A 253,903-nucleotide genomic window follows, 5' to 3' on the forward strand; every position below is an offset into this window, starting at 1 on the left:
CTCTCTATTAAAATAGTCAAGGAAGCTGCTCAGATCAAGAGCCAAACAAGCACTATAAGCTCCCTGACAACATAAAGGATCGTAGCTTAGCTATAGGGTTGGAGGAAGGCTACTTCTCAGTTGTCTAGTTGCTTTTTTGTTCTCCTTAATAACACATATGAAAGGCTTTAAAATTGGTTTTTAATGGGAGGTGGAGTTTAAACATTTTTACACAGGAAATTCAAGTGTTTTCCAAACTTCTCCCCAAGAATTTTATGGTGACCTTGAGAATCAGTGGCACCATGGCCTTACAGTGACTGAAACCTGAGGGGATTTTACCCTAGGTGGTTAAAGCCATCTGTTTTCTGTTAACATCTACTTCACTCAAATGCCTGAAAAAGTATTCAGGAGGAAAGCTAACTTTCTCTTCCAGCTAAGATAGGGCAGTATTCAGACTGGAGACTCATGATGTTTCTGAAGGTAGAAGCAGCAAGTCTTGAAGGGACTGATTTCACTGTTTGATAGGGTTAAGTAATAAGACAGCACAGCAATTGCCTATACACCACAGGGACCTCTTTCAATGCAGCAATGTCTCTGGCATTGAACAGTCTGGGAGGATTGTTCTCATCCCTTACTGCGGAAGTGCATTTATTGAAGGATCAACAATAGTGGCAGCAGCAAAATCATAGGTTTAGTTCATCCCCCTACAAATTATACCAGGAATGATGCAGCACTGTACTTTTTCTGCAAATGGAAATATACCTTAGATCCCAAGGAAAATACTCCAGTCCAGTCTATACAGATAGTAGCCTTAAATTGACCAAGTTTTGGAAAGCATTAGCTAAACTAAGCAGAATCTACAGGGTGTTTTCTGGGCAGGTGCAAGGTCACGCGCTGAGCTACCCACACCCAGGGCAGCTCCAGTGAATATTGCATTTGGCCGCTGTAGTGAATCCCGCTGAGCCACGCACGGGTCTGGCTGAGCTCAGTGCTGCACCAGCATGGCTGAGAGACCTCTGGGCAGCTTAGAGCACAGGCCGAGCAAGCTCACACAGCCTGCGAAAGGCTGTGCCAACACATCCACTACTTTTCTGCCTTAGGTCGTTCACATATTAGCTGATAATTTCCCAGTTGCAATCTAGCCAAAACCACAGTGGTGAGATGAATGGCAGAAACACAGAGACACAGAAGAGATTATTAATACCAATCCAGAGAGAACATCATTGTTTTCCCTTTCCTAACTCTGAAACAAGCCTAAATGTGCTCCACTTCTGCCCTTTTTGTGTCAGTTTAAAACCACAAAACAGAAGGTCATTTGCAGCAGCCCCTCTGTGAGGTTTATTTCCCAGGAGCTTTCCCTATCCAGCAGTGCCCCCCTCACTAGATGCTGTCAGGACTCAAGTAGCCGCACAGTCATTAGCAGATTTCTAATCCACACAGCAGAGGAAGCACCATTTCTCTTTTTTATTCTGCACGAACTGCTGATGGGGCTGGAAGTCCAGTTTCGATACGCCCTCCCACTTCATCTCTGCTTCACTGGAGCAAGACAGCTGTAACCAAATTATCTGTAGTAAAAATAACTCAAAGGGTAAAGACAAGCTAATAGCTAATGTAGTAGGAGACAGTGCTGCAATGCCCTTAGTCATTGGCCATTTATATTAACAACCCATTGCACTGTGCCTCCACCTACAAAGACAGAGAAAAATCCTTCCTTTTGTTGTCCTTTTTCCCCTTAATCTCACAGGAAAAAAAAAAAAGGCATGTCTCCCACATACTTGCATTTGTATCTACGTGCAGGGAACCTAGTTCAAAGGAACCCTCATCTTGGTTTAAGGTTTCTAGAAAGGGCGCTAGGAGCTGGCTCTACCAGCCAACTGGAAAATGCCATCTGATAGGGGCAGCACTCTAAGTAGATCATGCATGGCCCAGTGGAGATGAGATGTCCTGCCTGAGCTGGACATAGTGGGCTTCCTGAGGCAACCATCTGGAGATAACTACAAGTTCCACCTGTCTCACAGCATCAAATAATGTCCCTTATGTTGATTCTTATTGCCTCTCTTCTTTGCCACTCTAACCACCACACACAAACGGAAAAAGCCTGTTTCATGCCTTTGTAATGATAATGATACTACCCACACTGAGGTATCTTAGTTATCTTAGTGGCCCAGAATGGCTAGAAGCACAGTATTTCTCCAGCTTGAGTCTGTGGAGGTCAGCTACTGCAGCTTTCTCCTGAAACCCAACTTGCAGTACATTTCAGTTGCATTAGATTCACCAAATGGGCTGACTGTTACACCAAAAGCAAACATGTCCTCTGGCAATCGCTGTGCAGTTGCCATTGCCCAAGTTCAGCCCAACTGCAAACCCAAATGGGATGGAGCTTTGCTGAAAAGCCTGTATTTCTGCCTTCAGCAAGTTTCTCTCCCCGTAGACATAAGAAATAAAATGCAGCTGATTTTGGTGAGACAATACTTTTTTCTGCCGTACATTCAAAACCTTCAATCAAGCCAGTTAAACGCATGTCTCTCAACATTGCAGTGTCCAAAAGTTGAGCTAGCTGCAGATTTTTTACCACCCTTCATCTTTCTTGCTAAAATCCAGCTGTCTTCTTTCTTATTCTTAATAAAAATGATGTTGATTTAAGAATGTCCATCGAATCATTTTTCATTTCTTTAACATCATAGAGGGAAGCAGCACTGTTTCATTTTCCTCCACTCTTTTCAATGGCAGAACAGAAGCTGACAGAGAGACCGCAGAGAAAGGCAATGCAAAAATTTAAACCATCTGTTTAACCATCGTTTTCACTCATCTTTTTTCTCAGCAGACCTTGAAAACTGCAATGAAGGAGGTGCTCAGCTCCCTCAGCAAATCTTCCCAAAGAAGCAAAAGCAGCAGGGCCACGAAGTGACAAGCCACACGACTGAGAGCTTGAGCAGCGCAACTCCTCTGCCCCAGGCACCCACACAAGGGGAGGCCTGAGGCGGCAGGGATGGCCACCCCACCTCTTTGGCCAGGTTTTCCCCAGAGGGCAGAGCCCCGGGGAGGCAGCAAGTAAAAGCCAGCTCCTGCCAGTGCTGCCCACCAGCCCTGACCTGGGCCAGAGCCCTGCAGAGGGGCCTCCTCCCCTCCCAGGCCCACCACCCCCAGGCAGCAGCACCACCACCTCTGAGGAAATAAGGCAGCATGTACTGATGCATGGCCATACTATGCAGATCCTGAGGTAACTTGCATATTTTTACACCCGCACAGATAGCTCAACTTCAGCTTTAAATTAAATGGAACTCATAAGGAGACTGGTAGCTGGTAAAGGCATACGGCTTATCTGTGAGGCGACTTTTCTCTGCCTATTGCCTGCCAGCACCCCTTGGACCTAAGCACTCTTAGTCTGGATCGGGAGGTCTAGTTACACCACTGACTGCTCTGGCACCATGACTGATGGGCTGCAAAACATCAGGGCAGCTTGCAGTGTCGGTGCTGGAGTCAAGCTCCTCACTTGTCTCAGGGAAGGAATCCATTTCCTTCCCGTGGCTGGTCTGCAGCCCGTCCTCTGTGCCTGCCGGCACCCAGCCTGAACCTTGGGGCTGGTAAGGTTTGTTTAGTAGTAGCAGCGTTAGATGATTAGGATAATTTGTTACATGATATTCTGCTATTTCAAAATGTGTCATTGGAAATCAGAACAAATTCCCTCCATCAACTCCCTCCATTCCCTCCATCTGTAAATCAAAATGGGATTTTTTCTGCCGCTTTTGTGGTTTAAACAGGAACGAACCAAAGCATACCCAATAGCCTACATAGAATCATAGAATCATAGAATCATAGAATCAGTGAGGTTGGAAGGGACCTTTAAGATCATCAAGTCCAACCATTAACCTACCCTGATAAAAACACCACCACTCCTAAACCATGTCCCTAAGCATCTCATCTACCCTTTTCTTAAACACCTCCAGGGATGGTGAATCCACCACCTCTCTGGGCAGCTTATTCCAATGTTTAATAACCCTTTCAGTGAAAAAATGCTTCCTAACATCTAATCTAAACCTGCCCTGACATAACTTGAACCCATTTCCTCTTGTCCTATCACTTGTCGCCAGGGAGAAGAGGTCAGCTCCCATCTCTCTAAAACCTCCTTTCAGGTAGTTGTAGAGGGCGATAAGGTCTCCCCTCAGCCTCCTCTTCTCCAGGCTAAACAACCCCAGATCCCTCAGTCGTTCCTCATAAGGTTTGTCCTCCAGACCCTTCACCAGCTTTGTAGCCCTTCTCTGGACACGCTCCAACACCTCAATGTCCTTCTTGTAGTGAGGGGCCCAAAACTGAACACAGTACTCGAGGTGAGGCCTCACCAGTGCCGAGTACAGGGGGATGATTACTTCCCTAGTCCGGCTCACCACACTATTCCTGATGCAGGCCAGGATGGTGTTGGCCTTCTTGGCTGCCTGGGCACACTGCTGGCTCATGCTCAGCCGGTTGTCCACCAACACCCCCAGGTCCTTTTCTGCCAGGCAGCTTTCGAGCCACTCCGCCCCCAGTCTGTAGCGCTGCATGGGGTTGTTGTGACCCAAGTGCAGGACCCGACACTTGGCCTTGTTGAACCTCATACCATTGGCCTCAGCCCATCTGTCCAGCCTGTCCAGATCCCTCTGCAGAGCCAATCTACCCTCAAGCAGATCAACACACCCCCCCAGTTTAGTGTCGTCTGCGAACTTACTGAGGGAGCACTCGATCCCCTCATCCAGATCGTTGATAAAGATATTAAAGAGAACGGGCCCCAGCACCGATCCCTGGGGGACACCACTCGTCACTGGACACCAACTGGATTTAACTCCATTTACCACCACTCTCTGGACACGGCCATCCAGCCAGTTTTTTACCCAACGAAGCCAGTTTTTTACCCAACGAGTAAAGCCAGTTTTTTACATCTTAGAGGTCAGACTGGAGCAGTGGTTTTCAGCCTTTTCCAATTTATGCAATCCTGAAATAGTTTCCTATGAACCCTTACAGAGCTAAGTCTGCTGGTTGACAGACCCCTCCCCCTCCCTTGCTCATCTTTTTTGGCTCCTTTAAAAGTAGTCAGTGGTGTGGAGAGCAAATCATTGGCCTATATAATCACAGAAATACGCTAAAGAATTTTAAACTCCTTTTTTTTTTATTATGTGCATAACTAAATGCCACCAAAATTATTACAGAGTTAGTAAACAATATCAACTTTTAAAAAACACAAGAAGTGACATTTAAAAACTGGTTTGTAACGAAAGTGAAAACATCCCTGTTTGAAACTGTCAGACCCAAACACCTTCATCAAATGAACAGAATATTTTTTGGTTTTCCCCAGAAGAAAAAAGTATCAAATATGAAAGCTCCTCTGGGAAGCTGCTATTTTGATTAAATGCCACCTACTGACTACAAAAATGTTGTGCAGGAAAATTTTTAAGGCAGCTTGACTGAACACATGATCTCCGCACTGGAAGGCATGTTAGTCTAATGAGATTGAGGAAGTTGAAAGACTAATGCAAAATATAATGGCATACCATTTCTCCCCCCTTCTGTACCTCAGATTAACTTTCTACTCTGGGATACACAGGAATTCATTGTTTTCATGATCAACTCAAAAGTTTTGAAATGAAAGGATCATGATACAGAAGTTCTGCAGGAAAATTTTTACAAATATTTACAAAACAGAAAGGTAGACTTTAACATATAGTGCTTATCAGGAAATACCACTCTCAGACACAGCCTCAGACAAAAGCACAAGATATAATTACGTAAAAACATATTGACCAAGAGCTATTTTCTTGGAAGATTTACTCTTCTCACTCTCTCTGCAGAAGCAGCACCAAACCCTCTGCAGACAACACCACTTTTAAGTCTCAGAAATTGGTCCTAGCTCCTGTTTAACACCCCTCTTTGCTCTCTGCAATGATGTTGTGTAGCTTGCACAGCCTACCACAACTCTCAGCGTCATCTTAGAGGAAATAGGGAGCCTGAAGTTCAGGCTAAACAAAGTAAGCAAAATCTTTGCAATGCAAATATGAGAGCAGACATTTTTCCATCTCTGATGTGTCCCCTACTAACTACTATTATTTTTCTTTTTGCAGCTTCCAAATCTATTTATAAACTCCTCCTCCTGTGACCTTGCTCTCCTGTAAGCTGTCCTCCCAGAGAGACTCTGCCTGTATCCAGGAAGACTGCTTTCTCACAGTGATAACTACTCAGGTACCTTCAAATAGCTAATAAGCATACTTAATGAGCTATCACACCCTATTCATGGATAAACCTGGCTTTTCTACAAATATTCTTTTAGCTCTCTGAACTAAACTCATGTATCTTCCCCTCTCTTCAATTCCTTATTTACAGAACTAATACACCAATTGCATTTGGTTGCTAGCTTTTGCCATGTCATACAAAATTCTGGACAAAAGGAATGACAACAAACTGATGAAAGCAGTGTTTTTACTTCCTGGTATGATCTGGTTTAAAAAACAATTCTTGAAGCTAAGTAGCTTCCCTGGTGACTGTAGTTCCCTTTCTTCCTAGGAAAAAAACCTGCTTTTATGGTGTTCAGATGACTCTGTTCTAGGCTGGCAAATAATAAAAAAAATCTCCTTAATCTCTACTAAATTTATAACCAGATTCTACATTAGTGTTTTCTTTTGTGCTAGGAACTTGACCTATAAGGATACACAAAATTGCTGCTGCTGCTCAGTAGAGAAGTAATATTAGATTTGAAATTAAACCAAGCACTAAACATGTAGAAATACTTCATTAAAGAAGTGAAGTAATGCAACAAGAAACTAGTCATTGACTGCATGATCATTTGTGAGCTCAGTGTATTCAGCAGAACTTGAAAGCGCAGCTTTCAAATTTGAAGCAGAGGCTGCTACCACATGGAGTAAAGGAGGAACCGGTAATAGAATGCAGTAGTTACCTTGCAGACAGGCTCACCACAAGACAGATGTGCAACAAGCTCCTCGGCAGCTATGTGTCAGATAGGAGTCCCTTTTACTGTAATACCTTTCCAGGGCTGGAAAACAGTGGCTCAGAGCTGACAAACCAGCAAATTCCTCTGTAAGGCTGCGTGTTAGGATGCCAGTTCAGAAGGAGGGTTTCTAGGGCTGTCTCTGCCGGGAAGGATTGCCTCTCTGTAAGCAAGAAAATTGAACGGCAGGCTTCACATGGAGGTCTAAAAAAGATTATTCAGTAATAAGAGTTGTTAAGCTGTCCAAAAAACAGACACCAGTCATGAGGTGAAACTTAAATAATTGTTTTTTATCTCAGTGCATCAGTCACTACACAGTGCTTAGTGGAATGTGCAAATGCCTCTAACTTGAAGGAAGTAGAAGTCTACCTTGTTAAAGTCTGGGACCAACATACATTCAGAATGTAATCTGCAAGGTTTGTCCCCTTCATGCCAATTGTGCAGCAATAAACTAGAACCAGAACCTGTGTTCAGACCATTGGCAGAGCTACCAGTGCAAAAAAATTGGTCAAAGTCAGTCCCATGTCTTGTATTTTATTCTGCACAACTGGAGGAATAGCTTAGAGATGGGATCCATCTTAAAAGTCATCCTGAATGCACAGATGAAAAGTGTATGACCAAATACTTAATGTAGATATGAGAGGCTCTAGTGGTATTTTTATTTGTTTAAGTTCTTATCCTTTTTCATTTTCATTAGACTTTTATTTTCGATTTTTATTTCCTATTTTTTTACTTAAATGAGATGCGAATAAAGATGAAACAGCCTGCATTTGCCCAATACAGGCATTCCTGCCAGACGTATTCAGACCTCTTCGTTTCCCACTCGTTTATTTTCTCCATACAGACGATATATACGAAACTGTATCTTACAGCCTTCTAGCCTCTGCCCGAGCCCCAGATATTACCTGGTCTGCGGGCCTCAGCGGTAACATGGGCAGTCTTAATTATGAGCATCTTTTGTGTTGGCACCTTCCTCTCCGAGCGTCACCAGGTGGCAGTACAACAGAAGGGCTTTCAAGAGTCTACTGTTATATGAGGCAGCAGAAATCATATATACCTGCAGGTACACAGGCCATTTTCATTTTGTAATTGCAGCTTCCCTTTCTTTTCCTCAGTCCATCTTAAATAACAAGACAGGCAGGTATCACAGCACAAAATATAATGACTTACTTTCCTGTTTATTTACTTTCGGCAATTTGAGCATTTATAGGATTACATTTTCATACTCCCACCAGCCTCTGGAATGGACAGGTTTCAGCTGGGCACCCAGCAGAGAAGCCACTTTGAAAACAGTGGTCTACTTTGACCCTGTTCCTCTAGGGGCACATGTTATAAAGGTCAGCACATAGCAGAGCAGATAAAAGACGGTGAATGAAGAAGACCTTTTGGGAAGAAAATTACTTGTAAATTGGGTCAGCTTTGGCGAAGGAAAAAAAAAGGATATTTAGTAGAAGAGGGATTTTTCCATAGTTTCAAAATTAAACTAGTTGATGTTTTGTTATGAAAAGGCATTTTTCATTTAAATATGGAACAAAGATATTAGTAAGGCTAAATAAAGCGTAACATAAAACAGAATAACCTGAAACAAATGTCATTGGGGGGAGTTAATAATTTTTAGAGGGTTATTTGGTTGGTTTTAAACAAAAAAAATCCTATTTATACTATTTTAATGAAGAGTTCAGTTCTGTCTGTTTAAATACAGTAATACAGAGCTTTTCAGTACATGGGTTTTTTTCCCAAGCTGTAAATTCCCTGCAGGAACACAAGCTTAGGAACCGTCTTGCTAAGGATTTAGGACCAGTCGGGGCGGGGGGGGAGGGGGAGGTGTGCTACAAATGTCCAATTTTCAAATGAAGTATCTCTATGCAGACTCATTACATTGCAGCTGCTATGAGTGGACAACCCCCACAGGAGATCACATCTGAGAAGACATTTGTATAAATACACAGTTGGATAGTCCAACTAAGTCTGTTGCATACATTAGCACTGGGCCAGGGAAAGGGAAGAAGTATTTGTCACCTTCCAGGAAACAGGTATCCTTGTAAATGAGATGCTGATTACCAGAATTAAGACCACTTTTATTAGGATTATATCTGCTCTAAACTGAATGCTGATTTTAAAAGACCACGATCCCTAAATTATCCGCCCCCTTCCCCCTCATGAAAATGCTGACATTATTTTAAAAAGAAAAATGCTTTTCACATTTTCCTGTTACATTTTGATCCAAAAATATTTCCAGGAAGAAATTTTCAGGTCACATTTTTTATGAATAAGTAATATGACTTACATTATACCCATTTTATTGGGCATTTTTCTTCCATACATCTTGAAAAGTTTATCAGAGAGGTCAGTATTACAATCTGCATTTCGCAAGCTGGAAACAGTGACATTAAGAATTGAAGTGACATACTCAGGGCCACATTGCCAGCCAGTGGCAGAGCCCCAGATATTACCTGGGCCTCCAAAACGCAAGTCCAGAAGTCATTAATAATTTCAACTTTATTATAATTTCATTATTCTCTCTCCCTCTGCTTAAAATGATTCGAAACAGAAGAAAAATGGGTCAGTGTTAAAATAACAGCACATCTGAAATTTTTAGCTCTCTTCATTTTTCACCTAGCCTCCAGTTTTCACCCTAGTTTCATTTTGAATCAGATCTGCCTAAATGACTATATTTTTCCCTGAGACAGCAGGAGGAGGTATGTTCCTGAGGATGCCAGCCTTAGTCCCCAGTGTCTAAAATATGCATGCACTGCTCTTTGGTTCCTGCCACTAAAAGAAAAACAAAAATCCGTTCTGCAGAGATAGCATTTAAGTTTTAAATAATACATTTCTGTATCTCCTCTCTGAATCAAGGACCTCATTTCTTCTAGGCCCATAGATGACAGATAGGATAAGTGATTGCCAAGGTTACCGTGTTTTAATGCGGCTGATTCATGAGGTCCTGCAGCTTCTGACTAAAGGGTATATTGCTGTTACTGTTCTCAAAGGTGCAGGGAAGGTCTGGGGGTGTAGAAGAACAGAAGAATGAGGGAAAAATCAGTAATGTCTCCAGGCTTTCACATCCCACCTGTCCCAGGAATGCCAGAGAAACTCAAACAGACAAATTTTTTTTGGAGATCTGAGTGAGAGCAGACTGATGTCAAGATACAACTAGAGGCATAACTGTGTAGATAATACAATTAGAATCAGAGACCTGGGCTGGGCAGCACAGTTAACTGGGACTTGGTCATGTAGCTTCCTTGAAGTTTGAGGCTCTGCGCTTTGCTTACATTGTGCAAAACCCAAATGCGAGCTACTCCAATAAATTCTGATCCAACAGGTCAGTTAAGCAGGTATTTTGATATGAAGCATGTGAGTAGTCTCTCATGGTTTAACTCAAGCCTTTAAATGCTTTTCTGTACGGGAATCAGGAAATTAAGTTCAGGGAAAATCAGAATTCATTTCAGAGAATTTCTGAGAGAAGAATAATCCATTTGAAAAAGGCAACGATAAATGGAAGACCTTCACCTGCTATTTCCCTGATTTAACAGGTTTGATTGCAGCAGCAGCTCTGTTAGACCAGTGATGATCGGAAGGTGACAGTGAGGCAAGGGTTGGAGAGAAAAGCAGCATTTTATTAGACCAACAGATCCAGTAGCAGAAAACAGGCTTTTGGATAGACTCACAAAAACGTTGGACAGAAGGGACATTACTTAGGCAAGCCTTCTGTTTGGACCAGTGAAGAATTTTTGTCCAAAGGCTTCAATCTGAGTTGGGGGCATTGCTTTTGGTTTTAGCATCTGCCACTACCAAGAAGTATTTGGTTTTATAGTCTTTGAAACTGTCCTTTAACTAATTGTGGGTTGCTATTAGGCCCCCCATTGGCCTCTTCGACAGATTAAGCAAGTCTGTTTCCCTCAACCCTTCCTTGTAGGTGACATGCCCTCATCTTCAACAATCTCAGTAGCCCTTATTCAGATATGAAACAGATTTCAAGCCAAGTACAATTTGGGAACAATTTATTTGTATTTACCTTAATCGTGTTACTCAGTATTTTATCTGGCTATGAGAAACAAGCTGCAGTGTCATTGCCATTCTATTTCAGATTGGAAAATATCTGTTAGATCTTGTATGGAGCAGAAAGAAATAATCCAAAGTCTCTGATCTGCCCTGGGGAGTCCCCAGTAGATATTACAGAAAGTAAAAAGATTTCTCTCAGCTTCATTAATAAAGCTATCATCTAGGCACAAATTTAAGATAGGCACATGTTGTCCATACAACTGGTATGAATTCTATATGTAATTTGTCTCATTACCCTGTGAAAGGCAAATGAGATGCAATACTTGGAGCCACCCTGTCTCAGTAACCCTATGTTTGCCTTCATTACTAAAGAAAACTTTACTTCCAGATGTGTTTAGGAGTACTGCAATAGCAAGAGAATTTCTGGTATTTAAGGGGCGATATAATCTCCATTCCTGGTGTTGCCTTTGGTGTACCACAAAGATCAGTACAGAACAGAAAATATACAGAATTAAGTAAGAACTAGCAACATGCTTTATCTCACTGTTTATGAAGTTTAGAGAAGTCTAGAATCTTCGGATTTATAAGAGATTTGCTGTTTTTAAAAACATTCTTATTACATTCATAATCTAAATCTTGCCTGCCTCCAATGTATGAAGGTGCCTCACAAAACAAAATTGGAAATCTTTATCAGATCATTCCGAATTGTCTAGCCCTTCTTTTGTCACCTCTTTAATCGCACTCCCTAATAACTTCTTGGAAGTCAGAAATTTCTGTTAAAGATTTTGCTTCTCATTAGCATAATGAATACCCTTGGCATGGTCAGAGATTGTTTATAGCAAAACCAGAAAGGGCACATCAACATCTTTGATGTTTTTCAAGTATAAACAAAAAAAGGGAAATAAAATACCAAGCAGGCTTTCTTTATCTACTATGAAGAATAACATACAATTCTCAAAGTGCTTTTGCAGGTCTCAAGTAAAATACCTATTCTTCCTACCTACAGGGCACTCTTCTGAATAAAGTCAAATGATTTTTAGATATATGGTACAGTAGTAGGAGAGATCATGCAGGGATATAGGTACACTTTGTGCGTGTTCATTACTGCAGAGGAGAAAAAAATTAAAGCCATCTTTGACTGTCAGCAGCATCTCTGCTTGGTAAGTTTCTAGCCCCACTGAAGTCTAGGAGAGCTGTGCTATAGTCTTCTCTCAAGCTGTAGCTGCTCTCTAGAGATTCACTCTTGCATCCTGAAATGAAAGATGAATTACTCCAGACCTATTTGTGGAACATGACTAGATGGGAAGGAACAGTGACTGTAAAAGGATGATAAAGATACACAGGAATTGCCTAGTTTCTCTGGAAAACATTAAAAAATATTCTTGTTTACAGTCTGCACCTTACCCCTCATTCCTGAATGTAATTCCATGAGATCATTGTCCTCTCTTAGTAGTCCTGATGTGTTTGGCACGTTCACTGCCTCCTCCGGGAAGCATTACCCCTGGGAAGCCCAAAATGCCATTAGGCTCATGCATTTTCTTAATTTTCAGCCAAACCTAAATAAATTGCTCCATTTCTTATCTCTCATCATTAGATATAATCCCTGAACTAAAGTTTTTTATGAACTATTATTTTGTCTCAAAAATACCTTTGAGCTTCCAGTTGTTTCCAGAGCTGCTCTAGAACATCTGCACAACCTTCTCCATCTCGCATCATCAATTTGCCTGTCATGGTCCAAGTATTTTTTGCTATATCTCCCAAGATTGCCAATAAAACCGCTGGTTACTGGCAGCTGAAAGACCAGTGATGCTTTTCACCTGGAAAACCAGATAACATAATGATCAAGAGGTTTGAACTGGTGGTGATCACTTAGCCTGGATGCAAGGGTCATATCAAACTGTAATTCCTTCTGGTCATTAGACACTTGAGAAATTGTCAATTTATGTCCAGTCTTCTTCAGCAGAATTCCCACAGTTCCTGTATATTATATATATAATTATTCTAGCTTGCCTTGCAGAGGCAATGCTGCTGTGGTTAATTGATCTCAAAATGCACACCGTGGTTCTTCTTGTTTCTTTGGACCCTTTTTTATCAACTCCATTTTATACCATATGAGAACAGATTGTAACCAAAGTTGCAATCTAAATAAACTGGATCTGGATTTCAGTGGTGCCAAAGTCCGGGGTGATTAGAACTTGGGCTTTGATCCAGGTGCATCTTGCTGATGAGTAAAGAAAATATATCAATCAGCTAGTTACAACAAGTCCTTGGCCTGCATATGGAAGCAGAAGATGAGGAGGAGGAAAAAAGGATATGCCGTGTAATAATTGGTAGGTGACAGCATGCTGTGTGTGCAGCCTGGGGAAAGAGAGATCCATTCAATCCCCCACACAGATTCAGAAACTTCACTGGCCCACGCACTCTTCCGTCTCAAGCATCTGACATGTTTCATAGCCTCCAGCCATCAGCCTTGGCGCCAACAGATGAATCATATCTTCTGTGATTGTCCCTGCTGCAGTAACTTATTATCATTATCATCCTCTGCATTTAGACAGCACTTGCTGATCCCAGGTATCAAAACACTGCATGGAGGTAGATGGGACCTGGGACTGAATATCTTGCTTGTAGCCATGGGAAATAGTTGGCATTAAGGCTCGAGGTCATGCCTCCTCATGCTCCGTAAGTTTTCTACTCCCTAGGCCACATCACCTTCCTTCATTATGTGTGCTTAGCAATCAATGGTAAACACTTGTGACAGACAGAAGAGTTTTTCCACATTCCAAACAGGCAGCAGATAATTAATGAGCACATTTATTTTTAGATTCACAAAAGAAACAGATAGTAGTGCTTCCCTAGTACTTGGTTAGTCAGCTGATTTCTGTTTTTTAGCCTTGTAGATGCTTAGTGCTCTATGATAGACTGCCATTCTGGATTTGGACAAGCAGGGAGATATAACTATGACAGCAGTGGTTTGGAACAATTGGCACACACCTTGTCATGGTTATCTCAAGCCATCGGGAATGCCCCTCTTACCTCAGATCAGTCAGTCATAAAACTCTTATTGCCTACAGACCAGCAGCTTCCTAAGTCTCTCTGAGAAATCACTTAAATTGGACCACCTTTACCTTAGCTTTGAAATGGGATGACCAGCAATGGCCATTTGCTCTCTAATGGAAAGGGAGGGACAACACAGCAGGGAAGGGCATAGTCCCCACAGTACCTGAGTGAGGTAAGACTTAGAAATAATGGTCAGGTTCAATCAGGAGTCCAGATCAAATACATTCATGATAATGAATCAGGTCTAGTGTCAAGGCAGGAAAACCACTCACAGCTCATAGTCAGAATTACATTGGATGAAGGTCACTAGTATCAGACACACTCCAGCAATTGCTAGGTAGATCCACAGCAATAAGGCAGATACAAGGTAAAGCTGAGCAAACAGTCCATAGATTACAGTCCAGACCCATAGAGCAGTATAGCTGAGCTAGAAGTCAATATTCCTACAAGATAGCTCAGACTAGGAGCAAAGCCCTAAGACTGGGCTTAAATGGAGCTCCTGGACCTATGGGCAGGGAGGGGGTGGTGGCCAGGTGAGGTTGGTCAGGGCTGTTAAGGCTATTAGTGCACTTCAGGGCCACAATATAGGTTTCTCTAGTCTTTGTAGAGTGTGCTTAGGTGCAAGAACAACTTCACTGCTTGTTGTGACTCCACTGCAACTCCTTCTGCACCTCTATGAAAGAATTTTTCTGATATCATAACCCTAGGCTTCAATAGCAAGGACACAGATGAGTTGTATTCTGAAGCAGCAGGCAGGTATTAGTCAGAATTGCTGGTGCAGAGTCTGAGGCTCAGCATACAACTTCAGTTAGTCTCAAGCTGGGGAGCCTGCCCAGATGCCTTTTGTGGCACTTCTGGCTAAATTCTCTAATTGGGGTATTTTCAGGCTCCCATCAAGGATACCTTTGCTAGGTGAGAGAGGAGAATTAGTGGCACAGGACTGTATCTGTTTTCCTCAGTTCTACGATCCCTGTACTTACCTGCTTTTATTTAGCAATGAAATATGGGACTAATATATCCCTGGGTGAGTTGGGCTAAACCAGTATCCCATTTTTCTACTATGTGACTGCATGTTCAGGGAAAGACCGGATGCAAATACAGTGAAAGTAAAACTTTCACAGCTTATTCTTTTATTCTTCAGATCTTTACAATCCTTTCCTTTAAGTAAAATTACTGCACTGAAATAATTGTCCCTAGATGAACTGCCAGATGAACTTCAGTATACTAAATTATGTACTCTTCAGGTTGCAATTACTGTCCTTCACAAGCAATTAAAATCGTCAATACCATTGCCATTTGGAAGCAGCATCTGAGTCAGGCAAAACTTGATGTAGGGAGAATAAACTACATCAGCCATTACTCAACCTTTTTTACCCTCCTGCATCACCATGGACTACTTTGAGCTCTGTCATCTTTTACATAGGGGCTTTTTATAAAGAAGCGCATATGCTCAAAAAGCCTCTTGCCAGGTATGTGTGTTGAAGGGGCAGCTGGCAGTGGTGTGGGACAGATGCAGGTGAAGAGTTGACTTGGGCTACAGAGAAAGTGCATTTCCAGCCCTGCTCCACGAGCAGGGTCCCTGTGAGGTGTGCTTCTGTGGGGTTGGTACAGCTGAGAAACACACACCCTGAGAAGCTAGCTGTGGGATGGAAAGGGGCTGTGAAGCTCACAGGAAAATTAAGGTAAATACAAACTGAGATATGTTGTCCTAATTATCCTGCTCAGTCTACATAGTTCAGTACACAAACTTCAGGGATTAAACATTGCTCTAGGGTCTGGTTCCTTCTAGACACTTGCTAGGCTACCTTTCTGTTGGACCTATTCTCAGTGTTTCTTTCGGGTAGTATTTCTTTAAATTGTCAGAGCAAAGCACTGCAGCCAGCATGGAACTACTTGCTGGGGGTGATTGTTTTTTTCTCTCTCAGCTGGCATTTTTTTTTCCCCTGACAAATAGTTTATTTGTCCCAAAAAGTACATCTGAGAAATTGAGGTCTGAATTTATTGTGTTTAAACTGGGAAAAAAAAAAAATTAGCAACTTTTAAAAAATCATTTAAATTATGTTTCTCTTTTGAAATTGCTTTAAGAAGGACTGAAAATATTTGAGTCAAAGCGAAACATTTCAAACACAATAAAATTGAATATTTCTTGAATATTTCTGTTTACACTACATAGTTTTTTATGTAACAAAAAAACCTTCAAAGTTAGCATTTAGTGTTGAAGTTGGCTGTTATTTGTTTGAATGTTTTTATTTTACCCATGAACATGATAATCATTTATATGTGTACCTACATAATGTTTTTCCCCAGAGGGGAAATCAAGCTTTCATGGGAAGTAACTTAGCAGGATGGTGTGTCCCATGTTTCCCATGAGGTTAAAAGTTCAGTTAACTTTACCTCTTGTCATGTTTTACTGTACACACCTTTTGGCTTCCTGTTCAAACTGCAAAATGATCTGTATAATCAGCATCAAAGCAGACAACAAATGCTAAAAATAGGGAGAGAGAGAAAGAGTTCTCTTTAAATGGTTGGTAGGAATGCATTTTTGATCCAGGGACTGAGGCTGGGCAAAACGGCAGAAGCATAACTTCCCTCTGCCGATGCTCTTGCTGGTTATCCACAGTATCAGGATTCTTGCTAAGCTTGTTGGCCAAGGGATGACTCTTCACTGTGCTGAAGCCCAGTTAATACAGAGTATTCGTGAGGAGATAACTGCAGGAGTCTGTGTATTCAGAAGAGAGACAACAGTTCAGATCCCACTTCTAGCCTCATTTACAAGTGTGTAAATCTGACACAGCCACCACAAACTCAAAGATTTACAATCACTTCTAAGGAGCTGGTTCCACCAGCAACTAAAGCAGCTAAGGTTGGAAACATCTTAGCCATTGCTGCAGCCTACATATTGAGAAGTACAGCCTCTGTAAAGCGCTGGAGAACCTCTTCCAGTATTGGAGATATGACTTGATGGCCAGTATTCAGCATCCAAGATATGATGGAACTTCTTGGCAGAGGAGGAAGCTGACAACCTCAGATGCTTTTTGTCAATGCAACTCGGCAATACAAAGCTGCAGGGTGATGCTGCAGGGCATCCACATTGCTACGGAAATATTTACCCCCTTCTCTACACTGCAGAAGGACCTGCTAGGCAGATGGGACTGGTGAGGAAGAAGGTTGTGCTAAGAACAGGCCAGATGCAAGATGTCTAAATTACTCAGATTCAATTTTCATCCAAGTATCTGTTTATAGATAGTATTTAATAGCATTTCATCAAATGTTTGTCCTTTCCTTCCCCCCATTACTGACTGCAGATTGTAGCCTTTGCCCCCCAGGAGTACAAATAAAAATGATGGGTGCTAAAATGGAGTGATGGCATTGCCCTGTGCCCACCCGGCCGGGCTGTCAGTGCAGGCTAGAGAAATTTTTCTTCCTTGCAGAGAGCAGTGGGGTCGTTTCTCTCTCAGCTCCCCGGCTCTCACCGGAATAGCTCCCCAGCAGGGATGCAGCGCTCAGCAGGCAGCCCAGCACGCCGCTGCCCTCTGGACCAGCGCACTTGGTATTTCTTCTAACGCACAACCTTATCAGATGCGCAAGCTTCTCGGCGTGTGCTTTGTGCCCTTTTTTCCCCCTGGCTCGGGCTTGGCGAGGAGATGCAGCTCTTGATCTGATCCTGTCGAGCCAAAGCGTCTGTTGAGCGCGACCGGAGGAAGATGCAGCGGGGGAGTGCGGGATCAGCGCTGCTCCCTGAAAGAGGCATATTAATAACACTGATTCACGGCCAATTAGCAGAAGGAGCCGGGTCCAGCCCTCGTGTCTGCGTGCTAGTGATTTATCGACAGTAATTACCGAGGCACTTAATGCCTAGTTTGGATGGGAATTAATTCGAGGCCGGATAAATAATGCATTAGGGTTTATTTAGCCCCACGTGAAGCATCGCCCCCGAGCCAGAGCTGGAAGTGGAGAGAAGTGGCGTTTGAGCGGCGAGCGCGGCGATGCGCGGGGCGGTGGCCGGGACCGGGGCGGCGGCCGGGGCTGGGGCTGGCCGCTGAGGCTGCCGGCAGCGGCGCGCCCAGCCGGGAGCATGCTGAGCCCCAAGATCAGGCAGGCCAGGAGAGGTGAGTGTGCCTTCCCGTGCGCCTCGCGTTGTGGGGAGGGGGACCGGCTGCCAGCACGGGGAAACTTCTAGGCGGTGGCGGTGAGCCCCTACCCCTGCCCGCGGAGACACCCCCCCTGGAGCTGCAGTGACAGAGGGGGCTGCCGCTCCGCTGGCCGAAGCCGGCCCTGGGGAGGGCAGCGAGAGTGAGCGGCGCTTGCAAAGGTTCGGGGAGAATTAAACGTAGGAGGAGGGGACCTGTACTTGTGTTCACCAACATCGTCTGCAGTGTCAGGGCTGAGCAGCAGGGACAATTCAAAATTTGTACTCTGTCCTGGGACTCGATGGAACCTTTGCACCCCTGTGGTGGTTGCTAATGCGGTGTTACTAATGCTGAAATTCATTATAACAGCTGAAGACAGTTGTGAGAAGTTTACCTGCAGCATCTTGGAGAAGCAGTTTGCTGTAGCACGTTATCCCTCCAGGGCTGGAAGCAGGAGGTGGGGCAAGTCGTTCTGTGTGAGCTGTGGACAAGACAAAGGAAGGAAGGAAGCAAAACCTGCCCTGGGTTTGCAACAGCTGCTCTGAGCAGTCGTTCAGACCTGCGAGGTGTAATACGCAGTGTTAGTAAAGTGATCGGTTGAGGCTGGGCACAGCCGTTGTCTCCACTCCAGCTCGCCTGGAGAAGATGCTCTGGCAGGGGATGTATTGTGTGATCTCCTGCTGCAGCACCAGCTCCTCGTTTGACATGGCATTTGTTGAGCATCGTTGCCATTCACAGCCTAATGGCAGCCTCAGAGGGATATCTTCCCACTCATCAGAAACAGAGGCTAGATTAATGTCATTTAGAAGCAAAAGCAAATGCAAGCAGAAGAGTATGTAAAGGTTAGTTTTTTCTTCAGCCATGCCAGCGTTATAAAATAGGAAAGTGTCACTGGTTCCAGCTGCTGTGATGCTGAGACAGGTACTTCCACCAAATGTCACTTTGCATCATATATATAAAAGCAGTATTACACACTGAACAGTCCTCAAAATGCCATCAGCCCATTAAATAGCTGTTAGTATCTTGGAAGGAAGAAGCTTCATGCCATCTGGAGGTGTCAGGATCAGATATGTACAGGCTTAGCCCCAGTGAAGTCATATATACTTATTTTTAGTTACAGTTTTGTAGAAGTTCAGCAAGTCTTTTGTCAGTGCTGTCACTTTGCCATCCCCCTTCTAAGGGGTGTTTAATCTCCTTCCAGTCTTTAATATATTTGTTATCCAGCATTCCTGTGGGCTGTTATAGAATATATATGAGACAAGCTAAACAATGCAACTAGAGTGGTACAGGAAGTCTTTGTCAGAGCAAGGAACACAGGTTTTCACAACTGCATGCCTGCCATTCTTCCACTTTCTTCAATTCATCTGGAAGAGACCAAGTTGTACATTAAAATATATTGAAGTCTAGTTATGGGACAGATATTCTTCTAGATCCCTGTGGGCTAGTGATGCTTGGAGGACAAACTGTAGTGTACTTTTGTGATTTAATTTCAATTTATAGCAGTATATGTCATTTTTTCGGGGTTTGTTCTGATTGGTTCATTAACTGTGGAGTGGTAGGTTTATTTCTGAGTGAATGCAGAACTCCTGAAAAGAGCTGGCTTGATGGCTTGTGAAACTTGAGGAATTTTCCTACTTTTGCAATGCTGTGGCAAAGCACTGGTAGCCTCTTACAAAGGTTACCAAGTAGGACCTAATCCTGCAAGATTCTTCTAGAGCTCTTGTTCACAGGAGTTGTAAGCAGGCAGTGCTGAAGATGCTGAATGCTTCTTGAAAGTAAGTGTCCCACCTTGCATGACTGAGCTGAATGTGAAATGGTAGTTCATGCTCCCTGGACTATCAGTTGGGATTGCTAATGAAGGTTCAGGTGGTGGGCAAGCAAAGTATTGAGAAGGCTGCAAGAATCTGTTGCTGACAGCGAGCATCAACAAGGGCAGGAGATCTGGTGCATGAGCTCGGCTGACTTCTCAGACTAGTGGCTGTTAGCTCTGCCATTGAGGATTTAGTTCTGTAAGGGAGGCAGCGTGACTTCTCTGACCAGACACAATGAAGAGAGGGCACAAGGAAGGATAGGCTGGGTACAGCCTGTGGTTTCACTTGAGCATGATTGAAGACAGCGATAAAGCTGAACCTAAGGATGTTCGTGTGTTTACTGTAGATTTCTTGTGTTTGTATTACTCAAACCACCCTGTGTCCAGCTCTTTGCTTCAAGCTCCCTGCATCTGTGCAAACAGGAATGCTTCATCAGCTCCCCTTGTATTTCCAAATCTCTGCTGAGAATATACCTTTAAACCTTCACTTGTGACATCTGATGCTGTCATTTTTGTTTGACTTGTGGATGGTCCTTAAGAAAGCTCTGGGGTTTAAAGACATTCAGGCTTTTGAAAACGCTGATTCTGGACTTCAGCCTGACAGCTGGGGGTGTAGTTCTTAATATCTGTGAAAGTTATGGTAGAGAACAAAGATAATTTGCCTTACTAGAGGTAACTGTCAAGTGTAATGCAGTCTTTGCCGTTCCATCACCAAGCTCGCATCTGTAACTCAGAAACATACGTTCAGAGGCACATTATGTTTTCATAAGACCTAGGAAGGTGTAAAATTTCACAGACCGAAAATCTTCATGTGCATAAGTGGACCTTCTGGAATATCATTCATCATGGCTAGGCCTGAATGGATTTTGCATTATTTTTTCATCTGCAGTGTTTTATGTACAGCAATTGGTAGAGTCCAGGATTTTGAAATAAGTGACTACAATGGAAAATACCTATTTTTCGCATCCTGGATGGGGCATAGAAATACTGCCTTCCAGAGCGGAGGCAAGACAACTTTCGGTATGGAGAGCAGGGAAAGTAGTTTCCAGACTACTTCCTTCAGTCTTAAGGAATGCACTGTTGTTTCATTGTTTTTAAGAGATGAAAAAAACGAAATAAAGCATTTGCTCTTTGGTCTGAAAAGTCTCAAACAGGTTATACCTGCCCAGTTGCATTTAAATGTGCTAGGAAGTGGAAGTTGGACTGACTACAAGCTAATGCATTTCTTTTTCAGTAAGTTAGCCTGTTGACACGATAGATTCTTTACACTGTTTCAGTCTTCAACACAGTCTGTCTCAGTTGTATAGGTACGAAGCATAAAACTTCTCTCCTTACTGGGACTTCGTACTAATGGGCGTCTGATGTTATGGAATTGTATGCACTTTGCGGACTTATTATTTCTGTTTGCAGCATGCTCATATATATGTTTCAGTATATTGAAAACTTTCTTCACAGTCATAATAATTAAACTTTTGTTTGTTTGTTTAAAACTTAGAGCCTGGAAAAAATGATGGGAGACATTTTGGCTAGCTAGCCTGCTGCAGATGAACTGGTTTTACCTCAGGTATCCTTCAGCATGGCTGTAATAGAACAGAGTTATTTCCCTCTCTCTTTTTTCCTTCTCTAAGACTTGTCATAATTCAATTTTAATGAAAAGTAAGCTTTAGCATACTTAAAATGTTTCTAAGGATGTTGTATAGGAATGCTGCCAGGAGGGACTTTAGAGAGTAAAGTACTATTATAGCCCTCTGGGAGTGTGCACATTTACAATGTAAGCTTCATGTGCTTGCAGTGAGGACAACTAGGTTTTAATATTCAATGCCTCTGCAATGGTGTCATTGTATTTTTAATGCAAGTGCTGTGTCTTTGATTACAGGAGCATGAGTACCCTATATTTAAACTGCTTTCTTATGGCAGTAAGACTACATGATCACATGTTTTCTCAATCAATCTCTGTCCTATCAATTTTTGAGCTGCTTGGTTAAATCCAATCATATTTGAATGCAGAAAAGCAGTGTCAAAATATATTTGACTCCTATAAACTCAAAGAAAATTGGTGGCAGGACCGAGGAAAGAAAACTGTATCTGTGCACCTAGGGAAAATCGTCACATAGTACTCAACAGAAATATACGTTCTGAAAGATAACGCCCAACTGACCATTCAAAAGACACATACTGGCTGTCCTGTAAGAGCACGCATATATTCAAGTTAGCCAAAAAGCTAAGGGATGTAGGAACGTACTGGTTTGTCAGGGATGTGGAAGGAACTAGGTATTTGAGGAAGATGAAGAGACAGCATTATGCAAGTTTGAGGAACATGTAGAGGAACTGGGGTTTGAGTGGTAGAAGAATATAAGGCAGTAGGAGAAGAGGAGGCTGAGGGGAGACCTTATTATGGCATACAAGTATCTAAAGGGTGGGTTGATAGAGGATGGAGCAAGGCTCTTTTCAATGGTTCCCAGTGACAGGACGAGGGGTAATGGGCACAAGTTAGAACACAGGAAGTTCCGTTCAAATACACGGAAACACTTCTTTATGGTGAGGGTGCCAGAGCACTGGCACAGGCTGCCCAGGGAGGTTGTGGAGTCCCCTTCTCTGGAGATTTTCAAGACGTGCCTGGATGCAGTCCTGAGTAATGTGCTCTGGGCAATCCTGCTTTAGCAGGGGAGTTGGACTAGATGATCTCTAGAGGTCCCTTCCAACTCTGAAAATTCCGTGATTCTGTAATCAGTGGAAATCCAGACTTCCTTAATCCTGCAGACTGAAAGCATATTATTTAATTCAAAAGCAAATGACAGTTATGAGAATTACAGTAGTACACTTTGGAACTTACATGAGTGTTTTAAGGTTAAAAGTGGGCTTTTGGAACAAATTAATTCTCCTCACTTACTGCACTTTGGTTATGCCATGAAGCAGTCTCAGAATAAACAAACTAGAATTACTTCTGGATTAAACTGGGTGGGAAGATAGTTTCAGGAGTGCACCTAATGGTCTCCAGCTGCTAGTGGGTATTCACTCCATAGAATCAGCATAGAATTAGTCCAAAACAGAGTTCCCTGAAGTGCATATGCAGTATGGCTATTAGTTCCCTGCCATTAACTAACAGATCCACTCCTAATGATCTGCACTATTTGCTAATTTAGACAGCTCTGAAGTTGTCAGAGTCACAAGACATTTGTATTCTGAACTGATAATTTTATGTTAATCCATTGCTTAGATGGCCAACAATTCACTACCACAGTATCTCAATTCAAAAATATATTTACCTTTGCACATGCCACATTTCACAGGTAACATTTACATTCTGTGGATTACCGTAAAACCCTAGGCCACATATGAAATCCAAAGCAGAGCCAGGATTTGAAATGAGTTTCCCAAAGTATGAACAAATACTGGATTATCTTTCCTTCTTATTCAACAGCTTTTCACTGGCCATTTTCTGTCATCAGAACACATCCAACTCAGTAAGAACTTACCAGTTAAGAACCACTTAGACATATAAATACAACCCTGCAACTTTATTTCTTGAGTAGATGGAGGGTATCAGCATAATAGAATGAACATACTAGCATGAAATTGTGGGGGACACCTCGAGGATCTTTCTTCTGTACCAGAAACATAGGATGATTTGGGTCATCCCTCTAGAGATTTCTTGTCTGAAGGAAACTGCGTTATTAATCACTTCTTCAAGACAGTCTTAATCACAGCAGAAGGCTAGCAACCAGTCATGGCTTTCAGGAGTTCTCATCTGTCCCAAGTTTGCCAGGCTCAGGAATAAGCTTTGATGATGAATGACCTCTAAGGAAACATGAATTAGGCATTTTTAGACCAGTGAAGGTGACCTCTGACTCTGTTAGAAGATGCTGCTTGTTCGGAGTCATATTTGGCCTGGCCAGTTAATAATTCTTCAGTGTCACCAATGCACTTCAGGTTCCAGGAGTTGGACCTCATCTAAGAGGGAAACCCACAATCCCAGGAGCAGGCACAGGTAAGCAGGTCAATCTGTACAACAGACAGAGCTGAGACGAGGCCCAGCAAAGGAGCAAAAAACAGTGGTTAAAGGAGATTTCAACAAAAAGGAGAAAAAGAAACAGCGTGCAACTCAGTTTGTGAAAAATGACACGTCAAAGAGAAGAAACAGTGAAATAAACACATTTCATAGGGACCCAGAGGCAGCCAAACAGTCCTAAGTGCACTCAGACTTCTCTGTTTACCAAGGCATCAACCCTCCAGCTTCTGGCTGTTCTCCAAGTCCTCCACAGAGAGGAGGCAATCTTGCTGCCCCATGCACAACAGGAGTTCACTGTCATGGTTCTGTTTTCCTCTGGCATTAGGGGAGAACTGGTGGCACCTTCCCCATCAGCTCCTGCAGAGGCCGGCACCACACTGCTGGAGCAAGTCCTGGACCTCAGAGACTGCTCAGTGCAGGCAGCTCCTCAGGCTGTATTCCCTTCAAAGTCATGCCATGTGAAAAGCCTTCCTTTCACTGGCCAGCGAAAGGCAGAAAAGGGCAACTCTCCCGTGTGTCTAGTTCCCCTCACCAAACCACAGCTTAGCACCTACAACCTCTTAGCTCTGCAAAGAACACCACTGCCTCAACAGCCCCACACTGCAGTTCTGGTTTGAGGTGCTAATGGTGCACGCAGCTATCCCAGAGCATGTGGGAGGCCAGCACCTTGGCACCTCCAGCTTACCCGGCAAATAATAACACCCAGCTTCCTATTCCTGCAACCAAAGTAAACAGCCCTGGAGCTGTGAACTCCTCCAAACACTTCCCTCAGCCCCCGAGAGAGCCCACCAACATCGCTAGGAGCGCACCAGCCCCCAGGGCAGGGAGCAATCAGTGTGACTAGCTGCAGCTGGCATGGCAGAGCCACCATTAACAAGGAGCCCAGCTGTGAGGGGGAGGTTCACTACCCTCCTTCCTTTAAATGATTCTTTAAAGCAGGAGAAGCAGTTTCAGGAGCTGTACTCTAGAAAGGTATGTGGTTAAAAGACTTAGGATAAAGTGCTGGTAATTATGATTTAGTTTATGGCTCACAGTTTGTGAGCTTGCAGAGGAAGGAGTCTGTGAGGCACTGGGGAGGAAGAGGTGGCTGTGCCTGTGGTGTGAGTCTGGGTTTTGTCTTTTTGCTTTGGAGAAGTGTGAGGTAAAACTGCTGAGTTGAGTTTAAAATCTTAAGGCAATGGTAGAGGGGCTGTGGAGGGAGGAATTGGGGCTGGAGCTGGTGTACTGCTGAATTAACTGCCCTGAAAGCAGTGGGAAGAAATAGGCTCAGGCTACAGGGTAAAGCATGGGGGAGAAGTGAACAAGGAGGTAACTGGGTGTCCCTTCTCACTGTGTGCAGCCTTAGGGAGGTGAATGAAGGAGGGGATTACTTCTGTCCCTTGGTACCAGGTCAATTTTCTGGCAGTGTGCTGCTTTGGTGCAGGGGTGTGTGGCAGTGAGCTGCATTAGCAGCTGTGTGCTGCAATTACTGTTTTTCTGTTGTCCTGGTTCAGTGGCCATGTGCATATACAGAAAGGGTCAAGAAAGTGATATTTGTAGGATTCCTCCAGAGGGACGTTCAGATTCCCACTCTTGCTTTGTGGTGTGTCCTGTGAAGAAGGACCTGGGCTGTTCAAAGGTGTATTACTCTCGTCTCTGGGGATGTAGGATTCATGGTGTGTGCTGAAGTAAGTGCTCCTCTTGGCAATAGCAGCTTTCTACCCCTGCCTGAAGGCTTAGGCTGGAAATCACTCTCCTTAGGAAAAGCCCTGAAAAGTTCACAGGCAGGCACTAGCTTATTAAGCACAGGCAATCTGAATTTGAAATAATGAGCCATGGCCTTGTCTCCTGGGGAGGGGAAGGAGCCTTGAGAAAGAGCAGTAATTCAACTCAAAGGGTAGCTGGACTGCTGGGGAGAAAACTTGTTGGGGGAGAATTAAATATTAAAAAATGAAAAAGCCATAGGCTCCCTAATTACTTGTAAAACACCCACTGAGTGAGTACAGGGTGAAACTGGCAATGTTGTGAAGAGCACAGTGGAAGCACTACAAATGTTAGCACCTCTCTCCTGAGAGGACAGTCACACGCTACTTTTAGAGCCTATATGTACATAATCCTCTTCACTGTGAGGTTACTACCAGAATGACTTTTTTCCTTGCTGGCTTTCCGTCTACATTCATGGTAGCTAACAGGCAAGCATACCAGCATAAACAGCTTAATTTGTTTTCTCCGGCTCCTTGCATCATGGGTGGGGGTAGTTTGAGGTAACAATAAAGGCACTTGCACACTGTGGTGGGAAGGGGAAACCCCTTTTTGAGGCTGCAGTATGAGCTATCTGGTGAGCTGGAGGAGGAAAGGATCTATGCCTAGACTCTACCACGGCCCACATATGCGTTTAAGTTCTTTAAAACTAACAAGGGAGAGGGAGGGTGCTGCTGACGGTTCTACTGATGTGTGTTCCTTCCCCAGAACTTTTCTGTGTGTCTCTTGTGCCCAAAAGGCAGTAAATGGGTCTTTATGAAGAGCCAAAGAGAGGAGATCCTAGGTCTTTGCTGTGGTTAAAAAAAAGTTACTTGTAATATCATTCCTCTTAAGTGCAAGTGTTTAAGAATGGTTTATGCTTCAGTAAGATAGTCATCCTGTGAACTGGTATCAAAGTTTAAAGAACAATCTATGGTATAAGGAGCTAAATGACAAGGATGCTGTATACGTTGGCTCTAAGGTGAGAACTGATTCTGTTGTAGGGGAAGGGATTGGGTTGATCGTAATCTCTTTGGGAGAGCTGTAGGTGCAGGGTTAATACTCCTGTGCAGACCTGTAGTTTAGAAGGAGACACCCTTACCTTATTAACCAGAGACATCTTGTTACAAATACTTATAGCAAAATAATCTGAATTGGGTACTTGGGTTCAGAGTATGAATTAATGTAGGATTAAGAATTCCTGGATTTCTTCTGCCTCTGTCCCCCAAATCAACCCTGGTGTTGGGGCAAGTCATTTAGCCACCTGTTGTACAGAGAAGGAAGCAGGCTTTGTTTGCACGTTGAAAGTAGGTACAACAAACGGGCTCCTTGAACTCTTGGCTCAATGCTCTGCCCTGAGAAGTAGTGTAGGAATGAATACCTTCTTGATGTTTGGATGAGGGAAATGAGAGAAATATAATGTTATGGCTGAATTCGAGGAATCTTGTTGCTGAAAGTGGCTGGGCCATCTTATAGCCAGTTGCTGGCAAAAGGCCTTGACAAAGTGTTCTGTACTCTTCATTATTTTTTCAGTCCAGAATAATTCTGGGGAGTGCTATCCCATGGGGTGTGGCAGACAAACATCTTTGGTGCTCGTAACAGTGTAAGTTACCAGTGATGCTGGCAGCTACTTCAGTGTCTTGAGTAATGTGGACCATGTGCTTGGCATGGCACAGGCATTAGTATTTATTATAAACACATGGGTGACTAGAGTGCCTATGTCTAGGTTGAGTTATACTGTAGTGGACCTATGTTTGTTCTGCATCTGTAGTGCTGAAGAGCTGCAATCTTGACAAGGAGTCCGCAGTCTTGACAAGGAGTCCGCAGTATTTGGTGCAGTATGAGCTCAGGGTACAGTCCCAGCTCCAGTCTGAATGTTATCATGGTCAGCATTTTTTCTTTGTTCCACAGTCCACTATGGCTGGGAAGGCTATTAAAAACTAAGTCGCAAAGCCATATCCGTAGGGAGGATTGCAAAAGATTTTTGCTGATTGTAGAGGGAGTACAAGGTATTCATTCAGTCTTCCTTCTGTGACCCGATTTGACTCACTAAAATAGAAGGAAGAAAAAAACCACCTGAGATAACTTTCTGCCATTCCAGTGAGTAACTATTCTTATAAAAAGGTCTCACCTTGTCAGTGAAGTGTGGGAATGTAAAGCTGGGTGTATCAGCAGAAGGAAAGAGTAATGTGGGTGCAGGGAGAAGGGAGTAAGACTTCCCTCTTCTGGCAGCAGTGAGCTGTAGCTCAGCGCGGTTGCCCATGGAAGGGCAGAGCTTTGCCAGCAGCAGAGATGCCTTCAGCAGCGCTTGTCAGGTAGGCAGTTCTAACCGAGCAGGTGGAGAAGATGTACAGCTTTCAAGAGAATCTGCCAAGGTTCAATGGGAATGAAGTCCATTGTGTATGACAAGTGGGCATGCTTTGTAGTGACACAACAAAGGGCTATGACCTAAGTGTTGATGTCCCCTGAATAGTCTGCAGTGGATCCAGTTGGGAACTATCAGATGATGGTGCGCATAAAGGGACCTGAAAGTTAAAATAGTCTTTTGCTGTGAGCAGGTTTCTGTACTTGCGCTGCCTATCAGTATGGTCTGTAACTCTGATTTTGCAATAACAAAGGACACAGCAGGTCAAATTTGGGGCTACGACCTGCTGGTTACAGAGTTTACTCATGATCAGCAATAAGAATAGGTAAGTGTCAAGGTAAAAACATCTTGACAGTGGTGTCCTGTCCCCACCTGCCCTACCTACCCACCCTCCTTCCCCAAAGAAATTTAATTTCTCTTGGTAATGAAGCTGACCTGAACCTGCTTTATTACTTGAGTGACTAGTGTTCAGTTCATGGAGCTTGAAGCTCTCTAACCTTGCCTCAAGAGTATAGAGTATTATCTCATTGTTCCTTGCCTTTTGTGTTTATAGTCATTGACTTGGAGAAAACTATGCTAAATGTGGTGCTTAAAATATGACCTACAGCAACGTATGCAAATCTACTTTATCCCCCTATTTCTGGGATGGAGAGGAGGCCACTGTTAGTGAAGAAAAAGTTGGGAGCATGATGAAGGCAAATTTTAATGGTTGTGCTGTAATGTATTTTGTGCACTCTGTCATACAGAGCTAACTCATTGCTGCACGTGTTTGGGTTTTTTGCTGTAGTAAAGTGTTTGATACTGGAAGGAAGGCATAAGCATTGCACCCCTCAGTGTAGTTAGGTGGTAAATTAATGATGTCTTTATGACTTGCCCTATCACAGGCTTTTTAGCAATAATTTCTTTTACCTGTTCTGTATGTATTGTTATTCACATTGTACAGATGCAGCCATGTTACTACTTCAGATACACTGAGAGCAGTAAAACTAGAGATGGGAATGGCTGGGTTCAACAGCTAAGACTTAAACTCTTAAATGGAGAAAATAATTATTAGTCCCTACTACTATAATATCTAAAAGCATCACTATCTATTGTCAATTCTACCAAATGTGTGCCTCTGTCCTTAGCCTAAGATACTGGGTCAGTAAGTGGATTCTGTCCATTGTCTTCGTTTGGAGTAGTTAGGGTTGTCTACATAAGCATCCATTTTGGTTTGGATCAATGGCGTTCTTTTGAAGCGGATCTCCTGATCTTTCGCTTTGGTTGGCGTTTTAGCGTAGTCTTGGATTACTTCTGAATGAAAATGCCCTCCATGTGCAGTGTGCTTCTATGGTCAATCCAAATAAAATCACTGAAATAAGTGTTGTGTAGATGGTGGGTTTGTGGTACCAGCTGTTCCACCCTACACCCAGTGTGCTGAACTACTTCGTAATATAGACCTAGCCAAATTCCCCAGTTCTGCACAGAAAATGCAAGCTGCCTCATCTGAATGCTAAGGTTTAGTCATTGACAGGCACCAAAACCCCTAAGTATTCCCACAGCCTGGGCCAGTAATTGAAATCCTTTTGAAAATACAAGGCTACATGCTTATTCTGTGCAGTTGAGACATGCTGGCCTTCTTGCTGCTAGTGACAGCAAAAGAAGACTGGGACTTCTTTGTACAATAGGTCAAAGGTCTCCAGAGGTCAAGGAGGTCTCCAGACCCTGAGTGAAATGTCAACCAACAAACCAATGACCCTTTACCTACATGATAGCAGCAATGGATTACCAAAATTCTTACCAGTTCTGGAGTCCAAGATGCCATGAATGTGTAAGAATTGTTTGAAGATGAATGTAGATTGTTCTTCAGGAGTACAGGGCTAAATTATCCCACTGACTATGTGGGTTTATTTTATTTTTTTTTTCATTTTGTGGGGTGGGTTGCATTAATTATCAAATAGACATGAGTTTTCCTTGACTTGTGGAAAGGCCCTACATTAATGTATGTCAGTATGTGCTACTGCATGTGTGTTTTTTGATTCAGTAAAGACAAGACATTACCAGGTCACTTGTTAGCATGTTTCATGGAAGCCTTGGAGCTTTATGTCATTCTAAAAGATAAATAAGATTGAAGCTGATTCTTGTTTTCCTTCAGCCTGATCCCCTCTACTGCTTTGTTTAGGTGCATTACCTGCATACTTTTGCAAAGTAACTCTGATCGGTAAAGTGGCTTTTATGGTCACGTTGCATGGGTCACTGGAGTATAAAATTATTTTTCTGATTTAGAACATGCCCTATACAGAGCATGCTATACCATTTTTAAGGTGGTGAAAAGTCATAGCTGCTATCTTGAACACTACAAAGAAGACCAAGATTAATTTCTTCATGCCAGTCAGGAAGCAACTGCCCTCAAACTAGTGTGTCTTTGCCTCTTGGTTCTGACCATGTTTTGTAAATGCTGTGCTGGGTGTAGAAAGCAGTCATAGTTGTCCTACACATTCTATGAAGGAAACGCTGCATGCTTATTGAAGATTGAAGCAAAGATCTGAGCTAGCTCTGATGACTCTAGAAAGGCTATAGGCAACTTTAAATGTGCGTTGCTGTGCCTGAGCTTATGGCATGGCAGGGCTGTACAGCTTTCAGTACCAGATGCAGCATGTGTAGTACAACAGTGTTGTTGGGGTGTTGCTAACCAGCTAGTTAGCAGGAAAGCTTGCCTCCTGTTCTGCCAGGTACTGTCAGCATCCCACCCTTAAAACATGATGGTATGGAGAATGTATGCAGTCTAGTTTCATCTTCAAAACTCCCTGGTGCATGTGCAGTTCCCTTCTCTTTCCCTTTTGCCAGGGAAAGAGCGCTGAGTGATCTGGCAGTGCAAAAGAGATGAGAGATAACAACCTTTATAAAATAGCAAACATCTTGAAAGCAGAACACTCAGCTTTTGGTCTTAGGAGTTCTGAGAGGGGGTGTTTTGGAGACAGGGTGGTCCTTCATGAACAATACATCTGGGCTTCTTTTTGGGGTCGTTGATGCATCTTCTGCTACAGTGTGTAGTTTGGTTCTTGTCAGAGTCCTTCAGGCTGGCTCAAATTCTTTGTCTGTTGCTGAAATGCACTTTTTAATCATTCCCTTGCTATTCAGATCTTCCTTCATCCATCTCTTTGCTTTTTCTGCTCAAAAGGTCGTCTGTGCGGTTGGTGTGTTTTTTTTTTGTTTGGATGTTTTGATTTTTGTTTTTAAACAGAAGGTGTTTTACCTATAGGTAAATATCTATAACCAAAGTTTCTGCCCTGCAGGTAAGGACCAAAAGGTATTTTACCCTGTGTATATATAGCCAGTTTCTAATGGCAGTTATCTCTAGTCTGGGAGTGAAATTATACTACTTTATGTTGGACTTCAGATTTATTAAGTGGCCTTTGGGAATGCAGTTGTTCCCACAGGAACTTAATAATATCAAGTAGATATTTGTGCAAACAGATCCTTCCTTCAGACTGTCAGAACCTTTGCTTGGCAAAGGTACCTGTTTTGGTAGGCTGCTTCCATTGTCATGCATATATGGTTTCTCTTGGGGAAAAATGATGGGTTTCCAGACCTGCTTACTTTTCCTTTCATTTTATTCAGCAGTATCTGATGGGTGGCCATGAAAAATAATTTTCCAGAGCAAAATATCCTTTCATGATTTGCTTTTCTTTCAGCCAAAATAAAAATAAGGAAAGGAAGTAGAACACAGCACATCATCTTGGTCTATAAAATGTTCTGAATAGACAGGTGTAGCTTTATTGACTAGAAGTAATGGAGCACAGCCTGCTCTTATGGTAGTGTTTCTGAATGTGGTAAGTGTCTTCCAGGTCACAAAATGTGAGCGTGCATGTGAGTGTGTATTGTCATTGTTTCTGTACAGATTGCTACTCTATTTCACTGCAGGGAACTAAAAGCCCTTGCCAGTTTCATGTAACTGGTGTCTTTCTAGTTGCCTAAACCTATCTCATCACCAGCCACTTCAAACATTCTGCCTTTAATTTCTTCACTTACTGTGTTTCAAGATACTAAATTCTCAGATTGAATTGAGGAAGTATCTTGGTTTCGTTTGTGCTCACTGGCTGTGGTATCTTAGCAATCAAATCCAAACACACACACAGATTCATAACGGACACAAAAAACAAATCTAAACCAAGCATTTTATTTCCTACAACTTGGTGAAAGGAAATGCAGTATTTCTTCTAAGGCACGTGACTTGTGTTTTTCAGTGCATCCATTTTTCAGGCGAAGTTTGAATTAAAACAACTGAGAATATTGTTTATAGTATGTGAAACCACTTCCCCTTGTGGCTAGTACTTTAAACAAAGACTATATCAGAAATAATATGTATTGTCACTATGTCATTAGACTGAAGAAACACTAGAGCAAAGTGCTTTCACTTTAGGACAGTTTGTCAGCCAGAATCAATTATAATGGCTATATTGATTTAAGCTAACTGCCTATGAAATTTCAAAAGATTACAACTTTAATTGATATTGAATTGCATTGACTTGATTGATTTCCATGTCCCTGATTTAAGTCGGTACTTATTGATTACTCAAATCTGTAGTGGTGTTTAGAGTTGTGAGCAGGAGAAGAGCAGAAGAAATTGTATAATGCTGCCAGGCAGGATTAAGCTCAGGAAGGGGGGGATGGTATGGAAAGGGAAGGGAAGAAGTTGATTCTGTTATGTATATGCTTAAGGTGGAAAATAGATGTGATGAGAAAACAGGAACATGTATATTGTTTGGAGGCAGGTCTTAGTTGCAGAGGAACTCTTGTAGAAGTGTATAGTGCTCTGCTAATGGGGCAAGGAGGAGAAATGGAGAAAGAGTAGCTTTACACAGGGCTGAATTGGGATGGGTATAAGGATTGCTAGCTCTGTAAGGAATGGCAGTGTGGTTCCATCCAATTTGTTGGCCCTGTTGGGGTGAGTCCAGAGGAGGCCCACAAAGATGATCAGAAGGCTGGAGCACCTCTCCTACGGAGATAGGCTGAGAGAGTTGGGGTTGTTCAGCCTGGAGAAGAGGAGGCTCTGGGGACACCTTATAGTGGCCTTCCAGTACCTGAAGGGGGCCTACAGGAAAGATGGGGAGGGACTCTTTATCAGGGAGCGTAGTGATAGGACGAGGGTTAACAGTTTTCAACTGAAAGAGGGTAGATTTACATTAGATATTAGGAAGAAATTCTTTACTCTGAGCATGGTGAGACACTGAAACAAGCTGCCCAGGGAAGTTGTGGATGCCTCACCCCTGGAAGTGTTCAAGGGGTGGATGGGGCTTTGAGCAACCTGGTCTAGTGGAAGGTGTCCCTGCCCATGGCAGAGGGATTGGAACTAGATGATCTTTAAGGTTGCTTGCAACTCTAAACATTCTATGATTCAGTCTGCCCACTCATTGCGATAATCTTTAAGCTTCCTATTAAAGACATGGCAAACAAGTGTGGGGGTTTGGATGGGTAGCTTTAGTGTAGCCCAGGCATTTTCACAACAGGCATTGATCGTCACCACACTGCCTTTGCTTGTATTCATCCTCCCATCTTCATCTAGATATGAGAACTTCCATATGCCAGTGTCACTTCCAGTCACAGGAGTATTTCCAAGGTCTGCTGTTCTGATTCTTGCCTTCTAATGATTTGTCATCCCCAAAAAGCAGGCTTGGCTCCTTGTTGGTGCCACCTGTGAGGCAGCAAGGATATGGGTCTGCCTGGTCTGTTGTAATCTTGCTGCTCTGTAATTGCCTTGTTTGCCTGCTTCTGAGTGGGTATGTTCTGTGGCTGGCATTTCAGTACTGCTATACTGTGCAAATGAATCCTATACCTTTTTCCATGGAGAGCTTGAAATCCTTTCTACATTGATTTGTGTTTAGAACTTATGAGTATGCATTAATTGATTATTGATTCAGCCAATGTGAAGAGCAAAACCAAACTGCGTGGTGTTATTGAAAAGGCATTACTGGACCAGAACTCTAGAGCATGGAAAGTATTTGCTAAGTTGTTGTGAGCCTGATTTATTGATTTGTTTTCTTCCTTATGCTCTGCTGATTCCATAATTCTGTTAAATACATGAGCACTAAGAATATATATCTACCATTAAGAATCAGCGGCTAGATGTACTGGATCAGATTATCAAAGCAGGTATTTTGATCCCAGTAGTATGAGATACCTGCTGCTTTAAAGGCTGGCTCTGCTCATCTGGGGAAGTTTTCTTCTGACCTCTATGCAATTATTGTATTCTGTGAAGCATGCAATATAAACATCAATGCTGTTAATAGCCATGAATAATTCCTCCTAAAAACTTCTATCTTATCCATGTTGTTGACTTACAGATGAGGTTGCTAAGTAGCTCCCTAATGAAATTAACTATTACAGTCACGACTAGAAAATCTAAGGAAATGGAAAGCTAAGACAGTGTGAAGAATTAACAACCGTAGCTATTGGCTAAGACATGGTGCTGCTTAAAATAAAAATATGGTGGAGGGTGAAGTAGGAAAGGGTTTATATTAACTATATGCAAGCCAGGAAAGCTGGAAACTGCTGGGAGATGCATGCTTAGCCTGGAGAGTGCTGAGGTGCTTCTGTGTGGAGGTGACCGAGGTGCTTACTGAAGTACAGATTTTGGAGTTATTGACTAATTGGTTAGGTTAATAGTGAAGATGTTGCCTAAGAAACATTATAGTTCCATTTGGAAAAGCAAATTCTTGGGATATTTGTTCTTGTAATAACATATGTTGTAACATGAATGCAGAAAGGAATCTGGGGCAGTCTAAACTAGATTACAATTTGGTCCTTGTTGTAAAACGTGGCCTAGGGTGAGGCAGAGGTGGTTCCTTCAACTAAATCCTTATGGGCCTCTGCAATAGAGATTTAAACGTGGAAAGTCTGTTTTCTTACTACATGCATATGAAATAGGATCCTCCATTTATTGGCAGTGATGGGGAGAGGAGGAGGAGACGAAGTTGTCCTGGTATTTTTTGTAATCATCTGCTAGAGGGCACTGTGTTGCCAGAAAGGGATGTATTAACGCATAAGGGTGGTGAAAAGCAGTTCTTTATATATTTTGCTGGAATGAAAATGCCCGTCTGTGATAGCTCAGACTACAGTGAGTAAGCTTAGAGAATAAGCCTGGATATGTCAAAGCCTGATTTTAAGTGAAAACCATATTAATTTTTTAAATTGTTTTGGCTATATAAAAATAATCAGAATTGAGCAGCGCTGGGCTACTTAAATGAATCCAAAGTTTACTGGTAAACTTAGCTAATGTAGGACTAATGCTGTATGTGAGCTCAGGTTAAATTCAGCAAGGTATTTTAGCCAAAAATAAGGGAAGTGCAATTCTGAAAAAGCTATGATACTGCATCAGCACTTCTTATAAATTTTCAATTTTTTAAGTTTTGAAGTGAAGCTGAAAACAAAATAAAAGCAATTTCTTACAGCTGGAAATAGGTTGCAACCTAATTTCTCATGATTGAGGCACAAGGCAAAACTTGTTATTCACAATTCTGTTGGGAGTAGCAGAACTTACCTTAGCAGTTCAGAGAAATGGGGAAAAAAAAACCCCAATAAATCCCTTCTGCCTATCAGACAGGGCTTTCACTGAGTCTGAACTTTAAGATTAATAAAATGATGCCATCTTCTGCTTAGAAAACTGGGAAGTTGCCAGAGGCCAGGCTGAGTGTCTACTGCATGGTAACAGGAGAGGTGAGCAGATTTTCAAGTGTGTGGGCGGGTGGAGTATATGATACTTCACAAGTGGAGATTGCTGTTGCTGAGGCTTTTTGATAATGGATGATATGGTACTGTTCAGATCTGTCCTCTGCTGACAGAAGTGTTTAGTGTGTAAAAGTGCTGTTTTTATATTTCTTTACGAAGCAGAACATGATGGCCTGCCTGCCAGGTCATGGGGAAGGTCAAAGTAGACTTTATTACAGACACCGATGTGATTTCCCTCACTGGATTACACAAAGGATGCTCTCCAAAGATTTGACCTCAGTTCTTTATTTGCCTCTCCTATTGCTGTTTGCTTCATGGAAGAGAAGAAATGGGATCAAGCTTAATGTTGCTGTTGTGATTATTTTTTTTTTATGTTTATTTTTCATTCCCAAGCCGTGACCTCCACTTTCTTTTTCTTTCTTTGGTATATGTTGTCAGTTCCATTACTGTGGGGTGAGGCACCAGGGGCAGAAGCCAGAGTCGGATGGTAACATCAAGGCCACATATCTTAATTGTCTGAACTCAAAAGAAGCAAAACTAGACAGTACTTTGAGAGGCAGAGGATTGCCCTTTGTGACAGGCTGAATTAGCAGTAGTGGATCAGTGATGCCCGAATAAGAAGCGTGCCTGTTTCTTAGCTGCAGCAGTTTACAGTGTTAATGCAAGACATCGATGCAGATTTACTGGTACTGGCCTGTAAACTGTAGCCCTGTTTCAAGAGGGCAATTACAAATTATGCTTTAAGTTAGCTGAATGTAGAAAATGGGAAGGAATGGGATCATGTTAGCTTTAATGAAGGAAAATAGCATGAGATATTAAATAACTGTTACTATAAGATACTTCATAAATTCAAAAGAAGTAGAGATGGAAAAGACCTACGAGGTTATCTAACCTATCCATTCTAGAGGACTGGCTTGTTGCCTGGAGGATATAACCATTATCTGCTACTCCAAACTAGCTTTAAATACCCCAGGCTTCCATACTCTTACAGCAGGCATGTTGGAAGGGAAGGAGGAAAGGGCAATAGAGATTTTTCTTTTTGTGAAACCTTTCCTGAGATTGACTTGTGTTTTTTCTCTATTTTGTCTTTTTTTTTTTTTTTTTTTTTTTGCTTCAATGTCAGAAAGCCCTCAAGAGTGAGGTGATTTTAATCATTCTATCATTCTGGATAGCTACATTGTCTATATGTGACTATACCCTTTTTGGATTTTTCTCAGTTTGGAATCTCTTTGTTTCTTTCCTCTCCTTCCCCTCCTCTGTGACAGCTGGTTTTACTGGTTAATCACCCCAGTAGTGATAGTGTGTGGAATGACAATATTTTCTTATTCTCTCTCCTTCCTCTTTTTCTGTTCCCCCTCACCACACTTATACATCCTCACTGGGTAAATATCCCTTTATGAAAGCAATATTGTTTTTCCCATGTAGAGCTGGAAGGCAGTAATGACTTTTCACAAAGAAAGGTAGTATGCACAGTGGAGCCTTGATGGAGGTAATATGTCACTTAGAAGGCTGCTAGAGTGAGCAGTTGATGTTGTTGCATCTCTGACTCTCATGAGCTTGAATGTACACCCTGAAAAACAAGTACCTGCTCAAAGAGGCAGCAGGCATGTAGTGGTCTGTCCATGTCTGAGAAGTATGGAACGGTTATTTAGCCTCTCCGTGTGTTTTATCCTTATTTCTTTGTTTCATTTACTCTGTAATTGCTTTTTCAGCCCGGTCAAAGAGTTTGGTGATGGGTGAACAGATTGGGCCTCCCTCCAGACCCTCTTCTCCAAACCCTCAAGAACGTGTGCTGAAGTGTGGCTGGCTGAAGAAACAAAGGAGCATTATGAAGAACTGGCAGCAGCGGTGGTTTGTGCTGCGTGGGGACCAGCTCTTCTATTATAAAGATGAAGAGGAAACTAAACCTCAGGTATGACTAGAGAACTGCAGGGCATGTTGGTTGTGACTTCTATGTGCGTCACAGTTACTTCTTTGGTTGACAGCTCATTTCAGTTGCTCTCTATCCTAGCCAAAACCATCCACACTTAAGGAGATTCAAAGCTAAGAGACATTGCAGGAAGACTTAGCTGCTACCCAGGCAAGTAGTAGAGCCTGGGAGAAGGTTAGAAGGTGTTTATGTACCCGTTAGGCATGCTGAGCTCCAAATCTTAGTACGGTCATTGATAAGACTGGAGTTTGACAGGAAGAACTGTAGAGTTCCAGATTAATGAGGCAGAAGTAAAAAAAACCTTGCTTAGTCAGCTGGGATTCATTATCTCCCAAATAATCCATTGTTAAGCAGAGAGGTGAGCCAGCTGCTTAGGGGTGAGCTTGTGTGGGTAGAGTATGTAGGTTTTATTACATGCCAGCATGTGACACTTGAGAATGGCCTGTAATATGTGTTTTAGTGTGTTTCATATGCGTCTGGGAGTTACTGCTTTTCTGTGCAAATTTTGAGGAGAAAGAATTTACGCAAGGCTCTGTGCTGTCCATGTCTGGAAGGAGGAGTCTGTGTCTGGCAGTGAAAACTAATTTAACAAACAATGTGACCTACAATGGGGGGAAAAAGGAAACTGTCTGAAGTTTGCCTTTATCAAAACTTTTAGACTTTATGGAGCATGAATGAAAGAGAAGAATAATTTTCCTGGTGGAAACCACTGGTTGAGTCTTGCTGCACAACATGTATTGGACAGTGTCATAGGACGGTCCCAAAGTACACCATGGAAAGAAAATGGACAGAGGAAAGGGACAGGATCAGAATGTTTAGGAGCTAGCAAAGAGAGAAAAGGTCATCTAGTGGTTAGATAATCTAATAACAACCACTAAATGGTAATTGAATAAATTGAACCACAGTAGGGCTACTTAAAATGGTCAGTTTAGATCAGCTGTGTCAGTTTGTCCATGGGACAACAAATGTGTGCAAGAAAGCTTTCCAGAGCACACTTACCCTTGCAAAAGACTTGGTAAAGGGTAATAGGTAGTCACCATACAACAATCCCATGGGCACACGACATGTTTAACTTGCAACTTTTTAGTAGTGTGTATTTTAAACAGTTTTGAATAAAGTGAACATTGCACAAGTATGTCTCTCTTAAGCCAAGTATTAATGAATGGAATTTTTTACTAAATTCTTGCTGCTTCACACACCTTTTGTGAGTGTATTGCTGGTCTAGTACCAATTTCTTACAAATAAATGTGTTTCTCTAAAAAAAGTTATAATGAGAGGACAGTGCTCCTGCACCTAGGGTAAGTGCAGAGCTGAGGACATTGCAATGATCAGTCTGGACCCAGCACAAAATTCAGGATGATTTTCTGCTTCTCTGACCCTTCTATATCTACATCGCTTAGTGGGTGATGTGTTATGTTACAGGTTGCGATAAAGCTTATAACTGAGATAAAGAATTTCTTATTCAAGTTCTTTGATATGTCTGTAAAATATGCTTGCAGCATTTGAGCTAAGGGCTTTCCTAGTTGCTGTAGCATACTATGCAGCATATTTCATGTAGTCATTGTTTTGACTGTCAGGTCTCTAACCAGAGTCATTGAACAGAGGGAACATAATTGAATAAGCCAGTGTCCCTGTACTGCTGCCTCCTGATGAGTCAGTACAGGCATTACAGAGTGACAGACAGCCTGTGTTAATATCATCACCATCCACACACTCATTATAGCCTATTATTAAACTGCTCCATGCAGCTGCTGTTACACATAAATTTCATTGTGGAGGGAGAATGGAAATGAATTTTCCCCTGTGAGCCTGACACATGCATGGTAGATGCAGGAGGATGTTGGCTGCATCTTATGTCTTGCACTTCCCTAATCAGGGATTTGATGCATCATTATGGATAGCCTGCTGTATAAGGGCTAGAGAGGCTTGAACTTATTGTAACCTGTTGTTGCTTAGGACTCTGCAACAGCTGGAGTTTGCATGCTTAAGACAAGCACCTTCCTATACAATGCACGGGGAGAGCTGGGTGCTTCTGAACTGTATCATTGAACATGATGAGGAAGGAGCTGCCTCAGGTGGTCACGTTGGAAGGGGTTTCTTTAACTCTGTCCCTTTTTTGGGACGGGATTGCTGTATGTTTATCCTGGGGGAAGCCATATTGTATAAGATGATACAGGACCACATCCTGACTTCTTGTAACAGTTCCAAACTAGGATTTGCATCAAACTTCAGCTAGGACTGTATGCATCACAGAGATGAGATGTACTTTTGCAACATGTGGATAGCTATTGCTTAGGATTCTCTGGAACTAAGGGACAATGGTATAGGTATATCCACACAGCTTAGGAAGACAGCTGTGACCCTGGAAGGTCTTTGTTACAGGTCATGTAAATATTTTCATCAGTGTATATTAATCCAAATTTCCTTTGGCTCTAAAGGTACTTGTGCTTCTTTTAAATCTTTCTATTTTAAATATTAAGTATGGACTGCAAGCTCGTGTACGAAAACTAAATCAATAACTTCACTGAAATTCCCATTGATCTTCTGCCTACTTGATTATTTATATGTACTCTGTAAGAGGGTCATATTCTTATTGTTTATCTGACAAAGTCAAGTGAAATTTATGCCATAATGCTTCAAAAGAGAAATCTTAAATGATGTCTTTGTTTATGGATGTTGCATTGCCTATTTCTATGAAAACCTGTGCTTCCATGTCCTTAGAGGGAATTGTATATATTATTCCCTTGAAATAATGCTGAAAAGATAGAGCTGTAGTCTAATGACAGGAGATTTGCCACAGGCTTACTGGAGTGAAGAGGAGTTATTCTGTGGCCTTAATGGATCAAGTACTGTTTAAGGTGTGTATGTTTGTGTGCCATATGACATAGTTGCAGTTGCACAGTCCACTCCATCAGACTGACTTCTGTGCCAAAGGTTAGAGGGTGAACTTGCAGCCATTGCTTTTCTTGAGTATTTTCTCAGGTGTCCCCATGAGGAAAGGGGAAAGGAAGGACTGACCTGCAAAGAGCTTTTGATTCTCCTACTAACTCTGTCAATATACATGTAAGGTTTTAAAGTAGCTTTGGGTTTGTTTCTATTCCCAGGGTAAGAGGTAGCATGTGCCCCTCCCCAATTTCCAGGGGAAAAGAAGCCACTCTGCAGCTAATTCATTAACCTTTCTTTCAGTATTGATTTGGTATGATAAAAGGCGTTAGTGCATCTGCAGTGGGCTTGAATTTTGCAATTCTAGAAAACTGTAGAATTTTCTAGAATGTGACTGGACTCTGAAGATGATGCTGTATATGATATTTTTCTGTATCATTTTGGAATAATTTCTGATGCATTTGCAATTTTTTCTTGTTGCTTTTCCAGTGTTTTCCTGTTATCTTTGGAATGCCTTCAGCATGTCTTCTAATTTCGGTGAACCTCAGAGTCAAAATATAGGACAACAGGATTGGGAGGGAAGGGTGCTGAAAGTTTATCCTGTTCTGTTGACTTGTTGTTTTTCCTTCATTTTAAAACTCGCAACCATTCTAGATAAACCACTCTATGTACTTTGCAAAGTACCCTCCTACATTGTGTCCTTTTTTTTCCTTTTTCATGTTGCTCTCTGTTCCTGGCCTGAGACATGAGGATATGAGTCAACAATTGACTTATCAGTTGAACCGTGGAGGTCTGTCCTTAGCCTGCTTTAAATATGAGGCAATTTTGACTTTCATTGATGTCACTGACACTAAGGCTAAGCCTGGTTGTTGGTTAGCTTGGGCTATTTGATCCTTAGAATTCAGGGTCAGAAATCATTCATCGGTTTAAAGCTGTTGTAGAAATTTTGTTCCGTGTTTGATTAAAATAAAGATGTTCATGTAGTCAGTTCATCATCCTTGGTACGGGATTCAGAAATGCATACCTGAGGGCAGATTTGAGCCTTTGAGCCCTGCTATTTACCCCACCCCCCCACCCCATCTTGTAAGCATTTTTAATGGTGACTAAAGTGCTGTCTTAAAGGTAATGGTATGAGAATTAGAATGATCAGTGTTCTGGCACCAACTGTTTGCTGGGGGACTCAGTCAAGAAAAAGCTTTCCACTCATATTTCATGTTAAAGCTTTTCTTTACCAGGACTTCTCAATTGGTCTTGTTAGGGAGGACTACATACCTATAAGGAATGTAAGTGTTCATACATTAAAGGTCCTCTTTAAGATTCTTTCTCAAAGCACTGAGGCCTTGAAAGGGTGCAAGGCGATGCTATCATCAAAAACTGGATTTGAACCTCCAGCTTACTGGAAGGTCTGTAACCTATTGCCTGTCCCTTGAGCTGTTCAGCCATCTCAGGCTCCCAAAGCCTGAGGGAGGGAGGAATAACTTAGTCATGAACTGAAGTTTATTTCTGGGGCATGTTTTGGCATATATCAAGTTAGATCTTGGGGAATTTAAACTGATTTAACCCATCAGTAATTTACTGCCCAAGCAAGATTGCTAATGCAGTCTGAGTGGATGGTGGACAAGGACACATCAATCTGTTTAAATTTAATAATGTCTTTCTACTAGTGACAGCAACTGTCAGAGTTGATACACCCTCTCTGCTAAGATGAATTTGGTGGTTTTTTCTACCTTTTCAGCTTTGTTTATTTAAAGTTCTCCACAGTGTGCCAGGCAGATTGGTCAGCTGTGAGCTAGATATTGTTACTCTCGGGAGAAACATTTCATCCCCTAAAAGTGCTGGTTATGTAAGGTAGAAGAGCTCTGTACAATTCTTGGTATGTGCAGAGAGAAATGCACAAGAAGATGATCTGAAGATCTCTGCTATATATATACACACACCTATGACCTAAAAATACTACAGAGATGGGTCTAGGTTGCAGACTTTCCTTGTTCTTCATGGGTAGAGTGAATGTTCCTCAAGTTTTCTTTCTGAAAACCATTCTGGTTCTGTTATTTCCCTACTCTTCTTCCTATTGTTACACTACCAGTTCAACTTGCTGCAACTTCATTGCACAGCTGAGCGAAGTGCACACTGGTAAGGAGGAAGTACCTATGCTGGTGTTACAGTCCCCATTGCCACTGTGGCTGCAGCAGGTCCTGCATTCCTTCCACTGTCCTGTGGCTGTGGTTGTTCTTGTTTTTTAAATGACCTATGCTACATAGTGATCTTGCCCTTCTCCTCTGTTTCATCAAAGCTGGTTAAAATGAGAATAAGAAACCAGTCACTTCAATGAGAACTTTCTACAGCATATATAAAATCAAATAGGTTCTGAAAAGGATCAAAAAGGAAGTGTATTTTGACTGGGAAATGCTTTGGTTTAGGGTGTTAGTTCAAACAATTTCTACCTCTGTAATCTCTTCCAGAGTAAACATCACCATCCTTTACCAAAGGTGTGTGTCACTGAAGGGGGCAGGTCACATTGCACCATATGGTGCATCAAGCATGGAGAAAGTCCATTTGCTTACTTTTGTTGCAGGAGAAGGGTGACCCCAGGCAACAAATTGCAACCTCTGGAAGGCACTGCAGTGTGAGATTTTGATTTAACCCTTTGGTCACTGACTTAAGTTTCCTGCAGAAAGATGGGCTTTCTGAAACTCTTTAATTTGACAGCGCTTTTCTGTGAGCTGCTCCTGCTCTTCACTGTAAATACGCTCTGAATCTTCTGGTCTGTATATACTGCTGTACATCTTCACCATTCCATGCCATAAAACAGCAAAAAGCTGGCATGTATGTCATTGGGTTTTGCCTAATCTATGAGTGACCTTGCCATATGTATTTGCCAAATTTACTTCAGGCTGAGGGAGAGAACCCTCCACAAAAGCACGCCTTTTACTGAAGTAACACACGGCTTGATTCAGAGTCCAGAGTTCTGCTTGACTGTAGATGTGAGATTTAGGTAACTGTTTCAAATAGGGGTTTATTTCCTTTTTACTATTGGATAAGCAAGGCCTAACTCTTATTTTGAGCTGGGCTTTTAGGCACGACCCATTTTGAGACTAGCTAGTTTGCTTCCAGCGCTGCTTAAGAGAGGACTGTACCTTAAAGGGAGGGAGGGAGTGAGTTACTGCCTCTTTAACAACTTTCCTTTCTACAAAATGTAAATTGGTCCTCAAAGGAAAGCAGCTGTTAACATTTAAGAGGATTACATCTTCTGACAGAAAACAGCTATTGCCAGCTTTCAAACATTACCTGAAGCTCTGAAAATCTGATCGGCTGGAATCAGCTGATATCATATTAGTTCTTAGTGCTATATGTACATTTCTAGCTTGTGTTGATAAGATAATGGCCTGAAAATTAAATTAACAGCCAAATTTAAGTTACCCTGACAAAACAACCTTAAAAGCTTTTTTTTTTTTTTTTTTTTTTAGCCAACTTTGTGATTTTCAGGGTCCCTTCTTGTGGCTTCTTGGCATTCTTGTCTTAGGCTATTCTGAAACCCCTTCTGGTTTCAGTTGTGCAACTTAGATATTTCATTTTTTTTTTCTGCTTGTGCTGCCATTTCACCACTTCCCTAGGGATGTTCCATATACTCTTAGAAGTGGGAAAGGTTTGAATTTCTGTGTGCAGTATTAAGACTTTAGGTTCTATTCTTCATAAAGAAGCTTTTTTAAATGACAAAGAATTGTGACCCTCGCCCCTCTCTGCATGCCCTTACCTATGTGCTTCAGCCTCAGGTTAACATAGTAGCTACTTCTTTTTCTCCCCCTTCCTCAGGGAACTTACATTCAACAGTTTTGTTCATTTTACCTCTTGAATAGGGTGTCCCTAGGCCTGTGCTATGAAACTACTTTAAAACTTGTGCATTTAGTACAAAGAAGAGATAAGGAGGGAGCATGGACCTCTCAGTACATCAGATAAAACCATTTTTGTTTCAGAGAACTACCTGCTAGAAACCGGACTGAGAAAAGCACTCTTCCTGCTCAAGCCAAAATTTGAGACTGCTCCTTGTCAAAACATCCTAAGCTTTAGGTAAAAGCAAAATTCAGGATCCTGTGTTTGAAAATCATGCTGTGTTCACTTAATCACTATTTGGTCCTTGTTCCCGACTGACATCATAGTCTATGACGCTACCTCTACTTTCCATGAATCTCAGGAGTTGCAGTGTGCACATGGCTTTAATTTGCTGGGGAGATTTGCTTGGAAAATTTGTTCTTTGCTTTCTAGGAGGACAGTTTAGCTATGGTGGTAATTGATGGTATCACTAATTTTCCAGCATGCTGATATCAAAAGTACTTTGTCCTTTTAGACTAGGGGTCAGAGCTATGTGGATGGGGAGACTTGATCCTTTTAGAAATTCCTGGTCCACAAGTGATCTGATCTTAGAAGCTGGGACTCCGTGGTGGAGGTTACACTGTAGAGAGGTATTTCTCTGTCCATCTGCCCCATACTCTCTTAGTTCAGCCCTTTACCCACTCCCCAGCTGATCACATAAGCACAGCAGCTCTGCTCTGGCATTCTGGTGGACAATGCTCCTTGTTTCCTTCAGTAGCGTAAAGGGAAGAAGTGTCATTCAGGTCCAGCCCTTCTCCTTCCTTGCTCCTGGAGCACAGCACCTGTGCAAGTGGTAACATTTGCATTTTGCAGGGGCTGCGGCAGGGAAGGAGACACGTGTCTGCCCAGTGGGGCTGCTTGATCCTGTTTTGGGCTGCACAGCTTATTGCAGAATGGGGCACCAGGGAAGGTACTGCTGGATAGTATGTGCAGTTTTCTGTTTAATATCTCTTTTGATTCCCTTTTTCCTTTTCCTTCTTATTGTATCTCCTGGCAAAGAATAAATTTCTGGCCGGAGTAGCCTAGAACCAGAAGTGCTTAATAGTCTTTCACTGGTTTCAGCATGCTCTGCTCACAGTTCACTCTAGCAACCACTGTTGGGCAGCTGTTAGTTTTTTATGTGAACAGAACGCATGCAAAAATATAATGTCCAGTTTAACATTTTACGTTTCCCCTCTAGGATGCTTTGTGGAGCCAGCAGGTCCAGCAAGGGGCTTTGGCCCCTTGGAGAGGTTGGCTGAACTCCTCTGGCTCTCTCTTGAGCTGTCTCTACAGTAATCATTCAGTGCTTTGTTTTGTTGTTTTTTTTCCCCTTTCAAATCTTGATTTCTCAAATGTATGTCAAATGTGTTATGAAGCACTTTTAGTGTGCTACAAAAAATCCAGCCCCATCTTTTGCTGCTACGCTAAGCACAGAATTTTTATTTTTAAATGCAAGGAAACAAAATTGAAATGTAAATGCACGGTTTCCTCAAAGCAAAACCAAAGATATCCAAACTGAAGGCCTCAATACAAAATCTGACTTGTTTAAGAGTGTTTCTTTTTTAATTTCTTTCATGATCATTTTTGCTTTTACATTCTGCGGAAGGAACAGCAATAGTCTGCATTGTTGAACATTCAGCGTATATACAATGTGGTCAAACTAATTTTGCTTCTGGAATTCTTATTTTCTCATATTTTTGAAATGTAGCAACACTGAGGTGGTGATCCAGATCTGTTGGATATGGAATAGTATTTGTTCTGTAGGCTGTGAATACTCAATTTCTGTGTGTCTTGAATTTCTACCTTTTAACTGTGCACTGGCCTAATATGTGATTAACTGGAGTGGAGTTTTATGAATTCTGGATGACAGGGATTCCCTACTCTGGAATGTTGATCTGGCTTGTTAAGAGGAAGTAAATTAAGGTCTATAGCCTGATGCCACTGAGGGATGGCAAAACATGGAATCAGGTTGCTGAATCTATAGTGACATGACAGATTGAGTTCTGTTTTGTGAAGAACAAATTTCACTACTTGTGAGACATTTTCAGTCTGCCACGAACAGATCCTTTCAAAGCAGCAAGTTGTTTTAATAGGGGAAGTTGTCAGAACTGGAATGCCAACTTGTAAACCTCTGTGACTTGGAGCTTATTTCCTAGCTGAAATAGTTTCCATCTCAAGCATTACTGTTCTGGTAATTTATTTGTAGCAGCTCTTGAATGTTCTATGTTCAAAGAAAAGAGTAAAACTTAATTCATTTATATTTAATACAGGCTGGCTCCTTGGTTTATTACAGTGGTTTCTCCAAACAAAGCGTCTGTACGAAAATGTATTACCAAGGGGCAAAGCCCAGAAAGTTATGCCATAACAGATGTAATAAAAATAACGCAACTGGCTTCTCTGTTTTATGGAGAAGATTGAAAAGGTTGTATGATGCATTGTCTTCTATCAGTTGAAATCCTGGATTGTCTGTCTCATGAGCTACTAACTGTATTACTCAGTAATATGAATCTGGAAGCTGACAAAGATTGTAACTGGTATTTGTTTTGATTACCAAAGTTATGATGCTCCAATGTGTTTTGCATTTGGCTGTTGCCTAGTTTTTGGAGAGAATGTGACTGTGCATGTTTACTAGGGACGTGCATGAAAAGAACTGACTGAAACAACTTCTTCTTTTTCTGCTCAGCCAAAACCAGATGATTTGTACCCAGCTTCCATTCCAGGGCAGTTCGGTGTAGGAGTAGAAACGGCTTATTACACTCTTCATGGCTTAACTCTTGAGAATCCCAGTTTTTACTGCCTTTTTTATTGTGTGTATGTCCTAAAGAACGTTAGCTGGAAACTCTTTAAAATGTCAAAGATTAAACCAAAAATAGTGGAGAAACAATGAGGTCCAAATAGCACGTTCATTCTTGTTTCACCCATGTTACTGGACAAGAGCGTCCTGTGATCTCTTTTTCTTTTCCATAGATGAAGATGATTTTTTTCACTTTGAAGATACTATACCACCAGTTATACAGAATTCCCAAACTGGAATACATTGTGTTAATTATGCTTTGGCTCAACATGAATCTGAATTCTGGCAGCATTTGAACTTGGGAAGTAAGGGGGCTCAGATTTCTTGCTAGGGAAACTATAGTTCCTTGGATTAAAAGTAGTCCCATTGTCTTGCAAACCTGAATCAGCTGCTGTCCTCCTGTATCTTCTTGGGAACCTCTGTGTTACTGAGACTCTCTGGAAAACAAGCTATTTTCTTCAGTTGCAGAAATAAAGATTTAGAAGTAGAACTTCAGCCACCTCATTGCTGCAGGCTGGAACCAGAAACTAAAGGGTGAAGGAAGAGAGTAGATGTAATGTGAGATGAAACTTTTGCAGGGGATAATTAGTTATGGAAACCAAGGAGAATCACCTATGCATGCTCAGAATGGCATTATTCCAGAGGAAAAATCATTTGACTAGAAGTGTCTGGTGTGAGAGAAAGGATAGGTGATGCAGGTGCATGACCAGTTCAATCTATTCTTCTTAGAAGGGTGGAGAGGAGATGGACTCAGTGGAAGAGTGGGGCTTCAATTTGCTATGTCTGTTACGCTATTTTCTTTTTCCTTAGCCTCTTTGTGGCCTTTCCCCTTTCACTGGTGTTTGTGTCCCTTACAGGGTTTGATACTACTGCAAGGCAATCAGGTGAACGAGCTGCCACCTAATCCTGATGAACCAGGGAAACATCTCTTTGAAATTGCCCCAGGTAGGCCAGCATTTACTTGTACTTTCAACATAACATCATCTTATTCCCGTTGGTTGTCACTAATGATAATTGAACTGTACTAATCACTTCTAAACATTCTGATAACATTAGCCAGATTTACCTAGAGAGACTGGGAAGTGGGACCTGACGGACTACTCTGTGTTCCTTGTTTTGGGTATAACTGCTGCTGTGGTACCTCATGAAAATAGTAGTTGAGATGCATCATGGTCCTTGATTTTTCTGTTTGGAGGGGCTTCTTGCCTGGAGTGCTGTGTGGTCTCCCAACTTGATGTGGTTTTCTGGTTGTTATGGGAGAAGCTGACACAGAGCACAGCACAGAACTTATGGAAAAAGGGCGTGCGGTATCTGGATATAATTTCTTTCATGTATACTAATTGGGGGTGGGTGGGAGAAAAAACATTTCAAAATGCTTCACTTTTGGATAAAAGGTTTCAGAGACTAGATGACCTGCCATGGAAGAGAGTTTGAAATTTTAAGGTAGAAAATCTGATGATCTGTCAGCATAGTCTTAATGTAAAACTTTTGAAATCAATTTAAGTCTTACGTAAATGATTTCTGTGGACTGGCTTGGTATCTCCAGGATATATTTAAAGTTCCCTGTTGCAGCATAGCAGCAATTGTATTAACTTTATTCAGTTCTGATTGTAGTTGGGAAGAGTACCATCCCTGTGTACAGATCTGAATGCAGTATATTTTGGAGGTAGTTTCAGGTGGCAGGATCTACAGAGGAGAAAGCTGTTGCACCAGAGGATTGAGAAAGATGAACTGGGTTAGTCCTTCCACAGCTATCTCCCAATATCTGAAGACGGAGTTCCTGGAAACAAGGAGGGAGACAAACATGACTATAGTAAAAATTATGTGAGTGCACTGACTCAGTCATGCTTTACTTCATGGCCAGTTTCTCCTGCATGGACTATCTGTCCATGCTTCTTAGTGTTATGTTTCCTCACAGTGGTGGTGCTGTTGATAGGGTAGATAAAAGTTATTACATTAGGCTGCCTTTTTTTTTTTTTTTTCCCCTAATTGAATGGACAGCACAGGGGACACTAGCTGAATGTTACTGTTGTGGAGGCAGGTGTACTTTTACCAATGTCTTTGGGGTCTTTTTCTTACTCCTTAATCAGGCACACCCCTCTTGACACAATATCAGGCAGTGCAAGAGGAACAGGCAGTGCTACAAGGCTTTCAATTACACCAGCAGGCAAGGTTTTGCAATAATTGTCGCAGCGTTCTGTTTGACACACAGGAAGCTACTTGGGGAGAAAAGATTTATTTCTGTCATCTTTTCCTTATTGGTGCACGTTATCTGTTAATACTTCCTTCTTATACTGCACCATGCCCTCATAGGCAGAGCCACACAAACAGCAGAGCATTGCATGGAAGATCTCCTAGAAAGTGGCATTTGCTCTCTGAATGTGACATCTTCTGCACCATTTTCCAAAGACTGTGCACCTTACCGTTGTAGACATACTGTGGATCTGGGACATGAAAGCATTTGGATTGTTGTGATTGTGAATGGTCCCATGAGTTCTGGCGGTGATCTGAAATAATTAGCTGTCGTGGACTGGCCCAATTGAGTTTCCAGCAGATTTAAGTTTGCCCTCTGGTTCCAGGTGGGAAAACAATCAATCTGCACTTCTTGCCCAACTTGTCAGGTTCTATTACTGTAGGCTGCAAAAGAATTGTCCTGAACTGCAGGTGGCTGATGCTACAGTGCAGTTGGTAAAGCAATGCCATGTGTCTACTTGAAAGACACTATCCAGAAGGGTGGAAAAAAAGTGACACTGTTCACAGGGGAGTTGTGAATCCCAGGACATCTGTGTTCAGCTTGTGGTTTTGACATTGCTCTTCTCTGTGTTCCCTGGGAAAATGATTCATTCTTGGTGCACCACTGTCCTGCCTGAAAAATTGCGATGTTTTCCCTACCTTGTAGACCTAAATCCATTTGTGTTTTTAGCAAGCGTAGTTGCTACACGGACAGCAAGTATTGAAAAAATGCTATAAATAGGCAGTCAATACAGAATGTGACTAAGCACAGACGTCACTGGAGAATGTGGCCTGAAGAGTTCCCCATTCTCTTCACAGTACATTTATTCTGTGCTGGTTTTGGCATAAATGCCTTTTCTTTTTTGCATGCGTTCTGAAATGACTGTGTTCTGTGTGATTGCCAGCCTGTAGAACACCCACATAGTGAACAGCTCTTAAACGGATGCCAGACAGGGAGGGGAGCACGAATGATCTTGCAGGACCCAAATCATTATTTTCTATCACTTCCCATCTTCCCTTATGTTGGGTGTATGGCTGCGATCATATCTCTACCTAATTGTGCCTCAGTTCTCCCCTTGTAAACTAGGACTATATGATTTCTATAGGGATGATGAGATTTTTATAGTTGTCTTAACTAAGTTGGGGATCTTGTGAATACTGTAAACATAGATACAGGATTTTAAAGCTCTGCTGCTTAAAAGCACAGTAACTAATAAAATTAGTTAAGAACTGAGTGCAGCATTCCTAAAATGTTCCCATAGTGTTCTGATACCAACTTCTGTGGCAAAGAGGAGAGGCTGAAATCTCCCAGCCAGGAAATGTCCAAAGCTTTCTAAAGTCTGTGATACCAGTTACCTCCAAAAAACTACTTCATGATCAACATCCTCATTGCTGCAACTGTTGCTGGGATCTTCCCACCTTTTCTCTGCTGCAGGCTGTGTAAAGCTTGGCTGTGGGAGCTGCTTCCTCGGAGTGCAGGGACTAGAGTAACAGCATGTCCTGCGCTGTAACAGAGCATGTATTGATTTTTTGCTGAGCAACAAAAACTAATGATGGGCATTGTGTATTATTCATGTTTCATCAAGTTCATTTCTAAGCTGTATAGTGCAGCTGGGAGAAGGGTTAACTAGGGACATGAGAGACTGCAGAACAGTTCTACAGTCAAACCAGTGTTAGATCTGGTGGCAGGACTTCCTGAAATACCTCCTTTGGCAGAGATGTTCTCTACCCTCTTTTCTGGGGTAAATATGTACATTCTGGATCCTTTTTAACCCATTCATGCTTTCCTCCCTTACAGCTAGTGAAGTTAAGTGGAATGGCAGGATAAGCTGTAGGCTCAAGTTGCTGTCATGTTCCAGTGCACATTAGCCAGGCATGGGGAACTTTCTAATAATTTATCAGGGTAGTATGAGGTCAGGTGCAAAGCTTTAATGCTTTGGGGTAATCGGCGCACACCAGCTGGTATTTCTGGATGGGAAAAAAAACATTGAATGTTGCTTGGGAGAAGAGTCCAAATCTGGTAACAGAAACAGCAGCTGACTGACTACTAGTGGCAACAGAGCAACCATGCATTAGCCTGGGGTTACAGTGCATTAGAGTGGTGTGTTGCAGTGAGAAAAGCACAGGGATTGATGGATTGATCTCTGAGAATGCCTTAAGCATTATTGATGGCTCAAATGCTTCTGATGTCTCACCTTTTAGGAAGCTGATGTTTTTAATGCCCTGTGGTGAAAAGCCTCCCTAGTTTTATTCTGTTTTTTGCAGGGCTGTAAGATGAGGCACTCAAGTTTCTCTGCAGAGTCAGAGGTAATTCCCTGATATAGTAAGGTTTTCAGAGTCAAGGAAGAGAGTAGTTAAAAAGGTTCAGAAGTTAGGAGGTGAAAAGCATTGTCTTTTGATAGGTATGGCAAGGGTTATTACCAACTGCTTTTCTTTGCAGAAAATTTGGTGATGTCTAAGAAGATTCTTCTATTCTGCTTCAGAATGGTTTCAATTGATCTTTTCATGGAGAGTAAGAGGGGAAAGATCGAAACATGAACAAAAAATTTTCCATGGATTACCTGGTACCTCTTTGGCTAACGTCCTTTCTTGTGATGCAGGAGACCCAAGTTTCTGTTCCGCTGTGTTTATACTAGGAACCTGAATCTCGCCTGCATAGTGGGCAAGTACCCTCAGTGACTATTGTTTGGGTTTAGGTTCTTTATTTTTGCCTGAGAAAGATGTTTTTGCTTCATTTTTTTACTATGAAATCATTCTAGAGTAATGCTCTTGTCCAAAGACAACGTGCCCTTTTCTATTTCAGCAAACTGGTATGTTACGGTCGAAAGCAGCCTTGCTGAAAAATCCTGACCAAAACTCATGGTACACATCATCAGTGATAAGGAGACACCAAGATAGCTAGTTCCTGTTTCTTGCCACAATGCCTTCTGCCAAGGTCAACAGTGACAGCTCTTAGCTGGCTCTTTCTGTGAAAATGAGTGCGGTTTTGTGCTAAGTTCAGTTGGATTTCACTAGAAACTGCTGCTGAAGGGGTTGATCTTGCTCTCCCCCTTTCCTCTTGGCTTTTTCCCCAATATCTGGTCACATCTCTTATTTTATTTCTTATGACTGAAAAAACACTTTTCAAATCAGTTGGACTTCAGGTCGATCCAGCTAAGCTCGATGAAAACTGCACCTTCAGGTTGCTTTGTGTGCTCCAGTTGAGTAACACCACCAGCCCTCTCTTTAGTGAGGCAATTCAGTCCTCTTCAGAATGGTTGTCTCAGGCCCTTTGAAGACTTAGAACAAAGATGACTGTGCTTGATTTGCATGTAGAAAAAAAATTTCAAAACTTCAGAAGTCAGAGCTCTGTGGCATGCTCTTCAATTAATTATAAAGACTGAGCTCAATATAAGCAGCTTGCTCCTATGAAAGGACCCGCATTCAATAGCGACTCCTTTAAAGATGGACTAGTGGTTGCGTTTTGCTGGAAGTTAGGCTGGGGCAGAGTCAAATGCCTCATCCAGCAACATTTGTACAAGGTTTATGTAGAAGCTATTTCACTGCCTTGTTTGTTCTGTGTAACAGGTAGGAAATCAAGAAAGGCAGAATCAGAAGGTGGGAGCCATAACTTTTACAGGGATAGTAATTGTTGGCTACTTGTTCTGTAGGGAGTCCATCACCGTCATTGGCAGTGTCTTACAGAGCAGTTAGAGTGGAAGCTCATTTGTCTTGTCCCAGTAGGGTGAATGATGTCTACAAAGCAGTTTGCTCTGTGGTATGCTTCTGTGTCCCAGGTGATCAACACCAATTAAGCTATTTTTGTGACCTTTTTATCTCAGTTCCTGTTGAGATGGTATATAATTAAAATACCTGGAGGGAAAATCAGGAATTCAGACATTAAAAATTATTCCATGTTCTCTATTATTCAATGCAAATTGCAATTCTAACTAACAGCAGGAAACTGAGTTTGCTGCTGGTAATTAATTTTTCTCCTGAAGTCTACAGCTGATAACTGACTGTGCATATCTGAATATGTGATGATGTTGATTTTATTTAAGTTTTCTGGGACTTGGCAGTCAGCATACTGACTAGGGAAATGGCAGCAAAATAAGGTAGTTCTGGGTCCTACTAGAAAGAATGAGATGATGTAGTTTCACCAGTGCACTGTGGAAACACTTAACAAGTGAGAGCTGTGGACATCTGCAGGTCCATGCGATGCCATGGACACTATGAAGGTCTGGGTTTTGCAGTGGAGGGCACTGTCTGATCTGTGTATAACACTTCTAGATGTCTGGAGTGCAGCTGAGCGCATGCAAATGTTTTTATGTCACTAAAAGTGATAAACTATCTCTTAGAACATGAGATAAATTTTCCATTTATTTAGGAGGGAGAAAGCCAAGATGTCTTCTCAGAACTGTCTTTTTGAAGGAGTGCCCAGAATGATAAAATTGCATGACACCTTTGCAATCACAGAGTCTGGAAACTGTTGTTTATTATTACCTTATAGCTTGGGTTGAAGACCTTCGAGGTAATAAAATCTTAGTACTAAGATAGTGACAGGTACATCTGTTTGGCTCTTGCCAGCTTCAGAATCTCTTCTTATGTGCAAGATAAGTGTGGCCCGAGTTTCCTTGGAAGTGTGAATCCTGCACTTCAATGCCTAAAAATTGTTGGTATGTTCTTCTATATGTTCTGCTTGCTTCATCTGCTCCTGAGCACTAGATGGTGCTGGTTCTTTCCACCTTGGGCTTGGACACTTGCTGTCAGTTACGGCATATGTCCTGAATCACTTGAGTGTGAGTTCATCCTGTAAGAGGAAATTAGCCACTCTTTATCATTCATTGGTGTCTCCTCAAAAGCAAATCAGCAAGCAAGAGCTCCCCAACAGCGTTATTGCCCAGCCTGTGAAGCTAATACTGTGCTCTGTAGACAGAACATGGTATCAGATGCATTTCTGCATATTTGCCCTGCTGTGAGCATCTTAGTCTGTCTGAATCCACAAGATACACGAAACTGAATGCTTTTAGCTGCTGTCACAGATGCAAAATCAACAGTCTTTGAAAACATTCAAGTTTAAATTGTTTTCCCATTTAATCTTAAGATTTATTTGTTATGGAAGAGCAAATTATGTCCTATGTAAACATGTACAGAAACAACTGTGTGGGGAAGCTGCTTGAACCTAGGCCTCCACTATTTCAGGTTAACATACTGACCCAGGGGTTACTGGCTATTTTGTGGTATCTGTCCCACTATTTTCCCCTTCCCCCATGCTGAGCCTGATATACTTAGTTTTCAAAATATCTATTTTCAGACTTTTCCAGTCTTAATGAATTGGCATTTGCTTCTTCTGTCTAGGTGGGGGGGGTTAAGGAGTTTGTGGGGGGGGTTAAGGAGTTTGATCAACCCTCTCACTGGACTGCTGCTCGGAGATCTGCTGGAAAGACCAAAAGATACTAATTGTTTTCCTTGGGGTAACTCCTTTCCTAATTCTATTGATTTTTTTTATTATTTTTTTTTTTTTTATCCTGACTGAAAAAATAGTTTTTGTGGCCTGTCCAGACCTTGAGAACTTCATTTAGTATCAACAAATCAGCTACCGGTACTTCTAGGCTTGTTATATAAATGGACTTGAGTTGAACAACTATTATTTGAGTAAGTTAAGGGAGGCCCCGGTTTCCCTCATGCAGATATTAGACACTAACAACTTAAAACTTCTGCTAGCAAGGCATCTTTGCTTACTGATCTCCTGATCCGTGCTTTCCCTGAATACTTGACTGTACCATGTAAATGAATACTTCTGAAAAGAGAACGTGAAAAAGGGGACTGAACTTTGCCCTCTGAATTCATGTAGCCTTACTGATTACAACTGTTTTGTGTTCAGTCCAGTGGTGTATCCCTAGGACTTGACCAATACACTATTGTCTACTTAAGGTGATGACTCATTGCTGGTGAAGGTCATCTGACTGCATCCAGACTCTTGTACAGAAAGGTTATTAGGCTTCTCTTTCCCCCTGAGGGCTTTGAGGCTCTCTGATAGTTAACATAAGGTGAGCCAAAACATTCTTATCAACTTAAAACATCTTGAAGGGCATCAGGAGGCAACTGCAGCCCATAAATTGCTTTTTGCTTTTTTTCCCTAGCATGTGCAATGCCCAAGGCTTATGTTTGCATTTGGCAAGCAAAGATCCTGCTTCATGAAATAAACAAGATCCTGCCTTTGTTTCATTAGAAGTGTTTGATGTACTCCAAGCTATTCTGTCTACATCCCTCAGTGCTCTGGGGCCCTGAGCAGTTGAAAGTAGGCCTGGAAATGGGCTGTGGCAGTGTACGTGTTCTGCTATCCTGGAATTTGCATCTCCAGGAGAAGCTCTTCGTCTGATCCCTGATCAGTAGCACCTAGCTGTCTTTAATGCATGCACTGGCTTTCAACAAGAATGCTGTGGTTTTGCAACTTCAATTGCAATAGCATGAGGCCTGCTGGGAAAGGAGCATGAGGCTTAAGGATTTTCATGAATAGCTTTTTCTGCTAGTGCAGATCTTTAAGACATAATCTCTCACTGCTCTTGAGCAGTTTTCCTCAACTCATTGGGTCCTCAAGGTCAAATATGTCTGTATAGCATTTTGTGTAGGCTGCCCTTTGGGTATAGAAACACAGCTCTGAAAGATAATGGCATATTGTTGCTGGAATGTACAAGGCATCATTTGATCCTATCAGGTTGGATTTTTAGTACAAATTAGGTAAGATTTTGAACTTTTCTTGCTGAGACGTTCCAGAGTAAGCTCTGCTATTGAGTAGTCTGCCTTAAGGATAATATAATAAGCCCTAAGACGTGTGCTTAGTAGAGATTTACTTTTTTAAAGCATTTCTGTGCAAGAATATCTTTGTTCCATAAAGATATGCTTATCAAACTGTCAACCTGATCAGTTATATAGTACCTTCCCTATATTTCTTGCTGATTTGTCAAAAATGAAGTCTTCAGCACTGTCTTGCAGCTTGTGTGCTCCGGTGCTGCTGTTATAGGCTAAGCTTTGTTCAGCCCCCAAAGCAGCTGTGTTCCCAGTTACAATAAGGATGGGTGAATTCTACACAAGATTTATGCAATTTTTGGGATCCCTGAGGCTAAAGTACTCTAGTTCAGTAGGTTAGCATGATGATGTAAAAATAAGACACTTATATATAGCAGTGTAGTTCATAGCACACCGCAAATTCTAGCAGTGATAAAAATAAGTATTACAGGTCAGCATGAAGGAAAAAAAAAAAAATCAAGCTAAAAGGAAGTTTACTGCTAAGGTGCCTGCTCTGCGAATGTTTTGCCAGCTCAGTAGTCTTACTGAGGTGAGTATATCTCTAAGTCTTGTGGGACCGGGCCGTTTATTTGAAGTTTATCTGATTTGCCTTGTGCAGTTCAGTAGGCTAATTCTTGTCCCTAGCTGATCTGGCACAGTCGTGTTAACCTAACTTAATTTGAAGGATTGTATTGTGAGCTGGAGATGCAGTCAGGGTTGCTCACTCTTTTCCTTCAGTTCCCAGGGACTGCTTTCCTCTTTATTTTTAATGGTCAGCATGCCTGCTGAGTGTGTTCTCTTTAGCTGTGATACTAGGAGAAGTATATTGCTGATTTTTTTCAATAGATGGATGATGATTCTTTGTTGAGGCGGCTAATTTTTTCTAATACTCTGTGGATCCTGAATCTGTCAGTGGATGAATGTATCTGCCTGCAGAGTTCATGCTTTATAATAGCAAGAATAAAGAAAACATCTCTTTGTTTCTAAATGTAAAATTTTTGTGAACAGGGAGCAGTAACTGAATTTTTTGTGTACCTGCTATGGTCTTGCCGTTGTCATTACAGAACTGCTGTAACATCTGCAGCATTTAATGACTTGTGGGTTTATTCTGACTTCCTACCTGCTTTTAGATGCTGTGGATTTGATTTGTGATGTGTGCAGCAGGTGCAGGCTATGCAGAATATAGAGAAGTGCGCACACACACTTTGAAACTGCAGCGGTCACATTGCATTCACTGAAAAGAGGGCAAGAAATAGGATGGCATGTAAGTGAAAGAAACTGAAATATTTGCTCCCCAGACTGCTCCAAAAGGGAATTCTGACACAATTTTTGAAAACCCTTGCCTAAACAAGAGGGAGGGAACCATCATCCAAAGCGCACTATGTACTGACAATCCTATGAGGCAGCATCGCTGTAGCTGTTGAGGTATCTGTTAGTGCTGGTAGCTTAACTGCTCAGTATAACTGAGCTAACTTGAAAATACCAGCTGGAAGTCATTTTGGGGAGCAGAGGTAAGAAAAATCAAACATGTTTACTTTTCACACAGCCCACACAAAAGTGGGGGGGGGAAAGGGAGGCAAAGCTGATAACGTGGTGCTCCAGCATCCATAAAGGATTTATATAATTGGGAAACTGCTATCTGGGGTGTTTATGAAACTGTGCCTTTGAAAGATGCCCTAATGCTAGTTTGAAGTGGCAGCTGGCCTGCTGTCAAATAGCTGTGAGATTTCATAGGCAAAACCCACTCTGTGTTTGTCTGAAATGCTTTTAGGGATAACTAGTGTGCTATCAGTGAGGACCAGCTTGCACTGGGCTTTCTGAACTTCATAGGGAGGAGAGGAAATCTGGCAAAGATGTAGTGCCTAGGGCACAATACTTAAGATTCATACTTTGTTAAATAAGGCATCATGCTATAAAGAAGCAAGAACTATGTTATATTGTAAAAGCTTTATTTAGCCATATGCTACTAAGTATTTCCAAAGTACTGATTATATGTGATGAATGGGGGAGGAATGCTGGGGTGTTGAAGTGACTTACATGCTTCTTTTTAATGATTTTCAGATTCTTATCCTACACACATGCCTGTACTTAGCCTTACCCCTGGGCAGGGTCCTATCAACTTGGTTACTCACAAAATATATGCCTGACTGTGAACCTGCTGATCAGATTTGATTGTGTTATGCAGGAAATTAGACTAGGTCATCACAAAGGTCCCTCTTGGGCTTGATGTTTATGAATAAATTTTAAAAGGTGCAAGTTACCACAGGGAAACAAATTGGTCTGACACCTGAATTGTTGAAAACGCAGGCTCTGAAGAATGAGTGCAACATGAAAAATGGTAAAACATGAAACAAGCAGAGCAGTATAGTTTCCCTGGTACAGCCAAGAGAAATACTGACACTAATCACACATAAAATTGCACATGTTTCTTTTTTTTTTTTCTTTTATTTCAGAGTGTCCCTGTAAAGTAGAGTGGCAAACTAAGGAATTAATTTTGTATGTTTTAAAATTAAGAGATTATAAGAATGAGTCTCTTTCCGTCAGTTCCTGTTGTTCAAAAATTCATTAAGCAAGGGATGGATGTGGTATCTTTGGTATGTCCAGAACATGTGGGATTTCTTGTGATGCAAGCTCTTCTAACAGACAAGATCCTGTAGATGCTTGGATATTGGATTTGCGAGCATTTCAGGACACTGGGAGCAATTCTTCCTTCCTGATAGTTTTATGCTCTGTAGAGAAGTTAATTCCACTGAATTAAAGTAACTTTAACCAGATCAAACAGGCGGTGTTCAACTTTTTTGGCATGAAGGGGAAGTATCATGACAGTTTTCACTGAGACCTGGTTATTAACCAGCATGGTTGTGTTTCATTTTTCTGGTATTGTGGTGTTTTTTGTTTGTTTTTTTTTTTTTCCTGGGAATAGTTCTAACTACTTGTGCTAGTTTATACCTAGGTATAGCTTCCCTATAGGGAGTGCATGAGTATGCCTAGAAGTATCCTCTGTTATGTAGAGGACATCATACCACTTTAAATTTTACATTGCACTGCATTAATAGAGCTGAGCTGAGATATGCCAGTAAAGAACTCAAGTTCTGTGTTTATTTTAATGACACTAGAAATTACATTGGCTTTATTATTTTTGCGGTCTGTTTCTAAATAGTTGTAAAATACCAGATCTTGAAAAGTAGTCCCTATCACTGCAAGCACCAGAAAAAGCTGTATTTAGAACTGTTTTCCATCCTATTTTGAAGAAGATTTTAAAAGGAGCTTGACATCGTGGATGCTGAGAACACTTACCGGAGTGTTCAAGACCAGGCTAGAATGGGCTTTGAGCAACCTGATCTAGTGGAAGGTATCCCTGCCCATGGCAGGGGAGTTGGAACTAGATGATCTTTGAGGTCCCCTCCAACCTAAACCATTCTATGATTCTGAGTGTGGCTAATCTGTGTTGCATTTAGCGGCGTTACAACAACTGTATTCTCATAAGTTGATTTTAAGCTTCACAGCACCTCAACAGTACCCATCACAGGGACTCTGCTCAGGATACTGTTGTATGAAAGCAGTGAGGCAGCTGGAATCAGGACTATAAGCTTATCAGAGTATACTACATGAAACAGAACAATCTTCCTAATTTTCTTCAAGCACTCTAATTGAAATGGATGTGTTTCTTCTGTTAGGAAGACAATGTTCAGGTCACTTCTAGTTATAGAACTCTTCCTTTTAACAGACTGTAAATGTTTACTTTCTCCAAATTTGTGTGTTCTATCTCTGTTATGGCAGGTGCACAGCCCAGTGCATACATGTTCTTTCAAAGTCTGGCTTTTAATCTCAACCAGAGGAGATAAATGTAACTGCAGGATTTAGGCAGTGTATTCTACATCCACAAATCATTGCTCATCTAATTAAGTCCACTTAAGAAGATGTTGGTGTCCATGCCTCCATGTGGTACCAAAGATGCTATATATCATGCTGAACTCCTCAAGCATTGTTGTTAGTTTTGGGGTTTGCTTTTAACTGCCAGCTGTCTGACACTCATGAGAACTTGGGGGAGTGGGCAAGAGGAATTTGAGATAACAAAGAAAAGAGCTATGAAATCAAAAGTACACAGTATTAGAAGGGAGTGTCTGTGAGGCCATGAGGAAAGCCTGTTATAACCAACCAAATATTCTTTGCATTGAAGGATAATTGTACAAATTGTGTGGCTTCCCTGGATTTGGAGTTGTGGATTTAAATATAAGGATTTATCAGCACACTGGCAGCTGCTAACCTGAGAGATGAAGAACCTTGTCTACATTAGGAATGCTGTGCTGGATAATTATGTCAAAAGAAAGCCTGTACTGGCATACCAGCGTAACATGGAGAAAGATTACTTCTCTTAACATAAATATAAGTGTCTACACAGATTAGCAGCCTTCTAGCTATGCTGTGTGAGAATCCTCCCACTCCACAGAGGTCATAAAGGCTCTGCTTTGAGACCGTGTGGTTTATATATGAATCGGAGTCAAAATGATGCCTTCTGGGAGGGTTCTCTTCCAGACTAAACTTCTTGTGGTCTGTTTTGAGTGGACAGACCAGGGTTCAGCAACTTATTTCTGTTCCTATATTCTTATAGGTCTTGAATGTGGATCATCAGTGTCATGTATTGCTGACACTGCAGAACATGAAAGAACACATCCTACCTTTAGTTAGCTCTGTGACCCAAACACATCACAGAAGAGAATAGAGAAAGTTAGAAATTGAAATGGTTTTGCCTATGATCATTCTTGGTAAGAGAAAAATTCCCTCCTAAGCTCCTGTTCTGAGGCTGGTGGGTGTCTGTGGAAGGTGTGATAAATATGCCTGTGGATCTGTAGGGTGACTGTTTTACTGAAGGGAATACATAACGATTGAGAGAGGGAATTCAGTGTCCTCCCCTAGTAGTGCTTTGAGGTTACAGCTCTTTCCTCTTGGAAAGCTCAGTTCTGCCTTCAGTTGTAACGTTAACAATGTCACAGGGTTCTGCTTTGGTCTCAGTAACTCTGATGAAATTGTGATTAAGCTACACATAAGCAGTTGTTTCTTAACCACCTCTGCCAAGGCATCCCAGGCTGTAGGAGTCCAGATACTTTCTATCTATCTCAGACCTTGCCATTATCTAAAGATATTGCAATCAGTGAAGAGTTGTGTCTCTGAGCCAAAGTGGATCCTGCTTTCTCTTCTAGAAGCAATGGTTCTTTGAAATCAGTAAGTGTGAAAACTTGCACATGTTAATAATAGGCTGTTGCCTCTATGTGGGATCTGTTAGGAAAGGGTTCTTGTTCTTACAGCAGTTTGAAGTGCTGTTGGGGCATAAGATGCTTTCAGATATTGGCAGTAAAACCGTGCTGCTTATAATCTATGTGGTTAGCTGATCTTCCCCTTTGGGCTGTAAGTTGGTGTGAGCTGTGCAAGAACAGCTATGGATGCATGGCCACCGATGAGAAATAGTTGCTGATGTAAGCCAGTGTGCTCATCTGCTGCCGAGAAATGAAAGCACAGCAGTAAGAGCTGTCCTAGCACTCTCCTTTAATCAGGGCACACATTGCCTTTCTACTGACAAAAGTAGAACAGTAAGGGCATCAGCTTTGCCAGGGCCAGGTGCGAAAGATTCAGTATAAAGGGACTTTGCTCATGGGCAAGGCTGAATATTCAGGGATTTTTCGTTGCTTCCTCAGTACTTCAATGCCAGAACCCGAAGAGCTTGCTAATGCCCCTGAAGCAAAGACCTGGGGATTTACTGCCTAGCACGGTGTGGCTAAAGGTATACTGGAATTTACAACAAAGGTTTCTTCACTTGTTGGTGCTTGCACCTAAAATTCTTTCATTTTGAGTTTGCTTAGGAAGCTGTGAGCTTTTCCATACAACAGATGGTCCATCAGAGTTCATGGGATTCCTTTTTCATTTAAACAAGTGCTCTAGGTTGCAGAGTCCTTATTTGAATGCAAGGAATAAAGAAAGTGAACACCTGGGAATCTCTTTTAAAATATGGTCAGTGCTATGGAAAAAATGTCAAAATGTTAGTGCAAATTATTGTCAGATGACTGTCAGATGGTATGACTTGAGACACTGAAATTCTCTTGGAATTGCAGTGATTGAAAGGAAAAAAGGGGGGAATAGCCCTAGTTAATTCAGAATAACTTCAGTATCTTCTGACTCTTTCTGGACTAGAAGCTCCTTAATAGGACAAGGTTGTATGTTTTGCAATATTGTTCCTGACTGAACAGTTAGGTGACTTTTGATCTTGTCTTTTAAAATGCTGCTTTTCCTGTCCTCTCCCCCCATTTAAGCCTATAAGCCCTTTCTTAACAGAATTGTGCCCTGTTATAAAGCCTAGCCTGGCTAATGGGAATGTGTTGTTATACCGCCTGGGAAAAGGCAACGTGTGAATACAAACTGTGTACTTCCATGCAGTACCTACCTCTCATACAGTCTAGTCATATATCTACATCCGACTTGTGTTATTCTGTTCCAATGTCTTCCATGAGCACTAGATGAACTAAAAATCGTTCCTTTAAACCATGAAGGTCTTGTTCTTCTCTCAGCAAGTTATTTTTCAGAGTCTTACCGGCCTGGAGGACTGGAGTTTGCAAAAATATGTTCTTCACAGTTTATATTAAAGGCATTAGAAGCGTATATTTGGAGGGTTGGGCCGTTGGGGGCAGGGGATGATGGAGACAGGGGCTTGGAAGGGGAGGATGGCTTGGGCTTCTCTGATCTCACAGGAAAGAAGCCCTGGGGGAGGTAGCATGTCAGTTTGTTACTAAATAGTATCCTAGAAAACTCACTTTCTAGTTTTAGGCTCTTATAAGAGGTGACGTAGGCCTTTAAGGGAGTTACAGTATTTACAGATATATGAACTAAGGGTGACTGTAATGTACTCTTCTACCTGTGTTATTACATGGCTAAAATATTTTCTTTTCTTTCTGAGATGCAATGGCTATCAGGAATTCTGTGGAGGGTCACAGGGTGTTCCCATTTTGGCCTGGCAAGCCACTTTTACTTGACCTTTACTATGTATTTTGGTAATCAGGTAATCAAGTAAGGGAATAATCCAGGTTGAATCTGACTTTTATACTTGCCACTTCAGAAAGACTCTAACTTTTGAAAAGGAAGTCTATAGTTTACCAGCTCCTTGACTTGTAGATTTTTGAATGATATGGGGAAGCTCGTGGTATAAATAACTTTGCAAATCAGACAAAACAATTCCTGGATTTTGAGCACAGGTATTAGTACAAATTGTCGGTTCTTCACAAGTGCATCTGCTTGGTACTGGCTGACTCAGATCTGTTCTCTGTGAGCACAGTTCACCTGTTTTTATAGTATTGATTCAAAGTGTTGCCAACATTTGCGTTCTTCAGACCATTTTGTACCTTTTGGGGGGGGTTGAGGAAAAAAACCCAAACTTTGTAATCCTTGCCTTGTGTCTAAAAGTTTGAAAAGCAATATTTGCCAAGCTCTAGAGATGCAACTCTGACACGTTTTGGGGATCACTAAAACCATTTGTCTCCTAGTAAGGGAATGAAAAATAAATACCTTCAGCCACCAGTGAACTGTCACATCTGGAATGAATCAATGAAATAGAATAGCATATTCCTCTACTCTCTTGCTATTCTTTTATGTCGTCATCCGTGCCCCCCCCCCCCCCCCCCCCCCCCAAATGTAAGTGGTTGGCTTAACTGAAATGGAAACCTTTACCTGTGGTTTCTAGATCTTCAGCTCAGTCCTTAAACAGGAAAGTTCATTATTCGCACAAAAGTGTTTAGCAGCCAGCTTTCCTTTTCAGTGACAGCCAATACACTATCGTATTTCTTAAGAAATGGGAGGGAGTATGAACTTCAAATCAAGAATTTCAGACAGTGAAGCTGAGAGCTATGGCTGGAGAAAAAAATGTGCAAAGTATGCTGGTTATTCAGAAAAACTTACAGCACTCAGTCTGTACCAGTTCATTTCACAGGGTAAGAACTTGGTGATTTTGAAAGATCAGCCTAATTGCTTAGTACTTGAAATCAAGATTTAGACATTGAACTCTAGGTTCCTGATTTTGTAAACCTTAGTTTAAAGTTGGTATGTGCAGTTTAAGGAGAAGATATGCATGGTTAACCATAGATCTAAAAGGTCAAATTGTTAAGAATTACAGAAATCCCACTTTGAACAGCTCCTGCTGTACAGAATGAGTTATGTATATTAAGAAATGAGTCTCAAAAGAATCTTAGTGTAGAGCAAGTGGGTTTTGTTGCTGGAAAAGTGCAAGCATATCCACCTTTCTTGTTTTTAGGAATAGGCTAATACCTATTTGAAACTTTCATTGTGTGTAAATAAAAATACATTTTATAGAATATTAAAAAACAAAAACAAACAAACAAAAAAACTAAAAAACAAAACAAAAAAAAAAACAACAAAACCTCAAACTATAAAATCTCAGTTTTGTTTGACCCACACAGGTTTGGCTATCTCTGTGACATTGTCTTGTGTTGAGCCTTCAAAAACCTTCAAAGCAGAGTTTGTATCTGGTTCAGATATTCAACACATCAGGGTCCAGAATGAGAGTTTGTAGGGTTGCCTTTATATTTAGGCGGAAGATTTGGGTGGCAGTTCTGCACTCTTGCCTTCATTAGCTGGCTTCTGAGATGATATGCCTGGGCCTGACTGCATTCAAAAGAGAAACTAAATGATGTTTAGCTGTTGAAGAATCTTGACTTTCACATGAGATGACAAATCTGGCTTCTGCATCTCCCAAACGTTGTCCAGTTATCGCAAAATGCCTTTTTTCCATCATTCCCTTCCCTTCCTCCCCCTCCCCCCCCCAAAAAAAAAAAACCAAACAAAAAAAAACCCCAAAAAAACAACAAAACAAAAAAAAAAAAACAAAAAAAAAAAAAAACCAACAACAAACCAAGACCAGAAAGGTGTCTGGTTTGTATAGATGTACCCTGATGGTCTGATCTCCTGCTAGCTGCTTCTGTCTGGCAGTATTTGGACTGGCAGTGTGTTTGACAACAGACACGTATTGGCTTAAGTTTTAAGAAACAAAATGTGTGCCCTCTAAAGCTAAAATGACAAATGATCTGCAAAATGCACTGAAGGTATGTACAGCATGTGTATCCTAGCTTACATGGATTTTTCAAGTCATAAAAGAGGTTTTGTGATAGTGGTTATAGTATTTTACTTTACTAGAGATTAGGTCTCTCTATTTAATCCCATACATCTAATTGGTGAATTATTCCTATATTCCCACTCCCGCTTCTTTGGTGGACTTATCAACGAACAGCTCTTTAGCTGCGGAGAGGTGATTTTTTTTTTTTTTTTTTTTTTTTTTTCCCAGGGCTTTGTGTTCCTAAGTCTTTCACTCTCAAAACTCTGACACAAGCATATATCAAAGTGACCAACCCAGTGAAGATTTTTCTTAAATGAATCATATGTTTTTTTAATGAACCAGTGTTGAACTGCTTTGTTTTGGATGAAATTTATATTTTTCTGTGAAATTGAAAGCATGGATGGTTCATGCATATGCAAACTTTGGATGGCTTTCTGAAAGCTGTTGATAGTGGCTTGTTTTATTGCTGAACTTCACTGTAATTGTTACTGCCATCCAGAGCACAAGTGAGTGAAGGGCTAAGTGCTGTTTAACTCCATTTTATGTAGTGATGCTCTTGGGTAATGTCATTACATCCATGTAGAAAGGACATCGGAGGCTCTGCCTCCCTCTTGCAATGAATGCATCTGAAGATTATTCTCTTAAATACACAGGGATGGCTATTGCAGTAAATTAATCTCAGCTGTTTTTGTTTGGGACCATTTAATTCCCTCATGTAAAGTAACATAATCAAGAGGGAACACAAACTCTTTGTCAGTTTTCCAAATATTTTGTGAAAAGAAAGGGAGTTTAGAATTGTAATGTTTCAGTAATAGAAATGCAAAACTTCATGACATGCTTTACTGAAGCTGTCAGCTTGATTGTTTAAAAGAAGCATGTGTGTTTAACCCTACAGCAGCCTCTATCTGTCAGTGTGAGGTGATGTACATAGTAGTCCTAAAACTTCTTAAATGCTCAAATTTCAGCAACCTTCAGGCAGTCTGGGGGGTTGCTCTGAGGTGTAGCAACTAGTAACAATCCCTGTGGAGCTGACTCGGCTGCCAAGCTGGAACCAGCTGGAGAGCGGGGTGCTCTCTCCACACGTTTTATCTACCACAGATCTGACAGCATCACTAGTAAACACTTCATCTGAGTTTTCCAGAACTTGGAAATCTTACCCCTGCCAGGGGGCTCCCTGGAGTTTGCTTTGTATGAAATGCAGGAGTGTTGCCAGGAGAGTGTCCAGCCACTCAAGCAGGTGGTTTATGTGCCTGTTCTCTGAGATCAGATCACCCTCTAGCCAAGAAGAAAGAGAAGTATCTGCTGTATACAACAGGAAGGTAGCACTTTGCACAAGAGATGGATTTCTAAGCAGCTATCAGCTATTGGCATTGTTTGACAAGTTTAGAGGCTCAACAAAACAACTGAGGTGAGTTCTCATGCCTTTCTCAAAGAGGAACGAGTTGGTACCAGCAAAGCCAGAATACTGGATTCCCTTCAGCGCTCCTGCAAGAATATATTGAGTTTCCTCTAGCATGTTTGGTGATGATGGGGAAGTTTTCCTGCCATGTTCACCTTCCATCCTGTGTGGAATTTGGGTTTGTTCTGTTCTGGTTTTTGTGCTAATTAATGAATGATCCTAACCTGGGATGGCTCAAGTGTGCAGTAGCAGTTGAATACTCTGCAGGAGGACCTCTTTGTAGCACATTATTGTAGTCTTATTTTTTTTAGATGGGAGACCCAGTAGACATCTATCCTCTACTTTTATTCAGTTTCTATCCTGGAAGTCCAGTCTGAAGAATTGGTTTAATCTCAAGAGGCTGGGATATGTATGGGAGCAGGAGATGCAGAGTCTCATCAAGTCTCAGGTTCAGGCTCCTTCTGATATTTGAACTATATTTAAAGATATAGCTCCTTGTTACCACCCCAGCTCCCCCACCCCAAACTTCTCTTTGTGTCTCTCTTTTCGGTCCCACTCAGACTCTGTTTTGTGCACTGCACACTTCTCTCAAACAGCATTCTCTTCTTCTGCAGTGCCCAAGGACTTTATCATTCAGTATCTTGTTTGTGACATCTAACTTGGTCCAAGCTTTGCAAAGGCACCTTGTTTGCCTGGGAGTTGCTGTACTAATCAAAGCTATGTGACTATGCTGCAATGCTTAGGGCGTTGCTGCTGCTGGGCAGTGGGTCTTCAATAAACAGGGTCCCTGCTGGTTTAAGTGAAGTGCTGCGGGGTCTAGAAAACAAATGCTGAATGATCAGAGAACCAGCAAACATCTGTTCTAGGGATGTTGTTCTTTCCTTATCCCAGAACGAAACTCTTATCTTGTCTTTGTGGCTAGTGATTTAGTTAGGTTAATGCAATTAAAAGTAAGTGTTTAAACAAGCCTTCTGAATATTGCTAGAGCAGTGCTGACCTTTGCAAGAGTGCAAGGTCCCTGTAACTCTCAGTACTTGCAATCTCTGCAGAGACTCCCAGAGATACATGGTTGAGTGTTTACTCTTCTGGGGGGAGAGCATATGGTATGACCCTGTCCTGTGCTGACATAATTTTGCAAGAGGTGAAATGGCCTTTCTAGTATCTTTTTATGCACACTGGAAGTTTACATTTGGCTTCTACTGCCCTCTGGCCATCTGAGAGCAAGCATCTGCCCCTCGCGTAAAGCAGCTTCTGGCGGCTCTCACCCCTTCAACGGGGTGAGTATAATTAATAAGCGGGTGAAGTTCAACGGGCAAAGAGAGCCGAGAAGCGCTGAGGTCTGCCCTAAGGCCGGCTAGAATTACGGGCGACAAGGGCCGTGAGCCCCAGGGCACTAGCCTGCCGTTGCCCCCTGCGTAGCCTGTTGGGAGCCCGGGCCCGGCAGCCCCCGCTGCCCGCCCCACTGCCCGGGATGCTGGAGGCGGCCCCGCCTGGCAGGGAGGGGGCTTGCCGGGGCTGCGAGGGACGCTGTCACCTGCCATGGGACTATGTTGCTGCAAAGGCTGCGTTGAGGAGCCCAGAGGTAACTAACTCTTCCCCTCAAAGGTGACAGGGAAACTGAGTCGGCGGCCCCTCTCCTTCTCCTCCCCCCTCCCCCTTCTCCCTTTCTCCTGTCCTTGCGGCGCGGCTCTCTCCCGGCGGGGAGGTGTCTGCTCGCAGCCGGGCTCAGCGCGGCTCGGGCACCGCCGGCCGCTTCTGCAGCCTGTGCCGCCGCGGCGGCGGTCGGAACTGCCTTCTGCTTCAACCGAACGAAGTGGAATGGGAAACGGGGCCATTTTTCCCTGTGTTCAGTATTCGGTGTCTAGTCGTTCAGAAGGTGCCATTGCTGCTTTTGGGGTTCATTTAAAAAAAAAAAGGCCCAAAAAAAAAACCCCTACCAAAACAAAAAAATCCCAAACCAAAACAACCAACCCAAACAAACAAAACAGAAAAACAAACAAACAAAAAAAAAAGCAACCAAAAAAAAAACAACCCCAACCCACAAACAAACCCACCCAACCCTAAAAACTATCTCTGACTGTGATCTTATGCTTAAAAGACAATTCATTTTTTTCTTCTTTTTCTCCACTAGCAAGGGAAGTTTGGTGGGAGGGGGAGTGTTTGTTTCTTTTCTGTTTTAGAAATGTTGTTAACGTTGCAGTAGGATTAGCTGACAGTCTTTCCTCATCTGTTCTATGTCCTGACTAACTTGAATAATTTCTGAAGGGTCGAGCTCCCAGGAGTCTAGAAGAGGCTGGTGTAGGAGGCAGAGAGACAGTGTCTCTGACCCATATAAGGCTACTGTAATTCTCCTGTCTCCATGTGGTTTGTTAGCTACTCCCAAGGTGGCTCCTGCATAGGTTTACCTGTTGGGACCAGCTCCTGACATCCTGTTTGCTTTGGTGGAAGTTTGTAGTTTGGATTCAGGAGGTCTAAGAACAGGTAACGTGCGAGCAGCATTAGCAGCGTTTGTGTGGAATGGCACTGAAGGAACAGTGGGGTAGCTGAGTTTCACTGGACCTGCTATCACAGAATAACAGGTAGGAAGGGACCTCTAGGGAACACCAGTCCCAAAGAGAGGTGTAGCTCTTCTCAGTAGAAAGTGATTTCCTTTAAGAAATGTTCAAAAACATTAGTGTGTTTGGGGTTTGTAAAATGAAGTTTTAACTCTTTGATAGCTGAAAATAACTTCCTTTCAGTAATCAAAAATCCTCTGAAGTTGGAGTCCTGAGAAAACAATGGAAATAATTATTTCTTGTGCAAAATTCTGGAAAAAGCAAAGTGCACCCTTACAACAACTACACTGAAAGTACAATTCTAAAAATTGTACCAAGTTAGTGCACATATCTTAGTTTTGAGACAAAGGCAAAAGAAACATGTTGGTGGAAATCTGGTGAATATGAGGATGCTGTCTGCATAGCAGTTGTATCAGGGTAAAGTTTATAAAGATACATAAGCTTCATGAAGTTAAAGAATGCAGTATAAAAATAAAGCTAAATAAAAAGCATACTCATCTGAGGTAATACCAATACCAGTTATATTAGAAAGAGGGATAAACACTGAAATTAATTTTCCCTTTCAGGAGAGATGTCAGGAGTAGGGAAAGTCAGGTAGAGGTATATCTAGTATTTCAGTCTCTTATTGAGTTGACTGTACCCAGATTCTGAGAGTGGCACCCGATGAAGGTATCTTATTCTTCCTTCTAGAGACAGGCTCAGGAAAAAAAGCTTTAAGCAAAAATACCCCGGAATTTTGGATTGGAAATGCTACAGTTTTTTTTTTATTTGCTTCTATTTTTAATCTTTGAGGAGGGAGGGCTTAGATTGGGGATTATAAAAAAACAAAACAAACAAACAAAAACCCCAAAACCAAACAAACAAAAAAACAACCCACAAACCAACCAAAAAAACCCAACCAAACATTTGTCCTAGTTCCTGGCATGAATACAGTCACCTCGTTCACTTGAGTGAAATTGTATTTATCATCTTCAGGAGAGCTTCTACAAACAGTGGGTATTTCAGCTAGCATATTGCATTCAGTCTTGAAAGAATTATGTATGTTTTGTCAGCTTTGCACATTTGTGTAAACTTGCCCATGTTGGTGAAGCCACACCATTCTCTGAGAACTGGTATGGTTGAGATGGGTATTTGTTAAGCTGTACTTCATCTCTGGAGCCACGGGGTCATTAAATCTCCTGAAATCTTAGTATGTAATACTAACAAACACTTTGATGACTTCTTTCAAGGGTAGCTCATTAAAGGCCCTGCCATGATTTTTGTCTTATTTTGAAAATACATTTTTAAGTCAGTCCTGTGTAATAGTATAAATCTCTTTTTTGGTTAACTCTTTTAACCTATGTAGAAGGCTGAAGTTTTTTCACAAAGGTTGTGTGCCATTAAGTGTGAAACGTAATGAATTTCAAGTTTAATACAACTTTGCTGTTGGTACTAATATGACCAATGAGGTAAAAAGTCTGTACCCTGTCTTTCTGGTCAGTCACTGTGGGGGAAGGCCTGAAGTGCCAAGCTGTGATTTGTCTTCTTAATCGGGACCGAATTTGGCTTTGTATGATGCTGCCAAAACTCATTTGTTCCCTAGTGCTTGGTGTAGGCCCCTTTAAAGCAGTAAGTTTATTTTCCAGTGCTTTTCAGATACTCCTAGATGTATAAAATACAGAGAGAAGCCACTGATTGGGATTGCCCATGCTGCTTTCACACCACTTTATTTCTGTTGCCTCAGTGGAAGTTTTTTTTTCTCATTTGCTCCTGTGGCATGATTGCACAAAAGTCATTGTAGGTGGCTTTAGAGAATGATTTAGGCTCCTGCTATGCTGGCCTTCTGACCATGAGCTTCAACTAGTCCTGCTTGGCTGTGAGAAAACTTTTGGCAGATGTGGAAGGAGAGCTGTGGCCTGGGGATCAAGGTACTGATAACAATATGTTCTGGGTTATTGCATTTGCCCTATCAGCTTTTTGTCTTGATAGGCTTTTAGCACATCAGGCACAGATAGGGCTAACTGATGAGTAGATGCTGATTTCTTAGAAGAACTGGCAGGCTGAAGTGTTAGTCTCCCTGAATGCAGCTGGTTATCTGCAGCTAGCAGAGACAAGCTTAATAAGGGGGTGAGAGTTTAGGGATATTTCAGGGGGAGTCCCACACTGTGATAAAAAGCAACTCAAACACCAGTAGATTCCGAATTGGAGCAAATGTGAAGGATGAAGGACAACTCAAGCTTTCAGCCAAACTTTATTTGCCCTTCCAATCTTTTCTGATGCCAGCTGCCAAGGCATGCTTTCTGCTGTGATTTTTGCTTAAGAAGGTGCAAAGTATGTAGGTCTTGTAAGACAGGGATCACTGGGAAAATAGGGCTTATCTGAGATATGAAAGCTAGCTAGGTTTTTTGATGATGGTTGTGCTTTGTGTGAAAGGAATAACAAGGGAAGTCTTGAAAAAGTCAGTTGCATCTGTTGGATGACCTTAGTACCTTCCACTGTAGTAACAAAAAAGGTAAGACTTTAGGAAAAGACCATACTTCAGAAGTCTGTCATTCATAACATATAAAATTTATTCAGTATCTTCCAGTCTGTTATATTGGAACACTAGAAATGTAGTCTCAGGGCTCATGATACTACGTCAGAGTTAAGAAACTAATTTTCCTGGGTGAAAAAAAAAAATGTTTCTTCTATCTGCTTATTTTTCTGGATTCTTTTCAGCCTTCATAGTAACTATTGAGATATCTTGTAACAGAAGACTGTGGTGGGTTCTCACTTAGGAATATTGAGCAGGTTTTAACCATAATCTTATACACTTGGCTCTCCCATGGATAGTTTTCTAGGCTGTGCAGTCATGTGAAGCACACAGTAGCACAGTTGCAGTATTCTAGAGTTATGCAGCCCCCAGATGAAAAAGCATGTGTATAAATAAGCTTGTGTGATTATTATTTTGTACTTTCCTTCCTATGAGGTTTCTCTGTTCTTTATTCTTTGTGTTGTGGGACATAAGCACTGTGGTGTTCCCTCCAGCCTGTGCTGGGTGGGAACGTGTATAAAACTAGTATATGAACCCATTCCTTCCTTCAGTGAGTTGATCATTTTACATGGTAACTATAGTAGCAAAAAGGGCTTGGCAGTCTTATAAGAATTCTGCTTCCCTTTCCGAAACCCAAGATGTAACAAAGGACATAAAGGAGGAATTCAGTTTCTTCCAGAATGTGGGAAAAACTGAACTGGGATTTCTGTGAGCATAGTGGACAATGTCACCTGCATGGATCTCCAACCAGTGTTTCCCTAGTGTGACTGACCCAAATGTGCTTCGGCTTCCTTTTTCCATGTACCTATAGCTTATAAGGATGACATTTGGAGAGTATATCTTGGGGCAGTGGAAAAACTTTTCTTGGGTTACTTTTGCTGAAATTCAAAAAATCAACTAGAAACTTGAAAAGCTGAGGAACTTGTTTTAAGAAGAAATGTTATCCTGAAGTTATCTGATCAATTATTACTTGTATAGAAATTTTTTTCTATGACCGATTCTGTAAATGAAAGCAAATGCTAACCTTTGACTTGATGCAGCAGAGTTGTTGCTGTGTTAGTTGGTGGAAAAGTACTTTTAACATTTATGGTTACTTACGCTACAAAGAGGGGGGAAAAAACCTAACTGATACCGTTTCAGAGGCTTGATATGTTCAGTCTTTTTTTCTGATTTGCAGTCTCATTTTTTGGAAGATATTGGCTGGTTGCTAAGCAGAAGTAGTTGCAATTCTTTTGTTCAAGCAGTTTCTTTAAAAGACTTTTGATTAAGAAGTTATATTTCTAAAGCTGTTGATTGCTTCAATTAAAAAGAAAAGGCTTACTTAGCACCCAAAAGTGCTGAGTACTTTTGGTTGTCATCGTTACTCAGCGAAGTAAATGTCACTTTGTATGATGTTGGACCTTGTCCTCCAAAAATGAGCACGACATTATTAACTGGAGTGGGATACAACCTTGCAGGACAGGAAACGTGGGCCCAAACCCAGAAATAGGGTTACTGAGCTTCAGCTGAACCAGTGGCTCACAGCTTGTATTTGGATAGTAGCTGTACAGAGGTTTTCAATGTATAACAACTGTATCAGCTGAGAAGCTTAAGGAGTTCTTTCCTTTGTGAGCAGTCTTGGTGCCCCTTCAATGAACTGCCTTTTATAGGTTAAACTGAAACTGCCTGATGCTTTTAATATGTACACAACTGCTTTGATAACTTTAACATCTGCTGTATACGCAATCTCTGGCTTGTATTTACTGTCAACAGAGTCTTGTTACTTGTTGATCTAATTTCAAGCTCTCATAGCTCATAAAGGCAGCGTGGACCCCTGCAGGGACATTGCTTCTGCTGTCTGGTACCACATCACTCACTTGTAACAGGAAAGCCTTCTACACTGCATGAAATGGGAAATGGGATGTGCTCTCTCTCTTCCAACTTGTTTGATATCCTCTGTTCTCTGTTCTCTTTTTTTTTTTTTTTTTTCTAAATACAGTGTCTATTATACCTAAAGGCTTTTAACCCTTCATCCTACCACAGGTAGAACTTGTGTTCATTGTTTGTGGGACTTGAAGTGTACAAATCAGCTGTTGCTTAGTTAAATGTGCTGTGGGAAAGAATTCTTGAAGCTAATGTTGCTAATTCTTTTCAAAGGTATTAATTTTATTAAAATGCTGGCTTCAAAAATAAAAAGACATTATAGAAGTCTGTACCTAGAGAATACTTAAGTACTCTTCATCCTTGATCAAGAGTTTGAGCCTTTCTGACCTCACCTAGCTTTTATCTAGAATATCTCATACAGAGGTATCCATGAGTGGCTTTGCAAGAGAGTTGAATTCATATATATTAAGAAGAAAAAATTACAGTAGGCAAACTGAGGGACAGAGAAATAAGGTAAGTAGTTCAAGAAGCCAGCTGAAGACTTGGTACTTGCAGGTTTCAGACTGCTAGGCAATTATCTCTTCATACAGGCCATCCTGTTGATGGCTATTGTAGAAATGCCAGCTGCCCAGATGCTCTTTAGATACTGTTTGGTATGTAATGCTCATTAGTATGCCAAGTTTAGAGGTTCTCTGGCAGATGCATCTTTACTTACTCTTAATTTGCTCAACCTTCTCCATGAAGTTTTGGCCTGGAGATACAATTCAGTGTATGAAGCATTAGTAGGAAGTGTTCCTATTCTTCAAATCCCACTCCAGCTAACTAGCTCCGCTGATTAGTTTCCATGTGTAGAAGTATCCTTTTAGGATATCTGGGTTTTGACAGTCTGAGCTACACAGTTTTGAGAGCTTATGCTTATAGTATGTCACAGCTATGGCAGGAATTGACTTTTCATGGAATACTGACTTTTTTTCATAATTGTGGCCTTTACCTAAACATCCACAAAAGTTCAGGAGCACCCAATTGTATGCAAGTAGTTGTCACCCATGCTATATGTGTGAAAATCATTAGCAAGGGTCTCTTTTTTGTTTTGTTTAAATTTGGAATATTGGGTTGTTATATCTAGAGATGTACAGTGTGCTAGATTTGGGCATGTTTTACTGGGCTTGCTGACAAACATTTGAAATAAATTCTCGGTGCACTGGCTGTGTTGGTAGCTGCATCTTGTGTGGTATTACATTGATTTATACTTTGTACTTCTTTAGGGCCAACAAGAAACAGCACAGACTGGAGCCCAAGTGAATGGTAGTGGTTGATATGAATATTGTAAACAAAAAAAAAAAAAGGGGGGGGGGAGATGAGGACTAAGTTGTTATGGAAATATGGGGCTGTAATAACTGCTTCAAGAGGTTATCTTACCTAGCTCCTGTGCTCATACCAAATTACATGCATGTAGACCATCTTGGACAGATGACATACAGTAGGGTCTTAAACTTCTAATGAAAGATTCCACAACACAAATAAGTTTTCTATTCAGTTTCTTCAAGCAGCACTAATAGCAGAGACTCTCTCCTAAAGCCTACGTTAATCTTTTGTTAAGGCTGATTTCTCAGTGACAGCTGTTAACATACTATGAGATTATCAGAAATCCCTACTTCAGTCTCTTTAGGCTCAGCAAACCCACTGTTTTTCATCTTTCCTATGAGATGCTTTTTCTATATCTATTATTCTTGCTGTTCTTCACTGATCCTCTCTGGTATGCCTGTCCACACCTCTGCCTGATGTCCGAACCTGGCTTGCTATGCAAGGTGAAACTTCACCAGGACAGAGAATATAGCAGAAAATCTGCTGGTTCTGTTAATAAATTTCAGAATTAGTTGCTTTTCTGCAACAGATACATTATTTGGGTTGTTGTTCACCCTACTGAAAAGTTAAACAAGGCAAGCCTTAGGTTTTTTTCCCCTATTATCTTCATTTTATGGTACAGGGAAGGAAAGTGACTTAGCAAATGCTACCTAGCAAATACTCAGGAGAATGAGAAAATGAATTCTTGTTTCCTGATGAAAGTCTAGAGAATAATTTATTGTTTACACTGTTGCATTCCTGTATCCTTTTAAAAGCTGCTTTGATTCAGCCTGATACAAGTGTTGTAAAATTTTCAGTGACTCAAAAGTACACACTTTCACTGGAGATTACCTAGTCTAATTTTAAAAAACCAAACAAACCTCAGTTATTTCACTTGATTTGAAAAATCAATGTTCAAGTATCCTGTCCTAGTTCACCTTAACAGAAAGCACTTGGCTTTTCAATTTCATCAGTTTTGTGATTAGTTCTGTCACTTGTAATTTTGTCCCTGATCTGACGAAGTCAGTGAAACAGTAAAGTTGAGAAAATATCTGTCATGCAGCATCTGGATTTTTTGCTAGAAGGAAAATCCACCAGACGCTAGTCTTGAGGCCTAAAATGATGCTTTAAGCAAAGGAGAGGCTTATGTTGTGTGGCAAACAGCAATTCTACTCTTTCCTGCTGCAGAATTGCCCGCTACCCTGCACGGTCTCTTATAAATAAACAAGCAGTTGGAAATCAGAGCAGGTTGGATATTCCATGTCAATTCTCTTCTCTAGCCCATGCAGCCAATTTGGTCTGGAGCATTTATGTTGCCATGTTGATAAGTAATAGTATTCTTGAAAGCAATACAGGTGAAAAGTTGGCTATTGCTGATTGGGATGATGCAGAACTTGTTCAGTTGATATAAATGAAGCAAAGGACGTGTCTGTCTGTTTTTAATTTTTTCTTTTTTTTTTTTTTTTTCTTTTTTAACGGTGTGCGATGTGGAGAAGAACCCTCTACAGCAGTATGTAGTATTCTCCCTCTTGGGGAGGGTGAAAAACCTGGTCTTTCTCCCCCAAACAAGTGGGCCATGAGTAACTCTGGAAGCAGGGGAGATCTTACCTATGCCAGTCAAAGTGTTGCTGGTGGTGTCTTGCCTGCTGCTTCTCAAGTCATCCCAGGAAATGGCCTCCAGGCTTGCTGTAGTCTGCTGACTCCCACAGGTATCAGTCAACAGAGGGGACTGTACAAAACAGCCTTGTTTGTGTTGCAGCCTGTGAATGACAGTCTTGTCCAAGAAGTTTCGACGTGCTTGCTTCCTTTTTGTATGTTGAAAACAGCTGTGCTTGGTGTTATCAACTGGTTTTACTGTAATTAATATTCGATACTTTGTTCAAATGTTAACACTGGATGCCTTGCATCTGTTGTCTGTTTTTGCTGTGAGCAGCTGCTGTAAGCAAAGTGGTCTTTCAGATCTGTTACTGACAGTGTTTAGGGTTGTGACTGATTTAACAAAACAAAAACAAACCGTCTGTTTGTTGAACATTTATTGGAATAATAAACAATGCTATTTTGTTGATTTTTATTTATTCTCGGGAAGTATAATGTTAGCATTATTAGCAAGTATAATTCTGGCAACAAAAGCAGGCAATAGCATTTTAAGGAAATAAGGCTTTGGGCATCTTGTTTTGTCTTTCAGAAAGTTGTCTCATGGTATCATCTAGGTGGTTATACAGCAATTCATTCCATATAAGAAAAAAAGTTGCTGTAAAACAGGAACACCACCCCCCTAAACGACTTCCATAAAGCAGGCTTCTCCAGCATTTGAATAGAATAGGACTTAAGTCAGTGCTTTTTTTCCATCATTAATGTTTGGGTTATCCAAGAAGTTTGGACCAAATGCAAATACAAGTGTTCTGTGAATCAACAACTTTTTGGGCATGTGATACTGGATCAGTACTTTGAAACAAGATGGTAGTCCGTGCTCCAATAAATATATATTTTTTTTTAAAGCATAAAACAAACTAATTATTAAAGGGAACACAAGGGAAGAATGGGAGAACACTAGACAGTGTGACAGTATGATAAGTCTAATAATAATTATTTTGCCTTTTTTATGTATCGTGGAAAAAAGTTCAGGAACTGTTCTGACCTTTGTTTGGGATACTTTGTAGAAGCAGATAAGCTCTTCATTTCACTACTTTAACAGTTACTTGTTTTACTAGTGACTTTAATTTCAGCAGTTCTTTCTGTCTAGGCCGTGAAGCAGTAGTCTGGAAGGTAAGTTTTGCAGCTCTTATGTAATCAGTGTGCTTCTGAAAGGAATGTCATTAAACCTGTTTTTACCCAAGAAGAGGGCATGTGATATAAAACATTACAGCAGGTGTGTACTGTGTGGGTGACCCCATGGCTTCATTTTCTGTTCTATAGTTGGTAGATGCTACATGAGAAAATTGACTGGAGTTTGCCATATCATGACCCCATAGACAGGACTGTCCTCTTGTTCTTATAAGAAATTCTTGTCTTAAAATTTGGTAACAAGGAGAAAGCGTTCACAGTGTGCGTCTCTGGTAGAGGTTTTGACAATAACTAAGTTATTTGAGTAAGCTTTTGGGAGGACTGGGTCCTGTAAGAGAAAAGTTGATGAATTTCAGTACAGTTTTGGGAGCAGCTGGGGTTGCAAGAGAGGCTCTCTGCCCTCCCACAGCCTTAGCAGCAAAAATGTTCTCTCTCACCTTTCGAAGTGCGGTAACATCTCTGAGCAGAAATGGATATTCAGTCACGCTGTGTTGGCAGGTTTAATGAACTGAGCAAGTGAATCTGGCAGGGAGTCGAGAAATGAATGAGATGAGCTATTTGAAAATCTCCTTTTAAATTAACTCAGTTCTAACAAATCTATAAAAAGGCCATTACACTTCATCTGGGAAGTGTAATGCATGTGCCAGTTCATTAATAATCTGACATTGAGCTAGCAATTGAGGTCCCCATGGTACCTGGGAGTATGAGGTACAACCATTGCTTCCCAGTAATTTCAGGTATGGCTTCTCTTCGCCATGTATCCCTGTTGCAGGACCAACTGTGAGTTGGTCATTTACTGTGAGCTGGCCATTACCAACCAAGTGGATTAGGCTCTGCTACTGGTATCATGAGGATGAGAGGAAAAAAACGCCTGTATGAAGGACTTTCCCCAGCCCCCGAACTTTGTTTAATGCTTTGCTGGATGGGCAGCAGACACGCTTCTCCAGTTTAAGTGGCTAAGGCAGTATCCTAGCAGTACCTGTGATGGGATAGATGTGTCTCCCAGCACCTTTTGTTTATCAAAACATAAATCAGAAGTGCAGATGGTAGGGAAAGTCATCAAGTTATTACTATAGACTATAAAGTCTTTTCTACTGAGCGTCCTGTTTTTATGAGGTTGCTGGGATATGCAGGGACTCCTTAGTGAACTGCTGCTGTCAGAATGAGAAATGAAAAAAGACCAGGTATCACCATGGCCTTTTCAGTTGTGTTCTTGCCATTGAGATGCTATGGATAGACTAAAATACAGACGGTAAGAGAGTCTAAGGAAGTCTAATGGTTAGAGCGCTGGTTTGGGGGACCCGAGTTTAATACCCTGCTCTGCCTGTCATCGTTCTGACCCCAAGCCAGTTGGTTAGTTCTGTAAGGCCCCAGGTCTTTATTTGTGAAAGACAGCTAATAATGCCTAGGATTAAGACTGAACACTGAAGACTGTGATATGCTCAGATACTGTCGTAATGGGATCCACAGTATTTTCATGAGTCTATGATATCGTATGTAGTGTGAGTAAATGTGTTACGGCACGATAGTCAAATAACACATGAAGAAATATAATTATGTACCAGTAACTGCTCATTTTAGCAATGGTAGGCAATCTAGAATATCTGGGGCTTTTTACTTCTTGTTTGCTGCGAAGTATTGTGGTTGTAAATGCAATCATGCTATTTTGCTCCCTATCTTCAACCATTTATAATTCTTTGTAACTGTGGAGATGAAAACCTTCTACACTTATGCCTTATCCAAGGGAAATTTGTACTAAATATTGAAAGGCGTTGAAAAAAATCAGACTAAAGACTGGGAGAGCAGAACAAGAATAAAAGCCTTCTTTTTCTTGTTACCAATATTCTTGTGAACTTTTTTGAATATCTGATGATGGCAAGAAATTATTCCTCATTTTAGAGAGGTTTCTTTGACTTTCTGATTAAGCATTAATAAGATTTGATACTTATGACTTGTAAAAATGGTTCATAAAGTCAGTCCTTCCCTGCCTCCTGCCTCTCCTCCCCCAAGTGCCAACACAATAAATGATTCTCTATTTACTTTTGGAAAGACACCGTCTGCGCATACTTTATATGTAGCAAGTACTGAGAACATAGGTTAAAAAAAAGTCAAAGTCAGATTCAGAGATCCACCCATATAAATTCCTGGAATTTTATTATTAGATTTGTTAAACATTTGAAAATACTATTGGAGGCACGATGACTTGGTTATAGCTGGTTCAGCACCAAATCCTTAGGGAGTATTTCACATGTTTGAGACAATGGTTTTAGTGTAGGTAATTGGAAATGGAACAAAAATTACAAGGGGCTACAAACCTGCTTCAAAGTTCTAGAAAAAGGATGTGAAACTTAAGAAATAAAATAACGTAAGGATCTTTTTCCTTGTTGTTTTGAGTGATCTGCCAAAATCCAAAGGGTGGTTTTGATTATGTGAATTGGGTGTGTTGTTTAAGTAATCCTGTTTGTGTGGTGGTTTGTTTTTTTTTTTTTTTTTTTAAATCCCAAACAAACCAAAAAAACAACCCAAAACAAACTTCTGAATTAATTTCCTTAAATATAGTGAAAATGGACAAGAGCAGGGCTGTTTTCTGCCCCGAAGTGTTCTACACCTCACACTCTAGGGTGTTATGTGCTCAAGAAGTTGTCTCTGTGCTTACACTTGTAATCCCCATTCCTTTATTTGATTTTCTGCATCCAGTGTATGCAGTCTACAGCCAACATGCAGCACCCTGCCTGTGTAATCAGTGGAAACCTGTATGCCATACTGCTAAATTTACATCTTTCTATTTAGCTTGATTTTATGTCTTCATACTTTCTAGCTGTATTTTTTTTTTTTTAGGGTGGAGTTATGTAAATTGTAACATTGGATTCTCTAATACTTGTCCTCTGACTTTCAGGACAGTAGGGTTTTGTGTGTGTGGTTTTTTTGTTGTTTGTTTGTTTGTTTGTTTTAATCTTGTGCTCGTATCCCTGTCAGCTGTACTGTCAGTACTAACTGCACTTGCTTTTGGGATGGAACCTTCCTTGTCCTGTCGCAGTTGCTGTCCTGTATAGCCCAGACTGCAAGGTACTCCAGGGCTCTGGTAGGAACTAAGTAGGGACCAGAGTATATCCAGTTTGTTTCCCACCACAGTCTGCTGCCTAGGATGCTTTCATCTTGAGCTGTTCCGGGTATGAAGGGGAGGTTCTAGGATGAGAGATAGACAAGCCCTGGCTGAACCTTCCCCTTGACCACTGTCTTCTCATGCTCTGAGGACTTGTTTCCTTCCCATACAGAGCATGGCATCTTCCTAAAATTAAACCACATCAAGCACCTCTAAAAAGGTGGAATCAGGGGTTTGTTTCCCATTGCCCAAAGTATGTAGACATTTTATGTCTAGCTCTTGAAGTACAGCTTTGAAAAATCATTGTTTTGGCTTTCTGTGTGGGAAAATCTGTGTGCGCCAATGTGTGTGCCTTGCTGATTAGCCCACTGGGTCAGACACCCCTCTGGAGTGAAGAGTCGAGCTGAAGGGCGATGGGAGGGGAGGGCTTTAGCTCCATCAATCCCTTTCTCTCTGCAGCTCTCAGGAATGCTGAGAAATCATATGCAGCATTGTTTCCCTCAGCCTATTCTCATGTGCTTTGTCCAGCCTGGCTGTAAGCAATTCAAGTGACAGGCATCCAGCTCTCCCTTGGGAGGCAGAAAATAGTTCAACCATCACTGTAAGGAAGAGAATGAGATTCCAAGGAAATGATGGGAATCTGCTTGAAAACAGCAGCAATGCAAAGGGGCTCTTAGATGTCAGGAGTTTACCAGTCTGAGACAGAGACAGACTTGGTCAGTTTTGTGCCTGCTGACAGCAGCACTGACTTAGAGCCATATTATATGTTAATTTCTGTTGTAATTTGCTTCCATTTTGATTCTGGAGATCTAGTATTGTCATATATATGGTAGAGAGAGACTTTAGGAAACACACAAAGGAGAGTGGAATGTAAATGCTTCTCTTGAAGCAAGGGGACTAGACTAATTGAGAGGCTTCTCAGTTAGCTGTTTGGGGGGCTGGAAAGGGTCCCAGAGCACACTGGTGGTGAGAAGCTTTGTTAATTACTGTTTTTAAGCACCCTGCTTCTATGCTTATTAATACCAGATGTGTGTTGCTAGATCACCTGGCAGTATAAATGTGATTCTGATCCATAGGACCAATTCATTGGTGCTTATATTGGATTAGGTAGGGTGCATAGTAGGGTTTTATGCTGGCACTTTTTGCCTTGTGTTGCCCATGGGAGCAGACTGTGCCTGATCTGACATAAAATCTTCAAGAGAAGTTTACCCTTTCATACAGTTTTAATCAGAACATGGCAGATGGAATTGGCACCCTTGTTTTGCACTGTGCCACTGGGGTGTTTTCTAATATAATGAAAAATGCCCTAAAACTTGCTTTACTGCCTCACAGGACAGCAGCCTTGTGAGTCTTTTGGCATCACCTGCTCCAGTTCCCCACAACTCTATATCATCTTTACTATACACTACCAAGCTGCCCATGCGAATTCATGGTCTTATTAGAATCATAGAATTGTTGAGGTTGGAAGGGACCTTTAAGATCATCAAGTCCAACCATTAACCTACCCTGACAAAACCACTTCTAAACTATGTCCTCAAGTACCACATCTACCCTTTTTTTTAAACACCTCCAGGGATGGCCAATCCGCCACCTCCCTGGGCAGCCTATTCCAATGTTTAGTAACCCTTTCAGTAAAATTTTTTTTCCCAATATCCAATCTAAATTATTAATTAATCAGTTCATTCCTCTCACTCAGAGCATCCCAATAACTTATCCATATTGAAGTGTTCAACCTCTGAGATCCAAGCTGGTGTTATTGGCAGATTTGGCTAGTCCAGCAAGGGCTTAAGAATTGGTTTTTTGCATTTCTCTGATGATGTAGGTGAGTAGATGGTAGTGTACAATTGAGCAATGAACATTTGAATAGAGGAATAAAAGTCAACCTTTGGAAGTTTGTGTTTTCTGTGGAACAAAAGTAAAGTGTACTCTGATTTCATGACGTTGAAGCTGATTTATGCACCTCTCATCTCCTGCTCTCAGCACTTCTTTCTGAATTATCTAAAACAGCAGGAATATCATACTTTAAGAAATCTCTGCAGCAGTAGCCTTTCTCTGACAATGGCTAAAACAAAGCACAATCAAGGCCTGTTTTCACTGACAGTTCAATTTCCCTGGTCAGAACTCTTGCTGAGCCGTTAATTATCAAATTATCTAAGTCTGTCGTTTTCTTTTTCTGAGAATGCAGCAGTTGCTAGACTGGATCTGACCCAAGGTCTGGTATTCTGTCTCTGACAGCGACTAGCACCAGATGCCTCTGAAGTGAATGGGCTCTGCAGCAGCAGGTGGGAGCTAATCTACCCCTACACTAGGTTTTATCATGTCTTTAACAGCTAGAGATAACTGAAGCTCTGAAAAAGATGCTTCAACATTTCTGCCAAATGTCTGTTGTTATAGTGCAGTGATCATTCTGGATAGTCTTGCTAGCACTAGGAATGTACAACACCTTTGAATCATAAATTTTGTGGAGTTTTCTTTAGTTGTGGTTTTAGTTTTTTTTTCTTTTAGTTTGGTGCCTCAGAAGATCTGTTGCCCATCTGTTGTGGTGGCACAAAGGGAACACTGCTTCTGTTTACTGAACTGTCAGTTCTTCCACTGGCCCTTCCTAGTGCTCAGGGAAGTTGTTAACTGGTTTTTGGTTGTTTTTGTTTTTGTTTTGTTTTATTTTTTTTTCTTTTGAAAGAGCAGTTTTCTTTATTGAAGCCAGCTCAGCTGCAGTGATGGTAAAAGTGCTGCTTGCTATCTACTGCTCTTGGAGGCTTCTCTGCTGAACAGTGTTAACCTGTTGCCTGAATGCAGCCTCGCCGCATGTGGAAATATAGGTGACTTTATCTCCTCTGGTCTTTTGTTAGCTGGAGTTCAGTAAAAAATGGCTCCATTTCTGTAAGTCTATTGTCTGTGTTTTACAGAAAGGAAAACTGAAGCAGAGACCAACAATGTAATTTGGTCAGCTGGGATTCGTGTGGTATCTCAGGCCCGCTAATGGGCACTACTTCTTCAAAAAAAGGTCTGATTTTGAGACCTTAATCTGAGCAGACCTTGGTAGACTGTGGGACAAAACTTGGAATTCCTGTCTCCTAGCATAGATCAACGTTTGGTAGTCTGTCCAGAAAAATGTATGCTTAAATGTGATGCTGATAGATGTCTTAGCCTTATGCTTTGCTGGGTGACAATGCAGATTTGTTTCCATCTGTTCAGTTGTGGAAGGAATGCAGAGCCCCCAGAGGAGAGAGGAATCAATGAAGACTTCTGTAGACTAATCTAAACAAGTCTCTTTGCTAGTCTTTGAGAATCAAAAGGTGCACAGACTGTTCATGCACGGGGTGAATGTGTGGGATAAGTTTTGATTAAATGAAATATACTGAGACAATTATTAAATAGCAGTAATGCTCCAGGGGTCTTGGTGTCCTTTTGCCCCACAACAAAAGCTCCAGGAAAGTTTTGCACTGAAGTGAAAATCTCCAGAAATAACTTTTTGTCTGTTTTTTAATTTCCTTCATACTGTGCATAAAAATCCTTTCTGGATTAAGGTGTAACATGGCTCTGAGGAGTGATGGTTTGATACCATCAGGGTAAGTGGTAGTCCCTGAAGCTGGTGCCACTGAGTGAGCTCAATAAGGCATTTAAATATAGGTGAAGAACAGATCCAGAGGCTTGTAACACACTGGTTTTTACTCCACCCCTTTCTTTTTAGCTTCTTGCAATCTAATTACATCAGTCCAGGTTTGGAACTGAGCAGAACTGGTGTGCAGGGCATGAAATGGTCTGTGCATGTGGCTTCTTCACAAAACCTCTGCTGCTGTTAGCCTTCCAGGTAAGGCATAGAACATTGGGATGCCATATCATCCCAGGAGGTAGAGTTTACTGGTCCAAACCTGTGTCACATAGTAGCACAATAGATGAGGTCTGTTGTCTGTCAGTCTTAAGTGAAAGCCCTTGTTGAGACAGCAGTTGCCAGCTATTACTACTTGGTTCCCAGTGAGACAGTGGTTGGTTCCCAGTGTGGAGGGCGTGCCAGCCTCAGCAGCCAGCGTGTAATCTGCAGGGGAGGGGTTGATATTTTAGTGGTGATTTCCTACAAGATATGCACTTTCAGCTGTTGCATGGCTGGTGCTCAGTATTAATTCTATAGTGAAAACTGCATGTGAATAAATGTCATAGTCATCATCAAAGCCAGAGATATGAAGCCTGGTAGTCTGGATTAAAAATAATCACAGAAAGGAGAATCTCCCTTAGTGCATGGTTAGGTGTGGGGACAAGGGGAGGGATGATGGTTTCTCCTGAGGAAGAGCCAGTTTCTCCTGAGGAGGAATCAGTCAGTTCTGACATCCTTTTCCAGTGTCAGGATGTTGTGTCCAGTCAGATCCCTAAGAGTAATACTCCCAGTAGTTTTCTGTTCTGGCAGACCTTTTTATTCTGTTCCAAAACCTAATTGCTAATGGGAATCAATATGAACTAGACAATAGCTTTCAACTGAAGCATCCATCAAGGTCTACTCCCGAGGGAGTTTCATAATTACTACCACATGAGTGGGCTTGATGTTTTGTGAGGTGTGTGCAGAGCTAGTCCTGGTTGCTGTACAGAATTTAGCAGCCATGAGAACTTTCAGAAATGGCTAAATAATGCATTAAAATTTGCTTTTACCTTGTGTATGTTTCAGTGCTTTCTGCATCACTAGAAGAGGATGAGCCTCAGGAAACACAGGGGAGGATGTCCTCATAAAAAGCAGGAGAGGCAACTTCTGCTTGTGGGTGTAGAAAAGGCTGTTTGTACAGGTTTGAACTGGAATGGAATTTGAGTCCATGCAAATGAACTGGAAAGCCTGAGACACGCAGTACTTGAGGTCCGTCTTAGAATATATTACAAGGAGGAGATGTAAGTTTATATCATGACTTTGTCCATTGCAACTCCCAAATATAGCCATACCTATGAAATTCCCCTGAAATACTAATAGCTATTTAGACTATGCTGAGCATTGCAGTTATTAACACCGCATCACCAACAACATCAGGTTTATATTGGCAAGCCAAATACTCTGGTTCATTTTGTGCAGCATGTCAAGAATGGCGTAGAACCAGTTTATACCCTAAATAAACCATGTAAATGGCTCTTCCTTTCACAACTACTGGCATTTCTCTACCTACTGCAATACAGCAGTGGCAGCTTCAAAGCAGCCATTCTGTTTCTACAAATGGATGTGTCTGCTTAACATTAGAGAGAGCATTTTTATCCTTTGGTTTGTCCAAAACAAAGGAAAAAAGCTTCCTCGTGTAATCTCTGCAAGCACAAACAGAGGATGTATAAAAGTGTATGTGAAGTCTTAGATTCCCTCCTCATGTGGAGGAGGGTCTTCTCTGCAGGACAGTAGAGTGAGGAAGATGGTGTGTTTGTTGGGAGGGTGGAATCCAAATCTTACCCCACAGGTCCTTGCTCTTGGCAGAAGGTTGGATCTGATTGTCTTTAGATGAAACAAAACCTTTATTGCCTTTCATGAATTTGGAAGAATGGATAGAATTAGTGTCGGAAAGTGATGGCTGCTCAAGGGAGCTGTGTCTTCAGCTGCTGGGTCACTTCCAGTCTCCCCTTTGCATTCTTTCCCCAGTGCATCAAATGCAACTTTCTACTTCTTCACTCCTTATGCATAATTTAAGTGCTAGTATCAAAGCTTTTCAGCATCTATTTCCTCATCTTGACATGATGAGCTCTCTTGAAAATAAGAGGAAAGTGAGGTGACTGAATATAATCCATCCTCAGTGTTCTTCTGTTGTAATCATCACAAAATCTATTATCTTTTAAGGTAAACTTTTTGTTTTGCTCTTAGTGTTAGGATAGAGCTCTGTGATCACTGGCTATCAAATTAGTGCATCTTAAACTTTTTTCCTCTATGGAGGTATAATAACTTACGGATGTATCTGTTTGGTGGAAATGCAAAGTAAAATGTGTTAGCTGAAGAATATGCAAGAGCGTGTTAATGTATCTCTCCTAAAAGTGGAGACTTCTAGATAAGGGCTGGTAACTCCTGAAGATGTGCTGAGTAGGTGGTCTGACTGTGACTTCAATGTTTTCACTTAGTCATTGTGTGTGCACTGCAAGAGCTGCCTCTGTTCTCGTCTGTTTCTTTGAGGCAAAGACACTCACTTTGGTTTTATAGTAATTGCTCAGTGATATGAAGGCAGAGAGACATTACCCCAACACAGATGAAAGTAATCATATCTGTCTTTCCAGACTCATGTGAACTGGCAGGAGGTATTCCAAAAAAGTAGACACTGCTTTTGAATGGGTTTACTATCAGTTCTAATCTGTGTTATTCTGGCTTGTTTGAAAGTCGCTTTCACATAGGGAACCTATTTGGATTGCTTTGACTAGGGATAGCCTGTTTGGGTTTGGTTTTTTTGGTCCTTTTAATGTTTTGTTTCCAGGGAAGCCAAGGTCAATAACCACGATGTTCTTCTAGAACTGCTGCTTATTGAAATGAGGAACTGTTTAAGGACAGTACATAAATTCTGTTCATCCAAAATGTCTGCCTAGTACTGGTAGTACCTGGTGTTATGTGTCAGCCTGTTCACAGTGTGCTAATGTAGGTAGATTTTATGCTGTCTCAGGGAAGAGGTGCGTTCTGTTCTGCTGCTAACTGCTAATCCACTTTGCCTTCACAGTTGGATTGGGCAGGGAACCCCAATAAATTCTCAGTTCCTAAAAAAAAAAAAAAAAAAATTCTGGCCACCTAAAATGTATGGACTGTTCTCACTATAGTTTCTCTAACTTCTTAATCAGTTATTGCATCTGGGCAATTTAAAGTGCCACGTGAGTGCTAACTAACTGTCATTTTATTATGTTCTCCTAATGGACTGGCTGAATTGTGTATATGCAAATAGCTGTTTTCATTATTAATACGACAGAACTGGTAGTGGTTCATGATCAGAGGAATGAGGCGGCTGATTTCTGGCAGTGATTTTTTTTTTTTTTCAATTTTTTTTTCCCTTTATCATTCACAATGAGGATGTGAAACTTTGGTTTTGAAACCTTAGTTCTTAGCTTGTTATTGCCTTGAAAAAGTTCAAACAATTGGAGCCTGTTAAGTTCTGTTCAATCTATCTTGATCATATTTAAAGTATTAATTTTTGAACTACAAGTTGAAGCTCTATCTGTAGCCATTGTAGGAGGCAAACTTTCTTGGCCATGCTTGCCAATGGGCACGCATCCTCCTCCTTCTGTGTAGTTGATGGTGGGTTTGAGGACAGATAGAACCAGCAGAGCATGTACTGTTTGAAATGGATGACTTTCCAGGTTGGCTCCAAATCCAGTGAGCCTTCATCAAAAGGACTCTGAGAACGTAGATGTAGCATTACTTAAGGACCGTAGTCACTACCTACAGCCCCATTATGCTTAGCACAGATGCCAAGGAAATGTGCAGTTTATAAAGTAAATAGGAAATGACTGTGTATATAAATCAAAATTTTAAACTACTGGAGAAAAATGGAGAAATGTTTCTGCAGGCCCTAGAATACTTCATAAACTCTGCTTAGAAGTGAAGGCTTTTAGCCCAAGTTATGCCAAAAAGAAGTATTGAAGAAAAGACACTTGGGAAAGGATAAGTATGTTGTGTATAGCAGTGAACTTTTCACCTCAGTATCCAAAACTGCCTGTAATCTCTAGATCAAACTGGTTAAACCAACTAGAGAATATAAAAAATTATGCTAAAGGCTAGATCTAGTAAGTCCAGAGTGACAAATTAGGAAGTGTTTTATGTGACAATGAGATAAAGTCTCTGCCCTGATGTATTGTTCCTGTGGTGTTAAATTCCAGTTTCCACTCAGGTTCCCTCCTGCACTGGTTTAAAATCTTCCTAGGCTTCAACTGTTATTTCTAACAGACTGGTCGCCTCTTAGTTTATACACGTCAGGCCACATGCAAATATTCAGGTGTTGCTTGCTCACCACATTGAGAATCAGCAGCTGTAGCAGTACAGCTCTTCCTAGCATTGTGCTGGGCTTGTTTTCCGCATCCTTGCGAACCGTTCTTACCTTTCTGTAGGACCTAGATCTTCCTAAATATCTTTCACGTCTGCCTGGGCTTGCAATTTCTGACCTTAGAGTAGCTTCAATGTGTTTGGTTTGCATGTGATTCTCATGCTGCTCGCTTGTACTGAAGCTTTCCTACACACTGTGTGGGAATATAGGGTCTACTGCTGTCCTGACGTTCCAGTCTTATAGGGAGACCCCTAGATTAACAATCTGAATATTTAGTGCCTAGACATTAAATAAGGGAAGGAATGCATGATGTAGTTATGCTTGTGGTAGCATATTGTTGTCTGCTTTAATTCTTTCAGTGAACCTTCATGTCTCTATCCAGCTAATGGTCCTCATTGGATTGCTTGCTTTCACTTTGATACTCATTTGAAAAACATTTTAAGGAAATAGGATGTTATAATATAGCTTTTTAGAAGAAAAATTTCACACATAGCACGAAGCCTGTAAACTGGGCAGTAGAATAAAATTGTTGTAATTAGAAGTAACATGTTGTTAGTTTGTTCTTTAGCATAAAAATGTGATACACTGAGACCAGACTGTATGTGGGATCTGGGGGCTAAATTTTAATAATTCAGTCCTTTGGCCTGACTTGGCCATCTGTAGACTGTATAAGGCTGCAGTCATTTAAAAACATGTCTGTCCCTGCAGTGATATCCTTGTTTCCTAATCCTACTTCTCAAGGGCATGTTGGATTAGCTGGAATAATGAATGTGTATAATTGAGGGGAGTTGACATTGGATGTAGCTAATACAAAATAGGGTTGGAAACAGAGCGTGTGTAATGTAACCTTTGAAAGGACGTACTATTTTTTCTTCTGAAATGGTTGTCAGGAAAGACCATTATTACAGGTGTTGACATGCCGTGGTTCTTAAAAGCGCGTTCTCTGAGACTGCATGGGCGCTGAGGCTGGATTCAGTTCATGGATCCTCATTTTCAATTGCTTGGCAACAGTGGGCAGGACTGATGGTTGTACTCTGCTCTGTTCTCTGGAGCTGTGTGTGGACAATGGCCTTTGGTCCTTCTGTTTCCCACCTTTCTAATATCTTTACTCAGCTGCTGCTTTTTTTTCATATAGGTAAATCTCAGTCTTACTAAAGAGGTGAAAGCTTACAAGAGGATGAGCTTTACATGATAGTGAGTACTGTTTACAGCACAGTCATGATAGGGCAAATATAAGTATCAAAGGATGTGGTTTAAAACCATAGCTATAAGGAAAGGAGGTGATGTGGTGGGATCTCAGACCTCTGATATCAGCACTTTGATGCAAGTGTCACTATTACAAATGAAAAGAAGAGGTAGTAGAGTGCCTTTGTTTTGTTTTCTAATAGCTTCTGTTTTTTTCTTCTGTGTTGGCTCAGCAATGTGTGCCAGCTCATGCAGACAGTTGTTTATTGAATGTATTGAAGGTTTTGCTTTTTTTTGAAGGAAAGAAATGAATCTCTCTTGCCACAAGAGGGAGAGCATGCGAAATGCCAGAGAGAGGAAACTGTGCTGTGACAGTTCTGTTCATGCCTTCATTTTAGGCCCCACAAAGGGATATAGGGAGATTTTTGGAGCTGAACACCTCCTGTCATTACATCCATACCTACTGGAAAGCACATATGCTAGAGATGGTTAAAGTCTGTCTAAAACTTGTCTAATCAATGTTGCCTAGTTGTTTTTGCATGAATTGTGCCTCTCAAGCGGAGTTATAATCACATCACTAAGATTTTATGAATCAAACTTGCAGACTAATTTATTCAGTGAGTCAGTCATAGTGCTGGAGCCGGGGCTTGGAGCCCAGGGAAGAAATAACATCAATGGTTAGGATTCATTGTTGCTTGTGCCCGGTTGGCACTCTATTGCTAAACCCATTTGCCTAAATGGGTATCGATTTTTAGTTAATTTACTATCCAACCAAGTCATGCTGATATGCTTTTAATGTACTCTGACTTTAGTTATGCTGAAGGGCTACATCTGTTTAACTGCATTGGGTTTTATGTCAATTTAGTTAAATCTGTGTAAAAGTGAGTATTGACAAATTCTAAGTGTTTCATAATGGGATTTTGCATTGTAAACTTATTCTCCTATCGGTTCAGGTTTTAGTCCGTGTTCAGGTTTTCACCTGTCTTCGGTGGTAACATTTTCTGGGTTTATTTTTTATTTTATAAAATCTACCACAAGAGTCATTAAATATTAACACTGTGTGGATCAGCACTTCCAAGTCAAGAAATAGCTAGCCTAAAGCTGCCTTTTGTTTTACTGTCTTCTTGCTGCAGATGTCTATTATAACAGCACATCTCAATCACCTAGTTATTTTGTCTTACAGTATTCTCTCTCTTTTTCCTTTAAGTTTAACAGAGATACTTTCCAATCCCCTAATACTGCGATTAACTTGCAGAGTCCACGAAAGGCATCTGCAGAAGCTAATTGCACACACTGCTCTGCTCACCTGAGATGGGTGGAATATAAAGCAGCAAGTAGATCTGGGAATGTGTATATTTGTGTGTGGCAGGGATTCACGTTGTGGGTAGTGGATGGTGCATGACACCGAATGGAGCGAAACGAGGTCCTGCTCCTGGCTCTGTTGATGCCTACTGTGCGACTGTGAACACGCTGCTCCCTTTGCCTGCAATTCCCTGCCTGCTTGTTCTCTAGTCTGTTATGATGATAAACTCTGCAGGGCATGGACCATCTCTTGTTGTGGTCTGAAAAAGCCACGCACATCCTCATTAGCTACCACTCCCTCCTTATACTATTTTTAGTTGTTTGTCTCAACCAGTTGTTACTTCTGTCTTGTAGGCAGTGGAGACTGCCAGCTGCATGTTTAGACAGCACCTAGCACTTTGCACCTCAGACTTAGTGAACATCTTTAGTCACTACTGTGACTCTATTTCCACCACAGCTTTATATTTTAGAGCAGTATGACACAGTGGGGTTCTGATATGGCTAAAATTTTAACTGTGGCATCTGTGTCAGCTGTTTCAGTGGTGGTGTTACCTGCCGTTCCTCAGTGCATCTCAGGCTTTGAGTTCATAAACTAAATTGAGAGGTAAAGTTTGAGGCATAATCTGAGGAGGTAAATTGCACAGTACTGGTGATATGTAAATGAGCAAGTTCAATTCAGTTGTTTTCTGAAAACTGAGGTGGAAAAAGTCCACTTTCTTTAGCCAAAGTAAAATCTTCACAGTTTAGGTAAGCATATTAACTTAGGACATTTCATCTGGTATTTACAGCTTTTTAAAACTGTCAGGACAGCCTGAGGTTTCAAAAAGATTAATCCAAGGATGCCAAGCATACACCACACAGGCCAGAACATTCCCCTCCTGTCCTGTTTGTTGGTGGTTCTTCAGATGTGGGCAGGAAGTGGGTCAAGGACTGGAGGGATTATTCTGGTAGTCCTGTCCCTGCTGTGTTCCTATCCAGAGGCTCCATAGATTCTCCTCCCCCAGTATGTGAACAAAGTAAATCTTTCAGGTGAATAAAGTTCTAACAGCTCCTATGAATGCAACAAGGACACATCTGGTGATGTGTTGGAAAGGGCAGGGAACACCTGCATTTGGCTATCTACATACACATCCCGTCACGAGATGTCACCTGTCCCTGTTGTGATTTGTCCCACACCAAATGAATAGTTGAGCACTACTGAGTTACTCTGTCTGTGTTTTGGTTTTACATCAGGCAGAGGGAGACTGAACCTCAGGTAGTTCCCATGATAAACAACTGGGCAGATAGGAGACCGCTGTGACTCCCGGCTGCTGCCCTTGCCTCTCCAAGAGCTCACCACGTGCTCAGCAACTCTAGTGCCACAAACTGAACTTTCTGGTGGAGTTAATTTTGCAAGGTAAGGTACATGTAAATAAGGAAAATGGTGTCATGGCCTCGAGGTGGTTGAGATGCAGCCTATGCTTCATAGGCTGAAGTTTAACAGACTATTCATCTGTTTAAATTATGAACCTCTACTCCAAATAGACTTGTTACTGTTTTGTTTTTTTTCCACATGGAAACAGCTGCCCATTTTTATGTGAGCTTATGGGAAAATCCAGTATTTGTCCAATTAGAAATAGTTCTGAAACTGTTCAGATGGCTGCTCTTTGAATGAGTGCAGCTCGGCAGCCAAGGCAATAGCAAGGGATTATGCCAAGGACCATGAAGAATTCCAGCTGTGAACAAATGTGAGAGACCAGCCTCTGGGTACCCAAGTACTGCCCCCTCCCAGCTATCGTTTCTTTCACAGCTGTGGGAATGCTTAAAAACTATGGATGGCTAGGGAGGAGGGGAAAAAAGATCACAGTGACTTTCAAATCTTTGGCTGAAAGCCAGATACGTTGCTGTGGGCAGAGATTCAGCATTGCAACTGCTGCCATGAGAGAGATATTTAGAAATGACTGGGGTTTATTTTTAAAGTGTACTTAATTCCAAGTTTCTTTCTCAGAATGTGAAGCCCTTGTTGGTGTGCTGAGGCCCAGCCTGCCCTTTCTCACTCTCCTGGCCCTGACCCAGTCTGTCTTATTCATTACCCACAGCTATTATTAATAGAGATCACTTAGTTTATTTTTCATTCTTTCTTTGAGCTATTCCCACTCTACTTTCAGTGCTTGAGGAAATTCAGACAGCTGAGATGGAAGTGAGGAAGTTGGGCTGGATAGAGTGGTTAGGTTGTTGTCGCCAGGAGATGTTTACTTGCCAGGTTCGAATTCCATTGCTTTCCCCACATCACTGGGGAGCTTTTTGGGACTTGCTTGCAACAATTCTGGTTAGTGAATGAGAAGACTCAAGCTGGCCTGCCTTAGGTATAAATTTGAAATGCTCAGCACATGTAACTGCTGTTCTTTTCAGTGCAGGTGTTTCTTTGGATGTTGGAGTTGGGAGCAGGGAGTATCCAATGCATGTGAAGTGTTGTTGCTGGGATTTCCCTCTGTGCGTCCAAAGAATGTCTAGGTTTAGCTTGTCATCAAAAAGAATATCATCATCAGAGTTGGAATAAGGGAAAGAATTGTGAAGACTAAAATTACTCAGTGGACTGCTCAAGTTCAGAGTTGTGTTAAAAGAATGGGGGAGACAATTTTAACTTCCTTTTCAAATGTTATTTTCCAGATCTCTTTGAATGCGTGGCAATTGCATGGGTGATTTTTCATCTAGAAGGGACAAATTTCAGATTAATCGAGAGGCTTATTTTGTTGATCCAGAAATGGTTATGGTATGGGAGAGGATTGTTGATGAAAAATATGAAACTGTCTTTTGGTATGTCCTGGATCTATTATTATGACCCTGTCTACTTTGAAAACCCCTGGCTTCAGTACACAGATGAATGACATCTATGGATGTGGTTGCCTACATCATTCAGAGTGGCTGTTATTGTTATCCTTAGGCTGCTGCTGGTGAGGCTCTATAAAGAACATTAAAAGACCAGCCCAAAGACGATGGAAGGGCCTGACACCCAGAGTGTGGATCCGTCTGCGACATGCTCTGTGTGTTCATGCTTCCTGCTGAGAGGTATCTTGATGCCCTGAATTGGAAGACCATGTAGCTTAGCAGAGGCAGCCTTGTTGCTTCTTGGCTATCCACAATTCCTGTGCTGGGCTGCTCAAGTTGAGATCCTCTGTGCCAATTTAGGATTGCGACATCTATGGGAATGAAAAGTTTTGTTAGGTTTGCCAGCTACACTGAAAAGTATCTGAGCACTAAACAGACATTAGGATAAAAGAATGTATTTACTTCTCAACAAATACTAGCATTCATCTATCTAGATTTCAAATAGTTTCTAAGAAGATCCAGAGATTTCCTGCTATTTGTAACTTAGCAAGTAATTCAGTTTTAGTGCTATTTGGGCAGAAATATTAACTGCCTCATTAGCTTCTGTGATGGTGATGGCCTGTGGGCCATCATCTGTCCAGACAGTAGGTAGTATGTGTTTATCATTTACCTATAAACATATTAATTGGCATCTCTTAGAAGGACCACTCCTTCCTGGCTCGGTGGAGTACAGCTCTTTATGTAAAAAATATATTTCAATTTTGAGTTTAAAACAGATGTCTATATTTTACATAAATGTGTGAGAGGGACGAAAGGAATTGACTGTAAAGGGTATTTGACTGAGATTAGACATAATGGCAGCCAAATAAATTTGGGGGTAAACATTACTAAAGGAAGTTTTGAGGGACAGGGAAGTTAAAAAACCCTCATTCGATGAAGACAGCAATCAGTAGTCAATTATTTGATTTCCACTGCATTCCCTGCTATACAAAGATATTGGGAAAGCAGAATCTTCTCACAAGCAATGAGGTGTGTAGGTGGTGTAAAGCTGCTAGAATGAGACCGGAGTAGATTTAATCTTAAACCAGCAGTGAGAAGGTGTCAGTCTCTCTAACTGTGGCTCAAGAGACAATCTTGCTTTTACTAGGAAAAACAGATTTGTTTGTTGCATCACATTGATTTGTTAACATTGTAGGAATTGAGCCTTTGAGGTTCATTTTTGTCATAAACATGCAAGTGGTGTGTATATGTTGTAATGAATGGTTTTAATAAAGTTGATTGGGAACTGTGTGCCTCACTGCTAATAACACCAATCCAACTGGAGAGGCTACAGAGATGAGCAACTGTTGTGGCTTCTGGCAAGGGTTCCCTGTAGGCAGGGAGAAGATAGGAGGTGAAGGAGGCATCTGACAATGCAAAAAGGAATTGGGGAATTAGGGGGAAAAGATGGATTCCACATTGAATCTTTATTGTTCTGTTTTCCCAACAAGCCCAAAATGCCACCCCAGTTGCTTATGGTAGGAGAGATCTTGCAGGAACTAAAAGTCCTGGCAGACTTGTGAAAGGGCCAGCTATCTCTTTCTCTCTTTACAGCTTTGGTCTTTGGTGCTCCAGGCTGCTGGCTTTCAGACCACTTTGGATTTTTTTTTTTTTTTTTTCTGACTTACTGTTAGCAGCATGCCCTGTGATGTTTTCACATCCCTTCTAATCGCCTGCTTTTTTTTCTGCCCATTTTGTCTTGAAGCCATGGAGTAGTGTAGGGAAAATGCTTCAGACATATGATAAACTGTTCAGGGTGAGGGTCAACCTGAATTGTCCCTATTGTATATTCTACATGGTTTCAGGTTTGCGTAGTGTCTTCTGGGTTATTTCTGAGTAGTGTTTTAGACGTTAATGCTGAGGTTCAGTTATCAGGTCCCATTAGAGAAGGTGCTTTTTTACCATATAAATGGATGGATTTACAGGAAATCTCAGAGAAACGTGAGACAGCATTAAGAAATGTGTGCCAGTGCAGGACAGTAAGGTTTACACCTACTGGTGTACTCCAGAACTGCCTGCACACTCAAAATCAGCAGTTTATAAAAAAAGTCTAAGGTATATGTGTAGGAAAAAGGGTTGGAATTGGTTCTGCATCATATCTGTAGTTGTGATAGCTTTGCCAAGCTGTTCACGTTAGCCTGTATGTAGGCTGTATAGTAACACAATAGCCAGTAACAATTTTACTGTAACCTTGCTTTTTCATAGGTAGATCTCCAGTCCTTGTCACCTACTAGTTTTGTTGAAAACTAAAACTTTGACAGAAATCTGCTTTTCACAGAAATTAGGGTTTTTACAATTCTAGTAAAATTGCTTAATTCGGACAAGAGTGGCAGGGAGAGTTCTGGTCATGAGGCTGGGAAGGAGTTCAGCTGGACGTACAGCAGGTAACTGTCTGACAACATGTAAGTTCAGAGCCGTGTAATGTGTTGGAAGAGGACCGATGATGTGAGGCCTTTTATTTTGCAGCCTAAATTGTGCTTTCCTTGCTGCTTTTATTGCATACAAATTCCTTTGTAATTAGCTATTCCCTGTCATCTAGCATTGTTGCCAGGATTCATTTTTCCATAACGTACACATTCTTTTCACATAATACATTGTTTTTAATCTACTGTGGTTATTTTTGTCTTTGTAACCCATCTAGGATTCTTTGCTCTACTTCTGTCACTGCAGTTTGCAACACTTTCACTATCTTCACATGCTCTCACACTTTTCTATTCACAGATCTTTAGGAAGATATTTGGACACTAAATAAAGCATCACAAGATGTGTTCTTTAGGGAGAGAGAAATGTTGGATGCCTCTAAATGGAGTAGATCTTAATGCAAACAAAAATGTAGATACAAGACCTGAAGCACAGCTGAGACTAGCGCCTTATACTGTGTGTATTGTGATGAGAGATTTAACGTGTACTGAAGACTTAACAGTCTGAGGCTGTTTCAAGAATTTAACATGATTTTAGAGCTGTTAGTACCAAAGATGTAGCCATGTGATATAAAGTACTGTTCTGATATAAATTAATTTTGATGTTTCAAATATGGGGGGGGGGCGGGCGGGCGGAGAAAGACACCCCTCCAGGCTGTAAACCAGCAAGCTTTATTTCGACTCAGATATAGTCTGCTTATATCATTCCAATTTTATATTGGATTAGGTATCTCTTCTCCTGCAGCTGGCATAAAGCTGATGTAAACTCGCTATTGTGTGCTTTTGCTAACTTGACAGAAATGTGATTGTGTCCATGCCTGATCTAGCTCAGTCATGCCTTATTAAGTGATTTGGTAGCTTAGAGCTAGCATTAATTGTTGCGGAACCTCTGCCATGTTAGGCAGGACAGAAATAAGAAGTTGTCATCTTCACTATTTCGCATATGGGGAGCTACTGCAAAAGGAACAAAACCATGGTCCAGTTCAGAGCAGAACTGGCCTTTTCTCTCTGAGCTTCCTACTCTGCTGCTGGCTATTGCATATCACTTCTCAAGTTTAGTACACTGCATGCTATAATGGCTTTTTAAGAAGCCCTTCTGAGTTTTGAGTCCCTTTGGCAGTGTTTGTGTTTCAGACAACTTGAGTTACTGCAGTAAGGAATTCAGGAGCAATAGAATATGGTACCATAATGAAATCTAAGCTTGTTACCCCTGCTGCACTTCTTTGCTTGTTTTACAGTCTCAAAGTAGCAACCCAGTCCACTTTGTCTGGAATGCTTTGCCATTTATAAACCAACACTGTCTCTGAAATCCATCATTTACTGTTGATTAGTGATTAGTCCTCTTCCTATTGCTTATATTCGTGCTTGGAGGAGGGGTCTGGCTCTGGCCAGTAATTACATGGATTATTCCTCTTTCTTTTTATGCCTGCTTGTAAAATATAGATTATGATAATGTTAAGCTTTACAGTTAGCTGGAAATTTTGCACTTAATGGTAGTGTAAGTTTGATCAGTGTTCAAAGGGACTGTCAAGCCCTAATTATCCTTTAAGGTAGAGTTAGTACCAAGTATAGAACACGGTTTTGTGCCTACCCAGCAAACCCACTGTCATGTGTGCAAGGTCATTACAGCAAAATTAGGAAGCTAAATTGTTAGAAGTAGTGTGTGAGGTCCTGCAGGTCCAACCAGCAATCTTAGCTCTGTTTTGTCAGGTTCTGGATGGAGTGGGCCAAATGCCAGGTAGATCTCCCAGAGTTCTCAGACTGGGAATTAACCACTGACTTTAAGGAGTCAGTCTGGGGGAAGGGCTGTAAAGGAAAAAGGTAGTACTTCAGAGGAGAGCAGAAAAGACCTGAAAGCTAACTGGGTTGGAGTAGCAGGTGAAAAGGCTCTATCTCCTGCTCACGCTACCATCTCAGAAGGATCAGTTGCAGAGATGCTTCCTCAGCTCCCCTCCCTAGGTGGCCCAGTCAGACTCTTAGAAGAATTCACTTGACTCCTTTCCACCTGGGCAGCCATCAGGACCAGGTTGGGGTGGCGGATCCATCCTGGACAAGGCAGCCCTTCCTGCCTAGTGTGAGCTGGCCAGCCTGCGAGACACAGGTAACCCTGTGCAAAACTGTTCAGTTTTGGCAAAGTTACAGGCAACTGAAAGGAGTCTTACAATGGATAACGCTGGGCAGCTGTAAGAGGAAGCAATGTTCCCAGTCTGGCAATAATGTGAAATGCTGTGTTAAAGCAAGAGCTGAACATGGGGAAGACAGACAATGTCAGTTTTTAACCCCACTTCTTTTTCTCAGTGGATTACCATGATATGGCTGCTTAGGCTTGCTGGTCTGATCCACAGCAATATTGTTGCCTGCTCCTTTTGTGGCAGTGCTGTGGACACAGTTTCAGAAAAGGTGGCTGTGGCTGAACAGTGGCTTCTGTAATGACTCCTTGACCATGCATAGTGGATAGGCAGTGCGTGACAGCACGTCTGTTGTGCACTGTCAGCTGCTGTACAGTGAGGCATCCTGTTCAATGTGTGTCAAAATAGGAAAACTCTGAAGCATTCTCGGCTAAGGTACTGCTCACTGTTGCTCTAATTGGCGTATCAAAAATGATTGAAAGAAACAAGGTGACTTCAGAAAGTGTTCTCACACTGTTTGGCTGCAGCAGCCTATTCAGAGCTCCTAAGAATAGCTACCTCTGGATCAAAGCCATGAGCACTAGAACTGCAAATGCAGACATCCTAGGGCTGTACTCTGAAACCACACTGTGCACACATACCACAGAAATGGAAAAGAAACAGCAGAGCAAAAAATCTAGATGAAGAGGAAATGTCTTGTTTCCCTTCTCCACCTTAACACCAGCAAGATGCTGGTATCCTAGGGAAGATCACCAAACTGTACCATCTTGGGCCATCTTGTCTAGACCTTTTGCCAACTGCACTTGTCTAGTGCTTTTGCCGAGAAAGGTTGGGCTAGGTGATCCTTGAGGTCCCTTCCAACCTGCTTTTCTATGATTCTATGATATTAGGCAGTTCCAGAATCTGAAATGCAAGAATAAGCTGCTATTAATATTGTTCCTCTTTTCGCCCACTTTTATTGAGGGTCTAGCCTCTCCAGTGAGAGTGCATTAGTCATCATCACTGTAATGTTGGTATTGAATATCAGAAGCTTTTCCTGCATTTGTTGTGCCTGTTGGGAACTCTTTTGGTTCCACTTTCACTCGCCTGCTGTCCTGTGCATACAACTTCTAAATGAGAAAATGGAAAATCTGGAAGCAATTTATAAAAACATAAAGCAAAAACCAGTAGTTAGGAGAGCACAGTGAAAGAAACAGTTACCTGAATCCCTGATGCTGCCATGCACGCTTTTTTTTCATAGGTATGTTGCTCAGCAGACAAAAGTCAGTATAGCACTGCTGACCTGAGTAGAGCAATGCTACCTGGAAAGCTGAGCTTGTAGAGGACTGCCTCTTCCATATGTAAATTTACAATCAGTACTGGGTTTTGTGCCCCAGTCCTCACCTAAGTCCCATAGTGGCATGTCTGTTCTGTGATACAACAGGACATGGCTGTAGATTTATTGTGAGCTTTGCCTCCATTTAAAAATTAGAGAAAATACCTTCAGCTATGCAATTAGAGGTGCTTTCTTTCTGACAGTGACTTTGGTAACCCATTTCCTGTGGTCATCTGTCCATTTCTACTCAACAGAGATATAGGACTTTGATCACAGTGTTGTTCTCCCCTACTCTATTGCAACAATGTGCAAAAGGGACATACCAAAATTAAGAACAACAGGAATAGTTTCAGGTGTATGCGTGGCTTCCATGCAGGAAAAAAACTGCCTAGATCATGAGAAGAAATGATTGGGCGGTGGGTACAAGACAACTGGATATAACTCTGAACAGTATGGGCAAAACAAAAAGGGAATAATCAACTACTCAGGACTACTTTTCATAATACAGCAGCTAGGATCACTTAAATTATCAGAATTCCTGTTTTTAAAATGAACAAAAGTAGTTTTCTCTTGACAGTTCACAATTAAATTGCCGCTCTCATTACCATATTTTATTATGGGAGATAAAATCTAAATGGCTTCAGAATGGGATTAGACACTCATGGGATAACAAGTCCGTTGGTAGCTGTTACATACAGCTGTAACATACGGATATGTGTATATTATTTACAACAGCAAAAAAAAAAAAAACCCACCCCAGTGTCTACTTGTACTTTTTCTGTGCCTTCTCCCTATGCATCCAACTCTGGTCTGACTAAATATGGTTATTCTTCTGTTTTATAGCTTTGTTTCTTTGTTTTAACTAAAGTCTCAAGTTTGTATAATGTTCTGAAACTTTTTTTAGCTTGCAGCATTGCGGGGTGTATGATATACCCTGAACTAAGCAATTAGTTTATCATTGATGCTGGGGGTTGGACTTGTGAGTCAAGGTGGTCCAGGCTGGGTTCAGTTTTCCAGTATGTTAGATGAACCAATGGGATCCAACCCTCCTGAGCAAGTGCTGTATTGCCTAAAATGTGTGAGCCTCTTGAATACCCCCTGCTCCGGTCCTTCCTCCATCCTGAGACTGCATCCCCCTCCCTTCCTGCCTTGAGGCTGCATTACATGCTTGACAAAAGCCATTGATGCCTTGTTATCCAGTCTAATCAATAATTATTTCTCTACCTAAATATTTAAATTCTGTCTTTGAAGGAGTACTGTGGTAGAAAACCATCATTTATGGCAGCTGTAGGGAGCAGTTGTCCTCACTTTAAAATGGAGATTCTCATGGTGCAGCTGATGATTTGTGGTGACAGGGGGACTAAGTGTGTTACCTGGATGTTTGTTTACAAGTAATTAGCAACAAATCATCTTAACCTGTTCAATGAGGATATTTCCATCACTGTTCCTTGATTTCAGAGTTAATATTTAAATTTGTGGCTCATTAAATGTTCTTGAGTGCGCCTTGGCTTTAGGTATGTTGGGATAATTTTCTGCCATGCAGTGGAGGAGAGAAACTTGGAGGAATCAGAGTGCAGTTTAAAGCAAAATGGTGGTGAACTGGCATAGTACATCAAGCCTCACATCTACCACATTCAGTATGGAAGGCGGAGAGACTATTTCACTCCCTAGGGACAAATGAGTAAAGCAAAGTAATGCAAACTCAGAGTAGTCACACCTATGAACTTGTGTACAATAGAGGAGCAATGGAGATGCTGACTGATTATCAGTGAGGCAGGTGGTGTGAAATGTTTAGCTGGTGGGTGTTGATGGATCAAAGCAGGTCAGAGCACAGAGTGTGCAAATGTCGCCTCTCCATCTCATACTCCACTGGGAAAGGAGCTGCCTGAGCTCCTGTAACACTGTCAGCTGCAGGGCCTTTTCTGAACAAAGAGATTTATCTAGATACCACTGAAAAAAGTAAAAAGTTTTTGTAGTTATTGTTGTTTGGGGGGTTTCTATTTTCATTTTTATTTTTTTATTACTTGCTTGCATTTTTTTCCATAGGACAGTTATGATCTCAGGGGAGGAAATCTGGGGAAAGATAGTGGTTTAGGCTTCTTGGGAAAAATCAGATGGAGAAGTTCAAATTACTTTTCAGGAAAGCAACAACAAAATATTAATTTTGGGTCATCCCAAGGCAGTTGCTGACTTCATACCAAATGTTTTTAGTTTATTTTTACATTTATTGCTTTTGCCTAAGCTTTTCTTTTGCTGTAGATTAGCTTTTAGATGAAAAAAATCAGGAAAAACATTTAAATGCTTTATGCAAAATGTAATATTTTGAGAGGTTTTAGTTTAGGCCAAACCCACTTGCACTCAATTAAAAAAATGGTTCCAATCTCCTGGAAATATAGCTTCCATTTCTTCTGGCTCTGTTCTGTTGTGGAGATGCTTCTGTGGGTAGCAATGTAGTTAAATTACTCTGCTTGCACCAGTCTGAAGCTGAACGTATGTTATATGCTCTGTTTTCACCCTTGACCAGTACAGAGGTGCTCTCTGATCAACATAGCTGCCTGAGCAGACACTCTGCCAGTGCAGTCAGGTATCAGTTACCTGCCTTCACATGAGTTCAGGGTGAACTGCAGGATGCATTATGGTAGCAGATCTTCAGCTTTGTTAGTCTAAGCTGAAGGCGTACCAGACTGATGCTTCAGTCTGTGTACTGGCATCACTGGAAAAGCTTAGTACAAATCTAGCCCTGGAGCTCGGTTAACACACCTAAAGCTCTTACCTGTGGTTCTGCACAGGAAAGAAATGGGGCCAGATCCTCAGCTGAGGATAAATTAGGCTTTGCTGACATTATTAGAGCTGATTGACTTCCACTTGCTGAGAATTTAGTCCAGTATCATGACTGTGGTTTTTTTTCCTCCTGCTGCACCTTGAAATACAGCCAGCTTTTGTTTGATTGAATAATCCTGGATTCTAGTTGGGACAATTACTGTTGTAATTGCCAGTTCTGAAGAGAAGGTGCTTACCCGCTGACAGCTCTGGTAGAGAGAAAGGGAAAACAGAAAGTTAACTGTCAAGTTGCTGCTCCGAGGAGGCATCATCCAAAGAAGGGATCCTGGCCTGGGTGCAGGGCTAAAGGGGTGCGGGTCACAGGCAAGCAGCAGTGTAACTCTTAAAGAAGGCACATCCTTGGTTTAGGAGTCTTACGGGAACCTGTGCTGTTTCTGTTTCCTCACACTTCTACATGAAAGAGAAGTTCTGTCTCAGTCTCTGCCCAGTGGAGGGATGTGAAAATAGAAATACTGAAGTATAGTACTGTGGTACTTCAGCCTGATTGTAGCATAGAATTCAGATTCTGTTTGAAGCCGGTGAATTGCCCAGGCAGATGTAATGTGCTTGAATGAGTTTAACAAGATGATCAGGATTCTGTTTACCAGTGTGGCTTGCTTAGAGCAGTGCTCCCAACACCCAGGGAAACGGGAAGAAATTGCAATTAAAGGCGGCTTTGAAATTCACGATGTGGCGGATTTCCAATTTACCATTTTATTCCCCTTTCCCCTTGCCCCTGTAAAAGCCTGGGGAGGTTTGCATGGTGAGGCTGGCATTGCTGTGTTGCATTATGTATGCTTGAGGGAGTGGCAATTGTGTAATGAAGGTGAAAATCAGAGCTTACTCTGGGGAGGAAAAAAAAAAACTTTTCCTTTAACTGGTGCCCTCAGGCTTTCATCCTCTTGATTGCACACTTGGGGCAAGGTTGTGACTTGGTTACGAGCAGTGCTGGAGGAGATTGTCAGAGGATTGTACCCAGTGGCTCTGGAGCTGCCAGGTAAGGACAGCTCACAGAAGCTGTGCTGCTAGCTTATGTTGCATGTGCAGTCTTTCTGTTCAGCTCCCGTCTCTCTGTCTTTGTCTTCATTTTCATTATCCTGTTTGAGGTGGAGAGTACAGGTGTCTGCTATTTTTTTTTTTTTTTTTTTTTTTTTTTTTTTGCTTGTAGGACTAGGAGCAAAATTGCACCTATTTACTGTGCTGAGGATATAAGCAAAGCTCCTTCCCCACTCTCAACACTTGCAGGTTTACTGTAACTTATTGTGTCCCATTTTACCCACTGTGTCACTAAAAGCCATACTTTGCACTCAGTTCCAGCAGTAAAAATGTCACTGAATCAGTTTGCTGTATTGATATCTTTTAAGTAAGCACTGTAAACTTACAAAGCAGAACAGGACAAAGTGGTTAGTGCTATAGGATATATTTCTGTCCTCATTTTGGTTTAGGTACCTACATAATTTCATTTATTTAATTTTCAAAGTGAATTAAGAAAAAAGAAATAAGGCTGTGGGGTTTCTTATTCAGAAATATGTAGGCCTGAATTCATATGCTATGTCTCACGTGTGTGTTTTCCCTTAAAAGCCCTAATTCTGAATACTATGATTATGTAAAACTTGCAGCTTTCATTAATAAAAAGCAAGTCACTTACTGCTTGTGGATTTAAAATAAAGCTACCAAATAGGATCTGTAAAGGCTCAGAAACCAGAAGATAAATAATAATGAAAAATTCCTGTTGGCTGGAAGCCAGTCTCCTGATTTTGGTGGGCTGACCTGAAATTTGTGAATGCCTGAAGTGGCAATGATTCAGAAGGCAGATTGTGTGCAGGCTGGTTGACAAACAAAAGTCACTTTTACTTTAGAAACATGTCATTTAAAAATCAATTAAGATAAAAATGCCTTCTGGAAGCTATCAGTGGACTTGATGCTACATTGTAGTCTTCTGTATCAAGTAGTTTTTTAACACATCACCCTCTTCAGCTTAGGTAGTTCAGGAAGTCCTGGCAAGCAGAAAAAAGAAATGCAGAGATGTACCAGGAAAATAGCATTTCTTCCTCTCCCATCCCCTGCCCTGTTAAACTAGGAGAGGAAAAAAAAAAGGGCAGATTCTGTAGCCTTTATGCAGGGGAAAGTCCTACCAACCTCAGTGGAAGACTTGGCTCACAGAAGTACAGGAGCCAGGCCAAAGTTTGCATTCTGATTTCTTTTTTTTTTTTTTTTTTTTAAGGTAATATCACATGTTCACAGAGTAATGCCACAGAGCTTTGCAAAGGTGGCCAGTGGAGCAGTGAAATGTCTCTAATTCAGTGGGAGTCTAACATTTAATTTCTGCAAACTCTAGTCTTTGTGTTTTGAAAATCTCTTCTTCATTGGAACATGTTTGCTTGAATGTGATGTTAGAAATACAGCCAGCAGTGCTTGAATTATACCCACAGCATAGGCATAAATTAAACCCCATTCTTGCTATGGGACAGGTAAGCATAAAGGGTCTTAGTGTTCTGCAGATGAATCATACTTAGCGCATCAGTGAGTGCCTTGATTCAGTGAAGCCATAGTATGTTAACGATAACACTGCAAAAAAAAAAAAATCTGTAAAGTTACAGGCAGCCATGCTAACTAGCTACAAGCGTTTAAAAGCCTGGGCATGAGCTCCTACTTGGCTATTCTGGCCATAATTAACGATGACAAGTATGTTGGAAAAATAATTATTTTGCTTGCTTTTAAAGAGAATTACTTGCTCAAGGCAAGTGAGGGGGTGGTATTTATGTGGCTGTAATAAGCATATGTAAATGGCATCTTCCCAGAAGAATATTGTAGCCACAGGATCTTTTTAATTGACCTGACATTCCTTTGTTCTGCAGATACAATTTATGTATGTGGTCACAGACTGAAATGACCCTACTTGTTTTAGGGCAGGCTGAGTTCTAAACTGCTGAAAGGAAAAAAAGGCTGCTTTTATCAGCCTAGTCAGCAACAGATAAAAATCTCTCCTGGTCACTTTGTGGGAGGAAGAAATCTTTTTGAATGGGTACCCTGAGTGCACGCTCTTTCCATCTGATAGAACAGAAGACAAGAGTATGGCAGCAGGCTGGGGTGAATATTACTGCAGTCTTCTGATATCCCTCCTGTGTCAGGGCTCACATAGCACAGCAGCTTTTGCCCAGCATGTGACCATGCCATCCTCTGACAGCCACCTGCCCGCCCATTTACCATGTTGGGCTGCAAAGCCTTGGTCCCCTACCAGCCTAGACAATGGTGGTGGAGTCAGGGAGGCAGTGCCTGCTCCTCCATCGCCTACCACTCTAAAGCATCGTCTTACTGGGTGATGGAGGGCAACTGCTCCACCTCTGCTCCTCCTTGCCCACCAGTCCTTGGCATCCCCTGCATTCAAGGGCTATGTAGTGTTATCACATAGGCTGTGATCAAATGCTTTAACAATAATGTAGAGTCTCACTGCCTTTCTCTCTGAGTTTCATGCTAACTTTGCACAGGTGGGGAATAACAGCAGAAAGTCCCCCAAGGCTGTAATTCAATGGAAAGTTCCAACATGTGGCCACAATGAACAGCCTTTAATAGAAAGCAGCAGTTTTTGTCTGTCAGTCACTCCACTGTTCCTCTAAGGTGGTGAAATCCTCTTGAGCCACAGGAGAGAGAAGGGGAACTAAAAAACTACATGCTGGTCACTTACGTACATGCAGAAAAATCTCCCTCTTATTCCCTTTGCAAATCTTGTGTACAGAAATCGCAATCCCTTTCTCCAATTCCCATATGTAAGGTGGGGCAGATGATGCTGGCTTTTAGTAAAGCGCTTTGAAACCTGATACTGAAACTTGTTACAGAAAATGCAGTATTGAGAGTTATAGGTGCTTTTCTCTGCTCTAGCCAGCCTGCTGCTAACAGCAAAGACTGTGCTCTGTGCACTCTGAAGTCAATCTCTGTTTGTGAATTGGGATCTGAAGTTGGGGGAAAGAGAAGGATCAAAAGAGGAGTGACCCAATAACTATAGATTAATGTGGTTTTGGAGTGACGATACATAACAAAAATATTTAGACTTCTTGCAGTCCTGGTTGTATGTAGTCCTTTCTAAAAGCGTTACTAAAGGAAGCAGGCTGAAAGCTGGGTGAATTATAATGTTTCAGGGTTCGCATCCAGTTCAGCCTATTCTTGGTGTCTGCAGATTTTTGTCAGGATAGAAATTTTCACATGATCTCTGTCTGTTTTGAGAGCTGATTAAGGAGAGCTGTGCCTGAGCAACAGAAAAATACTAGAGGATAAAGAATAAATAGTTCCCCCGTCATGAAGATACTAGGTTTTAGGGTTCCTTAGAGTAGGTTGTGGCAGTAGGAGGTGGGGAGTGGAAGAGAAAGAGCCTGTTTCATTGCCCTGGATGACAGACACAAATGTTTGTTTGCATAAGTTCAAAGTTCTCCCTGGAAATTGCAAGTCTAACAGATGACCAAGCTCTGCTTTTAGCTCCAAGGGCATAGTGAGTTGAAAATGAGGCAGAATATAGGGGTACTGGAGTTAAAAGTAGTAGGGTTTTATGCAAGGTCATTAAAGGGCCAGATTCTTAGTCAGCTGGGAAGGATTACTGTATTAGTTTAAATTTGACCCTATGTTAAACTGGCAGAGAAGGGAATTCCCTTGTGGTGCTGTGGTTTTAGTGGGTATTTTTTTTTTTTTTTTTTTAATTTACTGTGAGCAAAAAGGCAGACTTACTTTGGGAGAAACTCCAGCCTGGTGTGTCACTGTGTGTGGGGCATGTCTGCTGGCAAAGAGGAAGCTGAAGGATAAAGGGGATATTCCAAGGGCTTTTTGGGTATGACGTCTTTTCCCGTGTACCACACAATGACAGCAGGAGGAAGTGTCATGAGGTTCAGGGATGAACTTGGACAGTTCATCCTGACTACTGAGTTTCTCCTTCAAAATAACCAGATTCTAGTGTAAATCTTTGTTTGGGGTCTTCTGGAAGGAATTAGCAGTGATGGAAAGCCTGCCCTCCCCATGCCATGCCCACCTTCCCCTCCACAACATTTCCAGATATCCATGGAAAGATTTGTGAGGCCATAAATTGTGTTAGATCTGAGAGAAAGTTTGAGTTGTCTTTGATGACATGAGATTAGGATCAGACATTGTTTCCAGATTAAATATGGTGTAGATAGGCTTTACTAGATCAGTTCCTTCCATGCTCACACATAGTGGTGTCCCCAAGTTTTTGGGGGAAGAGATGCATGCCGGTCGGATCATGGGTGGCACATCCACAAGTAGTGGGTACATGCACATTATGTGCACAAGATTTTTCCAGCTTCTGAAGCAGATGGTATTGGGCTAGCTCCAAGGGCAGGGACAGTAAGTAGCTTACCCCCCACCCCCATTCCAAGATCACGTGAATTCCCCAAGTCCAACCCACAACCTGCAGGTGGCAATTGGCTGTGTCATTGACTCACAGGGACTCTTTTCTCACTTCTTTCCTTTCTGCTGTTCCTCTCTGCTCAATATGTGCTTAAATACCCTTTTGCTCAAATAAGTACCTGAGCTTAGCTTGAAGTTTGCTATGGAAGAATCGTTTGTGTGTCTGAAAGCTTTTCAGCTGATTTCCAAACTGTCTAACGAAAGAGCAGAGACTTGGTTTCTTTGGTGTGGTGGTACAGATACATCACACCTATTGAGCATTGCAAGATTTGTGAATACTAAACTATGGCGAAGATTTTTCAGATTGCATGCTCAATGGATTTTCCTCGAGCATGAAACTTGGATTTCCAAATAAAAGAACATATTTGTGAGCTGACAACAAATGGTTCAAGAAAAGGCCCTGCTATAGGCTCTTTACCTTGTGGAGTGCACAGTTTATGCAGTCTGCATAGTAGAATTGTACATTCTTTTACTTTATAAGAATAGTACTAATTTCCTTTGGATCACTTACTTTGCTAGTCTAGAAAGCTGACTTCAAATCCAGCCAGTCAATAGGTTATTGGTTACAGGTTATAAATGTTCTCCCTTTCGGGTAACTGCTTACTTGCATCTCAGTGCAGTGATGACTTGGTGGTATCCTAAAAGCTGGAAGCAGTAAAAGCCAAGAGCTTAAGCACCCGTCAAAGTATAGATATTTTGCTTTTGTATGTTTTCCATGACAGGTCCACGAGCTTTTAAGAGCGAGTCCCATCTTCCAGTCATTACACATAGGAAGACTTGAGACATACAGAAACTGATGTGCCCAAGACTGCATAGTCAAATTTCTGGGATTGTCTTTTATATTCTAAGGAGTGAGGGTAGAGGTGTTGCCTGCATATGAGAGCTGCTGCGGTTGAATGGATTAGAGGTTGATGATTAGTAGGAGGCAGACATGGATAAATGTCATTGCGGTTAAATGTACTGTCCCAGTTTTATGGAATTACCAAGGATGTAAAGCCAGTACCAAACTGCCTTAAGTTCTCCAGAGAGGCAGCAGAAGCAACAAGAATAAGACTGAATTTCCAGATTGGATTATCTTGGCTGAATAAAAGCAAGAGTTTTTTAGGTGGCCTTTGATCCTAAAAGCAGCTGCGTGGAGTGAGGGAAAATAAACAGCCGTAATCACGGAGGGTGAAGCAATGGGGTTGAGCACTTGTTCTTCTCTTAGTACCTACTGTCCAAGAGCCTCAAAGATTTTTACATATACAAACATGGCTGTATTGTCACCCCATTTGAAAGATGGGGAAACTGAGGCGCATAGGATGGTGGGATGACTGTTTGGAATCAAAACCTTCTGACGATTTCCCTAATTGCTTAGGAGGCTTCCTGTTTTCCAGAAGTGCCTGAGAAGCAAATGGGGGATAGCCCAGTGACATAACATGGGAAGCTTATAGTGATACATTTTCTACTCTAGACAAGAACTGGTTAATAGAATCAGTTTTTCTACGTTATCCAAACCTGATGTGTGGGTTTTTTTTTTTTTTTCTTTCCTCTCAGCATATTGTTGGTTGCTGTAGCAGCTGAGTAATGCAGAAGTTCTGCTTGAAAAAAAATGCTTCCTCCTTATATGATACTGTACATATTGTCATGGAAATTGTCCTCATTTCCCCCGAGCACACTTTAAATAACTCGAACAGCAGTGCTAATGAGCAGAAAGATATCTGCAATCCCCACCGTGCAACTTGACATACTTTATCCCACTCCAAATTCCCTTTGCTCATCATTGAGCATTTTAAAGATCTGGGATAATAATTTGCTTTCTCTCTTTGGTCCGGTCATTTTGCTCTTAGCACTTGGTAATAAAAGGTCAGCTTTGACTGAAACCTTAGTGTAGCAGCCATGCCGTTTTTTACTGCCAAATATCTTAAGAAAAGCAAGTGTCTCCGAAAGGGTAAGTCATGATATTTTTGGTGTGTTTAGTGTTGTCTGTTTTGCTTTAAATCACAGTAAAGGATTTATTTTGCATTAACAAGCAGTGGGAATGGATCTATTCATTCTGCCGGTCGGTTAGCACAGGGGGTTTTATTATGCTGTGTGCATTTTTGGTTCAAGATACAGTGTATGTTATTATCTTGCATTTTACATTCAGTAAAGCCGACTAAGCGAGAGAATGTTTAACCCTTTAAACATGGAGCATACGTTTTGCAGAAGGAAGGTATCCCTAATGCAGAACAAAACAGCAACAGAATGTCTGTGTATATTTGTTTTTCCAGATAAGTCTAGGTGGGCAGCTGAGTAATGCTCTAGTATTTTTGTTTCTGTTGTCCAAAAGGAGCATTTAAAAAAAAATCTACACTGAAATAATAAATAATACCAAGTGAAGGAAAAGCATGCTTCCTCTTAGCATCTTTCCTGTGTAGGGCTACCTGAGTGCATGATTCTGCGTAGATTTTCAGCTCGCTGTTGTGAGGTTTGCTTTGAGAATGGCTGTGTGGGCATTTCCAGGAACTGTGATTGTTCTATCTCCAGGTAGATATAAAACTCTTCAAGAGAGCAGTTTGCCTCTAGTATTATAAAAATTGACAACATAATAAACTACTAATAAAGAAACACATTGCTTGTATTTTTCTTGTTCACGGGTCTTTGACATTTGTTATCTAGTCAGTAGTCCAGATGTGGGTTTTGCATAGAGGCAAACAGCAGTGATTTCTTTAGCTGGGACATGCATCAGTTGCAGCGGATCTGAGGAATCTGACTTGCTTACCTGGCTAAGCATTTTTATATGTATATGCATTTATTTATTATATGCATTTCCCTAGTTCCTTGTTTGTATATAAATTGTTTCTAAGGCATAGTTAGAAGGTGGAATTGTATAGGTTTTCATCACAGGTTTAAAGTTGAAAACGTTTTGAAGAAATGCAAATTTGCTTCCTTTAACCTACCTTTGTGTTTCCTACTGGGTTCCTATTTTAAAAGGGGATTGCACGACAAGAACTAGCAGTTGGGATGGGAGAATTGAGTTATGCTGACCTGTAGCCACTGATACCAACTTCTTGGTATTTTGTTCAGCAAAATGCGTGCACATCCACAAATTTACACAACCATTCAGGGATTCTTAAGGATAGAATAATATCAGTGAAGATCTTATTAGAATGAAGGAGAGAAGATTATAGCTGAATTCTTAATTTACTTTTGCTAAGTTTTTTATTTATAGAGTTTTGTTGGAAGTGTGTGCGTATATATATGCCACTTTACAAGGGGACATAGGACAATTTTTGCTCCTTCTTTGCTCATATGCTGGGGGCATTCAGCAGACCGGTGCTTCTTTCCCTTATAGCACGTGCGACAGTAGGAATGTCTCTCTAGACTGATGCTGCGGAAAGGTGCCTGCCTTACCTGTGTCAGCAGCAGGCATTGCAGGAAAGGGCTGGTGGCACAGCCAGGAAAGGTAAAGTTATTCTGGTGGGTGCACCTGAAGATAAACCTGCTCAACCCTGATGCCTGCTACAAGAGCTTTGTGTGTGTGCATCCTGCTGAATGCCTGCCTGTTTGCTGCGAGATGTTCTCTGCCGCTCTGTGGTAAGAAGCTGTGATTTATTAGATGCGCAGCAGTCCCTTTAGGCTTAGAGCCCGGTTTTAGACACCCAGTGTGAGTCAGTGTGACCCTGTAAAGGTTACAGTTTGAAGCTGAGGAGCAGCCACTCACTGCTCAGTCCTTTGCCTAGTCAGCTGATCCTTGTTGATGCCTTGCTATGATTTGGCATTCCCATGCATCTGGGGCCAGACACTGTGCTGGCACGGGAGAGGGCTAAGCCTCCAGAAGGAGCAGGAGGGGATAGGAGCTGTGGCTGTAGGTATAGACTCAGTGGTGCTGCATCTGTTGGGAGCTGCCTACCCCTAGAGCTCAGCCTTGTGAGAAAGTCTCTTGCGTGCACAGGAAGGCAGTGAGGAACCAGGGGCAGTAGCTTGGTGCCCAGCCCATGCAAACGAGGGGTCTATGAAGTGACCATTCTTAAACCAGAATCAAGATGGGCATAATCTGGGCCTTTAAGAGATGACTGAGGGAAGCTCAGCCAACAGCAACCAGTTGTATTCTTAGTGAGTCACTACCAATACGAAAATTTTCAGCCAATTGAATACTCCAAAAAGCATCTTTGTGTGCCAAAGAGGGTAGAGGGTGTTGCCTCTCTGAGCCTGCTTCTGCCAAAATCTTTGATCTGTGAAATCCATCTAGCTGTCCAGAATACCTCCTAATCCAGGCACACTGGCAGGATAGGGATCCTGCTTCCTTCTGATGCCTGTGCTACTCTGCTGACCTTTCTCCTCTTGCTTTTAGGACAGTCTGGGAAGGGAAATGCCAAAGCCTGAAGGGAGTACCTACATGGCTGGCTAGGGAGTGCTGAGGTAGTTGGGCATCTCTATGAGCTGTCTAACATTGGTCTATCACTAACACTGCTTTGAAGAGGCTGGACTCCTGCCAGTTTTTGAGCCACTTTCCATCCACTTACTTGAGGCAATCCCTTCTAGTTCTTCCAGAAAGCACTTCATTTGCAGAGGTTTTTACTATGATCTGAGTAAGGAGATCCTTCCCAGTAAGTAAATGTAGTCGTTAAAAGGTATTAAATGATTACAGTGCCCTAGGCATAGCATCAAAAGTGTGGCTGCATAAAAGCTGTAGTAGCCACAGGCTCCAAATGGGTCTGTCCTTGCTGTTCTCTGTCTCTCTGACCAGGGAAGGAGCAAGCCATCAAGAGCTGTGAGGTTTGTGTATGATCTTTTTCCCACAGGTTCAGATGGTCTAGGGACAAGAGCTGGGCTGTGGACAACTTCGGGGCCAGAAATGCTGGTCACATGGGAAAGAAGAGTCCCAGATAAACACTCCTGATTCAGCCTTGAGAGGGAACTTGTCTAGATTAATACAGGAAGAGGCCAGCAGAGCTGGGAACTGGGACCTGATTCTCCAGAGTCTTATAGCCTGAAACCACAGGCAGTGCAGGGTTTTGCCTCTTAGCTCTTTGGACAGTGTTTGTACCAGGTTGTGGGTGAAGCCTAGTTCTGTCTAAGTGAACTTTATTTTCAATGTGCTCTATTTTATTTTCTCACTAGTATTCCAGGCCAGGCTACAGTGTGTTTTGGCTTAATTCTCTATTTGGTTTTGTGGGGGTTGAGAGAGTTTCCAGACACCCCTGAAATGAAACCGCCAAGCTGAAGTACAATGTTCTCTCTTGCTGTACATCCTTTGCTTTGCAGACTGTTGTGCCTATGGAGATTTCCCACAGGTTTCCTTTGGTGATATATCCTTAGCCTACTCTGACCCTCTGGTAAAACCTACAGCAATGACAGATTCTGGAAAGATACAAGTAAGAGCTCCTTTATTTCTCCTATTACCGGTTTTAAGCACCCTCAAACTCTTATCAATTACATGCCCCTCTCACACCTTAAATAAGGCATCAAAACAATGAAAAATGTGTTGTTAAAACTGACTGTTCTTATATGCCCTCCTACAATAAAATTTCTGTTTTCCTTTGGCTGTTCACTGAGCACTGGCTCAACACTACTCAAAACTGGGCTATAAAATGTTGTACAGTCAGAATTGTATATGATCTGGCAAGTCACCATTGATTTTTCACCTGCCCCTTCATTTCTTGTGGGGGGAATAAGAAAGTTTCAGCTCCAGCAAAGCCTATTCCTCTTTAATTAAAAAAAAAAATAATGTTGTATTGCCAAGTGGTCCTTACTTTGCTGCAGCTGTAGATTTACAGGACTTCAAAGCTGGATGATTAAGGCACAGTTTTAGTTTGTAGCCAGGCAAGCCAAACAATCTCAGCTTCAAAGGAGGGGGTTGTTCTTTAATGTTGTGGGCTTGCTCTTTGTGTTCAGCAAACGGAGCTGCTGGGGAAAATGCCATGTGCAGCAGACAAGTGATGTGGCTGCCACTCCTGGGAGGGAGTCTGTTAGCTGCTGCCTGAGAAGAGCAGCCCACACCCAGCAACCTCGGGATATCTGAAGGCTGCTGATTAGGTCATTTTGCACAGTATTGACCTATAAGCCTTTCAGTGTCTGCTTTTAGTATGCTCAGAGTTTCTGTCTATGTGGACACCCGGGGTGGCCATGCTAAAGGCACGATTTGGGCATGAGCGGTGTTGCCTCTCCTGTTCCCTTCTGTCTGTGCCTGATTGTTTTCCTCCTCTGATGTGCTTGCGGGGTGGGTGGTTTTATACACATTAGGGAAGTTGAGAGACACTATCTCAGTGAAAGGAAGCGTTCAATCAATACAACCTTGTGTGTTTGAGTGGAATAGGGGCCAGGACTGGAGATGAGGATGCTCTGCATCTATGACAGTCATGTTGAAAAGGAACCATCGTGATTTTGCTCATATGTTAATACTTTGTCCAGTCAAACATAGATCACCAGTTCAATCTAGCAGGGAGGGAAGTGGAGATGGATAGCTCCATCATTAGGCAGACCTAGACCCAGAACTGTGGTGGTGTGTGCCTTTACCTCCAACTTTGAAGCCCAGGCAGTGTGACCCTTTGTGTTTTATTAAACTCCTTATTCATGTGTCTGGTGGATGCTTCAGTACGGAAAATAGAACAAAAGCCTCACAATGAAGCAGAAAAGGAGGCTGTTGCCTCTTGAGCCAGTGAGAGTATTATTTTTTAGGATTGGTTCCTCGACTAGAAATCAGTTTTAAAACCCCCTACAAATAATTTCATTCTATAGCTTTGGGAGGCAGCAAGGAGCAAACATATTACAGTGAGGTGTCTGGGATCAAAGCAAGGTGTTTGGGTAGAGGATGAGCCCACAGGCATTCTGGAGCGCTGCTTTGAGTGGTCAGACTCCAGGAAACAGCGTGCAGGACTCCATGGGCCTGGAGATGTGAAAGGAGCTGGCAGGACACCACAGAGACACATCTGTCATTCAGCAAATGAATTCCAGAGCCATGTGGCTCTGGTGCAAATCTCCCTCATCAGTATTAAAATCTGAGTGGAACTGGGGCTTTATCCAACCAGTATCTAGGCTTTTGTGGGATCCAGGCCACTTTCTCCACAAGCCTCTGAGATTCAGCAGCCAGAGAGGCCAGCGCTGCCAAGAAGTGTAGTGCTCGAGAGGCAGAGTTGGCCAACACACTGCTGTGCTCTCAATGAGCCATGAGTATACTGCTGAGAGTGGTGACTTCAGCTCACCGGTTAAAGCTCTCCAAAAAGGAGGGGGTGCCAAGCAACCACTGGGGCTGCTGAGTGAAGGAACAGCTTTTTGAGACACAATACACTCCTAATTTCTGTTGTGGCTTTCCCATTTCAAGAGCACTGCTTTGGTGAGAAAGTGGCCTGCTTTCCATCCTGTGCTTGGGGGACAATCTTCACGCTGTTCAGCTTGTTCTCTCTCATTCTTTACTTTCTGCTTTCTAGGGCTGGCACTGCCTTTGCAATTGCATGTGACTGACCTTCCAAAAAGTATTCTTTGCTTTATGAGAATCAGTGTTTGATTAATCCAGGGTGCCTGAATGTGGTAGTTCTGGTTTTCATCCCTGGCTCGGCTAGTTGCTAGCTGATATCATACTGGAAATCATTTAGTGTCTCTGTATCTCAGTTCTCCACTGGTATGTAGGGATTTCTTGCTGTGGAATGTGAAGGATTTTTTTTTTTTTTTTTTTTTATGCAGCACTTCTCCACTGATGGAAGGTCATTTTAACCTCTCTGTGCCTGTACCCCTGAAACACTGATGTTTAGTTCTGTGACAAGCGTATTCCAGCAATGGAACATATTTCTTTTTATTTCATTTAACTTTTTTGTTAATAGCTAAATACACTAAAATCACTTCCACTTGCATATACTTATCATAAAATTGTTTTGCAGTTACTGTGCTGTGACTATTCCTTATCTGAAAAAAGTTGTGTTGGATGTTTTTATTGGACAGAAAAGTAAAAGAACTGAACTGGATGAAGCTCATCTTAGGATAAAGGTGTATGGTATGAAGAGTTCTTTTTACTGTCTTCCTCCTTCTGAGAATCAGCTTTCACTCACATTTAGATGCCAACATGGACAGGACTAGAATATCTGTAAACAGAAGCATTTAAGGCTTACAGATGTGTATTTATGCATTTGCATATATGTTCACTCCTTATGATCACTTTTATGTAATGCTTTTGTGCCTAGATATCCAGATCACCTAACTTAAATTAAACAAGGCAAGAGAATTATTCATTCTCCTCTCTGGAGCTGTGTCTGTTTGGCAAGTGTTTGCCAGATTGGCTTCAGAGACTATAGGTTGAGTTCCCTCTTAAAGAGAGGTAACCAACAGAGATCAGACTGGCGAGGCAATAGTTTACTACTGTCTTGGGTTCTTGCTCTCATACTGTGGACTGTTTAAATAAAAATAGGGGTAAAACGTAACCTTCTGTATGTTTAATGCTAGGGCAGTAAAACTGGCTACAGTCACAAGCCATGCAGTCTTAGAGCTGTTATTTTTTTCCCTCATTTTACGTTTGTATGCCCTTTTGGGGACTTTCAAACTCACCTGATTGCTCCCAATAAAGAATGAGGAAGGGAGGAGAAAGAGGCACTTTCCATACTCCCCTGATTCCCTCTGTTAACTGACTAGGGCTCAAACAAATCATAAAGCCATCAGTGATTTTTTTTTTTTTTTTTTTTTTTTTTTTTTTCTTCCCAGCTTTGCAGACCATTAACACAAATAGTTCTTCCATTTCCAAACCTTGTCCTCCCTGGCTCCCTGCATATCACAGCTTTGCTGCAAATGCATAATTCATTATCTGGAAAGCTGCTGTTTTAATGTAATATTAAACAGGCAGCAGCTCAGCAGGTGTCCCCAAGGTAAGGAAGGCAGCATGCTGCTGGCAGCAGCTGCTGGCTTCAGGCTTATCAAGATTTCTTTGTTTTGAAACAGAAGCTGGAAGGCTTTTTAATATAGCCTGTCATTGGCTGGGCAGATCCTGGTTTCTGGCTGTTATCCTGCCTTTGACTGCAAAGACAGAAATTCTTATAACGTGCTGCCTGCAATGGCTGCGTACAGTTCTGCGCTCTCAAGAAAGGAGCGGGGTGAGGATAGGCAGGAGGCTCACGAGGCAGACATGTGCCCTGTTTCTTGCTCTCATTTTTCTTAGTGGACCAACTGGGCTAAATGTATCTGTGGAGCTGGTCCTCTAATGTCAGCATTGTCAGAATGAGCCTTCTGCTTCTATAAGCATAAAAATACCCAAATATGTAGCCTGCAGAGAGCATTCTAAGCAATGAGGGTGGTATTCCACCAGCCCCACCCTATTGCTTGTTCTCAGTGGCCTAAATCTGTGTAATTAGATCTAATTTGTTATAGTTAATGTCACTCCAGCAAAAACAGCTAAACTGGCATGCCTGGCATTTCTGTTTGAATAGTATATCACAACGTGCATTGAGCAAGGTCTTTCTGTTCCTTGGGGTAACAACTTCATCTTCTGTATTTGAACATCATAAAATATGTTGATGTCTGGATTTCCCCGGAATATGTGGGTCCCAAATGGGCATGTGTAAATTGCATGTGATAAACCTGCTCCGTCCCTTTACCTGGTACTTGATTTAAGCTTAGGGAAAGTGGAGATTTTTTATAAAGTAATGTTTCTTGTTCTAGACATAACTGGAGTGTATTTACAGAGTTTGGCTAGCCAGTGTGAGCATCCATGCAGCAAATGATGCTCTCACACCAGGAGAAAGTTGCAGTATCACACTTGATTGCTGTACATACCTGTGTGAGACTTCAGGACTTCTGGGGCACATTCCTTTGAGCTGTAATCATAGAATCATTTAGGTTGGAAAAAGTTTTTTATGATCATCAAGTCCAGCCATAAACCTTAATGTAAAGCATAAACTGTAATGTCTCTTGAGCATTTGTCTCCTTTCGGTGCTCCCTTGTGTAGCAATTCTTTTAGTTTGACTTCTTAATAAAGAGAATCTGTCTGGCTATGACTGTGAACTAGATTTAATCAGCAGCCTTTGCTTGAAGCACAACAAAGACCTGTAAGCTATCAAAGAGCATAAGATGGTTTGAAGGACCTTCTGGAACCATAGCATAGCCCTTGGAAGGTGACAACGTGCTTTGCTAAGAGACTGTGCAAGCTGGCATAGTGAAGAAGAGGCTGCTGATCCTGGTTTTCAAATACAAGGATTTCGCTTCTGTTAGCAAACCGTTCTGGGGGAAGACTACCAGTAGAGAGCACTTAGACTACAGTGCTATGCAGGTCTAGGAAGAACAGCAGAAGTTCAAGGATTTCTGCAGGAAGGAGGTCACATTAATGGAGTTTGCCCCAGTCCATGAGTACAGACATGTAGAAACAGGAAAGGTCGTACTAGCCCAGAAGCAGGTTGCTGTTGTCTGGAGGAGCTGGACAGCCACAGGTCAGTAGCTGGTTGCTTTGGTGCTGGTGGGCATTCTGCAGTGTGGGAGTGGAAGCTTGCAAGACCATGTTTGAGGTAGTTCTGTGCGTGATGAAAATTGTCAATAGTCCCAAACTATAAATGTGCTTTTACAAGAAGTCGTCCTGAACTGTGGTGTGGCTTCTAATGATACGCACCTGAGCTTTATTTTCTGCCTCTACAATGCAAAGGTGAATATCTTAGGTAGCGTCTCTTCTGACAAGCTGTGTGCAGGCCTTTGGCCTATCACAGAGGAGACATACAAGCATCAAGATGGGATTCAATTGAAGGGTACATCTGTAGTATTTCGGTATGCTATAGTGGCAGCGAATGCTGCAGACTGGATTTCCACTGGGAAATCCATCAATACTCAGAACAGAGCATGAGTGGGAACGAGTCTATCAACTGAAGATGTCTCTCAGGAAAAGTTGTTTACCCAACAGCCTCTTTTCATTTCTTTTTAAATCAGATCTAAATCAGCATGTTTTTTCAAAAAGACGTTTCATCTTGCGAATGATTAACCAACTTCTGTGGACTTCTTGATAAAGCTATTAACTGGGAGGAATTTTTCCATTGCCAATGGGTGGAGAGAATTAGAATTGATTTTTTTGAAGCATTGTTCTGATGGCGATTCACTGACAATTGTCCTAAAGCACAAAGAATTGAACCCCCTGATTTTTGCGTCATCACAGCCTTGAGTCCATTAGCCATCCACAGTTCTGTTCTGAGCAGCTGCAGCGCTGAGCCCGAGTGACAAATATGAACTTTCTTTTCTGCCAAAGAGCACTGCTGCTGCAGTGAAGAGTGCTGTGGGTTATGCAGTCATCTTTTGGTTACTCATGTATAGCCAGATACAGAAGGAGACTGCTGTAAAACTGTTATTCTGTGTAAAATGTAGCAAGGCTATGGACTTGGATCAGAATATCCCTGAGCTCTTAAGTTTGGATTTAGATCTGTAGTACTTCCATCTACATTGCCTCATCATTAATATTGGCAAGGGCTTTTTCCAAATTTGCCAACGTTTTGCCAAAGGTCTTGCAGCATTTATTCTTTTGCATTTCAATCCCTTTTCTGCATTAATGTGAAAAATAGCTTCGTTTTTGTACAAACAAAGTCTGCAACTGTTGAGTCCTTAATGATAGTCCATTTATTTGCTGCTGCCAAAACTGTGCTTGTAAAGCTTCAGTCGCTTCACTGAAGAAAATAACGTTTGTAATTGATTGGCTTGAATTTCTGCAGAACTCTGTATTCAGTCTACAGAGAATCAGAGTCTTTATAGGCTCATCTAAAAGCTCTGGTGTCTACAGTTGAAGCTGTAGCAGCTGATGGCTTCACCTCAATTCTCCTTAGTTCAAAGTCCAGAGCATTGGCTAAGATGGGAGCCACGTAGTCCTTTAAAAATACAGTGAGGATGTCTTTGGTAGCATGGTGAACAGCTACAGGGGAAAGGAAAAAAAAAAAAGGTATATGAGGGGTGAGGAGGAAGAGAAGATAGTTGTAGAGAGACTTATTTAGAAAGTGCGAGAAGCACTTCATTCTTATTGCTGAGCAGACCTGGAAAATGTGAGCACAACAGTCAGAAGAATGCCTTCTTGGATATTATCTCTCCAGGATTAAGTTGTCAAAGAAAAATAGATCAAACTTTGCCATTCTGATGTTGTGGTAAGTCATTCCTCATCAGGAATTAAAATTTCCCTCAGCTCTTCTCTTTAGTGTTAAAGATTTGAAGAAATTTATAAGAATTAGAAAATTGCTTGTGGTTGCATGGTAATGCATAAAAATTATCCAGTCATTTTCATTCAGATATTTCAAAGCATGAAGTGTCATCATCTTTGGTCAGGAAGGAATTTCCTCCCTTATAATAATGTGTAAACATAACCACAGTTGGAATATATAATTTGATACACTCCTCAGATGTGTTGAGCACTTGCTGCTTTGGAGAACCACGTGGAGCTGTGTAGCTTGCTTTGCATAGACATGCCACTGTTTTCTGAGTCTTTCATAACCTACTTCTTTGTATCCTCAAGTTCATAATTGCCTTATGTGTCTCCTGCAATGTGCTGTACAGGGGCAGTCACACAGCTTCTGCCAGCGGGCTGACCTGAATTGGCTCCCTGTGAGTGCGTGGCTTCTGCTGGCCTGAGGAAAAAAATTCATTCCCTTTCCATCCAGACCAGAGGACAATGAAATGACCAGGAGCTTGGTGTAGCCCAGGCAGTCCCACGCTTCATCATTGTAAAGGATGTAACTTATGAAATCTATTGAAGAAAGTCTGCAAGGGTTAGTTTTCCAGAGTGGGAGAGCGGAGGGTAAAGGAAAGCAGCCTGCTGTTGGTACAAGGCTGTCTGTGGAACATGCTGGGGAAAAAGCTGTGCAACCTTTTATTTCTCCCTCTTGTCATCCCCACTTGCCATCACTACCACAGACTTGCTTTTGTTCTGGTGTTAGGATCCTGTTTTGTGAGGGGAAGAAAAGGCCTTTCTTTCCCCCCTCCCTCCAGGCACCTGTAGAGAGACAGAAGTTGTCCGTTTTGTCAAAGACGGACACTTCATGAGGTTGAACAGCTCCCTAAAAGCTGGTGACATGTCAGACAGATTTTGAAGAAGGGGGTTGTGAACTCCTCAAGCTCAAGTGTGTGCAAATGGAAGAAGCTGAACCACAACTGTGCCTGGGCTCCCAACACCTTCAGATTCCTTTCCAGTAGGAACTTTCTTTTTCCAGTGAGAAGCTGGTGCCAAGGTGGCAAGATACCTGTTGCCTGGCAGGCAAAACAGTGTTAGTGTCAGCAGAGGCAACACTACACCCTAAATTTGTCCGCTTTGTCAGCAGATATTGCTCTAAGAGGCAGTGACCATGCCATTGCGCACTGAGACCTCCACCTAACAGAGCTAGCAGCAGCTTCTTACGATCTAGGTTTTGAAGTGAACATTTTCGGTCTGCACAGTAATCCCCAATCAGGAAACATTATTTGAGTTGAGCCACAAGGGTTTAATTGAGCAAACTGTCACTTATTTGACAGTCTAACCCCTGAGGCATCATTGGACATAATTAGAATATCAGTACTCAAGAATTCACACTCGGGATGAAACGCACAAGTCGCAGCGGAGGCGAAGTGGTGTCATGCAGCTCTTAGCAATTGTTGGTGTAGTAGTTACTCCTCGTTAATTATTGTTGATCGATTCCTTTTTGGTATAGTTCTGCTGGCTTACTAAACTAGCTGTGACCTTGCTGGAGACATTTCATCTCTTGCTACTAGCTAATAGAAGCTGATACAAACCCCAAAGCAATAACAATAGAGCTTAGTTATAGGGATACTGTACACAGCTGGTGGCATGTTTCACAGGCTTCCGAAACTCTCTTGTGAGGGAGGCAGCAAGATCACAGTTAACAGCCGTTCCTTTTACGGAACAAAGTAATTGTGGGCAGGAGCTGGAGGGAATGGTGTCTGAGCTGTGTTGGTGCAAGGGACATGCTATTTCCTAGAAAAAACCAATGTACTTAGCAGTTGCCTATCACCTGGGATCACCTCAACTCTAAATACCGGGATGCTGCAGTAGAAATGGCCTTCCCACAGTTGTGAATTCACCTTAGCCCCAAGGTATTGTGGCCACAGTGAGCAGCACATCCCAGGCAGAATAGTAGTGTCCTCTCTCTGAAATTTCAAATTACTGAAAACAAGGAGGCATGAGAGCATTGCAGTACAATTACAATAAATATGTTTATAATGCCAGAAGTGTAACGTAAAAAATGACTGAACTGTGTTTTACTGAAACTCCTCACAGCTCAGCCTAAAGCAGATGAAGCACATTTTAAAAAAACACACAATAAAAATATCAGCTTAAGTGGACTTAAACATTACAGGACACTGAGCAAATGAAAGCAGGGGCTCAAGGTGGCATTTGTTCACAATGCTGCTTGCTCTTCTTTTAAGTCTACTTCACATTCTTTCTCCTTTCTTCTTATCTTGCATCTTTTTTTCTGTTTGCCATGGTTCCTGAAGTGCGACATCACTTACCAGCATGTGGCCTACCTGGAATATGGGTTTGTTTATCTTCAAGGTTTTGGTTTATTTGAAGTGACCAGTAGCATTAACCAGTTTAATGAATAGATAAGTCTAGAGTAATATGGGTCACACACATATTAAGAAAGGCATCTCCAGGCAGGAGTTAAAAAGCGACAAGTTAGCTTGACCTGATACATTTTTTTCTATCTAAAAGGCCAAAGATTAAACCAAATCTTAATTTCTTTTATATAGTTTTAGTAATCATATGTATAATCCTGACCACCGAAATAGAGCACTACCCTTAGGTTTTTAAGGGCATTATGTAGTCTGTGTACCAATACAGAGAAGCTGTAGTACCTCTGTTCATGTTAAGTCTTGTCAGAATTTTTGCATAAGAAACCACAGTTCTGAGGTCTAATCTCTTTGTTGGTGTTTTTTGAAGCAGTTTAATGGTGACTGAAACCACAGAAGGCATGGGAGGGATGAACAGATCACCAGGCCTTTGGATGAGTTTATAGATAGCAGTGTCTTTAGAGTGCCTGCCTTTGTTTTATTCTCTGGGATATAAGGGATAAGGTCTAAGATCTGGGATCTAAAAATCATTTAGACTCGTGAAAATCCTCTGCAAGGGCTTTTAGGGGAAAACTTGATGGTCTTCTACCTGTAGCTGTCATTAACCCTGGTGGATTGAAAAGCGTTTAAGGAAATTGAGCATTTATATTTGACTGAAAAGTCAATGAGACTTTAGTGCATGCTTGTAAATCCTGCCCTAAGAAAATTTGAACCATGTCAATTTATGAGCTGAATTTACCCTGTACAATAAAAGGTATTTAAGACTGAACTTTCCTTATTGACACAACCAAATGAAGCTGAATGTTAGAATCCCCTCAAACTCATTCCAAACTCTGGAAATAAAACATCTTTCACTTATAAAGGTGCATGTTTCTTTTAGGAAAAATTACCATTGTGTTGTCCATTGGAACTGAGACACAATAAATTTATTTTGATTCAAAGCTTGTTTCTTTTATTTGTACTCCATTGATACTAAATCCCTAAACCTCTTTTTTTTTTTTTTTCTTATAAGCTTTTTAAAGTGTGATCGTGAGTTTACTCTTAGCTTCCAAATCAACTTCCAACTTGGATAGTCCCGTGTATAGATAGTTGGGGGGTATAGATATACAGATAGAAATACAAAAATCATGGCAAGCACACATCACTGTTTACTGTACTGCTCAGTTATTCACAGATCATATCCTTGTAGATCCTGTCAGTTTTCCTTATTTTTATCTGTCGCTCTTTGACTATTTTAGGATTTTCTTACTGCATTTGCTCTTCTCAAGTAGCCTAAATGGAGCATTTCAAGATCAGTTTTGTATTCAAAGCAAGTTTTCCCTTCTGTTAAAGGATCACCCAGGAAAAAAAAACAGCAAAATAGCTGTAAAGTTGTTACTGATTAGTTTAAGTTTAAACTGCATGCTGATGGTGGGTTAACCCAAGATCCAGGTATAATAGATGTGGTCTATCACTAGCATTCAGGCTCTTGGAAAACTTTGGTTGGGGGGAGCAATGCTCAGGGTAGCATTAGCCAGAATCAAAGGCAATGATTAAAGAAATGGAATTAGGTTTGAAGTGACTAGTCCAAGCATTCTTAATGACCTTTTGCTTACTCACTAATACTTCTTTTGTCTTGGCTGGTTTTGTTTTTTCCTGCTGTGCAAAGAAATATTCTCCCTAATAGAGCTGCCCTTAATCTTGGCAGAATTCATCTACCTCATTTTTCACCTTCCTTCATTATTGAAGAGATCTTAGAGCCCTGAATTTGATACTCAAGACAATCAGGGAAGGGAAGATGAATCATTGCAGTTGTTCTTTTCAGCTGTGAGTGATAGTTTTTGTCCATTTGTCAAGATCTTTGTTGCTGCTTGTCTGCAATCAAAGGCTTCTTGTCTCTACACGCTTTAGTACTAAGGGCAAACATGTCAGCTGGGCCTTGCGGTACCCACCAGCCACCCCTTTCATAATTTCAGCCTTGAACTGCCATTTGCCTCCCCATGGGCTGCAGCGGCATGCACATGGCCATCTGTAAATTTCACTCTTACTTAAAATACCGCTCTACTATCCACACCAAAGCAATGCAAACATGTAAATATATACATGTATACAAGCATTTGTAATTGTATAAATTTTCAGTAGAGTTGATATGACAATACCCAAGCACATCGGTAACCAGAATGATGTAAGAAATGGGTGAAAGGCAAACAAGATGGGAGGGAGAAGGAAGGGAAATAATCTGAACAAAAAAAGAAGCTGCCAACTTCAGCAGAACCTGACAGCAGCTTCATCTGAGAATAGAAAAGTTTCTCTTTTTATGTGCAATGGGGCAGGAACATCTCCTACTAGGAAGTTCAGTGCTATTCTTCCTGAACTTCTGTTTCTATACAGACAAAGGGGATCTAAGGCTTAGCTCCACAAATGATCTTAAGAAGGTTAAGCTTGTGTGAATGAAGTTCAAGGCAAACAAGAAATTCCAATGTTTCCTTGCTGGAAACAGCTGTATAAAGGGAGAGAGAGATGCAACTGAACATCTGTTATAGGAACACAGGGCAGAACACGTAGATATAGCATAATAGCAGCCTGATGTTTTGTACTTTCCAGTGAACACATCAGACTAAGGAAGAATTTCAAAAAAGGAAGAATTTTCAGTAAATAGGGCTTTGAAACGTGGATTGCTATTTCTGCTGCTGTTGCAGCACTCCATCTGACCTTCAGCAAGTCACTTAGCCCTGGTCTTTCAGTATTTAATCTTCCCTATTGTGGGGCATGGGGGAGAGCTGAAAAGAGGGCTGTTATTAAGGATTTGGAGATGGCACGTTACTCTGAGGTGTATGCTAGACAGCTGACATGAGCAGCAGGTGGCTCTGGGCCATATGAAGTGCAGTTGCACAACCCACATGAGCAGACAGCATAGGAGAGCAATTCTGCCAACTTTAGCTGCTCTGGGCCTGGAAGAGGGAGTGTTCATGCGATGCAGCTAGGGGCCTGAGGCTATGCTGTTCCCTCGGGGCAAAAGTACCTACCAGTGTACATAAAGCAACTTGGCAAAGGTACCTTGACACAGGGGTGGCAAAGCATTGAAGTCAACTGGGACCTGCAGCACTTTTGGTGGTGAGCAGTAGCAAAACAAGTCCCTTAATCTTTCCAGGCTATTACATTTACTGTATGTACTTGTATGGTTTCTGTCACCTTTCCCAGTCTTGAAGTTGTTCAGTTTCTGTACGTGTGGGAGCGAGGCAAGTAGTGCTGGCACCTTGCTTTGAGGAATCCAGTGCCCGTTGTCCAATGTGCACTGGAAATCTGCAGCAGAGCAGGTGCCTGAATACTGGATCCCGTCCCTGGTCATAGTTAACGCTGAAGCAGATGGACTGTTCACCCCCAAAGTTAAACCCTCTGCTTCTGCTACATCTGCTGAGGTGCTTGCACTCTGTTTGTGTTTGCAGACAGTTTTATTTTTCCTCTGGTCTAGAGATGAAAGTAACTTTGAGCAGAAGGGCTGGAATGTCTGCCCATGGCAATCCCGAACTACACAGAGCTGGTCCCTGAGGGCCAATCTTGTTTGTACGGGAGCTTGATTAAAGATAAGTGTGAACTTATGTTCAAGGGATTAGAAAGCCCTTGTCTGTGTTTAAAATCATTAGTAGAGTGTTTCTCCCTATCACGGTGCTGTGTGGCCAGAGTCCTGTTACACAATAGAAGAGTTACACAGTGGAAGTAGCACTCACACGGTGCAGGGTTAGAGTCTAACCGTAATAAGGGCTGGAGCTCTGTTAGTGGCAGAGGAGAGGTTTAAATGCAGTATCTGAATGCAAACTTCATATTGCTGTGAGAGGCAAAACTAAAATTCTATATCCAAGTGTTTCTAGGCAGGAAGGTTGACAATTATGTTCCTAAAACCCTAAAGACTAGGGTGTTTGAATTGATACAATATTTGTGTTGCTAACTCAAATCCCAAACCCATAAGAAGATCCTTGTTTGGGTCTGAGCCCAGAAAAGCAAGCATTTGTAAATTTTGAGTAAAATTCTGGACTTCTGAAGAAGGTGTATGTGGCATTGTTTCCTTGTTGTTTTTCTTTTTAAGGAAGATCTAAGTGTTTGAATTTAGCTGTTTCTCATTCTTGTGACTACTAAGACTCAAAACCTGTTGAATGTTACAACAACGTAGAGAGACGTGTCTGAACCCTGCCCTTTAGGCTTGTTGCCTCAAGGATGTAGTGAAAGGAGCCAGCCGTGTGTGGAAAGGAACATGATTAAAATGTTATTTAAGAAAAATAATAGTTTATAGGTGGGTCTGTATGCTCTGCCACTGCACATTCATGTCATGTGAACACATGAGACTTTCCCTAAGAAGCAATTCTGAAGTGCATTTTTGTTTCTGAGCCTTGTCTCTGTGCATGGAGTAGTCTTAATTTGCTTGTACTTATGTGACTAGTCACTACTGACTCTCCCACAGGCAGCTTGTAGGGTCGTGACCTTGCTCCTATTTAAAGTTTCAGTGGGGAAAGCCAACCATGGAGGAGCTTTATGTAGTTTTTGGCAGAGTCTCAGGTCTAGTGTACACAGGAATCTTTTTTTCCCATCTTGTTTTTACTTTTTTCAGACTCAAATAGAAGTATGAATGTTTTTTTTTTCCCCTAAATGCTTGCGTGAAAAAGGCCCATGAAGGTTTAGTAGGCAGCTGGCTGGTCCAAAGTAACATCTTAGGGGAAGGGGAGCTGTAATCAGGTCCCTGAGGTACAGTGATTCAGTGGGAAGATGCTGAGACATCACTTCTGCAGAAGTCCAGTAAGACGTCATCTTCATCCTTCCTGCTTGTTATGCTTCATAGGGCAATTTTGCATGGGTTAGTTCAGCTGTTCTGACTAAATTTGCGGTCTGTAATTAATTCTAAGCTAAGATTCTGGTCTCTTCTTGTCCTTCTTGGATTGGGTGGGCCAGATCTCAGCAGGGTCGCTTTAAATTTAAGAATAGGGTCTGTATTTTATCTTGACCAAGCTCAGTTGTTTGCTGGTGGTGTGACCCATACAGTACATGGTTTTTTGAGACTGTCATTCCTTTGAAGAGTTAGCTTGAGCTCAGGGCATCTATCTGCCAGATCTTGAACCCTGTTTCTGATGTGTGCTGAGGGCTGTGAAAAGCATCTTTCTTGCTATCGTATCTCCTGTAAGATATCTGGTTGTGAAAGGGCATAGCAATAGGTCTGCCAGGTAACATATAAGAATTAGACCTGGTGACCTCTGCTTTCACCACGATGCTGGCTATGTTGGTAAAAGAATTAGGCTGTGACAAGAGTTCTACAGACTGTAATTTCCTGCTCTGACAGTTCTGCATGCCAAGGCTGAAGTATGTCCTTCTTGCAGTGGAGTATAGTGGAGTGTTGATCTCTTGAGACGTCTGCATCCCAGCCTTGAGCTAGAGAGCTGTTCTGCTTTGTGTGTCTCAAGGAATATGAATCATTCAGTAAATTCAGAATGGGAGACTGTTCGAGAGAATGCTATGAGGAAAGAAGCAGAATTTGGATACTTGTGGGGGAAAAGCATCGTGGCTTTTGTTTCTTAAGCTGCATGCCTAGTCCCGGGTGGCTGTTGTCTCTCTTCTTTACTGAAAGACTGCCTCAGTTTCCCAGTTCAGTGAATTGCTTCTCAGCCACAAAATCCTTCCCAACACATCTCACCTTACCCCTTTTTCTTTGCAAGTCAACATATGATCCATGAGGGTGTCTAGGCCAGGAAACAATTAATAGCAAGAATAAGTACTTCCTTGGCTTGCAGGCAGCTCCCAGCTTGCTTCTTTCCCCTGATTAGCAAGGATTTAGGAGGCGCATGTTCTGTGTACACTAAATCAGTTCTGCAGAAACCACCGCATACCATCATCCTGCTCTTATCTCTGAATTCCATGGACAGGCAATTTCAGCTGCTCAGCGCAGGCTGGCAGCTTTAGCTTGCCAGTAAGTCCTGAAAGCCATGTAAGCGTGGAAATGACAGTGACACAATGGCTAAGATGTTATCTCTGTAGCAAAGCCAAAGGCAGTTTCCATGGTGATGGAGAAGCTCCAGGCTGCTAGTAACGCAGCTGCTGTGTTGGACAGGATCAGTAGCCTTTTTATATAGAGGCTGTTCCAGTAAAGCTTTTATGTGTTTATGTGGCTGTCATTAGGTTGTATCCAGCTCTGGAACATAAAATGAGGGGTAAGGGGATGGCTTAAACTGACTGAAGTGGGTGCTGACCTAAAAAGAAAATGGGAAAAGAAGAGTGAGAATGTTTTAAGTCTTGGAGTATCCACAAGTGACAGATGTATATGACAGCTTGTGTGCATTTGATATTCTGGTTGGTACTTTCCTGAGATATTGTGTGCCGATGTTTAATAGCTCCTAAAGTTCTTATTTCAAGCGGCAGAGTCAGGTTCATATCCCCAAGTCTTAACTCCTCTTCAAAGCGTTCCTTCTGAATTGGGTGCAAAATCAGAATGGGTCACAGAATCACGGAACGGTCAGGGTTGAAAGGGACCTCTGGAGATCTAGTCTAACCCCCCTGCCCGAGCAGTCTTTTTTTTCTATATTGAATCTAGAAATTCCCAGGGACTTGGGGAAAGCAGATGATCGTGTGACTTCTGCATCTCAAACACTAAAATGCCTTATGATTCACTTGATCCCCCTTTTGGGTAATAATCTCTCATCACGGGTACATGGAATTCATTTTGCACCCTTTGTGCAGCGTCTTACAGCCTGTGCTCTCCCTTTGCTTATTGCTGGGACAGTGGGTACAACATCACCAGGTTCCCACACTGGAAACGCACATTTTGCACTTCTGCTTTGATCTTATACTAACCTCTGCTTTGTGGGTGCTGCAGCACGTGAGTAGGAGTTGTGTGTAAAACTTTTTAATTGAAATAATCATTTGATCATTTTGACCCAGACTTTTGGTGGTTTTAAACATAGGTTACTCTCTTCTGGGCTAGATGCTAAAAGAGATTTGTATTCTGTCTTTCAGGTGGTGCGGGGGACCGGGAAAAGATTCCTGTCAATCATGAGACTTTCCTGCTTATGGCTAATTCCCAGAATGAAATGGAAGATTGGGTGAAAGCCATCCGACGGGTTATATGGGCTCCATTTGGTGGAGGTATTGCAAATAGCTCACATGCACATAAATTAAAACATTTGCCTCAAGGTAAAACATATTCTTGTGATACTAGGATATGCGTAACACTGTTAAATCACTGAGATGCCTAGATAAGCTCTTGATTGTCTGAAGTGTTTTGCAGCAAGGGTATTGGGGTTTTTTTTGTTTCTTTTTGGTTTTTTTTTTGCCAAGGGATGGAAGGGAATGGGAGGGAAGGGCACATCCAGACTGTATAACTGACTCTCAGTCAGAAATGGGTGGTGATAATAAACATATCCCTATTGTCAGTACTCATTTTTTTTTACAGCTAATTATGAACTGTTCTGTGGACATTTCTTATCCTTATGGACATAAAAGAATGTGTCCAGTTATCTCAGTTTTCTACCACAGATGGGCAGGTAAAGATGCCCATCTTTAACCACTGCACAGCCAGAGGCAGCAAAGCTTTTCATATAAGTAATGTAGGGCCCAGTTGAGAAGATCAAGCTTCCACTGGCTTCAGTGGGTGTGTAGCCTGAGGAAGAAAAACAGGGTCAGGCTGAGTGAACACCTGTAAGATAATACAGCTGTTGACAATTCCTGAAGTTAAAATGAACAAAAAGTCCAGAGACTCAGTGTTGATATTATACCACAATCTTCAAGTTCTCAAGTCAGTAGATTAGATAGGGGGTGTTTTTATGGTTTAGCATAGAACAGGGCTTCATGGATGTTTTCTTTTGGGTTCACTGTTGGTGACAGCAGCTACTGGCTTAGTACTGGACACTCTATGCTTTGAAGTGACTTGTGTGCTACTGATGGAGTTCATGCAAATAGTGGTATCGTATGCAGATAGTGATATCGACCTCTTGAGAGGTACAGATAAAAAAGGGCCAGATAAGGGTTAGGTAATACAATTACTTTTGCTGAAACACGGTTACTAGTTTTCCTGGATCTAGGGCTAGGGGGCTGGGGGGGAAGTGACCTTGGTGCAATTGATGGAGGCTCAAATACCAGAAGGTCACTAAGAAGAACCAGTGTTTGTTAGTAACTTTTATCTTGGTGGTTTGCTGGTTTTGTTTTTTATTTTTCTTTTTCTTTTAAGTGACTGTTACAATTTTGAGTCTCTGTGTAGCAGCATTTGGTTTGTCTGGAGGAGATACAATCTCTACCGATGAAGTAATTTTTTCCTAGGTCCTTCTTTCACTTACCAGAAGGGGTGTATGTACAAAAGGCAGGTTGTACCTGTTTCTGAGAGGTTGCATGCGATGCTGTTGTGCTATGGGCAGAACAAGACCTTTTCACTAGTAGAAACTGATCTACCGTGATTTCTTCTCAAACATGAGTATGTTCTTGTTTCGCTTTCCCTCTGAAGTCCAGTCCACAGTGGAGGGTTTCTTAGATTCTTGAGCTCAGTGCAGGTCTTTGCAGTTCCTCCAACAGAAGTCTCAGAATCTCAGAGATGGTATTTCTGTGGCAATTTGTAGCTGACCTTATATTGTGTGTTTTACAGCTTTGCTATGTGCATCAAATAAATACTGTGAGGAAAAGGGAGACATTCAGTTATGACAAAATGATACACGTTCCAGCAACAGTCTCCTTCTTTAGGACATGGTGTTGTCAGCGCTGCTGGTATCAGCGCAATTTTGCCTTCTTTTTTGTTAGTGTTCATGTTTTGTCAGTCTCTTGGAATAGTTCCAGAGTAAACATCTATTTTAAAGTATTAAAATAATAAATAATAAAAAGTCCTAAGATTTTAAAAACAAAAACATAAGGATGGCTTAAAGGTAGGGATTGATTTAGGTTTGTTTTGTTTTGTTTCTTTAAGGGGGCAGTATTGTCCTAATTAATCCACTCTTTTTCTGTACCTCTAAACTTCTCTGCAAAGCTATTGGAGAACACTTTGGTTTTTTCTTTAAATGAGGCAGATACACTTACTCTTATGTTTGATTCCAGGAACTGGGGCTTTGAGATATCAAAAAACATAGAATGAAATCATAAGAATGTGGTAGCAGGGCAGCACAGGGGACAATACAGCAGCTGCTGTTTGTTGCTGGTTTTGTGTGCTGCAGATTTGATCTGGTTCCATCAATGTCAGTGTAAAGGCTGCTTCAGCTGTTGGTGAGAGCTGCCTTAAGCCCTGTAGAAGAGAAGCACTGCCGTTTGCAGAGTTGGAAAGAATTGCAATTGTGTATTGATGGTTTTCCTCTATCTGTGGATGAAAACTACCCAAGAACATAGGTACATCCTGGGCGGTCTGCCTGGCCTGAGCTCTCTGCCCTAATACTCAAACACAGTCTAAATCTAGCTTGCCTACGTCTGCTTTGTAGTCCAAGCTGCAGGAACAGATTCTTATGCTATGGTTTCACTGCTTCTCTTAGCTGACTGAAGTGCTAGCTGCTGTCAGGAGCGATCTTTTCCCACCTTGCAACCATGTGTTCCCACCATGTTTCATTCTGCTAATACTAGTGGTTATGCAGCTGTGCAGGAGGAAATGACCTGGCAGGAAAAAAAAAAGGGGGGAGGATTAGTTTGGAGGATTGTCTCCCTGGCCCTGCTAACCATGTGGCTGCAGGACTAGTAGTTCCAACACAATGAGGACAGTGGGGAGAGATGATGGGTTGAAGGAGAGATGATTGGGTAGAAGAGGGCATGCTTGTTCATTCTGACTGCAACCCACACATAAATCGGCTTAAAGAAACCATGGAGCTGCATCCTTAGTCTCTTTGCACTTTACAAAATTTTTATAGGAATGTCAATAACTAGGAAATAGTTAAGTTGTTCAAACTGTTGTTTCCAAATGCTTTTAGTGAGTCTGGGGAAATGATCAAACCTACTCATCTTCCATCAGAATCAGAGCAGGGCAATTTCTCTGAGTGAAATCCCAGCTGAGCTCAAATGTCGGAGGACAGTAAACATAGCTGTCTCTGTGTTTTAATTGAATAATTTGAACTCTGCTTTGCTACCACCACTAATTTGAGAGCCAAGTCTTATCTATCGACACTTTTTAATATACAAAGCTAAAGGCATGGGGGAGGAATTAAAAAGCAAGCTTCATTATTAATATGTAAATATCCAGCCCTGGAGAAGGTTGATATGGTGGAAAAATGAATTATGCCAAGATAAAAGGGGAGGCTTAGCCACACTTTAATCTTTGCTGATGTATTGAAGAAACATAAATCAAAAAGGTTGAGGGTATCTTCTTACGTGTTGATGCGGGCACATGAACTATGTTTAAAGGTGAACAGCAAAGGCTGCTTAAAATAAAACAGAAAACTCCTCAAAGCTGCTGAGGATCCCAAATTATTAATAGGAGACACATTCAGGCTTAAAAGCCATATGGAATGTGTGCTTTGAAATCCACTTCAAATGTGGCCTTAAAATAAAATCCTAGAGTTCCTAAGTCTTTTGAAGAAGAGCTGTCTTGTTTATGGGGAAAATAATTTCTAACAAGTTTCCCTGAGTTTCAGGCTCCTGAATTCTTGAGTCTAGTCCATCTCATTTGGAGCAGAAGATTTTGTAAACTGAGATTTGAGAGTACTCTGTACGTTTAGATTAGGTCTTTAAAAATAAAGTTTGTCACAGTGGCTTATAGAAGTGAGTTTTGGAGCACACTGACAGACGGTGATTAAAACTGTTCCTTATGATCCTTCTTGCCTCCACGATGAACAAATTTTGCTCTGAGTTTACACCACTAAAAGTTTATCTGGAGAGTTCCTCTGTGCCTTCTGTGCTGTTCTGCAGCTGCTCTTTAATATGCAGTGATTGTAGCAGTGCTGTAGCGCGAAGTGCAAAGCGTTTGTGGCCATAGGCCTGGGTGAGAGTGAGCCTGCCAGTGTCCTCTGAAGGTGGATGCATTGAAAGTGTTTGGTGTAGTGGGGTGGAGAGAGGGGGTTCATTCCTAACTCTGTATGTGTGTGGTGGGGCTGTACTTCTAGTCTGAAGAAATACAGCTACTTTAAGGAATCCCTTTCCATCTGCTCGCCTCTCAGTTGGCATGCCTTCATCATCTCTGTCTTGCATCAGATGTAAAAATAAGTTGTTTAGGACTGAATTTTGGGCCATGAGATACAAAAGCTGAGTTATTTGGTGCCTGAGTTGAAAGCCAAGGGGCATAACTCTGTCTTACAGCTCAGCACACGACCAGCACTGCATGGGGACAAAATCATTCTTGTGTTAATCTCGTATTATGTTTGTGTTTGTTTTCTTCTGTTTACATATTCTTTCTTGCCATGAGCAGTTCCTTGCTCCTCTGCCAGAAATGCATGTCACAGCCCCTTTCTTTCTCAATTACTCTATCCTAATTTCTCCTCCTCCTCATCCCAAGCTTTCATCAGTTACTTGTGATGGACAGGAGGTGAAGCAGTTGGAAGGGATGTGCTTCCCTTAGGCAAACACAGAGAGCTTTACCCTGTGGCAAAGTAATTATATTGCAAGAGCTCCATGAGTGGTTTCTCGGTTCAGAAGGAATAGTCATTTTTTTTAACTGGTGGGCTCTGAAGAAGCGTCCACTGAGGAAACCACTCTGCTATCATTAATTCCAGTCTGCTTATCCATATAGATAAACCATGATGTGTGGATTCTTTCTTTTTCTGCCAGAAAAACAGTGCAGAGGATGTTTTTTCTGACAATTGTGTCACTGTGCAGACCATGTCTTGTATTAGGGGAGGACTGCAAACCTAGAGGATGAGTATCTGAGGTGTAATTTAATACCTGGCTCCACGTCACTGTGGGTAATGGAAGAATAGCCCTACATAGGCCTAGTTAGGGATCCTGTTTTAGATGAGTAAATGTCTTTCAGATAACATGTGCATGATAGCAAAACATGACTGTATTGAAGGATCAGATATTGGTATTAGAGATGCATGTCCACCAGGATGCCAGACTGCTTAGGAGCTAGAATATAATGTTAAGTCTTGGGAGTCTGGGGTTTAATTCCCCCACCTATAAGATGGTGATCTTCCAGTAAGAGCATCATGAGCATAAAATCGTATCGGTGAATTTAAGCTAAGATACCACAGTAATGAAGAAGAGGGAGGTGGCTTCTATTATCCGCCCAGTGTGAAGACAGAGGAGGTTTCTGCTGCCTGTCTTGCTCGAGTGATGGTCTCAAGTGGGATTCCTGGCTGGGCCGAGAGGAGCCCCCTCACTAGGTGGTGGGGTGGGCTTCCCTTGTGCAGGCTCCCACAGGTGTGTGGGGAGTGGTGCTAGGTGTTTGTTGTGCCTGATAGGTGCCATTATCTCTACACCGAGACAGCTGGCGCCTGATGCAGCTTATCAGTGTTTGCTCTTCAGTGTTGTCTCCTGCTGGGAGATGGGCCCAACCAAGGGAAGGGGAAGAGAAGGATGATGGGGATTATGAGTTCAGATATCTGCCCAGGACTAGGGGATGCACGAATCATCTGTGAGGAGGTGCAGGTTACCCTTAGCCCAGGCAAAGGTATCACAAACAGAGGGTACACTTGTGGATATGGAAACTGAGGCACGAGTAGAACTAAAGTAAGTTGGGAGTGGATCTTGCTGCCAAAACTGCATACAACAGAGAAAGTTTTAAGATCTGTTTTTGAGATCTGATTAAGTTATTTTTTTCTAACTTACCTCTGTCAGGTATAGCTGGGACTTCTATTACTGCATTATGATCAACATATTTTACCATCATGACACAGCCCTGAAGTAGGGAAGGGCTATTGTCCTCATTTTTTGTACAAGAGGAATCTGAGGTATTGGGCAATCAAGTAACTTGCCTGAGGTCGCAATGTTTATCTGTAAAAGAGCCACTCTGAAGGCATTGTTCAGCAAGGCAAATAGAAGGATCACAGCCCTGGACCTCAGGAGAGCAGATTTTGGCCTTCTCATGGATATGCTTGGAAGAATCCCATGGCATATGGTCTTGGAGAGGAAAGGGGTCCAGGATAGCTCGTTGATTTTCAAGGATTACTTCCTCCAAGCTCAAGAGCAGTCTTCCTCCATGTGCAGGAAGCCAAGCAGAGGTGGTAGGAAGCCTGCATGGATGAATAAAGAGCTCCTGACAAAACTCAAACCTAAAAAGGAAGCATAGAAGAAGTGGAAGCAGGAACAGGTGACCTAAGGAGAATATAGAGAAACTGTCTGAACATGCAGGAAACGGTGGATGAGGGGGAACAGCAGCGATTATTGTTTGTCTTGATTTTAGCAAGGCTTTCAACACTGCCTCCTGTCATATCCTCATTTACAAATTCATAAAGCACGCTCTACATAGTGAGGTGTATTGAGAACTGCCTGAACTGCTGCACTCAAAGGACAGCGATGATCTGAAGGCCAGTCGTTAGTGGTACACCCCTGGGGCTGATAGTGGGGCCAATACTTTAACAGCTTCATTAATGACCTGGATAATGGGACAGAGTACACCCTCAACAAGCTTGCAGATGATATTGGGAAGAATGGTTGGTGCACCAGATGGTTGTGCCATCATTCAGAGGGGCCTCAACAGGCTGGAGAAATGAGTGGACAGGAACCCTGTAAAGTTCAACAGAGTAATGTGAAGTCCTGCACCTGGGGAGGAATAAACTTAGGTAACAGTACATGCTGGGGGCTGACCGGCTGGAAAGCAGCTTTGCAGAGAAACATCTGGGATGCTGTTGGACAAGCTGAACCCTTTTGGTTCAGTGCACCCTTTTGGCAAAGAATGCCAACAAACTCCTCGGCTGCATTAGGATGAGCATTGCTATCAGGTTGAGGGAGGTGTGCCTTCCCCTCAGCACTGGTTAAGACCGTATCTGGAGTGCTCTGTCCAGTTCTGGGCTCCCCAGGACAACAAGGATGTGAGCTTACTGGAGTGAGTCCAGTGAAAGGCCCCTGAGATGATTAAAGGATTGCGGTAAGTGAAATACTAAGAGAAGCTGAGAAGGCTGGGATTGTTTAGCCTGGAGAAGAGAAGGTTCAGAGTGGATCTTATCGGTGTGTATAAATATTTGATGGAAGGGTGTAAAACTAAAAGCAAAGCTATAGCATGTCAAGGGCAAAAGGCGTTCCTTAATGATTTTAAGATCTTACCTTTAGAAGTCAAACAGATTCTCTTTTTCCATGCAAAATTTGTAACTTTCACATCTCTTCAGTTCACTCCTTGTGTATAATTCACTTGTAAAACTGCTGGCTAAAGGCTTTAAGTGACATTCAGTACGAGTGCCCAAGCTTATCTGGGCTCTGAGTGGAGACCATGCAGTAGCCTGGTAATCCCAGAGCAAAAATTGGTATTCTTGGAGCGCTGTGTCGGTGCTTGTGCAGTTAGAGGGGCAAGTCCCCCGCTACTGGTTTCAAAAACATCAGGCAGCAGCATGATTTCCACACTGCATTTCTGTTCTAGTGGCTCCTGTAGGATGATGCAGTTTGGCATCAGGTGAATGAATTTGTAGTTCTTTGTCTGTTAGCGTGGGCAGTTGTGGGCACCAAAAAGCAGGCATCCAGAGCTGGGGAATGACAGGCGGCTGAGCAAGAATCCTTCTCAGTGCCTCTGCTCAACCAGATAACAGACAGAGGAAAACCTGCAAATAGAAATGACTTCTGTTACATTTGCAGGTGAGCAGGCTAAAGCTTTTCAGGGAATTTGCTTGATGAAATGTCTTTTGTTTGGGAATTGCTGATTTGGTAAAAGGAAACGCCACATGGGAATGTTGCTATTGGATGAAATTTGTGCTGGGAAAGGTTTATCCAGCTCAGGGTAGAATTTTTAATACAAGCTTTACCCTGAATTGGTCTTGTACTCCACAGGTTGTATAAGCAATTAAGATGTAAAATCTATCCAATTTAAGACCTTTGAAAAAGGTGTTGGGAAAGAGAAGATTGAAGGAAGGTCTGATGGATAAAATTACAAAGGAGGACTTGTACAGTGCTCAGTCCTGAGGTTTGAACCAAGAAGAAAAAAGTGTTTCGGGCAGTACACAATTAAGTTCTGAAACTCATTGTCACAAGGCATTGTGGAAACAAAAATAATAAATGGATTCAAAATAAAATTAGATGGGTTCATAGAAGATAAGTCCACCTGTGCTATCAAAGAAAAATTTCTGAAGGGAATCATTACCTTCATTGCTAAGAGCAATCCAGCTTTGGTTACAATACAATAGGGCTTGTATTTACTCCGATAACAGATTATTTTCCTCTTCTCTTCATCTAGTAAGTGCCGTGAAGAGGTGATAGTAGCTGTGCATTTGTTATGTTGTTGGTGACTACTGCCTAGTACCACCTCCTACACTGTGTTTTTTTTAGTGAGACCATCCCTGTAATCATTAGATTCATGCTTCATGTTTGAAAGCTGACTGTCTTTAAAACACTGATGGTTCTCACTGCACGTCCTGGCAGTGTATGATTAATGGGACAAACATGTTCCTGTGGTGTTTCTCAGCTTGCAGGCAAGTATTTTAATTTCTCTGTATTAGTCCTTTGATAAATGTTATGAGGGTATGTACTTACTGAAGGGGAATTGTGGCCTGCTCCTTGCAAGTTCTAATTTTAACCATTTAGGAGCTGAGAACAAAGAAACGCACTGTCTCTCTTTTCGTATTTCCTTTCTAAAGGTTACTGTTCTACAGCCTGCAGTTGCTCCTTTTTTCTTCTCCATCATCACATAGCCTGTCTTGCAGTTTCCTCTTCCTACCTTCTGAGTTGCAGGTTAGGGAAGGGAACATTCAGCCCTTGACCTCCTCTAGCAGTGTTCCTGAAAAGTTAGCAGATTTACTGAAATGTTTTATCCATTTTACAAATTGGAGCTAAATGCTACCCCCTCTCCAAGCACAGCCAGTCAGGTTCAGCTGTTGCTAGAACTTGGGCCATGACCTTATGCTTCAGTGGTGAAGGTATAAGTTACGCTTTGTATTGACTGAGGATTTTAGCTGGATAGTGGAAGATAAAAGTAAATGTGTGGGAATTAGCTAACAGATTTTCATCACTGATTGAGTTTGAGGAAGCAACAAAGTGAAACCATATACAATTTACCTGGTAGTGATTTTTACAATTGCAGGTTACATATTGACAGAGGTATTTATGAAGAAGTTTGATTTGGATAAGCACCCATGTGTTCAATGATGATCCTGTCTGCTTCTCAGTGACTGATTGTGCTTACGTTGTCAGCCTGTCAGGCTTGGGATGTGGGAAGGCTTGAGGACATAAGCTTGTTGGATAAAAGGGGCTGGTCTTCTAAATTTTGTTTGTGAATCTAGATCACAGGCCTTGCCAGGTTCTAGGTGGCTCGTTTCATTCTGTACTGGAGAAGATGATCAGCAACAGGTTTCAGACTCCGTGATACTTGCATTTAAACCCACAGCTGGAATGCTCATCCTTCTCTAGTGATGAAAGGCTGGTGGCAACAATGTCATAACTATTTTTTACTTATTAACACCCAGAATTTTTGTAAAACTTTTCTGTGCAGGGCATCAACATGCAGCACACTTGAAAGAGAAGATCTGCCGGTCAGATGCTTTCTACAGACCTAGCTTCAGTCAAGTCTGTGGAAGCTACCTACTAAATGTAGATAGGCATGTGCAAGAGTCAGTAAATAGAAAGTTCTCCCCACAACATAAGAACATCTTTTACAGAAAGAAGTTTTCCAGGGCATGTTTGTCCAGATCACTGCTTGCTAAAAGGCATTTTTTGTTGCTCTTGATGTTTTGTTCTCTAAATGCTTCTTTGTTTACAGAGAAATAGACCAATAAACGCAGGGGTCTGGCTCTGGATTCAGAATGCTGTGGTTAAGTTGATGTTTAGGTCTGTTCATCATCATTTCTCTGTAAGCAAACAGTTACAATCTCAATTTAGAGCATAAACTGGTCAGAGTCCACAGTAGGGTAATTTACAGTGCTGCTTAGTCAGTTCTTTTCCTGACATATTTTAGAGAGATGGGGAGACACCTCACACAGGTTAGGTAGACTCTACTGTCATAGAAGAATGAACATAGCTATTTGCTAACCTCTTAACCCAGGGTGAACTGGTTTATCTGGCAGAAGCCTGTTTATTCTCAAAAGATTTCATTTTACCAGTAAAGGTTGAGACCCCAGCCCAGAGCAGGGGAGGGGTGTGGGGATGTAATTTTGTTCAGAGAAGGATCTGTCCGAAGTGCTTGGAGAGGGATGAAACCAAAGGGGAAACTTTCTGTACATTTTCTGTACTGTTGAAGTCTTTCCTGTTGGGTTCAGCCCTGTGACTGATCACCTGTAGCCGTTTCATGGAGAGCTTTCAACAGATACAGGGAGATGTTAAAGTGCCCATGTTTGCCTGGGCTAAAACATAAGTCTCTACAAGGCTCAACTTACTTGAAAATTAGGGAACTTCAGCTCTGATTCTAACTTGTATACTAGGCCCTTTCAGTACAAATAGACGAAACAGTTTCCTAGATCTGAGCTCCCTCAGACAGGTCCGCTTGAGTATCCTGTATATTAGCTAATACTCTGTGTAAGCCAGTGTCTAAAAATACCCGCACCTCATGGGCACGTGCTGGAGCCATGCAAGCCAACAAGTTTGCTCACAATCAGAGATGAGAAGGAATATTTTCTGAGTTCATGCAGGTTCACCATTCCTGTCTGTTGCAACCAGATTCAAGACTGAATTTGACCTGAGTTAGATGCCAAGCCTGAAATATGCCTGGATTTTCAGAGGTTGTGTGAGCTGTAGTGAACTTCCCAGCCAGTCTCAAGGCTTGTAGTGACATGTACAGGCAGGATGCTTTCTCCCTGTTCTGGTACCTGCAGCAGAATAACTGGTGGTGCTAGCTCATGAGAGAATTGCTAGGACACTCTCCATACAATGACACCAGGAAAGAAAATGTCTCCATGTCCCCAGCAGCAAGATCACGTGAGATTTACTCGGTGAACAGTTTTAGAAACCTAAGTTGTTTTTTAGGAAAATAAGAGCCGCCCAGTGGTAAACTTCTCTACAGCTAAACAAGTTCACACCAACAGGGAAAGAGGGAGTTCAGTCTCCATTTCCCCTTCTGTGTATGGGGAGATCTCCAAGTGAAAATTTTGATGGTAGTTTATGTGCAGTGTGGCCAGTTGTCTGGATTTCATTGCTGTTCTTGCAGTATCAAGTATACTTCTGGAGTCTGCAGCCCCTGCAATCCATTGATTATGTGTGAATCTTGGATTTCATTTTTGAGAAATGTGGTTAACAGAGCAGGATCCAAGTGTTACCTGGAAATTCAAAACACAGAGAGCAAATTAAATATATGTATATATACATATAGTGATTTTTATTCCAGTCTCATCATATTCTGTGGTCTAAGTCAGGATTTTTAACATGATGCTTTTAAAGGGATTGAGAATTGTTTTATATAAGGAGATGGGTGATAACCAGGGAGCATGTAGATATGCAACACAATGTTTCATTCTTCTCACAGGACACCTGTAGCTGCAGAGTTACCATGTGCAGAGAACAACACTGAAGCAGCTGCCATTTTATGCTTTAGTTGTGATGCTCATGTGAGCAAGAATGCACTCCTCCTGCTTTTTTCTCTTACCACAGAGCTGTGTTTGCTCTTTTTTTGGAGAAGAGTTTACATCGTCTTTGTCATCTCTTATACAACTCACGGTTTTATAAGCTGTGCTGAAGTCTAATCATGCTTTGAGTTGTGTTATGTCCTTAGCCACAGAAGGGCTGTGAATTTCACAGGTTAATTATACTTTGGGCATAACAATAGCCATGTTTACAATAGGACTTTCTATTTCATTGGATACCTCCTTGTTCTTGTGTTTTGAGAGATGGAAAACAGAAATGGAGAAGTGAATGGAAGAATAGAGGTCTGTGTTTGCTCTCTCCTGGACTCCCATCCCAAATATTGAGTTCCAGGCTCCATAATGTTATTAGCAGACATGACACATTTTGAGGCATTCTTCCAGGGAGCAGTGCCAAAAATCCTGACAGTGTCTCAGCCATTCAGAAGAGGAGTGGTCCTGTTCACCAGTTAGCACAGTGGGCAGGCTCTCCCTAACCTGCAGCCTGCTGTGTTCACCACAAGAGAAGAGAGGATAATAAAAGGGTGAAGAATACCCAGGATCTCATATGTACCTTTTGTTTAAGAATCTCCATCACTTTCCAAATGTTCTTTAGTGGGCTTTAAATACTGTCTAGTGTGTTGTTTGGGCTTCTGGTGTCTAGTTGTGCAATACCTTGCTACTCAAGGTATACCTTACTATCTTGCCATTCAAGAACTGGAGCTTTTGATCCTGGTACAGCCTTCACCTGTAGTGATAGATAGTGATTTCTTCAGGAGCTTTTGATCAAAACAGAGAATGTAGAGACAGAGTTTGATCTCTAGTTTCCTGAATTGTGGGACAACACTGCCTCAGCGAATGGGATCTCGGAACTTGGCTACTGGGTCAGTATCTTCTTTGGCATGTGTGTTCATACTGAGCCACAGTGTAGCTAAGAAAGCGGTGGGCCACTAAGTTCAGATAAGGACTATACAGTGACCACAGACATGATATTTTAATAACAGAAGCAGATGAGCATCTGCAGACAGGGATAACTTTTTTCCTGCAGAGGGAGATGAAATTTGCTAAACTTGATAGAATTCCCCAGAAGCTTGGTGCAAAGGTTTTGGGTAGTGACTGCTGCAGATCTGCAGTCACATGAGTGCATTTTGTAAATGGGATGGAGGGCTGACCTCTCTGTAACTGCACAGGGCATTGTGTGATAAGCATTTTTCTTAACTACAGGCTTCTTACCCTGAGAGCAGGAGCAAAGGGGGGGAATGTTTTCCTGCAAGTAGGTCCTGGGGGTTGGTTCACATGTAAAGGAGCTTGTAGTTCCTTCCCCTACCCAGTTACTCAGCCGAGCATTCATCATCAGGCAACTTCTCTGTGAAGGGCTAAAGGAGAGGCTGTTAGCACAAAAAAGCCGCACCAGTCAAAGACTGTAGCTTTTCCTAAGCTGCGTAAAACTTTCCAACACGTCCCAGAGGTGTGGAGATACTCTCGGAGCATGCTAAGGCTGAGGTGGGGGGATGTTTCCCTCCAAAACGAGGTTTCTGCTTCTGGTGCTTGCTTTGCAAGCAGATCAGAGGCCAGCCCAGGTTGCCTGCAGCACAGCTAACATTGCCTCTATCAGGAAGGGATCCAGAGCACGGCGTGCAGACAGCAACTGTTGCTCAGCTTTTCCAGCTATCTAGAATAGATCTGACAAGCAATTAGAGCATGAATATATTACAGAGCCGATGGGGGATGCCTTTGTTAAAACTTGTGACCCATACTTAGCTGCTGTTTACATTGGCGGCAGCTTCGAGGGTGGGCAAGACCCTACCTGCCTGTCTTTCTCCTCTCTCCTTTCCTGTGCGGAGGGAGCCGGGGAGCTCTGCATCTCATTGGATATTTCAAATGCTTTCTGCACAAGTCATAATTAATGCTGAGTTGCGGAGCTAAGACCAGATGTGCTGCCGAGATTATCTCCCAGGGCAGATCGGCTGCTCTCCGCTCTGTAGCGCTGGGTGAATGGAAAGCTGCCAGTGCTGGGACTCAGAATGTGTCTGATGCCTGAAGTCAGGACTTTCTTTCTCTGCCGCTCCTGCTGTCTCACACTGCCTGGTTTCTGCTTCAAGCTCAGCGCTTGTCATGTAGCAGAGTGCTGCACAAGAACGAGAGGTATGAGATGTTTTTCCAGAGTTTACATTTGGTATGGTTTTCTTTTCCTAGAGGAAAAAGCAGATATTTGAGCTCAGCCTCAGACAGAAGCTCAGAATCTAAAAAAGGAGCTGGCTTTACAGAGGGGGGAAGAGTGGGAAGGACCCAGTCTGTGGCCAAAAATACTACCAGATCCCAAGCTAGCACTTAAAGATAGTTATGGGAAGGTGTGTTTCTGTTTGCTTTTATGTAGAGTATTTAAATGGATGTGTGTGGATGAGAGCAATCGGCTCCTAGTGTGTGGAGGCTGCTTTTTGTGCGGAATGGGGTCAGAAGACACTAAGTTCTACCACAGACCCATTTGTGTGGTCTTGGGCAAGTTAACTTTGTCAGTTTCTCTTGGTTCCTAATTGTCTGTTGCTTCCTTTCCCCCATTCTTGCAAGCTTCCTCTGGCTGGACTGTTTAGTTGTTAGGGACTATCTTTTCTTAGGCATGTACAGCTCCTACCGAGGAGCTCCTTTTTCAGTTGCTGCTGCAGTAACTCACATAGAGTGTGCTTGGGTGGGCCAGGGGAGGGGAAACAAGAGTTATAGGTTTGTGTGTGTTTTGTTCTGTGGAAGCATATGCATTTCTGAATGTCTGCCCGTGATTTTTTCTCAGTGCTTTCATGTGTGAGAGGGACAGATAAATGGGAGCCTAAGCATGAATGTGGGAAGGTAAAAGCAGATGCTTACCTGTGCAGGTGAGCACGTACACAATCTTTATATCCATAAACTGCCTGTCTGTGAGGCACCGCATGCATGCGCGGGTGTATGTACTGCTGTATAGCAGCATCCAGGTGTGTGCCTGATTATCTTCCCACACATCTTTTAACGTGTGTGTACTAAGCTGTACGTACAGCTGATGTAGGTGTGTCTGGACTTTTCCCACTTTAAGCACATATGGAGTCCTCAGTCCTCCCCGTAAAGAAAATGTACTCAAGAACTGACTTTATTATCTCTGTCTTTAGTTTATTTTGGTTGAAATCAGAGCTCTGATGAGGAAAAACGAAGCAGGGAGCATATATTTTCCTGCCCACTGCATGTCTGGACAGCACAGCTGAATGTATAGGCTTTGTATGCCTGGAGCTGGTGGGTGAGCTATTCAGGCCAGGACAGAGAGCCTGTCTGTGTCTTAGTCAGTACATCATTCCTGGCTCGCGTTTTCCACAAAGAGCTACCTAAATCTTTAAAGAACAGAGGCAGCTTGTTGGAGTAGAGGAAAGAAATTCTGTAGCTCTGCTAGCCCATTTTTTTAGTATCTCTTGAATCTCTTTCTGAGATTAAGGATGTGGTCCCAGGCATGCTGATTTTTTTTTCTCCTTTGAAACCAAACAAAAGGGCCTAGCTATAGATAAGGGTATGACAAGGAAAGTTAACCCTTGGGTTGCTAGTAGCTTTTGGCTTTATTTCCAGCCTAGCTCTGTCTGGGAGTGTGACTGGAAGGCACTGGCTCCCCTTCTTCTGAATGAAGAGAAAGACTTTAATGTCTTCCAGCAGGATCATCAAATGGAGTGAAGCGCTGCCAAGTTCAGTCTGAGCTGCAGGCCCCAGTGATTAAAAACAGGCCTGTGCCTTGAGGAGCCGGCGGATGAGGCTGTGTGTGACTGGCTCCACATTAGCTTTTCCTTGCAAGGCAGGGCAGTCCCTGTCCAGCCCAGCAATGCTGTCATATCCTGGTAGTTTCAGTACAAGCCCTTCTGAGACCTAGCCGAAGCGAGATGAGCTTTACAGAGCTAGCAGGACACTGCCTTCTCAGTCTGCCCAATTTAGCCCTGGGAGACTGAAGTAGGTGTATCTGATATGTCTCTTGCCAGTGTAGCTGTGAGAACCCTAGCAATAATTTTCCTGAGGGTAGACTTCATCAAGGAGCCCCAGCAGATGCCCAGATGGAAGACTTCTGCAAGTCCAGAAATGTCAGCAGCTCCAACTTGCCTTTGACAGTCCCTTTCCAGCCACACTCCAAAGATAGCTCTTAGCTTGCTCCTTCTCTGATCCTCAACACTAATTTCCTTTTCGAAGCCATGGACAAGCTCTGCAGCCACAGCACAGATGAACAATTTCTCCCAGGCCAACTTTCTAGCCCCACTGTAACTGCAGCTCTGTGCTTTCTCTCTCTAAACCCTGACCCTAATGCTCTTATTGGCAAAAGGCTTGGCCCAGGAGCGATCTTTCTTCTGAGTAGTGGCTGGGGGGGGGGTCCTTGTCTATGGCCCAGCAAAACCAATTAGGGTTAGGACAGAGGAAAAGAAAAAGCATAGAGTTGCAGTGTAATTTGGTCTGTGTGATGCTTTGTGACCTTTTCTAGCGTTTCCCTGGAAAATTAGGATTCAGGGTTGAGGGAAAGAGAAAACAAAGATCCGCAATTGGAGTTGGGCTGGAGTGGGGCTGCCAAACCAAGGTGGGAGGCAGCCAAGAGAGCTGGGCTGGGAAAAGTCTTTCACCCTAGCAATAGTTTCAGGGTCTTCCCCTCCACAAAAAATGACCTGTGAGGTCTGTGTGATCTCACCTGCGCAGTCCTTCGGCACACACTATCTCACAAGAAGAAACCCACACTTGTGCCAGCTCCTTTCACTCATCATATGACAGGCAGATCAGCTTCATTTTCAGTCATATCAGTCTTGGTTTCATGGCTGTTTATTCTTGTTACCCATTTGAAATGGTGTGAAGGGATGTGAGCAGTATTGCAGTAGAAGAATATTACAGTGCCTTTGTTTCCTCTAAAGATCACTGTTTCCCTCCAGGAGAAAAAGGTGTTACCAACCTCCATGCCTGAGAAGGGGGAAAGACAGAGTCCCCAGCATCTAATTCTGCAGCAGACACCAATAGTAATGTTAATACTGTGCTGGTGAAAGGTCCATATGCTGCTCCTTCTGAATCTCAAAGCAGGTCACCCTTCTATCTCTGTTATCTTAGTGTCACATTCCTTAACCTCTGTGTCAGTGGTCTTTGGCTGCAGTCAACTTGTTACCTAGAAGTCACTGGGTTGACCGTACCTATAGAAAGCTGCTGCTGTTGTGATCCAAGTTGACTGGGAAGGCAAGGACTGTTGCCTGAAATGCATTAGAGTATGTTGCTGACCACGGAGCAGCCAAGGCTAGGGAAAGGTAGGCAAAGCTTCACACTGCAAATGGAGATTATGCATGCAGCTGTTCTGTGTATACTTGTATATGTGTGTGTCTTTGTCCTTACTCGGAGTTAAGTCTAGAACACCAGAGCATGAGCTTCTGGAAAGACATTATCTCTGTGCTCTATCCTTGGGGAACGTAGGGCATTTACGTCTTTCCCAGAGCCTTCTCTAGATAGGCCCTTTAGGAAACAGGGCTGTGATTCAACAAGTAGAGATTTGAGAAAACAGGGCTACTATCCTGTAATTGCCGTGACATCTACCACCACCTGACCTCCCTAAACTTATTATGTCTTGCATCTAGAAGAATGAATACCATGTATCATTTTAAGGAAATAGATGGGTCTGGTGGGAGGAAGACCATTTCAGAGATTGACGGTAGGATATGGAGTTTTTTGTCTCCAAGGTGCACAGCTTGGGGTCTGACCCGTGCTTCCTGTACCTAATGCTGAAGGACCTTGGTTTGCCTTGGCTTGTGGCCCAGGGTCAAAAGTTCAGGTCAGAGGAAGAGAGAGAAATGATCACTAGCAGAATAGCGTGAGGGAGGTTAGACAGGACATGTGTTCCTGCTCAGCTTTTCACAGCTGAGGGGCCTCCGCTGTAGCTTGCAACTCTTGTTACCTGGATCATTCCTGTGTGTATTTATTGTGATATGCAGTGTTGAGAGTTACTCCCCCATGAGCAGGATCAGCAGGGAGGCTGAGAGATGAACAGGCCATGGATACTTTGCTTTTTCAGCTGTGATCTGGATTCGGAAGTTATCTGAGAAGCTGGGCTGAAAAGGTGGTTCTTTCATGGCTGCCCAGCTTCTGTAAGTGCCCTGGAAACCCTTGGACAATGCTGAGCCCCACATACCAAGCAGTTTTGCTGTGCCCCATCATGACAGCAGGGATTACACGATGAGATTACAAAGCAAACTGTGCAAAAGCAGGAAGAGATTCCCTGTCCTAGAACTTGACTTCAGAGACACCCATCTCAGTGAAAATTCAAATAGATTAGAAATGAGAACTAGTAAAACCTTAACTCTGCAAGAAAACCAATATTTACAGTGATAAAGATAAGTCACTCCCATGCTCCAGGGCATGCCCTCCTGCCAGGATAAAGAGGGAATTTCCTTGGAGACTCTTCATGGCCCTCCAGCTCTGATACTGTGATGCGGTTGTGTAGGCTGGGGTGTACGGAAGGTTTCTGTCTTCTGATATATAATGAACTGGCAGGGAAAGGAAATTGGACTCTAGGATCCTTCTTGTGTATTTCATTTGGGGAGTTGAAACTGATAGTGAAAGGTTTGTTTCACTGAGGATTCAGCAGGGTTGGACTGAATATACAAAGCAGGTATGGTTTGACATGATGTCTCCCATGAAGGACAGTGAATGGTGGTTAGGAAACTTCCTGTCAGGACCTATCAGCCTCTCATGAATATAGCACTAAAATAAAAATGGAATATGTGGTTAGTAGCAGGAAGGTATGTAGAGCCTTAAGAAACTACCAGTTTCCCTGGTCTGGTATAAGCACATGCATGCTCCGTTAAACACTGCTTCTGGCTGTTGGTTGCGAATGCAGTGTACCCCCAATATCGCACAATATCGCATGGTGCTTTTTTTTTTTTTTATTTTCAGACCTGCAGGATTAACTGAGTGCTGAAAGCTCCTTGATATCAGTGGAAAGCTTCCTGTTGCTTTGAAAAATCTTTGAGTAGAATTTCCTATCTGCTATGGTCTGGTCTCATCTGAAATTGAGTAGATTCTGGGAGTCTCTCACTTACTGAATTCTTATGACCAAAATATGGTTAACATGCATGCTATCCTCCCTGACTCCAGCACACCTTGTAGAGTGCTAGAATTAGGCTTTCAGAACACAACTCAGCAGCTGCCCTTTTAGGTGGAGCAGTCTGTTAGTGGCAGGGATTGAACTAAGGCCTCTGGGACTTGCAGCCTGAGCCCCTTCTGTGTTGTTGAAAAGCTCTGGTGCCAATAGCAGCATTCAGCAGCTGGTATTGACCAGGAACTCCAGTTTCCCCAAAGAGAGAGACAGTGCTTCATACTTGGTGATATATATCTACAGTAGATCTGACTTAAGAATTACCTAGGCCAGTCTGGTTTTAGAGTATCTGGTGCTTCCGATATTTTCAAGGTGCCAGTACAGCACACACGTTTTAGTAGGAAGGGCAATATATTTTTGCATACATTTTATTCCAGCAATTTTAATTAAAGGAAGAGAAATAGAAATGCAAATCTTGCCAGTTTTAATGTTAACAACTGTATTCTGTCGTGTTAGCAATTCCTTGCTAGCGGGATTGCTACCTGTTGGGCTGGACAGCTGCAAACTGTTGAAAGGCAACTGTGTGACAGCTAAGAGGTGGGTGCGTTGCGGAAAGGAATTGTGTCCCGTAAAGTCAATGTAGCCTTTGTTTTGGCATTCTTGGGAAAGAAGATGCAATGGAAGTATAATTACTTAATCCAGATTCAGCACCGCTGTGGATAACCATAAACATAATCTTAACCCCATGTTCCTTGCGTATAATGAGATATAAACTGGATTAGGGCAGAGGATAGTTTGAAGCGCTCTTAAGCAGGAAAAAACAATCACTCAGCATATAATTCTTGGTTTTAAAAATAGTTTTATTCTTCTGAGTTTGTTAGAAACTGGACCTTCACACAGGTTCACCCCCTCCATGTGAAAATTTTCCTCATTGTATGCCATGAGTGATAGCTCAAGAAGAGTTTAAGCTGACACCCAGATGTCTGTCTTGCTCTCTGTTGGCAGGGATCTTTGGACAGAGATTGGAGGACACCGTACAGTATGAGAGGAAGTATGGCCAGCGCTTGGCCCCACTGCTGGTTGAACAGTGTGTGGATTTTATTCGGGAGCGAGGTCTTACAGAGGAGGGACTCTTTCGGATGCCTGGCCAAGCCAACCTTGTCAAAGATCTGCAGGATTCTTTTGACTGTGGAGAGAAGCCCCTTTTTGACAGGTGAGTTGACATTCAGGCTGGTTTATCTGTGGCATGTAAAATCTGTCAGGAATTGGCCTTACAGTGGCTATCTTAGTTTACATGTCCTTTCCACAGCATTGTTCTCTTCATTTTAAGTGCCGATGGGGCTTTCTCCTGCATGGTGTTGGGTGTGGAGGCCTTCATTCAGCTAAGTGCTTGAGCAGAGGGAGACGTTGAGTCCATTAATCTAGATGAGGCTACTCCAGTGTTTCAGTGTAAGCACGTTGAATGAAATGCATTGCTAGATTTGGGTGCTGCATAGTCAGCAGTTGGTGGGATCCCACCATAGAAATGGGTATGACAGAGTCGAACTAGGTGTTTTACTGCTTTCAGATGTTGCATTCTCCCTTGCCTCAGCCACAGCGGATCTGCCCCAGGGGCAATATCTCGACTCTTCCCCTTTCTTTGTCACCAGGTTTCAGAATAGTCACCACCATCTCACATCTTCCCTGGCTATTATGCATGCAATGCATAGGATTGACCAGCATGTCATAACAAAACACTTTCTGACCCCAGAAGAATTCTTGGCCAAAATTATTTTTTTGGTCCATAATTTCAGCAGCTGAGATGGAACATTTAGTTCAAAACTGAATATATCTTTTGATTTTCAACAAAACTTGAATCAAATGTTTCTGAAATAAAACCAGCAATTTTGCATTTTCCTTCCCAGTACAAAAATGTTGATTTAATCAGTCCTTGCCTGGTACAAAGACATGCTAGCTGCCTTTTTGTCCAACTGACCGTGCCAATGTCAGGGAGCACCAAGGGCTAGCTGCTTCACAAAGCAAGGTGAGCCAGGAGCCAAATGTGGTAATAAGGCTGGCAGAGGCAGTGACACAGTCCAGTGATCACCAGACAAGTCCATAGTGATGAGGCAGGTCCAAGATCAGGCTAGGTAATCTGTCCGTGAGTCAGCATCCAGGTCCGGATCAACAGGGTCTGTAGCCAGGCACAGACATGGCTGTGTAGCAGTGGGAGTTTTAGCTCACACACGGGATAAGTGGTAGAGGCTCAGCTTAATATCAGCTCCCACGGGAAGTGTCAGCCCTGGATCAGAGTGCTCTATCCAAGGTCAGCCAGGGAACGGGGGCAGCTCTCAGCTGCGCTATCTCTATGTTGGCCCTGAGCCCAGGCAGTCAAATCAGCGGGAGCGTGGATGCTCTCAGGGCCCTTGCAGCCAACTCCTGTCCATACGCTGTAACTAACATTTCCAGATGTGAAGGTCGGCATTGTCCTAACCTAAATAGTGCTTTCAGAAATGGGCCTTCAACCTAACAGAGACCTTGAACTCCAGCGATATTTGGATCTAAGGCCGTTGTGTAGATCTGGCCGAATCTCTATCACAGGTCCAGACGTGGGATCAGATCTGGGATCTTGACTTGGAGACCTGGCTCTGTTTCTTGCTGGAACACACTAGCACTGCTTTCCCAGGTGATGCGGGCAGCATCTGGTATATTGCCAGCACATTAACCTAGGGAATCACTTCCCCTGGACCTGCAGCTGGTCTTGATGTTGCCAATAGCATCCTTGCCTACTGCTGCAGGAAGAGCTAGCGCTCTTCTGCGTGGGTAGCACAGTGTTTGGTCTCATCCTAGGAAGAATATCCTTATAGTTTATTTGGAACATTCTTCTAATTCTTCCCTCCCCTCAGCTTCCCAGACCACCCATCTTCCTTTCTTTGATTTTTAACCACAGTCAGTATTTGCTCCCTAAATGGAAGTGTCAAATATTTAGAGATATTTTCATGAAAAAATAAAGTTTGAAATCATCAAATTGTCTCACTTCATCTTCTCTTGAACAAAAGCTTTGTGTTTTTAACTGAATGTCTGGGTGTTCTAGTTCAGAATTAGAATTATCTTAATTCATGAAGTGAACCAAATTATTCTGGAAAATACTTATATTCTGGAACAGGAATATCTATAGAAGGAATTAATTAGGAATTAAAGTTTCACTTTCATGTTTTACCTTAGTCCAATCCATACTAACTTCATTGTCATGAAGATAAGCCGAGCCACCCCCCAGCATTTTTAAAGCAGAAAGCACCTTTATTTCCATAGGTATTTGCACGGGCTAAATAGAATGGTGCTAAGTCTCACCTTTAACAGAGGCAGTAAATATCTCCATGAAGGAATGCCTGCCTTTTGGGTAGTTGATTTGAAATGTGATAACTGAAGGTTCAGTACAGAATTAAAGGAGGCAAGCCTAGGGGTACGCGAGTAGTGTGACAGTTGATGGTCCCCCAGTCATTGCCTTTTGCTCTTCCCACCGTGTCCACTGTCTGGTCTTTGACATGTATAGCCACAGTGAAATGCCTCTCTTCCTAGCTAGCTCAATTTTCTCTATGTGTAACTAAAACTCTCCACATATGGCCTAGGATACCTAGGCAGCGGCAAATATTTTCTGCAAGCGTGAACTATATATGCTTGTTTCCAAATCAGGTGCAGTGAAGGGAATATCCTTTTTTCTCCTAGTTTCAGTCAGTGCTTTTAGATGTCTTTTGTATCTACAGTGATCTTCCAAGTGCTAGAGCCTGCCTGCTCCGTGGTGGATCAGATCTCTGTGATGACTGATAATTAAAATATATATTTTTAAAAGGTTTGCTTTTCCAATTTGGGTTTTAAATGCATATATATATTGTTTAGAAAGGCTGGGTGTTGCTGTTGTGGAAGCACCTTACAGCTGCCTGCTCCTATTGCACTTCCATGCCACTGAACGTTTGGCTGGATTTCACGTGGCCTTGTGGATGAAACAATAACTGCAGACAGCGGACCCGAAGCTGTAGTCTGGGCTCTGCTTCTGAGTGATAGTCATATCCACCATTCATCCTTGAAAGTCCCCACTAAAAAAGAAAAAAAAGAATAATGGTACTGACCTCCTTCATAAAGCACTTATAATCAACTGAAGAAAACCACTATGTGAAACTGGTATTCTGAAATATGATGGAGCTGTTTAATAGGAATAGCATTATCAGAATTAGTAGCAAGTGGTAGCTGCTGGCAGCTTTCTATTGTAATTTTTCCTGTTTTGTTTTAGTTGTGTCTTCCAAAAATGCTTAAAAACATGCTAAGCAGAAGAGACTCAGCTTTAAGATAAGAGGTGAGGATTTGAAGCTCTGCTGCCCCATGGTTACTGATGTGTTTTTCTCAGAGTTCTTTAAAGACTGTCAGGCAACGGTGGGTAGTAGGTAGCTGGTGACAGAATATGTTTAGACTTCCAACAGTCAAAACCTTTGAGGAGGTCATCTGCAAAGATTAACAAAGTTGTACAATAGGAGACTTGGAATGAGGGACAGGTATCACTATACATCAAAAGTTGGATAGGAAATGGAAAGGGAAGAACAGACGCATCTTCGTCGTGGGATCTCGCACCTCAACCCCAACTTAAAGCAAAGTAGAGAGAAGAAGAAAAAGAACTTCCTGGAGTGGGAGACAAAAGAAAAGTTGATATCCCAGCATAACATGGGCTAGGAAAATGCCAGATGCCCCAGCCTGGCGGAGGAGATGTGACCCACAAGCTGGGCAACCATGCCAAATGGCAATAGAGGTCCTGGAGGAAATACAGCTTCCTCCATTTTTTTCTGAATGATTGAGCAGGACATTTGGAAGTCTAGCCCATCAGATGCATGTGGGTACTGACTGGGGAGAGTATCGGGTAGGAGGGATCAGTGAGAGGACCAGAGGTTATGTTTGATTGCATGAGGATGCGGAGCTCTATTGTCAGTTCTATGTGATCATTGTGCACTTGCCTGGACTGTATTGCACACACTCCTGATCCACATTGGCTGAGGAACTACAGCACCACCCTATCTTAAGCGGTATCATCAGCATAGCCCTTCCACTGCCCATATAGCCTGAGATGCATTTATATCTTGACAAAATGGGAGATTTCCCTTGTTCCCGGGTAGACTCTCCTGCCTAGTACAAACATGTGGCAGTACAGCTTCCCTCCGTGTGTCTATTTTGTCCCTGTCCCTAAGAAGAGGGACCTTGGTGCATCCTCAACAAAAGGCATCAAGCTTTGGGGTACTGTGAGTTTCTAAATTTCCTTCCCTCTTCTTTATTTGCAGCAACACAGATGTTCACACTGTGGCGTCCCTCCTGAAGCTTTACCTTCGAGAGCTGCCAGAGCCTGTCATCCCCTTTGCCAAATATGAAGACTTTCTTTCTTGCGGACAGCTACTCTCAAAAGATGAGGGAGAGGTCAGTGATCCTTATAATCTGCCTCCTTCTACCTCAAAGATTGTTCCTAAGACTCAATGTAGTACAGCTTTCTTCTCATCACTCTTCAGTCTTGATTTAAATCAGTGAAGTTCCCGGGAACCTTCCCCTGAATTTTCCTGGAGCCGTGAATTGGGTATTAATATCACAGATTCCTGCTTGAAGCAGGAACTTTTTAAAGTCAGTCTTGTAGCCTGCTGCTTCTTTCTTCCGAACAATGCAGTTCTGTAGCATAATCAGCAAGAGATGCAAGGTAGGTGATCCTGGGTTCCTTCCCCAGCCTTGCTGTTGACTCATTAGCGAGCTGTATAAAGTCACTCCCTTTTTCTGTGTTTTCAGTTACATATATAAGAATAGCATGTTCTGCTTCCCCAAGTTTTTGGTGGATGAGATGTTCATCTGTGTGATGGTCTTTATATTTCTTAGAGGAAAGGCACTACAAAAGGACAGGTTATAATACCATCCCAAAATGGGAGAAATAGTGCTATGAATACTTTGCCAGAACCTTCTTATGATGTTCCTCTCTTTGGTTTCTAGGCAAGGGAAGGGGCTGACAGAAACCTCCAAGTCTGTGGCAATCATGGAAATTTTGATTCACTGCTTGGGAGGAGCAGGATAATTTACAATATGATTAATTGATCTGTTTCATCCGTATTGTTTCTCTTGTGGTGATGCCTGAGCTCCTTGCTGACTGCAAAGGCACGTTGGATCTGGTCTAATATGGGTGGAACTGTGCCACCTTCTAAAACAGAAGTTTAAAGAAGCTGTAAGGGTTATTACTAGTGTCAGCTGAAGAAGCAAAGCCTGAGGGCTTATAAATTGCGGTCCACAGTTCTGTCCCTTTTCTGTGTGTGGCCTCAAGAGCGTGCTTACATCTTTGTCTCTGGTGGGGATTGTAAAAACTGTTCTTTACTGAGAGCGCGGGGTTCACCTTTAGTTCAAGTGGCAGAAGGCTCTGGGGAGATTCAGTCCTTCATGATGCCCACAGGAAGATGCTTGTTTGCATGCATCAAATGTAGCATATCTGGTAATGTCATTTTTTTATGGATAAAAGGCAAGTTTGCTACTATCTGTACTCACATGATGCATCCCCTAGCCAAGTCTAGAAAAGTGAATTTCTGTGCATGATACAGCATATTACCACACATGGATATGCATTCACACCCTGGACACAGCCACATCAGTGTGTCAGTGCACTAGTGTAGTCTTTTAATAGGTACAGGTATGTGTCTACTGGCTCCAAAACTTGTTCATTTTCTGCCTTATCCTCAGTCAACTCGGGCATCTCTGCAGGGTGCTCTGTAACAGACAGCACAATGGTTGATTTCACAAGAAACAGCAGCTTTCTAAGGCAGTGGAGCTAGTTTCATTTTGGTCTTAAGATGTGCAGACTGGGAAGTTTTGGATCCATTAAGCACTATTGCACAAGAGTAGAGACACTGCCAAGTTGGGCAAACGTAATTGTATAGCACTGCTCAGGTTATTAACTACGTAGTTTGCCTGATTTTGCCTGCACAGGCTGCAGCATTTTGCGAAGCAACATCTGTGTTGGTTTTGTGGGAGCAAGGCCAGACTCAAATGACTTGGAGTGCAGTATTCTCTTTGGATTAGAAAGGCAATGAGGAGCATTAGGTAGCCAAAATGAAAGCTTACAAAATACAGTACTGCTGATAGCACAAAGTTGTCTTGTTAAGCTGCTGTTGTAAACATAACTATTTTCTTTTGTCAGGAAAGTCTGGAACCTCAACAAGGGCTGTTTACTTTTACAGACAGGAAGGTGGAGTGCGCACACCAAGGGTGGAGAGGCTGTACGTGCACAGTAGCACGTGGAGCAGAATGTAGCACAAAGTCATACCCAGCCTGTAGGGCCTGACTCACCTCCCACATGGAAAAATCCCCCTGCTCAAAAATGTGGTTTCATTGGAACCGTAATTTTTTAGCGCAAAATGATAAGCAGGGAATTTCAAAATCAAACATTTAATTTTGAAAAAGTATTCAGAAAAAAAAATGCAATCTCTTGTTTTAATTTGAAGTAGTATTTTGTTTTCATTTTTCACTTGGAAGTTTTGAATGAGACTTTTGGACTCACAATATAATTTTCTTATGTTTTGTGCAATCACCCCTCCAATAACAACAGAATTACTTAAGGCAAAATGGCCATTCGGATAAAATTGTTGGCACCTCATGCTGCTACATTGTGACCATAGAAAAGAACTATTATGATGTTAGCTTGGCCTAATCCCCAACTCCAGCACTGCCCTAAACTTTCCATTTTTCATTCAGATTGCTGTTCATCTCCATTCTGCAGTCAACCGTTCACTGGTGTTGGAATGCAAACAGAAACGTAACGGAGACCTTGGGTTGTACTGAGGCCTCCAGGTATCTCCACAAGACTGAAGCATTAAAAAATTTGATTCTGATACCAACTTGGTTGGGAGGAGGGATTGAAAATGAAAAACAATTTTAGAGTAACAGTAATTGAAAGATCTTAAAATATCTAAAAACTAGTTTGAGTCTGAGTAGACTAGACATGGTAGTATTTTAGCCTTCACTGCTGCCTTTGCTCTGGAGATGGACACAGCAGTTCAGTGGGCTAAGCATGTGGCTTTGAATTTTTAAAGAGGGGTATGAATTAGGGTGAACATCTGAAGTGTTGCTAGTTTTCCAGCCCAACTAGAAAGTCCAAATTGGTGCTGATCTGTTACACACATTGTAAAATCCTTGGGTTTGGGATCACTCCTTGGAAAGCATGTGTCCGTGGTAAATTAGACGTGCAGCATTTTCAAAGAGGTATGAGTTATTACTGCCAAATACCAGGAGGAATGGCATGCAGTGCCTCTATTGCTTGCTAGGCTGCAGCCATAAGCATGATCAGTGCTATTTGTTAATAACACAGTAGTTTCTAGCTTGCATTTTCCTTTCTACTTTTGCGGTTGTGTTACTAGGCCCAGCCTTCTGCCCTCAGGTATTTCGTGGGTACAAACCTGTGACAGAGCTGATAAATGCTGCAGCAGGAGAGAAAGCTTTTTTTAAGCTAGCAAGTGTTTGTACCTTGACGAATATGAAGATACTCTCTGTGTAATACCACATTTGTGATTCCGCATGACAGAGCACGGATGATAAGTTTTTAGCACCATTTTTTCTTTCAGGTAGCATCTTGTACCTTTAGGTTATGTTTTCAGCTGTTCACAACTGCCTGCAGTGTCTGTTCCAAAGCCTCCTCTTGGATCCAGTGGAGCCATAGTATTTTAATTCAGAGCACTTGAAATACAGTGCCAAATACCATCCTTATTTCTGTATTTGAAATAAATTAGGTTACAGAGCAAAATTCAAGGGGGAATTAGGTCTGTTAGCTCACCTATTTCCAGTCCAAACTCCTCACTTGAAAGCTGGATGACCTGAACAAATGACCTTAACCTTCGCATAAGTAGCAGCTGGCCTTGATTCAAGTGTTTTCAGAAGTTTAAAAAAGAGGACTGAGATTTTCAAAAATGACTAGTCTTTTATTGGTGTTTCCATTGTTGTCACCGTTAAACCAGCATAATTTTTAAGCTAAGGAATTAAAAAGGGCTTACTGCTGTGAAGAATTCTTTTTTTTAAGTCTCATTTTTTTATTAGAGGACTTTTTTGTGATTGGACAAATAGAATAAAAAAAAGTGTCTATGCATTCAGGACATTAAGGATGGAGGCAGGAATACAGACTGCTCTCTGGATCTTTCTGACTTGCCTGGACCAGAGAAACCGGGAAGATATTGCAAGAGGCTGGCCAACAGAATTCACTCCCTAACAGTCCTTAATAAATCGAGGAAAGTTTGAAATGAATGTCCAACTTTGCACTTTTTTGCCTTGGAACCGGCTACTTCTGGCATTTCTCCATCGTTAGTTAGCAGCCCTCTGTCTATCTAGCCCTCCAGAGCTATCACTCTTCCCAAATGTGCTTGGATATCTGTTTTCCCACAAAAGGTTTAGTTGTCCCAAAAAATAAGCAAATCTCCAGAGCAACTGCAGCGTTGACAGGAACAAGCAAATGATGCTTGGGACTGGGGAAGGACAATAGCCTTCTGAGTTAGAGGTTTTCATTAGATGACTTCAGTGGCTTCAGGGTTTTAAGTCATTCCTCCAGCAGATGTCTCATCTTATGGTTTAATGTAAAGACAGAAATTTTATGAGGAAGTATGTCACAGCTCGTAATGACTGCAAATGGAAGTAAGTAATTAAAAAGGAGGTAGTTGAATTGGAATGTCGTTTAGCTTTTTCAAGAAAAAACTCTTCTCTGCACAGTTGAGCATTACTGCAATGTATTTATACCACACTCAATGCCTCAAAGTTTCAAATAGGCTAAGTGCTGAAAAGGCACCTTTACTGGTACATTTATACCAATGCCAGTGGGCAGACTTTGGAGACTAGCAGGCCTCACTAATTGAAAGCTTCTACATCAACCATTAAAGTTGACAGAAGGATTTCCACTGATTTTGAGAACTGAATCAAGTTCTGGACATGGTGATTTTGATAAGGCACAGCACACTGGATGACACCTGTTTTTAAAGTAAAGCCTCCTTGTGTTCACGGTTTTGACTCTGGAAAGAGGGATTTGTAGTACTGAAGGAAAGTCACGTCTGCTTTGCATCATTTGTATTAATAGCTCTCCTTGTTTTTCCTGTCCCTCAGGGTACCCAGGAACTGGTTAAACAGGTGAAGAATTTGCCCCAAGCCAACTACAACCTCCTCAAATACATATGCAAGTACGTGAAATTAATTAACACTTGGAAAAGCCACTAAGTTTTGTGAGGCTCAGTCTTATATGCAAATAATTTGCTCTGAATGTATGAATATTCAAACAGCACTTACACGTAAGTTACTGCTCCTATAAAACATGTGGAGGTGAACGTGCAGCCTGCCTGAAGGAAGCTCTTGGTTTATCCAAGAGCATCAGCCAAGCAAATTTCTGTCACCCGCAGCCTTGGCAGCAGGTATGAATGATACTAATGTATTACATTGTTTATTTCAGAAGCACTTAAAAGACCAGTAAAGACAGACATTTTTTCCAGGTACTGCACACTTGGAAGATTTATGACACAAGCTGAGTAGCAGATGCAGTCAGAATAGCCAGTCTGGCCTCAGCTCTGGTTTGGAAGCAGGGTTGGGAGTGGCTTCCCCTTGCAGTACCAGGGACCTCACAGCCTTGTCTCCCCTCATCTCTCTGCTGACTCTCTCAGTTTTTGCAAAGTGGGCTGGAATGTGTTTTGGGAGGTGGAACAAACTGTTACCCTAGATACAATGTAGTGAACTTTATGCTGTAATCTAGTCTCCGTGGTAGTTAGTCCCTTTATGACCGGTGGGATTTGCGCATCTGGAGCAGGCAGTAGACACAAACACTGACATGAAGCCCGTGACTTATTCAAGAGATGTCAAATCCTTCCCAAGTGTACAGACAAATAGCATTTCTAAAATGTATTTTTTTGAATGCTTTAAAAAAATTATTTTGCCTCACTATGTGCTTCTGTAGCCATTTGTTTTAATATCTGAGCACTTCAACATGAATGGCTGAGGCAGGGGAATATAATTATATATGTTTATAAGTGAAAAACCGAGGAAAGGAAAGGCAAGTAGAATTTTCTTCTGAATTAATGAAGAAAACAGGATTCTTGGGTCTCAGCACAGCGTCCGCTCCAGGGCAAAGCTGCAGAAAAAATAGGAGTGCCTAGAAAAGTCATGCCGCAAGTAGAAGCGTTCAAAAATTTGCCAAGTAGTGCAGAATGACAAGGAAACTTTTTCCCTGCCAAAACTCATCCAAAAATTAACAGTAGTTTAGGAAACAGTACAGACAGAGTGCGACTGTTCACTTTTGAAGCCACTGAGTCCTATTTGTGCTATTGTAGGTTTGCATGTCGTATAGTCCTTTTTTAACAACTCAGCTAATTATGTGCAAACTTATTTAGGTGTTTGTTACAGCATTTCTCTTACTATAACTCCTATTGGGAGGCTGTTCCAGATCACAAAAACATTAACTGTTAGAAACTTTCTACTGAGTTCCAGCTTATACATATGGATAGCCAGTCTGTCTGGATTTCTTCATTTGCTGTCTTTGGCTTGCATGATCTTTTTCTTGTGTTGATGTTTGGCCAACTGATGCATTCACAAGAAGTGTTTGGGCTACCTCTATCTGTATTTTGTTAGATTCAAGCAACAAAGTTCTTTCCACAGGCTTCTAGTTCTAGAATGAGGAGATGAGTGACACGCATTTTTACTTCTATTATATCTGTAAGTGAAAACTGGCAGAAGTCTATCTCTGTAATTGGAGAATTCCTATAAAAATGTGAAAATCTGTTTTTTCATACCCTGTAGAAGGCTGGATCCCTGGTAGCCTGGTACTTTTGGCAGAAACCATCCTGTCCTCTCTTGTTCATACACTAGGAGGGATCTGAGGTTATTACTGATGATCTAAGCTGCAATAGTCCCTAGAAGCATTTCAGGTATTAGGGTTGTATAAACACAGGGCAAAACTGTTCCTGCCCCAGAATGCCTACAGTCTGAGTATGAGCAGTGACTTATTATTCCTCTCCTCCTTTGATTTTTCTGGGGGGGCTTTTCAAGGTTCCTTGATGAAGTTCAGGCTCACTCCAGCATTAACAAGATGAGTGTCCAGAACCTGGCTACAGTATTTGGACCAAATATATTACGGCCCAAAATGGAAGACCCAGTGACCATGATGGAAGGTAAGTACTACTTTTGTGAGATAACACAACACCTTTGTATTGGAGCTGTAAGAGTATGCTGAAGTCATACATTCACTGGTAGCCGTATCACTTGACTGCACAGTCAGGAACAAGTCAAGCAATCCCTTTCATCAGTGCCTGTGAGGGGATGTACCAGTTGGCCTCTGTCATCCCACTCACCACTGACCTGGGAGTGTCTGTCCTCTCCACCACATGGAAATGCCTCTGCCCTGTTATAAGTTGTTTGTGAAACTCTTTTTGAACCCACTGCTAAAATGAAAGCTCAAATGTTCTTCAAAAGGACCATGTTAAAGTACCAAACTGCTTTCATTTAGTATTGGTGCGTTTCGGTGGTTAGACAGCTCCCTGTAAAGGACATCCAGTTCACAACCAAGGAGGTGCTGTAGTTTTTGCCGTGCCACTGTGGCTATAACTAGGTGTTTTAGAAGTGTTGCTGTCTAAGCAGGCTGTGTGCGGGTCAGAACTTCACAGAACCCAAGGAGTAAGTTGAAAATCACTGTTAATTTTGGATGTAAAAATCCGAAGCTTTAAAATTGTCTACCTCCATGTGGGTCAGGAAATGCCCAGGGCATGATCTCTGGCTGGCTGACACTAAAGCTGGGATACAGCCCCTCTCCCAGGTGGCACTGGAGCACAACTACTGTGGTGCAAGTTTTAGCAGGGTTTTGCATCAAGTTTTGTGTGATCTTGGCAAGCCTACAAAAAGAATTGATGGATTCATCCAGCATTAGGCACAGATAGAGGTGCTGTGCCCAGGATGTCTGAACTCAGCCCTGGCACTGCTCCCTAGCTCTAGGGGACAGCTGACGTGGTGTTCTGTGTGATGGTAATCCTCACAGAATGCCAGTGTTACAGTGCCTTAGCAGCAGCAGTGCCTTTAGCGCTCTGCACAAGGGTCTTCTGAAAGGCACCACAGATGCGTGCTCCACAGATGCCAACTCACTATAAGGGACCAGACCAGCTTCAGAGCATGGACTGACATACTATACTTGTTCAGGGACTCGAAGGCTGCCACAGAGATGTGGCCCATGTTATTAAGATTTGTGACCTTTGAAGCAGGGAAGGTATAAAAATGTGGGGAGGAGAAAACGGGAGTGCAAGAGCAGATGCTGGGTTATGCAGTATTACAAAGGTAGGGATAGTGGAAACCTCAATCTGTTGTGTGATGCTGGGACTTCCCCTAGTGGCCAGCTGGCCAGTGTTGATAAGAATCTTACAACCTTGGCCAGCAACATGCTTTTTGTTCAGCTGGTACAGATGACAGGTTTGGGTTCAGTTCACCTCTGCCATTTCATTATGCAGTTCAGGAGATGGCAGAGGTGCTCGTACTGTGTGTAGGTGCACAGGTACCACAGATGCTATGGGCTCATGATCTCTCCTAATCATCATCTAAAAACACTACAGTGACCTGACTTGGAGTTCTGTATTACCACAGACCTGAACTGTAGAAAAATGGGCATCCAGTGGACTGGATATTTAGACTTAATCATTATATTGTTAGTTGAGGACAGAAGATTGGTTAAATGGAAATAACAGGGAAGAGGAAAGACTCTCAGTAAATTTTGTTTAGCTTCAGGGTAAGATGGATCTGCTAAATCAACTGATACAGAAAAATACTGCTGCCAGTTCTTAACAAAAAGCACTTTAATTGTGTTTCCCTTCAAATTAAAATCATGTATTTCAAATAGAAATATCTGAAGTTTGACAGCTAAATTGTTAGGAATGCCCTCATCTCCAGAGAGGTTTATTTCTCTCTCTGCATTCACAGACATAAAATAGAAGTTGAAGGTGAGCTCAGTACTTCTTTCTATCAGGCCGAAACCTCATTATTGAATTCAGGCTCTTATCTTGAAGCCCTGAGTATGTTAATCATCTTCTCTATTTCAGACGATCCTTAAAGATAGAATTACATATTCACTCTCTTTAAGATTTTCCTCTTTTGTAGAAAGTGCTTTGTATTAGGTCTGGTAAGTGGTGTTCTCTGTTAGTTCATAATGGTCTATTCCACTACTACAAAACAATGACAACCCACTTATGTGGATTTAAATAATTGCAAGTACTTTCTGTACTTGCTGTACACCTTCTGCAGGTGCATGTATCGTAGATGTCATACTTTCTGCAAGTTTCTCTATACACTGAGTGCAGCAGAAAGCCTGAGCTGAAATTTCTAGTTCTTCAATAAACACTAGCTCTGGGTCTGTTAAGACTGTGAAACTGGATGCAACGTACTTGGGGAAACCTGCTGGTTTTGGAAGCTGGACAGAGAGGTGCTCCATCCCAGCAAATAGGTTAGTGTGTTCAGGATCCGGCGTGCATCTCTGCACAGGGCTATGCTGTCCTGTGTGGGTGCAAACACTGGGACTGATGCCGGCTCTGAACCCCATGCCTTGGTGTGGTACTGGCATGCCCTGTTTTCCAGGTGTCCTCCTCCTCTGTCATCCTCGAAGGTGTCCTTAAGCAGGCCAATTTATTAATCATTGCCAGTGATCATGTGTACTCTGCTAGTCAGCTACATTCATGAGCTGGACTGACACCTACATCCCTCACAGTCCCCATTTCCAGCAAGGGGAATGAGTCCTGTCTCTTGCAGTTCCATATAGAAAGGCCCAGAGCAGTTGTCTGTGCAGACCCATTGCAGTGCATGGTGGCCACAGGCCTGCCTCGCAAGGGGCTCATAGGGCATTTCATGTTAGGCGGTGAGTGTCTGAGGTCTTCCATGTCTCCACTGCTTGCCTTTGTTTTCTCCTCACAGGCACCTCACTAGTTCAGCACCTGATGACAGTGCTGATAAGTGAACAGGGGCGAATTTTTGCTGTTCCTCAGGCAGACGTGCCAGGGAGCCAGCTGGAAATCAGACCCGTTCGTCAGCGCAGTACTGTGGAGTGGATCTCTGAGGAGGATGGGGAGGACAGCAGGTCAGAGAACAGCATTCCCAGCCCCGCTGATGTGCCTTCTAGCAATGCTGCGGCACTAGAGGCCACTCCTGGATCTGCGGTGAAAAACACTCCTTCAGAGCACAGTGGCAAATTGACTCAGCCTGCCACCAGCCCCAGTAAAAGAGTGCAGACGCTGCCTCCGTGGAAATACTCCTTCCGCCAGCAAGGAGCACGGTCCGTGAGTCCAAAGCTGGGCAGCTCATCCTTAGATATCCCCAACCTCTCCTCCAGTGGGAACTGGCTGATGAATGGACTGTACTCCCTCCGAGGCCATCGCCGGACAGCCTCTGGGGAGCGAGTTAAAGACTCATGTTCTTCCCAGAGACTCTCTACTTACGACAATGTCCCTTCATCCAGCCTCTCCCTTAGCACACACAGTATCGCCAGCACGACATGGTCTACATCATCATGTGAAATCTCCGTGATGGACTCGGTGAGCAGCTGCCCAGCCTGCCGGGCCAGTGACTCTTCTGCTTTAAGCTCCCTCAAAACTGAGTGGATAACTCAGGGCTCGCTGTCTCAGAGTGAGGTTAAGACTGCAGATCTGGACAACAGCAGTGACAGGTTTGAAGCGTGCAGCAGCAGCAGCGAACAGAGCAACCCAGCTGCAGCTTCCAGAGACTCCGTCAAATGCTCCAGGGCCTTACAGAGCTTGGTGGTGGAGCTAAAGACAGAACTGAGCAAACAGAGGACTGAGTATGAGACTAGTATCAAAAGGTAATGTCATCTGCAGGGGGGACAAGGAATATGTCGGTCAGCATTACCCCTGTTTGAACATGGGTGCGGGCTACCAAGCGTATCAGGTTCTCAGACCTGAAGTTTGGGGTTGGGAGACAGCAGATTTGGTTCCGCTTTTTCCTCACTGCTCTCTGAATCCAACTTTTCTCTCTCTGATTTAAGAGGATGAAAAAGATGGAGTTTCCATCACACAGGGAATCCTAATATTTCACATTCTGTGTTTTCACTGGAAATCAAAACTGCACAGGTAATGGCAAAGTCTGCTCTTTCTCAGTGTCCCAGGAGAAAGAGCAAAGCAAACATCTTGGAGGGAGGGATTGGGACCCCCGGGGTGGTCAGGCCTCAACAAGGAGCTGTGCAGGTGCCGGGATTTGTACCAAATTAGCGTGAAATTCAGGGCTTCTTGCTGCTCTTTCCAACAGAAACATTCTTCAGGAAACCAATCTTGACTATTCTCTGGGGGTTGTTTTTGTGGTGGTGGGACTGCATCTCAACTACAACTTTTTCAGCAGCCTTTTGGTGTTGAACTTCTAGAAACCTCGCTTTTGATTCTTGATGTACTTGTGGTGGTCCTTTGCTCATACGGCCAGCCACTGGCTCAAAGTAGCAGCAAGGTGCTAGTTGCACAGCAGGTATATGAATTGTGTAGTTCTTTTCTCACTCTGATGTTTACTTCTGCAACTGCAACTGCTGGTGCTGTACTTTAGATCTGTGCTCAGAAAAATTCCTTCCGGTTTTCAGGTGAGATGTGTGTGAGGGCAGGGGCTGTAGGAAGTAGAAAGTATTAATAATTAGGAAGTCATATTTATTTGTGTGAGTTAGTGTATGAGGTTTTGTAGAATGACTTTCAGGCAAGTACTCAGAGAACTATGCACATGAAATAGCATTGCTTAAAGGAATTAGATACGTTTTAATATACAAATTATGCAAAATGGCACACCGTCTTATAATACAGAGGAATCATCATTAGCCTGGGCTCTGCAGCACTGGTACTTTGCACTGAAGAAGGGCTGGAGTCCCATGTCTTACAAATAGTTGAGTTCTCAGCTTTTTCGTGTGTTAAGGTGCTAATGTTATACTCCTTCAATTTTTAAAACGCTGGTAGCATTTCTGTGCCTCAGTTTCCAATCAGTCTCCCAAACACGGTACCAGGAGCACACATGACTGTTTGTAGGGATTGTATAGCACAGCTTTAGGCTGTGTTTATTGTCTCTTTTTTTTCTTAAAGTAACGTCTCAAGAATGTATCTGAACTGTGATCTCTTCCAGTAGGCCAGCTGTTAAGGTAGGCATTTCACTTCCTACCTTCCTGCTTTATTTTATGATTTCCTATGGTGGTAGCTTGCCAGCCTCTGCAGCTTTTCTGCCTCTTGCATTGTACTGCCTTGGTATGTGAAGCTGGAAGGAGAATCAGGCCACGTAGCAGTCTCAGTTCCCACCTAACATAAAAGCTTACCCCCGCCTTGTTGTGTTCCAAGTAGAAGAGCTGATGAGAACACCACCGGTGGCTAGCACGGTGCGTTGGAAAAGGTCTGTGAATGAGGATGGTAGCTCATGGTTTATCTGTTGGGTTTTGGTTTTTTTTTTTAGACATTCTGCTGATGCAGAATGGGAGGGAAATGAGGGTATGTGCCTTGCATTTAATTCTGCAGAGCTGCCCTGGCAAGCCTTGTTGCAGGGATACAGAGCAATAAACAGAACAGAGACAAGGCTGCAAAACTTGGAAATGTGTACCTGCGCATTTTTTCCTGCTGCCTGTGCCTGGGGGAAAGAGATGGCTTTCCACCTCATCAGCAAAACTGTTCCAACGAGGCCTTCAGCTGTTGACATCAGGGACATCCAGGAAGACCTGTTCTTCATTCCAGCTGTTGAGCAGTTCCAGCTGCCTCAGCACTAACCCCTGCCCTTCCCCTTCAGCTGGACAAGGACAGAGAGCACTGTGGCTGGAGGGGAGGGCTATAAATTGGCCAGGTCTCACAGGGCAAAGTAGCTAGGAGGAAAACGCCTAATGAACTAGTAGTTTCATAAAACCAGGCGAGATGCAATCACTGCCCTTTTGTATTAAAGAGGATGACTCCAGCTGTTCAGGATTACAGCCCGAAGGATCTTGCTGTCAAGTCTGAGAATTTGAAGCCAAGTTTCTTAGCTCTCAAAAATTTTGTTACATCTGCAGCAATTTACATGTGCAAAAATATGTTCCTTTTGAGACTGCATGAAAGTCTGCTCCTTTGGAAAGACAGGAGCTAATTAGTAAAGAAGGGAGGCCATTTAGCAGGAAAACTTTGGGTTGCCTCAGTAGCTTTATTTTAGTGAAGATAATTTAGTCCCCAAAATTAATAATTAGTTCCTTTACAATTGTACGTGTGCTTGTGTGGCTTGCAGAACTCGATTTGTGTAGCAGGGCATGTTTTAATGAAGGAATACGAGCTTTTTGTTGGCACATACATAAGTGGAGGGAAAGCGGAGTCAGTACCTGCCTGGGGCAGAGGTAAGGAACACTTGCTGATGGAAAAGCTGTTATTTATCATCATCAGCTGCCCATTTTCTCTGTCTTAGTCAGAGGGAGGCAAGTTTTATGGCCTTCCTGTAAGCAGTCTGTTCCAGAGCATTTCTTCCTCGAGGCTACTGTAATTATCAGCCATTCTCTGTCGAGTTTCAGTAATTCAAGTTTACCACCTGGGACTCTTAAGAAACTGGAAGTATCTTGGAGAGGACTGTTATGTTGTATATGTAGAAATGCAGTAAGTACTGTGACCCTGTGTAATTCCGAACACGGACAGCTAGGCTAGGCTGCTGTAGCTGACCTCTAAACTTTGCAGTGGAAAAATTTAATTGGTAGCTCAGACCTGTAGGATGTAACAAAAATGTTATAACGGGGGGGTGTGTGCGTGTACGTGGAACTACCCTACCTTTGAGTCCTTGCGTATAACAGAAGACAGGTATCTGGGAGATAAAAGTCTGCCTTCATTGAGACGGGCAATTTTTTGCAGATGAACTATACATTTCTGTTCACTCATCAGTGCAGCTGTTGGTCTGCTGGACTTTGTGATCAGGGCACCTGTGTGTGACTTTCTTAGTATGTTGTGAAAGTTGTGATAATGATCATATTGCCATCCGTAGCTGTATGGGAAGGAACAGTTCAAGGGGATGCACTGTACTGCCTGCAAAATTGCCTCTCGGTGGTCACAAAATAGAATTCAGAAGCTTCTGTGACTGTCACAAAGGTCCCTTTATTTTATTTTTTTTTTTAGGTTGTGAAGTCTGCAGCTTGTCCTTGTTGAGTGTCATTTGCCCTGTCTAAAAATAACCCATTCACAGTTTCACAGGGAAGCCTGGCACCCTGGCTTCACAGCTGGGTGTTGTACTGATCAATGAACCTAAGAGGTGGTCATTTTTTGGTTTGGGGTTGGTTTTTTTCTCCCCACAAAGTTAGAGAGGGGACACAGCTTAATTTTTAAAATTACCCTTTCTGACTATTCTAGTGATCAGAAATTGCTATCTGGATGTACTCCCTCCTCTGTATTAACACCACTACTCTGTCTTGCGATTAGGAAACATGATGGGGAGGACAGCAAGTGATGGGCCTTCTGCGCTTGTTTCAAATCAAAAAAACATGAAACTTGTTCTTTGACCTCCTTAGAGAAAAGCATTAGAGCTTTGTGCACAGATAAAATTAAGGTCTGTTCTTCAGATTCTTCCTCATGTGAAATGTTGGGTTTTGTAAAATTTTGTACAATATGTAAAACTTTTATCCCCCCACCCCAATGACAGTGATAAACTTTACAGAAAATACCATAAAATGGATGGTGAGGAAGGACTGTGATGTCATTCCTACCCCACCTCCAAGGATGTTCCTCTGTAATGGATATCCATAGAGGGAAACATGGTATCAGGATGAAAACAAAGATTAAAAGATTATTTTGGAATTATATATTTGAACTCAGCATGACTGAGGTGTTATTATGTCGCCTCAGACATTCAGCCTGTTGCCCAAAAGTAAGCATTGTTTTGTAAGACTTGACCATATTTTTTCAAGATATAAACAGAGGAGAGGCTCCAGTCTCTGCCCTTAGACTCAACATTAATGAAAGGGCAATTACTGCCCTCCTTTAAAACTTCCTCTTAGAATGAAGATAACTTGTATTTATTCTAGCTATCAGCAGTATTTATCCAGCCACTTAAAAAAAAAACCTCTTTTTTCCCCCCCTCCCTCTCTCTCTCTCCTTTGGTTTTAAGAATTGAAGAAACAAGTGCAGACCTGAGGAAACAAGTGGTTAGGTTAGAAGAAGAACTGGACCAAGAACGAAAGAAATATACAATGCTGGAAATAAAGCTGAGGAATTCTGAACGTGCTCGGGAAGATGCTGAGAAGAGAAATCACCTCCTGCAGAAGGAAATGGAAGAGTTTTTTTCAACATTAGGATGTTTAACTGTTGGCAGCCGAAGTGCTAAAGTCCCCAAGTAGAACAAGCTGAACAACGACACAGAGATTATATTTCTGGCAAAACCAGTGAAAGTGCACATTTTGTCCTGGTATACTCATGTATCATGAGTAATTCTACAGTGATCGTGCTCTCGGTGATACTTGCTCCGTTGTCTTTACATGTGCTGTATTATTTGGGCCAGCTGGGAAAGACTGCTAAACCTAATGCTTGAGAGTTTAAATGTCAGATTGCCAAGAAAGAGTGGGCACCCTTTTTATCCATAAATTAAAAGATACTATTCCCCACAGCTGTACTGCTGCCATCTCGGACTTACTGCACCATCCTTTTGCTGGCTGTAGGACAGTGGAAAGTCCTGCAAGGTGGGTGGGATGACGAGAACGGATGGACAGGCTGAGCCTGGAGCTGAGGCCCTCCTACAACTTGCGCATGGGGAAGATGGCAGTTCCAGTAGTCCACTAGTTCCAGTCCAGTTTCCACATTCAAGTTGGTTTAGCATATGGATTTAATGAGGTGGTTTTTTGTCCCCATTGCCTATATAAAGTTTGTTCAAATTTCTCATTCCTAAAGTGGCATTATTTTATGAAGATAAGGTGAAAACCAAGTCTACAAATGAGCTGAAGACACCAAGATCTTGACAATTCACTAAAATTGTCCGTTACTTACTGAACAGTTCCAGTGTTTCACAAAAATGCAACTTATTAAACTGTATGTGAATAATAATCAGGTTGGCCACACAAATTCCATGGAAATTTAAATATGCACATTTTGCCCTAGGTATCTGGGGGTTTTTGAGCCAAAAATAGCGCAGTATGAGCTGCAAGAAAAAAACATCTCATGAGTTGATACGTACTGATCAGATGTCAAGGTAGGAGAAGAAAGATTCTTATCACCAAGCACATACAACTGCTGAGGGTTTTATATCTATGAAACTCTAATAGCAAAACCTACAGTAAGAGAAATTAGTGCAATTGGCAGGGGGAATAAAAGGGGAAGGGTGGGGAGCGATCTCTAACCTGTCCTGGGACAATTTACACTTAGCTGCCTTCTAACATTTCTCATGACACCAGTTGATTTTTTTTGTGTTTAGTTCGCAGGAAGATGAGGGGACAGGAGGAGTATCACAAACAACCCAGCAGCCTACGTTCGTTACTTCTACTAAAGAAACATCATTAGAATGAAGTTGTACTTTCCAGTAACTAGCTGTCAGGGCTGACTTCCCTTTCAAGGGACTTTTTTGAGAAGCTCCACGTAACATTTGTAGTGCCCTGAGCCATGTGGAGCCTGCACACACACAGAAAATTGTTTCACCAGATTCAGCTTGAACTCCGCTTGCCAGCCCAGCCCTCACAGCACCGTTCGCTTGTTCTTGCACGTATCTTTGACGGCTGAGGCAGCTTGGGAGTCTCAGAAGAGACAGATTTGTAACAGAAAAGTGCCACGACAACATGAACTGGCTAAAGGGAAAGTACAGACTGTAGGGAAGGTGCTTGCTTTATTTAAGTATTTGCAAAAAATTACCTGAATCTGTCTTTTCTTACTAGAGAAGAATATCACTCATTGTCTGGAAATAACCTTAGAAGGGGCTTTTTTAGATACCAGCAGGTTGTACACCTTGAACCTTGACCTTCTCATCATCATCTCACAGATATCCAGGTATTTCAAGATTTAAACATCTAGAAGTTAACTTGTTTCTACCTCACTGTAATGCTTCTCCTCCCTATAGAAATGCAAACCACTTAAAGTGAGCAAAAAGAAACACCTTAACCTATTTTTTCACGGTTAAGACAAGTCAAACAAGGTGGTGAAATTAATTGTTATTTCAAAACATTTTCCCTTCTTCCCAGAATAATCCAGCTGCACTGGACTCCTTCCTACCCCTGCTATGAGGCAGTGAGGCAGTACCTGAGTGTTCAACGGCAGCAGCCTGCCACCTGCAGGCAGTAGCATCACCCCTAATTTTTTTTCCCACCCCCCCCCCGCCCCTTGTATTATTACTCATAGTCATAACTGGTCCTGCAAGAAATATGATGGCCTGTTCTATCTGGCATCCAGGATAATATTCTTTCTTCTCTTCAGTATCACAAATGAAACTGTATCCACTCAAACTGATTAATGGAAACTAACCATTTCCCAGGTGACTGTTGTGCTCCAGCAATGTCTATTCCTCTTGTTCATGAGGAATAAATTTCAGGTCCTTTTGAAGATGATCTACTGGAATAAATAAAGCCTGCAAGAAGCTGCAAACTGCTCAGTTCATGCTAGAATGCACCACGGTAGGATGTTAACTCTAAAGCACAGCAACAGGAGCATAATGTTCATGTCCCGTATAGGCACTGAGAACACACTTGTGCTATTGTACACAACCTCGTGGAACACTGTGCCCGTATTTGAGGAAGATGCTACACTCTCTCCTAGCTTTAACTCCCGTTTCTGTACTCTCTTTCCTGCCACTTCATTTGCCAGCTTCATGGATCCGAGAGCACTCCTCCTTACTTCTCCTATTAGAGTCCGCAGTTCAAAGCGCCAGCTTTCTTAGTAATATTAACAAACCTGTAGCTTGTAAATGCTTGCTAAGACATGACAAAAGGCTCCTGGAATCAGGTAGATGATAGATACATTTTTACCATAGCTTTACCTGTGTAATCTTCCCAGCCTGCAACATCCAGTATTATGCAGGCAAAAAAGTGTAAAAAATTTTCAGTGGAAGAAAATCAACACAAGCACATGCCTAAAAAGGAATCCAAAGCGGAACGGCGGGATTAAAGCATAACAAAAGACTTCTGTAGTTCACCATGGCATTTCAAATATGAAAATGACAATTAATAATGACACCTTATTGAATGAGCTACATTCACTAGTGAGTTCTGTGCAAGCCAGCAGCACTATGGAGTGTTTCGGTTCTGGGCCTAAGTCACCCACCCTAAATCCCTGGCAGAGCTAAGACCATCTCAAGCCTTGCTCTATATAAATTAACTTCAAATCAGCTGCACTTTATGCTAACATATGCAAATAAAAAAGAGCATTTCTGAACCTCACCGCATTCCTAGGAGAGCACTTCACAAGTAGCTGCGGCAGAGAAACAGAGCAGCCTGCACTGTACTGCCCACGAGCACCGTACTTTGCCCGTAAAAACGTTGCCAACAGCAATGTAACAGCACGCAGCCAAACCAACTGCAGGGTGCTGGAGGCTTTGCCTAAAGAAGCGCTGAGACCCTGCTGGAAAGGAAGGCACTGAAGCGCATCGTGTTAGGATTTGGCCGCACAGTAGAGGTGCCAGTGCAGGAAATGGTCCTGGCACCCAAGTTAGAGCTCTTCAAAAGTCAGACTGATCCTTCAGGCTTCTCTGAGACTCCGTTTTGACAAAGATTTTCCTGAGGGCTGAGGTGCTGAGCCCTCCTTTCGCACACTAGACAGCCCACGGTTTACCTCTTTCTGCCACGCAGGGTCTCAGCAGCTGTATTTCCAGGAAAGGCGGCGGCAAGAGTTGGCAGCAAGGAAGTAAGAATGGATTCCCAGCAGTCACAAACACACCTGGTAGTAACAGTCTGTGGCACAGGCAAAGCCCACGGGAAAGGAGAAATGGAAGAAATGTCACTGTGCCCACGAGTGAGCTCGCACACAAGACAGGACTTTAAATACCCTTAAAACCATATGAATTCTCAGGAAGGACTGATGCTAGTCAGACTCCAACTGCAGCCGTATTACGAAATCCATTCCAGCCTAGCAAACAAACACTAAATGCATAGTGGTCAAACTTTTTTTTTCTTTTTTATTTAAAATATTATTATAACCAATCGACATACTAGATAACAATGTATACATTCCAGTGGTGCACATGTAATGACCTATGGCATGAATGAGTAAAAAAACCACAATGTTCTCAGTAATGCCCCACCAACAGCTTAATTGGAGGGAAGAAAGGAAAAGCAGGAAAAGTATCAAATGTGGGGAAGAAAAAAAATTACAGATTTTCCCCAGTACTTTTAATGGTGTATCTTCCCCTTCGTATTTCTTGGGACAAAATAAAATTAAGAATATACTTCAAAAGGGGCAGAAGGAATGATCACAATAATTAGGGTTTTTTTTTCTCAACTTTAGTAATAAAAGTTAAAGAACTCTCAAAAATAGACTAGATATTGGGCCTACAAAAGTAATTCATCTGTATGCAAAGCTTACCAAGAATTATTCCTTTTGTAAAATGTAAAGGATGAGCTGACATTACTAGTAAGCTATTTTTACCTACAAAACCAGACTACAATAATAAAATCACCAATTTACAGCTAACACAATATTCTAGATGTACATTATTGTACACAAGCTATATATTACACATGAACAGCTTACGTGAAATATATAAGAAACATACTTACTGATATTGTCTCAACATTGGCCAATAGGTTTACTTTTCTAAAGGAAGTGTATTTTTCTATTCACATTCAGTGTAGTTCCAATAGCAAGGGTTAGCTTTGCTTACTTAAGAAATGTAGAAAGTTTGTGTGAGGTAGTTCAAGAAAACCTAGCTTAAATTTTTAACTGCAGAAGTAGAAACATGATGTGATCTGATTCATAGCACATTTCTGTAATGCAGACATATCTAAAGAAGAGGAGGAGGGAGTGAAAGTGATCACTTAAAATACCACTTTTATCCAGTGCCCTTAACTAAGAATAAATTAAATGTATTGAAAATTTGGGTAGGCAGTAGAGAATCATCACGTTTCTTCATTAAAACCCTCTTTCTAATCCTACTGAAAAATGCAGACAGCTCTCCTTCAACTCCAGTCCTCAAACTAAATATGCAAGAACCAAAACATTGATAGAAAAATACAAGGTAACAGCATAGACAAGCTGCTGTCAACAGCAAATAAAAACATGTCTAGAAACAGTAATTCACTTCCTTTAGCAACTTTAAAGAGTAAGACCCAGTGTAAAATGAATCATCTTCTTCCCTTTCCCCCATAATCTTAATTGAGAAACATTTACTGTCACATGCTTTAGATTATAGGCTGTGTCGGACTTACCCTCCTGCACACGCTTTTTGATCTTTTTTCCGTCTGCAATGTTGAGATGAATGCCATATACATTAACGCAGGGCATTATACTCATGCAAACACCCGACAGGGTGCTCAGTTTTTGCTTTGTAACAAAATAGCCCGTGTTCAGGGAAGCAATTTTCCATAAAACAAACCCACATCAGTAACGCACTCCTGACTCGGACAGAGGCAGCAGAGGGTGCTATTGCCATGACCGCCTCCAACGCAGCTCACCCCCACCCTCCCCTCAATTCACACCTGAGTGCTGGCGGAGGGGGCTTAACCAACAGTTTATGCTGATATTATCTTTGCATCTAGCTGGAGTTCCCATCCAGAAAGATACTACTGCATATAGCGTAGTACAGTTCTTCAAAACTAAAATCCCAAGCTGCACAGCGCCTACATAGGGCAAGCATCAGTTGAGCTTAGCAGAATGCGTGCCGTAGAGGTGACCTGGCCAGTCAGGCTGCTCTAAGGTTGTTCAGCTGATGGGTATGGCTCTGCCGCTCCAGCTTCCCACGCACACACAAACACCTCAGTTCTGACCCCGCTGTCTTGCGGCAACAAGAGACTTCACAGAGCAGAGGTACAGCACACAGGAACGGTACTCATTTCCCCCCACTCCCATTTCGAATTCTTGAAGAACCTACTTCTACAAAAGAAGAGCTATTTTATCCTCGATGCCTGCCACGGCTCTGACCACAGAAGGTGGAAACCGATCTTGTTGCTACTGCCCAACTTTTAACCTCACCTGACATAAGCAATCCAACAGCTCACTGTAATTCAGTCCCTACCAGCTCCCAGTGGATTGGAACGGCCCTAGAAGAGGAAAGTTGCATGCACTTCAGTGAAGCCTGTTATGAGAAGCTTTTGGAATCATAGACTAAAATAAAGCTTAATAATACTTTAAGAATAAAATTGTACAGTGTAGATAGTATATGATCTAACAACATAACAATAGACAAAGGCAGCTGAACTCTAGCTACCCATTTGTTTGCTATCTGTGGCAGTGCACAACTGTCTGAAATAATTTTATATTTCAACACATAAAAAGGGAAGTTAAGACTAGCATGTTGTGATAATTTGGTTACTGAATCCGATTTTCTCGTCTTTAAAATTTGCCATTGCTTTAATTTGCCTAAAATGCAAGCAACTGCCAAAAAAAACCCAAACAAAAAAACAACACTGCTATGCGGATGGTGCCAAAAGTGAACTCTGGGTTTCCATAGGCACAGCTCTGACCTTACTGAAATAATCCGCTTAAACAGAGCTCACTCCCACTGCAATGGGTCGCAGGGGACAGTCCCACCCCTTCATTCACCCTGCCTTAAAAGAAGAAAAGCTCAGTGCTCCGTAGAGCCTATGAACTCAGTGAAGTTACTATGGAGAGCACACTGTGGAAAAAGCCTAGTAACTGTTTCCCTCAATATTCGTTTTAAAAGTAATTTTTTCTTAGGACACTGGGAAGTGATAGCAAAAATTATTTTAAAGTTTCAAAATCTTTCAATCACCACTGCAATCCATAGGGGTCCAAAATAAATTTCAAGAGGAATTATATTTACCAAATTCTGTTCTTAACAGCACTTACAGGCATCAGAAGTTGATTCTGTCAGTCTTAACTTCATTACACTGGGGCGACCCTACATAACAATGCAGTACTGTCGTATGACCAAAAATCTGGGCTTAATTCACAGCTTAAACTTTGATAAAAAAATTACAAAACGGACTGTTCTGTTGGTCTGTGTTCAACTTGAGCAGATTTTCTATGTTCTGGTGCTAGATGAATCCAAACACGTCCTGCCTATTCTGAGGTAATACACAATTTGGCGGGATCCTGTAAAAATAATTGCTTTAACAAATAAGTTTAGAACTGCAATATTGAAATATTAGATACAAGTGAGGAAAGCAAAATTACACGCATTCAGCCCTTACCAGCAGTCTAGCCAGGCCAGGAAAACAACTGTGCAGTCTGTCAATTTAGTCATCTTTGAGACATTACCATTCCTTGTAACCCTGCATGTTTTTTGAAAAGACACGTCACATACCAAAAGCACAGGTTTCTGAAAGTTGCTGCAAAGACAAATTTTCAATTAGAACTTCAAAAAGACCCCTATTTAACCCAACAAGCAGAAGGAACCACACTGAAGAGCATCAGTCATTCCCGGATGACCTCTGTAGCCAGTTATATCATTTGCTTATGCTCTGCGCCTGGCAAGACTTCTGTACTTTTTTATACTCATTTTTGTGAGCATTACTAATTTAAATTCCTCTTCACATTCTAATTCACTACACAAAATATGCATCTACACAAGGCAATCAATTATACAGCCTAGCTTCACTAAAAATCTGCATTTTCCAAAGGAATAAATTCTGAATGATTGTTTAACTCATACATAAACTTAAGTCAGTTATACATAAATCATTCTGTAAATATAAAATGTAAACAGTTAAAATACTTTTGTGAGGAGCAGCACCATTTTATGTGACTATTTAGTAACTGTTCTATATATTTCAATATATCTTTCGTTTAAAAAGTGTATTGAAACCTGGAGTTTCAGTGCTGAAAGCTACTGAATATTTATGACTTAAAATGAACCATTATTAAGATTTCTGCTACACTGGTCTCATGGTGAAATGAAAGAGATAAATACTAATTTACACAGCACTATTTCTCCCTCCTTTGGATGGCATATATTGCTCACTTAATGCATTAGCTACAGAAATCCTGAGGTTCTCCTACCACTTAATAGTTTTTAGCAATCGGTTACTTTTGGTGGAGAAAGAACAGCTGAAGTTTTGCCCCTATCGCATTCACGGCATTCCCTCTTCTACCCAAAAAGCGCTCGCCTTAGTAGACAAGACTAGTAAGAAACAAAACTCTCAAGAACCACGTATCACATGAAAGTACAGCTACAGCATATTCGTTTTCCCTCTTGGCAGCCTAGACATCCTGGATACACTTTGTTTTGTGTGTACAAAAACAGGCTACGAGCTAGAAGTAAACAGTTTATTTGCATTGCAATGTGTTATTCATGAAGTATCCTCGTGTTTTATGGTGATCACAGGATTTGGCATGCCACAACTCTGCAGAAAACATCCCGTTATTTTGCTAGGCTAGGTATTTCTGCAGCTTTGAAGATATGCTTCGCTTTCTTAAGTCCATAAAACCATTCAGACGAGGTTACTTTGCAAAGGATTGTATACTGTTTCTCTAAAAAACTTCACTAATTGTTGCTTTTGCTGAAGTATTATAGGCAAGCGGCCAAAATAAAAGAGGATTTTGTTCACTGCCAGCACCACAGTAGTATCCCCAAAACTACAGCTGGCTACACTGAATTCTCTCCCCCTCCACCTGGACACGGACATATGACCAAGCATAAAACTTTGAAGGATATCATGAACAAAACATCTGGAATAAATTCTAATTAAAAAATTGAAAACCTATAAAATCTTAAATAATTCATTATATGGTAATGACCACAACATTAATATGTGCTTTGATAAAACAAATCTTACAAATTCAGTAAAAAAAGATCAGCAGCATAATAGTAAAGCAAATATGCAGATTTTAAAACCACAATAAAAATTATCAGGTTTAATATTTTACAGTTAATTACAGCAAAAAAAGTGGCTGCTTTTAACACAACTTACAGTTTAAAATTACAGCACTTTATGATGAATTCTACGATTATTTTTGAAAAAACACTCAAAAATACCACCAAATTTTAAAGGTGCCCTATTAATGACTAAAAGGACCCCCCCCTCCCACCCCCCAAAAGACCAAGTAGTCATCTACAGCAACCCAGAGGTCCAGCTGAGGTTTCTAGACTGCTGTCTGTATCGGAGGCCAATGTTGGATCTGTTGACATTGAAGACACATCATTGACAGATGACGATGAAGATGGATGTTGAGAGCCATTGATCATTGCTGCACCTGTGCTATGAGAAACAAAACAGCAAATCAGTTGCAGATACAGTTGCATGATTCAGTACTTGCATTAGTCTGTCTCTTCCTAATAGTCACTACTTTCCCCTGTTTCGGCAAGTTTGAAGAGATGTGCCTCAATCCATTGTCAAAGTAAATAAAGCACTCAAGTATTTAATGTGGGGCTTAATGAACGGAATGTCCAGAACCACAGAGCTCACATGGCACAACACCTGTCAAATTACAGTAAATGCTAACGGCTGAAGGTTAAAAATCACAGAGATAGTACTGCATAAAGCCAGAGCTAAGACACCCTACAAAATATTGAGACCCAAAGCTAGAATATATCTACACATTTTGATAAAGAAAGAAGGGGCCTGGTTTTTTTCCCCCATCAGATCCTCCCCTTCAGGCTGGGAAATAGCTGGTGTCCAGCCACATCGCGTACATTCAGGCTCAGCTATGCAGTGATTTTTCAGAGCCTGGACTTCAGTGAACCCCCAGCAGAGTCAGCAACAGCTGCCCAACTTTTGCCATCGTTTTTCAGCAGTGCAAATGGAGTCCTATCAATGGTCAGTTAATGGACACACTTTGCTCCAGAATTCAGCAACAGTTTCTGAAAGCACTCTATAATTTTCCAACCTAGAAATCCTGTTTCATTACTTAAAAAAATGTAAGTAGTGGTTATATCCTTATTTGAAACTGTACAAGCTACACATTACACATCTAACCAGATTATGGCAAGAAAGTACCAGTACATACCAAGATGCTTGAGGACTGAAATGTATGAAGCATCAGTTACACAGGGACAATAAGAGAGGAATTTACCACACTAATAAAAAGATATGTCAGCCCCATACATGCCGTTCAAATAAGCAACGTCATAAAGAGGATTCAAGAGATTATTGGTCATCTAAGAGGCGCATTTTTGAGTTCGGTTAACTCTTTGATGTCTTGAACAGCTTTACTCCCTCCTGACCTACAACTCAACGTAGCTTTGGTACCGTGCTTTTATTGTAACCAACCTAAAGGGGCTGGTTGTCCGCGTATAACCCCATTCTTGGTTCTCTCCTCCAGGTCCATGACTTCCTTGTATATCAACTCTGAAAATGCAGAGAAGGAAAAGCAAAAAATGAATTTGCAAACCCAAGACTGGATCAATAATACATCTCCCATTAAAATGTACATTTAAATTTTGTATGTTTATTTCTGTTCAGAATTAGTTTTGAAAACAGGCTGTAGGCTACAGAACAACTGGCAAGTGATATAAAAATGTACAATTCTTTTCTGTTGGAGCTACAATGGCCTGGGACTCTAAAGAACACACTGACATTGCCCTAAGGCCCTCCTGTCCAAGCTGCCTGGGGACCTGAGGTTAAACAGAGTCTTAATGACCACTCAGGTTTTATCCATGGCTTCTTTGGTACAGATAAACTCTATCAGCAGTCTTCAAAGGAACAGGCAGGAACAAGCCCAAACAGCTTTGCCATCCTCCCAACACACATTTGCCACTAAATTTCCTCAGCAACAACATCTAAAGGTCCGGATCACCATGAAACGGAATACAACATTGGCATATAAGTAGCCACTCCAAATGAAAGCAGCAACTTTATCTTCCAGTTACAGAAGTTCCTCATCCTTACAGGTTAGAAGTGCTTGTAACATGAATGAATCATACACCCTTGCGTACTGTCCAGAAGGTTTCTAGGCTAATGGCAGCTTATTACCCAGAAAAGACTTCGGATGTGAATCTACAGAAGTAACAACAGAAGAAAAAGACTAAACATGTTAAATGCAACTCGTAAGAACTGACTGTCAGAATGCTACTTCTTATCTGCCACTGGCAAACTAATGCAACGTATAAACAATTTGGAAGAAAAAAGCATTTAAAAACTATAACTTCAAGGGCTGTGAGAGTCTCAAAAGTAAAGTCCATATTGCTTGAAATACCCTCAGCACATCTGCTTCAAAAGGGAAATAACTTTGCTTGGAAGGAGCATGGTAAGAGAATTTCCACAATTCTCCCTATCTCTGCCTTTACAAGTAAAACTCAGTCTCTAATAGAAATCAACTTAAAAGTGTGGTAGTACTAGATTTTACAGACTTGTGTCTGTTACCAGCCAACACAATGAAACTGTCAAAAATGATTCATGAAACATTTCCCTTGTTTTTGTTTTGGTTTTTTTTTTTTAACTCTGGGGATAAAAAGTTTATACAGGTCTAATATCCCTTCCTAGACTTTTTCAGTACAAAGTATTAGATCGCTCAATGCACTGAATTCCTGTTTAAATGCAACATTTATTGCCTGCACAGCAATCTGGATCTGCATTTTTTCCTACCACTAGAAGTTCTGCAATACCACACCTTTTAGAAGCAATTTCAAAATGAAGCACAAGTTTTACAAGTAACAAAGATGTTCCCCTTACACTTTATCATTTTACACCTCATATGACCAGGAAGTATAGATACTAAACCAGTACTGAACACTAAAGCTCATGCTCTTGGTGATACGAGTCTTATGCCAAACTATGATCCGTTCCACACCTCAACCCCAGCTACTTTCTCAGGATCCCACAGCTGATAACCATCAGTGTCTCCCACACCAGCTGTAACCTCACTATCTCGCCCATTACTAACACTCCTCATGGCTTCTTTAAATCCTCTGCTTGATTTAAAAGAGTACGCCTAACAGGCTTTTCACTTGAAGACCAGTGCTTGTACTTCAGACTTACATTGCTCAAACTCCTGCATCTTCTTCAGCTGCAGCAGTTTGTCCAGAAGAGTCCCCCTCCCTACAAACACTGCCTCATGAGTTGCAAAAGCTGACCGAAATGAGCAGGTCTTACATTCACTGCAAAGGTTCAGCACCTCTGCAGGAAAATTTTTAGTGTCCCAACAATCAAGAGGTTGAGAAGCACTGATCTACTCCTTTGCCATTCCAACCAGTTTAACTACTATTAGGGTTGTTCAAAGGAACCTTCATAACAGTAATAGTTGGGGCCCAGCCTGCTCCCCAAACCCTTATTATACTTAAAATGCCCTTCTTACCTTTCCATTCTTCTATCGTGTGCTCCCTCTCATCTAACTGCTTATCTGGTATCTTTGGTGGTGGCTGAAAAACAAAACTAACTCATGATAAAGCAATCAAAAGGGATATAAAACCAGAATAAATGAAAAATGAAAGTAAGCACTCAGAATATAAACCTGATTAAAAAACACTGTATTTAGATGGTCGATATTCTCTCATACTTGGACCTGGCCTATTTTCTAGATGCTGCTACATGTTTTAAAGTTCTTCCAATCAACAGATTTGCTTACATTACTGTAATAATTAAAATAGAAACTGAGCAGACTGGTAAAAGAGCTCCTAAGTGCAGCAGTCTCTGGCCCAAGCAGCCCTTTTTACCTACTTACTGTTAATTACTAAATTTTCCCTCTAGCTATTATAGATCAGCAGAATTTACATCAAACATCTTTTCCTGTTCTTAGTGGCATATCATCAACCACCTTTCTTTTCAAAAAATGACACTTTTCTCTTAAGCAGAAATTGTCCTGAAATTAATTTTTTTTTCAATTAATCCCTTTGTTCACAAATATTAATAATTGAAAGCTCAAGATCTCGTACTCAGATTTTGCTGAAAGACTTATTTTCTAGTTTAAGAGTACTATCACTTGCTACAACTAATGAAAAGATTTCTCTCACCCAGGAGTAAACGCCTTAGAATCCTATCCAGGGCAATCAAACCACACTGAAACAACTGAAGCTCGATAAATTAGAACCCTATACAAAAGATTTCAAATGCATTACTATATGCACAGGAGATTATATGCAATTATACACAAACACACACACAGAGGTACTTCAGTTTGTGCCCATTCCTAACACTATTTCTAAGAAACGTTTACTGATGTCAATAAAAGCGATTACAGCTCAGTTAAGCTTCTAGTGAGATGTGAAGATCATGCAATAATCTTCTTCCAAGCAGTCATATCAAGCGTCCCAACCAGTTTGCTTTAGTACAGTACCTTCCTAATCAGAGACCTAAAAGAAGAACTTACAGCTTCTGCTTCTGATGGGTCATACCAAACATTGATGTATGGGTGCTGCAGGGCTTCATCCACAGAGATTCTTTTAGAAGCATCTATAACCAGCATTTTTGATAACAAATCCCTTGCTTGACTTGCTGCAAAAGTGACATTTTCTATTTAGACTAGTGCCATATATAGTGCACGTAATACAGTATTTCAAAGCTCATAAGAAGAGACCCAGAGTAAACAAATTCCAGTTTAATATCTATGCATCCCTCACATAATTTGGGGTTTAGGAAAGTGGTCCAGTCGCTGGAAAAAAAATAATGAAGAGAATAACATAGATGGGAAAGGGGCTGAACGTGATTCACTATGTATTTTCAGCATACAGTGCCCTTTGGTGTGACATCCTTATGCGGATATAACTCAGCTGGCAGCATAGCCTCGTCTGGAACAGCAGTGGGCAAGGACCTACTACCCCTCTCTTACAGTTTATGGGGAAAAAACCTGTCACGTACTGTCAGTCACAGAAAATACAGTGACTCTGTGACTCCACCGAGTAGGTGACTTTTAGAACCAATAAGTTATTTCAGTAACTACAGGATAACCTTGTATTATAAATATAAACCCTCTATTTTCACAAGATCCGCTCTGCCTACACAACTTCTATTCCACCTTCTCCCTACTCTTCTCTAAATCATGTTGGCATCTGTCACTGAGAGGAATGTACATATTTACTTTTCTTTATAAAGGTATCTCCAGCATAGGAGCTGTTTCAAAGAAGATGAGAAAGTGGAGGTAAGCATACAGCAGCACGTTCATCCACTCCCATGATATAAATATCGTAATATTTAAACCCTTAGCAGGATGATTTTATAGTGAACAAAACCAAGACATATTTCTGTTCAATATATCACAATTTTTAAACTTTAAAGATAGACAACACACAGAAGACACACCTTACCTTTAAGCTTATTGTGTTCAGAGTCAGCTGGGAAAAGGACATCTGGAAAGAGTTTTTCAAAACTATATCCAGCATATTTAGGTCTGTTCTCCACATAAGTTCGGACTGTAGGCTGTAATTTCTTCATAAATTCGGGGCATGGTGTTCCTAGCTGCTCTATAACTTTATTCCATTGATCAATATCTAAGGTTATGCAGCTAAGAAAAACAGTGTCTAATTTTCAGCTAAAAAGTTACGTTAAAAGCAGATGAAATAACCAACAGAGAGAAAACGCAGAAAACTAGAATAAAATATCAAGTTCATCATCATTAATTAGGACTACCTTCTTAGAGAAAACAGTGAAACACAGCAAGACTATGATAGCGTAGTCAAGGCAACATGTACTTTACTGAAAATCATAATTAACTAGCAAAGGATATACTTCTGAGAAACAGAGAAAATTAAAAAGACTCACAAAATGTATTAAACAAATTTAAATAAAGGCATTGTTTGGATTCTGGAGAAGAATTCATTCCTGATCTGAACACATATTCACAGTAGCCAAGCTACTGCACGTCACCGAGGCACTCCAGTGGTAGGTGCTTTGTCCTTCGTTCTCATCTTGATACCCCAGCCCAGTCCCAGTCTCTGCCACATTAGCGATCTCCCACTAACGACATGCAACACTGAGCACCAGTGGGCACACAAAGGATGATATCTTGGCTCACACAGGTCAATGACAAATTTGTCAGAGACTCGAATGCAGAAGTTAAAGAGTTTCAAGGAGGATGCATAAGGAACATCTCAATGGAAAAGCCTGCACAAGGTACAGGGGAGATTGCTTTTTTTTTTATTCAGTAACACATACTGAATTCTTCAGCCGTGAATTGGTCAATGTTTGGCTCAGGAATTTCCAGTTGCAGATGGTTAAATGCTGGGAGAGAGCTCAGGTAAAATTTTATGTATGCTTATCTCATTCATATATTCTCCCCAACTTTTTTGCTTTGGCTACTGTAGAAGACTGGATACTTGGCTACCTAACCCTTCAGTCGGATATAGCAGGCCCCTTCTCATGCTCTTAAAACTTAAAAGCAGACCTTTATATAAAGATTTTCAAGCTCTACAGTACTTTAATGCAGGCCTTGGGAAAAAAAATAATAATTTACATTGTATGGCACTGAGCCTAAACTGAAAAGCCATGCTAGCAAACCAGATGCATAAAGCTAAGCATGGTGCAGCTCATGCGATGACAGAGCTGGTGAAAGTAAGGATGCCCTGGATCTCCTCCCCGTGCCTCAAAACCTTCACCCCTAAATGGTACTACATCAATTACTAAACAGTTAACCTGCAGCAAAAGCAGGAAAGATTTCTGATGGCATCTAAAAAGTAGAGCGTAACTATTAGTGGAACAAATAACATGCCAAACTCCAATTAGAGCCGCTAATTTTAGCCATGACCCAGAGGTTTCAGCTCGATTTGCTCAGAGCAGACCCTCTGTCTGAAGTATTGTTCACAGGACAACCCATGCAGACACCACCAAGCCGTTCATGGAACAGAAAGGCAGAACTGCCAGATATTTCTGAAATCCGTTGGTAGCATCATTTCTGCATGCAAAAATATAAAACTCCAGAGTGTAACTAATGAAGCTGGGTAGGAAATCTTTGTAAACATTTCCTATGAAATACAAAGAACAATAACTGCTAACACGCTCAGGTACTAAACAAGATTAGTAAATTATTACAGAAAAATGATCTCCAAAGCAAAAAAATCAATGCATGTGAACCAGTAATACACCACCTAAACAACAACAAAATCTGTCTTAAGTATGACAACATCTAAAAGCAATGGATAGACACTATATTAAATTGAAAAGAAGAGAAAAGAGGAAAAAAAAGGAAAACAGAAAAAGAAAAAATACGCCTGTTTGCCCAAGTGGTATTTTGCTGATCTTGCTTATATTAACCTCTAATGACAGTCATACACATTAACACTGTGTTGTAGTTTTGCTTTAAATGGTACAACTGTAGACATTTTTGCAGCTTCTGGGAACCAAAGTCATGAACTTGCAAACTCTAGTTTGAAAAGGCAGTTTAAAATCAGTATTTTAAAAATTAGAACCACCTTAGTGATTAATATAGTCTGGAACTATATTGCTGCAATATCTTTTGACCTTTTACGACTACATGCGAGGCCAAAGGTAAGGATACGATCTGTACCAGGAAATAAAACACCACCTTTGATCATTTCTCCCATGATGCACCCAACTGACCAAATGTCAACTGAAAACAAAATGCAATGATATTAACATAAAAGATAGTTATTAAAATAAAGTAAAAAAAAATAAAAATCTAGACACATACACACACACATGAAGTGACTATAAAAAGCGTGTGTAATGAAAATGAGTGAAGGTGAATGTATGCTAACTACAGGACCAGCAGAGACTATGTCCTACTGCTAGGTGCAGCCTGAAGATAAATAAAGTTCTTAATTTTTTTTTAAGTGTATCGCAAGAAAAATCCATGTTCATTCAATAAAAAAAAAAATTGTACAATATGCATTTTCATGACACAACATCAATAAAAAGGTTAATCACTTCCTAACTAATTCAACCTGCTGCAGCAGCACAAGGATACAGTCCCTTCCTGGAAAGAGGATTTTGTGGCAAACCATTTCGCCCATAATGCACCCCACAGACCATAAATCCACTATGTTTGTAGCACAAAAAGAAGGAAAAGCAAAGCAAACGGTCATTTAAAATTAAAAGAAGCGTAACATGACTGCATCCTATAAACTGCAGAGACAGCACAGGAAGAGCAAGTCTTTATATTAATCAATGAAAACACTTTAAAGTACACCATATGTAAGGATTAGCTTTTAACTGTCTCAAATACAAGGCAGAAAAACATCCTTTTGTTTCACATAGTGCTAGAGCAAGAGCTAGAGCAGAGAGGGAGAGAGAGAGAGCGAGCGAGAGAGACGAATCAAGCAGAATGAAGCGCTTCTCCAAGCTCTGAGGCTTCCAAAGGTGCCTCTGCCAACGGGCTGGGCTGGAGCACCCAGGACAACTTTATTTCTTGACAGCAATTCCACTGTAGTTGTAGGAATACTCTTAAAAGTAGCAAAGTAAGCTGACCTTTAAAAATATGGCGTATCTAAATAGGTTATACTTTTAGGAAGAGAGTTAATTGGTTATTACATAGGAATTAAAATTTGCCATCAGGTATTTCCTAAAAGGAAGATTACCATGCATCTCTCTCTCCCTTGAAATAAAAAGCAAACACAATCAGTAAAAGATCACTTAGAATTTTAGAGGATCAGTTAATGACAATATTAGTATGCTCCTAAAAGATTTTCAGTTAAAATTATTTGTTTGAAAATATTTCTCCGGTTATGCTGAAATAACATCTCATACAAAAGAAAAACTCAAAAGCAATTTTTTTTTGGTATGAAATACACGTTTTCTGCATTACCTTAAAATAAATCACTCAGAAGACATACTCAAAGATGCACAAGTTTACTTTTTACGGGTATGCCAATTTCTTTTGTGGTTGCTTTCAGAGACACTGTTAACTCTGTAAGCAAAAGTTTTCTTTAAGTCATAATAATGAAATTGTATTATTATAATTACTCTCATGTCAAACATGATACTGAAATTTCAATTAAGCAGATAAGAAGGGGATTTAAATGAGAACAATTGTATACTAAAAATCACATGTTAAAGTTCTGAAGGAGCTCAACAATGTCAAGCAAACAACTTTGCTTCTTATTGAAAATATTCCTTCCCCCTTATTTACAAGTTCCTCTAAAATAGTATCTAAATCATATGATAGGAGATCATAGTTGTACATATTAATAGGTCAAAATTAAGGGCCTGGTTCATTTAAAAAATTATTGTCAACGTTTCAGGATTAGAGGTGTTTTATCTTTAAAAACTCTTTTCAAATGCTTAAGAAAAGTACATATTCTTTGGCTTTAGAGACCCAAAGATTTGAAGCCAAGTTGCATTTGTCTTTTAAAATAAAATTCTGAATGTTGACTTTTTCACCTGCAAAACAATCTGGTGCCATCACAAGCCAAAATATACCCAAATCTGTTGCAACTAATTTGTGTCCAACACGATAAAAACGACACCCATAATTTCACGGAGAAGTCTGGGCAGAGAAATAACGTGAGTCAATGAGCTGTCTTCATGCCTCAGATGACAAATTACTTCCGAGGTGAAGAAAAACACTGGAAACCATTTTGCTGGTCACTCTACAAAACCAAACTTGTGATGTTTGGGGGTGGCTTGCTTTGTTGCTTTCATTAATTAAACGAAACCTGTCTATTTATAGGTCTAATTTATTTATGAAGCTAGACTAACTTGTACACTGTGAATACTCCTATAGAATACTCCTGTCAATACTTCTACAGAAGACTGAGTAAAATTTCATTACGGATTTGAAAAATCTTTTTAAAAATCTACTGCTTTTCATACAAAGTGTATTTTGTTCTTAAAAACCCTGTTTGGAGTGAAGTTACTATTTTCTATAATTCTCAGAGAAAAAATACCAAGTGAAAGTGAAGTTCAAACCCAGTGTACATACCAGGAAACTTAAAAGTAGTCGCTTCAGAGTGCTTGGGGCTTTCCTTGCTTTTCAGTGCTTCCTTCCTGATAATCATGCACATAACTGCACATAAACCTAAATACATTAAGGTATGTGGGCACGAACAGTGTTGGAGTCCTTCAGTTCTGAATTTTTCCGTTTGCGAGGCCTGGTTTCTTAATGTAATATACCCAAATGTGCTTTATCTCCTTCAGTATCAAAACCTACGTAGAGGTTAACTCTGTGATCAATTTGTCTGGGATCTTTGCTAGTTTTAAAACAATTAAAGATTTAATATGTGCGTAGTACAGTACCGCAAGAATGCTACTCTGCAGTATGTATCTCGGTCATCAAAACATACATTGCAATCCTCTCACGTAAGTTCAGCAGGACACTGAAACGGCATAAAGCTGCCAGATGACCCAGTTCAATTAAACTAAATGTCTGTGTTAACCATTAGGTAGCTGTCAATTTTCAATATTTAACTCTAAATTAAGTAAGTTAACTTTTAATTTAACTCTGGGTTTAAAGGGCGACAATAGGCATCAATGCAAACAGGTGAGGATCCTGGCCAGCCCGTGGTGCTTGCTGTGAGTGCGTCCTCCATACCTGCTGCCCTGCTGGGGAGCTCTGCGATGAGGAACCCATCAGGCAGCGACTGAGAAGAGCAACAGTTTATGTAAATAGCCTTTTAATGACACCAGTGCATATGGAAATGCAGATTGTCTTCTGACTCAGTTAGCACACAGATTTACTGCTACGTTCTCCAGAAGTGTCATTCTCAACTCAACAACCATGTATTTGGCTTTCGGAAGACGTGATAGTTTTTCACATGAAAGTTAATTTTTAAGTATATTCTTTTCCACAACACAGTTCACGCTAGCTGAAGGAACAGGATTGTCATTAGCATGACAGGGTGATCTAGAAAACAATCCATTTAATTCCAATAATAACCTAAGCAACACTTCAGTGGAAAGAATGTTTCACACTTTTGCAGCTCAAAATATTTAAGAGAAACATGTAAACTGGGCAAGCTAAGTCAGAAAACTTGTGACTTCCATTGTATCAATTCCTTCTGTAAGGCAGCTGCATGACTCAGAGTACACATTTAAGTTCTTTTATCTAGCGTCTCTTAACTGGCCCATGTAAAGTCTTGGGGGGGGGAGACAAACTTCAATATAAGCTTTCTACAAAACTTTAGCTGCTAATTTAAGCTTGCTACCCTCAACCTCCGACTTCTAAATTAGGGGAAAAATAGGCAACCATGGAGGTAATTTGAAGGAATGTACATCCTCTCATGCAAACTAACGATCCAAACAGAAATAAAAACCACAGCCTTGCGAAAAAAGATCTGCTCTCATCCCTTTGAGCTGTCTTCTTTCACTACCAACACTGAGAGAATTTTTCTTCTCGGCTCTTATAAATGACAACAAAATCAGCTCTGCACATAGCAGCTATCGTTTACACACAACCTGAAGTCCCTTGCCGTAATGGCAGGCAGTTGCCAGGGAAGTTTGCAGACTACATTAAGTATCCTGAAAAGCAGAGCAAGCCCCAGTTGGGTCAGTAAGCTGGGGAGCCATGCCTCACATCACCAGGAGACAGCTAACCAAGCCTCAAGCGTCACGGCATCTCATGGGCCTCCCTGGAGGACTAATCAATAGAGGGTTTAAAATACCTTCAGCAAACGGTGGCCTCTGTGCACTGTGCCTGCTGAGGTGGAAACACCAAGTGAGCTGAACTCACCACAGTGACAGCAGATCAATGAAAGGGCAGCAGAACTGGGGCTGCGACAACAGAATTTCAGGAATGACATCTTACTGTGGTTTCCTGAAGGATACTAGCTGTTTCTTTCAGAAGATGCAACGTACTTGATCGTGTGCTTCCCTCAAATGCCGTATCCTTCCCTTATTTTCTTGTAGAAGATATTGAGAGAAGGGCCACAGGGATATGTATGGAAGCAGAGGGACCAAGGAAACAAGTTTCCTTGGGATTCATCATGGACCTCAAAGAGTCTATGATGCTTCATGACAATACTCTCTGCATTCTTGTCTCAAGTATATAATTGAATTTTTCTTCAGCAATATGAAGAACTTAGTGCGACAGGTTTAAAGTAGGCTGGTTTTAATAAAGAGTGATGCCACAGTAGGTAGCTCTAGCTTGTTTGCTCCTCAGTAGCCTTTAAGTTCCCTACAGCCTGAAAGGCTATATTGAATAGAGTAATTTAAACATTACATTTAGGACACGCATTTACTGATGAATTGCAATTTACACGCTCGTCAAGAATAAAGTCATGTGAAGTTATATCAAGAAAATATATTTCCAGCTCTTCCTGGACGGAACTTAATCTATCAAGCAAGTTACTGAAATTTTTAAACAAACAAGGCCCTCAATTTCTTCTCCTATTAAATGCAAACATTTCTAATGGGTTGAGTTGAATAAACAAATTGGTGTATCCAGAATCTGCATTTTGGTCACAAGGCTAATTTATAAAGTTTCTACAGCTTGAAAAAAACATTAACATGTAAAATGTGGTGTGCCAAACAAAAAAATAAAGCTATGCCAAAGAAAGACTATATTTGCTGACCGTTTTCTTTGTATCCCATCCCTAGGATGACCTCTGGTGCTCTGTAGTAACGAGTCACTACATAAGGCGTCATCATAAAACTAGTTCCTGCAGTTCTGGCCAGTCCAAAGTCAAGAATCTTCAAAGTGCAGTCTGACTTTACTACTATATTACTGGGCTTTAAATCCTTTAAAAAGAAACATCATATATGACTGCTAAGACAAGCACAAAGTACTCTGTGGTTCACATTTTTAAAAGATAATACTGCTAACATTAAACCCCACATATACAACTAGGTTATTGCTATAACTGCAGTTTCTTTTCCCCTTGCATTAATCCATGTGCATTCAGCAGGCTACAGAATTAACTCCCTTATTGTGCTTGCAGATTTATATAGCAATTAAAGAAGGAAAATACAACCAGCGTTACAAGATATGTTAGCAATGTCTGAAATAAATTGAGGTTAGTAAGAAATGTTAGCTCTGAGGAAAGGTCTAGAAACTGCTCACTGGAACAACAGTTATTACTATGATGCAGAACACAAGTAACACGACAATTGCTGAAATTATTTGATAGAATAATCATCTCGATACAAGAATTATTGAAATTATAACACGAATGTAAAAAGTAAAAGGTTTCTTTGCTAGCTGAGGCTGCATTACCTCTCTCGAACCAATGCAGATGTTTCTCTGAACAGGAAGGAAATCCCCATTTTCACACAGATTTCGCTTCCCATTTAGGATTTGGTTTTATACTAATTTTAGCAACCAAACCCAAAAGGGCACCATTGAAAAACTGCCAGAAATTAACACAAACATTAAATTAGAGTGGAAAATGCCCTGATACAGCTTCAGATCATCTTAGTTAGAAACTTGGTAACTATACTCTCTGCACTTGAACCCTAAAACCACATTGACGATAGTGGCTTTACAACATCTATTTCTACGGACATTACTCAGGCATACTCGGTCATTATCTCAGGAGGATCTTACACACATCTGAATGTCACAGAGCAGATATTGCAAACAGAGTAACTTCAGAATAACTTTGCCATCATAAAATCATTCATAGCACACAGGCCAGCACAGATAAGGCTTAGATCCTTTCTGCCTACACTCTACTAAGATCAATGAGAGAAAAACCCGAGATGTGGCAGAGGACTCCAGTATTTGAGCTGCAGGCATTTGATAAGCAGCCCTATCTTTCTCTGTTTCATAAAGACTTAAAAGTGGCTATCTGCAAGATAATATGTAGTTTTCGTTTGTACTTGTACAGCTTTCGGCAAACTCCTCAGAAAGCTGCACTAAAGACAGAGAGGAAACCACAAAAAAAAAAAAAAAAAAAAAAAGGAGTTCCAGAACAATAGAATTTTAATGGATAATTAAAAGTCTTGCATACTTACATATTCACACACGCACTTCCAAATCACACACACAAAGACTCTGCAGACAACTTTGGCTTAGAAGATTCTCAAATGCCATGAATTAATTTGAGTATTATAAGGCATTCCAGCTATTTAATATGCATATTTCAGATTCTGCTACAATCCTGTTTATTATTAGCTTCATTTTTGCACATTTCTGTTACTTGGAGGATGTTCACTGCAGAATCCCAGGTACATGCTCATAGTATTAACTATACTCATCCTCCCCAAAGCTGCAGGATTAACTCTGAAAATGTTAAGAGCGCTTCCTTTTGCGAGAGAAAAATCCATATGAGGACAAAAAGCAAAAGCGTACAGAGTACTGTCCATCCTTAATTTCTGAACTTCATGTAGTTGTCATGAAGCCTAGGAACGTGTTGTAATTTGGAATACAGAACTGTCCTTCAAAATGATGGAGGCGAAAGTTGACTTACACTGCATCCAAATTCATGCAGAACCAACGCCTCTTATGTTTGAAATAAACAAGGACTCAAAAGCTCCAATAAGAGTGATCAAGTTAGTTAAGCTGCATAAATATATCCAGAACCTATAGCAGAAGACATCTCACCTAATCTTAAAAATGTAAAATGTCAGTGCCAAAAATCAGAGATTATTCATGGCCATCTCCCCATTAACCAGATGGGGAGAGAGGGGCATCACTAGAGATTAATTCATGGCTTCTACGGGCTTTTCCCTTCCTAAAGAAAGCTTTGTGTGAAAGGCTTCCATAATTGGGCACCTTTGTTAAGTGCTCAAAATCAGTCAGAATACAGTGTTTCAGAGCCTTCATGCAAGACTAATGAGACATTTTGTGTCCTTCAGCAAGTCAGTGAGGCACAACTCTGAAACACTGATCATTCATACTCCTCGGATTGCAAAATATAAATGAACACGTACTTGTACACTTGCTGGAAACGCCATCTCTGCAAAATGTTTTGAACACAGTAATGTTAATTTGCCAACATCTGTTAAAGCCGCTGTAAAGCTATAGTCAAATCTTTACCAAGATCAAATCTCTATCCACTGATGTGGCAGCTATGTATGCCCCCTACAACTTCTAGGTGAAATTGTCTGAAACTATGTGTATTCGATCTCTGCTTTGTCCCATGCCTCTAGTTTGCTATGAAAAAACCACTTATTTCTATGGCAGGTAGTATCCAGTGCTAGAGGCATATATACAGCTCACTGCAATTTCAGTCATTCCACAAGCTTTGAAAAAGTTACTGAGATGCTGAGATTATCACAGCTGTATTAGAAGCTGAAGAACCCAGTTAAAATCCACATGAAACCACCAACACCAAAGAAAGCTTAACGCCTTAGAGGACATTAAAGAAATACACTAGATTCACAGCCAGAGTGCTCCACGGGCAGCCACAGTAGCACAGACTGTTTAAGGGGTAACTGGTTTCAACAAAGTAATTAGCTTTACACATTAAGCACAGTGGTGCTGAAAGCCCAGAAGAGTGGTATAAAGAGTTACTACTGCAGCCACACGGTCCATGTGAAGTATGTCCCTTTTGAAGCATGCCCGCCTTGACAAGTTTTGTTTAACTTGTTCCACACAGAAAGAGGATTTTGAAACTTTACACCTTGAAGTATAAAGGCATAAGGCACACAGCAGGTAAATAGTGCAAACGTTTTGCCTGAACATACTTAATCTTCTAACAAAGTCTGAGAAGAAGCTGTCAGCTGAAAATCTACCATGAAGACATGCAAGCGAAAGGTATCTGCCCATGTCCTTCAAAAGCATTCATGCATACATATGTTACAATTTACAAAGCAATTTTATCTCTAGTCTCTTCAGAATAGGTTATCCCTGTACTTCATATTACTGCACAACATGAAGCATTTCCAAGACTTCACCCATATTTAGAGAGGCAGAAATTCTATGTTTAAAGCTGTCTTTACTCCTGCCCAACAACTGAGAAGTTAATTCTTTTCTATAAATGTATGAATGGTTACATTTATCCATGACTTCTACAAGGCTCAGCGGTTTGATGCCGTCTTTATAGGATTACAAACTACCCGTGAAGCAAGCAAAGTTCTAGAAGCTCCCTCCTACCTGTGCTGAGATCCACAGAAAGAGACACTCTTACATTACCTACTCTACTACGTCCATACAATATGCAGTTTTCCAAAAATAAAAAAGACCTAGGAAAACCCACAGCATTAAACCTGCATACCTAAGTACCGAAGAGACCAGAAAATGTGAAGCTGTGTACCAAACCGTAATTTCAATCCCACAGGCCCGTGCATTAGAACACAAAGGGCTGCATACTATCAGTCATATGCAATATAATACCACAACAGCAGCAAGTGAAGTAACCCAGTTCTGTTTAGCACTCCCAGAGTAACGCAAGCAGCGCACCGACCTGTCTCAAAGCCCACACGCAGACCAAGCAGCACAGGGTGCAATGCCTGATTGCAGGCGATGCTTCTGCCTACCTTCCCTCGCCCATCTCTTTTAAACACAGCAGTTCAGGGCAAATTGCACGCGAGAAGGAAGCCTTCACCTTCCCTCCCTGAGCTCCTCACTGGAATGAGGCAGCTGGCGAGCAGCAGAGCTCGCTGAGCAAAAGGAAGCAGTGTTTGGCCATTCAAACCGTATTCTCTATCCAGTCAAACAACGGTTCGGGTTCCCTCGAGGGAAGAACAACAGACCGAACGGGAGCGTCACGCTGCCAGGTCCAGCTTGCAGAACATTCAACACCTCGGTCACTATGAGGTGGACTACTGAACTGGACAAGCGCCCTAACATAGCAATTCCTTTGGTAACACTCAAAATTGCCAGTTGTGATTTGCTTTGCTGTGTACATCATCCATGAGGAAGATTATGTAGTAATGGCCGGAAGTACCACACATGGATCAGTTTAATTACATCTGCATCATTTCAGAAATGAAAATTTTTAAAACTCTCTAAAAAAATTACAATGAAAAATGTAGCACTGTAGAAATACAAGCTTACAATTTCCCAAAATAGCAGAGATTATATCTGAAAAGTTATAATCAGACAAATCTCAAGCAATCTTTACACTACATACAAATATATATGAGATGTTCAACTTGAACAGGCAACCTTAAATTCGGAATTCCTTGACTGGATTGCAACACACACACACACACACACACACGCGCGCCACTTAAAAAGGAGTAGTGAGTTTTGTCTGCGGGCAGTCTGAGTGAATGCTTTGTGACACACAGGTGTATGAAAGTCCCACTTACAGATCTTTATCATCATTTGTTTATCTGGAGACTTCAGACATTTATTCATTACTCCGATAGTGAAAGAGCAGAAATAAAACGGGCAGTTCTTTCAAAAGATGGGATTTCAGGTTTGGTTACCAAAACAATAACGGCAGAGATGCTTTCAGATATTCTTTCCTGCCTTGACTACTAAAATAGAACACTATATAGAATTAGAGGAGGTAATGTAACTCACTGCAAAAAACTTTATTTGCTCTGTGCAGATTATTATCAAATCATTCAAAAGGTTGGGTCCAGAATTACAGTGGAAAAAGGTAAGTGCGATGATTTCTTTTCAGCTTTCTCTGTCTATGGGACAGGCTATGGATCACCCTTTGTGCTCCTGTTTCTGAATTTTGTCTCTTTTAAATACTCAAGGCAAAACAAGGTGCAATGCAAAATATACACAGTTAAGTTCACTTACCCTATGTATAATTCCAGCTGAATGAAGATGTTTGATACCACACAGCATTTGATAAAGAAGATAGGACATTCTTTCATGGTCTAGCTCCATCTGAATCACTTGGCAGAGATTTGCATCCATAAGCTCCATCACTATGTAGCTTATCAAGAAAAAAAAGTAATAATAATCAGATAATACTGCCATTTTATTGTATTCTTCCCTTGCTCATCTTTCTGCATGAATATTTTTTAAATTAATTCTCAGCTTTAGCTCAAATCAGACTTACACATCTTGAAATTCTTCCAGGGATTTCTGTGGTGTGAACACATTCAGTAGGCCGATTATCTGTAGGAAGGGGGAGAGGAAGTATAATCGAACCATAACAACAGTGAAGTTGCAAAGTCAACATTTCAAAACCACTATTCTGATGCAAACCTCTGGTACACATTGAAGGTCAAGGTGCCCAGTGGGTCAACCAGACCTACCATGCTGTAATCGATGCTAATGATTTTAGGAGTATCTTTCCTCCACAAATCACATAATCTAAAGACACTCCGTGTGCATTAACAAGATGATATTCAAAGCTTAAAACTTAAGGAAGTTGGTCAGTCTCCCCCTGCCTCCTACTTTCAATTTGAAGAGAGCTGGTAAGATTTTTGTTGCATATGAGAAAAAAATAAAATTAAAAACTGCAAAGACTACCTAAGAGATACCACTTTGCCATTGACAGACGTGAAGCAACAACTCTACCCAAAGAGAAAAACAGATTCTTGGAGCTGCTTTAGGACGTTTCCCAGTTGCTGAGAATAGATGGGATGTGCAGAAACAGGTCAAGCTACTACTCAAGAGTCAGGCAGGTTTGCAATAGTTTATCATCGTATCGATTATGCTACGTAAAATTTCCTTCAGAGAATCCACACATAAACCATCTCTGTCTTAGAAAAAATAACAAAATTTTCCCAAGCAGCTTAAAGACAGAGGAGTAAGTCTTCTAGGACTCTCTCCTTCCCTGGCAGCCAGAAGGAATTTTATCTTGCTGAATGGGGAGTAAGAGGGAACTTGAGGAAGACTGCACACAGCTGTCTCTGAAGCAAGAAAATGGCCAATACCACTGTAGTTCAACTCTGATAAATTCATCACTTATTCTCTCCCCATTTCTGTGATCTGGTCTACTCTACAGCTTCTTAAGCATCAGACAGTTCCTGTTGTCACAACACAAGATTCCTAACTCATTCATGCACTAGGAAAAAAAAAATACTATTACAGCCTTTTATCTAGCAGCAGCAACAGAAACAAGGATGCACTTACCACTCATGGTATTTTTATTTTTATTTGCCAGCTACCTGTAAGTATAGTAACGTAACACTTACTCCCTTTTTGAGTTTGAAGGGGGTATTTAAAAGATTGGGCAGGTATTAAAACTAGTCAATAATAGCTCTTCTGAAAGATCCTTCTGTACTTATCATGGAGATACAACCATGCAATGAAAATCTCTGCAGAGGATGGCATCCTCTGCAGACACTTATAAGACTTTTACAAGACTACCCTTCTAGTTAAGACTTTAATATTTAAAGCAGGACGCTGCACTCACGTTTTTGTGATTAACACACTTCATAAGAACAAGCTCTCTGTAGGCTCTTTTAGCGTGGGTTTGGTTCTGAAACGGTCGGCTTAACTTCTTGATTGCAACATTTCGTTCAAGGATGGCATCATAAGCTGCACTGTAATTAAAAATAACATTATTACATCTCAGCATCAAGGTCCTTTAAGCTGTGGCAGTTGCTACCTTTTTCAGATACCTCATATCATGTCTGCAGATAAAACAAATTTCCAGTATTATTCAGCTTTAGGGAGTGTAATAGCAAAGTGCTCTTGTATGCTGAGCAATTCAAAATTTAGAAATGTTTCCCAGCTTCATAGTATTAACACATGACAATCTCCACAAAATAATGCAGGATCTCTGCTTCCTAAAATATCTTACTAATATTGAATTCTTGCCACTCATTGGCACTTAAGAACAGACCGTCTAAGAAGATCCAAAACCCTCCAAACATAAAAAGCACATCAATTTTATGTAAAATCTTCACACCAAAAGGAAGAGAGGAGGAGGGAGGAAAAGTAGGTTATATAAAGGTCCCGTGCTTTCACTTATGCAGTTGCTTAATATCCTCATGACAATGAGAGCATCAATGTCAAGATAAAACAACAAAAAAAAGTTAGAAAAGCTTCAACATCTTGAGGTCACTGGCTTTTACTTGGTAAAAAGAAAGAATAACATTTTTTTTTTTGCAGACTAATGCCATATGTCATATGATTCAGCGACACAGGCTGTTTAACTGATAAAGGCTGTTACTGGGGACAACTCGCATACGTGTCACATTTCCAAGACAGGAAGGCGTGGTAGTCAGCTAAATCGTTTCCTGTAGGAGACAATAGGACAGCTGACTACCATGCAGACTCGGGAAATACTTATCAGTTACTTAAAAAGCCTCAGCAGGGAAAATACTGTTTTCTTGTCTCTGATCAAGAATGGTACTCAAACCTAACGAAGAACATCAGCCAGTAAATGGTGAGCATCTACTAAATCCAACTAGCTACTTTTAAAACTTGTTGTCTATATAAAAAAAATAATTTAAGCCTAGATACTGTACATATATTTTCTTTACATCATCAAAACCTCTAGTCACTATCGAAGAAAGAAAAGACGGGAACAATATATACTGGTAACTTTCTTCGGTTTACATTTTCCACTGTCTGCAATTTCTCCCACCTACCCCCAAGATACGGAATATCTTATGAAAGAGCAGCAAAGAGGTGGCCAGGAACGACTGCCGACACGGGACTCCTGTACCAGTATTTGAACTTCTGCAGACTGTGTTTCAGTATTAGCTATGGTTGAGCCTTCAGGCCATCTACTTAATATTCCTCCAAATCAAGTTGGATCAGCTTTTAAAAAAACAAAACAAAACAACAAAAACCCCAACCGAAATCACAAGATTTATACGCTGTCTCCTCCAGACATGGGCAAGATTTAACCACTTGAGCACTCCAGTACTTCCCAGAGTAATCAGGGCGGTTTAACTGAAAAGGCTTCAATTACCATTAGCAGCAATTACAGAACAACACTAGAGTAATTACATAGTCAGTTTTTGGATCCCAGCTCTAGGAAGGGCAGCAAATTTGGAAAACAGGCAGTAACATATGACTGGAAATCAGAAGGACAGCAATAACATCTAAAGCTTTTGCTGGCCTTCCTGTAGCAATGAAATCTAGTCAAACAACCGTCTTTGTCCTCATTATATTTCCACACAGGCAAATAAAATTCAGATCAGTTTTTCTGCTGCTGCTACTTACAGACCAAATAATCTCAATGCCAGAAGTTACCACTTCAAAAATAACTCTTTCTAGAGTACTGGCCTTCAAGTTTTAAGCACACTGTTTTTAATATTAACCCAGGTAAAACACAAATACAAATTAAAAACCCACCTGTACCACACATTCGCTAAACACTGATCAAGACAAGATCAAGGTAGTAATGAGGTTACAGGGAAAACTGTTCGAGATTATGTTTTTCCCTACCTTTCTCTTCCTTGATGTTTCTTCTGTATTTTTACTTCCCTGGTTAGCATCTTAAGAATGACAATAAATTGGAAGATCTGCAAGTTCCTGTGCTATCTACATCTTTCTCTTGAACATTCAAAATACTCGCAAGAAGCTTAAAGCAACACGTATCTTTGGGGCAATGTCATTGCACAGGAACCAGTGCCTAGAAGCAGCTAGTTGTCACCAATCTTAAATAAATCAAACACTCTTCAGTCCACACAGCAGATCTCTTATTCAAAGAATTATATTGTCAAGTCATATTTTCCTAAACTGCATCAGGTATTTACGTATCACAATGACAGTCGGCATCTCAAATGCTCACTAACCACTATCAGGGATTACTTAGATTATGAAACCAAGTGAAACAGACTCCTAACAAAGCATATCAAGTAAAAGCATTTACAAGCAGCAAATATTATATAGAGTATTTCTGGGTTTTGTTTCACTGTAAGCAGTGTGGCTCAGGAATAGATTAGTTTCTTTATCCATTTTTTTTTTCCTCCCCGTTAATTTATGGGACTCAGCACAGCTGGCTGAATGTGCACAGAAGGGAATCGGTTTGGGAGCAGGAAAGGACATAGGACAAAAAGCAACAGCCCTTGCCGGGGAAAAATGGCCAACAATTACTATTGCTGTTTTGCACATAAAAGGTAGTTCTCCACACTCTTACTCAGTAACACACAACAGTTAAAGGACTCAGAAAATTCTACCAAGGGAACCTAAAAGTACATTTAAATTTTAAAGAAACCTTACCATACTATCCCTTGCGCTCCTGATCCTATTGGTTTTAAGTTTTGATACCGTTTCAATACAGTGAAAGTAGAGTCTCCAATTTCAACACTGTAGAAATTGTTGTCCCTCTTGCTTCTGCTCATGACGGCAACTTATTAGATCACTTCATCCAAATTTTGCTTCTGGCCTGTAAAGAAATAAAATTTGAAAAACTAAGATTTTACAACTGTACGTAATCTGACAAAAGGCAAAATTCTTTATAATACGCAGAAGACACTTCCCAAATAAGTCCCATACGCAAATGTATGCTATTTTTGATGTCTGCAGGAATGAGAAGGCACGTGCCATCCCTTCACCACCACCCCCCACCCCACCACCCCCCCCGCAAGAGAGCAGGGTTTGGACCAGACACTCTCCAGAGCTTCCAACCTAAATTGTTGCATGACTCTGTAAATACAAGAGTGACAAAGCATCAACAAGTCTTCCAGATGCTGCAATCATCAAAATACTCCGGGTCACAACTGCCAGGGATACCTGTCCCTGATGTGGGAACACATACAGTCAGTCTAGGGCAGAAATGGAAAACTGGCCTTGCCAGAGATCTCGCGCACTAGCTCCTATGAATAAAAATAACAATCAGAGAAAGAGAGAATAAGAGTAAGAAAAAAAGGATGTGGAGTCCACCAAAACCCCCTCATAATAAAAAACAGAAAGACAACATCTCAGTGCACATGTCCACAGGAGAAAAAAATAAAACCGCATGGTGGCTTTTACTGTATTATTTCCTGTTTCTGTGCTGTTAACCGTGCACTTTTCATTTTCTCTTACACGAGTTTTGGGTGTAGCTGTAAGAGATGTCTAATACTGCAAATTCCTCTTTGACCAGGAGAAGAAATTTCTTCAAGAGCAACAGCATGCTGTCTTCCTTTGTTACTCAGTTAAGGAACATTTTCCCATATTCACAACTTCTGTACATCACAACACTACACATTTGTTAGATTTTAAACAAGCGTTGAAAACAAAGACAGTGCAAACGTGGCCTCCACAAATAATCACAGATGTTGTACAAGTAGAATTCTTTTAAGAATCTGTAAACTTACCAAATTCCACGTTCAGCAAGCTAACCTGCACTCATTTCAGCTACACGGGTCCAATAAAAAGCACTCTAAAAAAGTTCTAAAAAGGACACAGTTTTAACTATTTGGTACATTATGAATTAAAAATGCACGACCTTAATTAGCATTTATGTCAAAAGAAATACCTATTAAACCAGTCCCTTTTCCAAAATACTGCCAAAAAAACGAGGCTGCGTCACAAAGACTAAACTAAATACCAAAGGTGCTTGTATCAGTGTATTAGCAGTATTGTTAAAGGCTTCCTTCTCCAGTTGAGGGGGGGGGGGGGGGGGGGGGGAATAATTGGACAAGAACTGTTGCCTAGCACAAGAAAAACTGTATACAAGCTGAGGATCCAGACTGTATATGGTAGCTCTATGGGGTGGAGGTAGGCTTACTGGAGGGAGCCAAAACCCTTAATTTCTTAGCAATACATGACAGCATTCCCAGGGTCTTTCTTCCCTATCCCTTTTATCACTACATCTTTGGACCCTGCCTATTTCTCAACACTTTCTTTGCAGATGGGCATCTTTATTCCAAAATTTGAGTACAACAAATACATAATGACAAAAAACCACCCTGAATTAGGAGAAAGAAAATTTGTTGTGGAAGGTATGAAATCGGCCAAAAATCGGAAAATAAAGAATGAAGACAATAATTCACACAAATTTACATCTGTGCATTGTCAGCTGAGAAAAAAAAAAACCACCACTATTGAGCTTATCCACTAAAACTGTATTAAGACATAGGGACATTGAGCAATGTAGGATTAGCCAGAAGAGCTTAGTAGATAGAGCTCTGCTGTTTGGTATCAGCATCAAGATAATGAAAGTTTAATACTTCACTTTGGATAATTCCTTGGAAACAAATGCAGGAAGGACTGCTCCCCACCATCCAAGGTTTTCAGATGAATGTTGACACCTTCCCATTTAAAGGTCAGTATTTTGAATAGCCAAAGTGTTTAATTGAATTTTCTTTCAATTTGGTAAGCTTGTACGATCAAAGGGTGAAACAATGCAAGCAGAGTTTAAGAAAAGGATCTTGAGAAACAGTATTCTCTTAGAATTCCTTTTTATTAACAGATTTTACATGTATACCATACATGGTATGATTACCAAGCAAATTTTATTGCCTTAAAGCTTTGTCATTTGCTACATGTTCAATACCATAAAATGTGCTTGGCAATATGTACTGGGAACTTGTATTTACTAAACATTTTATAATGCATAATAGCATTTAGCATATAGCAGCATGTAAAAGAAATCCTTGCTTATTTTTGCTACGGTAAAAAAAAAAAAATCTGTGTTTAATCTTTCCTTTATAAAGCTTTCACTTCTTTCTGAATACATCAGCTTTGCAGTCACCTAAGTACTGCCAATAACCAATTAGTCTACCCCTCTCTGCTACATAGATAAATGAAAGAAATAAATAAACCATTTGTACACCAAGTCTAGGCTTCATAATTGAAAAGCCCACACTCTGGACTATTACAGTAGCTATGCCGATGCTAAAAAAAATCAAGTTTGTGACTAGGCTTAGTATGTAAATTCTCTCTTTCACTTTAGCCAGCGACTGTATTGTGGATAGCAGAGATCACCAGGACGCGTTATGCTCTCAAGGTCCATCCCCTGCACTCTGCACGTGTCTCCCAAAGCAAAGCCACCAGGGAAGACAGGGAATCTACTCACCGGTCAGAGAGAGAAAGCACAAAGGATAGTTTTGCCTATGCATGAGCATTGGTGCCAAAAATATTTGGCTGACAGACAGCTTCAGTCAGGACTACAACATGCAGGAGGCCAGCCTGGCACCAGCCCGCCGTCTCACTCATTCCAGGCTGTCTCCCCACCTTCAACAATTTTTGGTTTTACCACATCCATTCTCTGCTGTGCATGAGGAACAGAAAGCTACCCCTCTCAAAGAGCTCTGTCCTTACCTGCCTTTCCATACCCATGGAGAAAACCAGGCTTATCTAAAGATACATCTAACTAGGCTTTCACAAGCCTCAGAGCACGTATGGGATGGTTTTGCTCCCCAAGCTCAAAATCAGTAAGAGCCAAAGTTTCTTTTCATTGGACTGACTAAATAGAGAAAGGAAACATCTATAACATCTCCTTCAACAATCCAAAAATATTTACATTCATGTGCTGGTTTTAGCTGGGGTAGAGTTGATTTTCTTCACAGTAGTTAGTATGGGGCTATGTTTTCATTTGTGCTGGAAACAGTGTTGATAATACAGGGATGGTTCCCCATCCCACTGGGGGCGGGGTGAGAAAAAATTCACCAACTGTTGAAAAATTCACCAACTCATGTTAGTCATGACACTTAGAATTTAAAATTAAAAAAACAACAAAACAAAACAAACAAACAAAAAACCCCCAAACAAACAAAAACCCCAATTAGTAGAGAATAAAGAAATAAAATGGAAAAAAAAACACATTCTATAAAAGCACTATCAGATTACGGTTTAAAAGGCTTTCCCTGCTACTGGACTCTTTAAAATGTTGTTAAAAAACACGCCATACATTGCATCTGAATAATACTCAAGACCCTACAATGCACTGTATCTTTCTACTGACAGTTGAAAAACCTCAGTCTGCTAGTTGTCAGCGTATCTATCTAACTTGTTACCAAAAAGTTTCAGTGAAGGTTTCCCCCTTCGTCGTGAAAGTTGTTCAGTCTTCCTTATAAGAGATGTTCTTATAAAAGTTGTGGGTATTCTGTAAGAGATCTGATCTACCTGGACCATGCCTCGAACACCCCACTGCTCCCTAGCCCCATACATCACTAGCCTTGCAAGACTGGGAAGATAGGTTTTGCAGTGCAAAGATTGCTTTTGCAGGAACTACATACAGGCGAAAGTGAGGAAAACCAAACAGCCCTGCTCTTAAATACAGCAAACCCAAACTTCTGCGCTTTCAGTAAGGCACCATTTCAGGGAAGGGACCGCTTTCTGAAAAAAAACATTTAAAGAACTCCTGAGAAACTTCAAGTCAGGGTGTAATGCACAAGTAAAAGCAGTCAAAACACAGAAGGAAAACAAATACTCAGATACCACTGGGAAGTTTTTGTACTTCAATATACATGTGTACAGCAGCTCTGGAGCACCACTCCAAATTTAAGGTTATATCTTTGAAAGACTAATATATGTAGTGTCTTCTATCCCAATGTGCGCAGAAAAAAAAAAAAAAAAAAAGAGTCTACTTTGGAGAGTACTCTCAGAGTATTGACAGTCAGCAGTTCAAAACATGAGAAAGATGAAGATACCAAACAGGTTAGCTGAACACATGCATTAGTCCGTTGCCCAACTGAGTTAGAAACAAGCCTGAAAAATCCTCAGGTAGCTAAACATACGCTCGAGCAAATGCAACCAGAATCATTGTAGTTGGTTCCTTTCCCATTATCCATGAGGTCAGTTCCCATAACCATCATGAAATTGAAGTGTCTTTCTTCGGAGAAAGAATTCAAAGCACCCAGACCCATAGACAGGATAGAAAAATGGTATCAATTAAACCATGACAGCAAGAGAAGAGCGAATACATGAGGAAGGAGGGAGAGGTATCCTGGAGTGACGAAGGAGGAGTATCTCCACTTTCACCTAAATTATCATTCCTTTTGCTGCAGCCCCATGTGCTGTTCATCAAAAATTATCAGCCTCTACTGTGTTATCAAGAGGTATAGTCTATCTCTTCATTTTAAATGCATGCTCTTCTAGCATAAAATTGACTCACTCAGCTTGAGAAGAAATGGAGTCAATTCTCAGAAAATTTCTTGCTTATTTTGTATGGCGAGCTACTGTGGGATGTAAATAAGCCACTTGGACGTAATGCACTCAGATCAGCACAGACGACAGAGGTCTCGGAACATACATATGCTTTCCCCTTGCCTCCAACCCTCCAGCATTTCATCCGGCCATCACAGCTTCCTCAGCCTGAACCAGCCCTGACATCCATCTCCTCTGTGCCCTCGCCTCAAAGTCTCTTATAACTTCTACACAGTTTTGTCCATCGACCATGGAAAGCATAAGCCTCTTATTTTATAAGCAAGTTTACTTCCACTCAATGCTTTGCTTCCACTCAGCACAGAAATCGTTGTGCGCCCTGTCTTTTCACCTTTCACAAAAACATCTTCAGAAGTGCCTGGTATTGCCCAGCTCCGTAAATACAGCTCCCAGAAGAAAGCCAGAGAATTCATTTTTTCCTATCTGCTAATTTACTGGTGACTAGTCTTATGAAGTCTAGCTTCAAAGATCCACAACACCAAAAGTCTTAGTCTTTAAATATTAAACTAAGTCTAAATTCAGAAACTGTCAGACTTTCAAGATTCTTACACAATGCATCCCTGCAATGTTTTTCATTAAAACATGATTAAGCTGTATCAGATAAACTCGCCTGCCTGAAATTTGACATTTTGTTCCATTTTCAAGCAATTTTGCAGAAGCACATATGGGAAGAAAGGCAGAATGCAGATTCCAGATTTCTATTATTAATGAGGAAACTAATAATACATTTGTCCCATTAACTGTCAACTTGCCAGAATGCTGTCAACTGTCAGCAGTGGAAGAACCCTATGGAACACTTCAATTTGCTCAAAATCACACATCAACTATTGTGCTTTTCCTTGAAAATCCCTTGCCTAAGCAAATTTCAATAGATGGCAACCTTTTAGTGGTAGCCCACAATCACTCAAGATAAGGATAGTCCAAAACTGAACCCTAAGATAGTACGGTGTGGTTTGGCATATTAACTTGTTCATTCTTCAGATTGCCATAAGTAGTATTTACCTAAGGAAGCACAACAAAAACGTTGGAAACGGAAATAACACTATACCCACAGAGTGAAAGTCCCCTCAGGGACACGCAAGGCTGTGCATAAGTCTTTGTCTGATTCCACTAAAAGTAACTAGAATTCAATAGTCCTGTGGGAGACTTCAGATCATCAACAATTTCCACTCATCACTTCTTTTATACAGCCTGATAAAGTTTAAGTTGTAAAAGCACGAACATGAATGCATTGAACTTGTAGATCCTTGAAAAGACAAGTAGCATATATGTATGAAAGTAACTACTATGGCTAACCTTAAGAAGTATGGACATCTATAAAAATGTTTCATTGACACCCCATTCTCCTCCTCATCAAGTGAATATACTGACAAGGAAGACTGACCAAATTTCTTCACCTAGCTTTAAAACAAGCATATTTAAAATAACAGTAAGATTTTAGAATAAAAGAAACCATTTATAGCAATGTTTATATACAAATATGCAGACATCTGCCTTTTTTGTTTGTTTGTTTAAAGAAAAGCATGTACCTAAGCATTTCTGTTCTATACAAACTTCCTGACTTCAAGATATCTGGCAGATAACATAATGCTGTATTTTAGTACCAATATCAAACTTTGTCCCTAATACAGAAAGCATTCAATTCATTAATCAAGATACAGGACAATGTACGGACAGCATACATTATAATATTTTTCCATTACAGCCTAAATATATTGGACAAACAGAGGATCTGGGGATAGAAAGGTGGGGTGGGAAAGAGAAGAGCTAGTCCTTTGCTCACACAGCTTTCACTTCAAAAATCCTACTGCAGGCGCATTAAAAAACCTTAGAAATGGCCAGATGGACTTAAAATATAGATAAAACAAAAAACTGGCAATGTAAAATTATATAAACAATAGGAATATATTTGGTAAACTTGCCTTTGCAGAGTGTGCAAATCGATTTCATTAGAAGGCAGAGAGAGATGACTTGATGCTTATTCCAGACCCCATTTTATTTAATGCTTTTTACGCCGATGATCTATACCACTGGACAGTGCTATAAAGGGGCCTCCAAAGTAGCAGAGCTTCAACTCTAAACAGCACACTCCCAAACTGTAAATGAACTTACTGTGCTCGAACTGGAGCTGGCACCAGTGTGGCTCAGCGGAGGTTTATGGCTACGCGGAGCTTGTGGTACAGACACAGCTATCAGACCTGTACCCACTGCGTCACTATGGCTGGATTTGGGCAACCTCACATTTTGCTTCTGAGATCAGTCCAGGCTCATCCGCATCAGGACTCCAAGAAGTTCAGCTGAAACAGCAGGCAATTACCTGAACTTGCCCAGCTTACACGGGCCCTAAGTATCACACACCTGAGTTAACCACAGCAAGTTTATGGATCCACAATTGTTATTTAATTGGAAAACCGTTTGCTTTCAACTAGACATCTGAGTATTTATCTTCAGCACAGCACTACCATCAAATAATATTTTCTTGGCTATCACACCTGCTAGCCTTCACATCAACTAGAATACCAAGTCTGCTTTTTAAATCAGAAATCACTTTAAAAACAACACATAATTATGCATAATGTTACATCTCTCACGCAGTGACCTGAATGCATGCATTGCAGGCATACAGAGGCACAGAAATGGAACAGGTTTTGTGGAATAAAGGATCTCTCAGTTTACATAAAAGCACAAAATATTTTATGACCTCTTCTGCACTTTTCCCTCACTAGAGACAGTAACAATTAACGGGAAAGCTTCAAAGGTTGCATTGCAAACTGACAAAAAGCATACATTTGAGAGAAGTCTCTTCCCTTCAGACAAAGAAATAGAACCCAAGAGATAATTTTCCCACTAGGGACATGGAAATAGAATTGGCTAGAATACTGCCGGCTCAAAGGGTGGAGAAACATATGCTCTGTACAGCTAAGTCTCTAAGACTGCTCGTTAATTGCTGGTTTATACCTTTAGTAGAGAACAAAAAATTAAAATCCAGGATTCGTCCCATGCTATAGCGCACAATACCTTACCCCCTAAGTATCCTTTTATGTAAGAAATTATATGTATTCAGTTTGTTCCTGCTGCAGTGAAGAAGTACAGCTGAGAAGATATTTTCATACCCTAATACCTTGAAATGTAATAAAATACAAGAAATTAGAAAAATCACAGAGGAGGGAACAACCATCATTAGTTACAAGTTTTGTGTGGAATCAGACTCAGTTTTCATGTTCATGGTTTCTAAAGCAATCCTTTCCTGAGACCAAGCACAAATGGGCTCAGTCTTAGAAGAAAATTGGGATGCTAAGGCAGCAAATAGTCTTTGGGACAACGTGTCTCAGGTACAACATCAATACCAACTAAGACAGTGATCTCCCTACATGTGCCAAGGACTGGGGGCTCCTGGACAGAACTGTTTTACAATTAAGGAAGGAGATTACTACAGTAGCTGCTCAGAAGCAGGGTGACAAAAGATGAAGATCGTGACAGTCAAAGAGACGCAGAAATGGGAAAAGGCAATTTTAAAATAAAGCAATTGCATACATTAACACATTAATTATAATGACATAAGCGACGTATCAATGATGATTCAACAACTGCATTTAGAAGGGGATATAACGCTACTGAAATGAATATTCTGTAGGAACCTGTGGTTGACCTAGAGAAAGTCAACCGTATTTAAGTATGTGCTAGATTGTTGCTGATGGAAAAACAAATGCACACTGTATATAAAGCTCTTGCATTAATGAATTTTGTTGAATTTCTTTGTGAAAATACAGTTCACACATAGCTGATCTGTATGCATCTTGTGTTTGTGAATGCTTGTCGACTTTTCAGCTATCACATTTAAAGGCTTCTGGACATCTGCTAAATGGATATTGCAAATAGAGCCCAGTTTTCAGATACTTAATAAAACAAATGCTTCAAAGACTCAAATTTAGGAAATGAAAGAACAAAAGCATTCTGTTTCTTAAAGGTAACCTCGTAACTCATACAGTTATTCACAAAAGTAATCGCGGTTTTAATAATGTTTTCGTTTTCCATAGTGCCCTTGAAACGGAAAGTTATATTTCATAATACTTCCAGCTCTGTTAAATGCTAAAGCAGATAAGGAATATGGAAAAAGGAGTTAATGTTAGCTGGTTGAACACTGCAGCAAGATACTACTAGACCATTATAAATGCTAAAGAAGTCTGAAAAACCTGAAGCTTATTCTAAAATGAAATACTATTATTGTTGACTGTAGGATTAATTTTCTTAACATTTTGCATAGCTTTCAAATGACACCTTCACAAATCTGATGGGTTTGAGTTGAACAACTTTGACGCGACTGCCTAAACTACTCCGAATGTTGACATGTGTTTAATGAGGTCACTAGCTTGTGCGGAATTGACATGGAAGTGCCTCGTGCATCATCTAATGTACGTCTGCACCTGCACTATAGGAGTCCTCTGCTTGGCTTATGCCACTCACCGGAGGAGTGGCAGAGCAAAAAATTGAAAGTCGACAGCTTCATCTCAGGAGCTATTTTCTACAGACAACTATTAAACAAAACCACAAATATACTGGAGTGATTCATATGTATGACAGGTCTGACGTGCGGTGCAGGTACATTTCTTAAAATAACAGTATATTAACATGACTTTTGGCCACTAGGAAGTCAAACTTCACTAGTTAACAGATTCAGTAAAGCAAAGGTGGACACCAGATCTTAGTGTTCATCCAGAAGAGAAGTAACGAGGCAGGGAAAATCTGCATAAACACAACAAGGGCACATTCAGATTTCTATGTTATAACTTGCCTACTACTTTCAAGTTCAAACAGAGAAGGGTAAGTCATTTCAGTTTGCCTCAAGACAAGAGATTTAAGACACATTTGATTTTTTTAAAACTTTAGGTCTATTATGTTTTCTTTTTTTAATGCTATTTTTTTTACAGAAAATTCAAAGCCAATTTCTTGATTTCCAAGAGCCTGTTGAACATTTAACAAGAAGTACGTGGCTTTCTCCACTAAAGATGACAATTTCAGAAAAGATGACAGTTTGGTATAGAAAACCAAACGGCTTTAAAGCAAAGAACTTTTGAGTATGCAACAGCAAAATGAAACTTAAAAGAATATAATACTGGCTCTTTGTACCAACCAATTACCTCAGTGGTTCAGCAAACATCACTGCCAGACTGATAAATCTCTTGGGAAGATTTAGAGCCCTTGCTGTTAAACTAACTCTGTTCTTAGTACACATTTTACAGGAAACAACTATGCAGAGTCCTAAATTAACAATGCATGAAATCCATCAATACTAATGCAATCTTTCCAGTGATTTAATGTTGCAGTTTAAAGGTATAGTGGCTCTAACCTCATGCTCCAGCTGGATCACATGATGACTTTTTCTAGTCATCTAGAAAACTAGATATAGTTTTCTTCATATATTTCTGTCCTCTGATCTGAATACTAAAACAGGAACTACAATCTAAGGAATCTACTAAGAGGAGGATATGCAGGGGAAACCCCCCCCCCCCCCCTCCTCCACTCCAGAAGCCTTCTCTTGGCCAATATTCACCTTATTACAGTTCCCATAAAAAGATCACCTAAAAGAATGTAATTGCAATGAACTGAACTTAACTCTGTATTCTGAAAATCACTTGGAGCCCCAGTCAGTACCAAGGAGCTGTCACCACTTAAACAGCGCAGGCTCACACAACAGCACCCCACTCCGTACCGAATTCCAATTCCAACCGGCACAGTGACCCCTCTCCCAACTATAGACAGGTAAAATAAAGAAATTCGTAAAATTAAAATGAACATTGGCTTTACTATTAAATACAGAACAATCTGTATCTGGGACGGTTGGGAGCACAAAAGGCTTTCTAAGCAAAGGAGGAAGCGTGTCTTCCCTTTGGCAAGGAAGATCAACAAATTACATTGCTTGGAAAAGAGTATTTAGATAAAACTGCTTTTGCAGTCTACTCGTAAAATATCTAAAATTCAACTTCTTGATCTAAATTCTTAACCTGGTAAATGAGAAGTTTGTACTTATTTCTTTATCGGTTATCAATAAAAATTCCCTTAGTAAAACCTAAAATTCTGCTAGATTCAATACTTCATGCGGTCTAAAAGAGTGTCCCAAGGACCTGCTATCAATTCTTCAAAGAGGCATTCAGAAAACAAGTCTGATAATCTGATTTTAATCTCCACAATTGAAGTCTTTCCCCAAATCCCAGTTCTGTTTGGAACAGACAAGTAATCCTATTACCTCACACACAGGGAGCTTTCTTACAATCATCACCTCCACGTGCAAGTATGAAAGAAGTATAAAGGACCTCAAGAATCACGAGGTGCTTTGAGTCTTCACCCAAATTGAGTTCCTACCTTCAGTCACTACTAAACAGAAGAAACTAAGCATTTTAAAGACTGAACATGCTTAAATACACACGGCCATTTCAGTGTTCAGAGAACCGTTTGCAGATGAGGTACTCTCAGATGCTCTAAACCAGGCCACCTTCTTGCAACACATATCTCTCTCCAGTCTTTGGGTTGCTTCTGCTCTCTAGTCCCATACTTCGCAGACATAACAGTACGCACTATCTATTCCTTATTTCCTTTTCCACCTCAAAAATACTTGCATTCTATACTCTGGCAAGTCCAGCTTTGGGGCCAACCTCCAGCTTCCAGCAGAGGCTTTCCTGTGTTTCCTCACAGCAGAGGCAGTTCCTTGAATCCTCACAAACTCCAGACCTTGCACTTCACACTTAAGCAAGAGACTGCGTCTCCCCTATAGTTCTTTCAAAATGTCAAGGCAGCCCGGACTGCCCTGGAAAAAGGAATCTTTCTCACTGCCAGTTCCAAATATGGATTATGGAAGAAAAACTGCACTTTTAAAAATCAGAAACAAAGCATGAGTTTTTCCAGATCCTGAATCAAAGCAGAAATATATTTAAGATTTAGTAAGGATAATATGAAGACAAAAGAACAACAAAAGGGAGCCTGAATTAGTAGAGGAAGATTTGGGTTTGTTTTTTTTCCCTATCTGTAAAATGCACAGTGAGGAAGAGGCAGGAGACCAGAATTCAAGCGCACTGAGGAAGAACAAATCTTCTAGGGGTACACCAGGGCTATCTCCAGAGCTGCTGCCAAATGCTAGTCAACTTCTTAATAATTCAGAGAAGTTCTTTAGCAGACACCCAGGCATAGCCCTCTATTTTTTCCTCTTGCAAAAATGGGTGAACTTTCATCTTTAATACTGTTATAGTAGGATTTGAGAGGCAGGAAAGGAGAAACCTTCTTTGGAGAAACACAACTAGCAACTTTTTTTTTTTTTTTAATTACTTTTAGTGAGCTTCCTGCAATTTAAATCTTTCCCAGTCTAATATTTATACACTCTATGAACTTTAATGCCCAAGCCAGAAATTGTGTTATCCACTGAATAAAAATAACTCCAGTGTGTTATGGCAGGGGGCAGAACGCTTCCATAAAATTTCACACGTACTGAAAGCCAGCTTCCAACTTAGGGACAGACTAGAAGTTATTAAAATAAAAAAAAAAATAATATACAAATAAGGCTAGCAAAAGCATGTTTCATTTTTCATCTTAATTAAACTGACCTGCTCCTTCTAGTCACTTCAGTTAGTGAATGCCCCCCGCGGAGGGGTCGTGGGAGCCGCTGTGGGTGCGCAGCCTGACCTCCAAGCCCCGCTAGCACCTGGGAGCTTCCCTGTTTGCTTCGAAGGGAGGGAAGGAAGGGAGAGGAAAGCTACTGCTGGCAGCCAGTCAAGGATATCTCCAGGGAAGGGGAACACACTTATTTCCCAAGCAGAGCTCTTCACAGCAGCTGCTGGCAAATGCAGCCCCTTGACTTCTCCCTTTTCGTGCTGTTCCCTGTCCTCTCTCGAACAAGGCGATTTCACCGAGGACACGTTCTGCACTGTCGCCGAAGCCAGGACCCCCGAGGGGCTCTATTTGCAGGATTAGTCATACGCGCAGGAACTTGAAGCTGGCATGTTCTCCAGCACTCTCTTGTCACACTTATCTGATCAATACCATAGCGTCTCAGCCAAAAGTAGATGTTTCCGCAAAGCAGCATGTCATTTTGGGAACCTTACCCCAAATGTTTCACAAGTGACAACAAAAGGTTAATAGTAAAACCAGGAAGGAGCTCAAACATTTTCAACATTATGTTTTATGCACCAGTGCTTGAATTCCCCACATCAAATTACGTTCAGACACCAGGTATCCAGAAATAGCAATCCGTCAGTCACAGGTTGCAGTCATCAGCGCCAAAACGTTAACAGCTGAACTAAACCAGGGGGAACCCGAAGCTGGAGAAAGTGAGCGGCACTCAGTGATTTTTGTATTAGGCAACCAGAACCTAAGCTTTTCCACTTCCATGTTTCAAGTAACTTCAAATGGTCGGATATAATGTGAGAAGCAACTAACGATTCAGAGGTTAACAGTAAGGAAAGACCTATGACTGGCAGCAACAAAACAAAGACTGTAACTAGCAGAATATTGAGATACTAGAATTTGTCTAGAAATAGGTAGTGTAAGATCACATCCAAACACACAGAAAGCCACATAACCAACTCCTGTTGTTACACACTGCTCCAGCTGAACCATTTTCCGGCCAGCTGGCACGGACAGAACCAGCAAAGCTCCGGCAGCGATTTCACACAGTGCTCCCCGTGGAGCGCAGGCCAGGCCAACGCGTCCACTTCACATCACATTTTCCTCAGAAGCTCAAAGGATGCATTTATGCGAACCAAGTATCAAACAGCAATATTTTCTGAAGCAGTCTACAAAAATGCTCTTCCTGAATAGGGGTCAGCAGCACCAACATCAAATGCTGAGCCTATATTCACCACTTTTCAGTACCCTCTGTATAAAAATCAATATTAAACCGCTACGCAGATTTCTAAAGAGAATCCTCTTATTGTGAAACATCTCTTATAAAACATCCAAACCAAGACAATCAATATAATTTCAGCTGCTTCTAAAATATTTGTTTTGTTTAATATCGAATGAAATTCAGCTGAGAACCGAATTCATTAAGGTCAGATAAACACATCACATGACCTTGCACATGCAGGAAAATGAAGAACCAAGTAACAAATGCACACACAGAGTACATTATTCACAACTGATGTAAGTTTTGCAGTGATTCTCTATTCGAAACATTTTTCCATTTTTTATCATTAAAGCTCTTATTGAGTGGATTTCACGTAATCCACCTTCCCACTCTTGCACGTCAGTTTCTCTACGCTTTAAAATAGTCACATGATGCCAGTCTATAAGCTACAGCCCTTCCGCTACAAATAATACTAGCAGATAGTAGTCTTTCACAAAAAGTTAAGGTATCATTTGTTAACAGCAGGGAGACAGTAAAAGAGATCACCACAAAGCACAGGAAAAAAACCCACACGGGACTGCATGTTTCTATTTACCTTCTACACACTCTCATTACCTAAACCAGTCAGGCAACTACCCTCACCTCGCGCACTTTTAGTGCTACTCAGTTTTATCTCCCATTTACGAGAGCCACTAAAGCAGCTGGTCACAGAAGCAAATTATCCACAGACTGTTGGTTTAGGCCCCACCTGGCAATTAGGCAAAACACACGTTATGGACACCAGCAGCTCTAACTTTGTAACATGGGAAGATGAAGTAAAACAAAATTAAGATTCAGAAGACAGAAGAATGACAAGGTATGTCAAAATATACAGCATGGTCTAAAAATCACACTTCCAGTAGCCTGAAGGCAAGGAAAGAAAGAAGTAATAGCAAACGCATAATATCAGCTCCATGAAAGGATGTGAAAGTTTGTGGTTGCTTATCTACCATTCCTTCAGCCGTCTCCCTCCCCTGTAAGGAAGCAGGAAAGTCTTCCGGTTTGTGGCAGGGGAGGTGAAACGTCACACTACATCATCTGTACATATTAAACATCTGGTGCTCTCCAGATTTTCTGGTTTCTGGAATATATATTTTTAAAAGGTATATATTCTGTACACAAAGCAATCTCTCTAGAGAGCCACCAACATTTTAGAATTTAAAACATCACTAAGAGTTATGAAGTTTAAGATTTACCCAAACTTTATCTGAGGCTTACAAGTTGATTTTGGCGATAGTCAAATCAGCCCTGGTTATCCAAACCAGCAACAAATAAGACAGCAGCACATACAACCTCCCAGTACTTCTCATGGTCAAGTCAGTTCCTGTAACCTGACCAGTGAGTCAACACAGCTGCTCTGGAATACCAGTGCACCCTCTCCGGGAAGTCCTCATCTGTGGCCAACAGCGCTTATTTAACACACATATCCTCAAGTTATAAATCACTTCTGATTTAGTTTATTACAATGACACTCTGCTACTATATGATATTCTGTACTATAAGTATTCCAGGGTTTTGTATTTTGTGATAAGGGTATATATGGCACAGAGATCAACACAGGAGGTTACACAGTGAAATGATGTATTTGTAATCAAGTATACTGCAGAATTTCTCTATTCTTAGACATTCTTTTTTTAAGACGTGATTAGATGTCAGCAGAGATTCTTTAATATAAGTATCTTCCTTCCTCTTTAAAACAGGTTTTAGATTCACATGCCAGTAGGATGTAAATGAAGAGGCAGACAGGCTGCAATATTAAACAGCCTATAAACCAGCATTTCTAATGCTCAAAATTCTCACCCTACCTTTCATTTCAATTTCTTTTTTTTTATGGACTCCTGAACCGTGACTTTATTTAATCACAAAAAAAATTAATAGGTAGCATTTTTCTAGAACAAGCATTATCAGAATTAAAAGTGCTACACCTACAAAAAACCCCTATCACTCTGCTGTGCTACATTTTATAGGAGAGTATCTCTACAGCTTCTTCAGTGTAATGTCACATGAAGCTCCACTACAGATGGTTCCATGATGAATCCTATTATCACAATATACGAAGTAACACTTTGACAACTGTCTCTTGCAGGTCAGTTTTGCCCCAGAAATCATAAACCAGAATGGCTCTATCAAAAAAACCCAACTTGTGTGATTCTACAGTTTGGCAAAGAAGCTGTCATGACAGCAGATTAAAAGACTATTCTTAGCAAAACTCTCTTTTTCAGAAATAATAGGATAAGGCAAGGATCTTACAATTCCTTAATCCTTTTTCAAATAAAAGATTACACAAAAGGACAGTAGATGGGGAGAAAATCAAAGTAAATATTTTTTAAAAGGCTTAAAATATTCAGGTTTATGGCAGCGCATTATTTGTCACTCCAATATTATTTTTTTTTTAACATCGTTCTTAAAATCTGAAATCAGTGAAAATTCAGTGAAGGAGGACTTCAAACAGCTGTCCCATTTTAAGTACCCGATTCAGTTGTGTCAGAAGTGCAATCCGAATGCATGCAGCTGCACCCAGAAAACAGGTTGAAAATCAACATGCTGGAGGGAAGTGATGCCATCCAGAAGGACCTGGACAGGCTGGAGAGGTGGGCCTGTGCAAACCTCATGAAGTTCAACAAGGCCAAGTGCAAGGTCCTGCACCGGGGTCACAGCAATCCCAAGCACAAATCCAGGCTGGGCAGAGAATGGATTGAGAGCAGCCCTGAGAAGGACTTGGAGGTGTTGGTTGATGAGAAGCTCAACACGAGCCAGCAATGTGCACTCGCAGCCCAGAAAGCCAACCGCATCCTGGGCTACATCAAAAGAAGCGTGGCCAGCAGGTTGAGGGAGCTGCCTTCCAGTATCTGAAGGAGGCCTACAAGAAAGCTGGAGAGGGACTTTTTACAAGGGCAGGTAGTGATAGAACAAGGGATAATGGCTTCAAACTGGAAGAAGGTAGATTTAGATTTAAATATCAGAAAGAAATTTTTCATTATGACGGCAATGACACATTGGAATAAACTGCCCAGGGAAGTTGTGGAGGCCCCATCCCTGGAAGTGTTCAAGGCCAGGCTGGATGGGGCTTTGGGCAACCTGGTCTAGTGGAAGGTGTCCCTGCCCATGGCAGGGGGGTTGGAACTAGGTGATCTTTAAGGCCCCTTCCAATCTAAACCATTCTATGATTCTATGATAATCTTGCCAAATGACTAGGACTACTGCATTCAAGGGAACACTATTCCATATTGCTTTATATACCTCCCTTTTGTGCAGAATCATCTGTCACGGCCCATTCAACTTACTCAGGTACCTGAATAAGCTTAACTGCAATTTAACTTGAAATTCACGATAAGAGAATAAATTTTTCATCTTGGCACTATACAATTTCACCTAAGGGACTGTCAATTCTAACCATACCACAACAATTTGCCTGCATATGCTAGTCCTCTGCCCATCCGATGACCACTGCCAAAGCAAGAGTATAGAATAAATAGGCAAACCATCACAAAGTGAGTCAGCAAATATGAATCAGAGTGCTTCAATGAGATCTGGACAAAGTTAGAAGCAAAATCCCATTCCAGAATTACTCTGGGGTAGGAGGAAATGCTTGTTCTTTAACCTCTTCTTGTAGGGGAAGATGAAGCATATGGAAGCTAAATATTTCAGCAGAAGAAACAGCTCAAAAAATTCTCTAATTCTTTTAAAGGACAGAATCAAAAGATACCAAGTGACCTAAAATACTCATTAAATGTCAATGACAAAGGGGACAATAGCTACAGAACATTAGAGGAAGCGAGGAGTTGCATAACAGCTGGGAAAAAAAGTTTTCAGAATGTTTTAAAACTACATTTAAGAATCACATCAATAGCTCCACAAAAAATAAATAAATCTTAAAACATTTTAACTTTAAATCCCAGTTACAAAAACTTAGAATCCAATTATGAATGTGCTACTTTCACTAATTCATGCATTTATCTGTTAAGTACAAGCAGATTAATGTGCTATGAAATCCTGTCTAAAGTATTTGGCATAAAATACCTCAGTAATAAGAGCTTCAGAATGGAACAAAACCCTCCAAAACATATTACAACCTAAGCACTGACAATTCCTTCACAGATACCTCCTGTGATGCAGTACAGTACTTTGCACAATCATTTACTGGGAGTGGGGTGGGAAGGAAGGCAGTACGTTTCAAAATAAAGGCTTTACTTTCTAGGTAGTTTGTAGGATACTACATCAATCTACAGGATTCATTATTAACAGCAATAGAGTCTGTTCTGTTGTCCCATTTCTCTTAGACTTCATTAGTGCCTGATGCTCTGCCCTAGCAAAAAAAAAAATAATCCTAAGACAGAAGTTCCAAAACTAGGAAGAGTTTGAGAATTCCCACTCTTTACACAAGAACAAAAAAACCTCTTCAGAAGCACTACTGTGCGCCATCCGCTAGCACTAGTGGCTATGCACACACAGAGTTGCAATGAGAAATTTTCTGAAGAAAACTAAGAAGAAAGAATTTCAAACAAACTAAAAGAGGGGGAGAATGAAGTAGCCATAGTCACATTAAAATTTTCTGATTTCCCCACAACACCACACTAATATTAATGAAACCCCTTTATGTCCAACATAATCTCATTAGAAACTGAACTATCTTCCCCCCCATTTCAACATGTAAGTGCCACAAGAATCTTGTAATGCTTCAATTTAAAAAACAGCTAGAGAAACCCTAGCTATTGTTCAAAAAGGAGGGGGTTTGCATTGCAGGAACCATGCAAATGAAAGCCACTCGCTGTTGGAAGGTTTCACCGCTCATTAAATGAATCACTGCCACGCACAAGGACCTCCTGTTACTGTGTCTCCTGAGTATTCACTTTTGGCACTAAATGAAACAAGTGATCCTAGCCCACACCTTTCTAATAAAGCTTTTTAGGATATCATGTTACTACTCTTCCTACTGTGAAGGTGACTAGGATGTTTCTTCCCATCCAAACCATTCACACAATGAACAATCAAGAACCTACCAAGATTTATGCTGATCAGCATGTCAACCATGGCATTCACTTTTACTGTTTCCATAGTAAAACTTAAAATTGAGATTACATGCTCAAAACTATGTTTCTACTTTTGTACCTGAGATCCTGCAAGTAAACACCATAACTACTGTTAGTATCATTCCGACATAACCATAGGCGTTAAAGCTATTGAAGAATACATCTGAGGCTTTCAAGGATGTGCCATCCCCAACACCAGATTCCCTCCACAACTCTGTCTTACAGCCACACGTGAGCAGCTGGATTCACATATTTAACTACCTACAGGTTCAAACCCTGGGACAGCTGCTTCGCTAAGATAAAAACCAGTCACTCTGGGTAACGCTTTCTATTCTGCTCACTTCCCTTTCCCTAAGATTTCTGGCTAACTTTACTAAACAGACAAATACAAAAGAATTAACAGAAACAAATGAGTGGCAGGATGCTGTCTTCTCATGGCAGCACAAGCATTAAGGACAACAGCACAGAAAGATTTATGTACCTGCCATGGGTCATCTTCTGTCTCCCAGCTGCTATTAGTCCTACCACCTCTGCAGCCATGAACTGCTATTGTGATCAATTGGAAATCAAAGCTGGTTTGCTCCCTGAAGCCACTGCCTGGAGTAACCACACTCCAGCTAAGCTAAGGAACCGTCACCCACCCAGCAGAAGATCAACGCCCTGCAGAAGCAGCTGCCAACACGCTCCTCCGCAACAGAAAGCAAGACCTGGACAGACTTCAACTAGCTACCATGATGCTTACTGCAGGCTGCTCCTTTGGAGACGGGTTTTGACATTCATCACAATGATCACAGGCATGATAGGTACCATAACCTTTTTTTTTTTTTTTTTTTGCCTTTATGATAGCCTGCAAGCACTTCTGGCCTAGTCATCTGGAAAGTTCAATGCAGGGCAGGAAAATGCCAGTATTGCCACCAGCTGACTTGAATGAAGATGCTTATCACATCTCATTACTTTTTCCTCCACAACTTTGAAACAGTTCTGAGCAGCTTCGTTTGGCCACATCACCATGCCTTTGTTTTGCCAACTTCCTCAAGCTACTTTGAAAAAAAAATAAATAAATTAAAAACTTATAAATGGTAGAATCATAATATGGCTCTGGAGATCATCTACCTACTCAAAACAGGTGGAACTTCAAATCTGTATTTGTATCGGGCTCCTCTGGACCTTGCCCAGTAAAAGTCTCCATGGATGGGATTCTGTGGCCCCTCCAGGCTCTTGGTGCAGCGCTCGCCCACTCCCACATATCAAGACATTCCCTTCGTGTCCTACTGAAATTTCCATTCTTATGTCTTGCGACCATTGACTCATCTTTTCACTGTACACTTCTGAGATGAAAGCGGCTCCATCATCTCTACAAATCTTTATTTAAAAATGGTCAAATACAGCAATTGCATTCTCCCTTAGCCTTCTCTTCCTCAGGTTGCAAACCCATTCCATCTTCCACCCTCAGGTGCTCCAGCCCCCAGCCATCTAAGCAACCATCTAAGCTGGACTACTTCCCATTTGTCTCCCTCACACAGGCTGCGTGTATGTGTGATCTCCTGGGTAGCACTGCAGCTGGAGCTTCACAGCTGCCCCACAGGTAAGAACAGTTCCTTTCCTGTACCTGCTGGCCAGGCTCTTTCTCACACAGCCCAGTAAGTAACTAGCCTTGAGGGCTACAGAGGCACATTGCTGACTCCTGGTCAGCTTCCCATACATCAGAAGCCCCAGGTCATCTTCTACAAGAGTCACTGCCCAGTCAGCAGCTCCCAGCAATCAACAGCAGAAGACTTGTCTTCATTTTATGCGCCTATGTGCATATGGACACACACACTTTGAGAGATGGGCATTTCCATGGCTTTGAGATCACAGTGAGAAATATGGTACCTAATGTTCATTCTTCTGATTTCACAACAATCAAAACACCAGACTGGAGATGTTTCAGGTGTTGTTCAGCAGACTAAGGTACGAGGTAAATGTTTGAATGGACACGGACTACAATGATGGGAACACACATTTTTTTAAATAGTTTGGAGTTAAAAGAGTAAACATTGAGTTAATACATTTTCATGCATGCTTTTAAAATCTATAGCAAAAAAAAAAAAAAAACTTGGTATAATGTCAATATAATTAAGTAATGGGGGGTTGCCAGAGTTGGGTTTGTTTTTTTTTTTTTTTTAATATTCAAAGTCAATAATTACAGTGAACAGGCTCTCCAGTAGCACTGCAGAATTAATGTTTGCCCTTTTTGTTTATTTTAAGTGTATACATGTGCATACATATACAGCATTTGCTTTGTTTGCAACACAAATGACTATTAAGTTAAAGTATATTTTCTGCCAGTCTCCATTTTACCATTAGTCTACAATATCCAACTGAGAACAATTAATAAGCATCTCATCTGTTCACATATCAAGCAGCATTTATCCAACAATAAAAGTGACAATATGGGCAACAACTATGAGGTTTATTTTAGTATCAAGCTTATAGGCAATCTATTTGGACAGAAAAAGAACCAAGGATTATTTTTTAATCACTTAGAGGGGAAAAAAAGCATCTGAAGTTAAGAAGTGTGTTGCTATTAATTATAAGCTTGGTACACACCAAGATCATTATCTCTTCACACATAAATCAAAGAAAAATGCAGGCCTTAGAAAACCTTATAAAAATATTTTACAAAATAAATAACAGTCAAGGTAACAGCACTATATAAACAGCTGGTTGGGCAGTTCTCCACGCTGATCTGATTCAACATCAGTAACGGATCTCTTTCTCACAGTTTGATGCAGTCAGCTCCAGTCTCTTGGAGGAGTTCCTACCCAAAGGCTTTGTAAAATCTACAGCAGAAGCAAACTGCTATTCACTGTTGGCCGTGTGATAAGCTGGAGTGTTCCTTGTGCTACACAGAATGGAAAAGTCTTCCAGCTCACAAAAGAAGGCTCGCTACCATGTGCTTGGTGTGTTCCTTGAGCTTACACATCAAAGCTGACATCAAGGAAATTTTAAGTTACATTTTAAAAGTATCTTGCAAGTCTGCTTGGATTTGATTTCTTTTCCTGTAATATAATTACCCAAATTCAAGTATTAATTCCCCTTAATTAAAGGTTATATCACGCATAGCTACACTTATTGCTATTTACTTCTCATAAATTTCAAGTCAACATATTGGCAACGTATTCCACCCATCACCAAATCATCATGAATTTCTCAGCATCATCTTCAAACTCTTCTAAGACAGCACATTTCTTCAAAATATCACCACTTGCTACGAAGACTACAGTTTTGCCCCAGACAAACTTGTACAGATGAATAGTATTAATAAAATTCCATTAGGTATTTGATAAATACAAACAACTTGGGAAACTACTCAGTGACCTACACCTGCCATCCCATATCTTGAATAAGAGTTGGGACAGAAAAAGAACAGGGTATATCAAGCTTTTTTTACTGAAGACTTCATGTATTACTGAGCTATAAAAAGCTGGGAAACACTCTAGTAAGGGAAGTTTTGAACACCGAATCAAAAGCTGCCCTTACCAAGCTGAATAATCTAAGAAATAAATGCTACATATTTTTGAAGTGCCACAAAAAATAAATGAGAATTTTTATTCCTACATGTAAAATACAGTGATAAAACAGTTAATACTTTCTTCTTCACAAACGCAGTATTTAGAGAAAGCGAAAAACACAAGTGGTTACCAGCACTGCAAGGATGCACCTTCTGCCTGAGTCCAAAAATTTCCAGATTGTTTCGTTTTAGGGCCCCTATTGATACTACTCATACGCTTTGAAGCGATTCATACAGGTAGGTGTGCAATACGATGGCCATCCACACGAAGTTACTGACTCATAACTCCTGGATCAACTTTCATTACCAAATGGGTACTCATCCCCAAATCATTTTGGGCTCTACAGTGCATTCAAGAAACCAAAATAAGCATCTTGTTCAGAATGATTTTCAATAACAGCAGCTGAAGACCAAGTCTGCAAACAGATCTTTAAAAAATTACTTCTCAACATAAGAGGTTTGCCCACTTCCATACCGCTAGTCTTCCAGCAACCACTACTTGATCTGTGAACACCTTTGTGTACGTGCATGACCAATACCAATCTCCACCTAAACAGCTTCCCTGTCTTCCAACCTTCTAATTGCATAGTTGTTTGTTCAGACACATCAGGGAATTAGGCTAAAAAATAGTCCAAGATAACTTTTTTTTCACCTGGATCAGTTAGTGCCTTGATCTACTTTGCCACACAGCAGCTGTCAAGAAGGAAGAGCAGGTAAGAGAAACTGCTTAAGCAAGGTAGCCACTGAACAGGAAACTATGGGGGGATGTTACAGAAATATAAACACTTATAATTGCTCCAAAACCTCAAGGACTTTACAGCCAAGTATCTTTCACTGACACTACAGTCACTGTTAAAAAGAACACATGCAAATAAGAACAACTACTGCTGTATTTTCATACAAATATACCTTGTAATGGAGGAAAGAATGCCTCTTCAAATACAGCTCATCTTTCCATGAGGACAGCTAGAAAGCGCCTTTATCAAATTTAAAGGTGAATTTCCATCTCCATTTAAATACCATTTGAAAACTAGATGTCAGATTCTTAAACCAAAGTAAAAATTGTTTTTCAGAATCCATGTACAAACTGTGCTGAATTTCACAACAAGCAGACAACATAAGTAATCTCAACTGGATTTTTGAAGAGCTTTCAAAAGCCAAGAGATCTTTCCATAACATAAACAGAAGCCTGTTTCTGCAAGTTTTGAATTAAAGACCAAGGTCTTTTTTTTTTTTTTAAAGGAAACATTTACAGCAATAAAATACATGTAGCCTTAATTAAAAGGCCTAGGATCAAAACCAGATTAGTCTAATTTCCAAAGTGATACAGTAGTGAACATTATATTAAAAATGTATAGTAAAACTATATACACACAGAGCACTTTTATTTCCAAGGTGGGGGGAGGTAGGTAATGAAGTTTAAGAAATAGCACACCATACTTTTCAGCAGACTGTCAAGGACATTTGTGTTTGTCCAGAATACTGGATCAGTCCTCAGAAATGAGGAGCTGAGCACGTACTTTACATGCATCTTCTAAACTATAAGCATTTGAACAATTTAGGCAGTTGAGGAAGGATGAAAAAGAAACCGAAACACATACACAGTGAACAAATAACCAGGTAGCATTATAATCTCAAATACTATCCCATTAGCTCATGGTTAAAAAAAATAAACAAGCAAAACAAAATAAACAAATCAATTTCAGGTTAGTAGCAGGCAGAAAATAAAATCAGTTGTTAAAATCTCCAAACACTTGTTTATTCCCTAATATTTGTGTAACAATTCACCAATATAACAAGTTCATCTAAAGCCCTTGCAAAGGAGGTTATACCTGCACATCTACAAAGCCAAAGGCCTTGGTCCTCAAGAGGGGATTAAGAGTTAAAACACAAAAAACCACACACAAAAGGCAACTCTACTTCTGCCTCAAACAAGCAGGCCAAAACTATGGGACTCAGATAATCTTAGCAATGTTTCTGACCTAGAAGTCTCCATGAAGCATATGGTAGCCCACAAGATTACTTTGGGCCAAAAAGCTTGGGAACTTCTGCACTGGAAGACACCATTAAAATTCCTTTTCAGAGTGATGACAACACAACTTTGTACACCGGCTGCAACTCTGTATTACTCTTGTTCACAGATGTTTCTTTCTGCCTTCTCCTGTCACGCTTTTGCCCAACTGGGCCCAAAAACTGTAAGGATCTGCCAGGCCGCCTGCCATTTGTATGGTCCCTGCACTGGCACCACACAGCCTGCAGAACTCCGTACCTGCATCCTACTATCAAACTAGTCCGTGTCACACACCTTTGAATCAAGTGGGGAAAAAAGACAAGATGGCTGCCCCCACAGACCAAGCCCAAAGCAGGGGACTACCTGAAATTCAACGTATTTTTCTTATCCGCTATTAGAAGAATTAAGAGTTTCCCTTCATTACATACAGGGAATGGTCAAGTAAGTCAGTGAACTCATTTTGACAGTATCCTTTAACTAGGTTTGGACTGGTCTCTCTCCATGATACAGTTCAAACAATTTCCAATATACTGACATACCTGCAAATACATAACCGTGCATGCCATACACTATTCTGCCCTGGAAGTGCGTTTGTTGGTGTCTCTAGAAGAGAGACCAGGTCTCGTGTGACCATTACTGGTTAAGTCTCCACACCTGTACCTCAAACCCAGCTGCGAGGAGAAGCTTGCTCAATTCCACACACAGGTGCCCTGGGGCAAGCAATACTTTCCTTCCCCAAACAAGCATTACCCCCTTTGTGTTTATATTATCAGATAGGCCGAAGCACATAGGAGGTTTCGATTGTCTGAAAGGCTTCAGCAACCCTGTCCTGTGCAAGATCGAAATTCAAAAGCATGCTACATGCTCAAAAGCTGGGGGAAGGGGAGGAATTAATAATCAAGTGGGATTTGTATCTGTAGGTTATTAGTAGCGCTCAGGTCAAACTTCACTGATGGAACCACTCCAGCAGAAAGGCAAAAAGAAACGGGCTTTGGGAAGTAAAACTGGATACTGCTAATGACACGGAGAACCTAAAGAGCAAGAGAAATTCTGCAAAGAGACCGCTCGCTCCTTTTGCGAGAAATAAAGGAATTAAAAGGCAAAAGAATCAAAGACGCTGCCGGACTCTCCCAAGCCCCTCTGTCTGGAGTGGCTGCATTACCCCAGAGGAGCATTTTTTGCTTTCGGAGGCATTTTTAAGAGCAAGGTCACGGGAGCGGACCAGCGGGGTGGCTCACCCCCGGCAGGGCCGCATTCCCGCCTCCTCCACCGCAGACCCTTCCTTCCCCAGGGGACGCCGGCCCGGCCCGCCCGGGTGCCCCCGCTGCCGGCGGCAGGAGGCGGAGGAGGAGCCCGGCGTCAAGCCTCCTGCCCCTCCTGCCACACCAACAAAGAGGCCCCCGCCATTATCCACCGAGACACCTCCAGCCTCCCCCCAGCCCCGGGCAGACACGGAAGGTCACCGGACCGGAGAGCCCCACGCCGCCGCCCGCCTCCGGGCAAGGCCACGGGCCGCCTCCGGCTCCCTCCCCGCCCGCTGCCCCGCCGAAACATAAACAAAGCGGCCGGGCCGGGCCCGGCTCCCGCCTCCGCGGCGCGGCCGCTCGCTCGCTCGCTCGCCCGCCCGCCCGCGTACCGTGCCGCGCCCCGCCCGGCTCCAGCTCGACCCCGCTCCCCCCACCGCCGCTCCAGCGGGGCCGCGGCCCCCAGCCACTGTGCTCACCGCCTCCCGCCGCCTCCTCCTGCCTCTACCGCTGAGTAATGAGCCGGGGCCGGGCCGCGCACACGCACCGCGCTCCGCCCGCCCGCCGCGGCTGCGGCTACCACTGCCCGCCCCCTCCGCTCGCCCCGCCCCGGCCCCCGGGCTCCGCCCCGCCACTCCCTCCCCGCCCGCCCGCGGCCACCGCAGGCTCACCTCCCCTCGCCCGGGGTCCCCGCTCTAGGGCCCTCCCGGCCCCGACCTGTTCCCTGCGGAGGCTGCGGGGCCCCGGCTGCCACCGATCGCCAGCACCGCGCCGGCTCTTCCGCGCCCTTTCCCCTGCAGCAGGTCCTTTCCTGAATGAGGCCTCGTAGCCAGGCCTGCCTTCCTGCCTGGGCTTTCAGGAAAAAAATCGCGTTTTTCAGGTCTTTGCCAGTGCTTTGGCAGCCAACCCTCCCACGCTGGCATCCGTCCTGCTGCTGCTCCTCACCATCTTCCACGGCCTTGGCAGCCCCAGGCTCCCCGCTGCACGCCTGGCATGGCAGCGCTCCGTCTCGTTACTGGGTGTCTGGAGTCTTGTAACGTTTTCGGGTTCTTTATCTGTTTTGGCGCTGGTTTTCCTCTAAATCTTCAGTGCCTCTTTGTGAGGTTTTGGGTTATCCATTACCATTGCCTGTGGCTCTTGGCACCTGACAGCAGTACTCTCTCCTTGGTTTTTCTATACTTTGGTATATCATTGTCCCTTTGTTTCTTCTTCTTTTCTTTTCTTTTTTCCTGGCATGTCCCTGCTTAGAGACAAAAGGAGGCCCTACAGCGCCTTGAAGCCATGTCAATATGTTTAAGGCAAGCCTTTGTATATTTTTACTACATAGTACAAAGAAGGCCTTATGAGCAGTATTTAAAAATACATAAAATCTGCCAGTTAGGCAAAAGGTGCTGTAAAAATGGACATTTCAGATTTAATTCACTGTCAAATATTTGAGTGGCCGATGCCATATTTTGAAGATGCCAAAGATTATATTGAGGCTGTTGCTGCAAGCAGCTTTTATCCATCTGTAATGAGCGTGGATTTTTACATAGTAAAAGTGGTGCTTCAGAATATTGCAGTTTTGACCACTACCTTGGTGTTAAAAGCTTCACTTCCGTAAAGCTGTCCATATACTACTCATATGACCATTTTAGTGAGATCTCTGCACTCTCTGCCCTTAAAATTCTCAATTTAAGCAAGCCCATTTTCACTCCATATGTTAGAAATGGTTCTTTTAGAGATCCCCCACAGGTACATATATGATGCTTCCTTTATATCTATACAAAAAAACCAAAACAAAGCTATTGCTCAGACTCCATCCCCAGTCCTCTTTAGATGCCACTGGGCTCTAAGCGTGTTTCTCAGGCACACCTTCCACCTCACCTCTGATTATTTCCATGGGACAGCCCCAGAACTCAATTAGACAGTTTTTAGCTTTGAGGCTTTTTCTTGTTGCAGTATGTTAGTTCACAGCCAGACATTGCATTCCCTTCCACGTTTATGTATGCCAAAGGCAAAGCTCAGCTGGCAGAAGGAACAATATGAATCCCCAAAATACACTGTGGGCAAAAAATGATCTGTGTAGGTCATATTCACCTTCACCAGCAGATTAAACTAGCCCTGCTGATCTTGGCTGATGCAGGTGATGGCACCTTCAGATGTTTTTTTCTATTGGCAAATAGACCTCCGGTATTAACCTCTGGTCTCCTCCACACAGCAGGAAACAGGTGGGGTGACATCATGTGCAGCCAATTTAGTTATTTGCAACAAGACCTGTGGCCTTACAGGTTACTGATGTTACTCCCAATCTTTTTGGGAGAGTTATTGTTCCTGATCATTTGAAGTAAGACCGCACTGAGATTTGCAAGCAAAGAAAGAAGACAGTCCCCTTAAAGTATAAAATGGTGTTTTGCATAGGATCCAGATTTGTCACATTTCTTTTTCAGGGCATAATCAAATTCTCATTAAGATTTTATAGTTTACAAAGTTGATGCTTTTAAACAGAGATGTATTTCTAAGTGACTTTTTAAAACTAGTCCTCACAACCTTGTACGCCATCAGCATGTATTGTCATCTTTCACGTAGAGCTGATAAGCAACAGAAATAACCATGCAGAAATTACACAAAAAGATCAGATTGGTGTTGTTGCAAAGCATGATGAAGGAGCATAATACATTTTAATAGGGGCTCCAAAATATGTAAAGATTGTATAAAGGAAAACTGTGAAAGAAAGATAAGGATTTCATGCTTACCAGTATAATGGTTCAAAAAATAATGATAATATGATAGATAGGCTATTTGCTACGCAAAATTTACAAGACATTGAAATAATACCTCTCTAAGTAAGGACAAAAGTTTCTTTGATTCTGTCTATAATCAGATTTTCGAAACCAAGTCCCTATATAAGAAAATAAAACTTTGAGAATGTCATCGAGCATCACTATAGTATTGTTTTCAAAACTGCTATGCAGAAGTATTTTGTTACAAGCATAATGACTATATTCATATATTGCACATGTCTGGGTGGAAACTGTTTTCTGGATTGTCCTGACTGATATCCAAGAAAATACAAAACTGAAGTCCTGGTATCCATGAAAGTAAACCAATGGACTGTAACAAACCCAGCATTTTTCTCTGGACCTCTTAATAGCTGAGGAGGATACAAGAGAGAGCAAGAGTATGGAAGTGTTACAACAGAATGTATAGGCAAGCATACAGGAGATTCATATTTGGTAGCAGAAGGGGAAAAAAAGTTTTGCAGAACAATATAAAGTGAGAAGACTACACAAGGAAGCATGGCTGCCGGGCAGGGGCCGAGGTCTTTGCGGCAAGGGCACTCGGACTGTGGCCCTGCTGTGGCCACAGAACGACATAACTTGACAGGATCTTTGGCAACAGGTTTGACAGTAAAGGTGCACGGTGGCCCGTGAGAAAGTCTGAACGCTGATAAGGGTCTGTTTGGCAAAATAATGGAATCACCAACCTCAAAACTTGATTTTTCCTTTCCAAAATAAACATGAAATTTTACATATAAGGAGAATCTGATGAGCAGTTTTATTTAATAATAGAAACTGCAAAATTAAGTTAATGAACAATCTGGAGCATGAAAATAATCATCTGCACACATGTATTTGTTAATCATTCTCTTACCTCCTCAGTTGCGGTGTCCACGTAGCATTAGTCTTGGATTTGAACTGCTGCTTCAAAATAAGCAGTTGTCGTGTGATCAATAAATATGTTGATTAAAAAAGTGCCAGTAAAATCTGAATTATGTCAAATGTTCTCACTCCCATACATTGGTATACAGGTATGTTTATGAACGTCATATTAAAACGTCTGGATTCAGCAGCCATGAAATTGCATTAAAATGTAGTAATTTTTAAAATATGTTTAATTTTTTTAAAAATATTTTTTATTTTTCATGTTTTCATTAAGTTCTTATCAATTACCACGTAATTAGTAAACATGGTTCTAGCATATTGATGTTTATAAACTGCAAAGCAAACAATTCAGGCTGATATCTTTGGAGTCAAGGCAACAGACCTGAGTATCTGATCCAAATTTTGACGTGCAAAAATCAAAATGTCAAAAATTAGAAACGATAACATAAAACAGGCCCAAACATATATGGAATAGTCATTTTTGCCCCCTCAAAATCCATAGTAGAGAATAATGATTTATTTTTGCACCAGAATGAATTAGCATAATACATATAATAACTCACTATGCTTCAGCTGAGTGGGACTGTAGTGAGCAGACACAAGGGGGTAACTGCCTAAACCACAATAGCTGTCTTTCAAGTGAATATCTGATTATGCCTACAGTCATTTTTAGACGAGCTGAAAATAGAAACGAGATATTCTAGGCACGTGTTGTAACTACAAGATATCAACGTTTAGACAAAGAACTGCGAGTACTGATTTTTTAAAAATCTTTTAGTTAGGTATTTAAAAATATTTCTTTGCAAGAATGGACCCTCTAACCTTTCTTTTCTTAAGCAATCTTCAATGGATTGCATTGCCAAAAATTTAATTTCATGGGACTTCCCAGGCTGAGCCACCTGTGCAAACATGCAGCCACTCTAATTCTATCACTGTACTTATTTTAAATGGTTATACATCATCATCACATAGGCACCTAGGTACCTTGGAGCAGTGAAAGCTGCCTTCTGGAAATGAACCAAATTAACAAACCATCTCCTCACCTCACTAATTATTTCATCAAGAAGAGATCAACAGGAATTGTGGGTCCTTGGGGGACCCAGTTTCTCCATGCTAAGGCTTGATAAGTCACAGCCAGGATCAACATCCATGTCCTCTTATGAAAACAGGTTGATAAATATTGTTTGGTAAGTGAGATATATGTGGAAAGAAAACCCAGACTTCAAAACATTTCAGAAAATTCCAGAAGTAATTCAAACGTTTACGTGAAATAAACAAAGCAGTTTGGTAATAACATCTTTTCTTAAAAATATTTTAACATTGGTTGTGGCACAGAAGCTGCATTTCACATAAGAAGGTGAAATGGAAATTTGCTAGAAACTAATTAAAATGACAATCCAAATTAATTGACATGTTACAGCCTAAAAAAGTGTGCAAAGAAAAATGATCCAAGAATCACACATTCTAATTGTTGATAAATACAGCTGATGTTAAAATGTTTCATTTTAATAATGAAATAGATAACAAAGAACCCAATAAAAGAAACATTTTAACAGCTAGATTTGTTAATTAATTGTCTTGAAAAGCAGTATGAAACCAGCTTCAAGTACCTAGCTGGAGGGACCTGCACTCCCTCTTTGAATGGAACTAGAAACAGTCAGTAGTTGCCAAATGTTCTGTTACACTTGAATTCTGACTATTAGCAAATAATCGTGAACTGGGGTAATTTTTTTTTTTTTTTTTTTTTTTAACAGTAACCAAAACGAATCGAGGACTTGCTGGCTTAAGCAAACGTCAGAGAAAGCAAGCAGCCACCGTGGGGCACCATGCGACAGGTTATAAGTGTGAACATGAGGGTAGGGCCATGTTCATGGCTAAGGGGTAATGAACCTCAGTAAAAATGACATTTCTGTACCTCTAGTGAAAAAACTGTGTTCTCTGAAATGTCACTAATACTATTAACCCCTTCTTTGCTTATCCTGAATAGTTCTTTCTGAGCTGCCGTAATTCCACGTACAGCCTATTTATATTAATAGGCATACCGAGTAAGTAGGCAGCAAACTATGTACAATCATTAAACACACTCAGCCAACTGGAAATTGTTTGTGGAGAAAAGTGTAGTTTAACTGTTAGAAAACAGTGATTATGGTATCACATGCCTCATATTTCCATACAGTGATATTAACACAGCATAGGGTGTTCTTTATTTATGCTACTACTCAATTGAAATTTTGCATGGGCAAATTTAGAAAAAGTTCTTGGGGTTTGGCATTATCTGAGGACATTAGAGTGGGTTCACGGGGCTGGATTGTGGCAATATATTCTAAGTCACAACCAAGTTGTTACGGTTTCTTTACTGGGGAAAGATGGATTGTAAATGTGTGCAGCTTTTCCGCTGTGAGGTTTAGTTCAGCAAGCTGCCAAACATACTTCTAATTTATATCTGTACCCCACTCCTATCTTTCTAAATTACATACTGACCTGCCTGATCTCTCTTCCTTCACCCCTATCAATTAAGACTTTGTATTTGGCTTTTTAAGAATAATTCCAGTGCAAAAGGCATTTTCAGGAATCTAAACAAGGCCATAGGGACTTTCATGTCAGCTGTTTCTCACTTGTCATTATAGGTGATCACAGCTGGAAAAGCCCATGTAGCGTTCTCTGTTCATGGTTTCTGCTACATGGGACCATACAAAGTCAGCCAAAATTTAGTGACTTTACACGGAACACCACCACTGATGACTCTGGCGCTGAACTGAGGGGATACTGAAGGCAAACTTTCAGTTACATTCTCTCCAACCAGCATTCGATATTTGTCTGCCTTGAACTTGCTCAGTGCATCTTTCTCGTTAAAAAAAAGACTTATCAGGAGCGGACCAATTCATATCAGGGTTTTTTAATTTCAACTCCTAAATGCTAACACCTCTCCCATGTTAGATAATGTGTCATACATTATGCCTGAAAAGAGCTAGAAACTGACTACATTTCAAATTAAATTGGTCGACACCAATTATCTGCCAACCTGTCTAAATGCTAGTTGAATCTAGCATTCCGTATAATGATCCCAATACGAAACCTAATAACTTCTGAATGTAGTTTTGAAAAACAACTAAATGTGGGGATTGTGAGCTAAAAGGCAAGTAGAGGAATAGAGACAAGTTAGCTTTATCTCTTTTGACTTGGTATTTTATTATGAACTGACCAAAGCATTTTGAAGATAATTAACAGTGTGTTATGCCTACACTTCACTATACCATGACTTAGCACTGAGCAAACCACACCAGGCAGAATAAGGGGGATAACTGCAATAGCAACTGGTTCCCCTTGGGTGAAGCTGTACCTCTTTGTGCTGGTTTGGTGTCTGCACACGTCTCTGTGTGGAATACTACCCTGTGACCGCTTACGTACACTCATTTTAAGATTTTGAAATCAAGATATATCTTGATCACTTCAACTATTGTAGAGAAAAATGTAAGTAAAGTGTTAATCTGATGTACACAAGTATATCTGAATGTATGCAGGAATGTATGTGGTGGCCAAGAGCAAACCAAATATAAAATCTCTTTTCCAAGAGAGAAAAGAGATTTTTTTCCTTACAGCAGCATCCATGTCATTACTAGGTAAAATGGCTATTTTTCATGAAAGTGTAGATGGAGTGTACACATGGATTTCCATCACCATATTCCAGAAACCTTTAAAGAAGTTTCACTCCTTCTTTCCTCAGATTAATGGCCTGAACTTACAGTTCTTACTTAGAGAGTAGCTCAGTTACAGTCTGAGAGCATTTGGCATTAAACAGTGCCAGTTTCTACTTTATATCATGAATTACTTGCTTCACACCCTCTCTTCTTGTATCCTAGAAAGATGCATTGGAGGATGTATCATAGAAATACTGCCTCTCATTGAATTACTTGTGGGATCAGCAGAGCTGCAATCAGGTCTCACAAACATGAGCTACTTGTCCAATCATGTTTTATTGCCTCACATCACATCTCAAAAGAAGTGTAAGAAGCAGAAGTAAATTAAACAGATTGTTTTAATTGTGTCTCATCCATTCATAGAACTTTCTAAGGATTTAGAAAGTCCCAGGGGTTTGATCCAGCCTTTGCCAATTATTGTTCTTAAGGAAAACCGGTTACTGTCACCAGTGGCAGGTAAGAGTTATGCTGCCTTCCTGCCCCCTTCAAATGCAAACTTAAAAAAAACCCCAAAACAAAACACCTCCACTGTCAGTTTAGTGGGTTTTTTAATTAACTTAGGAATTGTTTCTTAAAGGGAAACAGGCTGTACAGATACGTTTCTTCATCTATTAATTTGAAGTCAATTTCCTTAAATAGATCCTTGCTTTCATATTGGCCTCTTCTCTTTTTCTTCAAAACGGAGATCGGGGCTACACAAATCAGACCCGACTCCCATGAAGATACTGCTGTGAAATACCCCTGACAGCAAATACCAGAACAAGAGCACAGACTCACATCCCTATATTACTTTGTTAAGCTAAATATAGATGACTGGACCAATTCCAATCTGCTTAGAAACCATTACGGAAATAAAACTTTAATTTGTATGTGTACTGGGCATGGAAGTTCACTAGCAGAAGAAGTGGTTAGGTCCTGTTTTATGACTCGAGCAGACCTAAAACAAAAAGAGAGATTCCCTGATTTTTCTAAAAGCTCAAGTGTTCTCTATTTAGCTCTGACAGCTCAAACAGGTTATGATCCACTCCATGAGACTCTGAACTAAAAACAGGTAAAAATAGATGCACTGTTAGTCTTCTCTGTTTCACAGAAACCCCGCGCTTGACCTGTGGTGGTAGTTTTGACAGCCTGCTTGTACCACCATCAGCTGAGAAGTAAATAATAATCCTCACCTTTATGTAAACTTTAAGAGCTTCCCACACTTCAGCTTCTGTGGGATGAAAAGGCATTAATGTCAGAGAATAATTGGATTCTAACCCTTGCCAGTTCTCAGAAAGCTGGACGGAACATAAGGGAGATCCTAAGCCTCCATCCAGCAGTTCCTCCACTCGGATAAATAGTCTTTCATCTTGTTAACCTTCTTTCATAGCGATCTAGTTACATAAACTTTGCCACAATTACATACGTGTCATCTGTACACAGTAAAGATTCAATCGGTGAATACAATGAATGCAACTGAAGCTGTCGTACTGCCTGTTTTGAGTTTATGAGTCTGAAATACTACTTTGGTTCAGACCAATATGGTGTGAATAATTTTCTAAAATGGCTGTTTTCAATGACTATTTAGAATAGAGAAGGAACTATGGGTGAGAATTTGATTTCACAAATCTGGAACTGTTGCTTACATCAACAGAACTACCACAGGTTTGCATTGGGCCCATGTTTTCATGAGAAGAACAAGTCTTTTCTTAAAGCAATGGATCGTAAAGTATTTAGGAACTTTGATTAGTTAATCAAATCAACATTTCTACCTGATTTAATGGGAGCATATTCACACAACACATTATTTCTAGCAAAAATGATTCAAGAAGCCACGTGCCCTATTAACTCCACAAACAGCATTATACACACATCTACTTAAATCAAATCTGGTAGCTACAAATGCACCGCTATAAATAATTTCCTGTCTCCCCCCAGGTCTTTACCTGGGGAAGGAACAGCCACAAACTTCTGTGTTGCTTTTCTCCCACTACTATGACTGTATTGGACAATCAGACTGAATACATCCTGAGGTGCATCAATGCTAAGAGTTCCTTTTTACCAGGAATAGCCTTTTGCTGATCTGTTGGTATTTGGATCCATGAATTCAAAAAATGAAGAGCACTATCAGTCTAAATCATCACAGGAAAAGAGTCAACAAATAATCTTTACTGCACAGTTGGTAAGATTTATTAGTAAATGTTGGTTTGCTGATTCCACAATGTTCTGTTTGAGACATCTCAGATGTGAGACTTTTCTACCTAGTTCTATTCTTGCCTGCATTCCTGACAGACTGCCCTTCAGACCAGATTTATGGCTTCTGGACCAAGACCAAATTAAAAAAAAAAAAACAACACCAAGCCAACAGATTATTTTGCTGCTATAAAGGGACAAGAGAAGGGACAGAAAAAGATGGGTGATGTGCCCAGTGTGATAATTCAGCAAAATGGATATTTTCAGTGACATTTTTGTTAAGGTAATACTGCATTTGTCAGTGTCAGGAGAGAGAGATTTGCTGCAATTGAGATGATGAAAGCCTGAATAAATTTTGTTTAAAGACAGATAAAGAAGATCATAGCTTGTAAATTTTATTCAAAATCACATGTCAAGATCCAGATATGGTGGAAGGGTTGACCTAGGAAGAAGACCAAACTGAACGTGAAACCCAGGGTATGGGCTAGGGATAACAGTGGCATCATTCACAGTGACTAAGAAAGGAAAAAGGATTGAGAAATATGGAAATAAGAGGGCTTTTTTGGGGGGCCATGTTGAACTTAAATGACTAGTTGCATGAAGTTAGGCAATGAGAGACAATGCAGGATTTTCATTTGGACACAAAGAGAGAAATCTACAGTGGAGACGTCTGTGAGGCATTGGCATAAAAACTGTAGCTGAACTTGCATTTGCAAATCATGTTGCTCAGGGACAAATTATAGGGAGAAAGAGTAAACAAACGCAGATTTGTGGAATGCTGATACAAAGCTGGAGGGAGAAAGTGAAGGATCCTCCAACTACTGCCCAGAAAAACATTTATGGAGGACAAGAATCATGAAGGGAGATGGTCTTACAGTCCAAGGAAGGACAAGCCATGAAGAAGAACATGGTTGAGTGTCAGCTGATAAATAGTGTGAGGACCTAGGGTAATGATGATTTCAGCTTCTGATGGTAAAATAATCTTGACTTGCGTCTACCATGGACATGGACAGCGAGAGAGATGGTTGCCTGATTAGAATATTTTCTTGTAGCTTTTGGCCTTTTGTATGATACCATATTTTCTGTTGTGTAGGGCAATTTTTGAGGGTCTTTAAAAATAAAACGTTGTCTGCTCTATCTGAATACTAACATAAAAGTGGATATTTGCCATTGCAATATGTAACACATTTTGATAATGTCTTCTGTTGGTTTGTTGTTTGGTTTTTTTTTAACACTTGGAAGTAAATGAATTAATTCAGTCTTTTTGGAGGCAGAGGGACTTCTATTTAGCTCAAACCAGGAGAAAACTGTTTTGAAGATGGAAGGAATAAAATAGAACGCCAAAAGAAACAGCTGGTAAGAATGGAGGCACAATTAATGTGAAGAGCTTATTGAATAATTCCAATAGAATTTTCTTTTGTTTTGCTAAGGTTTTTTTTTCTTCACTTTCTTATGCCTAACTCACAGTTGCCCTGCAGCATCCCATGAGCTCCCTTTGTCCTGCTCTGAGCACAGCTGCACCCTGCAATAATTAACCAGAATTTTTTAGATTGAGCAATATTAAAAAAAAAAAATAATATCAAATTCCCTTCTTTCAGTTGTTTTTTTTTTCTGCCAGGCAGACCCATCAAAAATGTTATCCACAGTGTTTATTGAGTCTGAAGGATTTTGCTGCTCATAGAAGACACACTTGCCCCCTTAGACCATCAAACTCTGCTTTGGTGTACTGCTTCTCTCTGGATTGGCAGGGCGCTGAAAGTGACATCAGTCCACAGGGCTTTAGATCTAATGCTCCCGTGTGCGTCAGGTAATCCAATTGAGTTCTTATATGTCGCCGGACCCAGAGATTTATATTGAGCCACTTCCTAAAAGCTGTCTCTCATTACCTGGCCGGTGAACTACCCAAAAAAAAAAAAGAAAAAAAAAAAAAAAGAAAAGGAAGGAGTGTAAACAGGCTCAGCAGACATGACGTTGCCCTCAACTTCAAACCAGGAGCTGCTAGGCTTGGCTTGCAAGCAAGAGAAGGAACCTTACTGTTTACTTGCTTAGCCACTTGCCAGACCACACAGTGCTTAGTTACGACATAAACAAAGCAGCAAAAAGAGAGAAAGGAAGAAAGAGAAAGAAAGAGAGAAGACAGAAGGAAAGAAAGAAAAAGAGAAAAAAACAAGAAACAGAAGTCCAAGCAAGTCCTGAATATGTTTAATGTGACATTTACAACTATAATGATCTAAACAATCAGTATTGGGCAAAAATATAGAAGATTTCAGACTATTCTGGATGCAGCATCTGTCCAACTTGTACAGGTAGGTTCTTATGTATTTCTCTCAATCTCATTATTAATTAAATAAGTATTAAAGCATTCATCTTCATGGTTTTGTACAGCAGTATCTAATATTTACCCTGTTGCTTTTTTGTTTTGGTTTGTTTGTTTGTTTGTTTGTTTGTTTGTTTACATTAAAGCTCATTTAATTTCTCGTTTCATTAGAAGGCTGCTTGCTTGTATGAAAAATAGTAATATAGAGTTGGTCAGATTGTGCTCCAGAATATCAGCGCTCAGTCCCTCCTGCCTTCTTCTGGAGTTAGAAATATTTACCTATGACAGAATTTCACTAATAAAAATTTTCTATTGAAGACGAAGGAACAGAAGCCAGTAAATTTACTGCTTTTATGGCAGGGATAAATCTTCACAATATAAGACAGTTCACATGATTCTGGAAAACATGTTTAAGTATGTTATTTATTCATGGATTTGTACTGAGTACTATTATTTCGGAAACAGCACTGAACTCCAAACACCAGAAAGACACGTCTCTAGTGATTACAACCTGGGACTAAAGACTGTCATTTAAGAAACTGGTTTCCTATTTCTTCTCTACTGCTCTCTAATGTGTTTTTAGGCAAGTCCCTGCATTACAGTTTGCGGTTTCTAAAATAAAAGCAGGCTTATTTTACGGAAGTTTTGGCATAGGCTTCATAAATATTACTGATTTAGAAATTTTTAGATGGAAATTCCAGAGGAATACAAATAATAGTAATTTACTGTTTACACCTAAGGTGGATCACTAATGATAGCAAATAGCACCATCCTCAGTGATGTGGTGAAAGAAGGCACTGAGACTTTCTCAGGTGATAGAGCCAGTGAGCATCAGAATCAAGTTCAGAAGCTCTGGATATCTCTCGCTACTGCAAACAAAGGTATAACTGGGACACTTTCAGGACTCAAAAACTAGCTTTAGAGTACCTGTTTAACATATTAACAATAGGCAAACCACAGCAGCATTGACTACAGTAGGAATAGCTGCTTGAGAAGCTATGGAGACTTTGGGAAGCCTGGACAGTATAGGCATAATATATAGTAGTATATAGTAGTATACTACACTATAGTAGTATCGGACAGTATAGTAATTTGGGACTTCATTTTTCTTTGGCCCCTGAAGAAGCTAGACCAATGCCTGCTCAGGATCTTTGTTATGGTGCTACCTTTTAACCTCAGAATGTCATTTGACTCTTTGTTGCCAGTGCCTATGTCTGGAACAAGGCTGTCTCATTGCAGAGAATTACATAATGCCTAATAAAGGACATAAGCCAAAAAGAAACAGAAAAGAGAAATACTACTACGGTGCTTGAGTTCTACTGTCCCACTATTTGTGGTACTGCAGCAGCAGACAGCATGACTTTGAAGCTCCAATCTCTGAAGCACTCTAACGTAGATTACGTATTAGATGTATTAGATTCAGTTCTGGGCCCCCAGTCTGTTATGCTCACTTGTAGAATGAGCTTCTAACAGAAGGTGCATGAAAAAAATAAAAGAAGGGCAGTAGCTCTCTATCCTAGATATTCTGTGAGGTCCTTGGGGTTTGACGCCAGCCAGGGTGGAGGTGATAGCGCATACAAGCTTATCAAGAACAAACATAGCACCACTTTCTTTTGAATGCAGTTATCCAGTGAGATGTTTTTACGCATTTCTACTGAAAGAATATCTATTTGCAAACTGACTGCAGATAGTGGGATATTCTCCTCTGAAATTCACAGGTAGGTTCCCTTTGAAATAAAGAGGAAATTGGAATTTGGCCCTATAAGTCTAATTCTGTAGGATGCTGAGGTTTTCTGCATTTTCTTTTGGCATCAATAACATTTTGTGTTTCTAAAGAACAATGCCCATAGAACTTGTATAAAAGCCACAGCTTTTAATACCCTTACGACTCAGCTCATGAAATTCACTACAGAGAGGCACATTACCACACTTTTCAGGAATCAGATTCCAAGTCTCTTCTTCAAAGATAAGACTTTTTAAAGACTGGCCCAACCCATGAGAAGTTTATGATTTCCTAGCAATGAAATATGGCTCTCTTCAGCAATGAAAATTTATTCCCCTTGAGTGGTGAATACTTTGCAATATCCTGGTTAATTCTCCTATTGATTAAAGTCCACGTTTCTAGAAAGGAAATAAAATAAAGAAATTTACATTATAGGGCATAAATATCATTTAATGAGGGATATATCATTACAGCTATAATTTCTGTGGCATAACCTTTCTAAGCAAGTCATACTTTAGCAACAAGGCAACTCCCTTATTGACTTGTCAATGTTTACAGATTTGGCGCCGCCTGTCTACTTTATTTCAACAGATATTTTTTTACATCATTTTAAGTGTTTACTCAAATTATAAACCCACAAATTTCCACCCCATATTTCAGACAGTTGAATTTCATACTTAATAAGATTCATCTCTCTGGTATGAGGAATACAGTGTATTCTCTCCAAAATTATAATCAGAAGTATACAATGAGCCAGAGTATAAAATTTGTATAAGGAATATATCTGAATAAATCAGGTTATTATTTAAATTCATTTTAAGCTACATCTTTCAAAAATGTGCTCTTTTTAGTCTCTTCTAACATTTTATGTAGCTAAAATTTATTGGTATTTTATGGACAAACAGCATTAAAATATAGTAGATTGTACTTAAGCAAAGTAATGAGAAATTATCCAGGTTTTATCCAGTTGCTATGCTTATATTTCCAGGCAAAAAACCCCATGTTGTCATGAATGATACCATGCTGACTTTAAATATATTAAAGGGTTACTTTATTGGCCCTTACATGCCTTATATACACAAGAAGCTTAATTTAGACATTTAAAAAAGTCTAAAGTACACAGTGAGGGCATCTAATCTCCCCACATTCCTTCCTTTTTTGTTTCTCTAAAATATTCATACAGTTATGGTTAAGATATTATATTACATTTATTTTCAATAGTTTCTTTCTGTATTTCCCCTAAGATTAGCAGTAATTGCCATTAGTTTGGTGATAGCAACAACATTACTTTAATTCAATTTAAACTACTTTTTAATGTATTTTGAGAATTTACTGTTTGAGAATTTACTTGGGTTTTCAATTTTAAATGTTATAGATGAATAATGCCTATAAAACCAATATATTTAGTTGTCATTTCTTAGTAAATAGTTTCTATATTGTATTTTTGATAAGCTTAATTTGTCTTAAGGAGGAGTACTGTTCTTCAAAAACAAAATATAACCTGAAGTATTAAACCAGAACTGTCATCAACACAATAGATGCAGTCAGAGCCTATCACAATTACAGACTATTATTTTCTTTCCTCTGTAGCCAATTGCATGTTACAGTTTTGTGGATTCTATGAATCAGATGCAAAACAAAACAGGTTTAGGATTCTCACAGGCAGACAGTTTGGTCCCAGCTTCCAGTGCTTCTTCAGTATCTCCTGCTTACCTAGTCCTAGTTATTTTGAAGATCAATGCCTCGCAAATTCTCCATACAGTATTCAAAATCACACGGTTTGGATTTTATTTTTTTTTTAAAGAAGCAGACAACTTGAGCAACAAAAGATTTTGATCCTCATGTGAAAACTGTTCATTTAAGAATATTTAAGTGTGGACACTCTTGCATGGGGCAGCATTATTTCACTGATCCCAAACTACAGGGACCCAGAATCAGTTTAATATGTATTTATTGTGCAATAATCTTGTGTCTCTATAAAAAGGAAGCCCCATCTTCCCATTTCAATTCAGAAATTATTCTATACATCAAATATTTAATCTGTATGCATACTAGGATAATTTTAATGTAAAAAGCGTTTCTACATTCACGTTTATAACTATATAATATTTAAGTGCATGAAGGAGATCAGTTAAGTATCTTTCTGGAGATACCTCCTACAGAATACAGAGAGGTGATTCTGGCCCTGGTTCAGGCCACCACAACTCAAGGAAGTCAGAGGCAGTGAGACTGATGCTGGCTGCATCCATTTCTTCTTCACCTGTGACTGCAGAAAGTGGTCTGCCTTCGTCATGTCACATCAACGTACTGCTGAGCTTGGGACAGACTGTTTGTAAATTCTGTAAATTTACTTCAGAATTATCACTGATTATTTCAAAACTACAGCTCAGTCCAAATGTTAATATTGGCCCTATTTTTAATCCCCTTAATTCTGTATTCCAAGTCTGATTTATTGCACAGCAAGTCCTGAGATAGGCTGCAAGATCTTTTCTTAGGGTAGCTGGAATACTTCCTATTCAAAAAACATTTGTCTTGCCCTTAGTCAGATGTTATTTGTGTTTTAATTTACTTCTAGTCATCAATGAATGTTCAGTCCCTTTGATGAAGTTTCTGAACTCTTGTGTCATAAAGAAGTAAAGACACAAATTCATCACTGGGCTACTCTTAAAAATCAGGCAGTTCAAAGCAACATGTTACTCTAAGTTATTAATCTTTGAGAGGTGGAACCACAGAGGAAAATCAAGAGATAGGATAGACAGACTGATTTGATCTAGGTTGAAGACCTCACCTGGGTGTGTTCAGAAATTATGTTACTTCATATGTTAATTAACTCATTATCGAGCACCTCATGTTAAGTAAAAGGATACTGAATAAATTGCATTTTTCTAGCTGATTTTCATTCTGAAAGATCTTTCACACAGAATCACAGAATGGCAGGGGTTGAAAGGGGCCTCTGGAGATCATCTAGTCCAACCACCCTGCCAAAGCAGGTTCAACTAAAGCAGGTTGCACAGGAACATGTCCAGTCAGGTTTTGAATATCTCCAGAGAAGGAGACTCCACAACCTCTCTGGGCAGCCTGTTCCAGTGCTCTGCCACCCTCAAAGGAAAGTTTTTCCTTATGTTCACATGGAACCTCCTGTGTTCTGGTTGTGCCTGTTGCCCCTTGTCCTGTCACTGGGCACTACTGAAAAGAGTCTGGCCCCATCCTCTTGACACCCACCCTTTAGATATTGATAAGCATTGATGCGATCCCCTCTCAGTCTTCTCCAGGCTAAAAAGACCCAGGTCTCTCAGCCTTTCCTCATAAGAGAGGTGCTCCATTCCCTTGATCATCTCCATAGCCCTTTACTGGACTCTCTCCAGTAGTTCTTTGTCTGTCTTGAACTGGGGAGCCCAGAACTGGACGCAGTACTCCAGATGTGGCCTCACCAGGGCAGTGTGGAGAGGGAGGATAACCTCCCTTGACCTGCTCTTTTTAATGTACCCCAGAATACCACTGGCCTTCTTGGCCACAAGGGCACATTGCTGGCTCATGGTCAACTTGTTTTCCACCAGGTCCTTCTCCGCAGAGCTGCTTTCCAGCAGGTCAACCCCTAACCTGTACTGGTGCATGGGGTTACTCCTCCCTAGACCGTAGACTTGCCCTTGCTGAACTCCATTAGGTTCCTCTACACCCAAGTCTCTAGCCTGTCCAGGTCACACTGAATGGCAGCACAGCCTTCTGGTGTGTCAGCCACTCCTCCCAGTTTTGTATCGTCAGCAAACATGCTGAGGGTATAGTCTGTTCCATCATCCAGATAATTGATGAATAATTTGAACGAGACTGGACCCAGTACTGAGCCCTGGGGAACACCACTAGCTAAAGGCCTCCAATTAGACTCGGCACTGCTGATCACAACTCTCTGAGCTCTGCCATTCAGCCAGTTCTCAGTCCACCTCGCTGTCCACTCACCTAACCCACACTTCTTAAGCTTACCTATGAGGATGTTATGGGAGACAGCGTCAAAAGTGTTGCTAAAGTCGAGGTAGACAATATCCACTGCTCTCGCTTGGTGAACCCATGTTGACCACTCCCGATAACCACCTCTTCCTCCACATGCTTAGAGATGACATCCAGAGTGAGCTGTTCCATCACCTTTCCAGGGATGGAGGTGAGAGTGACTGGCTTGTAGTTTCCTGGGTCCTTCTTATTGCCCTTTTTGAAGACTGGAGTGACATTGTCTTTCCTCCAGTCCTCAGGCACCTCTCCTGTTCTCCATGACCTTTCAAATGCCAAGGTGTTGAGTTTGTCTAAATGAGCTCTAACTTGATTCTCCTCTGCCAAGGGAAAGTCTTCCTTTCTCCAGACTTTTTCTCTCACCTCTCAAGTCTGGGATTTCTGGCCTTAGCAGTAAAGACTGAAGCAAAGAAGGCATTCAGTAACTCTGCCTTCTCTGTATCCTCTGTCATGAGGGCACCCACCTCATTCAGCAGCGGGCCCACATCTTCCCTTGTCTTCCTTTTGCTGCTGATGTACTTGAAGAAGCCCTTTTTGTTGTCTTTAACATCCCTTGCCAGATTTAATTTCAAGTGGCCTTAGCCTTCCTCGTTGCATCTCTGCGTACTCTGACAATGTTCCTGTATTCCTTCCAAGGGGCCAGTCCCTTTTTCCACATTCTGTAAATTTCCTTCTTTCGTTTGAGTTTTTCCAGAAGCTCCTAGCTCATCCATGCAGGTGTTTTGCCTCCTTTGCTTGATTTCTTACGCGTAGGGATGCACTGATCTTGAGCTTGGAGAAAGTGGTGCTTGAATGTCAACCAGCTCTCTTGGACCCCCCTGCCTTCTAGAACCCTAACCCATGGGATTCCTCCAAGGAAGTTTTTGAAGAGGCCAAAGTCAGGTCTCCTGAAGTCCAGGGTTGAAATTCTGGTTATTGCCCTGCTTCTTCCTTGCAGGATCCTGAACTCCACCATTTCATGGTCACTGCAGCCAAGGCTGCCCCCAAACCTTCACATCCCCAACCAGTTCTTCTTTGTTTGTTAGTACAAGGTCCAGCAGAACACCTCTCTCTCCTTGTTGGCTACTCCACCACCTGTGTCAAAAAGTTATCATCAATGCTCTGCAGAAACCTCCTGGACTGCGTTTGCCTGGCTGTGTCGCCTTTGCGGCAAATGTCAGGGTGGTTTAAGTCACCTATGGGGTGTGATCATGAGGCTACTTTCAGCTGTCTGTAGAAGGCCTCATCAACTCCCTCTTCCTGGTCACGTGGCCTGTAGTAAACACCCAAAACAGTGTCACCCATATTAGCCTGTCCCTTAATTCTTACCCATAAGCTCTCAACACATTCTTCATCCACCCCTAAGCAGAGCTCGATACATTCCAGTTGCTCTCTTACACAGAGAGCAACTTCACCACCTCACCCTACTGGCCTGTCTGTCCTAAAAAGTATGTAGCTATCCATGACAGTATTCCAGTCATGCAAGGTATCCCACCATGTGTCTGAAAAAGCAATGAGATCATGGCCCTGCAACTGCACATAGATCTCTAGATCTTTAAGAATTATCAAGTCTGTCTTGCTAATTTGTCTGCCATGGACCCCTTCTCAGCCCTTAAAAAGAGTCTATTAGCCCTCCAGCACCCTAGGAAAATGTCACTTCAAGTTCCCATCTTTTCTGGCATTTAGTCAGCTTAGATTTCAAAGCAGATTGTTTGACATCTTGCAGAATACACCTGAGGTCCTCTGGCTGAGTCCTTTCTTCCAAAAAGTTTTTTTTTCCTCACTTCATCTTGCTGATACAAGAAACTCTGCCTTTGGCTATACTGAAGCAGGATTGGGTCCCCTTGGTTTTGGTCATTTATTTACAGGAGGTACTTTTAGTATATCAGGCAGCACCCGAGGCCTAAAGGCGACTGCTAAACATAGCTAAGAAATTGAACAACAGCAGCTGAAAGGGATAGAAGGCTAAGAAAAATACTGTATGTAGAGAAAGTTGGCTAAAGACCATCTTTGTATAGACTTGTGTGTAGTTTTATTGGTGTGTCCTTCAATGCAGCACTAGAAGAAACAATTCCTGGTCTCTAAAGTTGCCCTTGAAAGCGACCAATAGAGATTCAGATACTTCCACACAGCATAGTGGTAAAATTAAGCAAAATCAGTACCAGCCAACTTCATGTGTCTTCATGTGCAGTATATTTACACCAGCTTACATTTACTGTTCTAAGTAGACAACTTTTTCTGCATATAGTGGTGCAAATGGAAGAGGTTACATTCCAAGCCCCTCTCGCTTGCCTGTCAGTACAAGCCTACACACACACTCTCTCGGTGAGTTAGTGGCTGAGGTTAGCAACCTCTCTGATCTGTCAGAGGACCTACTTATGTGGCCTCTCTCTCATGTCAAAATCAATTAGTCACCTCTACTAGAGGGGGTACGATGGGCATTTATGTCCAAACCATAAATAGGTAAATGCCTTTCTCAGACACAACTGTTTACAGAATCTACGTCTGTTTACAGCCTTCAGCAATTTAAAAGCTGGTTAAATTTCCAGCTAGGTGTTTTGCAATATACAGATAGAGTAATGAGGCTGAACTGAATGTTCAGTCAGAAGACAGACAAGACCTCTGCAAGAACAGCTTCCAGGCAATAAAAATTGAAAGGCATTTCTGGTTTGACAGAAGCTTTTCCCATTCACAGGATGCTTGGTTCCTACCCAAGGTTAACCCTTTGTTGTTGTTGTTGTGTTTGCACACAAACTTTTTGCCAAAGGTCTCATTTCCAGTTGTTCTTCAGGATTCCCAAACAGGGCAAACCTGTTCTTGCTTCATGGCTTTAAAAGTAGACCTGAAAGAAACTTGACTCCATATTTTCAAATCCTAATTGTGATTTCTCCTTCCTTACCATCTTATTCACTGCTGTGTCCTATGATCTCCCTTCTTCATCTGTTTTTTCACCATCATCCAGGTAATGGATTAAGACTTTCATGCTATAGAAACTGATTCTACAGCTGAACCAGGTCCCCAGTAATCTCCCTCTGATAAGCTTGCGTAAAAGGGGCTGTCACTTTGTTAGGAATCCAGATGCCGCATTCCCCTTGAGGATGTTTAATTCACATGACTGTGTTTGTTAAGGGAAAGTCATTTTCCCTAGAAAAGAAATAGTTTTTAGGTCTTTTATTGTCTTTATATAATCAGCAAAGCCGCAGAAGTAAAGATGAAGGTTGACAAAAGCCAAGTTGCTCCCTTACATTTTACTAAATAAGATTGACAAATCTAATAAAGCCAAATTGCAAGTAAAGTGACCTTGGCATATGAAATTACTAACGTGTTAAATTCAGATGCAAAGCTATAGGTCATTATCTTTTATAATTAATTCAATTTCTTTCATTGAACCTAGATTTCAATGACTTTGGACAAAAGCTTGCACATATGATAAAACAAAATGTACAAAAATAGAATAAAATAGTTTTAAAAAAAAGCTGATAAATAGGTGCATGTTTGTGGCAAAGTGATGGGTTAGCCTCACCTCAGTGTACCTTTCATATCTATGCAAGAAGAGTAGACCCTTCCAGGGGAAAATCTATTGACTTGATACAATCCATGTAATGAATGAATGTGTTGCAAGGATTAGAATGGGGAGGGTATTTTAGACTAATTTCCCTATTTGGATGGCACCACCTTCTTCCATAGAAGTCAGCAGAAGATTTGTCTTTGACCTCAGAGCACAAATTGGCACTGAAAGCCCTTTGCTACTTTTTCCAGGCACAAACCCGTTAACCTCTATATCCTGGCCAGACTCCAAAGTGGCTGATTACATTCTGCTGCTCTAGTTTTTCCCTGTGGGCTCAACTAGATCTACCATCATTTTCTGATGTGTAGTGTTCCTACAAACAACCAAGTTCCTTTTTGCAAGGTTACCGTTGACTTTTTTTTCCTTGCCTCCTAATTTGTCTGCTTTGCCTTATCAGTTGTAGCTTGCTTGAAAGTCCAAATTGTTTGGTTCTGGATCACAGCTTTTATTAAATTGAGGGACCAAGAATATGTGCAGTGCTACAATGATAACAATATCTTTATATCACGTTTACTCTCATGTGATATACATAGCATAGTCTGGCTATGAAAGGAAATGAAATGTATTTTTTTCCTCAAGCACTCACACAATTATATTCTTGTCAAATGTCACATCATGCTGGTCTTGAAAACCAAAAGTCAAAAATACAGCCCAAAATTATAGGGCTTTCTGAGTGTGTTTAAAAAACAATTGCCAATTTGCTGCAAAATAACACATTGCTTAACTCTACATTGCATTAAAACAATAACTTATTACACTTTAAAGCGATTATGATTTCCATGGCCATACAATCTAATAATTTTTGGAAGAAGTTTTCACATCCTTGCTAGCAGAATTCATTTAATTCATACTTTGTATTGATCCGAGACTTTACTTTTATTTTTAGAAAAAACATTAAATACAAAAGTTAAGCAGCTCTGGTGTAACTGCCGATTTCACTTTGGCTCTGTAAAGATGTAACGCCTGCACTCTGGATAGTTGCTTATTGAGTAACTTAAGCTAGTTAGAAATACCAGCACTGAAATAATTTGGTATTAGCACTTCTATCTAGAATAGATGATGCAGTGCTCCTTCCCCCAACACGGTCTTAAATAAAACAGCACTAAGTGCAGTCTGGTGGATTACCCATATGGAGAAGCCACACAGATTCTAGCTCGGGGGGATGTGAATTGATTGCTGAGTCCCAGTACCACAGGGTTAAGTGAAATGCTATCACAGTAATTTATTATTAAGAGAAACGGTGATGGCTTAGATTAAGAAGATTTGTCTGTCTCTTCTAATTAAGGTTAGGTTCCTAAGAAGCTTTACTGTCCTTTGAAGCTACAGAAACTAAAATTAGGACTCTGGTTCTGTTTAAAATGTTACTAGGTTGGTCCATAATCCCGTAGTGATTGCAGCAAGGGATCATTCTTCTAATGTTGTGATTCCGTGTTTGGAAGCTAGTGAGCCAGGACAAGACCCCGTGAATCAAAGTCTGAGTAGTCTATTAATCAGCAACAAGTTGGTCCTGCAAAACATCATAATGCTCTTGCAGTGACCCCTTGAAGGCTGCATAATAAACGGGAAGCTGGCAAAGAAATCAGCTGTAAGACACAGTAAATTTTATTGCAGGAAGAGAGCAAATGGTAGCAGTAAGTGGGCTGTGTACAGAGGGTGAAGAAATGGTTAGGGGTGAAGATCTGTTTTCACGCTGTAAGTGAAGTAATTTTTCAGTGGCATTTATAATCCTGTACACGACAGTAGCATCCTAGGCTCTAGTGTACTCACTCGGTGTGTACAGACAATGTCAAAACCTCAAAGCAATAGATGGATCACTTCCAACTTTTCTCATTATGGCCCTGTTTACACAGCATACAATGAACTGTGGAGCTCTTTTTCTTTAACAGGATAATAACAGCAAAAATGTAAATTAAGTTAAAAAATTTTTAGCAAACTTTAAGCTTGGATTCAGTTTTCCTTACAGATGTGTAGACCTAGAGAAGCTCTGCCTAGATATGTAAATTACAGAAATGTAAAACTGATGAAATGGAAAAATCAGACCCATTTATGAAGAACAAAACCTTCTTTGATAATATTTAGTATGACAAAACATTTGGAGGAAAAGATGACTTGATACAAATTACAAGTCAGTTTCTAGTTGGCTGGGATGAGGAAAATCTTTTTTCAAGAGGTAAGACATTAAATTATGATTCACTACAGGATGCCTTTCTCTAAATGATCTGATGCTGTGTTGCAGCTAAGACAAAACAGGGAGAGTGTGTGGGCCAACATTCTTCTGCAGTATGCCAGGACTTATGTACCTGTCAGATAGGACAGTGTGCCGGGAACCACTAAATTGCTATTCAGCAGCTCACAGAGGGAGCTTTTAACTTGTTTTAGTGACACAAAGCAAGTTTATATATATATTGGTATGGATGAACTGCAAGTTCTGAGTCTCAGTTATCTGACCAAGAAAATATCTCATCAATGAATTCACTAAGTCTACAGGCTCTTACTGATCAGTCTGCTGAGCAATGAATGAAACTCAATTGCTCTGTTGGACTGTGTTTGTAAACCTTTCATGTTACAGTGCGTCTCTTTTGCTTTGAGATTTTCTTTGTCTTAGATTAACTCTGTCATGGTTGTATAGACAAGAGCATCCAATTAAGCAGCAAAATCAATTCCCTACCATTCAGATAATCACTCACAAAATCTGAACAGCATATATTAGTGAAGGAGCTCCTGGGTAAAAACTATTTGCCCCACAGAATCTTGTGATCGGTTTCAAATGATGAGTAAAAGGGCTGAAAAAGATCACAGGAATTCACTTAGTTCAATCCCATTTATTTACTCTTACTCAGATTAAGACAGGGATGAAAAATACCTACCTTTTGTGAACTAAGAAACAGGGCGGTTCACAAAGTATTTCTTATTGTGAGAGAAGTTGTAATCAGTATGGTTTGCTTTGAGCAATTCAGTCTACTTTATTGTGTCCAAAATCTGGTTTCTATTGCAGCAGGCATGAGCAGTTCCTGTGTGACACTGGCCGAGGTCCTGTGGGCAAAAGGAAGCCCTTTGGAGGAAGAAGAAATATGGGCACTCTTGTACCTGGCCACAGTGCAGCTTCTGGAGGACCTTCACAAAGGTGAGGTGAAAAGTATCTTATAGTTCTTACTGTTGGAAATTCATTCTTGAGTTATTTTAGCTCTTTTGAGAGTTTGGTGGTTTTGGTTGGGTTTTTTTTTTTTTTTTGAGAAAAAAAGCACTAATGGCAATAAAAGCGCATTTCTAATAAAAATGAGAAACTTTCCAGTGCTGCTGGGATTACATGCAAACTGCTCTGCCTACGTAAGAAATCTTCACCCATTTTTTTCCAATTTACACATAAGATATTAATTCACCTAAATACAACTATACGCGGTGGAACAGGACAGAAGAGTCCTTACTAAAGTCCAAATAACACACACAGAGAAAGTGCAGTGCCAGCTAAGATCATGTCCTTCATGTACTGACAGAGGAGGACAGGCAAATCCACAGGACTCCTCATTCAGCTAGTAAGAGACTTTTATCCTTGATGATAATAATGTGACTAATCATAATGGCTAGGCAAATCATCATGATGAATGCTTGCCAAGCAGGCCAGCTGTACAAGACAGCACAGCTGAGCAACCTGTCACATTTTGGGAACTGTTTATCACAACGTATATTCCTTTTGAGGAGAGAATGGATGACGTGTTCTTACCTCATGAGCATGTAGAATCAAAATACAAAATACTGAAAACAAGTGATGTGTAACTTCTGCTATAGCTGGAGGGGTGAACTTTTATTACCACCCAGTTTTTAGTGGACTGGAACACTATAGCAGGTTGACTATAGCATCAGTTCTCTATTATCTGGTATAACAAGAGGACAGAACAGCCCAGACAAGACAGGCACCAGGAATGTGCAAAGGAGTGCAGCACAGAGATACCCACCTGCATAGATTCAGCTCAGGTCCAGCACAGCTTACTAACTCAGTGCCAGACACTAAGCTGACACTATGCTCTCCTGATCTCTTGGTTTGGTTTTGTGGTTGTTTTTTATTTGGTGGGGTTTTTTTTGTTTTTTTTTTTTTGTTTTTGTTTGGTTTGTTTGTTTGTGCTTTTTTTTAAAAAAAAACTTGTTGGATGTCTATTGAATTGAGATAATCAGCCTATGTTCCTTATGCTGCACCAGATAAATTTAGGGCTTTATGATCAGAAGATGAAGAGTAAACCAAGAGGAAGTAGGGATGTAGAACCATGCTGGTCTATAGGTCAAGTGCAAGGCTGCTCAATCATGTCTTTAGAGAGCTCAAGTCCAGAAGCGATGCCACGTTGGTCTCATTCTGCAGCTGAATCCCCAGTGCTCCAGCTTCTTGGAGGGCAGTGAAGGTGAACTGGCCGTGCATAGCATCATCCCAGTTGACTAAGGCATATTTCTGGCTCCACATCTCTTAATTACAGGTATATTGCTTCTGAAATCAGCCTCTTCTCAGGGCTAGTACTGATGTGTTTGTGCTGCACTGTGCTTGATGTGATAAATCCCCCTAGACCTGGTGATGGTCAGCACCACTTGCTATAGCACTATTTCCAGTGTCTTTGGGCACTGACTGGTTAGACAGGTATGTTGACTTGTTGGCTGGCCAACATTACAGAAGGCTAGGTAATCATCGAGACTAAAGTACAAGCTATCTGTTTCTAAAACAGACAAATTTTCCAGCATGTGCTAGTTATATTTGCATACAACACTACAGAAAAAGGGGAAGGAGCAAAAGAGAAGGCTAGTTGATGATTTTAAGACCTTTAATTTTCAAAAGAAGTAAATGCCACGACTGTTGCAAATACCAGTGGTCAACTGGAGCCTGGGACTACGGGCAGAGGATAGGGGAAGGTCCCAAGTGAGGCTGATCAGGGCTATTAAAGCCTATTAGTGTCTTCAGGACCTTGTCAGATCTACATTTATCATTTGAAAACACCTTTGTTTGAAATATCCCCTCTCTTTTAATAGAGCTGACACACAGACAGAAAGACTGAACGTGAATAATGCTAAAATATCATGGTTCACATTACTGGTAGAATCTAGTCTAAGATACGGTTTGGATAGTTTTCATATTTGCATTCTTGTAAAATAATCCCAAAGTTCAGGTTAGTTGGAAATGATGTTTCCACTTAAAGGAAAGCTTACTAGGTTATAGCACTGGGACTTAGGAAATTTGTTTCTACTGCTACCTCAGCTTCTGTTGACTGACACACTGTAGTCTTCAAAGCCGGGCTCTGCATCAGTTTCTTCATCTGTACAATGGAAATAAAAAGATACTGACTCTTGACACTGAATTTCTGGCAAAGTAACTTGGCTTTACTAGACACAATACACTGAAAGAGAGGTTACTAAAATGGAGAGCTGACTGACTATAAGCAGCACACAGAACAAAAAAATATCACCACAGAGAAGAGATTTGTAGCATGGTCATGTAACTTAACGGAAGATAACATAAGGTCTTTTGCAAATGCCAGCTTCCAAGTATTCATGCTTTGTTGGAAGGAGTGTTCTACTCTTCTGATATTCTCTTGTGCTTTGCATAAAAAGATCTACCAAAACCATCAAGATCTCCAGAATCTGCACATGGGATGTAATTCTGACTTTCCTTAGGCTTCAGAAAGCCATTGAAATCAATATATTGTTTATATGTGTGAAATGATGTGAGAGAGAAATCAAGTCTTTAACCATCACTGAATTCCAGCTGGCAAAATCAGCCAGGCATAAATGAACATGATTCCACTGACTTCTGGGTATATCTCCAGGAACCTTCAGTGATGGGTTTGGCAATGCAGGTAAGACACCAGCGATAAGATTTTCTGAGTGCAGTGAATTCAACACTAAGAACTCCATTATCTTCTACAACATTTTTCAGACCCTGCCATCTGTGTGATTTGTCCATGGTCAGTACTACTGTCTGCTGAAGGAAATTTGTCGCTCCAAAACAATGCATCTCAGACAGAAGCTGTCCCTTTCAGCGCACCAGAATTGCTCCATAGACAAAGTAAAAACCAGCACATCGGAATAACAAAGGTGAGGTATATTACCAAATATATCTTGACAGTACCTCATGAAGACAAGCTTGTGAGTTTTAATGCAACATACCAGATATCTAGTGTCAAACTCCATTTCTAATAACACTAAACAAATTAGGCTACAGTGAGAAAGATTTACATCTATCTTGCAGTTCACCATTAGATTAGCACGCATGTCAACATCAAAATCAATTTTGAACATCAGTCCTCAAGGTCTGCAGAAATGTATTATTTGTAAAGGCCCACAGAAAGGAAGAATATTTCTCTGAACATGATGCTCGGCCAGATATGGTAATTGTAAACCCAGAAGCAGCGGGACTACAGTATCTATACAATCCGAGAGTGGAAGTGGTCCCAGGAAGTCAGAAATATGTTCACCTTTGTTAACAATTTACTTTTCTTCTCCCTGCCAAATAAGTCTCTCTGGCAAGACAGTGAGATACAACATTCAGGTACCTAAAAGTTTTAAATACCGCTAGGACCACATCTGTGCATACTTCCCTCAGGCAGTAGTTTCAGACTCCCACATAACTGATCACTTGGATGCTATGCAGAAACATGAAGCTTTGGAACAGGATGGCCCTTAGTCCAGTAATCCTCTTCTGGACATGACTTCTCGTCAGTCCCACAGGTAGGGGAGAGCTTTCACCAGTGGGAGAGCTTCAAAACTAAGGAGTTCAAATTTCTTTTCCTATTTATGGCATCATCGGATAGAGGGCAGCCTGGCTCAGCCCCTCACGCTGAACAATACTCATTGCTTGCTTCCTAGTCCATAAGCCAAGAGTCGCTATTGTACTTTTATATATGTTTCCTCTAGTCTAGGTTTTTAAAAAAATGATCTGTTTGGCTTCCGCCATTTTGTGCCCAAAGACACAAAAAGATGGTCTCTCTGTAGTACGAGGCTTTTCTATATTTAAAGTTGACTTCATAAAGGATCTCCTTTTCTGTTTTGACAGATGTTGGTGTATTCCTTAGGAATGACTCTCTATTGGTCAGCAGACTTCCAGGTTCCTCCAAACCAGGCCAGTAACACAAATATTTTTTCTTTAATGCTGTCTTCTATTGGTAGGTTCAAAGATTAAGAGGCATAATCCGAAATCTCAGTAAGAGGGGCTTTATGTTTTGGACCACTAGAAAGAATTGGAAAGCTTGTGTTAAGGTCCAGACTTCACCAAAAATACCAGTTCGTCCAAATCAGGAATTAATTAGGCCTCACCTTTACTTTCCTTTTTTTTCCTTTTTCTTCAAAAAACAGAATTGTTCCCATTAAGATGAATTGTACCTTGCTTTTAACAGTGAAGATTATTTATTCCAAGACTGTAATAAGGAACAGGCTGCCCAGTGAAGTGGTTGAGTGACTATCCTTGGAAGTATTTAAAAGGCATGTAAATGTGGCACTTAGGGACATGGTTTAGTGGTGGACTTGGCCACGTTAGGTTTATGGTTGGACTTGATGATCTTAAAGGTCTTTTGCAACCTAAATGATTCTATGATTCTAAGATAGAAAGGGCTAAAAGAAAAACATCATGTCAGCATGATTGTGGTTCTGTGCACGCTTATGTGCTTTTTCAAAGAATGGGATGTTAGAATAAAACTAAATAACTCTCCTTAGTTCTGAGCAAATTCTACCAGCTTCTTTGCTAGTTGAAATTTTGCATTTGTTGTTTACCAGAATCCTTTCAAAGATTTGTAGCACCCATTTTGCTTCATTTCTATATCCACGTCCTTGATTGTATGTTTTTGATTCGGAAAGCACAAGCTTTTAGTAGGCTTAACCTCACTTTCATGGGTATACATGGTCTAAGAGAAAAAGCTCTATAAGCTAAATAACTATAAAACTTAAGTATCTGGTCTCTATGGCAACAGTTTTGGCTGGTGTAGCTCCTCACCTTTTGAAGCTAATGATGCCACATGTCTTACTTGCATGAATCTTTAAGATTCCCAGTCTAATTAGCAAAGCAGATTGAGCTGTTGTCTGTCACCAAGAAGCCCCTATACAGGCTGATGACCCTCCTCG

General features: G+C 41.3%; 2 protein-coding genes across 3 annotated transcripts; one reads left to right on the forward strand and one right to left on the reverse strand.

Annotated features, from left to right (window-relative positions):
• Positions 1–18,086: 18,086 nt before the first annotated feature.
• ARHGAP22 (Rho GTPase activating protein 22) lies at positions 18,087–168,646 on the forward strand (the record flags this gene model as incomplete). Of its 2 annotated transcripts, none has more annotated exons than XM_082486624.1 (10): positions 18,087–18,120; positions 37,464–37,663; positions 48,068–48,155; positions 129,709–129,885; positions 149,326–149,533; positions 153,621–153,753; positions 158,440–158,513; positions 160,366–160,487; positions 163,261–164,161; positions 168,418–168,646. In XM_082486624.1, 10 exons carry the CDS (start codon positions 18,087–18,089, stop codon positions 168,644–168,646), a joined length of 2,166 nt encoding a protein of 721 aa, XP_082342750.1. The 2 variants fall into 2 exon arrangements, with proteins under 2 accessions (XP_082342750.1, XP_082342751.1); XM_082486625.1 differs by having other exon boundaries at positions 129,709–129,837.
• Positions 168,647–177,433: 8,787 nt separating this feature from the next.
• Positions 177,434–225,218, reverse strand: MAPK8 (mitogen-activated protein kinase 8). The gene is made up of 12 exons (XM_082486211.1): positions 225,195–225,218; positions 199,134–199,299; positions 196,369–196,498; positions 195,064–195,122; positions 194,799–194,937; positions 189,730–189,895; positions 184,761–184,832; positions 182,575–182,757; positions 181,641–181,765; positions 180,630–180,693; positions 178,607–178,684; positions 177,434–177,590 (listed from the first exon to the last, which is right to left on the reverse strand). The coding sequence occupies exons 2-12, from the start codon at positions 199,253–199,255 to the stop codon at positions 177,445–177,447; spliced, it is 1,284 nt and encodes a 427-aa protein (XP_082342337.1). The 5' UTR covers positions 199,256–199,299; positions 225,195–225,218; the 3' UTR covers positions 177,434–177,444.
• Positions 225,219–253,903: the final 28,685 nt, after the last annotated feature.

Source organism: Vanellus vanellus (assembly GCF_965231255.1).
Source record: "Vanellus vanellus genome assembly, chromosome: 7".
Taxonomy (NCBI): Eukaryota; Metazoa; Chordata; class Aves; order Charadriiformes; family Charadriidae; genus Vanellus; species Vanellus vanellus.

Excerpts from the sequence above, each read along its gene's own strand:
- MAPK8 (XM_082486211.1), bottom strand. The coding sequence starts at position 199,255 with ATGAGCAGAAGCAAGAGGGACAACAATTTCTACAGTGTTGAAATTGGA. Across the intron at positions 196,499-199,133 it reads GGAGCGCAAGGGATAGTATG|TGCAGCTTATGATGCCATCC; the intron begins GTAAGGTTTCTT and ends TTTTAATTACAG. Across the intron at positions 195,123-196,368 it reads AGTGTGTTAATCACAAAAAC|ATAATCGGCCTACTGAATGT; the intron begins GTGAGTGCAGCG and ends CCCTTCCTACAG.